Source organism: Podarcis muralis, chromosome 9 (assembly GCF_964188315.1).
Source record: "Podarcis muralis chromosome 9, rPodMur119.hap1.1, whole genome shotgun sequence".
In the NCBI taxonomy this organism is placed as follows: domain Eukaryota; kingdom Metazoa; phylum Chordata; class Lepidosauria; order Squamata; family Lacertidae; genus Podarcis; species Podarcis muralis.
The window spans coordinates 39,919,506-40,165,460 of record NC_135663.1 but is presented as its reverse complement, the minus strand read 5'-3'; the positions used below and the strand labels follow the sequence as shown (position 1 = coordinate 40,165,460).

The 245,955-nt window shown below is 43.1% G+C and overlaps 4 protein-coding genes across 10 annotated transcripts; 2 read left to right on the top strand and 2 right to left on the bottom strand.

Annotated features, from left to right (window-relative positions):
- Positions 1-73,577: 73,577 nt before the first annotated feature.
- Positions 73,578-122,461, bottom strand: FHDC1 (FH2 domain containing 1). Of its 2 annotated transcripts, none has more exons than XM_028743617.2 (12): positions 122,267-122,461; positions 109,145-109,772; positions 99,544-99,605; positions 98,871-98,973; positions 91,852-91,937; positions 91,663-91,763; positions 88,550-88,620; positions 88,317-88,424; positions 87,335-87,405; positions 85,259-85,376; positions 81,492-81,656; positions 73,578-77,905 (listed from the first exon to the last, which is right to left on the bottom strand). In XM_028743617.2, exons 2-12 carry the CDS (start codon positions 109,616-109,618, stop codon positions 75,881-75,883), a joined length of 3,384 nt encoding a protein of 1,127 aa, XP_028599450.2. In that variant the 5' UTR covers positions 109,619-109,772; positions 122,267-122,461; the 3' UTR covers positions 73,578-75,880. The 2 variants fall into 2 exon arrangements, with proteins under 2 accessions (XP_028599450.2, XP_028599451.2); XM_028743618.2 differs by lacking the exon at positions 122,267-122,461 and adding an exon at positions 121,026-121,495.
- A 12,891-nt stretch (positions 122,462-135,352) lies between these two features.
- Positions 135,353-175,246, bottom strand: ARFIP1 (ARF interacting protein 1). Of its 6 annotated transcripts, none has more exons than XM_028743243.2 (10): positions 175,153-175,240; positions 168,336-168,415; positions 162,910-163,011; positions 153,779-153,887; positions 153,277-153,372; positions 150,665-150,777; positions 146,890-147,111; positions 145,371-145,528; positions 141,656-141,830; positions 135,353-136,767 (listed from the first exon to the last, which is right to left on the bottom strand). In XM_028743243.2, the coding sequence occupies exons 2-10, from the start codon at positions 168,411-168,413 to the stop codon at positions 136,609-136,611; spliced, it is 1,212 nt and encodes a 403-aa protein (XP_028599076.1). In that variant the 5' UTR covers positions 168,414-168,415; positions 175,153-175,240; the 3' UTR covers positions 135,353-136,608. The 6 variants fall into 6 exon arrangements, with proteins under 6 accessions (XP_028599076.1, XP_028599077.1, XP_028599078.1 ...); XM_028743244.2 differs by having other exon boundaries at positions 146,956-147,111; XM_028743245.2 differs by lacking the exon at positions 168,336-168,415 and having other exon boundaries at positions 175,153-175,246.
- Positions 175,247-175,298: 52 nt separating this feature from the next.
- On the top strand, positions 175,299-181,003 carry TIGD4 (tigger transposable element derived 4). Its single transcript, XM_028745163.2, has one exon. The coding sequence runs from the start codon at positions 177,272-177,274 to the stop codon at positions 178,868-178,870; it is 1,599 nt and encodes a 532-aa protein (XP_028600996.2). The 5' UTR covers positions 175,299-177,271; the 3' UTR covers positions 178,871-181,003.
- A 14,565-nt stretch (positions 181,004-195,568) lies between these two features.
- TMEM154 (transmembrane protein 154) lies at positions 195,569-219,961 on the top strand. The gene is made up of 6 exons (XM_028745069.2): positions 195,569-195,758; positions 205,486-205,803; positions 212,683-212,710; positions 213,083-213,168; positions 216,066-216,123; positions 219,214-219,961. Exons 1-6 carry the CDS (start codon positions 195,695-195,697, stop codon positions 219,227-219,229), a joined length of 570 nt encoding a protein of 189 aa, XP_028600902.2. The 5' UTR covers positions 195,569-195,694; the 3' UTR covers positions 219,230-219,961.
- The last annotated feature ends 25,994 nt before the right edge of the window (positions 219,962-245,955 follow it).

The window sequence follows — 245,955 nt, the reverse complement described above, 5'->3', positions numbered from 1 at the left end:
TACAATTTTACATGGCTGCACACACCAAAGAGAGGACGGGGATTTCTTCACCCCATGTGTATTGCCTGATTTGTTTCTCCATGCCTGCGCCAACCTATTCAGCAAAGATTTTGTCATATTCAACAAAGCTTTTGTCTGCACACACACACCTCAGGTTAGCTACTGCTTGCGTTTTTACAAAGGATGGAAGCTAGTTTGAGGGGAAACACATCGATCCACAGTATTTCTCAAGAAACTACATGGATACATATGGATTGTGGCCTGCATCATGTTAACTCAGCTTTGAACAGCAACGGCGGGAACACACTGGAGCTGCAGTAAACAGCAGTGTGCGCACAGCCTTGGTGCTTTCATACACGGATGACTCCATCTTGGAAACATCATCGCTCCAACTCCACCAGGCCAGTGACTGCATGTATCACAAGTGTGGCCAACATAATATTTTTTTTCTCCACCAGTCAAAAGATTCAGGAAAAGGCTACAGACCTATCTGCATCAAACCATTGAATCAATCATATGCTTAGAACATAGGAAACTGTCTTGCCCATTGGGCCATTTAGCTTAGCACTGTCAACAGGCAACAGCTCTCCAGGGTTTCAGGCTGGAATTTCTGCCTGGAGACACCAAGGATTGAACCTCGGACCTTCTGCATACAAAGCATGAACTCAGCCACTAATCTATGGCCCTTTCCCTACTTAAAATACCTGTTTAGTAGTCCTAGGCTACTGCCTTCTGACTGCTGCTGAAGCCCACACAGTTCTTACAGACCATGTCCCACCCTTTGAGAATTTTTCAGACCCAGTATCCTACCTTGTTCTCATGTTCTTTGGGCTTGTGCTCTTGAGCCTATTTCTCAGCTCTGCAGCATTTCCATACCGCCAGCAGCCATGCAGCACAAACTCAAGAGATAATACATTGTGACACAGCCTCGGCTCGCCCCGTCTGCTTAGCTCTGATTTATATCTGTAGACTTTCTAGCTGTTTTCTGCGGACAGCAACAAAGAAACAAAAGCTATTGGGGAAAGCCGGGGTGCGGATGAAGGCACAGCGTGTTCCTCCAGCATGTCGGAGGTGGTTTTCTCTCCTGCTCGACTGGTTGGTAGGGCATGAAGGAGGCTGAGGCCAAGTGAGGCCAAGGGCTTGATAGGATTTAGAAGTAATCCTAGGAAGAAGTAGTGAGAGCCCATGTCACTTTTGCATGAGGGAGAGCTCATCCAAGATCAGGAAGTAGGAGTGGTCAACCTTTCCTGATCAGGATGCAGTTTCAATGCTTTGCATACTTCATGGGAGCCATTGGTCCTATTATTATTATTATTATTATTATTATTATTATTATTATTATTATTATTTACTTTTGGGTTTCTTCTGATCTCTCTCTGCTGCCACCAACTTCTCTACACTCTCCATGCCCAGTGGAAGTGAATAAGGCACTGCCCCACCAACTTCAGCCAGCCCCCCACCTGCCTACAAGGGGTCCAGGGGGTGGCATTGGTTGTCAGGTTCCATCTCCTTTAGTGTTGCCCTTGCACAACTCAGCAGGGAGGAGGATGGGGACAAAACTGTAATTTGTTGGCTCAGCCTATCATTGACTCCGGCTCTGCTAAATGTTGGTCTCCTTGCCTTCCGCCTTGCCACTCTGATTCAGCATGAGCTAGCACGGCCCGAACTAATCTTTCCTCCCTTAAAGACTATGCTGCTACTTACTATAGAGAAAGCGCACCTTTTCTGGGGTGGCGCTGAGCATTCAAAAGCCATATCTAACCAGTTTGCCAAGCGCCATCATTACTGTCCTTGAGCCACCCAGCAAAGATGGTCCTGTTTTCCTGATCTTTCCGTTAACAATCATGGTGTTTATCATAGTTTTAGGCCCCATCTACACTATGCATTGAAGGCAGTATAATACCACTTGAAACAGTAATGGACATTCCTCACCCCCCCAAAAAAGAATCCTGGGAATGGTGATTTATTAAGGGATATACTATTTGTTAGGAGACCCCTATTTCCAGAGTTTCCAGGGAAGAGGGATCAACTGTTAAACCACTCTGACAATTGTAGCTCTGTGAGGGGATTAGAGATCCCCTCTTATAACCCCCAATAAACTACAGTTCCCATGCCTACTCATGCAGTTTCTTTTGCTCAAAAAAGTTGGGAATATTTATTTTATTTACCTTCAGAGGCTGAAGGTGGCACACATGGGGATATCTCATTTCATCATCATAAAAATCCATGCAGCAAGCTAGGCGGAACAACACTGACTTGTCCAACTCTGACTTGCAATGCAATTGGGGCGGGCGGGCAGGGATCTCCTTCTCCACACATAGCTGTTTGTAGTTATAAAGAAATGGCCCTTTGGGGTGATATGGTCCTACAATAATTCATAAGCTATAAATATTGTTATAAATGACCTCCGTGGGAAATTCAGCTGCTGAAAATCAATATTACATTTCATGTGTTTTTGTCTTTATTGCATCTTGTGGATTGCATATATAGGAAAACACATAACCACAGAAAAATAATAGCAAAAAGTTAGCTTGTGGCGATGTTCCCCCATGAAAAGTGAACAGATAGACTCACGCATGGAAAAATCCATACCCACAAATGATCACTGAGTGAAGTTTTGGCTTTTTAAATGTTAAAAAATTGTTGTTGGTCTGCAATTATTATCTCATTTGAAGTGTTGCTGATCTGCAATTCAAATCTCATTTTAAAAATAAACCATCATTAATCTTGGACTCTAGGGTGTAGAGATAAAATCACCTTACGGATGTAATAGAATAAATCTTTAAGTTCTATCAGGTTGACAGGCACAAGTGGGGTCTTCTCTGTGGTGGCCCCATCCTTATGGAAGGATGTACCCTTTCCAGACTACATTTAAATTAGCCTGTTGTTTCAGTCCTGTTCTTGCTGGCTCATGGAGTAACAGAGCTATTAGGGCACAGGCAGCACAGACATCCAAGGCCAGCCCAAGGAAAAATCTCAGGTAAGCAGTAGTTCAAGCAAGGGCACGGGCACACAGAGGGACAATCTGTGGCCTAATTCCAGCCAATGAGAGGCTCCAGAATAGAGCACAGGTTTGGTAGAAAGGCATTGTCCCAACAGCTCTGCCAGCCTGGTTCTGAGGTATCTGAGTTGGAACTACTGGAACCACACCAAAGGGCCTGCTGAATTCTGTCAGTGGTTGTCAGTGATAGGTCTCCTTAAGAGGAGGGACTTGCTCACAAGGAAACTTTAACTCCTGAGGATTCTTTCCCTGAACTCTGCCGCTTTCCTTATGGGTGGGATTCAGCCTGCTGCTTAAAGTCCAATCATTCCCACAGGTTCAAGGCCCATTTAGCCTCAGCTTCTGAGAGTCCCGATTTAATAATAAGAATAATTTATTATTTATACACCGCCCATCTGACTGGCTTTTTTCCAGCCACTCTGGGTGACTCCCAACAGAATAATAATAATAATAATAATGTGATAAAACATCAAACATTAAAAACTTCCCTAAACAGGGCTGCCTTCAGATGTCTTCTAAAAGTCATATAGTTGTTTATTTCCTTGATATCTGGTGAGAGGTGTTCCACAGGACAGATGCCACTACCAAGAAGGCCCTCTGCCTGGTTCCCTGTAACTTCACTTCTCACAGTGAGGGAACCGCCAGAAGGCCCCCTGGACCTCAGTATGCAGTCCAGGCTGAACGATGGGGGTGGAGACGCTCCTTCAGGTATACTGGGCCAAGGCTGTTTAGGGCTTTGAAGGTCAGCACCAACACTTTGAATTGTGCTTGGAAACTTATTATTGTCCTTGGATCTACTGTAGTTGGGTCCTGGGGTTTGCTAAGTGCTGTGGGGTCTAGGTCACCTCTGATAAGAAATCCTCTAGTTGAGGCATAACAGAGGGGCTACATTTTATCAACTCATCGTCACTTATTTATTATTATTACATTTTTGGCCTGTATTGAAAACAGCATTTTGATGGTGTTGCTTTAATTAATTGTATGTTATATAGATTGATTATGTGTGTGAGAGAGAGAGAGTGAGAGAGTGAGAGAGACAGAGACAGAGACAGGCAGACAGACAGACAGACCTAATGATTGATTATTGTCTTCCCATTTTATTTTGTAAGCTACCTTGAGATGGCTTTCTGCTTGAAAGCAGCCCTAAAAATATTCTCAATAAAAAGGCTGATTAGTTGCCCAAGCACAGTTTCTGCAGATAACATACATTACTACCAGACTGAGAGGGTTTTTGCTTATGAATCTTTCCTGCCCTGTCAATGCAAAATCTGAGTGTTTGGATACTCTGCTGTGGCTGACATTTAGCCAACAATCTCCTATCACTGATGTCATGGATGTTCTAAATAAGGACAGAACTGTGAGCTTAATCCTAGGAAATCTCTACTGAATTACAAGCTACGTCTCTAGTTTCCAATCCAAATGCTCTAAATGAAAATGAAAGAGGATGACTTGTTTACTAAAGACACAATAGGCTCTGCTAAACCAAAGTGGGCCTTCTCCGCTGACCCGAGAGGGTTACCAACTTGCAATTTCTAGCAACCACAACCCCTTGAGCTGGGAAAATGGCTGGAATGGTGAAAGAAGAAACCCAAACTGGGGTGGGACTGATATTGGGCCCTGCATTAGGACTGCCTTGAAACTCTTCACTCCTGAAATGCTTGCTTGTTAATATGGGCAGATTTACATGTGGTGCCAAACCATGGCTTGGCATTTCATGAGTAAGCAAAAATAGTAAAGGCAGATCAAATGGCATCTCTGTAAAAAAGGAGACATCAGCTTTTATTAATATTTTGCTAACGTTGACACTCGCCATTAATAATCATAATAGCTGCCACAGCCCTGAACGGGAAAGAATGTTAAAATAAACGAATGAAAACCTGCGAATGATCATTTCCATGAGCTATCTATAGTCTGAAGTAGGAGCTGTCCTGATTTAGAAGCGTTTGATGCCACCTAGTGGGAAATAGAGGTATGTCCTGATTATTTTTTTACCAGGAACAGAATGGATTCGTATTTCCTGACTTGTGACCCTGAGCAGAAGTCCCAGATCTTTTAAGAGAGAAAACTGGTACAGGACTGTACTTCACTCTCTCTTCGGACAGCATCTACAAAGACGCCAATGCAAAAGCAGTCAAATATAGCAATATCAGTTCATGCAAGACTACACTTGCTGCTTTACAAATCAGTTCCCATTAGCCAAAAGCAGCGGAGCATGTTTTCACCATTCAGTTTCATCAACAGAAGAAGCAGCGAAACAGAAAACGAGGGCTGATTCACATTTTGCACAAGAGCGATCCCATATATGGCACTGCAAGCGCTTGGATTGAGGAGCTTTAGCCAATCCTTGAAAAGGAGACTGTATATAACCCGCACTTTCTACTAGATTAATCTGAAATTTGAAACTGTGCCCTGCCTGTCAAGAACCAGGAAGAACAAAATAAAGTAATCAGTACTCTTGGAGGGTTTTGTTGAACAAAGATTGTTTTCTGGTGAGGTTGAAATTGGCTGGAAACAAAACAGGTTACTCAGTGAGTTTGTCACAGAGTCCTATCAATTTCTCAAGCCATAATTCCATTTTATAGCATGTAATGCTCCACAGTTATAAAACTATTAAAAACCCTGTATATAACGTGGGAACAAGCCTCTTGCACAGACAGTTTTAGGCTTCTCTGTATCACCTTGTAAAATGTACCCCAATTCCTCCCATCTCTTTGCTCAACTCTCCCACAAATTACTTAAGAACAAATATCTGAGGCATGCAAACTTGGCCAGGAGAATAACTGTGTTGTTGATGTGAGTCCTTTAAAAAAAAAGTGTTTGGGGAAAGGGAAGAAGGAGATTGTCCTTTGGCATTTAAGACGGGAAAGGCGTCTTTTATTTATTCATTTCGAGATCAGGTGACAATACTGTGACTGAGTGTTTAATTTATTTACCTTCTGCTATCAAAATCAGTGAAGTGTCATTGACAAGTCTCTTTCACAGTGCAAAGTGAAAATTCCATGTGCAGAGCTAAAATGAGGCAGTTACTTTTACTAGGCCAAGATATGAAGCTAATTCTGTGAATGCAATTAAAGTGTGTATTTTTTTTTTTTTTTTTTTTAAATATTTTATTAAGGATTTTCTTGTTTTACAGAAGTGTAGTGCCTCATATATATTTTTCCCCATGTAACATTTTTACAAATCCGTTTCATTTGTTGAGGCATTAGGGGGAGAAGAAAATAAAAATAAAAATAAAAAAAGGAGAGAAAAGAGAAAGGGGGTGGAGAGAGGGAAGATGGATAAGGGTGGGATTGGGTGGCGGTGTTTCTATTATGTTTAATGTATGTAGAGTTTGGTGTCAGCGTGCTTGTGTTGTTCACTTGTGTTCCTTTGGTGGTGAGAGAGGTTGGGGTTGGCCTAGGGTGTGATTGTTTGCTTGTGATTGGCTGTGGTGATCTTTGTTTTCGTGTGTGAGTGAGGTGGGTGGGTGTTTTGGATCAGGTTAGCCATATTGATTTGTATGCTGTTGGTGGATTATTGTCATTGTCCTGTTGGGCTGTGTGTGTGATAAAGGGGAGCCATACCGGGGTGAAGGCATCTTCTTCTGTTTGTCCCCGTGTCAGTTTCAGTTTATTAGTTAATTTTTCTAGTAGGGCTGTTTCCCATACTATTTGATACCATTGGTCCATGCTTACTCCTGACAGGTCTCTCCAGTGTCTGGTTATGGTGTTTCTGGCTGCTGAGAGCAGGTGGGTTATGAGTTCTTTGTGGTGTAAATGGGCATTGTTGTCTTGGAAGATGTTTAGTAGGGCCAATTCTGGGGTGGTGTCTATTACTTGCTTAGTTATTTTACAAATTTCTTGTATGGCTGTTGTCCAGAATAGTTGGATTTTGGGACACTCCCACCACATGTGGAAGTATGTGCCTGTGGAGGTGCACCCTCTCCAGCATTTTGGTGAGGTTCCTGGGTGTATTAGCGCTAGTTTCCTTGGTGTTAGGTACCACCTGTAGGTGAGTTTCAGTGTGAGTTCTTTTCTTTTCGTTGATATGGATTTAAAGGGGGGTTTAGACCACATTCTGGTCCATTGAGTGGGGTTTATCTCATAGCCTATGTCATTCTCCCATTGATTTTTGATTGCGTCTAGGGGATTTGCAAGATTTTGGAGTAGTATTTTGTATATTGCGGATACCATCCCTTTACCGTTTCCCTTTGTTGTTAGGAGGAGGTTTTCGAAGGTTGTCAGGGGCCTAGTTGCTGCTGATTTTACTGTTGGGTTGTTTAAGAGGGCATGTAGTTGGTGTTGTGTTAACCAGGGCATTTGGGTGTCTTCTAGTTTGTCTTGTATTTCTTGTGTTGACAAGGGTTTGTTATTTTTATAAAAGTCTATTAGGCGATACAAGCCTTTGGTTCGCCAGGTTTTTATCTTGAGGTTTTGTGCTGCATGGTGGAATAATGGGTGGTATGCCAGGGGGATTAGTGGGGATGGGGTTGGGGATAGTTTGCCTATTTGTGTTTTCCATGCTTTGAGCATGGTCTGTGTGTACCTGTTAAGTGTTGTGGGAATTTTCTTTAGTTTGTTTGGGAGGAGTGGGTATGTTGTGGTGCAGGTGTTTTCAATTGTGTCCCTCTCTAGGTGTACCCATTGTTTTGTCTCATCTTCTAGTATATATGGGATTATATGGCGTATTTGGTTGGCGTTGTAATATGCTTCTATGTTGGGGATTCCCCATCCTCCTTCTGAGGTGGGGAGGTGCAGGTATTTGGGGCTTATTCTTGGTTTTTTATGTGAGAAGATGAAAGAGTGTAGTTTTCTCTGCCAACTGTGAAGTTGGGTTGAGGGGATCCAGATTGGGAGGGTTTGGAATAGGTAGGTTAGTTTTGGGAGTGTGATCATTTTGATCATGGCTATTTTGTCTGAGAGAGTGAAATTCATGTTATTCCATCTCTTTAGGTCTTTGTTAATTTGTCGCCACAGGGGCTTGTAGTTGTGGAGGTATAATTTATTGAGGTTTCTGGTTATTTGTACCCCTAGGTATCTGAACTTGGTGTGGCAAAGTTTTATTTTGGTGACCTTCGTGAGTTCTTTTTGGGTGTGAGGAGGGGTGTTGAAGCACATAGCTTCTGACTTTGTGAAATTTACCTGTAGGCCCGACACCATTGCAAATGCGTTGAGTTCTCTGATTAGGGAGGTTGCTGTGCTTATGGGGTCTGGTGTTGTGACCATTAGGTCATCTGCAAAGAGCCCTAATTTATAGGTCCTGCCTTTTATTTCCACTCCCTTGATGTCTGCGGCTGCTCGGATGCGGATTGCTAGGGGTTCCAGAGCCAGGATAAATAAGAAGGGAGACAGTGGGCATCCTTGTTTCGTGCCTCTTTGGATAGCTATAGTGTTAGAATCCATATTGTTAGTTCTGCATTTTGCTGAGGCTTGGGAGTATATTTGTTTGAGGATTTGTAGGAAGTTGGGGCCAAATTTCATGTTAGTTAGTACTGCTAATATGTATTTCCACTCCAAGCAATCAAAGGCTTTGAGTATGTCTAGGGACATAATTGTCAATGGGAGTTTGGTTGCCTTGCTGTGTTCGATCAGGTTCAGTAGTTTCCTGATGGGGTCTGTTATATTGCGGCCAGGGACAAAGCCAGTCTGGTCTGGGGCTATTAACTTGTGTAGGAAGATTTTTAGGCGGTTGGCCAAGATTGATGTGAATATCTTGTAGTCTTGGTTTATTAATGAGATTGGGCGGTATGATTCTACTTTGAGGCTGTCTTTTAGTGGTTTTGGGATGGAGACTATTTTGGAGTGGGTCCAGGTTTTGGGGATGGGGCCTCCTTTTATGATGTCGTTGAATAGGCGGGTCATGTAGGGCATCAAGGGTTCTTTGAATTTCTTATAGAATTCTGCTGTGAAGCCGTCTGGGCCTGGGGCTTTGTGTGGTTTCAAGTTTTTGAGGACCGCATCTATTTCCTCTGGGGTGATAGGGCTATCCATGAATTCCTGTTCCTCATCAGTTAGGGTAGGCATGGTCAGTCCTGCTAGAAATTTTTTGATTTCCCTCTCTGGTGGGTTATGGGAGGTGTATAGGTTGGAGTAAAATTCTGCAAATTCTGAAATTATTTCTTTGGGGGAGAATGTTATGTTGCCGTCTTTTTTGGTGATGCAGTGTATTCTTGTTTTGAGTGCTTTTTTCCTACATCTATTTGCTAGTAATCTGGAGTTTTTCCCTCCATATTCATAGAAACGTTGTTTAGAGTATAGAATGTTGATCATTGTTTTGTTGATTTCTAAGGAGTCTAGTTCTCTCCTTTTCTGTTCTATAAGTTTGAGGAGTTTTTTAGATCCTGTTTGTTTGTAGCGTGATGAGAGGGCTGTGATGTCTTGTTCTATTTTGCTAATTTTTGAGGAGGTTTGTTTTTTAAGGAATGTTTTCTCTTTTATGCAAGCTCCTCTGGTGACCGCTTTCATTGCGTCCCATAGGAGGGGGGTTGTTGTATTGTTTACATCGTTTTCTTTGAAGTAGTTTTGGAGGGTTTTTGTGAGACTCTCTCTAATTTGTTTGTTTGTAGTTAGGATGGGACTGAAGGACCAGGATGGGGTGGTTTGTGTTCCTTCTCCTATTTTAACAGTGACTTCTACTGGGGCGTGATCTGTGATTTTAATGTTACCTATGTTTGTTGATTCTACTGAGGGAATCAGACCCTGTGTGAGTAGAATGCTGTCCAGTCTGGACACTGTATCATGGCGTCCCGATTGGAATGTATGGCTGATGTCTCCCGGGTTTTGCTCACCCCAAATGTCATAGAGACCCCTGTTTTTTAGCATTTTTAGTAACTTGTAAGAGTTCCTGGTTGTTGGGGGTTTCCTTCGGAGGAAGGTTGCCCATGGGGTTGTGGGGTGGATATCTTTCAGGGATATACCTTTCATATTTAGATTGAGGTCCCCTCCTAGGATTGCTTCCCCTTCAGAGAAGGAGAGGAATTTGTTTAGTGTTTTCTGGAAGAATTCTAGTTGTTTCGTGTTTGGGGCATATATGGAGCCGATTGTCAGTTTGATTTTGCCATCTAGTGTCCCTTTAGCGAAAATGAATCTGCCTTTTTTGTCCTTGAGGACTGTTGTGGCAGTGAAGTTCAGGTCCCTACTGAGTATTATGGCTACACCACGGGCTTTCCCTGAGCCTCGTGCGACCCACTGTTGACTAAAGCGGGGGTCGCTCAGGAGTTTGCTGCCTTTGGGTGGATTGTGTATTTCTTGTAGGAAGGTGATGTGTGGTTTCATGGTGTTTATGTATGAGGTGATGCGTTTTCTTTTGATGGGGTTTCCCAGCCCCCTCACGTTTAATGTAATTGCTTTTAGGTTAGCCATTTTGTTTATCTATTATGTGGGGCGATTCCCTGCCAACCCGTTCGGGTTGTCTTGTGTCTCTCTCTTCGTGTTGTTTAAAGAACCAGTGGGGTTGCGCTGACCTAGGGTGTGGTGGGTGGGGGGCTAGTAGGATTAGAGTGAGATTTGGGTTAAAGAGTAGGGGGTAAGTTGTAGGGAGTTTCCTATATGTAGTCATATAGGTGTTTGTTTGGGGTATTTTGGGCCATCTGGCATTTAGCCAGTTGGTCCTAGGTCTCAGCTGGTGTGGAAGGCCGTGTTCAAGGACAGGCCGTCCCCCCTGTTGTCTGCGATAGGGGGTGATCAGCGAGACAGTGTGAAGTGACTTTGTAACGTCGCTGTCAGGTATAAGGTTTGTAAGCAGTGTTGCCAGTATTATGAGCAACATTGTTGGTGTGTTGGGGTGGGGATGTGGGTGCTGGTACGCTCTGGTGCCACCATAGTGCTGGTTGGGTATCAGATTTTAGCCTGATTGTGGGTTGTGTTATTAAGGTTGGAGTTGTTTTTCCTTAGTATGGAGTATGAGGATGTTGAAGGTGTGGGTGATGGGGAATGTGGTTGAGGTCGTCTGGACTGGTGTTGGGGTGGGGATTTCTGTGGGGGTGCGGGGCTGGGGGGGGTGTTGATGGTGTTAACTAAATCTATGTTTTGGGGGGGGAGGGGAAAAAAGGGGGGGGGAATCACCAGTCCTTCAGTTTGTGGTTTTTTCCTGGTTGCTTCTTTCAGCCGGGGTTGTTGTTGTTGTAGGGTTGTCCATCTGCGATGAGTTGGTTTGGTTGATCTTGGTCTGGTTTCTTGTGTCGTATGGCCGGCGGGACGGTTCTGAGCATGATGCTTGCCTGTATTGGTTTGCGTTGTTGCGCCGCTTCTGTTGTATCTTTTTCTTCTGTACCATTGTCCAGTTGTTTGCTGTTGTTTCCTCGTGGTTGGGGCTGTCGCTTGGTGGGTTTGTCGGTTTCCATTCCGGCGGGAGGTCGAGTTCAAGGTTCTTTAGTAGTTGCAGGGCCTCAGGTATGTTGGTAGCCATGTGTTGTGTTGTGTTCGTTGTTACAATGAGGCGGAAGGGGAAGCCCCATCGGTATTTGATCCCTGCTTGTTGGAGACGCTGGGTGCATGGGCGCAGGCTTTTCCTCCGGTTTAGGGTATCCTGAGATAGGTCCTGTAAGGCCAGAATGGGGGTTTCTCCATATCGAAGGTTGCTTGAGTTTCTGAGTTGGTGCCATATTTCTTCCTTCTTTCGGTAGCGTGTGAAACATACAATGATGTCTCTCGGGGGGGCGCTGGGTTTTGGCATAGGTTTTAGGGCTCTGTGAGCCCTCTCCAAGTCCTCTGCCTCAAGTTTCAGGCTTGGGATTGTGTTTTTCAGCCAGCGTATAATTAGGTCTGCTGGGCTTTTCTCCTCTGTTTTTTCAGGAAAGTTGCGGAAGCGGATGTTACAACGTCTATTGCGGTCTTCAAGGTCGGCTTGCTTAATTTTCATCTCGTTGTGTTCTGCTTCCATTTGGTTTACCAGTTCGTCCAGTTTCTTGTTCACACGTGCGTTCTCCTCCCGGTATTGTTCTATTATTCTTTCTTGCATTTGGTTCTTGTTCTCTAGAGCTTCCACTTTGGAGGTTAGATTGTTGATTAGTACCTGCATGGGAGCCATTGTGGCCTTCAGTGCTTCTTCTAATCGTGCTTCCATTTCCCTCAGATCTCGTTTCGTTATTGGGTGGTCATCATCTTGAAGGGGAGCTACCATCTTAGCATTGTTTGCCATCTCCCTGGTTGGTGTCATCTCGGTCTCCCTGATGGTTTTGGTTTGAGGTTGGCTTGGCGTCCTCTTGGGGTTGGGCGTGTGGTGGTTAGGAGTTGTGGCAGTGGTGATTCCTGGGTATTGTTGGGTTGCTGAGCTGATCAGGCTTTGTTGGCTGGTGGCTTTTACAGAGCGTTTCGATTAGGTGGTCATTTGTGTCACTTCTAGCCTGTGTTTTAAGAACTTCTCTAGGGCTTCTGTAGATGCCTCAGCGGTGCCGCCGAGGCGGGGGGGGGCAGGTAAGTAGAGATGGGTATACTAACGGACAGACAGTTCATATAAAGGGAAGGGGGTTAGCAGGTAGAGATGCAAGAGATTAGAGGGTATATGTTTAATTTTCCTCCATTTTTAATTACTTTCCCACAAGCAAAAAATAACAACAATAACCAGGGGGAAATATTATTCTTAAGAAAAACAAATCAAACAAAACCATGCAGTTATTTTTTGTTCTCCAAATGGGTATATGGAGGAAATTTTTGTTTTAAAAGAGAGTGGTGGTCGTAGCTGGGGGCGAAAGATTCCCCCCTCAGGAGCAGGCGAACAAGAGCTTTAAAAAGAGAAAGAAAAGAAGAATAATTGTATGGCTCTGCTCTGTCTTTTAAAAAATAATAATAATATGTCCCCCCAACCACCGCCACCACTCTCCGTCTGCAGAAAAGCAACCAAAAATGTACGGGTAAAAGATAAAAATGAGAATTAAAGGTAAAAAAAAAAGGGGGGGTGTCTTTAAATAAAGCTTTTTATTTTTATTTTTTTTTAAATGAGTAAAGTATAGGTAAAAGAGGGTAGGTAAAAGAGAGTGGAAAGTCTGGGGCGGAGTGGCAGTCCCAGGAAATGGCCTGTGATGGTTCAGGGCTGTTTTCTGGGTACTGCCATTTTAAATCTTAAGAGGGGGGTTTGAGGTGGAAATAAAATGAGGTTTAAATTGAGGATGTGTGTGTGGAAAAGTGTGTCTTTAAATAGTGAGTAGAAAAGATAGAAATAAAAGTAAAGATTCAAATAAAGGGTGGCTGCAGCAGCAGTGGCCCCTCTTTTAAAAAGAAAAGTGGTAAAAGTAGGTATATGGGGGGGGAGGGATAAGAAAGATGTATATATATATTTTCTTTAAAGGGAGGGAGGGAGGGGGAGGAAAGGGTTAAAAAAAGGGGGTGTTAAAAAAAAGGGGGGGGAGGTTGTTTTTTCTTTTCTGTGGTCTCCTTTGTTATGCAGCTTCTCTGTGTTCTCCTTGCCGCTGGAGCTCCCGGTAGGGCTCAGCCACGTGCGTTTTTGGTTTTTTTTTCCTTCCTCCCCGAAGCCTATTTTGCCTTCACCGTGCTCACCTACCTCTCCTCTGCTTTCCCGTCGGCAGAGATGGGGGCAGCAACGGTAAATTTGGGGCTCCTTTTTCTTTCTTTCTTCTTCTTCCTCTCTCTCCCTTTCTTTCTCCCTCTTTGCGTTAGTTCCACTGTCCTCCGGGTTTTGGAGCTCCTCTCGGCTGTTGGGGGGGGGGGGGTCGGGTGCCTTTCCGGCTCAATCAAGGTCGTGGGGGGTGTTTTGGCTCCTTTGATAGATGCCCGGGCACCCCCAATTCCTCTCCGTTGGCAGTGCTGGCAGCAGCAGTTCTGGGGGGTCCGGGAATCGGTCACCAGAGCCTTTTACTCTGGCTGGCTTCAGGAGCTCTTTTCTTCTGCTGCTGCCGCCATGCTGCCTCCATTAGTTTTATCTTAGGTAAGAGGTGAAGACGCTGAGGTTGGCGGGTACGCCGGCCAGGCCCAGGTCCGAGCAGTCCACTCTCACCAGCATCCCGTCTTCCTCGCAGTGGCAAGCGGCCGGGCAGCTCCTCGGGCGCCTTCCGAACGGGCTCCCTCCGCCGGCAAGCGCGTGTGTATTTTTATTTTAAAAAATCTGGGGTTTTGAGGGAATGGTATGAGGCCACGGGAGAAGAGGATAGTTCAACCCTTCCATCCCACTTCCACTAACCTCCCCTTTTTATTTTCATCAGGCTGAAGTCCCTGTTCGCACCAATGTGGGCTTCCCTCTGATCCAAAAGCAACTGAGGTGATTTTCATCAGAATCACAGAAGGTGGCAGGGAAGCAGAACACTTTCAGGTTAAGTACGGACCTCCGGAACGAATTAAGTACTTAACCTGAGGTACCACTGTACAACGGTACAAAAAAGAGTTAAAATGATAAAATCATAATTCAATGAAAATGCCTGCTGAAACAAAGAAGAACTGTTTAGTGGGCACCTGAAGTTCAAAAGGGAGAGGGCCTATCTAACCTCAACTGAAAGAAGGTTCCATAAAATTGGTCTACGGTACTGAATGGACAGCTCCTTGTGGATGTGAGCCACGTGTCCAAGCCATGCGGGGCCACTCACAGTGACTCCCCCAATGATCTCAGTGATTGTGAAGGGGTATACCCAACACAGGAACCTTGAACATGAGCAGCCAGTGCAAGGTTTTGAGCAGATAAGTTAGGTGCTTGTAATAGTCCGTCCCCATCAACAGTCTAGCGACAGTGTTTTGTACTAGATGGAGCCTCCAGACAAGGCTCAGTGGTAGCTCCACATGGAACGTACTGCAGTTATCAAGTCTTGAGGTTACCAGTGAATGATCACCATAACGTATGTGCCAATTAGCACATTATTCACACTGCGAGCATCATGTCTAGTTTGGCCCTTAAGTGGTGGGAAACCTCTGTGGCCCTCCAGGTGTGTGTTGTGGGACTCCAACTCCCATCCTCCTCAGTCAACAAGACCAATAGTCAAGGGGAGAAAGAGAGCCAAAGGGATGCTGGGGGATTTCAGTGGGAACAGAAACAGGAACAGAAATTGCTGGTGTTTGCTTATTCACCCCAATTCCAGAACACAATAAATCCAGCGAATATGATCGGTATTGGCTGTTGTTGTTTTTTCCATTCTGCAAACAATACATAATGAATGAGTTCTCCCTTGCTATTTGCATTGTGCTTCCTTTGCACTGAAATGAATGGTGTGGAATAATGTGATAATAATGTTATTAATTACATTATTCCATAATGTTTTTACTTTTTTACTTTGTACTTTTTATTGCATTAACAAGCAACATTTTTCACACACAAAAGTACGAGAAAATGATCCGAACGTAAATACAAATGATCAAATAATAAAAACATTCTAAAGGACCTTAAGAAATCATTTACAATAACATCCCTTATCAACAATCATATACCTATGTAATTAGTTGCATAAAATTCAGCCACAGCAGGCAGCGAGACAAATAACATAACTTTTGTCAGAAGCCGAACTGCAGCAAAATAGAAACAGTGATGCGATGAATACAAGTAGGAACAAAAACGGGTGTCTTCTTGCATCCCTGGCCACTGGTTCCTCTCCTTTGCCTTAGACGCAATTAAGCTGGGAGAAAGGAATGGGGAGAGACCATAGGGGATTCAACAATGACACTTGCTAGCTCTCTTCAGTGAAGACATCTGGAACCCTTGTCATTTGAAAAGGAATTCAAATTGTGCATTTATGGTGCGGAAACGCTTTTAGAGTAATTGTTTAAGTACCCCTGTACAACTGCAACATATTTTCCTATCCAGCCGTAAAATTCAATTACACACTATCAGGTAGATCTAAGTCCTTCCAATGGAAATATGTATATGCGCTTATACGGGACAGACAACAAGCAAATGCTTCTTTTAACCATGAAATGCAGTTGTCAGAGAAATAGTTGACATGAAAATAATTGTGAAAATTGCATGTGAAGAGTTAAAATAGGAAGCAGTTGTTTTGACTAGGCCACAGGCAGTTCCTGTCTTTTCATAAAGCCATGCAAATGATTGAGTCAAGCAGTGCTAGGTGGGGTACGAAGTGCAAGATTTGTTTGCTTTGAAAATGCCTGTTTAGTTTTCCATAATGAAGACTGATCACTTTTTCATTTTCATTTTTTTAAAAACTCTACACTCCCAGCATTTGCCGCTGGAGGCAAGACATACACTGTGTTATTCCTGCTTTATTTTTCAAGTGGAAAACAGGGTGAAAATTAATTTACTCTCTGTATTTATAGTACTAGAGCACCGCTCCTCCCTTCCCTGACAACCTCCCTCGCTCCCTAGCCTCAAGCAGCAGGGTCTAGACCTGAAACTGTGCCAGATATACATTTTGATTTTATATTTATTTTTTGAAAGAAAAAGAAACAGTTTTATTCTGAGGGTGGCTGCCAAAACTGAACTCAAGGACCACACCAGAAGTGGGTGTAACCCCAAATCCTAGGAGAGCCTCATACCTCAAGCTACATGTGTTAGATGATGACAAGAGGTTAAGCTAAGCAAGCTCTATGCATGTGAATGGGATAGTCCTTTAAGCAGGGTTTCAATGCACTGTATGACAAGCGAAAGAGAAAACAAATCCTTGCGATGAACATTGTGCTTTGTTGCATTCTCTTCCAAGGACCTGGCCCTAGGAGTGAACTCTTACCTGGCAACCTCAGCTGTTGGTTTGACACCAATATACCCCCAGCCTTGTCTCTTAGCAAGAGAAAGCAGGGTCCAAAGGGCAAAAACCTACCAGGGACCTCATCTTCATTGCCCACTACAGGAACAAAGGAGCACTGCTCTTTGTACAGCTCCTATTTATTTCAATGGGGCTTACTCAACATCCTCATGGATCGAGCCCCCCAAAATATGCCCATAAGAAAAGCAATCCAAAGGATGCTATTTTTTCGGGACCATGCTCTCTCTCATGTGTGCCCTAAAACGTGTTTTGGGGCACTGCGTGAGATAGCAGTGCCCAAAATGGCCAACGCACTCTCGTGAAAAAAACGGGACCGGGACACTTGCAGGGTATGCTATGTGCTCACCTATGTATGTGTATAGAGCATGATAAGGGGTGCTCCAAAATGTGCCCTTTGCCATGACCCAACCTTCAAATATGCTGATTTTATCAGAACACCCCAAATTTACAGAACCTACCCTGGCTTCTGAAACCAATTCGGGATACTCCGGTTTTCCCAGAGGCCACTCTAGGCCGCAGAGCATGTCTAGATGTGGCAGGGCCTAGGGTGACCTTCCCAAAGCTGCTCTGGGCCGCTGAGAAGGAGGCTGAAGGCTGCGAAGGTAGGAGAGGGGCAAGAAGGGGGTGAGTGGGCAGGCAAGGAAGGGGTCAGCAGTAGGGAGGGGACGAGATGGTTGCCCTGTTTTTTTCTTACAAAATGTTGGAGGGTATGGGATTCCTCTTGCAGGAAGTCACTGTATGCACATTTATCAGTATACACATAGTATCACTGCACACTCTCACTCCTCGTGGGACTGGAGTGTGCATTGTTATTAGTGGCATCTTTGGGGATAGAGCGCATTGGCCAACATTAACTATGTGAAGGGCTTCATCCGAACCACCCCAAAGTCTGCCTCATTCACTTTATGGGAGTACAATACCACTGAAGTGAATGAGGAAGCTTGAATTCCGTTTTCTTCTAAATAATCACCACGCAGATGCAAAACATGATGATTTCACAGGGCTCAAGCCTTATGATCAGATACTAGCAATCTGTTTCCACTCATGCACTACGCTAATAAGGGGATGTGGAATCCATTTGAATCATGCCAAACTGGATTTTTTTTTATCAGACTCATATTTGCAGAACAGTTTCATTTAAGCATGTTCACAGTCACATGCTCTGAGATTGGCTTCCTGGCACCTCCTCAGAAACTCTGCTTGTTCAAGGTCAGAGAATTGCCTTCACATTCCATGTAAATTGCTCGAGCTGAGCATTTATCATATCTGGGAATAAGCATCAACAAATTGTTGGAGCCTCACATGCATCAGAAAGGAAGTGAGAAACTGTGCCAGGGGTAGGGACAAGCACATTTTATTAGATGCCACTCAAGATCACATGGCATAAAGCTGTGCCTGTAGTTCCAGGGTGGACAAAAATAATGATGTTCAAATAATGTGGGTCAGCTGGGGGGATTTTTTTTTGGGGGGGAGATTAATCAATTTGTTGTGAAATTAGCTTTCAAAACATAATGCAAAGGCATCGAACTTTTGTAAGCATGGCAAAGATAAGAAAGATAAGAGAGATTGCTGAGTGCAAATAATGCATTGCATGGAGCCCCGTCAAAGTCACAATGTCACAAACATTTATCCCAGAGTGTTTGCCTGGAATAGCCTTTGAAAACGTTGTGGTCTAGCAATGCAGGGATCAACATTTACATGAGCCTACATAGCTCAGTTGGTTAGAGTGCAGTGCTGATAATGCCATTTGAACCTCATCTAGGATAGTTGCATATTCCTGCACTGCAGGGGGTGAGACTAGAAAGATGATTCTCCCTTCCGGGGTGCCAACTTGAATAAAATATTGGGAGGGCAGGTAAGCCCTGTCCTACATAATCGATCACATGATGTGGTGCACACACACCATTTGAATGGCAATGCACATCAACTTGGGGGACCCAGCCCCCTCAAATATTTTATTGGGGTTTCTGAAGGGACCTTGGTTCCTATGCTCACTTCCAGCACTACAATTCTATGATTCTATGGGCGACAAAGAGATGGAAGTTCTGCCTGGATTTTTTTACATGGTCACTTACAATAAGCATTTTTTCAAAATAGCTTGTTTTAAAATGAAATCTGGATTTATTACAGCCAATGGTGTTGCATACATCTCTTTAAAAAGGTTTCATTGGAAACTATGGCCACTTCCAGATGGGGTGTATGTAGAAACAAGCTTTGTATATTTTCAGCGTGGATTTGTATTGGACCATCTGCTCTTCCACTCTCTACATAAAGGTTCTTCAATACTCCCAAGTTTATTATCAACTCCACCCAAGTCTCCTTGGACTCTCCCCAGGTCATTATTCCCATCCTGCCACCCGGAGGGACTTGCGGGCTATTGGTCCATCTATCTGAGTATTGTCGTAAGCCAGGGTAGGTAAAAAAATTCACCCTGAAAGCCACATTCTTATACCAGTGGTGGGCAGGACAACAAACATGAATGCAAACACAATCAATCTGCTTGCCTTAAAGCTATAACAACACTGTGTGTGTGTGTGTGTGTGTGTGTGTGTGTGTGTTTCTATATATATATAAACATTGCTGTAATGCTGGGGCCTGGAGGCAGCGGGAAATTGCTCTGTATACTTGAGCCATTCTTCTTATAATTTATCTGATTTTTGCCACCCAGCTCATGTTCTGATGTGGTGAGGGAGTTTTTTTCCTCTCAAAAAAACACACAACATCCCAACGTTTTTCAGTCTACAGGGTCCATTGGAGGAGGGTGTTTTTTTTAGTTTCCAGTGACTGAGGTCAAGGATTTTTAGCTACAGCACAGAAGCCATGTATTTATACTTATTATTGTGTGAAATGATCAATACTGGAGGCTGGTCCATTAGGACAACTGGGGCCCTGCCCCACCATCCACAGTCTGCCCTTAGCCAGTCCCCAGCTGCCTGCCTTCTTATTTGTAACCATCCAGGGCATGGCTCTGCCTAGCACTGGTGCTTGTGCCACCTACTGTTGGCCTCCCTGCATTCTGCCCTACCAGTCACAATCAGCACCATCCACCACTGTATATGACTAATAGCATGGAATTTCTATATCACGGAGCACCATGGCTCTGCCCAGTAATTAGCAACACTTGCTTCTGAAAAGGTTTTGGCATTCCTGGCTGCAATCCAGGAAGCCCAACACTGTCCTCAGATGGAGCCCTTGTCTTCAAGGCAGGCAGGGATGACCTATAGTCCGGGATGATGGGAGTTTTTAGTGACAACAACAACATTCGGGGTGCCACAGATCCCCTCCCTGAAATAAGGGATCTTGTTCCCTTTCATGTGTTTAAAGAGAGACAAACAATTAATTTCTGCCTGGTAACTATGCAGATATAATTTTGTAGTATACAGTGGTACCTCGGGTTAAGTACTTAATTCGTTCCAGAGGTCCGTTCTTAACCTGAAACTGTTCTTAACCTGAAGCACAACTTTAGCTAATGGGGCCTCCTGCTGCCGCTGTGCCGCCAGAGCACGATTTCTGTTTTCATCCTGAAGCAAAGTTCTTAACCTGAAGCACGATTTCTGGGCTAGCAGAGTATGTAACCTGTAGCGTATGTAACCCAAGGTACCACTGTAAAAGGAAAGAGGGAAGATGTTTTGGATTATGCTTCTAGAAAATAAAAAGCACCGAAGACCAATATATGTTGTAAGTGTTTTCGCAACTAATTAGCATGTACTCTTGTTCAGGGAACATATGAATGAAAAATGGGAAATCTGATTTAAACTAGAGATTAAATTTAGTCCACCCTGTCAGTAGATGGCCATGATAAAGCCAAAGCAAGATTAAGTTGGAGTCCATCTGTCCCAAACAGAAGCTTCACATCTTTCCCCAGACCTACAAGGCTGTACTGTACTAAAAGCAATAACATTGAGAGCCTTTTCACATTGCCAGGAGAAAGAGCTGTTATCAAATGGCAAGCTTATCATGTGATAAGCTTGTCTCCACTGCACGTATTATGATAGTCATTTCATGCAAACAAGCTGCCACATGTCAGTTGCGTTGCCGTGCGAGGGGCAGGAGGAAAGGGTTATGCGAGAGCCTGAAAACAAGAATAAACTGAACTGCAGACGATTCATTCCAACGTACAACACAGCCCTATGGCTGCTCACTTAGAAGTAAATTCAGTAAAGTTCAACGAGACTTAGGACCAAACTGCACTTTAGGTTGCAGCCATTGGTGAATGGCTTGATGGCCTCTTCTCAGCTACAGAGTGTTCTCTCAGCTACTTTCATTTCTGTCAGAGCCGACATTTACTTGGCCAATGAATGTGCCAAACCCTCGTCAAGGAGGAGGAAGCAGCTGGGGAACGTTGCCATGATCGGAGGCAGTATGCTTCTGAACGCTAGTTTCTGAAGACCACAGGAGAGGAGAGCACTCTTGTAGCGTAGGTCCTGCTTCCCGGCTGCCTACAGGCATCCGGTTGGCCACTGTGAGAACACTGTGAGAACATGGGCCATTGGCCTGATCCAGCAAGCTCTTTGTATGGTCTTATGTAGTGGGAAAATTGGCCGCCAGGGAAGGGTTTGGCCAACCTTCCCTTCCCCCAGTGTTTCTTGACCACAAAGAGAGACAGTGTGGTGAGTGTCCAGGGGTTCAAATCCCCACTCAGCCAAGAAACTCATGGGGTGGCCTTGGACCAGTCACATGCAAGCATGGTAGCTCAGTTGGTTAGTGCTGAAAATCCCAAGGTTGCAAGTTCAAACCCTGTATGGGATGCCTGCATATTTCTGCATTGCAAAGGGTTGGAGCAGACCATCCTCAGTGACCCTTCCAATTCTACAATTTCATGATTCCATATCCACTCACTCTCAGCCTAACAGGGTTGACGGTGAGGATAAAATGGGGAGAGGGAGAACCACATATGATGCCATGAGCACCTTGGAGGGAAGGAAGTAGGGTATAAACACAACAAACAAATGTGGGCCAAGTCCCAAGGTGGAGAAACTGGAGCAAAACAATGATTTGGGGGGAAGGAATAAAGGCTGCATATGTACCATACATTTAAAGAACATTTCCTTCCCTCAAAAAACAATCCTGGGGACTGTAGTTTGTTAAGGGTGCTGGGAAATGTAGAACAGGGGAAACTACAGTTCCCAGGATTATTTAGTGGAGGAAGATGTGCTTTAAATGTATGATGTGCATGCAACCTCAGTACATTCTTTCCATGTCACCATGTCCTCTCCCCAAACTGCTTTGGGGTTTATCGATGGCCTGTTTCATACTCAGGTGTTTTGCCTAACTCAGCTCTTAAAGCTAGTTGACTTTGCCTACGTTGTGCCCCATCTACAAAACACCCCTCTGCGTCATGCCACAGGGCAAACATGCACCTCTTGAGGTACGCCCCTCCTGCCACTCAACAGAGTATTTAGGAGCTGGGGATACAACGCGGACACGTGGACCAGCTGTGTGAGTCGACTCCCCAGCCAAGCGCAGCACAGCTATCGTTAACCTGAAACCTTGACAGCAAGCCAAAGGGAACAGTTATATAACCAACTCAGAAAGTTAAAAATGAATGGGACAAAAACAAACAAGTAAGAGCCACTTTTGCTTGAAAGAACACTCACCCTGACTTACTACACATTTTATTATTACACCGTTGGGCAATCAGGGCCCTCACATAACTGACTTTAAGGGGGGAAAACATACGTACACACAAATGATAGAGGGGTAACACTAATTAAAAAGTACGGGCAAGATGTTGAAAGGCAATAAATTGTTTTAACAGCCACCGTAACATCAGTGCTTGCAAACATGTTGCTTATTTGCTACACCTGGGCTTTCAAAATGAGAAGATTATAATCTTGCTGCTTCTTTTTTGGCAAAACAGCACGGAGCTGTTTTTACCAGTCAGAAGTGCAACCAAGATGGCGGATCAACTGCTAAAATCCAAGTTGCTCAGTGCCAGCTGTTCCTCTTCCCGATAGTCATCTTGCATCTCTTTTAAAAGCTACTCCTCCATCTTCCATTTGCTCCATGACTTCCATTCGTTTGTTTCTCTCAGTTTCTTGTTTATTTCCTTCAGTTCCCAAATACTTTTCAGGAAGAGTGTTTTTAAGGGGTCCCTAACAAAGGTGGAGGGCATGGGTGACGCTGTGGTCTAAACCACTGACCCTCTTGGGCTTGCTGATCAGAAGGTCGGCAGTTTGAATCCCCACGACGGGGTGAGCTCCCATTGCTCGGTCCCAGCTCCTGCCAACCTAGCAGTTCAAAAGCATGTCAAAGTGCAAGTAGATAAATAGGTACCGCTCCGGCGGGAAGGTAAATGGTGTTTCCATGAGCTGCTCTGGTTTCCAGAAGTGGCTTAGTCATGCTGGCCACATGACCCGGAAAAACTGTCTGCGGACAAACGCCAGCTCCCTCAGCCTGTAAAGCGAGATGAGCGCTGCAACCCCAGAGTCATCTGCGACTGGACCTGACTGTCAGGGGTCCTTTACCTTTGACAAAGGTGGACAGCTGAGGTGTGTTCAGTTATTATTTAACAGTCAATACTATATATATATATATATATATATATATATATATATATATATATATAGGGGGGGACTGATATGTAGCTCTGAATTGGTATTTCATATCACACCTGTATCATGGCTTAGCATAAACATAAGAGATCATGCTACTCCTCAGTCATTTTGCTGAGTCGTTTTGCTGCTGTTCCTGTGTTGAACTAAGCGACAGATTGGCTTAGCATGTTATCTGAACCCAGGAGTCATGGTTTAGCTCTTCTGTACAAACCATGAGCGAAAGCCATAGGACAGACCTTGGTTACAAGCTCATGGTTAATATGAAGAGGGCAAACAGCAAACCCCGGTTTGGACAACACTCTAAGCCAAATCAGAGTCTGGTTGAGAGAGGCAATAAGCAAGACCAGAAGAGGAGCAAAGCAAAGTGGTCATTATCTTCTCTCTGGAAGCCCACACATTCACACTAAGTTTAGCATGTCATACGAGCACACCAGAGAGCACGAGATTCCTTTGCCACATATGCTTATTCTTGCCAGCATGCACAAATTAGACTGAAGTAAGTTCTGAGGGAAAAAGATTACCACTTTCCACTGGCCAATCATTAATTAATTTCTATGCCGCCCTTCTATACTGCAAACTCATAGGGTGTTTACCCCTTCTAATTAGTTGTCTCCACATGTTCAATAATCTATTTGCTTCCTGTATTCAGATTGATTGGCACCATTCCCAGTCCTCTAGCTACTCTACACTGGAAGGCAATTAACATAAAGGGTTGCACAACCCCAATAGTCTCTGGTTAAATGTAATGTCTATACAGAGCAAACATAGATGAAGGCCTAGTTCTCAAGTACAGTGGTACCTTGGTTTGCAAACAGTCTGGTTTGCATACATTTTGGATTACAAACACATCAAACCTGGAAGTGCGTGTCCCGGTTTGCAAACTTTTTTTGGATTACAACCCATTTTTTTTGGATTACGAACAAATTTTTTGGGAAGGCCCCATTGGCAAAAGCACACCTTGGGTTACAACCTGTTTTGGTTTATGAACGGAACTCCGGAACGAATTATGGTTGTAAACCAAGGTACCATTGTACTGCTGATGAATGTTCATGAGGATTTTTAAAAAAAACAAAATTGCAAATTGCTGCAGAAATGTAGAGGACTGAATTTAGGATTTGAAAAATGAGTGATCCAAAACAGCTTCCACCTCAACCCGTGACACTGTCCACGATCACTTGTCACACCTATTATCCAGAATCCAATGAACAATGCAATTGTTGCATGGACTTATGATTCTTCAACAGCAGCCACCATGTTCTGTGGCAAGCTCATTTGAAAATGGAGGGTGTTTCAAGGACAGCGTTGATACGTCATATGGAGGAGGGTCTGCTGCACAATTAAAAGGTCATAATTTCACTCAGCCTGCTAAATCTTTGGGTGTGCCTAAGGCAGTTGACTGGATCCCAGCCATCATGCTGATCCCTGTGAGTGTGAATCTGGTGACAGTCCGGACTGCTCACGTGGACTAAAAATGCACTGCATGAACTGGCTGACAGTTTCATTGGCAGCTGGACAACAGTGCTTGTGCATTTACCAGATGGTACGAACCTGTCTAGCAATTAACCATTACAGAATAATGTCATTTCTCCAGAAGTCCAGGGGGAACATCCAAACTGCTTGGATATCATACATTTTGGATAAGAACTTTTTTTGTTTGACATAAAGTTTTATTGCATGAAGCTAGACTGGACATAAACATGGGGTTTAGTAGCCCTAGAGAAGAAGAAGAAGAAGAAGAAGAAGAAGAAGAAGAAGAAGAAGAAGAAGAGGAGGAGGAGGAGGAGGAGGAGGAGGAGGAGGAGGAGGAGGAGGAGTTTGGATTTGATATCCCGCTTTATCACTACCCTAAGGAGTCTCAAAGCGGTGAACATTCTCCTTTCCCTTCCTCCCCCACAACAAACACTCTGTGAGGTGAGTGGGGCTGAGAGACTTCAGAGAAGTGTGACTAGCCCAAGGTCACCCAGCAGCTGCATGTGGAGGAGCAGGGAATCGAACCCGGTTCACCAGATTACGAGTCTACTGCTCTTAACCACTACACCACATGGGCTTTCTAGAGTAAGAGTCAGCAGGTATGATTCTATGTGTGATGGGCCTCTAAAATTCCACACTCGCTTTCTGCTTTGGGGGTGTGGTGACATTTACTCTAATGGATGAGGACCCCAATTACAGATTTCAAATGCAGTCTAGACTCAGAACTCTGCAATTCCTGTGTATTTTGGAAACACAGACAAGAAGGACAAAGGAATGAAGCCATTTTTAAATGCCAGATTAACACGGGAGATTAACCATTGTGATATAGTTGAGTAGCTGCTGGCTGGCTGTGTTTTATTCTCTCCCTGCTAACCTTGCTTCACACCATTCAAATTGCACACGGTGTACGAAGAAGTCCAGTGGCAATTGCTATGCCCATCGCCATACATCCATTCATATGCACATCTGTAGTGTGTACAGACTGTATCCTGGGCTGAATCTTGGGCTGGGTTGACATATGATATTTTAAGACAAGGTTTTAAGGACTTGCGGCCCACATCCCCGCAAAGCATTCTGAGAACCCCCTTGATCGAAGTGGCACAAAAGATTGCCAAAACATTGCTTCATCTGCAAACTCCTCTTCTCCTTTTGAGCCCTTTCAGTGCTACTGCTAAAAAGATACTTGCAAATGGAGCTCTCAACTTCATGACCTTTCCTCCTTCCAATTAAAAAACACTCACACACCTTCAGCTGCAACGGGAGCGAGCAGTACTGCTGGCTGCCAGGGGCAAGTCCTTTATGCCAAGTACAGTTAATAATATGTAACATTTGTATAGCTCTATGTATCTGCAAACATTGTATAAACATTTAACTAGTTAATCCCATTGAGCTGCCTTACCTCTGCCTTACCTGAATAGCTCTAAAAGGTAATAAATAAACACTTGAGCTCTTACTCCTGCACTGCAGGGCCTATCAGAGAAGAACAGCTGGGGAAGACTTCTCCAGATTCTACCTTGCCCATTAGTCTCTACTTTGACAGTCAACAGTTTTTGAAGGCCAGAGAGAGGCCATTAACCAGTGGAAAACCTCATGCTTAGCATACAAAAGGTCTCAGGTTCAACACCATCTCCAGCTAAGATCTCATGTAACAGGACTAAGAAGCAGCTCTCCCTGGACCTTGGAAAGCCATGACAAGCTGGAGTCCAACCCAACTTCAAACGTTAATATGAGTATTAGCAAAGTCACTTCAATAACTTCAAGAAGGAGCCCGGAAAGAAAAGTGCTGGTAACACTTGGCTGAGCAAAACTGAACAGAAACAGTGAATAATTTTAGGAGAAATAAACAGCTACATTTTGTCTCTCTCGGTCCAGGCTTTGTACATAGCAGGAAGACTTTCAACCGACTATACAGGGGAAAACACCCTCAGAACTATACAGCCAATCACAGCTACCTCCATGAAGATCATGTTGCTCTGCTAAGCAACATCTCCATCCATCCCCTCTTGGCTAGTTAACTTTAATACTAACAGAATCACCGGTAACCATTATGTCACACAGTGAATGATTTCTGCTGTTTCACTTCCAACAGTGTAGTCCTTTCAGACAAGAGATTACAGGTTAATGTTGTCAACCCATTGCCCACAAAGAAAAAACATTGCTAGCATGGTTGTGTTTATTTATTCATTCATTCATTTATTGCAAAGGTCTGATACTTCCTAGTAGGACCTTATTGGAACATATTTATGGCTTCAGTGATTTTTTTATTTAGGGGGTAATATTTAGTTTCACTGAACATAACTTCCAAGGGAACAACCATGTTCATCTGTAGCAACAAAAAAATCTGTAAGCACTTTATGTACACGTAGCATGGCATAAACATTTGGGGACTAAAGTGCACTTCATCACATGCAAGATCCATCAGACATTATGCTTCCAAAGCATGCCAAGGATGTTCCAGTCTCACATATTAGCATTTGTGAACTCCAGAGACATAAACATTTCTCCTTCACCTGCTACACCAGAAGCCTTCTAACAAAAGGGGTGAATCTGTCAAATCACACACATAAATACTGAAAGCCCTGCATCTGATACGCAACGTCTACTCTTAACTGATCCTTAAGGAGTGAAGGACACAGACTGTCTCTGGTTACACATTAGTTGGAGATGGAGCTTTTAAAGTACTTTTGTAATTGAGGTTCCAGTGTAATTATGGGGTCAGTATGAAAGTGTCCTGCTGCAACAGGAAAGCAGTTTCATCACAACTTATGTCATATTTGTCAAGCACTTTAGCAAAGAACTAGGCATTCTATGATTTGTTATTTGTTGCAAATTAAGGAGCCCTCAAAAACAAAAAGTGCTCTGTCAGAACATACTGTTCTTGAGTAAATCACAACCTGTGAAGTGCTACTCTATGAGAGTAGTATTTACACCAGAAAAAGAATAGGATTCAAAAACAATTTTTAATAAGCACACCCTGACTGACACATTACAAACCAGACTCAGACAAGGTCTCCTCCCTTGCTTGGGAAACCAGTTCACAGCTAGAGCTCTTGAAACTCTGAAGAACTTCCCATTTAGCGACTGGGGCAACCCAACAGCTGTTCCTGAAAAGAACTCAGGAAGGGGATGGTGTCAAGACACTGGGAGGGAGAAAACCCTTCATGGAACTCAATAAAATCAAGGGGGGAAACAATAGGTGGCCATCAGAGAGTCAGTTTTGAAATGACAACCCTAAAAAAGTGAGCCCCTTGCCTCTTTTATAAAAATTACTGGTGCTAAAATGCCTTTAGGCTACTCCTTTATTTTAAATAAATAGTATTGCCTTTGCTTTTGTACTTTTGAGATCACTAACAGCCCGATTCTGCAAATATTTGCAACAAGCTGTTAGCACCATTTCTGTACTGGCGAAGCTTCTTGGAATCCTGTTCCTGTTCAGCATCCTTTGTTTTTTGTTTTTTTAAAATAAAATTTTTATTAGGGTTTTTACATTACAAAATAGAAAAAGAAAAAATACAAAATACAAAATAAAAACAGTTAAAAACAATCAATCTTTTCATCACATTATTTTTCATTAACTTGTTTCCCGGACCTCCTCGTACCTCCCTTTTTTGTGTTCCAGTTCAATTTATTAACTTAGCAGTTTCTTTCCCTCTTTATTCTACCCAGATCTTTAATCTTAAATTGTTATAACATTAAATTTTTACTTATAAAAAACCATTTTTTCATATTCTTTTATACCATTAGCTAGAAACCACTTAATTTCAATCCAACATCATTCTAACATTCATTAATTTTACAGTATCTCTGTAAATAGTCTTTAAATTTCTTCCAGTCTTCTTCCACTGACTCTTCTCCCTGGTCTTGGATTCTACCAGTCATTTCCGCCAATTCCATGTAGTCCATCACCTTCATCTGCCATTCTTCCAGAGTGGGTAAATCTTGTGTCTTCCAATACTTTGCAATAAGTATTCTTGCTGCTGTTGTAGTGTACATAAAGAAAGTTCTATCCTTCTTTAACACTGATTGGTCAACTATGCCCAGGAGAAAGGCCTCTGGTTTCTTCAAGAAGGTATATTTAAATACCTTTTTCAATTCATTATATATCATCTCCCAGAAAGCCTTAATCCTTGGGCACGTCCACCAAAGGTGAAAGAATGTACCTTCAGTTTCTTTACATTTCCAACATTTATTATCGGGCAAGTGGTAGATTTTTGCTAGCTTGACTGGGGTCATGTACCACCTGTATATCATTTTCATAATATTCTCTCTTAAGGCATTACATGCCGTAAACTTCAGCATCCTTTGGACTGCCTGGTCTAGGGACCTTGAAACTTGGTGCTTTAAAACAACAACAACAACAACAACAACAACAACAACAACAACAACAACAACATGATTGACATGTTGCATTAAAGCCACTTCTTTGCTCACATCCGATCTAGCCAAGACCTTGCACAATTCACCTATACGATTTGCGGGTGCAACACTGTGAGTTTTTCTGCATAGGTGCAACACTGCCACAGGAGACACAGGCAGTTAGGCTGCAAGGCTCAGCCAAACCAAGATCTTTTTCCTTCTCTATTAAACACTACATTCCCCCCCACTAGCTGGCCGCCTGGATTTTTTCCAGAAGGGAATATAGCCCCTGAGGTGGAAAAGGTTGCCCTCTCTTGATTTAAAGGTGTAGGAATGGTCTCTGTGTTAAAAAAAAAATATGGCAATCATGCAAGCCAGCTGTGGTGCAGATTCAGGACAGAGGCCTTGTCACTTGATGTCATGTTATTGTGGCTTCTCCCCACCCCCCTCCCGTTCTTAAACTGCCCTTAACCAAATTCCATTAACAACTTGCTCTTGTCATGAGAGGACAATGCCACTTGGTGGAGCAAAGAACCACTTTTCATTAAACATGTCTGAACTTGAAACTAAATATTAAAAAATATGTTTAAACATGCAGTTAGTGTACAATGAGTTCTCCAAGAACCCTATGAAGAACTAGTAACTAACAACTAAGGCCCCAACTAGACAACGCAGTGTAATTTAATGCTTCTTTGCATTCAATGTGCGGATTTTTAAAAATGCAAATTGAATCAGAGAAGGGTTTATACTTAATGGGATCAGAGAAGGCAAGGAGGATTTTAATTTTTTTATTTTTTAAACCCTCTCCTACTTTTGAAAATCCCTCTTCTGAAGCTAATATTTGCATGGGGGGGGAGGAATCCCCCGTGGAATCAAAGGAAAAAACACATTTAACAATCTGTCTAGTTTGGACCTCCAGAGCTAGCAGAGGGTCTAAGTGAAGGACAAATCAGGGGATGCTTGGAGAGAGAGAGAGAGAGAGACAGACAGACAGACAGAGATGTGGACTCTACTGCTTTAGCATATGGTCATGTTGAGAATAATAGTATTCAATGTTTGTTAAAGTTGATATTGTTCATTGTTAGCATAAAACAACAAAAATAGCTTTTTAAATTAAAAAAAAATCCTCTTTTGGCCCTGATGTTGTTCATTTAGCATAGAGGGATTGCCATTCCATGCGGACAGCCTGTCATGCATCTGTTATAGACGCAAAACCTCTACCTGCTAAAAGGGTTCCCTGTATTCTGCCTCAATATTTACTAGGGCAGGTATCTTCAACCCTTTCAGACCCAGAACCCACTTTTAACCCAAACATGCATTTGGGGACCTATTTCTTAATCTTTTACCATACATTTTCATGGTGGTAGTGCTCTCGTTGCGACCCACCTTGGATCAAGGCACAGCCTGCACGTGGGTCCTGACCCACCAACTGAAGACCAGTGGCGTAGAGCGACTGCACCGCTTTGCATGAACTTGCTCAAAAGCTTGTAATGACATGGTGAAAATAAATACAGCTTATCTGAAACAACAACAACTTAATACGATTTAAACAATGTTTATTTAAGGAGCTGTTTACTGCATAGGTTGCACCCAGCCCTGAGTACTGACCCAAGGGTTATACCTTGGCCTCGTTTCAAAAGTGATCTGTTTGCAAGGATGATCTGTCTCTCTACAGCCCACTGAGGGGCAGGGAGTGGGGAGACGTGGGTGGAAGAAAGCTAGGGAAAACATAGCACCACCCACTTAGCCCACAGGTCAAATTGGGCCCACTGAGAGGCCATTTTACCCAAGCCATATCTGCAGAGCAACCATTGGGAGCCTTCGAGTGCCCATCTCATTGTTCCTCAGTAAGCATGCGATGCACCGGCACTTTTTAATTTGGCATCAAAAGCAAACCCCAGTGACGCTGGAGCTGATTCTCACTGAACATTGGACTTGCAAGGCTCATGTACTGCAAGAATCTTAGCAGTTGCTGTTTCATTTACAGTTCAAGGTTTAGATTAAAGGAAAGAAACAAAGGAAGAATTAGAACGGCAATAACTGTGCATTCCTAAATTGTCATTAGACGTTTAGCACCGGATGTCATACAGCGTTTAGGTGACTGACAGGTGAGTGGTCTGGTCTGGCCCGCCCATCAAAAGTGACCTGCAAAGATTATGCCAGGTCCCCACCCCTGCTCATCATTTCAACAACAACAACATTCCACATCCCTGGTTTAGATAAAAGGGCACCATAATTTGCTATTTGGAAGACTATAATCCTGGATCACTCTGAAGTCCTTATAAGAACCAGCTGGAATAGGCCAGTGGACCATCTAGTCTAGCATCCTGTTCTCCAACTGGCCAACCAAATTCCTATGGGAAGCCCACAAGCAGGCCCTGAGAACAGAAGCACTCTTCTCTCCTGCGGTTTCCAGAAACTGGCATTCAAAGCACACAGCCTCCAACAGCAGAGGAAAAACATATCTGTTGGAGTTAGTAGACACTGATAGACTTATCCTTTGTGAATTTTCTATCCAACCAAGCTATTGGCCGTTGCTGCCTTTGAGTATATGCTGTGCGAAGAAGTGCTTTTTTCTGTCTGTCCTGAATCTTCCAATATTCAGCGTCATCAGATATCCATGAGTTATGAGAGAGGGAGAAAACCATTTCTCTATGCACTTTCTTCACACCATGTATAACTGCGTACAGTTCTATCCTGGTGCCTCTCACTTGCCTTTTCTCTAAACTAAAAAAAGGCCCAAATGTTACAACCTTTTCTCACCAGAAAGGTCTTCACTGTGGCAGAGGAGTTGACCTCATAGACAGGGCTGGTTTTTACCTCATAATTAATGTTTGCCACTGGTTGAATTTACATTTGCATTCATTAACATGAATTAAGATGCATAAACAAGCAGTGGTTAACCATTCCCAATACTCAGGAAATGTAGCAGGCAAACACTTCTATCTGAGTTCTGCTGTAATAGTAACTATTCTATAATCAAATCATTCTCAAATGTTTCTGTTTATAGGTGACTGGTGCTGGTCTTACTGTATAAACAACTATTTTGTTTTTTGTACCTGCCATTTGTCCCTTACGAAATCCAAGCATTGCCTGGGCCCTGTCTTCCATACAGAATAGTATCTGGGAAAGATCCAGAAGCCACTTCTTTTGCCCCATCTGTGCTTGGTTATTATGGTTCAGTGAGTGACAGAGGAGATAAGAGGATTTCACCAGAGCTCCCTATTTCAGCGAAAAGCTAAGCTGGGTATGACAGTCAGAGGCACAGTGGTCTGCTCCAAAGCATATAAGACCACTTTATGGCATGATTTAAAAATACAGTCATACCTCGGAAGTCGAACGGAATCTGTTCTGGAAGTCCGTTCGACTTCCAAAACATTCGGAAACCAAGGCGCGGCTTCCGATTGGTTGCAGGAAGCTCCTGCAGCCAATTGGAAGCCACGGAAGCCACGACAGACGTTCAGGTTCCAAAAGAACCTTCGCAAACCAGAACAATCACTTCCGGGTTTGCAGCATTCAGGAGCCAAAACGTTCATATCGCAAGGCACTCGACTTCCAAGGTACGACTGTAATGCATCTTAAAATGGGAGAAAGTTTGCCAAACAATATTTGGAGAGCTGCAGTACATCCTTGCTGCAACAGATATGAATTTGTTTGCTACCCGCTTTAGAGAAAACTACTATAAATCAGTAGATCATTGGCAGCTTACATGAAAAGAACTTGGGCATATACATGGGGTAAACTACTGAGCTTTGTTTAAGATGTATTCAAATGGATAAAATGTATATTTGAATTTGATTGAATTAAACATTAGGAAGAACTTCCTGACAGTAAGAGCTGTTCAACAGTGGAATTTGCTGCCAAGGAGTGTGGTGGAGTCTCCTTCTTTGGAGGTCTTTAAGCAGAGGCTTGACAACCATATGTCAGGAGTGCTCTGATAGTGTTTCCTGCTTGGCAGGGGGTTGGACTCGATGGCCCTTGTGGTCTATTCCAACTCTATGATTCTATGATTCTATGATTCTATGATGCTTATGTTCAGGTATTTTGGAAAGTCATTTCCTAGACTACAATAAACTGTTGAACATTGGATCCCCTTTTCAACATTTTCTATATTCAGGCTATATATTCTACAGCAATATAGGCATCTAATTGGAGTTCTGTGGATGACAACATTAATGTTAATTACAAAATACTGGAAACAAGACCTGACCCATAAGCGTGAGAAGAGCTGCATGAGGTTTGGCATATCAGACTCTTTAATAAATTACAGTGCAACCCTATACCTGTCTGATCAGAAGTCCCGGTGGGTTCAATAGGACTTCTTTCCAAGTAAGTGGTTATAGGATTGCTGTTTCAATGGCCTATAAAAGTTTGTAAAAGGAGAATCCTGAGGCAGCTTTGGAATCAGCTCTGGAATCAAAATAAGCCAAATGAAAATGTAAGAGAAGAGTTTTGAATGTGCTCACACTCTTCCCAAACTCTTCATCTTTAAAGCTGCTTTGAGTTAATGTTTTGTAGCTGATTTTCTTTCTTTTGAAGTTTATAAATGAGTTTGGCTTTCTTAGGGGATATTTATATATATTTTTCCAATAAAGGGATTAAGAAAAATGTGTTCCTTTTCCTCTTTTCTCTCATAGATTCATTTAACCCATTTCAAATCCAACTAGCGTCTCATATCAATGTCATGCAGTTGTTAAACTTGAGCTATGAATGACGGAGTCTCCAGCTGAAATGTCACCTCAGCCACACAAATACTTCAGCCTCCTCCCTCATCTGCAGTACAGGGATAACAATACTGACCTACCCTTCCGAGTTGTCGTAAGGTCCGTGAAATAATGAATATGTGACAGGCGCTGAATATTCTACCATGATATATCAAATGCTAAGGAACCCCAGTATCCAAATAATCATAAGGTAGGAACCGCTCTACAACTCTAACCTGCATTTAGGCATGTAGCAGCAGTAATACAGGCTCTCCTCTTCCTATTCTTTTAGAAGTGGACTCCAAATCTACACCTTGTGAAGGGGCAGAGCTATAAACTCTGGAAGGAAATCATTTATGGCTGCCTGTCTCTCTGAACAGTTCTATAGGAGCTGTCAAGACACCATGCAGCAACAGATGATCTCAAGCAATGAATAGTCATATCCTCTCCCCCACCATCTCATATGCATACATATAATTAACATGGTTATCTTGAATGAAGTATATCCCTCAGGGAAAGCTGAGCACCACAGAATGAAGGTTTTGAAACTTCCTCTCCAAACACTAACAAAAAGGGATCTGTGTTAGGGGAATACGTTTGCTGCTGGTTTTAAATGTACTTTGATTTTTGCAGATGGTCTTCAGCTGCTGCTTTCCGCCGCATTTTTTAAAATGCATATTATCACTGCATTTTACAGAGAAATTATACTCAGAAGTAAGTCCCACTGAGTTCCATGGGACTTACTTCAAGATGATTGGGCAGAAAAATGCTGTCTCAGGACTGAAATTTACACATGTACCAGGGAATAAGTCCCATTGAACTTAGTGGGCTTACATCTGAGTAGACATGCCCAAGATCTTATAGTTAATCTTTTTGTAAGGATCTTGGCTGCAAGTCCTGGAAGACCTGCTCCCTGCCTTGCTGGACTTTCTCCACCTGGCCTGGGAGGATGGGGCCCTGACTGACTCCAGCTACAAAAGGGAGTTTTGTCAACAGTGGGATTGTTGCTGTTATTATTATTTTTTTGTGTATCTTTATTTTAGATCTTATTATGATTTATGTGGAAATGTTCAGTTTTGTTGTGTACTTGTTAATGTTTTATTTATTATGGCTACTTTTGTTCAGTTTGCAATTATGTACCTTCTCCATGTTGTAAGCTGCCTTGAGTGTGTCTTGAACTATGGAAAGTCGACATACCAATAGAATTATGTATGTATGTATGTATGTATGTATGTATGATGTATGTAAATATTTTAAAACCAATAAATAAAGTGACATTTTTCTCCCAACAGAGTAAATGCTTTTGCATCCTGAATTGTACATTACCTTACAGTTCATAAATATTTTTTGCTTTAAACAACACCTAAATCAAAGTTTTGCTAAGATGCAAGTTTATTTAAATGTAATTGGACAATGAATTAAAAGCCAGGTGGTTCAGTCATCTAAAACTGTTAACTGATGAACTGGTGATAAGATAGCAAAGCTTCTTCCATTGTGGGAAACAGATCAAGAGTCCTGTGACCTTTTCAGATCCCCAAAAACGAGAAGAAGGACTAGGTTTAAAATCTCTTTTTGTTTGTTCTTGGGTTTCTTTTGCCACTTTAAAGAATAGCCCAGCTCACTCACAAAGGCAGCTTTTTGCCTCTTCAGAGTCTGAAACAAATCGTCCAGGGGACCCCAAAGCAAACTATTAAGGACTTCCTTCAGAGTCTGCTGTTTATTGTTTATGTTGAATGGCTCAGCTCTGGCACAAGATCAATGCAGTTGCTTTACAGCCAAAGAAAGTTGTTAGCTATCACAAATCTTTGTCTCTTGTGTTCATATAACTTTGCTCCGAGCGTAGCTCCCAACGTCACAATCTGCTGTGAAACCTCCAGACAGATTCCAATTACAAAGGCAAAATGCACACCCGCCATTTCTGCTAGAACTAAAGCTGACTGAAGCAGTGTGAAAAGACCCTCTGGCCACTTGGAACATATATTTTTAGAGCTGTTCAATTTTTTTCAATACCAAGGACACAGACTCTATCCTTATTTTCCACGTGTTTTTTTTTAAAGAGCCTTTGGCTCTTCGAAGCTGTAACTATTTGGGGGTGAAATTCAATCACATACTGACAAATTCAGATTGTACAATTAAAGTTGCTGTGGTGCTCTTGTGCAACAAACCCGCTCCCCAGACTTTTTGCAATAAGGAAAGTCATGAGAAAATGCACTGGAAAGTGTGGGATAATGAATGCTTGATGCCACGTTGCATAACCTCCCCACAAATTGGAACAGATGCTCAATAAATAGCTGGTGTCATCTAATCACCTTGCAAATTTTTTCCAAACAATAAGGATGCATGTTCAATAATTAGGTCATCTAAACCACTGAGCCTAGGGCTTGCCGATCGGAAGGTCGGCAGTTCGAATCCCCATGATGGAGTGAGCTCCCGTTGCTCGGTCCCAGCTCCTGCCAACCCAGCAGTTCGAAAGCATGTCAAAGTGCAATTAGATAAATAGGTACCACTCCGGCGGGAAGGTAAATGGCGTTTCCGTGCACTGCTCTGGTTTCACCAGAAGCGGCTTAGTCATGCTGGTCACATGACCTGGAAAAACTGTTTGCGGACAAACGTCGGCTCTCTTGGCCAGTAAAGCAAGATGAGCGCTGCAACCCCAGAGTCGTTTGCAACTGGACTTAACTGTCAGGGGTACTTTACCTTTACCTTTAAGCGACCTCTATGGGGACAGCATGGAAGCATAGCCAGAATGCGGTTCTCTATCTAGGTGTTTGATTTATGTCTATCACTCCTCAATCATTTGCAAAAGGGGAGTAGTTGTGAGTGGTGGAGGCCAGCTCCCCTTCCCACCAGCTGAAAGTATAGCAAGCATCCCTTCCAACTCTGACAAGGCACACTTTGTGTGGGAGGCATATTGTGGAGCTTGCCATTTAAGTCAACCACTGCCAGTCACGCCTTGGCCTGCTCCAGCCCTAAACAGGTCTGGGAGGGGATGAGAGGGAAAGGGTGAGAAATTAAGGAACCACCTCTTTGGAGGTGAGTCCCCTCCCATTAGCCAGGGTGAGGCAGCTGTTCAGTTGGGTGAGCAGGTGGGAGGGGGCCAAGACTGTAGCTCTGCCTTGCATGCAGAAGGTCCAAATCTCAACCCCCCAATTGGTACAGCTGGGACAGACTCCTGCCCTACCTGCAGTCAGGGCAGACATTACTGGGTTGGATGGACTGATGGTCTGATGCAGGGAAAGGCAGCAGGGAGACGCCTCTATCTGATCCAGCTGAGAACAGCCTGCTGCCCCTTCAATACTATGGCCAGGAAAGTTGCTTTGCTGTGCTCCTCCAATGAGGGACTGTTGCCAGAGCCAACCAAAGGCTACACCAGCATTGCTCAGCTTATTCCAGCTCAAGACAATGCAAACCCCGAGCTAGACCAGCTTTGCAACTTCATATTTTACCTTCATGACATAATCTTTTGTCACCTGTTAAAGAAGAACGGGGCAGGTCACTGCCACTCCCTGGCGGAGAGACAGGGAGTCATTAAAAAGTAGCTCTTGAGCAACAGGCTCACAGATAGGCAAAGACAGCCTTCCCCAACCAGGTGCCCACCGTGTAGACACTTTGCACTACAATACCCATCAGCCTTAGCCAACACACATTGGCTGGGGCTGATGGCTGTTGTAGTCCAAAATGTCTGGCGGTCTCCAGGTCAAGGAGGGCTCAGCTGGAAGGCAGGGTATTTCAGCTGCCACTTTCTCCATCTCCTGCAGGCTGCCAGTTCTGTGATCAAGCATAGTTACAGGCGGTGTTGGGAATTTTAGGGCCTAAGGCTGCTGTATGTTAATTGGGCCAATAAAGTGGCAGCTCTCCTTAAAGCAAACAACATCATCTATGGTCTTTCTCAGCAGGCTGCTAATAAGCAGACAGAAGGAGGCAGCTTGGGGGGTAAGAAGATCGGGGTTGATCGGAAGGATAGCCCTGTGAACATTCTAGGGGTTTCAAGTGACAGCAAGATTTCCTTTACCCCACCCTAACCTCTGACCTTTTCCCTTTACAGATAAAGATCAGCTTGGTGATCAGCCCCCCAAGCCCTCTTTCCTTTTCCACTTTTAAGCAACAGCTGCTTCGGCAGAGTCTGGATAGGTGTTTGACTGAAGTTGTTACAGAGAACAGTGTAGAATCGCTCCCTAAAAGGGCCAGAAGTGATTGTGTTAGAAAGAACAGCACAGATGAACATCAACTGTACTGAACTGTTATTGGCCCAGAATCATGTTATAGTAAGATTGCTAAAGTTGTAGGTATCAGAAGCCCCTGGGTACCTTTCAGGTACTGTATGGGTGTGTGGCTGATTTGTTATGCAGCCAGACCTCCTTTTTGATACAGCTGCAGGCGTGATACATATTTTCAGGCATCCTTTTCTTCCCTGATCCTTCTCTTGGAACCACTGCCTTTAATTTTTATTATCATCATGTAAAGTTATTTTTCAGCTGCATTTCAGCCCCCCCAAAGGGCCTCCAAGGTAAAGGACCCCTGACCATTAGGTCCAGTCGTGGCCGACTCTGGGGTTGCGGCGCTCATCTCGCTCTATAGGCCGAGGAAGCCTGTGTACAGCTTCCGGGTCATGTGGCCAGCATGACTAAGCTGCTTCTGGCAAACCAGAGCAGCGCACGGAAACGCCACTTACCTTCCCGCCGGAGCGGTACCTATTTATCTACTTGCACTTTGACGTGCTTTCAAACTGCTAGGTTGGCAGGAAAGGGCCTCCAAAGTGACCTACAATTTTAAAACACGAACTTACAAAAACTTCAAAAACAGCTGGTTGTATCCAATGTAAGTCCTAAGTGAGCAGATGTATTTTCCCCTCAAAAACAGAATTTTATAGCAAAAATCTATTGCTTATTAAACAAAAAGGAAAGATATTAGCAACTATATATCTTAACGTCCTGTGCAGAGCCAGCCCAAGACATTTTGGCACCTGAGGCAAATGGCTCCTCTCTTCCCACCAGGGAAGATCTACATCAGGAACAAGGAAGGAAGACTGACATCGGGATCAGCTGCTCCTGTGGATCTGGCTGCCCAAGCCAGTTGCCTCACCTTGCCTCATGGGTGGGCTGGCCCTGGTCCTGTGGATTTTGCTGTGACCCATTTGTCCAGCACCAAGACCCTTAGTTGGAAAACTATCATGTGCTAATTCAGGGTCTGGTTACACATTTCTGTTAAATATCTGCAGTTACCATCAAAGGCCTTGGGAGTTGCTTCTACAGAAACCCAGGCAGGTGAGTCAGGCCCAAGGTTGAGTAGGAAACCAGAGAAGAAACAGGAAAGAAAAAGTGACGGATGGGTGTGGGAAGGAGGTCAGAAAGAGCAAAGACCCAAAAAAGTAAAGTGGGGGGGCCCCCACAAATAAAATTATCTGAAATAAGTTTATAGATGAGAGAAGGAGTACAGCTAAAAACAAGGGAAGATGAGGGGATAAAGCAAACTATTGTGTTGGGGGGAAATGAGAAGCATGAATTATAGTGAACAAAACATTTGTGTTTCCCACAGAAAACTTGTCAAGCAGCTTGCTGCTGTTTGTTTTCACATAAAGAGGGGATGATGGGAAGGCTCGCTCAGTCTTGTCTAAAAATCCTCCAACAGTGCTCTCATTAAGGGTGGATTCTCACAAACCTTGACAGAGCAAACTCACCTTTTTGCTCCGCTTGTATCAGGTACGCACGTCTACAGTACCTACGTTTTCTGAATGCACCGGAACACAGAAGACATATCAACACAGATCGTTGCAATATATTTTGAACCATTCACAAAACAAAATAGTGATCACCTTTGCACCCCTAGGAAATACATAACATATATGGATTCACAAATACCTTCCTTTTTTTGTAGGGCTAGAAACAATATGATTTTGATTAATGCACAGAACAGCTATGAATAATCCAGGTTCAAATGCAAATAAGGAATGCCATGCAAGATCATAAGTAAGAACATAGGAAGAGCCTGCTTGATCAAGCCAGTGGTCCAGCTACTGCAGCATCCTGGTTCTCAGATGCTGTGGGTAATTTGCAAGCAGGAACTGAGCACAAGAACAGTCTCCTTTCCTGTGGTTTCCAGCAGCTGGTGTTCAGTTCTATCCTACCTGCTTTGGTCTCATGTACATGCGCACAGCATCAAGCTCTGCTATCAGACACATGGAGGAAAGCTCCACAATCAGGTGCATGTTTGGGATGGCTGATAATTTTTATTTTTATGGGCTGATAATGTTCATCATAATAATGTTCTTCAAAAAGAGAGCATCTGCTGAGGGATGCTCCTCAGCGTGCTCGCTTGTTATTATTCTGTTTCATTCCAATAGCTAAAGAAACACACCTAAAAACTATCACAGAAATACCAAAGCACAAAATTCACAGGTAAAGGATGGGGGGGGAAGCCTGAGTTGGCACTGAAACTTGTTGGAGTTTAGCATATAGTTAACCCGAGTGCAGAAATAAATAGTCAAGTAAGCCTGGTGGTTGAAAGAAACCTAAAGTATATTACTCAGAGCAAACAAAGCCAATCTGAGTACGTACAGGTTTATATGTGATTGAGTCAGGTGGTTCAGAAGGTCCAGCACTAAGACTTCCCTCCTACAAAACAAGACTGACTGGAGAAGAAGCAGGAAGGAAGTAAAGAATGAGAACGCAATCTACATGACAAGAGGTTACTCAAGAAGGGATCAGCAAGAGAAGAATAGGTTACTGTACCTTTTTGTCCACCCACCCACTCCAATTCAGGTAACCTACTGCAAGTGTTGTTTTACTCCCAACAAAACAAATCTTGGGGCTGTAGTTGATCACAAACTAAACATGAGCTGGCAGTGCGATGCAACTTACAAAAAAGTAACATGATCTTTGACTGCATTAATAGGACTGCAGCCACAAAAAGCAATACTGCTTCTTTAATCTCCATGAGTCAGAACTCAGTTGGAGTACTGTGTCCAGCTATGGGTATGGCAATCTGGGAAGAATGTAGGACAAATGGAATGGGTTTAGAGAAGAGCAAGGGAATCACATCTTATGAGAAAAGGCTGGAGAAGCAGCATGGAAAAGAAAAGGAAGAAGAAGAAGAAGAGGAGGAGGAGGAGGAGGAGGAGGAGGAAGAAGAAAGAATTTATTCTTTATACCCCGCCCATCTAGCTGGGTCTCCCTAGCCACTCTGGGTGGCTTCCAATAAAATATTAAAAATACAATAAAATGTTAAAAATACAATAAAGGAGGGAACCTGGTGCCTTGTCACTTAGAAGAGAGCAAAGGCTTGTCCTCTCCTGCCCTGTGGGGCAGAGCTAGATTTAATAAGCTTCAGTTACAGGAAAACAGATTTCACTTTACAGTAATAGCACTTTGAAAACTGTAACCAATTCCCTTGGGGAGGGTGGACTCTCCCTCACTTGAGATCTCCAAGCAGATGCAAGACAACCTTCTGTTGGGGATCCTCTTGTCCTAGACGTCCTAGAAGGCCCTGTCCAACCCTGTGACACTACAGTTACTCTGTTTTCAATTTCTATGGCTTGTCAATTGAACACATGCAACATAGCCCAGCTTTAAAGCTAAGGCCTCACAACCATGCCATCTAGCAAATCCATCCCAAACCATTACTTAGTTTAACCGCCACCATTTTTCTGGCCTTTGGCCACACTAATTTGTCGTTCTTTGGGTGTCACTTCAGAGCCATCCATCAAATTCTGGTTGCCAGTCTAGCATTAGTCACCATCACTTGCTGAACAGTATCAGCATCTGTGCATGTCATGCTGCTAGCAGCCCACATTTGCAGATCAGGGAACGGAAAACAAATCCCATCTCCCAAGCCTTATGATGATGCTGACAGGCTAATGTCAGATAATCTCCATTTATTATAAAATGTTGAGCGCTCATAGGTATGAAGAAAGCAAACATTCCTATCTTTCTTTCAGGGTTTAAAGCTCAGGAACCAAAAAGCAAATAGAAAGCTTTGCCATATTCAACATGCCGTGTTTCTCATTCCTATCATCCCTCCAGTCATGGCTCTTGGATGCTCAGGAGTTCACTCGGAGGTGCATGCAGAGCTCACTGTTGAAATGTTGTAGTTATTCTGGTGGCTTTTGATTAGAAGCTGGGGAGTAAGGGCAGCCAGGACTGTTAATGTGCTGCACAGCTGGTTATCTGAAGCCTCCATCCACGAGACTGGCAGGTGCTTCAACATGTTCCAGTCATTTCCCAAAAATGCAAGGAAGTGGTGTGTGATAGCACATCCACAGCTCACTCCATTGCCAGAGGCCAATGACAATCAGTTCCTCGTGGGGCTGGATGTGCCATGAAGTATGTGGAAAGGAGCTGTCACATGGCCATGTGTCTCCTTTATTTTATTTACTTAAAAGCATCACTCTTATGGTTGCAAAGAGGCTTACACTTCAAGAATGGAAAGATAAAACACCTACCATCCATTACTCAATGGCCTGAAGCTCTCGCTGCTATTTCTTCATTTGAATGTATATCTTCTAAATAAAACTCGCACAAAGAGCCACAACAATACAATATGCATTTTGGGCAGTAGCATATCTTGTCGGGAAAAGCCTGTGTGAACAGATATGTTTTTAACATGCATTGAAAAATAATGTTGTCGGTGCATGTATTATATATTTTAGTGTAACAGCAACTACAATTTGGAACCCCCTGCCTACTGCTAAGACGCAGGCACCTTCAGGGTGTGGTTTTTGGTATTTGCTGAAAACGTTTTTGTTTAGACAAGTCTACCCACATGTTTAGAAAGCTGTGTGAGTTTTAATCTGTTTTTAGTCTATTGTTATTTTAACTTTTAATTATTGTTGTTGGTTTTTCTTTTATTTATTATATTTTTTTGTAAACTGCTTTGATGTTTTCTTAATCAAGTGGTTTATACGTTTTATGGAATATATAATAATCAATAAATATCCCTTTCATATATACTGCCTTTCATCAGGATATCACAAAGCGATTTGCAAAGTAAATTAAACAAAATTAAATATAGTATATAAAACAATGCAAATGAAATACTGTATCCAAAGTGTCCAAATCCATAAAACCAGATTCTGCTCAATCAATAATCCCACAAATCCCACAACTGCTAACAAACCCATGCCTCAGTAAGCCACACCTCCATGCATTCACTCACATTAAACACACACATACCTACAAACCCCATCGCTCATTATCAACAATTACCAATTCCAGCATCCCCCAGATTCCTGTAGAAAATACCGCACTACAACACTGCAGTCTGACACAATGAGCCAAAAACCAAATCTAATCTAGCACTCCGCCAGCCTCAATAGAAACTTCATGCCTTTCACCTAGTATCTCAGCTTCTATGCTCTCACCCTGGTCATAGTCATCATCATCATCAGTCACCAATTCTCAGCTCTGACCTGTGAAGTGGTCAGATGCCAATTTGCCCTCCAACTGTCCCACCCACTCTCCCCTGGGACATCCCCACACCTCCCCACACTCAGCCAAAACACATACATGAGGCAGGCATGAAACAAGAGGGAGGGAGGTGATGCTGGAAAGGGAATGAGAGATTGCAGGAGGGGTGCATGTCACCCCAAACTGGCTCCTGATTCATGAACCACCACCAGCAAGTCAGTATTGTGTCTGCACTCGACCTTGAAAAAGTTCAAAGCATTCAAAGCTAAGAATGCATGTCAAATTCTGAACAGGGCACAAGGAGAAGGCAAAGGTGAGAACTCTTGTGTGGAAATGGTACTCTATGAAGAGAAGCTCTTTCAGTGCTCCTTGAAGTTATTCAATCATACATTTGTTCATTCATTCATAAATGATTATTTACACCCCACCCTTTCAGCAAGTTTCCCAGGGTGACTAAAGTCCAGAGGACTTCAGACAAGGTGTTCTTTTACCTAAGGAATACTGCACACTATGTCTTTCATTGGCAATGTGCACATTTATGTGTGAACCCATTTTCATTGCTGACTGTTAATAAGTATTGTTAATAAGGCATTGTGAGCTTCAGAAGGCACTAGAAGGCACAGGGCATAATTCTACCACTGGTTTCATACAAATTGTAGGAATTGTGTGACTCCAGTGTGAAATTAGAATATGCAAATTGGTTACAACCTTCTGACATAAAAGCCCTGTGAATATTCCTTTTATGAAGGACCTATTTCTGATGACTACGTATCTTTGTGTAATGTTGGATTACTTTCCCCCAGGCTCCCAGCTTTGCCTCTCTTTCAAGTCCATGTAGGCAGATGAAATACAGGTGATCCTTTATAAAAGAGAAAATTTATTGCCCTTTGAACTAGTAACTCTGTCTGTATGGTTACACAACCAGCAGGAACCTTTCTAACCACACACACAACAGCTTTCCAGGCTGTGGGGTTGAAGCTGTTTGCAAAACTGTTTAATTTATTGTGTGACCCTGGCAGAACTTGCCTGTGTGGGATGGTTGTCAGACGTCTCATGGCATAGAGTGGCCAAGTGAATGCATGAATGTGCTTCTTCTGCAACACTGCATTCACTTGTAGGATCACAGAAGGGACCAGATAATCCATCTACTGTAGTCTAATCTTGGGCTATGATGCCAGGTCTATAAGCCATTCCCTAGCCTTCTATGATTTGATTTGTGCCAGGTCTAAGCCCTCACAATTGTTTTCAATGTGAGAAACTGAACCCTGGAACATTTGAAAACATTTGAATATCCAGAAAGCAGTCCTGACAAGGGTAGAATACATTTCTCCTTCCCACCGAGTAACTGCAAAGAGTTTTCCCACATTAGGGATGAGGAGTAAAAGATCAAAGTGTGGCATTTCTAGGAAAGCAGGAATCCAAAGGCATCTCTCTCTCTTTCAGAGGTAAAGCACAATGTCTCCCTTTAAAGATCAAACATGCACTTTCCAGGCTGAACACTGATATGGCTGACAGACAGCTTAGGACCCCAAAACCTGAAGAAGTGCTTTTCCCTAAACTATGCTGCCTGTGACAAGTACTCAGAGGAGGCTATTCTCTGCACACCACTATTGTGTGTGCCGGAATTGCATTAGGTAGTGCTGCAGGAAAGATCCTTCTCTGCAGGGCCATCCTGTTTGAGGAATGCCCTTCCCTTAGAAGCACACTTGGCATTGACCAGACACTTTGGCACCAAGGGAAGACATACTTGTTTGCCCAGGCATTTTCAGTGTTTCAGAGTTGTCAGTTAGTTCGGGGCAGGTAGCCTGCTTTGTGGTTTCAGCTGATGAACTCTAGAACAGTCACTTGATAAACGTGATTCACTCAGTTGTGGTTTTGCTGATCCTGTTGTTCAAAGAGGCCTTTACATATTACGGTTGTGCGTTTTGTTGTCTTTGTGTTTTTGTGTCTTGCATTCCCACCCTGGGATGCATTGACATGAAGGCTACAACAGCCTTAAAATAGCCTAAATAAATAAATACGTTACAGATTAACCTGCAGGTCACCTTTGTTTTCATGCCCTATTGAAACAGCACATATTCTTCTCCTATTTACCCCTGCCTCCACGTCACAGAAATTTACGAAGCTGCCTTATGCAGAGCCATTGGTCCACCTAGCTCAGCCTTGTTTGTCTCCACTGACTGCTAGTAGCTTTTCAGGTTTTCAGACTGGAGTCTTTTGACTGTCCTACCTGGAGATGCCAGGGAGTGAACCTGGGGACCTTCTGGATGCAAAACAGTTGCTCATCTGCTCACCTTTCCCTTTCTTTCCTCTATAGTTCTCCTGCACATAATCACAGATTATAAGTAACTTGCCTTCTGGGCACAGGCATGTATTCTCATACCCTGTCAAGCACCAATCACATTGATTATGACCTCATCATCATCATCCATGCATGCATTGCACATAAGACAGAAATGCCCAGGGTTGCCAAACAGCCTAACCGTAACATTAATGTCAGGATGCAAACTGATTTGATACTTTAAACAGTTAGCCTCCTGGGTAATTCTAGCTTGGCACTCTCAGATCTGATACTTGCCCTGTCATCACCTAAGAGACACCAATAAGCAGGATGAACTCTAAAGTCACTTGAGAAATCTGGTTCATTTAGGCATTTTAGGATACATTTATAGAGCTTAAAGGATAGATTAAACACCCGCCCCCCATACTGTGAAAGCTGAAGATCCTCAGTGAAGATCTACAACACTCAACACTGTAGTATCCACATAAAAATACAACTCCAAGCGTTCTTTAAGATAAAATAAGATAATTAAGCCTGCTGAATAGCACAATGTATTTTCCATTACAACTGAACAAAATTTTGCGTATCAGTGGGCACATATATAATAATTGTTGCCTAGATTTAACAAATATAAATAACACATATACTTCCACTGAATTTCCCCCATCACTTTCCTTCCTGTTTCCTTTGGGGGAAACAGGTTCCTTGTGCAAGAGTTCCAAATCGGCTTTAACTGCGCATCCTGAAATTGGCTGGTATGTAATTAGTTCTGTCACCTGGAACTAGTGACAGTCTGGAAACACCCATAGTGACAGGCTCAAGATAGCAAACCATCTGTTTCCCAAACTAATCTGAGCATTCCAGATAATCTCTCTCTATCATCACATGCATTGCCAACTCACTTACCTGATTTCCAGATATTAGTCTGTCATAGCAAAATCCAAAATCCCTTTATTCAGGTATAACCACCTTAAGATCAGTAGCAGTGTCCTACTAGATCAAAATGTTCTCCTACTGGTTTACGAATATTGCTGTTTCTGATGCCAGATCACATTGCATTACTTTTTTTGCATCTGGTCTGTTTTACCATTGTAGAAAAGAAGAAGGGCACTGCATACAAATGATGGCATATGATGGCAGGTGAATGAATCACTGATGTTACTCAGTCCCCAATACACACAACACTTCCACAAGCTTAGTTTGTTAAGAATGCTGGGAACTGTAGCTCCATGAGGATGAGACTACAGTGCCCAGAATTCTCTTTGGGGGAAGTCATGTGCTTTAAATGTGTGTTGAATGTGCTTTAAATGTACAGTGTGGATCTGCCCTAGGCTGACAAACAGGTGAAGTGTTAATGAAGCAATTGCATGCATAGCATTGCGATAACACTGCTGGGAAGAATATGATGTCAAGCTAGACAAACAGAAAAAGCTAGCGCTGGATGTAGACAGCTCCCTCTGTTCCAACAAGGGCAGCAGGTGTAGAAAGAGGTGTGCCAAATGGGACAGTCCTCTGACTCACGCATGGGCTATTATTCCATCAAACCATTAACAGATATGGAACCCATGGAGATTGTATAGGAGAACTCCATCTTCTCTTATGTAATTACTGAAGATAAGACATTGAATGACTTCACCATTTGTCTAGATTACTAATTAGGCACTGGACTTAAATATAGACTAGGTAGAAAAGGAATAATGACTACCTTAAATCACTTCACAACAACTACTCCCGATATAGTTGCAGTCATCTGTCAGATCCTTATCAAATACAAAAGTTTACATTCTGTTTTGGAATTAAAGGGAGGGAATTTTTAAAAGTCACATTTATAAATGTGTAGCTAAAATGGTGCCTCTCCATGCAAACTATGTACATACAGCCTTAAGAGCAACAATGAGGAAGGTAAAGCTCTGGAGCTTTGGGGGTGAGAAGCAATATGGCCATATACTTATATACTAAGCTGCATTCATTCTAATAGGAAAGGGAATGTGAATTTAGTTTAGAACAGGGATATGGGAACCTGTGGCCCATGACATGTTCTTGGACTACTACAACTCTCATCATCCCTGATAAGTGGCTATGTTGGACAAGCTAATGGGAATTGGAGTCCAACAACATCTGGAGGTCTACAGGTTCCCCATGTCCGTTTTACATAGCTAACATATGGGTAAGTTGAAACTCCAAGAGCGTGCCCAGATACTGCATCTCTCCTCCCTTCTCCCAAAAGAAGTCATAAGTGTACATCTCTTGCCTCAAAATGCATGATGCATTTTGTCAGAAATAGCTCTGAAATCCCAAAGTCAGTAAAATTGCAGAGGCAGATAAATACAGTAAAGCGGTCTTATTTTGGTAAGATAAAGAAACAGGAAGCTACCTGATACTGATTAAGACCATTGGCATTTAGCTCAGGACTGTCTCTGCTGATGGGTAGTGGGACTCCAGAGTTTCAGGCAGGGGACATTCCTGGCTCTACACTTGGATATGCTGAGGATCAGGGACCTTCTGCATACAAAGCCAATGCCCTAACACTGAGATATGGCTCTTCTCCTGCTCTGTGGCTTTGTAACACCTAAGTACCAAAAAATGTAGATTTTCTCAATCTAGAATCATTCTTGCTTATCCACAAAAATCCTGCTTTTAATCTGGATTGAGTCTAGATCCTGTCATCCACAAGGGTGGATGTGCATTTGAAAACCCTTGATTAGGCTAGCCATGTCTTTTCCTCTCTTCATATGCCCCAGTTGCATGAAGGAAGAGGCGATTGGGATCTTGGTATAGGCCTACCCACAACATCATTGAGCAGGTGTGGATCTGTAGCTTGGACTGCCTACGTCTGTTTTCAAATGGATGCACTGCAGGGTGATGCAGAATCAATCTGAAATGCACTTTTGTTTTTGCAGTGAAACCAGTTTCTCAAGAAGCTCTTTTCAGAGACAAAAAATAATAATAAATGCAATAGATCTAGAGCATGTTGACTACATGAGAGGGGGGGAGTGCTCAGGCTACACTTATTCTAAAATAAAATCTGTGCACGTAGCCTATGAAATAATTTTTTCATTACACATTAGACTAAATAAATACAGCACTTCTTACGCGGAATGCAATTTAGAATCACATTGTGTCTGAATAAGCACGAAGGAAAGAAACCATCAAAGAGAAAGGCGTAACAAAGGTTTGCTTCCAAAAGTATATAAAAGAATCCATGTTATTTTCCGGCTATCATTGTGTATTTTTTTTTAGCAGATGTCAGGTTTAGCGTTTGCCTGTTACAACGTTCTGAACTCATGACCCGTTTTGTTTTATAGCAACAATGGGAGAAAAATGAACCATTTCATTCTCGGGGATATTCTCAGAGCAACACTTAAAGCAACCTTTAAAGACACGGGCACATCATGCATATCCCGTTAATAAATCCAGAGAAAAGCCCGGAGCTGGTTGCAGATGAGCGGAAATAGCAAGGCCCCTATGCAATGGTGGGGGAGTGGGGTGAATCAATGGGAAGACACCCTCTCCCCTCCTTTGCTGGGGAGGCACCAGACACTACATGGGCTGTCTCCCCACTTGAGGACACAATGTATTCTTTCATAAGATGCAGGTGTTTGAAGCTTTGCAGAAAAGGGTCATTGTGACTCGCCAAGACGGCGGCGGCTGAAAGGTTTAAGAAGCCCTCCAGCCTTACGTAGAGTGACAAGTTGCTGAGAATATTGCCCGAATTACCACTGAAAGCTAGCTCTCTTGCTAATGAATACAGGCATTAACGGAGAGGGTGGGATACCAGCAACCACTATGCTCAACTGCAGTGTCCATACGCCATGGATTACGTAAGCAGCCAGGACGAGGTTTAGCCTTAGGAAAGGGCTCTCAAAAACTGGTCTCCGAGCAGGAAATCCAAAGGAGGGAAATGCACTTAGAATAGTAGAATTACAGAGTTGTAAGGGACTCAAGGGGTCATCTAGTCCAAGCCTGCTGAAAACTTCAGGCACTAAGGGACCAAAAAAAATATGACAGCTTAATCTAGTGATTCATCCTTGATCTAGCCAGGGGCAAGAGGATTCACAATTAAATGGCGTGTGCAGCGCTATGTGAATTCCCATCCCACAAGTAAAATAAAATAAAATGATGAAGAAGAAGAAGTAAACAAGAACCTTTTGCCAAACAGCAGCAACAAAAATGGAAGAGGATCCACCAGCCTTTGCAATTGAATCACTGCTGAGCTGCCCATCGCAGCAAACACTCCTCCTCCTCCTCCTAACCCAAATAAGATGTGCACAGGAAGGGCAGGGTGACTGCCTGGTTTTGCCACAGCCCTTTTGTGTCTAGATCTTAAACACCTCCTTCTTGCCCCCTCTAGCCCACTCTTAGTTGCTCTTCTTGTTTGACACATGCAGCCTTCCTTTTCGATCTTGTTTTACTGCTGGCTTTTAAATGCTTTGCAGTTGTCTTGGAGTCTTGGCTTACGCCAGAAAATGCTGTTTCAGGACCTCAGCAGATGGCCCTGTATTTCTGAATCCAACTGGGGACACATGGCTTGGCTGCTTAAGATTATTTCATTAGTAAGATCTATTAACCAAGTCCAACTGGGAGTCAGGCAGATTCTGTGAGTTGTACTCACAGTAGTAGAGGTCACCTTCTAATCTATAGTAAGGGGGGGGGGGAGCAGGCAAGGAAGTTAGAAAGTCAGGAAGTAAGAGAGTAGCATAGGGAGCTGCTTTTTACTGAGTCACACTGCTCCAGCTTGATTTCATCTATACTAGGCTTTCCCAAACTTGGGTCTCCAGCTGCTTTTCGACTACAATTCCCATCATGCTTGATTGCTGGACCTGCTAGCTAGGGATGATGAGAGTTGTACTCCAACAACAGCTGGAGTTTGGGAAACCCTGATCTACACCAGGATTTTGAAACTGGATTCAGCTGGTAGGCGCGAGTCTTACCTCCCCTGCACACCTGGTTTGACACCTATCAATCACCTGACATCAAGTGACCCATTTTCACCGATCTGGTTTGAAAGAAACCTATGCAGGCATGGTGCTTTACAAGCCCTGACAATCAGCAGGTTACTTTCTTCTCTTATGAGACTGATCTCCCTTCTTTCTACATCCCAGTTCTCATGAGCTGCACCTTTAGTAGTAGTCTTTTAGTGGGATTCTTGCACTCCATGTACTGTTTTAGACCTGTTTCTGCAGCAGTAAAAACTCCAGAAGGATTCAGCTGTTGGCAAAGATGCAGAAGCAAGATAGATTTTATTAAATTCCCAACATCTGTGAAGCTCTTCAACCTGAGCAAATTAGAAAGCTTATTAGATTATGTTGGCAGTGGGGCTTTTATGTTTTATTGTTGCATGTGCTCTTAAAGGCCATCTATCTCGTAGTTCATTACCAAAGGTAGCTGAGGCAGCAAAAAGAACAAATGCAAGAAAGCGGAGGCTCTGTTGTAACCTGCACTGGAGGGAACAAGTGTATGAGCGAACACCACAAAGCAATTAATGCCAATCTCTCTCTCTCTTGCTGCTTCAAACTCATCCAACTTTACTCTGAGCAGCCAATTATTCATGAAATATATGCTGTATGCAGGGCTGGAAAAATCAACCCTGTTGGCATTGAGAAAGTGATTTAAAAGTGATTAGCACAGATGTGCATCATCTGGATGGAAACCACAATCTTCAAGTCTTTTTGGCCAGGGACAGTCCAGGGAAGGGATCTCTTCTAAACATCTACTGCTACTGGCACAGGCTCAGCCAACTCCAACACAGTGGTTTACCAAACAAGCTGTAGGGCAGCAATGTCAGTTTGTAACTTTTTTTGGGGGGGGACAGGGCTCCTAGACTATTTTGTGGGCACCCGTCTGTCTTGAGAGACACTGAAGTACCGTATTTTTTGCCCTATAAGACTCACTTTTTCCCTCCTAAAGAGTAAGGGGAAATGTGTGTGCATCTTATGGAGCGAATGCAGGCTGTGCAGCTATCCCAGAAGGCAGAACAGCAAGAGGGGATTGCTGCTTTCACTGCACAACGATCCCTCTTGCTGTTCTGGCTTCTGAGATTCAGAATTTTTTTTTCTTGTTTTCCTCCTAAACTAGTTGTATCTTGTGGTCTGCTGCATCTTATAGAGCGAAAAATATGGTATACCTCCGGGGCTGAAGTCATACTGCTGCACTAGCAGCATTGAAGTGACCTGCCTGGAGCACAAGGCTGGGCAATGTATATGGAGGTCCTGGGCTGCCCAGACAACTGCCTTGTTGATGTGGTCCAAAGGAAAGCAGATACATTTAGCACCAGCTTGGCTGCAAGAGTTGCCAGAAGAAGGCCTTCAAGGCACCATCCGACTGTCTTGGGGATTTGTGTAGGGTTTACTCCTTACCCCTTTCTTCTCCTGAAGATATCCTGCAAGGCAGTGGAGGTTTAGGATCAGAGTTCTCCTTCTCCTACCTGCCTAGGTTGATGAGCCCCATCCACCCCTCATTTCCCTCTAAGCACATGCAGAAACTCAGCAGCGTAGCTAGTCGCCCAGGGGTGGGGACAGGGTGAGAAGCCCATGGGTTGGGGTGAGCCAGGGCAGAGCCTGCATGGAGGCCACACCAACCAAAAAGATGGTGTGGAGCTCGCGTCTGCCCGCCACCTCCCCCTCAGCTGGAGAGCTGCTAAGAGGAAGGTGGCAGGAGAACTCGAGCCCCCACCACCTTTTTAGGCGGCGTGGTGCCTGCAGGCACCCAAGCCACTGATTCACTCCCAGGAGAGAAGCATGGCTTGGGCGCACTGCAGGCCCCCCCCCCATGGTAAATGCTGCCCCCACAGTAAGTGGCTGCCCAGTGCACCCCGTCCCCCCCAGCTATGCTAGTGAGAAACTGCCTTCTTCACTGTTGGACGCACTATTGCTCTCATCCCCTCAACATGCTGCAGCCTGTCTTTGTAGGCAGGGAAAGTCCCTAACTCAGTGAAGGTTTGAGATCCATTGGCTACCCTCACCTGGTTTAGCCAGCCAGTCAAATCTGTTTCCTGGAATGTGGCTGCTGTCGCATGCTGACAGCTTCTAGGAACCACAGGTGAGAGCTGAGTGCAGGGTAAGGCCAAAGATGACGCTTGACATATTCCCCCAGTGGAGGTACTACCTCTTCCCTAATGCCCAATACACCCCTCCTAGACCAATAGGCTGTTTTTTCTTGTCGTGATGGAATTTGTGCTTGTCATTTTGTTCTAAATCAAGTGTGGGGAACCTTTGGCGATACGCACATTGCTGAACTACAATTTCCATCTTCTATGGACATTGGCCGTGCTTGCTGGGGCTGATGGGAGTTGTAGTTCAGCAGCATCTGGAGGACCAAAAGTTCCCCACTCCTGCTCTAAATACACAAGAGACATGTAGGAAGTGGGGAGGGGCTGCCATACTGCACAAACATCTCAGTTGCTATGCCTTTTTTAAAAAATAGCATCAGCTAATGTCAATATGAAGTTGAAGTGGCCTTGACGATCTGCGTGAAAGGAAAGATCTTCATGTATCCTTTGGTTCTTGGGTGAACCGTAGATCAGCATCACTTTGGTCTGCAGAAGTACTGTGCACACTGCCATCTCCCACCAACTGCATCCAAGGAGGAAGCAGCTCAAGGTATGAAAAGGGTGTGTTCATTGTCTCCACTGAAGAGAATAAGGATACTCGTCTAACAATGGCTGGCTATTAATTATGATAGCTGCATGGAGCCTTCATGTTTCTTTATTATCTATTTACATGGTTGCACCTCAGCCAAAAAAGCTCCCACAGCAGCTTACAGATCAATAAGAAACAGGACAGTCCCTGCCCTCAGGCTTACAATCTGAAAGAGAAGACACAAGAGGGAAAAGGGGGGAGGGGAAGCGGAAGCAGAAGAGGAAACACCAAATTTGCCTAAGTTCTTATAGTTACTGCATGCCACTGAATACAACTCACTGGGGAGCAACGGCTGGGAAGGACCATTGCCTTCAGTTCCCTGTGTGTGGGATTTTCAGAGAAAGGTCTGTTTGCTTACTCATGAAAAGTTGGATATTTGGTCCAATGGAGCAGGGCTCTTCTTATGCATGGAGAAGGGGTATGAGCAGGAGTAGCCAATGGGTTGCCCCCCAGATGTTGCCAGCCTCAGCCAGGATGACCAGTGGTCAGAGGATTATGGGAATTATAGCCCAATAATATCTGGAGCTTGTAGTCCAGCATTGTGTTGGCTACCCTGCCCTTAGGCTTAGAGAGGGGAGAACTAGGGGATTAGTCTTAGTCATGGAAGACCTTGGCTCAAGTCCCAACTCCATCAGAGGTTTGTAGTGTGGCCTTCAGCAAACCATGCTGTCACAATTCCCCACCTGTACAATAGAAGTGGCAATTATATACTTTGTAGGGTTCAACACACAGACTGTAAAAGGGCAGGAACCTGTTTTTGTTTGTGCCCACATTGCACTGCAAAGTGCCATGTACTTGGATGGCAAAAGCAGCAGTAGTAATTTTTGCAAATTAAAATGCTGTGTATGGTAGTAGTAATAGTAAGTTACTCAAATATGTTGGTCTGCAGAAGATATAATTTTGTTGAAGGTGTTCTGGGGAAGAGGAAGCTGTAAAAGACTGGGAAAGTGAAGGCACTTTATATAGTCAGGTGTCCTTACTCCTATGCTTGGGCTTGATTTCTGAAACATGAAGCAGGTACAAAGAGCTTGGAAAGGCAATTTTCTGTCCATGTCAATCAAATAACGTGGGAAAAGATTGCGGAGTGCCAGATTGCTGTGCAGAGATTTCTGTTTGCTTCAATGGAGTATTCAGTTGACAGGGACCGAAAGTCTGGGGTATTACACACAAAGCCAACATATATGCTTACTCCGCTGTAGCAATTTCCACCATGCTTTGCAGCTGCAAATACTATCTATCACTTCATGGGTGTGCATGCTACTTAGACAAATATGATAAGATCCCTGCCCTGGGGATCTTCCAGTCTAGTAGAGACATGTAGCACAAGTGTAAACATTAAACAACAAACAGGGAGTGGGGACTGGTTAGGGGAGAACATGGAGAAATTATCTTTGGCTCATCAAAGAGCTGGAAGAAATCCATCAACGGAACCTTTGAGCTATTACGCATTTTAAATAGCAAGATGAAATCATGAATAATGAGTTCCTGCGTAGACACTGCTGAAACAGGAGTAGTGGTGGTTTAAGGAGCAGCCTCCATCCTGGTGGATCTTCGAGTGCAATTCACATGCACTCTGGATTTGCACCGCACCACAATCAGGCAATTGCTTAGATGGAAAAAAAGTGCCCAGGAATCCAACCTAAGTATCACGGCTAGTACTCTCTAGCACAAATAGGATGGAGTAATACCTTTGAGTACAGCTGCCAATGACCCTGGTACTCACATTCATCTTTCTCTCTTTCTCTCTCTCTCTCTCTCTCTCTCTCTCTCTCTGTGTGTGTGTGTGTGTGTGTGTGTCTGTGTGTGTGTACATTTATCTATGTGTGTATTTGGCTCTGAAATATTACAATTAAAAGGTCTGAGGGACCCCTGCCCTCTTTTTCATCTGCCCATCCTAACACAACCACATATGGACCCATGTATGTAGCTTTTCTAAAAGGGAAAGGAGATGCAGTGTGCCTTAAGAATGAAGTTCATGAGGCTGACAGCGGCCTCCAATCTTGTCTGCACAATTTCACCACTCCAGTGAATTGTTTGGGACCTTGGGAAGAAGATGCAATTAGGAATTGTGCTTTTCTGCACATAGCAAAACACATCTCCTTCCTTCTACACAACCTTTGTACAATGGTCAAACCAGTGCATAGAATGAGCTAGTTCAGGTTAACTAAACTCACTGATTGAAAAAAAAATTAATCCTCTGCATTACACCTGAAAGTAGGTGCTATAATTTTCTGGGGAATAGTGTGTGTGTTTGTGTGTGTATACAATATATCTCCTCACACTTAACTCTGTGTTTGATTTGTGGCCATTATATTTACCATTTTACCTATCTGAAAAGCCATGCTACAGTTTCAGCTTATGATATGTTGGTATGTAAATACCTTTAAAACAAATAATAAAGTAAGCTTTCCAAGCAATGGCTCAAACTGAATCGGAGCTAAAGGCTAAATATATTCAGCAGCCTAGAAGAAAAACCCTCTCCTTCTCTCTCAAAATGCTTGTTCTCTCTTCAAACTACCATTTCTCTATTCCCCCACTTCAGTCTAAGTCACTTAAGAGTAAGTGAACAGGGTGAAGTAATATTGCGTGCAATACAAACTGAAAAGAGTACAAGCATGTCAAGAACCTACATGAAACAGGGAGATCTTGATTAAACAACCATAGGAGTTTTGTGTCATGGTCTCTTTGTCACTCACCCTCTGCAAACACCAGCTCATGGCATTTTATCTTCTTGCTTCTCAGCCGCAGGTAAGACTGAGCTCACCAAGACTCTGCAGCCTGGTGGAAAAGATCCTCATTTCAACTAAAAAAGGAAAGAAAGAATGAATAGTGATATTTACAAGACATCTTGTAACATAAGAGAGTGTTCACAGAGAGACTAGCATCTGCGCTACACAAATTAGTTAAAAATGAAAGCTGGGGTTTCAGATAAACACACAGTTTAATTGAACATTTTTCATTTATGGTATTATGTATGAGGTGATGCGTTTTCTTTTTATGGGGTTTCCCAACCCCCTCACATTTAATGTAATTACTTTTAGGTTAGCCATCTTGCTTATCTATTATGTAGGGCGATTCCCTGCCAACCTGTCTGGGTTGTAACGTTTTTCATTTAATGCAAATATAAAGCAAAGGTGGGAAACTTGTGTCCATCCATATATTCTTGGATTCCCATCAGCCCCAGCCACAATAGCCAATGGTTAGAGGCAGTGCTATTTTTCTAGATAAAGAGGTGCCGGAACTCACCACGAATGCCTCCCTTGTTCTCTTATAATGCCAATGGTGCCCACCTGAGTTCCAGCAAGTTCTGGCTGAGAAAAAGCCCTGGCTAGAGATGATGGGAGTGGATGTCAACAGGTTCTCCATTTTGGATATAAGGGATATGAGATCACAGAAGACTAGAACAACCAATAGCAACAGGTGCTTGTTTGTAGGATCTTTATCTGTAGATGATTAAAAATAATTTACAGTGTAATCCTTATTCAAAGTTAAATCCCACTGGACTCGGTGAAACTTTCTCCCAGGTAACTGTGCTTAGGCTTATAACCTTAGAGACATTGTCTTAGAAAATTTAAGTATGAGTAATTTCAAAACGGGACACGGGTGGCACTGTGGGTAAAACCTCAGCGCCTAGGACTTGCCGATCGCATGGTCGGCGGTTCTAATCCCCGCGGCGGGGTGCGCTCCCGTTGCTCGGTCCCAGCGCCTGCCAACCTAGCAGTTCGAAAGCACCCCCGGGTGCAAGTAGATAAATAGGGACCGCTTACAAGCGAGAAGGTAAATGGCGTTTCCGTGTGCGGCTCTGGCTCGCCAGAGCAGCTTCGTCACACTGGCCACGTGACCCGGAAGTGTCTGCAGACAGCGCTGGCTCCCGGCCTCTAGAGTGAGATGAGCGCACAACCCTAGAGTCTGTCAAGACTGGCCCGTACGGGCAGGGGTACCTTTACCTTTACCTTAATTTCAAAACAATTATTTAGTGAGTGAATGTTTACCACTGGATTCTTTTCCAGCTGCATCTACAGAAGCTGTTTGGATTTACTAGGAGAACAGGGTCTCCTAAAGCACAATATCACACACTGTGTTGTTCAACTGCCAGCTGAATGTACAGCAGCTCAAAGTTATTGGAGAGGCAACCTAAAAATGGGCTAATCGTCTCTTGGACTAGCCAAACTGAATTTACTTCTGGCCAATAGCCAATAATAATGTACAGAAACCACACTGATGTCAATAATTGTCAAACTAAAACGTTAACTAGCTCACTGTTGATCCAGCACAAAAGGAAGTGGATCCCTTTCAATTGAGTCCTTGTATTAGGGACAAACAAAGGGTTCTTAGTATAGCTTTGAAGAAGCCTAGTGAATGAGCCTTGATGTTTAAGATGCCCATGACTGTCAAGCATTACACTTCAGAGTTTAGCATTTGCATGAATCCTAGGAAAATACATTACACTCCTCAGTTTTGAAGCCAAATGAAATATGGCATTCATGTAATTACTAAATGAGTGGCTTTTTTGTTTTAAGAGTAAATATTAGCTCATCCATATTGGGGGCATGGCTTGAAGCTTCCTGTCCCTCTCCGCATCCCCTGGTGCTAGTCTGGATCAGCTAAAAAGTGAACAGAAAAATAACCTAAGACCAAAAATGATGCATCAATTAATCCTAATGATCCCTTTTGCCAGCGGAAGTAGTACTGTAAGATAATTGCCAGTTGATGGGTTTGTGTACAGCATGCATTTCAGGAGAGGTCAGAAACTTATGTCTGTTACATTACCTACACTGAATTCAAACCATAATTGCCTAAACCCAAATGTAGGTGGTGCCCACACCCAAATTTGCAAACCTGCCCCTAGCCTCCAGGTTTGAGCATGAATTACCTTAAATCACCCCTTTTATAATCCAAGCTAAGTGCTAATTAGAGGAGGCTTCCAACATCTTCATGCTAAAGTGTGGTACAATGAATCATGGACGTGTGGTTTAAACAAATATAGCTTGAAGAAAGGCAGGCTTCTTGTGCTAACATTTGTCAAGTCCAGGAATAAAGAAAGAATGTAGCAGAAAGGTGTCGTAATGGCTTAGGCCATGCATGCTATCCGTCAAACTTCTTGGAATAATAGGGAAGGGAGCTCTGGAGTCACCAAGAGCTCTTCCTTCTGGACAGAAGATATGGCTTATACTATAGGGAGCAAGAAATGGTGAAAACAAACGAGATCCCCAAATGGCCAAATCTTGCAACATGAAAAATGCATTATTGAAAATTGTAGTGAAATTTGCAAAGCACATAATTTTAAGTTTCATAACCAGCTTTCATGGACTTAAGCATACTTGAATTGAGTCATCGCAGGCCTGGTCTCATCCATTTTAAAACTCAAATAATCCTAGATAGTTAAGCATAAAGCGTCATTGAGATGTTGCCATAGAATTAGTTGCTGACTTTATAGGCCCTCTTTTGTTAATCTATTCTTAGGGTAATTGTTCTGTATGTTTTCCAAGTAAGGATAGGGACAGGAAAACAACTGCCCCTCTTTTGAAGAAGAGTTAGGATTCTCCTATTGCAATATGAATATTCTGACATGAACCCTCCATTTTCAGAGATACTGTAAACCTCAGAGCAGTTTAGTTGTGCTTAAATTCCATCAGTTTCAGTAAGTTAGTCATGGAAAACATTTCCCAAGGATTTCAATCAATTTGGGTCTATTCCCGGACATAAGAAGAGCCTGCCATGCCTGTGGGAAACCTGTAAGCGGGACCTGAGCACAAGAGCACTCTTCTCTCCTGCAGTTTCCAGCAAGTGGTATTCAGAGGTATTCAGTCTCTGACCATATAGGCAGAGCATAGCCATTATTGCTAGAAGCCACTGACAGCCATATCTTGCATGAGCCTGTCTAATCCTCTTTTCAACCATCCAAATTGGCGGCCATCATTGCTTCCTGTGAGAGGGAGTTCCATAGACTACGCACTATGTACCTTCTTTTATGTATCTTACATTCATCCGTTATCACCTGATTTACAATTCATTTGGCCTTTTGTTCTGAGTATATTGCTTGTATTCCCTTTAAAAATTAAGATCCACAATTAATTTCTTCAAGCAATTTTTTCATGAAATCCCAAGAAACATTGTCCAAGGCTTTTTCAGCATCTATGAACATCATTGCTGCTTTCTTTTCATTTTTTACTTCCAGGTATTCTATTACATTCAGAATATTTCTTATATTCTCTTTCATTTGTCTACCTAGAAGGAAACCTACCTGATCTTGATGTACCGTATTTTTTGTCCCATAGAACGCACCTAGTTTTTTGGGGGGGGAATAAAGGAAATTTCCCCCCTTTATTTCCCCCCCAAAAGCAGTTCAGGGAAACCGAACCAGGTTGAGGAACAGCGGGATGGTGGCGCTGCGCCTCCCTGCTGTCCCCTGAGCTTGTGGGGCTGGCCGATGTTTGCCCGGTGCGAGGGGCGCTCTGCTTCAGGGCGCCCCGCCCGCCGGGCGGCAGGCTGCTATCCGCAGCGTGGGGAGCCCTGCGGGGAACTCCTGCAGGGCTCCCCACACTGCGGATGTCTGTCCGGCGTGCGGGGCACTCTGCTTCAGGGCATTTTGCCCGCCGGGCGGCAGGCTGCTATCCGCAGCCTAGACATCCCTGCGGGACCTCCCGCAGGGCTGCCTAGGCTGCGGATGTGTTCCCGAAGCGCCGGGAGCTCTGCTTTCAGGGCGCCCGACGCTCCAGGAATCAGGCTACTATCCGCAGCCTAGACATCCCTGCGGGACCTCCCGCAGGGCTGCCTAGGCTGCGGATGTGTTCCTGAAGCCTGGAGAGCGAGAGGGGTCGGTGCGCACCGACCCCTCTCGCTCTCCAAGCTTCAGCGAAAGCCTGCATTCGCCCCATAGGACGCACCCAGATTTCCCCTTCATTTTTGGAGGGGAAAAAGTGCGTCCTATAGGGCGAAAAATACGGTGTATACTCAGTTAATATTTTTTTTCATTCTGGTGGCTAAAAAAATTGCAAATAATTTATAATCATTATTTAATAAAGAATAATGCAGCATCCGGAGGTGAACCATCTAGTCCAACCCCTTGCATTGTAGGGACCTTTCACCCAACGTAGCCAAACCATGGTGGCACCTCCGGATGCTGCACCCCCCTGCAATCCCTACACAGATCTGGCTGGCACAGGCCACAAAACCACAGCTCGCCCCTATACACGAAGCCAAGCCAGAGCACAACTAAATGTAGTACACCCATCTTCTCAGAAAAACTCTTCACAAAGTTCAAGAGGTCAAGACACAAAGGCTTTAGCAACTAATCCACACCTAATGACCCACCTAAGTGGTACTCAGGATATCACTCAAGAAATCACTCAAGATATCCCTCAAGCAATTAAGGAACAAAAGAAGAAAAGGCACACTAGCCTGGGAACTTCCTCTCTGCCCAGAACATAGGAGGCCACACCTCCTCAACAGTATTTATAGGAACTCAAACACTGAGATCCTGCTCTGTTCCAGTAACAAGAAGCCGAAAGCACCAGCCTGAAGATGACGAGTGAGACCTCGTCGAAACGTCGCCTAGACACCCCAACTTTTACACGGGAAGATACCCGAGGACACCAAAACATATATATATATATATATATATATATATATATATATATATATAACACAGACCATGGAAAAGAACAGAAGCAAATTCTTTCACCTTGTGCTATTTGTTCTTCATTTAGTGATGGAAGTGAGATTGTTCCACCTCTGCAACAATGAGACTGAACAGTCACACTTTCTGGAAGGCTTCTTCTTCCTGCTCAGCTATAAAAAGGAAGAGAAGAGTGTGAAGGCAAGACTATCAAGTTTTTCAGACAGGACAATGCTGAAACAGTGGAGCCAGGAGCCTGCAGCTGGGGCAACAGCTGCTGCCAGTCTCAGAAGCCTTAAGGGCAGCGTCTAGGGACAGGGTTTGGTGGCCCTTGGAGGAATAAACATTGCCTGCAAATCAGATGAACAAAGTAGGAAGATTTCTCTCCTAGTGGCACTGAGCTAATCCCAATTCGCAAACACAGGCGCTCCTGCCTTGCAGGTCCTCCCAGCAGGGATATCAAGTTACAAGCATGACATCACTCGCAGCTTCATTGGCTGGGTAAAGCACGGACAGATTAGGAAGTCAGTCAGTTGCATTATATAAATTAATACAGCCGTGGCTAGGAAACCACTTCTCCACAATTGCCAAATCCAAATGTTAACAAGCAAATAATCCCCTCGCCCATGTTCACATATTTAACACACACGCAAGCTCACACACATATTATGGAATTATGTGGATTTGCCTGTGTGTTTTCAAAGTCAAACCTTTTCTGCGTTTTTGCATCCAGCATTTAGCATAAAGGTGGAAACTCTATCCATTCCCCCACCCCAGATAATAATGCTGGAATTGTCAGATAAGTGAAAAGCTGCCCTTCTTGTATACATCTAAATCAGTCACTGCACATCATACAGCTATGATCACATTCAAGGCCTGCCCATTGTACTAATTCTCAAAGTCATGACCTTCCATACCAGTGTTTCCCAGACTTGGGTCTCCAGCTGTTTTTTGGACTACTACAACTCCCATCATCCCCAGCTAGCAGGACCAGTGTTCAGGGATGATGGGAACTGTTGTCCAAAAACAGCTGGAGAAACACAGTGCCATACGGTGGATCGCAAGTGCTGGACTGCCTTGACCTTCTGGCCAGGACTCTGCATTTTACAGCGGATGTGAGTGAAGTGTTTCATTCATTGACATTCCTGTCTATTGCACTCCAGCTTTCCCACTATAAAAAGCCCACTCTGGCAGGGTGGGGAACCTATGGCCCTCCAGATATTGCTGGAATACAATTCCCATCATCCCTGAACTCTGGGGCCACTGGCTGGAGCTGGAGCTGTTGCAGGTTGAAGTCCCAAGCATCTGGAGGGCTGCAGGTCCCCTGCCCCAGTGCTGGAGCCTCAGGTGTCTCTTTGATCATCTTGAGGCTTGACTGCGAGGGAAAGTGCCCCAACTTGACTTTTGTCCCTATGATTAATGCATTCCTGGTGCCTTACGTACAGCATTTCCTTTTGGAATAGCGCTTTGCCTGGCTGCTCACCCAGCTCTACATGTGATCCCGCACATGTTCCATCACCAAGTGGTAATTATTGCATCTTTCTGGTAGCCCAGGAAGCAATGCAAGTCTTCTCAAGCTGCGGTGAGTCACTCTGAATCTGCCTGGTGTGGCTCTGGCGAAGCAAACCACCCTATTACTCACCCCACTGTTGAGTAAACAAATGGATTGAAGATCAGGTTGGCAGTGAAACGGGCTGGGGCACAATGGTGTTTACCAGAGCACCCAAAACACCCACAAACAGCAATTAGCAAAGTGCCCCACTCCTGCCTCCTCACCAACCTACTCCTAACCTCCCAGCTTTGGTGAGCCCATCACTTTGGATGGAGGAAACACTGGCAAATGACCACAGTTGGAAATTGCACCATGGCACCTCGTCTAAGGCACGATTGCAGTGGAAGTCCTAATTAGTGCCACGTCAGCTGCTCCGGAGAGGTGTTGAAGATAAATTGTGAAGCTGCCTGCACCTACAAAACAAGGGCATCCTTGAAGAAGTAACAAATAGAGATTGACTTCAGGCACATTCTCCACATAGAAGCCAAGGGCATCGGAAAAGCCCCATTGGATACAGCCAAAGATTCATCTTCTAGGCTGGCACCCTGCTTCCTGCAATTTCCAACCAGGTGCGTCCAGGAAACTCACAAACAGAGCATGAAGGCAACTGGCCTCTCTCACTGTTGTGCCCCCTCAACCCAAGTAATTGACATTCAATGACATCTGAACACAGTGTGACCATCATGGCCAAGCAGCCATTGACACATTTATCCTCCATGCATTTTTTTGTCTATCCCTTTTTCAAGCTTTGTACCGCACCCTGTGGCAGTGAATTCTATCAATTGATTATGCGATAAAGATAAAAGGGACTTATCCATTACTATCACTACAAGGAACTCTCAGCCTTGCAGCAATGTGTGTGTGCTGAGGTCCTTCGATTCATTTCATTCACAAAAGGGCAAGCTCCCAAGATTCCAGGGAGCAGGACAATTAAACCACTTCATGCTTATAATATAGACATCAGAGAGCAAGATTGATTCAAAGTGGGGAGAACAGTGCTGAGAAATTACAGTTCCTAACTGATGGCCTTCCAAGTCCTTTCACTCGAGATTGATCGGGATAGCTCAAGGCTACGTGTGTTAACCACATTCTTAATGAGGGGAAGGGAAAATCAAAGCTTGCTCATTTAAAAAACAAAGCTATGCATTAATGCTTTGGTCAATACCTACTAATTATAGAACTCCCGGCTGTGACTTCTGAAGAGAGAAAAATAATTCCCCATAATGTCAAAAAGACAAAGTCAGAAGGATAGTGAGTGTGTGTACAGAGCATGTTTGCTCTCTGCAGAGAAAGGAGGGAGGAGACAAACAGGGGACTTAGCTATCTAGAATGATAAACAGCCACAGGTGAGGATTCCAATCTGACAGCTGTTAGTAAAGGTAAAGGTAAAGGTAAAGGGACCCCTGACCATTAGGTCCAGTCTTGACCGACTCTGGGGTTGCGGCGCTCATCTCGCTTTACTAGCCGAGGGAGCTGGCGTACAGCTTCCAGGTCATGTGGCCAGCATGACTAAGCCGCTTCTGGTGAACCAGAGCAGTGCACGGAAATGCCGTTTACCTTCCCACCGCAGCAGTACCTATTTATCTACTTGCACTTTTTGGTGTGCTTTCGAACTGCTAGGTTGGCAGGAGCTGGGACCGAGCAACGGGAGCTCACCCCGTTGCGGGGATTCAAACCACCGACCTTCTGATCAGCAAGTCCTAGGCTCTGGGGTTTAACTTATTCCAGATTCTTCTCTATTGGTTGGAATCACGTTTTTTTAATGGTACTGTTTGCAAAAGATTCAACACCACATACTATGGGTAGCTGCTTGCAGGGATATGTGGATTGCCTGAGAAACCCCCAGAGCAGGTGAGATGTAAGATGCATGCATTGTGCCTAAGTGGACAGATTGACACCAGCCTCATGTGCTAATTAGCCTTTGAGCACCTGAAGATGTGAGGAAATAACCTTGCTGCAGGCAATATTATGCAGGGGTAGGGAAATCCATACTTTTCCTTAAAGGTACCCCTGACAGTTAAGACCAGTCGTGAACGACTCTGGGGTTGCAGCATTCATCTCGCTTTAAAGCCGAGGGAGCCAACGTTTGTCCGCAGACAGTTGATCCGGGTCATGGGTCCAGCACAACGGAACACCGACACCAGAACCATTTACCTTCCCATCGGAGTGGTACCTATTAATCTACTTGCACTTTTTTTGGGGGGGTGCTTTCGAACTGCTGGGTTGGCAGGAGCTGGGACTGAGCAAGAAGAATTAACCCCATCACACACAGGGATTCAAACTGCCAACCAAAGGCTCAGTGGTTTAGACCACAGCGCCACCCACTTATATTTATATTACACACACACACACACACACACACACACACACACACACACACACACTTTTACCCATGGTTCTAATGCAGCAAGCCCATTAGGCCATGCAAGCAGCGAAAGTGCCCTTTAAAGTGAATCTTTGAATCTTCAAACACTGAATACATGTACTCTCACACTGTTGATGCAACATATGTCCGTCTTGGGTCACCACACCTACTCTGTAAGAGTAGAGCAAGGGAGGTGAAGGAATGTGGGAGACAATAAGCTGGCTAGTCCAGATCATCCTGCAAATTTCATGGCCAATCATATCAGGAAGCAAAAGCTACTTGCATTCAGGAACTGTTGCAAAGATCTGTTCTAGAATGGAGGAAGGTGTGATGTACGCCAACTTGAATGGCTTTAAAAGAGGATTCTACAAATTAATGGAAAATAAGGCAATCAATGCATGGCTTTGCTCTATTTCCATAGGGAGTCAGTGTGGTGTAGTGGTTAGAGCAGTCTTCCCCAAACTTGGTCTCCAGCTGTTTTTGGACTACAACTCTCACCACCCCTAGTTAGCAGGAGCAGTGGTCAGGGATGATGGGAACTGTAGTCCAAAAACAGCTGGAGACCCAAGTTTGGGAAACACTGGGTTTAGAGTGTTGGACTAGGAGCTGGGAGGTCAGGGTTCAAATCCATGAAGCTCACTGGGTGACCTTGGCTCCATCACTGTCTCACAGCCTTGTCTACTGCAGGGTTCAATGAGGGAGCAGAGAATCAGGTGCATCACCTTCAGCTCCTTAGAGAAAAAGGTGGAATACAAATGCAATCCATCGGCAGAAGCAATATGCCTCTGAATGTTGGTTGCTGGAAATCAGAAGTGGAGAGAGTGCTGTTGCATCCCAGTCCTGACGATGGGCTTCCCATAGGCATCTGGTTGGTCACTGGCGAAGAGGATGCTGGACTAGCTAAGCCTTTGGCCTGATCCTGCAGGATCTTCTCATGGACTTGTGTGTGAATAACCTTAAGGCTGGATGAGAAATCCCTGATTTGCTAAGATGTTCAGCTAAGAACAGCCAGATTACACAAGATGGGGGAGATCCATCACCAGACCTTTCTCCTTTTTTATAATTAAAAGCAACCATGAAAGGAGTGGCCGATATCCAACTGGATGGGAACTGCAGCCTGGGGGAGACCCCCCCTTCTCTTTTACCACTATAACTCCTTCCCTAATAGCAGCTGCAGAGGGTGGAAAAGACAGGCAGCCACTTTTCTCTTTATGTTATTACTTACATGGTTTTATTTAAAAGATTTTTAGCTTACAGAACCCATGATGTTGCATAATGGTCACCCCAGGCGTTCAGCGCTCTGGCACAAAAATCCCTTGTCAATTTATGTTCTCCTCTCCTGGCACATTGTATGATTATATTATCTAATAACATTTTGTAACCACTCCTCCTCATATGGTCATATGGAGGTTTCCTATTTTCTTGCTTCTTTTACTACTTTTCCCCCCCTGGCAGCCGTTAACTTGTTTCCCCAGCAGTGTCTTTTATAATACCTCCCTGCAATACATGTCAGGGATGAGGCACCTCAGGCTCAAGAGCCAATCAAATGCAGCCCTCCAGGTCTCTCCCCCTGCTTTGCACCTTCCCTCACAGTTTTTGCTAGGTTCAGAGGTGCCAACCTGAGCAGAAGATTGGAGGCAGGGCAGTTATGACATATGCATGATGTGTGTGTGATGCAGGGATGCTGGGAGGAGCCAGGGGTGGAGCCAGACAAAGTAGGATGGCTTCAGTAGCTGGTGGTTCCTCATCTCTGGTGCTCAGATGAGGAAGCTTCCTCACCACGAGGGGATTGGTGGTTGTTGTTTTTTGGTTTTTTGTTTTAAAAAAAGGAGTTGAAAAGACAAATAAAGAGGGTAAAATCTTTCCAGAATGCTTGGGAATTATTCAAAACTTCAATAATAGCAGCTCATCTAGAATTTATGCCACAAATTAGGAAAGGTACCCCCAGGGCCAAGAGGACGCCAGCAAGGTTAAGGAGCAGAGTCAAAGAAGTTATGAGGGGAAAGAAGGCTTTCTTTAGAAAATGGGAGCCTTGTCCAAATGCAGGGAACAAAGAGGGACACAAACTCAGACAAAACATATGCAACCAGATAATAAGAGATCACGCACACACACATATGCGCCCCATCACTTAAAATATTAGGTCCCACAATTACTTATATATATATAAATATATAAATAAAATATATATTATATTATTAAATAAATAATATATTGTTATATATAACAATAACAAGTAGGAAAACAGGAAGGCAATAAGATCTTTGAACAACAAAGAAGTCAAAGGTGTGCAAGTGAAGGAAAAGGAGATTGCAGAGAAGCTGAATGAAGTCTTTGTCTCTTTGTTCACAGCAGGAAATATAGGGCAGATCTTTGTGGCTGAACTAAGCTTTTCAGGAAGGCGGCCTGAAGAACTGAGGTGAAAAGTGGGGACAAAAACACTAAGTTCTAGCTCTTAATGGCAAATTTAAAAATGAGCAGTCACTGGATCTAGATGGCATTTTGAAATGTAATGTTCTGAACTCCCTCCACAGTAGATCCAAGTGTAAATACGTGTAGATCAGGCATCCCCAACCTGCGGCCCTCCAGATGTTTTGGCCTACAACTCCCATGATCCCTAGCTAACAGGACCAGTGGTCAGGGATGATGGGAATTGTAGTCCAAAACATCTGGAGGGCCGAAGGTTGGGGATGCCTGGTGTAGATAAACCATATTTCTTAAAGTCACTAGTCTCTGCTGTGCCTTGATTTCCCAACTGGGCGAGTGTCTGGAATCTTGTGTATCCGCTCAGCGGAGATTGGGGTGTTGTGTATCAATATGTTTTGTGGGATGTATTGATAGCTGATACAGTACAACTTTTTTGCATCAAAGATGCAGTGATGGGAAAAGTTGTATCAGCGGAATCTCTGGCCAGGCAGGAAATATTTTCATGCCTATAACTGCCCTTGAAATATCTTATTAGTAACCTTTATCCATTTTCTGCACAATAAGTCCAGTTTCTCTATTTGGGGTCAGTAACCGTTGTTCAGCATGATGGCAGAAAAGCAATGAAGTGGCAGCTTTAAGCTTTAGACACTGTTACATAAGGTAGTCTGGTATTTCCCCCAGCTTCTCTTCCCTCATAAGTTTAGAAGGCTAAGGTTGGTATCATATATTTGAAACTGGAGGATGGTGTGTTCCAGGTTAACAACTCAAGTGTACCAGCTTTGATACCATCAGGTGGCTTGGCTTTGGGGCAGAAAAATAAGAATGAGGATATGAAAAGGCAGCCACACTGGCACAACCACATTTTGAAATGAATGAAGTAATAAACATTACTATCTAGAGATGTGGTCTGGATGACAGTTATGTTCAGAATTTAAAATTACCGAACTGCACTATTGTGATGTTTTGTTTTTTGGTTGGGGGGAAGAAAGAAGCCATCGGAGCAAAAAACCCTTTGCAACCTGAACAAATAAAATATAAGTTACAGCAGGGCTTGTTAGAGAAGGATGGAAAAAAGAGACAATAAAGGGGATGGGAGTGGGAGGAAATTGTCCTGGACATAGTTAAAGGGAGGGTCGGAATTAGAGAAAAACCAAAATATCAGACTGGTAAGGGAAACACAAAGCACATGTGCAAATATTTTAAAAATACTGCAACTTTTAAGATTTTTATTATTATTTTTTAAAACCACAACTTTATATAGAATCATTAACAACCTCTGCATTGGGGAAATTCTGTAATCAAACACACACAAAAGAAACCTAAACCTGGACACCCAGGTTAATTCGTCTTCTCTCAGGCCTTGGTTAATTAAACAATCCATGGACTTTTAAACTGCGGATGGTCTGTTGTTTTTGTTTGTTATTATGGTATGTATTTTTATGTTTCTATACTGTAAAGGGCCCTGTGATCTTCAGATGAAGGGTGGTATAGAAAATAATAATTATAATAAACAAGCCCTGCGGTAGGTGAAGCATTTTCGCACCATTTTTTTTTTTAAGTGCAGAACCTTAAACAGGGCTGCAAAAAAGTTATTTACAAGTGCTGTACATATGAGTAAGCAAAGCTACAATGAATTTTGTTTAAAAGGCCTTGATAGTGCATGCACTGGAATGAATTTTCATCACTCATTTGTGATGTTGTTTCAGCTCCTGATAAGACATTTGAAGCACTTCTTAGAGCCTCAAGTCAGCGGCAGGAACAGAGGGAAGAGGTGAGGCCATTGTTACCTTGAAGCAGAAAACTTAAAACGTACAGCACTTCTGAAAGATGACCATCTAGACCCTTCTCAAAGGCCCGACACAGGAATAAATTCCTCAACATCCCTATGCAAATTTTCTCACTGCTCACGGGCTCTAATGCTTTAGGAAGTTGCTCCTAATATTGAACCTGAATCTGTTCTGTGACATCTTAATTCCATTTGCATACAGCCAGCTGGCTAAACAAGTTGTACCAGGTAAAGCATTAGATTTAATCTTTGTTATTCGGGGGGGGGGGGGCTTAAGGTAGATTTTGGTTCTTGGGATTCAGATGAGAGTATGCAATGAACTAAAACCATGCTGCATTAGCTATGTCATGAACCGATCACCTAGCCATGTTGGATCTCAGTGCAGTAACCTTGTAGGGAGAATAAAGTTATTACAATCTCAAATTTGTGTGTGGGAGAAATCTCTGTGACACACGTGGGGGGCATAAATAAAATAATTGGCTGGGTGCCTGGATTCAAAACACAGGGCTAAATGCACCTTTCAGCAGGAGAGAGCCCTAGTAGCAGAGTTTAAATTCACAAAGTCAAGCAGTGTGGTGAAGCATTAGGAATGTATGCTGTTAAACCTTTTGCATATCCCATTTAGTCTGCCCCTCTTGCAAAGAGCAGACCACACACTGCTACTTACAAAACATTCCAAAGGTCAGATTCATGCGTTTATACAAGCAGCAGCAAGGAGAACACAGACAGGGTAGAACATACAGAAAGATAGATTCAAACACATGCTCTTAGCTTGGAGGTTGCTTAGGCAAGTCCTCCTTGATCAGTTACTGGCACAGGGAAAAGATGAATGGAGAACAAGAAGAAAAAGCTTCACTTTCTCCCTTGTTGGAGAAAGTGGGGAGTTGAACTGAGTCTAGGAACAAAACTCTGTAATTTTAACCCCTTCATGCACTAACTAGCACTTATGCATAATTATGTCTGAATGCAATTCCTCCCCCCCCCCCAAAAAAAACAACAAAACCCAGCATAGGAGATGCATTCCCTCCCATCACAAGATGGCCTTTTTTAATTTATACTTTTTATTGAATAATATTTTATAATTTTCACTACACACAGATTAGTCTATATGTAAAATGAGTAAAATCCAGATCCTTCAGCCCAAATCAATTTTGGACAGGTTCCTTTTGGACAGAGACAATTTGGCTGCCATACTGCATGCTCTGGTAACTTCTAACCTGCAATGCACGCTACATGGGGCTGTCCTTGAAGAGAACTCAGAAGCTTCAACTGGTCCAAAATGCAGTAGCCAAATTAATGACTGGGTTTCCATTTATAACTCACATTACCCCCTTTCTAAACAGCTGCACTGGCTTCTAGGCCAAATTCAAAATGCTCACATTAGTGTTTAAAACCCTAAAGGACCCCAATATCTGATGGACTTCCTCCTTCCCCACAGAGTCTCTTAGGTCTCAAAGATTAGCAGAGGGGCCCCCTTAGTTGTTCCACTGCCCCTCAGAATTTCATGGGTGGTGGTGATCCAAGAGAGGCCCAGGAGAGGAATTTGTGGCAGAAATTCCCTCCCCACAGAGGTGTGTCTGGCACCTTTATTATGTAGTCAGTTTCCACCATATGCTGAAGACATACCTCTTTGGTCTTTGACACTAGCAATACATATTTTAGGACCCATCCTATTCTCGACTGCAATTTGTTTTAAACTTATATTAATATGGTATTTTGAATACTGTAATCCACCCTAACGCTGTGATATAAACCTTTTTGCCACCAGGAAAATATAGCTATTTGTAGCTGTCATTTATCTGCTAACGTTAGTGCTCTTTCCCACTCCTTACCCAAGCAGACACCCATATTTCCCCTGCAACATAGGAGTAGCTTCAACAGTTCTCACTATGAAGAGGAAATCCCTATGCAAATTTCCCCATTTCCTCAGCATGGAGTGAATACAAGAGCCATATTCTGCAACTGGATTTAAGAGCAAACTAATGTGCACTTGTGCTAGCAAACAGGTGCATCAACATACAGCACACATAACAATTTTATTTTATTTTAATAGAATACTACACACTCACCTTGAAAGCTTATTTCTGCTGCTTTCTGTGATAAAACTCCACAGCCATGGGGAGTAGAGAACCAAACCCATTTTGGCCAAAGTTACAGCTATTCTACCAGCAGTTTTTGTTTTGTTTTGTTTTGACATGGTCAACTCTTAGCTGCAATTACAGTAATCTGCTTCAGGTGGTCTACAGTTTTGCTTGTGTTTCCAATCTGCTGCAGCTGGACAGCAAGGTCTTTCAATTAAAAAGATCCTCTTGACTTAGCTTATGGGTCAGAGTATTTAACACATAACTTTAGGAAAGGAAGGGAAATAGGTGAAGCTTGTGAAAAAACACCGAGGTCGAATATGCAATGCTGCTCCTGCGCCTAACAAAGCAGCAACATTAAGATGGAATTTTCCCACACTCTTTACTATGGAGTCTCAGCTGACAACTTATGCAATTCCTACCCTCTTCTGAACACCCCACCCCCCTGTTCAGACTGATTCTGCATCTGCAAGAACCCTCCCAACATGAATTCACTATGCTAATAGTCATCTTTGCATTGAAATCCGCAATCCAAATCACATGGAAGGAGTAACAAAGAGAAGGAAGTGATCCTGTTGTGGGGGGAGGATTTTTGCAGCTTGCAGTTCCTTTGCTAGTTTCTCAGGGTCAATGGATGTCGTCTTTGAAATTTTCTTTGAGTCACTGTCAGCAAGTGCAACAGGGAATGGGATAGCAGTTTGATAATGAAATGCTCTGCAACTGTTTGGGGGATGTAGTTTTAAAGCATGCCTTAATTTCACAGAAGATTGGCCATGGTTAGGGAAGGGCCAATTTTTGTTTAAAACACACCCGCTCATCTATACACAACTGGCATTTCCTATTAAAACTGTGGCATGCCTTTTTCAGCAACAGCCCTGCTAGAGTCATATTCAGGCCCACAGTGTCTGAAAAAAATAGCAGTGAAATGCCCCAAGTGGGAATCGTTCTTAGGCAATTCATCCAGTTGTAGAATATAAGCCAATAGATCACACAACAGGTAGAAAAGCAGCATTTAGAATCACATAGGAATCCAAAATCCAGAATTGAATAGGTTCACATGACAGGGATGTTTGAAGATATTCAGGCCATATAGCCGCTCAAACACATATACATCTCCTGAGAAAAGGAACTGGCAATGAGTCTCCGCTTTATAGAAACCCTCAATATTGGCTAACCCCAGATATGAGAGAAAGAATACGAGACCAAATAAAAATAGCACTAGGTGTGATAGACATGGTTAATATTCTCTTGGTTGGCTGGGAAAGGTTTTAACTTTGGCTGCATGTCCAGGGTTCGTGATCTTTCATTGTTGTGCTTTCTGTATCACGGCCGGATGCGGTAGTCCCTCCACATGTAGACCTTTCACCTCAAGTCCTTTGTTACAGGTTTGTTTTCTTGCTGTTTAATATAGAATAACTTTGAGCCTCTTGGCATACAGGCACTATCAACAGGGAGGAGGCTTTCCACCTAACGTTATTTTAAATCCATCCACCCCCTTTTTAAATGACAATTGGCAGTTAACATATCACGCTTTTGCAGCAGTGTCTTTTAATCGAAATAAATAGAGCCATGCCTTTAAAGAGTTATCCACTCAGGTGTGTTCAAATTCTCCCAGCTGCTTCTAGTATCATTGCTAAGTCTCTACCTCACATGCACACCATACATTTAAAGCATATGGCTTCCCCCAAAGAATTCTGTAGAACTGCAGTTCCCAGCACCCTTAACAAACTGCAGTTCACATGATTCTTTGGAGGAAGCCATGTGCTTTATGCTGTGGAAATAAACAACCAAAGGCTACACTCTTTAAAAAGAAGAAGAGTTTTTGTGGCTCCATTGACTGTTTTGATAACCTCATTCAAACATTCTTCCCCCATTCGGGAAGGTGGAAAGAAGAGACACATTCCCTGATCCTCGGGGTCTAAGTGCTGCCCCCAACAAATGGAGGGCTTTGGGGTGTATCTGGGTGTTAGCTAGGTTGGCACCCATCAAGGGCTCAGGCCCAGGGTGTGTGTGCAAAAATCACACCTCTCCACTCTGACCTTGAATCTTACTAGGCTGCTACAACACACACAGATCCATTTTTTCTACCTTCCACTGCCAATCCTTGACAGCAAATCAAGGACACGAATTAAAGAATATATCTTATTAGAAGTGTGTGCACTGAAAGAGTCAAAGGATCTGCATTCACATTCAAAAAGGCCTCATTTGACCACAGTTGCTATCTGATCTTAGATCTTTGTATTCTAAAGCAGCATTCCCTAATCTGGTGTCCCCCCAGATTATAGACTACAACTCCCATAAGCCTTTGCCAGAACTCATGATATCTATATGCTACTTCTAGGACCAGAGGCTTCAGGACTCTGAATACCTGTTGCTGGGGAGCAACAACATGGGAGGACTAATGCCCTCATGTTGAGTTTGTGGACCTCCTATATGCAGCTGGTTGGCTGAGGCATGGACTAGGATCTAACGCAACAGGGTTCCTTCTATGTTCCTAGGATGAGGGTGATAGGCATTCAAGATCCATTTCCAGCACGCCTCATTTAGTTTCAGAAAGGCTTAACCATTGAAAAGAAACATGTTCTCAACCCATCATTTGAGACCTTATTCAAAATGGATTCATTTCCTTTCAGGGACACCAAATTAAGCATGATCTGCTCCAATGTGAGCCTCAAACATTAATCAAAATTACAATGGAATAATGGAAACATATAGCACAAACCCCCATAAATGGGAACTTTATTAAACTAGCAAGATAAACTCAGAAATGTATAAATGGTCCATTAAATACATCCAGTTCATTTTTACAGATACTTCTTATATAGAAATTTACTTACAGTTTCCGAACATGTAACATTTAAATTATTTTCTCTTTTCAAGCTTACTACCATCAAAAGGTAATTAAAAAAAATCCAACACCTGCTTTTGCAGATGAGCACACAAAAAGATACAGGTAGCGCCAAATGGACAGATTACTGCATTCAAACCATGGAGGGAGGAGTACCCAAGAAGCTTATAAAACCAACAACAAGGATTCCTTCCAAGCACCTTTACTATAAAGAGGGAGCCCAAGTCAACTATCACACTGAGATGGTGTCTTGTTTGAGAGGGCCCAATAGCACACTTGGTGACATTCTGGCATACTTTCTGAGGAGTTCCTGAAAACTATTTCTATAATGGGACAAAGAAATAAAAATGTAAGGCCATGAACTGAAATAGTAGAATTGGTTGGTTGAGTCAAGTTCAGCATGGTGCCTCTCTGCTGATGAAAGAGTCTGAGCCAATGGAGGCTCCATGAACTGAAATGGAGGGAGTTTATTTTAGCAAATCTCTCCTTTCTCCTGCAGACATCTACCACATCATTCCTGAAGTTCCCCCACTCCCTTGAGCAGATGGGAGTCGGACAGGGGGCTGCAGAAGGAAGGGAGAATTGTCTTCCTTCTGCTAGTGGAAGCATCTGCTAGATCAAAGATTTCCCCATCAATGGAGGGACTCAACTCTCAAGATTCAATTGTCACATCAGTGCAAGTGTCTTGTTGTGACTGGTTACACTTAGTATTAGGTGAAGGAAGGAAGAAAAAGTGGGAAGTGTTAATGGGGAGGGATGACCAGCTCAAAGTCATCTGTCCAACTATTTCCATTGCATGGGTATTTTTAATAAAAAGGGTTTTCATAGATGACTTGGATAGCAACTATTTAAGTACATAGGCTGAGCAGCAACAGCCAGTTTCCCCACCTACATATATGTATCTGGAAAGGGACCAAAGGGAAGGCAGAACTCGTAGTGACAAGTTTTTCCTCATTCTCTGTATCTTAGTCTGACCTGATGTCATATTTTTTTTGCAGTGAACTAGAATCTTTTTTATATATAAAAACAAAGCTTATCAAAAAGTGAAGTTTAAAAAGTAGTGTTAAAATCTGCATCAGGAGCAAAATAAGCTTAATTTACCAAAAATTGGGGGGGGGGCTGGCTTTTTGTCACGCAAAGAAGGAACTTGCATGTTTTGGGCCAGCTGGTCATTTTGATAAAAGAAAATAGGCAGCAGGGAAATCAAAGGCTCTTCCCCATAAGAGCCATAGCAGCATTTTAAAGTCACCTGACAGTAGTTAAAAACAAATGGGAATGAGAATTGGCAGGAAAAGTGCTCTGCTAGAGGTTGTAGCCCTCGTAGTATCTGTGTTGTGTAATATAAATATGGCACTTTTGTATATGCCAAAAGCTGGCAAGTTTGCATGTTAACTGACACAAGGCAAGTCACACCTGTAGCCATTTCCCCCCAGCTACTACTTGTGGTTTCTGAAAGTGACAACCTTCAGGCTAATCCTACTAATTCCAGCACCAGTCATTCCATTGGCTATTCTATTTGTACATGCAAGGCAGTTTTGTCACACTCTTGGAGAATAAACCTTCTGCCCAGCAGAGTTCCCCCTCCTTCCTACAGACACACATACAATTTAAGACATGCTGCAAATCCCTCAGATGATATTACAACCAACGCCCCTCCCCCACCGCAACACAGCAATATCCTGTTTGATCCTATTATAGGCCAGAGGTTCTTTGTGTCCAATTGCCAGCAATGGACCCAGCAACAGACACTTTTTCTTTTCTTGGACCCAATGAATTAAAGCGATCCACATCTGTTTTCCATACTTCCCCCAAAAAGAATTCAGGACGGCATTTTCAGAAAAGCAGTGTTCATACAACTGGCCATAATCCCTAGCTCTGTTTTCCTTTCCTTTTCATTAAACAGATGCATTCCTTTAGCGTGTAAAATTCATGTAGAGGTACTATCTCCCAAAAGCAAAGAAACTTTGTTACAGCAATTCCATCACAGTAATGGTCAATACATTCAGTTCAGACATACAGCAGGATCCACACAATGTACCTTTAGTTTGCATTTGGTATTATTAATACATTAACGTTTTGGGGTATTTCACACAGCAGGAAAATGCAGTGTTTAAAAGAGCTGGTTTTCACATTCTGTATTGCCAAACACTACACACACCCTTTATTTTCAAAAGTGATTCAGCAGTTTCCCTATTGTAGTCTGATTTCCATCTTTACATTTGAGGGATGTTGACTTTTCCATTATCATTTGTTCCTTTAGCACGGGCTCCGCTTTAACACTTAGAAGGTCACCATTGTCAGTGTTCCTTTTGATAAACCTAGCACTGTTGGCTCGCTTGAGCGTGCCTCCACCACTTTCCCTTGGATAAGAATCGTCAGATGCTGTTGTCATCTTCATCCTAGGAAGCCTCTGAGACAGAGACCTTGTGAGGGCCGGAGCTTTGGAAGGGACTGGCAAATCCACCTTGGCGCATTTTGAGGAAGAGGCCACTGTATTCCTTGCAAAGCTCGGAACTGGAGCTGGTGTCTTGGGGACAGGGGCCGTTGTGCTTTTGCTGGCTTCTGTAGGGGATGGGGGTTTGGTCAAAGAGCGGCACATCTTGGTTTCGTCATTCTTCGACTTGGGGACATACCTGACTGGTTTGGAGCTTGGCTTTTTGAAGGAGCCCTTGTGCTGGAGCGGCTCCCTCTCAAAATGGCCGCTACTTGAAGCTGCCGTCCCCCTCTGGAATTTCGGCTCCTCTACAGATGTGCTCTGCCTGTACTGAGGTTTTGGCGCTGCCTCTGCGGAGTTGCCCCGGATGGAGTTGCGACGCGTGAGTCGTGCTTCAGGTGCACCGGTGTCTCGGGGTGCTGGCTTAGGATCTGGCTTTTTGGTACAGCTCGGGGGTGCTGCTTTAGTTGATCTGGAAATGGGCACTACTTTTCTCATGCTCGCGTTCTCCGAAGAATTCAGCGTTCTGACTGACGGTCTGGGGGGGTTGAGTGGACCACTGCCGGGTTTTGCAGCACTTGAAGATTTATCTTTCAGAGAATTCCTCTTTGGCCCCACGGCATCTTTGCTTCTCGCAGGTTTTTCCTTTGGGAGACCTGACTTGCTGCCGGAGTCATCCTTATCAGCAGAAAGCGAGTTCAGGCCCAAAACGGCATCACCACCAGCCTGAAGATCATTCCTAAAAGGGGCAATAGCACCGTCTTTGCTGTTCACTTTGTTGTTGCCCCCGAGCCTTGGATCATTTCCTTCTGGCAGATCAAACATCAAAGAACAGTCAGAAGTCTCAGATACACAGAACATTGGTCCATGTGCCTTATTTCCTGAAACACTACCATCTGAGGATGTGGGGCTATCACTGCCTGGTTCCAGAGCTTCAGGGGCATGACCTGCTACTTTGGCTGCATGGTCAGCTTTTGATTTTCTGAAGGCTGGTACAGGAGGAGCTACTATGCCAGGAGTGTATAAGCTTGAGTCACCCAGAGTCTCCAAACCTCTCACATCAGCCTCAAAATGTACTGCAGATAGGTCCTCCACATCATCTGGTTCATGGGGGTCAAGCTTCAGCAGCCCTGGAACATGTTCATCTTCTTCAAGGGACAAGTCCCAGGGGGCTGCATCTGTGGCTTTCGTACAAGGCACATCGAATCTATACTTGTCGTTGTCAGCACTCTCTTGGTCGCTGTAGAGATTAGCATGGGCAGTGCTATCGTCCTCAAGGCTCACCATGTGATCAGAATGAGATGGGGGCAACTGGAAGTAGCTGCACTCCACGCCTTCTTCTCGTGCCTGGTGCAAGTGCAAGTTGGTTAAACCAAGATCTCCAGGCTCTCTAGATTCAGTCCAGGCCACGCTGGGTCTTGCTTGACCTGCATGCTCACGAGGAAGGCTGTTGGACTTGTTTGGATCCTCACCCTTTGAGGTCTCCAGGAAACTCAACAGCTCTCTGTCTGCAGTGACTCCCAGGGAATGCCGGGAACGCCTGGTGCTGACATTTCTGTAAGAAGGACTTTGCGGTCTCTGCTGCAAGAAGGGCAGAAATTCTTCAAGTCCTCTCTTGGTCAACATCCCAACATCATTTTCACTGCTGCTCCTGCCAAAAGCTCCAAGATCCCCGGCAACCCAGGATCGGCGTTTTAGCTCCAACTCCTTTAATCGCTGTTGCTGTTGAAGTTCTTGTGCCTCTCTTTCCTTGTTTTCCTGTTTAGAAAGAGAGGAGGAGAGGGGGAAATAAATTTCAAAATTTTTAAATTTAACATTTTTACATTTTTCATGTTCTTCCCTGTCATTTGAGTTTGGTTCTTGAGTACAAATTACTATGACAACAATTTTCTGCTTAGGTACCGGTTAAAGCAGGAAAACTCTCCCTCCCCCAAAAGCATCTATTTAGGCCTGGCTGGTGAAGATGTTATGACATACTTGCTTTTCATGCTCAGGTTCATTATCCTGCAGCTTTCTTTGCAATTCAACTTAATTTGAATATTGTTCTGAACGCTAGTTAAATGGTACTGCTTAAGGAAGCCTCCAATTAAAAAACAAAACAAGAAAACCATAATGCAGGCCAGCCAGGTAAATGTAATAAAATTCTTGGTCAGGTTAAACTTTCACAAACAGAGTATATTGAGTACAGAAGGATAAATTCTTAGATATTTATTACTTCTACGCTCAAAGTGCTCTCTCAAATAAGAAGTTGCTGTTTATTTAAAGGGCAAAGGTGCCTATGACATGATGTTTCTTGCTCTTTCTTGAACAGGAAACTCTAAACCTTTGCTCATACATGAATGTATGCAACCTAAAAGCACTAAAACAAACTAAACATTTTGTGGTTTTGGAACACTTACAAGTGGAGCATGTGAAGCTGTCTTATACCTGGTCAGACTGTGCATCTTTTTAGACAAGGGATGCAGCTCCTTTCCCAGGCACACACTTCCATGGGAGAAGGGGATGTTTAAAATCCCCCACTGTGATCTCCTCCTTCCCTCCAGGTCAACTGATTAGGAAGCTGCTGAGCAGTGGCAAATAGAGAGCTGCTCCTTTCAGAAATGCTATTTTGAGGTACCAGCTCCCAACAGAATAGCAAGGAAAGCCTTTAGGACCCTCTGCTTCCTAAAGCTATAGTAGCTGAAGAGGGAGGCATCTGGAGCAGTGCAAACATCAGAAGAGATGGGGCATGTCCAATATCCTCCAAGGCTTGCAATACTCTGCCTACTTCCCACTTCAACTACTGGTTGAAGGGGTTGTTCGTAAGAGTGGCAATTTTTCAGCACCATTTGGACAATCACTGAGAAGAGGCCGCTGGGCTGATCTAAATAGCATATGGGCAGCATTACATCCTGCCAGTTCCTCGCTTATTGTCTCATCTGAGGCTTCTTCCAGACTATTGCTATTTTAAGGTCAGGTTCAATCACACACCAGAAAATTCAGGTTGCATAATTCAGGTTGATTGGGTGCTCCTGCACAGCAATCCCACTCCCTGCCCCCTCCCTAAAATATTACTTTTTGCTATAAGGACCTTGATGGGGAAATGCAAGAAAAGTGTGGGATAATGCTTGAAGTTGACATCCTCTAACCTTCCCACAATCAAATCAGAATGAGTGCTCAATCTGTAGTCAATGCCTTCAAATCTCCCAGTTAACAAATTAGGATGAACAGTTAAGAAGCTCACTCTGGAAGTGACTTGAGTGGCAGTAGCTCTCCAGGTTTTCAGGGAGAGATCTTTCCTGTCACCATCTACCCTATTCTTTATTTTTAAACTGGAAGCACCAGTCATTGAATGCGGGACCTTCAGCAAGCAAAGCATGTATTTTACACTCCTTAACTCTCCTTTTGGAGCAACTATACTCTCTTCACCATATGAATGATACGCCCCCATCCAAGCTTCAGCAATTGATTAGTTTAGGGCTATGATTGCAAAACAATATGTCCCCCACTATGGTTAAATTCAATTTCTGAGCAAGCTCAGAATTTGGTAAGGAAAGTCAAATTCAGTGTGCAAGGTTTCTAGGCCATGTGACAATAGGTTTGAAAGCATGTGGGCATTGCATGATGAAAATTCTGAAGACACAGACTGGCTAAGCAGGAATCCAGGTCAGTTCTTCAGTACCAACTATGACAACTACTACTACTTTATTTATACCCCACCCATCTGGCTGGGTTTCCCCAGCCACTCTGGTCAGCTTACAGCCAAATATGTTTTGCTCACACAACTAGTACCATTGTGCAAATTGACCCAACTGATAAAGGATTTCCCCTGTTTTCTATGCAAATCTATAAATCAAAGAATAATGGTTAGGTTTGGGTTTAGCCTCCTGAGCATCCTTGGATCTGTTGCAATACTGTTGCATCCCGGGACTTCTGCCACAGGCAGATTTAGGGGAGTGTGAGCAGTCTGCCTGCAGTGGGTGTCAAGATGAGAGGGTGCCACAACAGCAACAACGGACAATGGAAGGCAAGAAGTGGGGGGCACCAAATTTTGGTGTCACACAGGATGCTGCTGAAATCTTAAAGCCCAAAGTCCACCACATATTCGGCTGATGGGATTTGTTAGGTGACTCCTGCCCAATGGGAGGTGTTCAATGCTAGTCCTACTCAGAGTAGACCAACTGAAGTTAATAAACCTAGAATTGTAGAATCATGATTAACCTGGCTTCATTCATTTCAATGGGTGTACTCTGCGAAAGACTAACATTCAATTCCACCCAGAGGCTTACCAAAGGCATACAAGAAGGACCATGGAGGAGTAGGAATTGCAACCCAGGTTTCCTACTGCCATATGTTCCAAACTCTAATGGATGCCCCAGAGCTGAAACATAAAATGGCACGCACCACTCTCTTCATCCAGTTAGCAGCATTTTTATTCTGAGAAGCAACACCTGCTGCATACTAAAAAACGTACACTGAGTGCACCTGCTTACACTGCTGTTCAAGGCCACAGATGCATGACCTTTTGGATCAAAAGGAGCCAAATGCTCTTCAGTATACATATATGACTCCAGGCACTTTGCCTATTGTCATTTTAAAAAAGCACCAGAAAGATAGCAGTGTTTGCATGCCTCAGGCACAGAGGCCAATCGTGTGGCCACCTGCAGTTTTATCTCTAGACAATGGCTGGTGGTGTCTTTGCTCCCACCCAAAAAAACTGGGCTACAAGACAATGGACTACACAAGACAATGGACCTGATAGTGCCCCTTTCCCCTCACCCATTAATACAAACCAAGAAAAAGCATTGTGGGGATTTGCTTGCAGAGATCTAAAGCACTATACAAATTTAATAAGTAAGTAAATTTTAAAAATCCTAAACTGTGCCCAGCAAACAATGAAATTTAAACAGCTATAGCTTAATAAAATCTTTTCTGCAACAAAATGTTGGTTTGAGGTTGGAAGAAGCCATTGTTGCAACAGGTGTCCTACAACACACACAACTTTGTTCCATTATATTAAAGTTACCAGATGTCCCCATTTCCCAGGGACAGTCCCTGGATTTACAAATCAGTCCCCATACAAAATCCACTGAAGTTGAAAAGTGTCCCTGGATTCACTGGGAAAAAAAATCTGGTAACCTTACATATCATATGAAGGATTACCACTATTAAAATCAACCAACAGTAATGCAGCTTATTTACATAAAAGTCAGTGGATATTTCAGGTAATATTCAACAAAGCTTTACTCAGAATAAATTCTTTAAAGTCAATCGGCATGATTAAGTTAGATCTGTTAATTTCAAAAAGCCAAGTACAACTTAGCTGAATACTACCCTCACAGTTTTGTAGAGACGTTCTTCTTACCTTAACGGCTTTGCTGAACCTAAGACAAAAATCCCTAAATATCTGAAAACACTCTTCCAGTTTCATGGTTTCTTTATCTTCGCATAAGAAGTCCATAAGGGCGTGTGATTCCTTCAGCAGTTCCCGTTTCCAGCGCTCCAGCTCTTTTATCTCTTTTACAGCAAACTTAAAATAAAACCGAAATAAAAATTAGATCCAAACAAAGACTGACCAGTTTTAGCATCTGTTAAAGTCTAGGATTAATGGGCCTTCTGGTGGTTCCCTCATTGTGAGAAGTGAGGTTACAGGGAACCAGACAGAGGGCCTTCTCAGTAGTGGCGCCCACCCTGTGGAACACCCTCCCTTCAGATGTGAAGGAAATAAGCAGCTATCCTATCTTTAAAAGACATCTGAAGGCAGCCCTGTTCAGGGAAGTTTTTAATATTTAACGCTGTCCTGTTTTTAACACTTGATTGGGAGCTGCCCAGAGTGGCTGGGGAAACTAAGCCAGATGGGAGGGGTATAAATAATAAGTTGTTGTTGTTGTTGTTGGGTATAAATAATAAGTTGTTGTTGTTGCTTGTTTGTTTGTTGTTAACTGGCTCGAGACTACAGGACTATAGTGTTTGGAGCTGTTTGGCTGAAGCTTTGCTGCCCTAGATGAACATATATACCTTTTCTTTCACTGGCCGAACAGGTTTTTTGAAACCTTCAAGACCAGTTTATTAGAAGCAATAGTGAATAAACAAATAATAAATGAAAGGTAGAAAAGATTGGAAGAAAAAGAATTCACTGAGCATACTCAGCACAGCGTCTGGAGTCTAGCGGAGCACATAAAACGCTGGAACCATTGCCTTCCTTGCAATGGTGGTGGTGAGTCAGCTCAAACTCTTGCTCTCCGGTTGTATTTATGATATCCATTTAGGAAAATGATATTTATGTGCCGTATTTTGCCCAACCAAAGGTGGCAACCCTACTTCCCACTACTTCCCACAAGCATTTGGTTGGTCAGTGTGAGAACAGGATGCCAGACTGATCCAGCAAGCTTATATTATGTTTTTATATGGACACTAAAATTCCAGCACAACACATTTTTAGACAGCTTGCAAGAACTCAGCCTTATACCTGCCTTTTAAACATCGTGAGAATTTGCCTATAGGAACACTTAGCTTGAAACTCAAATCCAGTTTGAGATTTGACAAACACTGTTCAAGCAACATTTGTTTCATCAAGATAAGATGTTGCAGCCATGGATTTTAAGAAGATTAACTTGTTGTTTTCCTATCCCCCTTTGTTCATAACAAGCATGCACACAGGTACTTGCAGAAACCTTTACTCATCTAATAAAAGAGCATTATTTAACAATGAAGCCAGTGCCAGAAATGTATTAATCTTTGTTTTCTCGGTGGTTTCCCTTACAAAGCAAGAAATCAAATGGGGAGCCCAAGGGATTGCAAATGGGGAGCATGTAAATGTTGCCTTCAGAAGGGTAGATAATCTTCGCTTTGTCAGCCATCCAAAAAGGGGGGAAAAAAGAGTGTCACTCAACAAGGTATTTATTGAGATAAGCTAAAGGAGCGACATGGAAAATTGGCTCCACCTTTCATATTAGTAGCTTATTCACAAGGATGGGAGAAGCCAAATTTTAAATCAGGTTACTCACCCACCATTTTTAGGAAGTGTTATATAAGATGAACCTTGTAAAATGAAGAGCGATTCATTTGGAATTACTCCTGATGTTTAAAACAAAAAACATGGATGCTAAAGAGATTCCAAACCAAATTTAGTAGCGATGGGGCAGAATACAATTGTTCAGACATGGTAACAAATATGCTGAGCAGCGCATGGTATAGGTATATAGGTATATAGTGGCAGCTATAGGAAATGTGCAGCACAGAATCTAAAGTTCTCCGGAGCAATAAATAAATTGCACCTGAATATCTAAAGTGTGAACACAAAAACAGGTTATGAAATTACTCTTTGAACTGGGTTTGTAGACTCTGGTTTGTGCTAACCATGCTTATACATCTGCTCCCAGCAAACCAGGGCTAAAGCAGCATTCCAGATTCTCCCGTCTGCCTGCCTGCCAGCAAGCAACGTGACAAGCAGGTCTTGCTATTATCTCTCCAAGCATACCCACCAGGGAATGAGCTTTGCTAAGCAAGCTGAGCCATGATTTCACTGCATACTCAGAATCTTAAATCAGGGGTAAGGCAAGAAAGCAGAATTAAGCTCTATCTCTTGCACCCAGCCATTGAGAGCAAGATTTACAGGTCCCCACCCTCAGCTACAGTTGAAGGATTTGGGGGGGAAACGTGGTTGCTTCTGTTTAGTGCAAAGCCAACCCTTTCTACAGTTTTAGCAGCTATTGCTAGAAAACAGTACGAGCAAATGCTGTTTCCTATAGATGTTTTCAGACACTCATAAAATAACCTCATTGATTTAAAAACAAAAACAAAACAAAACAAAACAAAAGCATGGTACTTTGCTTTCCTGAAATTCAGAAATCAAAGTTCCATAGAAAGAGAAAGATGCAAATTATTTAAAAATTTGGGAGCTATAAACCAATCAAATCTGATGTGCTAGGCACATATTCTCTGAGACATTGCCACTGGTGAAGTGTTTCTCCAGTTACTATTGTACTCATGTACAGAGACAAATGAGACTGTTTCTCATCTCCTCTAATGTCTCCATCAAGCATTTCACAAGAAGCAAACAGGTCTATGGGAAGGGGTCAGAAAGGGGTCAGAAAGCAGCCAGAATCTTTAAGTTTCCCTACATAACTGGGAGAGCTACAAACTTGTTCCTCTTTACAAAAAGCTGGGGTTCTCAGGATGCATACCCAGGAAAGCCAAGAAGGAAAGCCAAGTTGTGCAATTCACTGGATGACATCAGCATCTTGCCTGCAGACTACCAGTATTTAAACTGAAGCTTTTGTGGAATTGTTTGCAATGGATATCCAAACCCGTCAAATTAAAATAAAGCTACCCCCTCCAAAAAACAACAAACCCAGGGATAAAGGCAGCACATAGGAGGGGTGTCTGCTAGAGGGGAAAATGATTTTAAAATCTTTACTTCTTCACAAGCAAAATATAAAATCAATAATTTAGTTCAGAAGCATCACTGAAATACAGTTTAAAGGTAAAGGGATCCCTAACCATTAGGTCCAGTCGTGACCGAATCTGGGGTTACGGCGCTCATCTCGCTTTATTGGCTGAGGGAGCCGGCATACAGCTTCCGGGTCATGTGGCCAGCATGACTAAGCCGCTTCTGGCGAACCAGAGCAGCGCACGGAAACGCCGTTTACCTTCCCGCCGGAGCGGTACCTATTTATCTACTTGCACTTTGACGTGCTTTCGAACTGCTAAGTTGGCAGGAGCTGGGACCGAGCAATGGGAGCTCACCCCGTTGCAGAGATTCGAACCACCGACCTTCTGATCCGCAAGTCCTAGGCTCTGTGGTTTAACCCACAGTGCCACCCGCGTCCCTTGAAATACCGTTTAGGACCACCTAATTTAAGATGAAATGTATCCTTGCTCTTCAAAGTAGCAGATAAAATTGCAGATCTCTACCTATTGATGGCAGCTGCCTAAGCCTGATTGCCCCCCCACTCAGCATTCTTCTCTGGTAAAAGGCTCCCTTGAAATGCTTACCAGTAGTATGAAGCACTGTGGCAGGGCACTCCTAGACTAAATATTACAGCCTGTTAAGAACATCAGTGAAATTCACCAAGGGTGCAGGATATGGACATAAGAAGGAACTGAAGTGGCAGAAATCTCCCAACAAACCTGGAGGAAGCCTTCCATCTGGTGAAACAGTTCAGAGTCCCGCCGAATATTATCCTTAAGAGACTTTGTTTTGACTGAGAGTGAATGGAGCTCTGCTTCTATATTTTCAAGAGATATTCTGCAAGGAAAGAGTTGTAATTGAAAGCAATTTTAGAGAGAAGAGCTACCCACCAATAAGTGCTGACTACCTAACTAATTAAAAACACACACATGACAGCAAGTGTTATAACACAACGAGGTGAACAAACTGGACCTGCCAGTTTAGCAAATCTTCCCACAGTAGAAGATATGACCTAATAATTTCTCCTCCCATTATTTTCAGTGATCAAGGTTTTATGCCAAAGCAATTTCATCAAGAAGTTTCAGTAATGGACTCTGACCAAAGGGCAAAATATTTCCCCAGACTACCTGTCACTACAGTGGTACCTCGCAAGACAAATGCCTCGCAAGACAAAAAACTCGCTAGACGAAGGGTTTTTTGTTTTTTGAGCTGCTTCGCAAGACGATTTTCCCTATGGGCTTGCTTCGCAAGACGGAAACGTCTTGCAAGTTTGTTTCCTTTTTCTTAACACCGTTAATACAGTTGCGACTTGACTTCAAGGAGCAACTCGTGGTAGCCTTTTTTGAGGTTTTTAAAGACTTCGGTGATTTGTGAAGCTTTTCCAAAACTTTCCCGACACCGTGCGTCGCAAGACGAAAAAAATCGCGAGACGGCAAAACTCGCGGAACGAATTAATTTCGTCTTGCAAGGCACCACTGTAAATTAAAAGAGCCTAGGATTCCCGAGTCACAGATCTTGGGCACCCAAGGAGTCGTAACAGCGGTGGAACATCTGCAATGTTACAACTCCTGTTCTGTGCAGCCCTGTCCATTCTTGGTACATCATCACAGAAACTTAACTAAGTTTTAAGGCAGGGGCTGAGTGCACAATGTTTTTTTTCTTAATCCAGAATTTGCTTCCATTTTCACCTTAGATTAGAATCCCAACCCTATTTAGCAGCAAGCTTCTTGTTTTGATGGGTAATTTTGGATATACAGAGTGGTTTTTTAGTACTGTGTAACAGACCAATACAGCTACTGTTCTGATAGGCAAGTGGAAGTTAATTCTTTTCTAACATTAGCGTTTTTTGCACACACATGGCAGAAGCATACCAATATGCTCTCAAACAGCTTGACTGGTGGGGTAGGGTAGGAGTGTTTTCCCCCCCAACCGGAGAAAAATTAAAAGACGGGAACAAAACGTTAATCAAATAGAGTATTGCTCCTTGTTGTAAACCTACACAGAAAATGAGAAAACACTTTAAGAAGCCAGGAAAAATAAGGAAGGAATTCTAATGGGATGGAAGAATGTGACAGCTTAGTAGGCATGGTTGCATGTGGCCTCTGGGGTCACAGGTTGCCTATCAGGTGCTTTAAGAAGCTCTAGTCACTTGTCTCATCACCCCCGTAACAGAGTTCCCCATCTGGTGATGAGAGAAGAAAAGGAACGGAAAACATGTATGTTTTCTTAACCACATTATAACTCACTATCAATTAAAAAGAGAACCAATTGTTGTTCTCAGTTCATTAGTTCCCTGCAAATTGATATCAGCTCTCAGTTTTAAAAAAATAAACCACTGCACTATTTCTGCTCAACCTTACATAACTTGATTCTGAAGTTTGGTTTTCTGCTTGCAGGATTTTTAAAGGATTTGTCACCAAACCACAGGGATAATTCTTCCCCAAGAGAGTTACCCTACCTAGGTCAGTTGAGGAAAGTTGTTAAATCACCAAATAATCCCCTGTAATACCAATACTTAACTCTAATCAGTTGTTCTATCAACAAAATTATGTGGAGACCAATAACCTTGAACGAGTTAGCAGTCCTTCTGAAAAGCCCTTAAAGATAAACTCAGAAAACCTCTAAACATGAAGGCATGCTTCAGGCATCGTTCTATCCACAGTGAAAATGAAACCACAGAGCCTATAGTAAACACTTGTTAAGATCTCAGTTTTCAAGCCAAAACTTTGTGCATGTATTGAAGTGCTTCACAAAGAGAAAAGTTCCCAGTCAACGTTCTCAGCTTTCTTGCTTACCTGGCTGCCTCTTGAACGTGCTGTAGTTTGTCTGAAAAGGCTAGAAGACCTCTATCCTTCTTTTGGGCTTCCTAAAACAAACAAGATGACCCCATAAAATTCCACTCCCATGCTGAAACAGTACATAAACTTAGAGGTCTTTTTGGAAGTGCAGCTGAAGAGGTTTCTGTTTTAAACCTGCTGTGTTTGTTTTAGAAGACTCTCTTTTAGAAGGCTAGGAAGGATCTAATTAAACAAGGTAAAAAAGACATTTTCTATTTTAGAGAGCCTGAGAATTAGTAATCCTTCAGTGAATTCAACCCAGGTGCACTAAGGAGAGCTATTAGGCAAAAGCAGTGTACTAATGCCATGTATGCAATCTAATACAATATTTCCTGCTTAATCTCCACCTAATATCCCCTCTTTTCTCTGCCCCCCTCCCCTGGCGCCTTCAGATTAGCTGTTAAACCTATTTGCACAGGGATATTCACAAAGTCACAGAAACTAATGCTAAGACTTAGAACAAACTAGGCAAAGATTAACTATAATCACCATCAAGGTTAAACTAATTGCAAATTGACAATTATATACATGTAAGGAAAAGAAATAAGAGGGCATTGCCCTCCTCTTAAATCTTATGAGAATCGCACACACCCTGAAGTATTATCAGCATGTAATCCATCAGATCTGGTAGCTTCTTCACAAACAACAGTTTAAGATTGGCATAGCTAGGTAGACAGGACAATCTAGAATTGGGAATTTTAAATACAATACCCAGAAAGTGCTTGTTCCAAGACTTTTAACTGCATGCTTACTCTGCACATTTTAGGATCGCAATAATAAATTAATGAAACCCGCGAAGAGCTTAACAATAACAATTAAAATTAAATGTTGCTCTTAAATTATGTGGCATGCATCCCCCCCCCCCCGCCTATCAATCACCTCCCCCTGCTGCTTAGATTTCTGCAGCCTGCTATCTTGGAAATGATTGTTATTTACATACCAAAGCAACAAAATGAAGCAGATTCATCCCAGGCTTGTTTGCTTTTGTATCTGCCAACTTGAGTAATGAGGATAGCTTAAAGCCAACTGCATTGCCAGCATATCCTCCCTAAGGAGTGGAGAGGGGAGGGGGTGATGGAAAAGACAGACAGAAGAGGTACAAGATGTCAATCTGCAATACTGTAAATGCTGACACTCTCCCCCAATCCCCCGAATTGAAGCTTGTCCACTTACTGCATTCATAATATTCCCAGCCTGAAGGACCAAGTGCAATATGGAATGTAACTCTTCACAGCACATTAGCTCTGCAAAAACAACAACAACATAAGGTTCTGAATCCATGGGCTGTTTTCAAATGGCATCCAAGAAAGATTTTGTTGCTCCAGAAAAATTGCAGTCAAACCAGGCATTATTAATTTTTTTGGAGGGCGATTAAAGGAAAGTTCCCAAGCAAGGCAAGGGAAAAGCCAAAGCCCTACTGCCAAGCCTCAAGCTGACTGGCACACTGAGTATTTTGGAACCAACTCTGCAAAGAGTCTGACCAGATTGCCTGTTCACTTAACAGTGATGTACAAACCAGCACTACAGCCTGATAAGGTGCTTGACATTATTTATGGAATAGTTAAGTCAGCAGAGCATGAGACTCTTAATCTCAAGGTCGTGGGTTCGAGACCCATGTTGGGTGGGCAAAAGATTACAGCATTGCAGGGGTTTGGGCTAGATGGCTCACATGGTCTCTTCCAGCTCTACAGTTCTATGATTCTATTCCTAACTGTTAAATGTTTTCAGTCACTCGCTTACCAATAAAAGAAGGGCAAGTAATCTGAGAAATCTGAAGAGGCAAAATATACAAGCAGTTTTGTCTATTGAGTATCACCAAGGCTGTCAGGCAAGGGCCAACTAACCTGTAACCCTCCAAATGTTGCTGGACTACAACTCCCATCAGCCCCAACTAGCATGGTCAACAGTCAGGGAGCATGAGAGATGTAGTCCAACATCATCTTGGGGAGTCACATTTCTTTCAATATACTGATTAACCTAGTGTGCTGCATTGGAAGCCAACAAATCATTGTCAGCCTACAAGCACTTTTTATTCCTCAACTTATTAATTTGCACATTTCTGAAAGAGGCCACTGTTATTCTTGTTCAATAGATGTGACCTAAAGGCCAAAGGTTTTCCTGTAACCAATGCTTATGTACCCAGGCCACAATTAAATTCATACATTATAAGGAGTATGTGGGAGGAAGCAAGAAAATGAAACAGGAACTTAGAATGGTCTGTTTGAGTAAACGCTGCAGTTTCTGGGTCAGTTCATGAACTGCAAAATGCTAATTTGGATGTATGAAGTGTTTAAACAAAGCTACAAATATAGTATGATTTATTTTTCTTAGATCCCACCCTTCCTCTTGGGAGAGCCTAGGAAAGTTAACCATCATAATAAACACTACAAAATAGTTTTTTAAAAAACCACAATTAAACCACTGACCAGCAAGAAATAAAATGTATCAGAAATAGTACTGGATGAATCCCAAGCCGGAATTAAGATTGCCGGAAGAAATATCAACAACCTCAGATATGCAGATGACACAACCTTGATGGCAGAAAGTGAGGAGGAATTAAAGAACCTTTTAATGAGGGTGAAAGAGGAGAGCGCAAAATATGGTCTGAAGCTCAACATCGAAAAAACTAAGATCATGGCCACTGGTCCCATCACCTCCTGGCAAATAGAAGGGGAAGAAATGGAGGCAGTGAGAGTTTTTACTTTCTTGGGCTCCATGATCACTGCAGATGGTGACAGCAGTCATGAAATTAAAAGACACCTTCTTCTTGGAAGAAAAGCAATGACGAACCTAGACAACATCTTAAAAAGCAGAGACATCACCTTGCTGACAAAGGTCTGCATAGCTAAAGCTATGGTTTTCCCAGTAGTGATGTATGGAAGTTAGAGTTGGACCATAAAGAAGGCTGATTGCCAAAGAACTGGTGCTTTTGAATTATGGTGCTGGAGGAGACTCTTGAGAGTCCCATGGACTACAAGAAGATCAAACCTATCCATTCTGATGGAAATCAGCCCTGAGTGCTCACTGGAAGGACAGATCCTGAATCTGAGGCTCCAATACTTTGGTCACATCATGAGAAGAGAAGTCTTCCTGGAAAAGACCCTGGTGCTGGGAAAGACTGAGGGCACAAGGAGAAGGGGACGACAGAGGACGAGATGGTTGGACAGTGTTCTCGAAGCTACCAGCATGAGTTTGACCAAACTGCGGGAGGCAGTGGAAGACAGGGGTGCCTGGCATGCTCTGTTCCATGGGGTCACGAAGAGTTGGACACGACTAAATGACTAAACAACAACAACAAACACCAGAATAATTAACCTATATGCAATTCTTAACGTATTGAAATAGTGTACATTTTCTATGTACAATCAAGTCCTTGCTGATGCTTCCCTCCTCATTTTCAAGCGCTTACCATAAAGCCATTACCCCTTAATGCCAGAACACTTCTCTGTGCACTTGGCAAGTGGGTAGCGATCCATGACCTTATAGCTCTTAAAAGCAGATTCAAGCCTGAGTGCGCACACCTGCCAACCTGAAATGGTGATGAGAAATGCAGTGTAGGGACTGGAGTAATGGTAAGGAGAACTTCTCAAGGCTTTATTGGCTTCAGTCATATAGGATACTAACCTATGGTTTATTTTAACTGTGGTTTGCAGTACAAACCAGGATCAGTCTTGTAGATGAGACGTAACCGTGGCTTGTTTTGCCTAATTGTAACTGATCTGTAGCCAGGTGGGCATCTAGGGCAGGGCATGAAAATGAACCAGGGTTATGCCAGGAATGCAAGATCAGGTGTGATGAGAAACCATGGTTAAATACAAGCTGAAATTTGTAAACCAACATCAAACCATGGTCTTTGATTTGATCACAACCTGATTCAAGGTGGATCACAATGACAGCATTACAACCATAGAAATATAAAGTGGAAAAAAATGGACATGTGTTTTGGCTGTATGAGGGGTCCCAGCTGAAAATTACCAGAATGGATGCCACTACTCCACAAATGAGAAAATACTGCAAGATATTTCATATACAGGAAAGGAGTATCATCAGTACAAACAAGTGGGAAAATGACTTCAATAATGTGGCCTTGTGATCAAAGTTAAGAATTTTGAGACACATATCAGACTGATAACACACACGCACCTTTGTGGAATGTGTCAGAGCTGGCTAGCTTCCTTTAAATAGCTAATAGGTACCTGAAATTCCAGATCTCATCTCTCTAGTTAAGTTGATTAACCTGCTAAGAAAAACAAGTGCCTAATGCATGCTGCAGCATGTTTAATTACCCTTTGTAGCCATTCTTATAATTGTCATGTCTTTCTGAAGAGAAGTACAAGATGGGGAGAATTCTTTTTTTAACACCATGGCTTCGAGTCGCAGTGAATAGCTGAAAAACAAACAAATTAAGATTTAGAACTGGTATACAAGTGAGAGAGAATTTATAGTGAATAGAAAAGGGCTTAGCGTTTCCTTACTTTGGCACCTGGATTAGTAGGTACATAAAAGAATCTGCTTGACACAGTTTTGATAGGTCTCCACTGAAATCCTTTAATTTCTTTACCTAGGAATGGGGGAGAGAGAGAGAGACAAGAGGTTGATAAGAATCAAACTGGTCACTGCTCAAACCAATGTTAAAGAATGAACTGAGATTTAAGAGCTCACCATGATTTTAAAAATTGCTTTTGGTGCTAGGACTAGATCTTATGGCAGATAGCTACAACAAAATGCAATGCCCATGCATATATTACCAAGTAACATCGGGTTTGCCATTGTCCTTTAAGTTTCTCTTCCCCAGATTCACCTGTCTGTTATTGCAGGATCAGGATATCTTAGCACAACATTCATTTTCTGCCACTAACATTCATTGGGGAGAGAGATAGGACACTGGGCTGCTGTTTCCAGCAAGGATCTTTTGTCTGCTGTAAAATCTAGTTCAAGCCCAAGACACTTTGTTTAATACAAACATTTAGAGGTGGGGCTGGGTTTTTAGTTACTGTTTCTTGCTTTCTTTTTGGCAAAGCTTGATAGCATACATCTAGGAAGTATGCCACCATGCCTGAAATGTATTTACTAAAACAAGCTTACACTTTCTTTTGCCCCCACATTTATTTATTGAAATGTTTTTATACTAGCTTTCATAGCAAGGCACTTCACCAGGCATAGGCAAACTTGGCCCTCCAGATGTTTTGGGACTACAACTCCCATCATCCCTAGCTAACGGGACCAGTGGTCAGGGATGATGGGAGTTGTAGTCCCAAAACATCTGGAGGGCCGAGTTTGCCTAGGCCTGCACTTCATAAAGGAAAGGCAGGACAAAGGCTTCCCAGGACCCACACTGTTGCCAACTGATGACAGGAACTTTGCAGAGTCCCTCTCCCCACAGGCCAACTGCTGAGCTGTGGTGCAGCATTTGCTCCTTAAAAAATGGAAAAATGGAATTGTGAGTTATGAGCCCCTGAGCTGCTGTGTGCTCAGGCAGGGTGTATGTGTAGCAAGTAGTCCTTGTCTGGAAACTGTATCACAGCAAACCTTCCCAGCTGCTCCTACATAGCTCCTGGTATGTCTGCAGGACTGAACTGTGTCCGATAAACCTGCTCTTCTTTCAACCGTACTTTTTTGAAAATGTAATTGTCAAACAAGCCAGACTCTAGAAAAATGACCTAGTTCTCTCTGTGGTTAGAACTAACAAGGGGGCAAAGAGTTGTTCAACTGTTTATTTGTTTGTAAGAGTATTTTTAAGCCATCAGCTCAAAACAAATCTCATGGCAATGTACAATAAAAAAAATTAAAACAATAATAAAATAATAAAATACAGAACAAACGAACAACACTGAATCCAGTTAATTATCTAGAAAACCTGGGCAAAACCAACGTTTTCAGCAGGTAATGAAATATAAAAATGATAGGAGCCTGGTACATCCCCCCCCCCCCATTTAACTGTCACTCACACACGCCTCTGTTTCAAACATGGGCTCGATTCAGACTTTGCCTGAATGCAAAATATTGCTTTGGGGCAGCAGAAAGCATCAATGAATAAGTGCATTGCTAGGAAAAGCAGAGATTTCCACAAGCATTAAATGTGTTCATTTGACTGCTTATCATTGAATTGTTTTGTCTGACAGGTATCAGGCATGCAGAGGACCACGAGATCAATCTCCATGTTGTCACAAAACTGGCATAAGGCAAACACACCTGGCAGTTAATAGTACTGAGCGCTACAAGACAGCACGAGACAGCCTGCCAACACATTACCGTGGAAATTATCAAAAACAAGTTGTGTCTCATTTCTCCCTCCCTCCCTCCCTCCCTTTCTCCTTTAGGGGGACAATTTCACACATTCTTGGCCTTTACTCAGACAAGGATATGGTATCTACATTACTTTTGGAAAACGTGAGCCTACATACTTTACAATTTGTGGGTAGATTAATAGAACATGAAGAGGAAAATAGTTTACTTAAAAAAATTAAAATCAAACTTTTACATACTTCTAAACTTGCAACACCTAAAGCAAACCTGTAAGAATTTTAAAAACCTCTTAAAAACGTTAATAATTGCTTTGCTGCAAAGATAATTGAAGCACTCCTACTTAGTATGCAAATTAATGATCGTAATATCTGTTATGTATTTGTTTAGTGCTCCTTGAATCCTTCATAGACACTGGTTGTGGAAGCTGTGGGTGTACAAATGGCTTCAGTACTCATAAGGTACTTTAAAAAAAGGCACCCACGCTGAAGAGAAGGGTAGGCAAAATGCAAATGCAACGTTAACTGGCTATGCTTTATCAGGGCAGGCATATTTCATAAGGCGTGAAGTTAATAGGCTTGTTTAGGCAGAAATGGAGGTGGACAGCTTCTATCATCCCATCGTACCCTCACCCTTTTGCACACCTGGTTCTGATTTCTAAAACTAGAAGTGAGAAACATGGCAAGAAGCTGCACCCCTTACTGTATGGATCCATAAACTAAATCCCAGATTTGTAAGGGGACAAGGGGGCGGGGTGGAGATACATTGGTGTGATTAGGTATTGCGAAGGCAAAAGCATTCTGCACATGTTCAAAGACCCTCTGTATTGTACACATTCAAAAACTGAGCCCCAATGTTTGTTTTTAGATCTGGGATGTGCCCATGAGCTACTTAAACAAACCCTACCTATATCCAAATGTTTTAAAACAGGCATGGCCAAACTTGGCCCTCCAGATGTTTTGGGACTACAATTCCCAACATCCCCTGACCACTGGTCCTGTTAGCTAGGGATGGTGGGAGTTGTATTCCCAAAACAGCTGGAGGGCGGAGTTTGACCAAGCCTGTTTTAAAACTTGGAGAACATTGGAGCAAAGTTTCCCTTTGTTCAATTAGCATTATTTTTTGTAGACTCAAATGTCTGGCTCCCTCACAAAGTCAGTAACACAGTGATGTCGCTCACATGGGTTGTGTGGATTCCTGCCATTTCCCCCTCCACTGAGACTATGAACATTGGTATGGAAACAGATTATGCAAATACAGTGGTACCTCGGGTTAAGTACTTAATTCGTTCCAGAGGTCCCTACTGAAACTGTTCTTAACCTGAAGCACCACTTTAGCTAATGGGGCCTCCTGCTGCCGCCGCACCACCAGAGCATGATTTCTGTTCTCATCCTGAAGCAAAGTTCTTAACCTGAAGCACTATTTCTGGGTTAGCGGAGTCTGTAACCTGAAGCGTATGTAACCCAAGGTACCACTGTATCCAAATGCAGAGCAGAATCTATCTGGTGGCAATCTATAAAACAAGGGTGGTTTATGAACGGGGTTTTTGAAAATATGCAATGTCCACCACCCATTTAAGAGACTGGAACTCTTCCAAAGAGATGAATGGAACCCATTACCTTCGTATAAGAATTATGAGTTGGACATCACATATATTATCAGTTGTCAGCCTGGGAGGTGGGCAGCAACTGAATGAAAAAGAATGAAGCAAGTCCTACCTATATAATTTCTGCATACAGTAAGATCTTGTTACAGGGAAGGTATTTCTATGCTATTAAGTACAGATTTGGCCCAAAAACAGTTTTGCACATTCAGGATTTGGTGTTATTTTGAGTATACAACAATGCAACTTGTGTGAATATTTCATAACCCCCCCCCCCCCGAAAAAATGTTACAAAGTAAATGATGTATTATTTAACACAACACAAGCCACTTGCCACTTCTCTATCTTCATGCTTGATTTCTATTTTTCTTTTCCCCAACCTATTTGCATTTCAGTTTTTGTACATCTTTTTAAAAGACAACCCAACGATTGGAACATTGCTTAAGCACTTTGCTCCAAATGTCACAAGCCTCTGACAAATAAGAAATATGAACTTTCTAGCTGAGCAGGTACAATAAGGAATAACTGCTCGAGAGAAAAACTTCAGTAGCCTATTGCTTCCTAATGAGCCATTTGCTACTGATGGATAGATAGATACTTTGGCAGGGAATACTATGCAAAGGAAATATTTCAAGGGCTGGGACCTGTAAACAGGGTGTTACATTGTTCAACTCTGAATCAATGAAAGTTGAATTCTTTAACAATGTAAACTAAGCGAAACGGTGTAAACAAGAGTCCATAAATTTAGTCACCATGGAAACTGTCCGTCCTTCCTCTGGCAATCATCCCTGCCCTCATCTTCAACTTCCTGAGCTTCAAAAGGCCCTGCCTCTTTCCTGAACCTAAGCTTGTAGGGGGAAGTTTCCCAGTCTCCATGCTGCATTTTATAGAAACATTCTGAGCAGCTCCAAAGCACAGCGTGAAGTCAGAGATGAGACTCTACTCCTATCCTGAGCCCTTCTGTCTTCTGAGAACTTAGGAAAGGGGCACAACATTTGTGGACTTCTGTATGTGTTCAGGGAGCTATGCAAGAAGATCCTGTAGCATGACTGCTGCTGCCTTCTGAACTCTGTTTACTTTCTGAACTCGTAATAAAAGCCAGAATGTTTTTTTATTATACACCCAGTAGCAAATACAATGGCTAAAGAATTGTAGCACACAACTGATACTGATTTTTCTTTATTAGTAACTTTGTAGTAATGTAACATTTTTATATGTAACTGTGTATTTCTGTAATATTTTGTTTTAGTTATCTGTTGTTGTTTCTATTTTCTGCACACCGCTTAAGATATATATTTAAAATATATTAAGCTGTACAGAGATTAAATAATCAACAACAACAACAAATTTCCACTCTTCCTTCCCTAAAAAAGAAGAAGGAAAAGAATTGTAGCACACAGTGCACTGGGTATATGGGTAGTTAAAATGCTGCGTTAAGTGCAACAGTTACAGGTAGGTAGTCATGCTGGTCTGCCGTAGTCGAAACAAAACAAAACAATAAAAAAATTCCTTCCAGTAGCACCTTGGAGACCAACTTAGTTAGTTATTGGTATGAGCTTTCGTGTGAAGAAGTGTGCATGCACATGAAAGCTCATACCAATAACTAGGTTGGTCTCTAAGGTGCTATTGGAAGGAATTTTTTTATTGTTTTGTTTTATTTTATTTATTTCGTTTTGTTTTAAAGTGCAACAATAGTTGGGGATTAACATGCTAGCTTCTTAGCTTGCTCAGATCTTCAAGCTAACACTTCAATAAAGAGCTAGCTTGCAACCCAGCAAAATGTTGCAAAGTGTGACTATTTTAATTACTTCTGCACCGTAGCAGTAAAACTGTGCAAGTTGAAGCATGTTGATGTTGAGTTCTACCAAAAGCATCCATGATATGGCATACACTTGAACACAACCCTAATTGCAATACTACTATTCCCTCACTTCCTTTGGCTTTGCACACCACCCTCTCTTCTTTCCCGGGCCATCTGTGTAAAGTCATCTAATCCGGCAGCTCTTCGTCTTTAACAATGCTTACTGTCACTTTTCTCATTCCTTGGAACTCACGTGCTCATGGAATCAGCTATACTTGCCTTAGAAGACTCCCAAGGCTACCCTTGACATTCCACACTTTTCAGACCCAGAACTTTGTGTGTGTTTGCTCACACATGTGCACATACATGTTTCTCCCTTCTCTTGCATCTGAGACTGAATGCAGAAGGCATTGCCCACCTTCCCTCCCCCCCCCAAAAAAAAACCCCAAACACATACACACATCCTATTCCTTTGGAACCACCATTAGAGAAACCTATATTTCCCTTTGTTCCTAAATATGCAACTTTTGCTATGTCTTCATTTTTGTTCCTTCCTTCTCTTCTTATACACAAGCTGGAGGAGGAGACGTCTTACAACTTATGGTTCCTCCCCCCCCCCCAATATATCTAAAAGAAGTCATTTCCCCCTGTTTGTATTTACTGTTGGGACACTCCTTCATGACTGGGTCATTCTGGGCCTCAACACTGGTCTCTGCTAAAGCCACCTTTCCCTTTAGTGATAACACCTGCAAGCCAGTTTATATATTCAGGGAAGTATATGACATAATCCTTCATATGAAAAGAGATTCTGTATGAAGGTTACAAGGAGCAATTCCACATGAACATTCTGTGGTAGTCCTGGATGTCAGAGTTGGTTTTCCATGAAATACTCAATATCTACAAACTTCTGTTCTTATAGTTACATGGACTTTTTTACTCTCCAGTCCCCAACAATCTATTTATTTTCTCTCTCTTTTTGTTAGCACATAGAACACCTTCTCTCAACCATACTGCTCTTATGCCTGGAACAACTTCTCTATTACTGCGCTTCAAATTTCCATTCTTCCTTTTAGTTCCTCCACACAATCCAGTTTCCCCCCAGAAAGATTTTCCTGGCCTATTCTGTTACTGGCTATTGCCTTCCTACTCCTTAGTGTTGTCTTTTCTTGTCCATCAGCACTGTTTCATCACTTATACAATCCTTCCACTAAGCACGACTGAATACGTAACAAAAAATGTTTTCAAAAAAATGCTCAAGAGCACAACAGGAAAGGAGTAATTAAGATCCCTAATGTATACTGATGGTTCCATAACACCACCTTTACAAGATATAGCTTTAGCATCCTCCTAAACAACATTTGCTCAAATTTAACATTGCTTTAAGGCTGCTGTAATGTCAGGTTTTGTGACATTAGTCAGCAAGTCACAGGATAAGCATTATATTTTTGGTTTAATCCTGACCTGAGTTCAGCAGAGTTCCACCACTGCTGAAGAAAGGGGGCAGGGTGAAATATTTATTTATTTATTTATTTAGCGCCCCTCCTATTCTCCACAGCCACCAGTGCTCCCTGAAAAACTGCCCCTGGGAATTTTGGGGACCCCCTAGAACATTGTTTGAGGTGGTACTTGGGCTGCAGATGGAATAAGAAACTTTTGCGGGATCTTAGTTCCCAGAACCAATGGAAGAAACCCTTCCATCCATACAGGATCAAGTCTGGATCTGACACACTATCTTGGCCAGTTAGAATACCCCCCCCCAAAAGACATATCTTTCTCATCTTCAAGAACATGTAGCTAATAGTCCCTGTTCAATTTACATAAGTTTTTCAACACAATCCTCCTCTTACCTCTTCTGTTTCTGGCAATAACTTGATGAGTTCACGTAGTATCTCAGAACCATAGAGATCACTTCTTCCTGAGTGGAGATCTTCAATTATGGATTCAACTGATCTTGGTGGGGAAATATAAGAAAGACATACAGTTTGATCTAGGAAGTTTGCATTTCCATAAGATAGTACATTAGATTCCTTGCATGTTCAAGAACACAACCAAGCTGTTTTTGCTTCATATGCTATGACAGCTTCATTGCTATACAACTTTCAGTGGCCATGCATGGTATTCATATGTGTCCTCATTGCAGGTTCCACTGAAATGAATAGAACTGTCTAGAACAATAATGCATTAATGCCAATGCAACCCACAATTCTTACTCTTTGCCTTTTTCACACATAAAATAAATGACTTTAGAAAAATAAAACATTAATCTTCAAACTATAATGGGTTTGAATCCTTGAAGAGAAACACTGAGCTCAACTGAAAATGAAGTATCTAACTATGGACTGCTCAACTTTACAGTACATGTATAAGGAAAATACAGTACAAGTAAAGTTTAATCATCTGTACCCCGTTTTTTAGTTAGATTGGGCTTGTAGCTATATTACTTATGGGGAGGTGTTTCTCATTTTCTACCATATTTTTATCACCATGTCTGACAGTTGCAATAGTCATGTAACATCTTACTTTTTAAACTGCTTAAGAAAGATCCCAATATTCATACTTCTTTTGGCATCCAAAATATTAATCTGAAAAAAAGAGAGTGATGCATTAAAAGGCTTGTTCAAACAGAATGTTTTAATAATGCTGGATTACGTTGCTTACATTTCCTGGCATGGAAAAGCAGAAGAAAGTTCTATCCTATAGCAAATGCAAGGATAATTCTTCTGTGATATGCAGATAATCCCAAATACTGTGTAAACATTCATACACCATGAAAGAAGTTGCCATTAGAGCCGACTATCTGTAAACCAGAAATTACTTCTCTTTTTTTCCTATACAAACTTTACAATGCATGTATCCAGCACAATACTGTTAACAGTTCATACTGTTACACATCAAACATCATCACCTCTACAAAATGAAGCTGACTTTAAGTACTGCTGCCTTAGAACATAAATAATACACTTTAAGCTTTTTTAAAATAGCATTGCATCTTTATGGTGCTATTTGTTTAATATCCATCTGACAAAAAACAAATATAGATTGGATCCACGGTTTTCACATTCATGCTAACTAAAATTCATTTTACCTTAGCACTAATACTATAATACTATAATTACTATATCAGCTCCTGCAAACGACCCTGAGTTGTAGCCCAGTCAGGGGCTAGCCAACATTGCTGTGCATAGTTGCACATGCACAAATGAATAATAAGAAACAAAGGTGAAAATGTTGCCCAGAGCCTGTCCTACACTCGAGTAGGACCCTGGGGGGGGGGAGATATACAATACAAATGAAACCTGAAGACTATCCTAACCCTCTAAAGTTTTCTTGACTCCTTTTGATATACCTGCCTACCCATTTGAATCTGTGGCTAGTCTTGAAATGCTAAAAGCCCAAATAAGTATGTGGCTTCCATTTTGCACACTCCAGACACAGTACTTCACCACATTCCACACTGGAATCTAAAAAAGCCAGAAACAATTACCTGGAATGATGCCACCTTATGTTATTAGGTAAAAATGTTACATTGGTAACTAGGCTTTCATTGCTGCTATTAACCCCCATGCAGTTCATTAGCAGCAGAAAACTGTTTTATGACAACTATCACCTCTAGGCCAGCAAAGGCAGATACGCAAAAGCATAATGTCTTTGTACAAGAATAGCTCCATCATACACAGTGACTAGTCTAGCAGCCCTCAGTTAAATTCCTGTTAGGATAGCATAGCATACCACACTTGCTAATATAAAACTAAAAATATACCGTATTGTTCAATTCCCTGAAGCAGGGGTGAAAATGTGAATTGTGGTTTTTGTGCGGTAGTACTCAAATCCCCGCGATGGGGTGAGCTCCCATTGCTTGGTCCCTGGTCCTGCCAACCTAGCAGTTCAAAAGCACGAAGTGCAAGTAGATAAATAGGTACCGCTCCGGCGGGAAGGTAAACAGCATTTCCATGCGCTGCTCTGGTTCGCCACAAGCGGCTTGGTCATGCTGGCCACATGACACGGAAGCTGTACACCGGCTCCCTCAGCCAATAAAGCAAGATGAGCACCGCAACCCCAGAGTCATCCGCGACTAGACCTAATGGTCAGGGGTCACTTTACCTTTACTCACAAATACAGTTGTTTGACTCATGCAAAGTCAGAGTTATCAGTTAGTCATTCCAATGCTATAATGTTGACTGATAACAGAAGTGACATCAGAATTCTCCTCCAAACGACTCTATGGTCTGAAAAGTAGTTACAAGGCTAAGTTGCATTGTTTCTGACTCTTAGTAAGCAGTGACAATAGCCAAGATCCATTGATCCCTGGGCATGTACCTCCAGATGGTGGAGATGTCAGGCACTATCCTGGCACCCAGGCATCTTCACTTAGTTGCAAGTGGGCAACAGTCGGGTACAAAATGCACCCGGCACCTTGCTAATTTTGAACACCATAACTATTGATAACAAGACCCTAAGTTTCCTGATAAATTACTGTTGGTGTTTATCTGAGAATGTACAAACATTACAAAAGTCCCACTTGTTACAATATGCTGTTTATAACTAAAACATGAATACTAAGTTTTATTTTATTTTAATTAGATGTTTCTAGTGCAAGTCCAGTCTTATATAAAGAACAACCCCTTCTGAATATTTGCCAAAGCAAGGAGTACATGATTAAGTGAAAACGTATGCATATAGTACGGCCTGAACTGTCATTACAGGAGCTGTATCTGCTATCTAATCTGTTCTCAAATGTTTTCCTGAATGTACTTTCATTGACCCCTAGAACAGCAATTTCATTGGCTAACTGGTAAACCCATATTTAGATGCAAGGGAATCCTTTATAATTTTTATAAGATGTGTTAAAAGATACCAGATCACTATGTTAAAGGGAGGGGCAAACATAAGCCCCCAGGGGGGTCATATCATACTATCAATTTTGAAGTTACCACATGAAATAGATAAAAGTACACCATCTCCTTGGGTGGGTACTAACTTGAGGCATATTCTCTCTTTTGCAAGCATCTACCTATCAGACCCTCTTAGTGAGCTGTGCATTCAGATATTGAAGAGGATGCAACAGGCAAGGTGAAAAGAGCTCTCTGTTCAGCAAGCATTACTTTTTCCACACTCTACCAACAAATTTCTCCCTTTTGCTTACTGATTCATGCAACATGCTTTCTTGAACACTTGCCCTCAGATGTTTCAAGCAAGTACTGTATTTAGCAGGAAGCCTCAGGAACTAATAAGCACCCACCCTTTGGAAGTGCTCAAAAATCCAGGAAGACAAGCAAGGACAAAAGTTAAAACCTGTTAAAGTGTTGCTCAGCACATGGCAATTATCATCTGTGCTTTTACATGTAAATGCCACATTTTTATCACTCCTAAATCCTGTTTGGCATTCCTGACAACCATCACCTCATTCTGGGGCTTGGCTCTGCTCTTACTTAAAAGGCATGCCAGCATATTTCCACATTTTCATTACTCTACAGTCCTGAGACTTGAGCATCTTTGCAACCTCATGCCTCCTGACCTGAAGTCATATATAAAGTTTAGTTATACAGATGACCAAGATTAAGCACTTGATATAAACTAAAATTACACTCAGTGCAATGTTGATAGCTCATTTCTATTAAAGATGTTAAACAGATTGTAACTTGATTCAACCTGAAAGTGAATACACTAGTTCTTTCCCTTCCTTTGAAGCCAAACTTGCAAGACACGTGCATTGGACTGAAAGCTCAAGCTACAATTTTCATCATGTTTCTCAGTCTTGAAACAGAGCTCAAAGGCTCTTTCTTCATCATCATCTTTTATCTGAGGTGTTCGATTTCCATTCTTTTTGGATAACCAGCTGCTCATAGATTTATTAAGCGTCATATCTCCTGATATTCTTCAAGAGTCATTAAGTGAATCCCACTTTTATCCCATATTTTATGAATGTACGAGAGACAGGGCAGTCTAATAACTGAGTTATTTGAATGTAGAAAAAAGTGACTTTTGAAGGAAGGATCTATAGACAGAAAACCAGATTCTGCTATTTTAAGCTCAAACATCTCTAGTCTACATAGATTTTTCAATTCAGCATAAAAGTTATGTATTCTTCTAGATAGGAAAAATCTGGAATTATAATTTACCCCAACACACATTAATCTTTTAAAGTCTCTTAAGTTTGTCATCTGCACAAGAGAAACACAGTGGTACCTCTAGTTACAAACTTAATTCGTTCTGGAGGTCCGTTCTTAACCTGAAACTGTTCTTAAGTAGAGGCGAGCTTTCGCTAATGGGGCCTCTTGCTGCCGCTGTGCCGCCAGCACATGATTTCCGTTCTCATCCTGGGGCAAAGTTCTCAGCTCGAGGTAACTCTTCGAGGTTAGTGGAGTTTGTAACCTGAAGCATTTGTAACCTGAGGTGTTTGTAACTCAAGGTACCACTGCATTTTGAAATGAAATTCCAAGATGTCTTCTCTTCCAATCATCTCCCCTTCCCCAACCCTTTTGACCAATATCCTTCTTCCTCACTAGCAATGTAAAGTAATATCCACATTCAGCACTACACTACACTCCATTCATTAGGACAGTGTGTGTGTATATGTACATATACACATACACAGGGTGTATATGTATGTATACACCTATATTCTACTTATATTTGAAGAGCACTCAGTTTTCCTCATCTGCATGGGAATAATTTACTATTATACTCTTGTTGAGTAAAAACTTCCCATTTCTTTCACCTGGCACAAGATGATAGTCCAATAATTGTCATTTGGCAATTCACTTTTAAACTGCTTTTTCCACAATTTGAAAAAGTAGATTTCACAGCACTTCGACCCTTGCATGCCTGTTTTGGATTCATCTTTATGAACAAGTCTGAAATCAAACAAAAACCCTCTAGAGCAGGGGTAGTCAACCTTTTTATACCTACCGCCCACTAATGCATCTTTCTTGATGGTAAAATTCCCTTACCACCCACCAGAGCTCAATGAAAGAAGGATTCGGCTTGTGCCGTAGAACCCCCTACCGCCCACCTAGAATCCTGAAATGCCCACTAGTGGGTGGTAGGGACCAGGTTGATAACCCCAGCTCTAGAGCCATAGATAAAAATCACAACACAGATAAAGAAATAATATTGGGGCATCAACAAAGACTTGTATAATCCTTTCTCAATGGGGTCACTATTCTTTTGGGCCCCATGATCACATCTGGAATTTTGAAAAGGTGTCATAGCACCTCAGTCCCTCTGGTTCATTCTTCCCCCTCTCCCTCCCTTGTCACTTGTCCAAAACAGAAATACACAATATGTGGTTGTGTGTGCACACATTCTTCAATTTCCACGAGATATGGATAAAAATCAGATGCAGCGGAATTAAATTGGATTGTCTTGAATTTGTGTGATTTCTCCAAAACACCAGCAAAATAAAGTTTATGCTGGTAGGCTGCAGAGTAAAAAATAATAATCAGATCCAGTGCTTGCCACAAAGACATCAATCCAAGGCACAGATCCACATGGATCTTCATGATTTTCACATAGGCTGACAAGAAAACCCATCACCAAATCACAGAACTCATATACTGGGTGGCCTACTGTTTAATAGGTGGAATCACTTGTAAAAATTATGAGGGATTATGTCGAGATATGCCTCAGATCCATGTTTTTTCATCACGGCAACACTGGAAAGCAGGCATAGTTTGCCTATGCCTGCTGTAAAGCATTCAGTCATTTGTGGTTCAGCTGTTCAACTGCTCTCTAGGGGCCTGTTCTCAGGATCGTAATAGTGGGAATCAAAAGCTTCCGATCAATTTCTGCTGCTTTCCAGTCACACTGAACCAGGCATACACATGCCTGCGCCACATGCTGAAGACAGCATGGAATGACGTTTAGTTTACCATCATAATTGTATACCAGTGTCTGGAAGTTGGTATGCCTACGATGCATCCTAATTAAATATGTGATCCCCCTCCAAACCACATGTTTAATCAGGGTTTCAAACTTTATTTGAACATGTAGTTGGGGAGGGGGGTAGAAGCATGCCCAATTGCCCAACTGCCCCTCCTGCTATGACAGCCCCAGATCACTCCAGGTGGCCTCAACCCAGGGCATTCAAGAGACTGCCTCAGCCTGCTCCATGGCAAATCCTGGATCAATCCAGTTTGGCCCGATTCGGGATTAGTCCGGAGCCCTAGTATTAATGGTACACCTGTCTTTACCCCAGCCTCTGTCTGCACTCATACAAATCCATAGTTTGGTTAAATATTACAGATACACAGTGATGGGCAAGCTAAACTGTGCCATGGGTCAACTTTGCATCCTTTGCCATAGAACAACCTGGTCTTCACTGCAGATTTTTACTTGGCAGGGGTTTAATCTAACCCAACAGTTTCACGCAAAATATTTAAATTCCTTCAGATCATCACATTTTGCTTACGTGCAGTATGTTTTCTGGTCTAAACCACTGAGCCTCTTGGGCTTGCCAACTGGAAGGTCGGCAGTTCACATCTGCACAACTAGATGAGCTCCTGTTGCTCTGTCCCAGCTTCTGTCAAGCTAGCAGTTCAAAAGCACACTATTGCAAGCATATAAATAGGTACTGCTGTGGCGGGAAGGTAAAATGGCATTTCTGTGCACTCCGGCTTCCGTCATGGTGTTCCGTTGCACCAGAAGTGGTTTAGTCATGCTGGCCACATGACCCAGAAAGCTGTCTGTGGACAAACGCTGGCTCCCTTGGCCTGAAAGTGAGATGAGCTCCACACCCCATAGTCGCCTTTGACTGGATGTAACCATCCAGGGGTCATTTACGTTTACCTTTTATGTATATATTGCTTTTCCATGGCAATGAAATAACTTGTTTTGAGACCTCAAACTATTTTCTGTGTGACAACACCATTAAACATTTATAGAACCACTGTGGAATAAAGTGGTTTGAGGTCAGCTATTAAAATCAACAAAAAAACTACAGGTAGCAACCTCTCTGCAGGAGGTGGACAAGAACTTGAAGTAACTTTTCAAATGTACACACAGCTATGATTAACACACTTAAGTATATACACCCACTTTGCTACCCTCCCTTTCAGTCTTACCAAATATGTGTATGTGTTTAGTCATAGTATACAAACTCCTTTACCAACTTGTAACAATCTGTAGTCAGACAGAAAGATGCTTCCAAGCAGATTTTTCTAAATGTGCTCCTAGAATTATCAGGTGGTTCTTGTTTAGTTCTATATGCATGAACTTGTCTTTTCTGCGAATTTCTACCAGAGACTGCATCATTATTTTCTTCTAATTGTGCTTGCACACTATCTTAGACATTTTTCCCAAACCACATGATGACGTCCCCACACAGACACGCAACCTAGCAAAACCTAACATTAGCAGTTTTCCAAAAGTCTGTCTAGATTGCATTTTCAACACAAAAGTAATGCTAAGAGGCAAAAGCTTCAAAAGGCACAGCCCAAACATATTAGCATATTATAAAAAGAGAACGATCAGTTTATAGAACATACACTCATGAATGATAAATAAGCAGCGGAACTGCTTATGATATACACAAGGTATCAAATTATTTTTTTCGAGAACACATAATTTGATAAAATATTTACACAAGGATATTTCCACAAAAATGCAGTGTTGTTTTATGGATTTAGTCTTCCTTATACATTTGTAATAATCTCCCATAAGTTATTTTAGAGGCATTTGCCACGAGATAAAAGTTAAATCGGTTTTAGTTTTTCAAGAAGAGCTAACATGTTCCTATCATGTGATGCTTTTCAGTAAACATGCTTAGGATTGCAAGTCCACGGAGCTCAAAGGAGCTGACTCACTAATGTGTGTGCTTAGGATTGCAACCCTAACGCCCGAACACAGTTTAGGATGCATGGCAGCAAATGTGCTGCCTACCAACTCTTCTGGCTACAATCCAAACAACTAACTTTATGAGGGTAATGGCACCATGCACCATTTTTATACAGCATTTCCTGAAAAGAAAGCCACTTCTGACACAAATATTTCTTTGCTGATGGAAGCCCTCCATGCATGCAGTGCCCAACCTCCAGGTTTTAGACTGCTTTTACTTCTTTCCACTGTACATAGCTAGTGGCCCAACCTCCTTATCCCTTTAATATTCACCAGCTCATTAGTACAGATCAAATAATAATAATAATAATAATAATAATAATAATAATAATAATAATAATAATAATTTTTTATTTATAGCCCGCCCTTCCCAGTTCAGAAAACTGGGCTCAAATTCAAATTCAAAACACTTAATTGATGCAACAATAAACAGCATAAAATGCAATATAAAATGTGAATAACTATAAATTCAGAATTCAAAAATCAATTTAGGGGGGAAAACCATCCAATAAACATTAGATGATCACCAGGGCTAGCTGGCTAAATTAGTCCTATTTGGGCCAGCGAGGAGACCAGGGGAGAATTAGCTGTGAGATCCCAGAGCAGGTAATCTTCATAAAAAGGGGAGGGGGAGGGAAGGAAGGGGAATGAAAGATCAGGCTAAGTTCAAATTGAAAGCCAGGTGGAATAGCTTTGTTTTACAGGCCCTGCAGAAGGAAGTTAAATCCTGCAGGGCCCTTGTTTCATGGGGCAGAGCATTCCACCAGGTCGGAGCCATCACTGAGAAGGCCCTGGCCCTGGTGGAGGATAATCTGACTTCCTTAGTGTGCATTCACTAAGCAACCTCAATTTTCCTGAATGAAGAAATGAATTATGTGCAAACAGATCTAACAAGTAGCCAAGACAAAGACCTTAAGCACACCAGAAACATGTGTGCCCATACTGACTCAGGAAGGTTCGTTGCTCCAGGTACTAGGGTCACCTCCACTGCCTCAAAGTCAGAAGAAAAGAAGTGAGCTGCAGACTACAGAGTCATGCATTAAGAAAAATACCACCACTCTCACATATTCTGTGTCAAACAATGCAAATGCCACGCGCAAAATAATGCAATAAAACAAACCTGCTTTAGTTTATCTGTTTTACACTGCCTCAAATTAAAAAAATTAAATGAATCAAGATGGGTAAAGCACCCCTTCCCAGCAGAGAAACTAACTATAGACTGGTGCTGGAATCTTACTTCATCACTAGTGACAAGATTATATCCTCCACTGCACCTGAGACAGCAGGATAGTGTGGGGGTTTTTTGGTAGGAGGGGCGGGCAGGACAGACCAAGTTGCAAAAAAAGAGTCTCCACCCACCAACAGACAGGAATAGCTAGGGGGGAGACTTTGGAGAAACAGCCAGGGGAGCTTCCTGCAATACCACCATTCCAACATGTGCCGCCTGAGGTGTCACTTCACTATGCCCAATGGTAGGGCCACTCTTGATTTACTGGGTGCTATCATAGATCCATTACAAGCCTCTACCTCCCACCTTCAGCTCTGGCAGCTGGGATGAAGAGGTGGAGGCATGAGGGCTCCTAAACACGAGTCAGGCATAGAGGCAGAACCAGCTTCTGCCTCTCCCTTCCAGCTCTGAGCACCTGTTTGCACAGAGGCACAGCAAAACAGTTCACCTCTCCCTTCCGATGCTGGAAGCTTGGAGCTCGAATGGTGGAGGCACCAAGGAACAAAGAACCTCAGTGCACTCCAGCTCTGAACTTTTGGGACTTTGAGGAGCAGGAGCTGCATTTCAGGCAAGCCTCTACCCGGTAAAGAGAGTGTGTTCTGGTAACAAAGCATAGAGTCCACTCAAGCTCTAACAAATAAAAAACTAGTGGGAATTCTGGACAGCACAAGTTCTGAGACACTGTCCAAGTTTTTCATGAGAGATAGGGGCTTGCCCTTTTCATGAGAGCAGATGTATCTGAACCACACACTAATATACAAAGTCCCAACGATCCTTAAATACTTCAGGCAATGTCAAATTACAAATACATTAACCCCATCTCATTGCATCTTGATCTACAGACACCTTCAACCATCAATTTTGAGCGACACACAAATTTAGGCTCTAGCTACAGGTAAAGAGTAGTGTGCAGATTTAATAAACAAACATTTTTCCCGATAGGAATAAGGCTACAGCACAAGAACAGTCGGCAAGGGAAACGAAGGCAAGAAGTTCCATAGCAACTTCTTCCAACACATAAGGTTTTCTTTAGCGAAGAGGAAGTACGCTCACACTTACCTCTTGTTTAGTATCTTTAAAGGACCTCCTTAAAGTTTTGGTTTTGGAACCTCGGGGTGGCGTCTCTTCTTGCTGGCCAAAGAACTCCTCCATTGTCTTTGTGTCAATCTGATAATTCTGTTTAGCACCAATAGTCCAGATATTGTTTTTGCCACGGACTTGTTCTTCAGGTATAGTTTTCCAGAAGAAGCTTCGTAGTCTCTTTTTCTTGCTCTGGTGGCCATGCCCATTTACCAGCTGTGGCAGTGGAGGTCTGCTCAGTGCTAGAGGTGGAGGGGGTGGAGGAGGTGGCACCACTTCTAGTGAAGAAAATCCAGCTTCTGCGGGGGGACATGGTAGAGGTGGTGGCGGTGGTGGTGCTGGAGGCAGTTGTTCTTCTGGTTCTGTCGTATCTCCAATCATTAATCCAGCTTCAACTGAAATAGCTCCATTTTCTTTGTCATTGACCAAAGAGACACAATTCATAACGTGCATTTTACAGCCTCTCTCTCTATGAGAGAGAGAGACTTACTTCCTCAGATGTGCATGGAGCAGCAAACACACAGCGGCAACTTATTATCTGCACACCAGAACTGTTAATTTACCATCAGCGATGGGGAATGCAGGAAATCAGTCATTTCTCAGAAACCTGCAACAAAATAATAGCAGAGAGAAACAAAATTAGACTGGATATGCTGAGTAGCATGGTTGAAGCATCAATTTGTAGGCTGTGTGCAAATAGGATGACCAATCCAGACACACCAATTAGTAGCCCCACCCTATGGCTCTTGGGCTCTAGGAGACACCTCAGTGCCATGTTTGTAAACAACAGAGGCAAGGACCATTGCTTTAAACCTTCATGCCCAAGGCTTGTTAGCCTAGTCTTTGAGTGTACATACTATGATCCAAAGGAGGAGGTCATGCACATGAGAGATGTCCATGATTTTACTGAAGTAGTTCCATTCCTAATGGGTCAATGTGCTGTTGAAACACCAAAGGACCTTGCCTCTTTGGCAGTAAAATTGAGCAATGAAATCAAGACCCTACAAATGAAGGCGGCACCTTAATGAAGGAGACAGCCATGACAATCCACAGGGATACTCAAAGAGGTTTATTATGCAACCAGTGTTAGGACATTGTTACTTATTTTTCAGAAACATAGGGAACTACCTTACACTGAATCAGACCATTGGTCCATCTAGTTCAGTACTGTCTACAGCAGGCACCCCCAAACTTGGCCCTCCAGATGTTTTGGGACTACAACTCCCACCATCCCTAGCTAACAGGACCAGTGGTCAGGGATGATGGGAATTGTAGTCCCAAAACATCTGGAGGGCTGAGTGTGGGGGTGCCTGGTCTACACTGACTGGCAACTGCTCTCCAGAGTTTCCGGCAGGGATGCTCTTCCAGCCCTACCTGGAGATGTCAGAGATTGCACCAGGGACCTCTTGCATTCAAGGCAGATGCTCTACCACTGAGCTAACATGGGATGTTAATTACATATAGAGCTTCGCAAAAGGACAAGTATTATTCATTCCATTAACTGAGTAAATATAAAATTTATTTTAGCCTAGGCCTCGGCCCAGTATACCTGAAGGAGTGTCTCCACCCCCATCGCTCAGCCCAGACACTGAGGTCCAGCTTCGAGGGCTTTCTGGCGGTTCCCTCACTGCAAGAAGCAAAGTTGCAGGGAACCAGGCAGAGGGCCTTCTCGGTAGTGGCGCTTGCCCTGTGGAATGCCCTCCCATCAGATGTCAAGGGAATAAACAACTATCCGACTTTTAGAAGACATCCAAGGCAATCCTGTTTAGGGAAGTTTTTAATGTTTTAAGTTTTATTCTGTTTTTAATGTTCTGTTGAAAGCCACCCAGAGTGGCTGGGGAAACCCAGCCATATGGGCGGGGTAGAAATAATTTATTATTCTTCCTCCTCTTCTTCTTCTTACTGTATTGCTATAGCCTGTACTTCAAAAATTAAGACAGATCTCCATTTACCTAATGAGTGAAAATTTGATACTGTCTAACACTTTTATTTCGTATTTCCACTTGAAATGCAGCTTCCTTGTTTTAAATGCAACACAAAGGTAATCCGAACGCTTAACAGCAACTTTTATGATAACTAGATCTGCACTAGCTTAATGAAAAAAATATTGAGGTAGTCTTCTCAAACTCATCATACCAACACTTAAAACCTTGTTATAACTGCATTAAAAACAAAAAGTTAATTGTAGACCTTGGACTCATCACTTCATCATCACTGCTTATCATTTACATTTCTTTCATATCATTAATATCACGAGTATGGATGCCAAGCTACAGTAGGAAGGCATGCTTTACATATTGCATAGTACTATCTAACATTGTTATCCTTAAGCATGCAAGACTCTCCACAAAAGCTTGCCATGGGAACTTGATGACTAATAATAATAGAACAATGCGCCAAACATTTATTTAATTGCATTGGAATTGTTTACCAATTTAGTCATTTCACCTTGCTCAGAGTAACATTTCTATGGAACAGCAAGTTTAGAATTATCCTGAACTGAGTGTAGAAGTCAAGGCTTCCTATGAAAGATATGTACCTATAAGAAGCCTCAGTTTTCAAACTCTGAGAAATTAATATGAAATCTTGTGAACTGCCAACTTTCTGGAGTCACGTGTTTACCAACTGTAATCCTCATTTTTAAAATTCAGATTTTAAAGGAGAAGTCTGTACACAGCCATAGTCACACTGACTTTCCGAACCACTGCCCGTAGCAGGACCTGAAACATATATTTAACCAAATGCCATTTTTCCTGCCTTAGAAAATGGTTCTCTATTACAAAACAGATTAAAAAACACCTAATTGTGTAGTGTTTTCATTATAAAGATTAAAACTAGCTATTTAATTAAAATGTAACAAAGTATACAAAGAAAATTATCACACCCCTCTATCACCATGGCAATAAAAGGAAATGCTAATAAACTGTCCAAATGTAACATAGAGATTCTGTACAATGGACTAATTTTTAATTCATTCAAAGTATTTGTATGGCACTTTTCAGAGCCATGCTCTCACAACACAATGTACACAAGATGTACTGTTTAAGACACATCAGAATGGTACACATTGCTATCTATGTGAAAGCTTCCCTGAATCACATAAACCATGTACACTAAGGTGGTTAATTTGTGGTGCTACAGATGTTGCTGGACTACAACTCCCATCATTCCCTACCACTGGGCATGCTAGCTGAGTGCTGGTGGAAGTTGGAGTATCACAATGTCTGGAGGGCCACAGGTTAGCCACCCAATTTGTACCCTTGGGGAAGGGGAGCATTGAAAAGAGAGCCTGCACTATAGTGGGGTCCAGTATACTTCAATTATTCAGAAGAGAGGTCTGTAACTGTGGTGCCTCCACTGAGAAGGCCGCTTCTGTCATGCTAGACAACCTAACCCTTTACTGGTGGGCACAAGAGCATTTAAAATAATAAACTAGTTAGAAATGCCTAGTATATTTTTCATTCTAAATGTAATAGGCAGTTTATTGCAGAAGCCATGGTCTTAATCTTAAAACCCACAAACTAAGAGTATTAACCATTTTGTAAAATTACGTAATATAATTGTTGAAGACCAAATTCTGGATATTGGATGAACCAAGGATCCACAAGAGAGCAGCCCAACAGTCCAACCACCTGTTGGCAAAACTACGTAATGAAATTCAGCAGCACTGGGTTTAAAAAATAATAATTCCATGGACACACTTCAATGCTTAGACTGCTACTGCAAAGTCAGTAAAATAAATGATCCAATGTGGAGAGGAAGATGTGTACCTTAAACTCAACATATGTGCAAAGCTAAGAATTTACATAGGCAAACCTGTATGTCCAGATTGCCTCATACGACTTTAATGGGAACTTTAAAAGCTGGGACAACAACCATATAATTGTACTGCCGTCATCCAGCAAGTAAAGACGGCATTGGAAGCAAATACGTATTTTTAAATTTAGTCTTTTATGGTTTTGAAATCTGAATCATCCTAAAGTGTAAATTCATTCTCTTTTTTAAAAAACAACAACTACTTTATTCTCAGTCTTTACCAATGCTTTGGTGAAACCGTATCTAATTCAAATGATGAAGCAAAAGAATCAGATAAGGAAGAGGGCTTAACCAGGGATGTGGTAAACAGCACAACTGCATTACAGGAACACTACAACATTTGAAAACAGTGAACAGAAAAAGGTGAATGGAAAACCTACAAGAAAACAAATGTAGCAGAATTGGTAGAAAGGAAGCAAAACCAGGCAGTTGCTAAGAACAGAAATTTTAGCAACCAATTACCCTACTTGCATTCCCTAAACGTGTGTAGAGAAACATACAAAAGTTGCTAAATATTTTCATTTTCGTAACATGCAGATGGGATATCAGACACAGTTATGGCAGAAAAAGGACACATATTCTTAATTTCTAAACTGCCTTTCCTCCCATGGGATCCCAGGGTGATTTATAGACAAAACACACATAAAACAACCAGTTCTAAAAACAAGAGTATTAAACTATATCCATCAGCCAAAACAATTTCCATAACACAGCAATAAAAAAAAGACTAACTTTGAGGCTCAATATCGCTATCATTACCCGCAAACCCAAGTGACCAGTTGTGTCTTCAGTGGATACTGGGATGATACTGGGAAGTTGTCACTGAGAAGGACAAACTAGGTTCCACAGAGAAGGAATTCCACTGCTACAGAGAATGCCCTTTCTTGTGTCACCATATAATGGCCAGATAGGTTTCAGATACATCCAATGAACCACGTTTTAAAGATGCGTGAAAGGTACAACTTAAACAAAAAAACCAGGCAAGGAAAACTAACACTGTGGTCAATAGTACTGGACTTGGAACTACACAGAACAGGTTTAAACCTTAGATGAGCATGAGACTTGTTGAATAACCTTAGGACAAGTCACCTAAGAACCTCACTCCTAGCCTCAGTTTTTGAGTTTCATAAAATGGGAGTAGTAATTATCTATATGGCTGTTGTGAGACTAAGTGAACTGAATAAGGGCCCATTCATGCTTGATGCAGCAGGTTTTTGGTGCCATAGTAAGTATTATGGTGTGACACATAACTATGCAGTTGTGGCCATCAGGACATCCAGGTGCATGTCTACTAGATGTTTAGGAACATGCAAGCCATACTTTAGATCATTTCCCCCTGCATATAGCATATAGCAAATGTTTGCTATGACTGTCTCTAAGTGATTGACAATACCACTACAGAGTTTTTCTTGTATGCTTGCTCCTTTCCTTTGAAGAAAGCTATTGGAATAGCTCAGTCAGTAGAGCATCAGACACTTAATCTGAGAGTTGTGGATTCAAGCCCCATGTTGGGCAAAAAATATTTCTGCACTGCAAGGAGTTGGACTAGATGACCCTCGTGGTCCATTCCAACTCTACATTTCTATGATTCTATTGAATGGTGACACTTCTCTCTATTAGTGTCCAATTTTATCATTTAATTTTATCATTAAAGCAAGGGCAAAGCAATTTACGTTAATTTAAAGATGAAAACACAATCTGTAAATCAAGTCTGCTATATGCTAGGTTGCATCTCAGTGGCAGAGTTTACTACACTACACTACACTACACTACACTACACTACACTACACTACACTACACTACACACTACACACATACAATATTTTATTAGAGGGGAAAATGTAAGTTTATCAAAGCAGTTTCTTCCCCTTGATAGTTTGGGGGAAAACATTTTACTATACTGGCACATGGCGCTTCCTTCCACAAGTATGAGCTACTAGGATAAAATACTGAAAACTTAATATATCTTTCCACAGTAGTTAGCAGATTCCTGATTTTAGCTTTTTAAATATGGTTTTTATTGTATAGGTTTTTTGCACTATTGTTCTAACCTAGTCTGATGTTTATGAATAGAGGTATATAAATATTTTTATAATTTTTTTTACAAAACAACAACAACACCACACAACACAACAGTGTTGTTGTGCAAAGATGCACAACAGTTGGCTTTTTTCAGTGTCTAAAGGTACACAGAGCCAAGTTACTAAACTGATGGTAACCAGGAACCAGTTAACAGACCTGAAGTAGGATCCTTATCCTGTAACTTGTTAGATCTAAAAAATCAGCTTCAATACATGATGAAATATGGATTACAAGGTCCAAGAAATGGTTTTGAGGCATACGGTGAAATTAAAACCATGCTGGGCAAAAAAAAGGCATATTAGCAGGGGTTTTACTCAACTGTGCATAACAGACATAGGATAATAAGATCACAAGCAAGTCTTGGAAAAGAAAAAGCTTACAGCAGAAAGAGCACAATTACTATTCTGCATTAGCACAACAATGTAGTTCTTTGTTACAGGAATATTGAAAGATTACTAAAACTTCCTGGGAGTGGGGGAGACAGAATGAAGATGTTGGATTAAAGGTAAATACATCCTGGACAAAGATCATCTATAAGAACAGAGGTTTATTTTGGATTGCTGGGATATTTAAAAAATGAGTTTGATTCTTTAGATTATGCAATAATTATAATGAAATATATCAAGGATTTGCCGGCATGGCAAGTGGCTTCAGAAGCTATTCAAGACACCCACAGAAATGGATATTTTCCCTTATTCTGGCTATTCTCCATGGCTGCAACTCATTTTTTCTTTGCAAGTCACACAGTGTTGGTTTTTTTAATGCAATTCCCAGTCACTGCAAATTTGCATGGGTTTGTGCCCAATTGCTGAAGGGTGCTGGTACTTAACCATCAGCTCTAAAATATGTTTTGAAGAATCACGTTGCTTTTTAAATGAGATTACTGTCATTGTTCCAAGACTGGCTTCTTTGATCTACAACTGATGCATTCAAAAACAGAGCAGGGGTGCTTGACAACACGCTACTTAATTGAGAAAATCCGTAGAGTGGTTAAGAGAAAGACATCTAACTTAGGACATTTTGTTGCAACAGGGAGGACTGAATTGAAGTTACCTTCCACACTAGACCGTCTAGCTTTCAACATGTGCATTAATAAGTAACCACTCTAAATGTATCACACACATACATAACATTCACAGAAGCCCAGTAATCCCAAATTACATCTCATGTGCAAGATAAGAATGAATGCTACAAATTATTCTCTGCTCTGTCCATCAGTAAAGGAAGCAGGTGATGGATGATCTAAAAGGAAGTGATTAATACATTCCTAATACTGCACTGATGTGCAGAATGAATAGATGCAAGAGGTTGAGGAAGGAGATTCCTTTATAGTCAAGAGGAGAAGACACAAAACACGCCTCCTGAGCAGCATCATAGAGTGGCAAAGACGTTGGGAAGTGGCAAGAGAAGCCACTGCTTTGTTTAATAATTCTATTCTACACATCACTTTGATGCAAGTTTTACAAACTGAATTGAAAACTGCCTTCTATGTACATAATTTTATGATAGAATTGTGAAAGAATTCTCTCTGAAGCTCCTCTGCCCCCACAAGAGCTGAGAAACAGCAAGGTGCGAAAGAAGATATCTACATACCATGAGCTTTCAGTGGTTATTTGGGCACCATGCACAATTTGCAGTAAGTTCTTTCTGCAGTATTGCAGCCTTTTTTCTTGGCAAAACTAGAGAATTGCCAGGTTTTTCGAAATGTTAAGTTAAGGTAGTAGTGAAATCACACATGCAAGATATCCACAGATAGGCTTCACCATCTCCCTCACCAAAGACACACCATTCGGACAAGCAGCACGGCAAATGGTAGTGGCTCCCATACATATGGATTTGCTATGATCACACGCCTAACACTATTTCACATGTTACTTTCTTTTTCCTCAGGTATTGTGTGACCACCCTCAGAGGAGAAGACTAGAAGACATAACCTATTCTATTTTAAGATAGACACCAATATAGGTTTTATATAGCTTCTTTGACACATTTACATCTCTGACCCACTCCAGCTTTTTTTGGAATAGGACAGGAATAATAGGATTGTAGAATTGGAAGGGACCTTGAGGATCATCTAGTCCAACCCTCTGCAATGCAGGAATATGCAGTTGCCCCATATGGGGATCGAACCTGCGACCTTGGTGTCATCAGCACCATGCTCTAACCAACTGAGCTGTCCAGTTGTCAAATCCACCTAATGCCAGAATTTTCAAGGAAACCTAGAGTTTATAATAAAAATGAATTTAAGCAGACACAGATGAAAATCTGACTTTGGTATTTCAATTCCAGATTCTGTAGCCAATTTTAGATTTGAGTAGGCTTCTCCTGGTAAAATGTTTCAGAGAACAAAATTTAATATTAAAACAGTACAACCCAATAATTTTGCTTCCAGAACTATATTTGAAGTATCATATTTCAGTTCAATTCAGGTTTGTTACAGGCACGTTTCTTAGTCTTGCTGAAGGTTCGCTTTAGATAAAACACCCAATTTTTGTTTATTGCAGGGTGTGTGTGTGTGTGTGTATACACACACACACACACACACACACACACACAAACATGCACGCACACTGTTGTGTCAGTTGTATCTGCTTTAGGCAAGGGTGTACTTCATTGTGGCACAGCACGGAAACCCAACAATTGGAGAAGGAATTATATGGTTTTATTTTGATGCTCTTGTTTTACCCAAGGTCTACCTTAAGGCAAATTCACCATACAGTCCCCAGCGATTCAGGAAAACGAGACTTATCAAACTACACAGCAGCCTGGAAAACTATTGCTCAATTTGCTTCAGCAGGTGTCTCCTACCCTGTAAGCAAGTACGAGAGTAAAACTGGAGGCTATTGCCACACACTTTGCTGCATGTGGGATAACAGCCTGAACAACCAGTCTGAAAGGAACTGGCGTTTCAATTCCAAGAGGTCTTAGGGTTGGTTCCCATACAACCCAGGTGTTCAGGTTACACAGGTGGGGTGCGGTAGTGAGCCTCACATAGGGCCCTGCTTTACATTAAAGGGTGTGAGTGAGTGCTGGGCAGCCAGGAAGGGGATGTGCATACCCAAGGCTCGCTCTCACAGCGCCATCATACATAGCATATACACACCTGTGTTCTGCACAAAAAAAGATACTCAGAGCTGCTTTGCAATGTAAAAGCTGATGCACAATGGCACAGTTAGGTAATTCTAAACTCTGGAGAGGAAGGGGGCACCTTTCAGTTGGTAACGTGTATCACTTCACACGCTTCAAAACCGTGGTGTGCTAGCTCGTGTGCTAGCTCTGCTATGTTTGGAGAGCCTCTAGGCTCCTCCTCCTCCTCCTTAGTGGGACCAAGGACCTCTGTACTGATGGAACCACACCAGGGGAACTTGAACACCTTGCTGCAAAAGTGACACGCAAGGCTGAGTGGAATCACAGAGTCATAGAATTGTAGAGTTGGAAGGGAACCTGAGGATCATCTAATCCAACCCCCTGAAATGCAGGAATATGCAGCTGGGGATAGAACCTGCAACCTTGGCATTATCAGCACCATACTCTAACCAACTGAGCTATCCATACATTTAAAGCACATGACTTTCCCCAGAGGAACCTGGAAACTGTGGCTTTGGGACACACACGACGGTTTCCTGCATTCTTTGAAGGAAAATATTTGCTTTAAATGTATGTTGTGTGCACAGCAAAGATCCCTTTGAGTACATTATACCAAAAGTGCTAAAGGAAGAAGACAACTGTGCAATGGAATGGTGCTGCTTATAATATGTAAGACCAATTTATACTTTATTATTTCATAGAGACAAGACTAATGGGAGAGAACAGCATTCCAGTCTACATCTAAAGCAAGTAGACCATCACCAGGTCTAGGCAACGAATTACAAATAGTTCATTCGTCTGGATCTGTCTGATAGTAATTAGCACCAGGGATCCATAGACAAATTGGGATTGCTCCAGAAATAAGCTACATTTGCCTTTTCACTATTTGTTTCTATTCTTCCAAACAAATGGGCTACCATTAAAATATCTGTAAAATAAAATAAAAGGTCTACAGCAATATTCAGCTGTATTCAATATAAAGTGAGCATAGGAGGCAGAGATCCTGCTATAAGCAATGAGTGCAGAATAGACTTCAAAATACCTGCTTACATATCAGAACTGTGATGCCTAAAGTTCCACATGTAGAACAGCCTTTCAATCGACTCAGTTCTCCAATGTAACATATCATCATTCATACAAAATTGGTAAAGAGAGCAACTAACCACAGATACTGCAGCAACTACTGTTATGCATTAGCAGGAGCTCACTGAATGGCACTTGAAATCCTACTCATTCCCAAAAAGAAACAAACACAAGCCTGTTTTGCTTAGCATAATAAAAGATATAGCCCAATCCTATACATTTAAACTGGGAACAAAGTCCATGTTATTTCCATGGAAAGGAATCTTTCCATGCAGTGCTAATGCTAATTGTTCCTTGCCAGCAATTCACATAATACCCCATTGCTCAGAAGCAAATCCATTGCTGGCAGTTTTCAGTTTGTCATTACCGAAAACCACAATATTGCACTAACCAGGTGAACATTACTTCTGGTAGCACAACTACTGAAAGCAAAGTGATGTGTGAATGTTATTGGCGATTTTGTTGCTGGCATCTACTGGCAGGCACCTGTAACCTCAGAGCACCCTCTTCTCAAATGTTGCTTTGCAAAATTGAATTTGCAAAGTTGGAGAGAATATCCTCCCCAGAAGCCTATGTACAATTCTCTTTAAAGAGGATACTGAGATATAATGACACACTGGTGTTCAACCTTAAGATACCTTCTGGAATAAAAGAGAGTTCTCTTAAAAGCAACACACTTTGTATAAATCAGACCAAAAGAAATGTTATAGTCCCAGCTCAAGCAATTAACCCAAATGTCCCTCTGGCTAGCAGCACAACATGCAATTTAAGGCTACTGGAGGTTGTAAAAAAGCATGTTTTTGCAACAGAAAAAAAATACACCCCACCCTTAAATATCTGAAAAACAATTTTAATTTCTCTTTTGCCTACTTGCAACCTGCACTTCACAAGCTAAAAGGCACCTCCTCCGTGCTAATAAAAGCAAAAGTGGAGGGGGCATGAACTGGGAAGAATAGAATTGTCTTGTCCACCCAAGACCACCCAAGAGGGGCTGGGCATGAAAATGCGACTACTAGTTGATCATTAAGAAAAAGGTTCACCTACGTTTGCCCCGGTCCTGGTTTGGTTAACAATCGTTGCCTGGATGCAACACTTGAAATTGGAAACTCCATTGTTAGCCAGTGTTTTATAGGGAGTGTGGTGTGATTTAAACAACAAAAAACCGAGACAGACTCTTCTCTCTGCTCCCCCCCCCTTTCAGATGAACGGCAACAAAAGTGTAAAACGCCCCTTCCCTCATCATCACCCTCCCCAACATTATTATTATTATTATTATTATTATTATTATTATTATTATTATTATTAAATTGCTTGTTTTCTTTCAGGGCGGATCCTGGAAGGGGGGGGGGGTTAGAAAGAAAGACAGAACAGGCCAATTAAAAATAACAAGCCCAGCGCCACGAGAGACCAAGTTGGCGGAGGGAGCTCCTCTTCTCTTCAGACGGGGCGAGGCGGCAGCACAGACCAGATTGCCGCCCCCTCGGGAGCCGCGGCGGCGAAGAGACCTCGGCCGCCGCCAGAGCAGCCCAGGCGGCGGACGCCCCGAATCCCCCCGCTGCCCCGTCCCAAGACCTCTGCCTCACGCCGGCTCAGGAGTTCCCACACTAGCTCCTTTCCCCGCGGGCGGCGGCGGCTTCCTCCTCTCCTCATACCCCTTCCTCGACGGGGTGTGAAAGAAAGCTCGCCTCCCCTCGTCCGCCCTCTCCGCAGCCCTATTGTTTTCTCGGCGCGCTCCCGGGGGGGGGGCTGTCCTTTTCGTCGCCCCCCCTCCCCACACGAGCTCCTCAGGCACCTTGCGGCAGCAGCGCCTGGCGGGAGGCGGCGGCTGCTGCTCCTCCAAGGTGGCCTCGGCGCTTTGTAATCAGATCTCGGCCGTTTTCCTCCCCTCACAGCCCGAGGGAAGCGCGCGAGGCTGGCCGGGCGGGGGGAGACAGAGCGGAGGGCGACTCCCCGGGAAAGGACACCCAGCGGCGGCTTCCCACCCTCAACTCTCGCCGCCAGCCGGCCAAGTCCTCTCACGTGCGCCGTCTCGCTCGCTCGCTCGCTCTGCCGGCCTCACCCCGCGCCCAACTTTATGGTTCCCAGGAAAAGAGCAATAAGAGCATCGCGTTTGGCAGCCTTAGGTCAGCCCTGAGGAGATAAGAGGCGGCCGGAATCAAAGGGTCACCAATACGCGGCGCATTTTAAAAGTGTGGAGGGCGGCGGGGGAGAGAGAGAGGTTTCTTCCTTCCCTCTCTATTTCGCTTCCACCTCACACTAATTGGAGCGGGGGAGAAGCAGCTACAGACTTCCAACTTCAGCAGAAAGAAAATGATCTTGCAGCGCCCGGAGAGCCGATGCTGCTGCTGCTGCTGCTGCGCTCCCTCTGCCCTTGCGAGGGCTGCTCAGCCTCCCCTCCCCTTTCACGCTCGCCAGCCCAGTCGCGCAACCCGGCGGGAGGAAAGCCGCACATCGCCTCCCCGGAACGCCAGCAAACATTGCTGCTGCCCTCGAGAAGGACCCAGCAGACCCCGAGCGAGCGAGGAGAAGTCTGGGAAGGAGATTCACCCGGGGGGCGCCGAGGATCCCCGGAGAGCCCGCCTGCCGCCGTCGAATCATAATTACAGGAGCCTCTGCCGGGGCTCAGCGATGAATCGGTCTTAAATGGGCCGTGGGGAGGGGAGGTTTCACGGCTTCTGTTATTCTAGAGGACCACAATAAAAAGCCGGGTCGTCCCTCGTCCAAGGCCCCGTGCCCGGATTTTAATTTCCCCCCGGACACCTACAGATCGGATTACTAGATTGCAGCGCCCAGGATGTCGCGCGGGGCGGGAGAGCTACCAGATCGCAATTTCGAGGAAAGCAGTGGTCCCACGGAAGATGCGCACCGAGGCACCCCTATGAAGCGGAGGGGTGGGCGGCGGGCGTGGGAAGCCCCCGCTTAGCAGCAAGGGGCTCGAGAACCTGTCCCTGGAAAGAGACACTGCCCCCCCCGACCCGTCTACGCGTCGCCTTCCCAGACGGAGCGGCTGCTGCTGCTGCTGCCTCGACTTACCCGGAGCCCCCAGCTGTGCGCGCGCTGCCCTCGGCCACCCGGGGCTCCTTCGCGGACGCCGGACTCGCTCTCGCTGCCTGTCCAACTCTTGCGAAGAGAGAGCTGCTGCGCCGCCGCCGCCTCGCCTGCTCTGCCTCCTCCCTTCGCTCTCACTGCGGCCCGCACCCGGGCGGAGGAGAGAGGCAGCACCGCGCAGGCGCGGCGTTAGGCGGGGCTGTTTCAGGTAACGCCACCAGCCTGTTCTCCGAGTCCGAAAGGCGCAGTCGCTGCTCCTGCTGGTGCTGGGGACACTCAGTCTATATAGGTTCTCTGATTCCTCCTCCCAGCCTCTCGGTTCGACCAGGCTCTCGTGGGAATGAATGGCCAAAGTTGAGAGGGAAGCCGGTGGTGCCCCGGATGCGAGCTGGGCGTTTTATACGGAGAGGACCTCCCATTGAACTCAATGGGGCTCACAGATCCTACACTGGGGAGGAATAGGTCCCCACTCAATGGACCCTTACAGATCCTGATTTGGGAGTGGGGGTCCCATTGAGCTCCATGGGGCTTGCTTCTGAGTAGACCAGACCACGTGTACAAGGGCCACTGAGGCGGGAAAGTACAGGGGGGGAGTTCTGGAGCAAAGCTGGGGTCACAACAGTCTCTATAGGGCAGTGATTGGTAAAGAGAACAGAACAAAAGAAGCAAGGCCCATTGTCTGCACACAAGCAAGCCTTTTTGCTGCTGCATGGCAGAAAAAGGTAAAAGGACCCCTGGACAGCAGCTAGGGCTGTTAGACAGAGTGAAGCAACCACCAATGGTGCCCTGTGCAATGCTACAATTCAGAGCCCCCTGCCTCTTGCACTCCATTCTACAGTATTGTTGTGGCGCACTCTGCAGAGCGGCACCCTGTGCAGCTGAACCAATTGCACTACCCTATAGCCGCCATTTGCGAACACCTTAGATGGCTGCTGGTTGTTGTTGTTTAGTCGTTTAGTCATGTCCGACTCTTCATGATCCCATGGACCAGAGCACGCCAGGCACTCCTGTCTTCCACTGCCTCCCGCAGTTTGGTCAGACTCATGTTTGTAGCTTCGAGAACACTGTCCAACTATCTCGTCCTCTGTTGTCCCCTTCTCCTTGTGCCCTCCATCTTTCCCAACATCAGGGTCTTTTCCAGGGAGTCTTCTCTTCTCCTGAGGTGGCCAAAGTACTGGAGCCTCAGCTTCACGACCTGTCTTTCCAGTGAGCACTCAGGGCTGATTTCCTTCAGAATGGATAGGTTTGATCTTCTTGCAGTCCGTGGGACTCTCAAGAGTCTCCTCCAGCACCATAATTCAAAAGCATCAATTCTTCGGCAATCAGCCTTCTGCTGCTGGTAGGCAGTTACTTTAGTGTTGCACAGGATGTTATTGAAATTTTTGGCCCCAAGGTCTGCCACTGCTGTGTCCCCCCCCCCCCCGCGCCATTAGTCTGTTGCATCAGGTGTGATATGGTAGAGAATGCTATCCCATTGCTAATGTTGAAGTAGGATTCAACTTTCAGACTAATTGGCTTCCGTAGCTAAGAATGTACTCTACATTGGAGAGTAAAATGTCTTGAGCTACACTTCTGAGAGTTTCTGTAAAGTTTTGAAGAGCAATTAGAATGTGACCGACAAAGGATAAGGTGAAGCTACGGTATACCCTGTTCTGCATTTATTCCCTTCACTGCAGTCCTTTTAATGCTGGATTTCACTAATGCAAACCGAAAATGGGATTCAGCACAGATTTACTGGAGAGGAGTCCACTTACATGCTAAAAGTCACTGAGATCCATGTGGGAATCTTTTTTCAGCTGGGTGCTTCATTCCATCTTCTGCAACGTTTCATGGACTGCATCCTAGTGGAGGGCGAGGCCAGAGGGAACAGTGTGTGGAGCAAAGGATTGGATTCTTGGCTTTGTACAGAAAGCCTGCCATCCTAATCCCCCTTATGTAGGAGATAGTCCCACTGAATTCACTCTACGTTCTGTGTAGACAGAGCTAGGGTTTCACTGTGTAAGCTGCAAGCTACAACCGGTCCTAAACCAATGGATTCACATTACAAGAAAAAAGTTTCTGACTAAACATCAGGAAGGACTTTCTGACAGAGCAGTTCAACAGTAGAATGGTCCTCCTTAGAAGGGAATGGACCCTCCTTCCTTACAGGTTTCTACACAGAGTTTGGATGGCCATCTGTCATGGATGCTTTAGCTGAGATTCCTGCATTGCAGGGGGTTGGACAAGATGATCCTCAGAAGTTATGCCCAAAACAGGTACAAGGGGGGGGGCGGTATTTGAAAGGGGATATGAGTGAATCACCTTGTATATAGCTCCACAGGAAAAGAAGCAGAAGGCTAAAATAGGAGGAATTTGAATCTAAAGGAGATGGGTGATGGATGACAAATAAGAAACTTATACCAGGTCTGTGACTGTGGAATATTTTTGTTGTATAATATGAAGCAAACGCAGAGGGATAAAAATGTATTACACAATGTAAAGGAAATTAATTATGTCTGTGGATACCTGGTTGCTTGGTAGTTGAATAACAATTTAAATTGCAATTAGCATGCATTCCTGACATTCCACACTTTGTGCTCAACCAGCCTGACAATTATATGAAAGCAATCCCTTTGAAATCTATAGGCTACTCACATATGAATATGAATATATGTATTATATTGGACCTTGATAGTCAGTGTCAAACTCTCTCCAGGGATTTCCCACTACAGTCATTCCCCGAAGATGCTTATTATCCCATCTCCTGAAGAAACTCTAGGATAGATAATTTCCACAACTTCTGTTCCAGGCTCTAATGCTGCATTTCATTATTATTCCTGATCATTTGATAGTCATACTCAGAGTAAATCCACAGAAAAAATTGACTTTAAGTCTCTTGATTTCAGTATGTCTGATCTGAATCAGATTATATATTTGTATGTATATATATTTATACACACACACACACACACACACACACACATATATATATATATATACAGAGAGAGAGAGCGCGCGCTACTACAACAACCTGAATCCATTCGTATTTCATTATGTGTACCCACCCACTGTCATGAGGTGCCAAGAATGCTTACCCTTCCCTTCCCCCTTGAAAAGTGCTGAAGGAGGAAGTTCAAAGAGCTCACTCTCTTCCACTTCTTCCTTTACCTTCCTTTGCTTCTCAATATGTTCAGGTATGCTCCTGAACATAAAGAAGAGTGACCAAGGGCCTAAGAGAGGAAAACAGAGTGATCTAAGAGGTTGGGTGGTCATACTACTACTACTAATTTATTTTTTGTACCTTGCCCAGCTGACTGGGTTGCTGCAGCCACTCTGGGCGGCTTCCAACAAATATAAAAACATAATAAAATGATCAAACATTAAAACGTCCCTATACAATAGTATGGAGTGAATGAATGAAATGCCACAGGGACACCCACACACCACATTGGATCCAGTTAAACAGAGCCCCTTGAGATGCCGTCATGTTTTCACATTGACTCTTTCCACTATCAAACTGCAATTTAAACACTATGCCATGTGCCACTTCTCACTAATTCTTTTTGACACGGGTGGCGCTGTGGGTTAAACCACAGAGCCTAGGACTTGCTGATCAGAAGGTTGGTGGTTTGAATCCCCATGACGGGGTGAGCTCCCATTGCTCAGTTCCAGCTCCTGCCAACCTAGCAGTTCGAAAGCACGTCAAAGTGCAAGTAGATAAATAGGTACCGCTCTGGCGGGAAGGTAAACGGCGTTTCTGTGCGCTGCTCTGGTTCGCCAGAAGCGTTTTATTTTTATTTTTATTTTGGGCCAGAAGCGTTTTAGTCATGCTGGCCACATGACCTGGAAGCTGTCTGCCGGCTCCCTTGGCCAATAAAGCAAGATAAGTGCCACAACCCCAGAGTCGGTCACGACTGGACCTAATGGTCAGGGGTCCCTTTACCTTTACCTTTTTAACCCTTGCTGAAATCCCCTGCATTTGCTAGAAGAAGAAGAAGAATTTGGATTTGATGTCCCATTTTATCACTACCCAAAGGAGTCTCAAAGTGGCTAACAATCTCCTTTCCCTTCCTCCCCCACAACAAACACTCTGTGAGGTGAGTGGGGCTGAGAGACTTCAAAGAAGTGTGACTGGCCCAAGGTCACCCAGCAGCTGCATGTGGAGGAGCGGAGACACGAACCCGGTTCACCAGATTATGAGTCCACTGCTCTTAACCACTCCACCACACTCCACTCCAAAAGCCTCTGGTTTTAGTACTTTGAATATGTAAAAGATCTTGCACGGTAGCTCACATACACAAGAGAGAGAAAAAGAACTGCGTTTCTCAAGCTGAAGCCACTGCAGCTTCCATTCTTGCTTTCAGTTAAATATTGTTTCCCATTTCATTTTCAAATCCATATCCCTGCAGTGTCAGTAGTGAGGATTCCTAGGTTCAGCAGACCCAGCCTATTTGTGTGGATAGGCAAGGCTGGGACACAAATTAATGCTGGAGGTAGTACCAAAACATGTTACACCGGATTCACAATGGGAGGGGAGCACCTGCTGCCAGGTCCACCTTTATAAACAAAGCACGAATCACGTTTATAAGCAGTCACCCTGATCACAGAATTGTGACTTTGAGAGCCTGCAGTGTGCACTTCCTACACACCTGCCCACAAATAGATGCCTTCCCCCTTTTTAGCTATTTAGGTGGAATTGCCCCTTGGTGCAACGTGAAGGTTGCAGCTCTTATGCATGCAGAAACCCTGCAGTTGCAGCACGCATGCAGAAACCCTGCATGCACATCAAGAGATGTGAACTGGTTTGGGGGCAAGTATTTCACAAAACATTACATTTATGCTGGAAGTATATAGAAAAAATAACACAGGAGAAAATTGGGACAGGCTTAAATAAGGAAAAAATAACTTGGTTTTACAGTGGCATCTCAGTTTGCAAACTTAATCCATTCTGGAAGTCTGTTCTTAAACCGAAAATGTTCTTAAACTGAGGCACGCTTTCCCTAATGATGCCTCCTGCCGCTGGTGCCCTTCCACCGTTCAGATTCCGTTCTTAGACTGAGGTAAAGTTCGCAAACCGGGACACTACTTCCGGTTTTGCGGAGTTCGTAAATGGAATAGTTCGTAAACAGGGCTGTTCTTAAACTGACGTACCACTGTATTGCTTTTATTACCAAACACGAATACAAAAAAATCAGAAAATGAGCGGGACCTGCAACAAAACGTTGCAGAGTGGAGAATTCCTGTACAGGATTCTACCCATGCCTTCTTCACAGATACAGTGGTACCTCAGGTTACATACGCTTCAGTTTACAGACTCCACTAACCCAGAAATAATACCTCGGGTTAAGAACTTTGCTTCAGGATGAGAACAGAAATTGTGCGGCGGTGGCGCAGCGGCAGCGGGAGGCCCCATTAGCTAAAGTGCTGCTTCAGGTTAAGAACAGTTTCAGGTTAAGAATGGACCTCCAGAACGAATTAAGAACTTAACCAGAGGTATCACTGTACTGTATTGCACAGTCTATCTCCCTCAGTTTTTCAGTTCCCCCATTCCCATACAGAGACAGCGTTCCATGGCCACCAAACATCAGGTTGCTCCATGTTTAAGGTTTTCCACTCCTATGCTTTTGTTGCTGTTGTTCTTGTACTTCTAAAATCTTGGGATTCCCCCGAGCCTGCTGACAGTGCCATTTTGCCTGCAGTCAGATATATATGTTTTTCCCCTCTAAGAAAAGATTCTTATCTCTGGGGAGAAAGCACATCTATGACTCTGGAGCATTTAAGATTAAAACTCAAATGTTTTACAGTATTTTAAGAAGCTGATATAAATATAGCTGCCATGGGCAGGGCACATTCGGATCCAACACACCTGGGTAATGTAAAACCACAGCTCTGTCCTCCAGCCTCACCAGGTCACCTTATGCAAATCAGTCGCTCCATCTCAGTTTCACATTTGCAAAACAAGCTGTCAAATTGTTGAGACCATTAATAAGGCAGTTTGCAGATTGAGAAGTATTTAAGAACTGATAATATGCAAAAATTCCTTCCAGTAGCACCTTAGAGAGCAACTAAGTTTGTTATTGGTATGAGCTTTCATGTGCATGCACACTTCTTCAGATGTGAAGATCTATATGCAAATACCTTAATACACATTGGGCCCCAGTACAGAGATGCTCTTCTCTCTTCCCCCCTAAATAAACACACTCAGTGTTGTGCATAGGGAACAGCAGGAGAGGTATAAGCCTTTCTGTAGATGCAGACTTTATTGCCAGTTCAAGTGCAGATAGCCTTCTTTGGCTAAGGCCAGATCCTGGAAGCCAGTCTTGGAAGACAAGCTAGCATTTATAAACCACTTTATATATTTAAAATCTCTAAGCGGTGTGCAATATCAGAACAATATCATTAAAATGTAACAAAATACAACCAAAAGCCAATAGGACAGCAGCATAACAGCAAATAAAACAGGAATTCACTGGGATTCTGATACATAAATCAGGGGTAGAGAAAGCCTGGACCAAGTCTTTACAAGGTACCTGAAACTACCTCACATGGCAGAAGATGTGGAAATTCCATAACACAGGGGCAATAGCAGAAAATGCCCATTTTGGGTCACTACCCTTTAAATATCCTGTAAGGTGAGGTGTCACAAGTAGCGATCATACAGGTTTTCTACAGGAGTGGGCAATCTTTCAGGCAACCTGATCTTGAGTTGTTCAGGACTTAGAACAAGACCTTCCATGTGGCCTGGTAACTATATCACATGACCACTGGATCTGCGGGCACATGCAGCAGAACTGTAGATCCTGTGTACATCTTATCATGAATACTCCTTCCTGAGTTCTCCCAGCCCTAACCCCTAGTATGCAGCAGGACCCTAGACAACAGCCCTCACTAACCTTATTGTCAATTTATCATCATCTTTGGCAAAGGCTGCTATATAGGTTCTTGCATGTGGAATAGACAACATTTATACGCACATCAGAATTAAGAACAGAAGAGCTCTGTTGGATCAGCCAATGGCAATCTAGTCCAGCAGCCTGTTCTCACAGTGGTCAACCAGATGCCCCCTATGGAAAACCCACAAACAGGGCCAGAGCACAGGAGCACGCGTCCCTTCTGTAGTTCCCAGCAACCGGTGCTAACAAAATATGTACTCCCCATGGCTTCAGCAAGACAAGCTTTTTGCCTTCACCCTCCCTGGAACTGGGAGGTATCCCAGACCACAGAAACACATATCTTCAGAAAAGATGAATGAGCCATAATAGCACAGAAGTTTTAGACTGCAAGCTTGAGGACAGGCTCTGTCCTAGGAATGATTTTTGCAAGCCATTTGGGGAGCCTGTTTCGGTTGCCTAGGAGCAAACCCCTTCAAACTCAGTGAAGAAGAGGAGTTTGGATTTGATATCCCGCTTTATCACTACCCTAAGGAGTCTCAAAGCGGCTAACATTCTCCGTTCCCTTCCTCCCCCACAACAAATACTCTGTGAGGTGAGTGGGGTTGAGAGACTTCAGAGAAGTGTGACTAGCCCAAAGTCACCCAGCAGCTGCATGTGGAGGAGCGGAGACGCGAACCCGGTTCACCAGATTACGAGTCCACTGCTCTTAACCACTACAACACACTGGAAGTGAGACTTACTTCCAAGTAGGCATGTATAGGATTGTAGTGTATCACCAACTGCTGTCTTGTGAAGAATCTTGGGCATTAGGAGGTGATACAAGTAGGTTGTTAATGGGAGTATTCATACCTAATGCACGTTTACATCTGCCCTCTTCGCGACTTTTTGTGTGTGTGACTGTATTTGCTTTCTTGAAGACTGCCTTCTCCAGTGTCACACCCTCCTCATGGGACTGCCTGCTTGTAGAGTCGCATTAGGCGTCTTCTCTGTTTCAGCTCTGGATATTGCTTATGAAGCACCTTTTTATTGGTGTCTGCAGGTGCTTGTGAGCTTGTGAATAATCTGACTGTGAGCACTCTGAGAAGTGTTTTCCCCCTGGTTTTAGCTTAATGTATTTTTATTATTTTTACATATTTTCTAAGTGTCTGGGTACTGTTGTTATTATTTATTATTAGTTATATTCCATCTTTAATGAGGCTTATTGTGTGTCGGTAGAAAACTGGGCTACAAGGAAACTGATGTATAGAAAAAGTTGATATGCATGCATTTTTTACCTGTACATCAAAGTAATAAATATTCATTATTTTTTATTATTACATTTACAGTCTGCCTTTCCTCCAAGGAGGTGTAAAATGGTGCACAGGATTTCCATCTCCCCATTTTATCCTTGCCTCATCACAACCTTGTGGGATAGGTTGGGCTAAGAGACAATGATTGACCCAGTGAGTCAATCCTGGCTGAGTGGGCATTTGAACCCATGTCTCCAAGCTCCCCAACGTCTATACCACGCTTGTGTCCTGAACATTACATGGTTCTGTAAATGCTTCTTTCCTTTCTGCAGTGCTCTCTCTTTTTAGAATGAACCATGTAGTTAAACCATCTAACTAGAAGTGTAAACACAGTTCCGAGAACTAGAAGTTTTGTTGGTTTGAGTGTGCATGGATGTCTGCTTACACTAAGTAGAGAGGGTTATTAATGTTGAAGGAGAATGAAGGGAACAACTCAATTTTTGCAAGTATTTTGGTTTCTTCCAGTCACCATCTCTTAGAAAATGAGCCTGTTACTGAATGCCCTTCCCCCAAGTCACTAAATCCTAATAATTTCTGACAAATTCCCAGAGTATCTGGGAGGCCAGGGTATGCTACGGGAGAAGCTTAGACAGTTCACACAGGAGCAGCACATAGTGAGTAGAAGAGAGAAGTCAGCGTTTTGAAACCCAGAAAGAAAAACACAAGCAGTGATGGCAGAGGCTGCTCAAGGTGAAGGCTTGCCATCAGGCTTATGCAAAAACCCTTTAAAAGGAGTTCAGATTCTCACACAAGCATCACCACCTATATATATAAGTAACTCTTAATTATTTTAAACCAGAATGTGCTTCTGTAGGGTTCACACAGCCCTGCTCTGTACTGGCTGGGTTTTTTTGTTTTTTAATGTTACTATCGTTATAGTAAGTCTCCTTAATAATTAACAACTACAGCTAAGGGGGCATCACCTTTGTTGATTTTTACTAGACTCATGTCAATGCTTTGCAATCACTCCCAAGTCAAAGCACAAATCGACCCTGCTGTTAATTGCATGAACTTGTGCTATCTGCGTGATTCCAGGCCAGCATTCCCAATCCAGTGTTTAGTGTCTAGGTTTGCTGGATTTTGTGCATTTACAGAGACACACCATAGAAGCTGAAATCAATGCACCGTAAGCAGAAATGATATTACAACAGCAAAGCATTCTTACTGTCCCGCCAAAAGCAGGGAGAGGGGCCATCCTTATTTACTCTGTCATGCTTTCTGCAAAAAAGGGGGTTCCCTTTATGAGAGGAAATTGTTTCTGACATATTGAGAAAACAACCTAAGGAAAACAATCTAACCAAAGCTAAACACTTACGTCTTACTGCATTAAAATCAATTACCGTAAGTGCTTTAATCGCTCCCATTGTGATCAAATGAAATCTTAAAGCACTTAACAATGGTAGATAATGTATATTTCACAATTAAATCCCACAACTGATATCATTAATTATCCAGACCAAGGACTACCTCCAGATACCTTTCAGGAGTTTGCACAGTAATATAGCACTCAAGAGACCACACTCAAAAATGTAATACACGTTCTAAGAAAATACAAGCTTACGGTTGAGATTAGAGAAAGTAGACCTATTTGTTCACATACTGGAATTGCGTCAGGGATGGTAATTCTAATAATGATTATGTAATTTCTACTAGTCGTCATTATGAATATTCACAGCCCAGAGGAAAATTTCCACTTGGGTTTGTGAGTTTGTGTTATGGGCAGTGGCCAGCTGCCCACACAGTGCACACTTCTTCGTAGGAAACGTTCTGTCCTTCTGCACACTTACGACATTGTCTTTAGAGGGCCAAGCTCTGAGGATGACATATACGCGAAGGCCTCCCTTTATCATTTATGCAGACGGCAAACTCCCACCAACATCAGTAGCTGCAACAAAAATGGTAACTGTATGCCACTCTACCAAGGACAGTTTATTGTTCACAGGTTTAACTGTAATACCAATCCAGCTCAGTCATGAATTACTTAGTAGTTTTGGATAATATGTGCCGTCTGAACCTCAAAATGTGCCTATCTATGCAACAACAGAGAGCATGTCAGTAACCTATTTCAAGAATCATGTGAGGAATTTTGTATTTAACTCCTGCATCTTATTTGGTACATGGGACACTCCTAGTGTATAATGAGTGGTTGTGAAATCCTTCACTCTCTCCTCTTAATTTCCTTAACAATGAGATAAAGAGCACAATCTGAACTCCTGGAGGGAAGTAGTGAGTGATGGGAGTCACTGCGGCATCTGGTGTTCCACCATTTGTGGCAGCCAGAGTAGAAGGTGGGGCGCGAAAAGAATACATTTGCTGCGCCACCTCCAGGCTGGCGCAGCAAACAGGCGTGGCTCAGACGCCTCACAAGATTTGTCAATAGATACGAGCACCTTAGGGTCCAGTGGCTCCTTGGCTAGATCCAAGATCTTGGCTAGATCCTTGGCCATATTCCTTCATTCCAGGGTTATCATACTTCACCCCATAAGTCACATTTTTAATGCCGATTTTTATTTTCAAAAAAGAGGGGTGCAGCTTATGCGGTGGAAACCATTATGTGGTGAAATACAGTAAATGCATAGCTTAGCCTGGTCTCTTAACCCTGCCCTGCAAGCCCCCTACGGAGAAGTAGGCCCATTGCAAGGGGCCTTAGGCGCACACCCCTCTAGAGCAGGCAGTTTACAACTGCTGGGCATATCCACGGGCCGAATCCGCAGGCCACTGGCCAGGACCTTGCCACCACATTTCTCCTCCATCTCCATACTCCTCTCGGGTGAGGCCTCCTCAGCTGCTGCTTTCGCTCCTTGCACGAGGCTGCCTCATCCTCCGTGGGTTGAGGGCCGGCTCAGCCAACAGGCAAGTTCCACAGGTAGGAACAGGAAGAGGCTGGGAAACAGCTGTGCTAAGAGCAATTTCAATTACAAAAGCGGGCAAATGCTGTTAGGCAAAACTAATGTCCCACCGACAAGGCATTTTCACCGCTGCGACTATTACGTGGGGAATGCTCTGGGGACAGCTTTTAGGGGTGGTGGTGCAACTATTATGCAGTGAAATATGGTACATTGTCTACCACTGGTAGTAGCTTCTCCCGTTCATGCATTCAGTGGGTAGAGCAGGGACCTCCACAGTAGGCCACTGCCACTCCAGGTTTGGATTCATTTATCTGTGTTTATTTCCTTTCAGTGGAGAGAAGCCAATGCTCCTAACAAAGTTCAAAAAATTCCTCCACTCCAAAAACACCCACTTCCCTGATCCCATCTTTCTAAGATATCCAAGTCCCTATAGTATCTTACAAACCTTGATTATTATTATTTTTTAAAATCAAAGCACTAAGCATCCTTTGGAACGTTCCATTTTATTGTGTCCACATCAAGTTGGATGTGATCTAGTCCGTGTCTTTGATCTAGTCATAAAGAACTATCCTTACAACTAAGAGCTTAGACACTGCCATGTTTACTAGTGCACCCTTCATAGAAGCACTTAAGCTTGCACTAGAAAAGTGGTGGAATCTAGTGCATTTATAGTGGGATTGCATTGTGCCTTACTGTTCATAGTCATAGAACTAAAAAGTAAGAAGGAACTCCAAGGGTCATCTAGTCCAACTCCCTGAGACAAAAGTGATCCTGATTTCTATTTCAGTTACTACTGATCTATGCTTCTGACACCAGTATGGCAGTATGACAACCTGCAGCACCGGAAAAAAAATGTAGATTGCATAATACAAAGTACCCCATTCAATTTACACCTATTTGTGTATGTAGATTATTTTGCAAAAGATTTTATGATTTTCCTTGTGTGATGATTTCAAATTCTTCAGTGCAGAATTTGAAATTCTTTGATAAATATTTCATGACCTGTACCTCCAGACAATTTCTCAAACTGATATACAGAAATTCACCATGTCACACAGCGCCATAAGAAGTGAGAAATGCAAATAGAGAAGGAAAACGACAGTGACAAGTAAAAACAGAACTCTAGGAACAAACTCAGGGTTTCTGTGAAGTCAGTTATTATCAAACTGAGCACAAAAGATGTAAACTTGGCCAATAGTTGCTTTGTGAAAATGCCAGATAAATTTTAAAGGAGGAAGTTTGAAAGCTCAAGGCAGCACCCAGCCTCCGTTTAGCTGTTTTACTGCATGGAGATGTCACACGCGAAGTTGAAACTTATGAAGGATTCCAACAGCACAGCCTAGGGCTGGAGGAAAGTATAAAATGATAAATGGGGCTAGGTACTGAAAAAAGAAAGAACTGTCATAGGAAAGACTGAAGAATTAGGGGGAGACAACTAAATCTACCCAGCTGACACACAAGTTTTGCTATGCTTGCTATATTGTCATCTTGAGAGTTACCCATTTCACATTACCAGAGCTGTGGCCATGAGGATGTAAGCAGGGAAGAGACAGTTTAGAAAGTTTTTGTTTATATGTCAAGCAAATTTCTAGCCAACTAGTACAAAAGCCAGGATGATTGTTAACTTAGCTGTCAAAATTTAAAAACATTATAATACATGAAAACACATGAATACCACTTCTATTCAGAGGATTTGTGGTTTTTGGGTACCACAGACTCACCTTGTCTACCCTGATAGGTTTTTGTCGCATCTCCAACGTTCCAGCTGTAAGTCCAAACAAGACAAAGCAACAGAACATGCTGTTTGAAGGAATGTGAACAAAGGGGGTGAAGAAGAGTACATTTCTGCTATAGCCCTGCTTCCTCAAGAACATTTGCTTCCCTTCCTAGCAATGGAGGAAAAAAGCCATTGGAGGGGGAAAGTTCCAGTCGGAAAGGCAGCTAATCATATCTTGTTTGCAGGGCTATGGCTAATAAAAGTATCCCCAAGGCTTAGCTGGAAGAAAAAGAAAGTTTGTGCAAATGTTAATCCACAAATCCCATGAAATAAAGGAAACAGACTGCAGCAAACACCTTTAGTATGAAAACAAAGTTAACAATGGAGGCACATTCTGAGGAATGGTAACTTGGTAAAGTTATTGCAAGAGAAAAAAATCCAATTGCAAAAAGTCATTGAACAGACAAGAATGTAATAAGGAATGATTTAAAATGTACTTGATACACACATTACATTAAGACTTAAACTAAACCATTTAAAGAAGCAACTGAATCATTTCAACATATAATACATAATTGTACAATCCATATAAACTGTGTTAAGTTATTTTTACTTCATTTATATAAACACAAAAAGCAGTGGATAATGTGCAATTGAGGATGCTCCATAACAGTGAATTTTAAAAGGCTATAAGAGAACAGAAATGTATGTTTAATAAAGGTTACACTATTGATTGAGAAAAGAAACAATCAGTCATATTAGTCATGTGACATGGTCTGCCGTTCAACAGAAGCACACACAACCCAGACTGGCCTCAGACTGTCTCTTTAAAAAGTCATCAATCCAAAGAGGGTTTCTTACAGATTATGTACACTGGGTACAAAGTGTGTTGCAAAAGGCACTTCTGAATTTAAGGCAAGTAAAGGTATTTTTTTTAATAGACATTTAAATATTAAAGAAGTAGGGCTATGGTCTGCTTCTCCAACAGTTCATCTTTACAATGCTAAAATGTGTTTTCAAAGCTTCAGACCAAGAGGGCAATTCTATATTTAGTGTTTCTGAACCACAAAATTGAATGATCCAACATTTTTTTAAAAAAGCTATTTGCTGCAATTCCACGTATCAGCCAGCCACTGATATTTTGTGGATGTTGCTTGAAGGCCTTCCTTATATTATTACTCTGTAAAACATTTATTCTTTTAACACATTTACATGAAAAAAGAATCTTTAGAGAAGCTTAATACATTTATATAAAATATCTGATGTTGATACAAACCATGAGCATCTCCCTCTGAAAAAATTCCCATCTAGCCACCACAATTACCGGAGATCACGAACATCTTTGTCAGTGCAAATCTCTATTTCCCTACTACAGAAAACCATCCACCCTCAAATACAAAAAAGATCTGTTTCTGAAATGGCAAGTTACATTTGGTTACATCCATCCACCCTCCCAAACTATTATAGTAATTATTATCAAGGGGGAAATTAAAGCTGCTTGTGCAAGTATCATTACAAACAGTCCTCCTTATACAAATTCATTGATTCTCATTAGGTGTACAATATTCTTGGTTGATCAAGGGATCTTCATGCTGTGGTCCTATTGCTGATCTTCAAGCCAGGATGGAGCATCTACTCCAGGCGTTTTCAATTTGATATGGAATAGTTTAAGAGTCTGTTCAAGCTGTTTTTGATTCCCCGCAAAGTATGCTGCAATGGCATTGTGGAACAGAACAAGCTGATTGTGCAATACTTTCACCTGTGGACAAGGATAAAGTTAAAGATGAAAAGGCATGTAATTGAATATTGAAGATGATCAGAGGTTAACCCCAAGGTGTTCCAGTTTTAAGAACAAACAGTTTCCCAACATTCTTCACAGTTAAAAAGCTGTGCAGATGTGGAATCAGTAGCTGTTGATATGAGAGGAAAACAAGAGTGCAGTGTATGGAGGCAAAGAGAGTACCCAAAAATTTTGGAGCTTCAGAGTTTAAAAAATCCTAAATTCTTAAGCCACAGCACACCCTGGATTATGTCAAGTATATTCCAACAAGCTACCATCATCAGGAGGTAGGCCAAACATTCTACACCTGCAGACATTCTTCAAAATGACAACAGCACAAAGCACATAATTCAAATGATGCTACACATAGATGAGTGGTTTTTAATTATAAATAACAAAAAAGGGGAACGGACTGCCACTTTCTTCACAGGACATTGCTGAAAAACACTTCAGCCAATATTCCAATCTAAGTGTCCAGGAGGGACAATGGTCACCATTCAGGTGAAAACAGTAAGAATGAATTTCTATCAGATATGTCCAGAAGAGCAGAACAAATGCTGCAGATGACTGAATGGATGGAAACCCCTGAAGGAGACTAGTAAAATAAAAGTTGTGGACTCCTATAAGAGAGGCGTCTGCTTCATCTTTTCACATACATACTCAATTTTGATCCGTGGATATTCTTAAAATTTAGCAGTACTATCATCCTTTTCTGTTATTATTTCACCTCTGCAAAATTGACTTTTGTTTCCTCCAGAACTACCTCCCTCCCTCTCTCTCTCTCTCTCTCTCTCTCCCCCCCACACACACATCTTCTAGCTTAGGACAAAAACTTCCATGAATCTGATCCACAACTTATGCCATAATAAATTTGTTAGTTTTTGAAGTGTTACAAGTCTTTTTTTAGTTTTGCTACAACAGATAAACATGACTATCCCTCCAGAACAGGCATAGGCAAACTTGTCCCTCCAGATGTTTTGGGACTACAACTCCCATCATCCCTAGCTAACATCAGGGATGATGGGAGTTGTAGTCCCAAACATCTGGAGGGACAAGTTTGCCTATGCCTGCTCCAGAACGTCTGGAAATATGCTACATCAGTTAACTGTAGCAGTTACCATTTGGGCTCCCTGCAGCAACTTTTGCTACAAGGCAAACAAATACGATCTCAATTTATATTCCTTCCCTTTAATAAGCAAAAATATAGAGTGGCAATCTTGCAACACATCAAAATAAAAGCTAATGTGAAAAAAGGCATCAGTGCTGTATGGCAACTATTTGTTCATTGTTCACTTCTTCTACTATTCAGTCTTTTGGGTGTTTACAACTAAAGGCTGGGAAACCAGACTTCGTGGGTGAACTATGTGGGATGGACACACTTAAAATAATATGAACATCTGATTACAATACTCAGACAGCACACCTAGACATTGCTGTATTTTACTGACTAAACAGAATTTTAAAATCAAGTGTTTTGAGTTAGATTTATGTATTCGCTTATAATTCACAATACTTTTAATGGCAGCCCATAATAGTCAGCAATACTCATACATGCCAATAGAGCAACACTGACCAAAAGAAAGCATAAAGCCCCCAAAATCGTATTCCAAATGTTGGAGGTCCCCCAGAACTGTTTTTTTTTTTTTTTGGGTGCAGGGAAGGAGCAAAACTGAAAGTTCTGTAGTGCAAGCATAGGATACAACCCATCATATCTGAATACTTTCTATAAAAAGGGAAGTGGCAACAAGGAACAATGTATGCTTTTTTCATTTACTATTTGAACGCTAAATGCACATCTATAAAACTAGCTTGTGTTCAAAATGTTCAGAACTGTTGAGAATGTATGGGACAGAGCACATTTTTATGAATGTTGCTATAACTGTAGCTTTATCTTTTACTAATGCCATCATTAGAAGACAGCAAAGGCTTTTAAATGCATTTTTGAATTATTGAAGTAACCTCAAACTAAAAGATCTGTGTGCTATGCCACATATAGTTATTTAAGATGACAGATCTTCTGGAAGTTCCATTGTCCTGAAGTTTTAACACTTTACATTTATTTCTTGGAGACGCAGGTGCTTTAAAGGAGTGTATGGTATAGAACTCAGCAACTTAAGGGAGAAAATTATAGGCCCCATGGCTCCCACACACCCTTCTAACATCAACGCAGTGCAAAAACAGGATATTGCAAAACAATTATGTTCCCTCAAATCTTCCCATGAAGAAGTGGATTTCACTACAATCCAGAGGCCTGCAAAATTATTTTCAGGCAATTATTTATATTCCTATATTTCTCTATCTTTCAGTATCAAATATTTAAAGGCTTCTTCTTAGCCACAACTTTGAATCATTAGCTTTGAATCTCAAATAGCAGGTATGTCCCTGAGGAGAGCTGGGAGAAGGCTAAAATCCTGTCCCCTGAAATCTAGCTTTCTGTATGCTGTTACTGCTGATCAAATGATTGGCACCAACAGTGAGCATTCCTTGCCAAGGAACGACCGGAAGGACTTTAAGGCTCCCAATTGTTCCTTGGCTGCTACATTTCTACCAACCCCACATGATGTCAGGTGTGGTGCAGGAGGGCATAGCTTGGGGAAAACAGCCATACTGGGATCCATGCCAGGTCAAACTATGCCCACAGGCTGGAGATTCTCCATGCATGCTCTAAAGCAGAAGAAATTTTAGATCTTTTTCTTGTGTGTATGGAAGAGAAGGAAGAGGGGACTGCTATGTCCAAAACTAATCCACAGACATAAGTAGTGCTTCATGGTTACAAATAGACAAAATCAAGAAGAGTGATTTCCAAGAGAAAATGACACACCCCCCCTAATTTGGGTGCCATAAATTCCTCTGACTTTTGCTTGCATGTGGCTCAAAATCAAGGGGAACTTACCAGAATTTGCTGTTCCCCACAGTGAATAAATACTATATGAGGCACTTATGGAAGCACTAGTGTGCAAACAGAAGCATGCTGATCCTAGCAGGACCTTCCATCACTGCCACAGACTGCGTCATTGCAAAACTATTTACACCAGATGTGGATGACATTTCAGAATATTCTGCTACTCAAAATGTGCAGAGATCTATACAAGAGTGGATATTGTTGGTTACATTTAATAAGGTGCAATCTGTGCAAACATAGACTAGGCTAGAATAACAGGTAGTGCTACTAACTGTCAAAAGAGTTTTTGACATCTTACAGACACTTATCACTGCACATTGTCAGTACAGCTTTTTATTTTTTGTGAAGAGAGCAAAGATATCAATTTATCTTAACATTTGAATGGCTGCCAAACCTCCTTCCCCTTAGGGTGTCTATAGCTAATGAAGTCATTGTGACAGAATTCAAAGACAATCAACATAAGAATTATTGACCTTCAAATTACTATCCTTAGCAAATTTCTGAAAATGATGCAAAGGGGAAACCTGCAGCATTTCAAGTAAACTGACTATCTGACAAATATTACAGAACCGCATTCAGTCCATAGGATGAAGTCTCCACCTTCCCCTCCTTTCAACCCACGCACAACAGTGACAGCTTGCACACAGCTTTTGCCACTCATTTTCCTGTAAGGAGCCAACACAACAGGTATAAATATGGAACTGTCTTAGAAGTACATATATGTACCTTCAATGTGGTAGGTACCAAATTGCTGCTTAACATGGTGCAAATAGAACTATTAACCAGTCAGATAGTGGCTCATTATAGAGTTGTCCTACTGCTTCAAACTAGCACTTTTAATCAGTGGGCTATTACACATGAAACAAATCTTTTGGGAGGTTTGCCTTTGCCCAACACAGCTACTTGTCATATAGAGAATAAAAAAAAGTTTTGGCCCCTTTTTGTATAGAAGTTCATTGTACTCCAATTCTGACAGCAATCAACACTACTTATATGTTAACAAGAATAGCTATAGCTGTTACATTCGACATATTTAGCCAAAATGACATATTTGGTCAGGAAACAGAGGTCTACTAATGGTAGTACTGCAACTGGAACTCAATGATATTGGCCAGCAAACACGGACCAACCACCCAAAATTACAGAGTTTGGTTTCCAAGTATACCCTAATGTCAGAAAGAGAAACAGTCAGTTCATGTTCTGAGCTTTTCTCCAAAAACTGAAGCAAGTAAGCATACAGAGTTAGATGGCATCTCAAGCTTCAGATAAAAAATGAATTTGCAATCTAATTTGGAACTCAAAACAAAAGGAGTTCTAGGAAGGGAAGAGTGCTGGCAAAACTTCTGCTTGCCAGACAATAAAGCATTTTAATTTCACCAAATATGACAACTATTTCAGAACTGAGGGGGCTAATATCACCTCTAGAAGGCATGTATGTGTCACACTTTCCCTTGAAGTAAAGCAGGACTGTTAATTGTTGTGGCTGCTCATTACATACTTCTGCTAGACTATCAATCAGTGGCAGGGGTTGAAACTTGTGTCCATGTCACTGTAGCTCAGCAGCCAAAATTACCATCAGGGTTAGTGTTCCACTCCTCCCTTTACAGTGGTGAACTTTTATAATCAGTTGATCCCTGATTTTATCTGTCTACAAGGGCTCCAAGGGTCCTCATGAATAGTCAGGTACATTATCAACCCCTTGTTGTCAATATGACACTGAAATAATTTTAAGGTGTCCTGCTACGCACAAACAAGAAAAACAAAAAGGAGTTAAGAATAGAAAAAGAATCTGATTTAATGCTCTTACTCAAATCTATTCTAGGACTTATCTGCCAGAAGTTTACATAGTTTAGAAAAGAGACAGAAATAATCAAATTCAATAGACTGTGTGATCTAGTATATAGCTGATAAGGCAAAGTTGAATTTCAAGTATATAGCAAATTAGGAAGTAATGCAGTTCCTTACCTTGTTTTCCTCCAAAAACTTCAATTTAACTGATACATCATTGCGCATTTTGTCATATTTCTCCTTATGTATTTGGAATAGTTGTTGCGACTGCTCAATTTTTGGCAATGTGTTTGCATCTCGTGGGCCAAGATTCAGCTCCTCTAGATCTGTGCGATAAGCATCATATTCAACCCTGAGAAGAAGAAAGAATTAAAATGACCTGTGCATATTTGGGAATATGATATGGACCGAAGTAATCACAGAGTGATAACCAGTAAGTCTGTCTGCTTACTCGACAGTAATCTATTGCTCTTCTCACACTACCCTGGGTCTCACCGATACATTTAACAGATGTTTTCAAAAGATTACAAATGTATGGGGGAAGCTAAAATCTTTTATTTTGTCATCTGGAGCCTCTTACAAATAGTTCCACTTTCTGTGCCTGGTAGGAATTGGTTATAAATGAGCAGGGGAGATCAGATAGCATTCATATTGCAGGTTTCAACAATAATGCTCATGGGAGCATGCAGGGTATTTTGCAATACTGTAAGATACAGAACACGGGTGGCAAACTTTTTTTGGCTTGATGAACCAGATCTTTATCTGACCAAACCACATGGGCCAGCTTTGATAGTACAACCCATCTGACAATCACCTGACTTCATTATGATTGCAGATGACTGGCAGGTGGGCTGTCCCACCCATGAAAGTCCATTGCACAGCACTTCCTAAGCACTCTACAGCCAGTTGGTTGTTGGGCACTTGGGAACCACAGTATGTGGGGCTTTGCTGCTCCTATAGCACCAAGCAGTCTGCCTTGAAGCTGTTGCTAAAATGCAAAGAACAAGCTTCATTTTAACAGCGTTTCAACGGAAACCTTTGGTGCTGTATGAGCAAGTGGCGGGAGCGCACCTTTCTCCAGCAGAGGAAAAATTGATAGCACACTTTGAGCTCCCAATTATTACTTTGTAGGCATGTTGATATCTGCTCCAATGGCGGGTGTGGTTTAGGGAAAATGGCTCAGCAGGCCAAATAGAGAGGTCTAGGAGGCCAACTTTGGTCTGTGGGCTACAGGTTTCCCACCCTTGCTTTAGAATATTTTTTAGCAATAATAGATGGCATTTCCACCCTTGACTGATCTCCACCCTTCCCCTCATCAATGAGACTGTAGCACTCTATGAGGGAGATACTGACTTTTTAAAGACTTTGCGACTGGGTGCCCCAGGAGTCATCTTGTTGGAACAGAACTGCAGAGGAAGTGTGGAACCAGCTGTTGCTAATGAATGCCATTCACCCAGAGAGCTACAGAACCAGCAAGGCTGAGCCCCTCCTTCAAGTTTTGCCTTTTGGAGTGCCTCTTGCATGGGTTTAATTGTCTGAGGGCCCTCTTGGTGACAGAAAGGAGTACCAGGGAGGGGTGTGTGCAGTTCATTGCATCTTTGGGTGAGACAGAGCAATCCGGGTGAGAGCCAGATTGCTATCAGGAACAGCGCATCTGAGAGACAGATGGGTGGCAATGTGTAGTGTCATTTATGTGGTTCTGTCAGTGAATGGTTTCATTGTCTCCTGGTGCTTTTGCAGTACATTTTTGTTGAATGGAAGGAGTGGCAGGTGATAGCGGTTGTGATTGAGTGGGAGAGTGATTGTGTGTACTGGTGGATGTGTGTGTGCAGTACTGAATGAGTAGTAGGTGATGTATGATTTGTATAAATGCAGGCAGAATGTGTGTGTGATGTGTATGTGTTAATGGGGTAAGTGTTTCATTTTGTGAATCAGAATGTGCCTTGGCAAGAGGGAGGCTGAACAGGTTGAACTCTATAAAAATGTCTCAAAATCTGTAGCTTTGCTGCTTTTATTTTTTTTAAAAAAAAGTTTTATGGCAGTGAATTATATGGTAATTTCTCAGTATCTATTGTATTGTATTGTATTGTATTGTATTGTATTGTATTGTATTGTATTGTATTGTATTGTATTGTATTGTATTGTATTTGTTATTTTGTAAACTGTACAGAGACTGTCTTCAGTACTGAGTAGTATATATTAAATGAGTAAGATAAAAATAAAGTCATTTACAAGCAAGTACTGGAAACTATGGCATAGACAGATCTTTCTCTGAAATGTTCCCCACATCAACTCACACCCTCAAATAGATTACCGTATTTTTCGCTCGATAACACGCACCTGACCATAACACGCACGTAGTTTTTAGAGGAGGAAAACAAGAAAAAAAATATTCTAAACGAAACAGTAGATGTATGATTTTTGTGGTTCATGCTGTGGCCACAGACATGTGATCTGATGGTGAGTTTGGGGTGACCCAGTGCAAAAATCCTGAGGATCCATGTGGATCCGTGCTTTGTAACCACGTTTTAAGTGGGGAGGGAAGGAAAAGCACTCAATGGACAAGGAGCACGCGTGGGGTGTGTGGAGAAGGAGCTTTTCTGTGAGCTGAGCGGGGAGGGAAAGAACACTGTTGCTTTAAAGGTATACTTAAGGTATTTGCCCTGTGGCTGGGGTTTTTTCCATTTAACAGTTTGCAGCCTTTTAATTCTGCTCCTTGTTTTGAGGCAGAATAGATTTGAGCAAGTGAAGAGGACTTGGATTGCAGGGGATTCGCCATTAGCTGTGTAAAAGCGCTCCTCCTTGCAGCCTGAGTGATAAGCAGCCACCAGCAGCAATAGAATGGAGCACAAAAAAGCGGTAGGGGCACTAGGACCCAGACAATGCTCAAATCTATCCTGCCTGAAAACAGCTGAGAAACGGGGGATAGCCTTTTTTTTTACTTCCTGGTTTTCACTGCGCTCGTGGCTCAGAGCTCCAGGTTGGTTTTTTTGTTGTTGTTTTTTGCTGCTGGTTGCTTAAATTTTATCCTTCCTGATCCAAGCCCTCCTGTCCCTCTGCAGCCTCATTGCTCCATTTAGAGAGCGCGCGGACCTTTGCTAGCTGAGGCTGCAGCAGCTGTTGCTGGCTACTTTAAAAGCGCTTGCTGGCTTTGAACCGCCTGCCTTCTCCCGGCTCGCTATGGCTCCCGTCTGTCCCTCCTCCCCTGTAAGCGGCTGCTGCCCGCTTTGCTGCCATGCCTCTCCTTCCCTCCCTCCTCCTCGGCTCCTCCCCCTCCTCCTGGCTGCAAAGCAAGCAAAGCTAGAGCCGTGCAAAGCCCTGCAAGTGGCTCCCGCTTTGCTTGGCTGACGGCAGCCACGGCTCCAATCCAGTGCATTCGCTCCTTAACACGCACAGGCATTTTCCCTTACTTTCTAGGAGCAAAAAAGTGCGTGTTATGGAGCGAAAATTACGGTAATTTCGAAGATGAACAGCAGCTTGCTTCTTCAGCAGTGGAAAATGACCAGTAAGAAAAGCTATGAAAAAAGCTGTAGCTACATATTATGCTTTCCTGACATGCTTATAAATTTGTTGTTGGGATGCAGACCAAGAACTGGTGCATCAATTGGGTAGTTTTTACCTGCACTCTACATCCCTGTTTCCTTTTATGTCATGTCTTTTAAACTGTAAGCCCGAGGGCAGGGACTGCTTTGTTTGCTATTGATCTCATGTAAGCTGGTCAGGGAGGGCTTTCGGGCAAAACAGGGGGGTGCCTCAGACAGTATATTTGAATTTGTTTCTGTGGACAGCATGTCTTAATGAGATCTAAACTCAAGATTCAATGAACAACTAGCCTATCTGTTAAAACTACATACTTCAGGAAGACATCAGATAATATTGTATAATCCATTACCTGGCACTTTCATATTGCTTCACGGTTATTAATGTGTCCTCAATAGTTTTGTTCACCAAAGTGTTCACACTAGCAATAAAAAAGTTAATTGCCCCAAGTAGAGTTTCACCGTTTTTAGCAAGAAGTTTTTGAGTATCTGCATTGTATCCAAATTCCTCCTGTTAAGAGATTGGAAATATAACAGTGTTTTTGAATGCTTAACTTTCCGTTATTTATTAAATGCCAAATTATTGACACTATTCATAGCAATCAAGAGACTTCAAAGCCTTAAAATAGCCTGTGTTAGCTTACTGATTAGCTTCTCTCACCAAATTGAATTCTCCATTTGTAAGAACTTTATTCTATATGCTACAAGTCTATAATTATTTTAAAAGTGGAATGAATTGCTTTTCTATGGGTAAAAAATGTGGTGTCCTGTTTGTACTTAACACTATGATAATTTTATTAATCCATGGCTTAGCTAATACGTGCAAACCATACCCAGTGGTTTAATTATGGTTCATTTACTTCCAGCAAATCATCATCTGAAGCCATGGTTTATTTTTAGCTTATGAACTTGATTTGTTTTAACTATGGCTTATGCACAAACACTGAAGCATTCTTGGCTAGTTGGGCTACTGCATCCCAAATGCTCACCAAACTACAAAGGCACAAGGCAAAACTAGCTGGAAAACAAAGCAAGTTTTGGAGAAACCGTTGTTTGATCATCTGTAGAATAACTCACAGTTTGTATAAGAAACCATGGCTTAACATTACGCACAAATAGGTACAGGTTCTGCCCTAAATTAGCTTATTGCAAATATTGAAACGAATGTGCAGAGATTAGCTAGAGTAGGCATGGGGAACCTCCAGCCTACCTGCCAGATTTGGTCTGCCAAGCCTCTCCACTTGGCTTGTGAAGCCATTTCCCAAAACCATTCCCACATGCCTCACACCTGATGTCATGTGATGTTAGGTGTGGAGCAGGTGGAGACATGGTTGGATCAGCTGCTTACACAGCCAACCCCTGGGGAATGCAGGACCAAAATATTTGCACATCGGCTCTTGTCTGTAAAGTTCAATCCTGTGGGGCTCAAGTGCATGAGCTAGATTCCCCCACCTACCCCCACCCCAGGAACTAGCTTGCATATTTGAACCCTGCAGAAATCAGGATGCATGAGGAGTTGAACCCTGCTGGGGATTTCAATGCAAACTCCCTTCCTGGTCAGGGATACTTTTGCTCCATTTTAGCTGCAATTTCAGTTGTCCGTCCCCTTTCTTTTCTCTAGGCAGGGAGATGGTGTCCACTGAAATAGTTGTAACACCAGGTGATCTGACCTGATAAGTCCAAAAGGCTCCCCCACCCCACTGAGCTAGAAAGCTAGTGATTAACATGCAAGGCAACAATTCATGCTGTTCTCTTTTTAAAAATTATGCTATCTGTTATCAGGCAATTGTACTAAAAATTAGATTAAACAAATGGAGGCATTTCCAACTTTCTTGTAACTTTCCTATTTTTCTATTGCAATTAAATGCTTACATGGAGTTCTAATGATTTCAAACTCAAGTCTGCAAATGTATCTCCCAGCTGTCTTTGGGTATTCACCATCTGGAAAAGCTGTGTGGACAATGTTTGTGCCAATTTCAGGACATTCTCGTACTTCTTTTTGTTATCCCTCAGTATTTCTATTTGAGCTTCCAATTCCAGATCTACTGTTCGTGAGCCTCGACCCAACTTCTCAGAGATAATCTGGCGAGTACACTGCAAAGTTTACAAAACAAAGTATAAAATTACAATTTTCTTACAATCAGGCAGTATAAATATTTTGCTAAATAAATACATAAAATACACCTAAGAAGCTTTCTTCACAATTCGTAGCCTGTTTAGGACTCCAAAAATTATATTAAAATACTGAGTGCACCACACTAGTGATTCAAATGTTGATCTAGAACTCTAAAAAGTAGATCTGTGATCCCTGTAGTATGTATTCCACTCACTTAACTCTGTGAAAAGCCAATTAGAGCAAGCTAGTACAATTCATACTGGTTCTGTAGGTGAAAAAAGAACAAGTGTATTTTTCAGATTAAAGGGTAAAAGTGTCATTTTGGGTTACTGCTGCTATGTAGCCATTCGAGACTGAAAAAGCTCATTAAAAAGATTTCAATTCATCCTGAAAAATAGAGAGCAGATTTTAGTATTAGTCAATCTTCTGTGTGGGCTTAAGTAAATATGCTGTAACACACAAAGAAACTCACCAATATTCTGAATAGTAAACCAAGCACAGGGCCACAATGAAATGTGAAGAAAGAAACCACTGCATTTTTTTAAAAAGTTGCAGGAACTTTAATGAGGAATACTGTCCTCAGCAACTGATGAGGCAGCCAAACGGTGAGCAGATAAACAGAAAGCATGATCAAGAGCAAATACAGCAGCAAGTTTTGAAACAATCATAATTCTTAAAATTTTCCATCAACAAAACAATCAAACATGAAAGCACAGAATGATTTGGGATGCACATAATAGACTCTGGGAGCAGGGAGCCAATTCACTACCCTGCTTAAAATTACCAAGTTCCATATGGTCCACTTCACACACAATACAACTTCCTGATTCCACATTGAAAGAAATTCTAACTTTCAATAGGTATACATGTAAATGGAAAAAAACAATGTGGAAGTCATGGATCACGGATATAGCCAGTTAGCCACTCCCATGTTGAAAGTGGCATTTATATACTGTAATTGCTGTGAATCAGAAAATGAGGGAGGGAATCTAAGCATGTGAGCCTGAACTTTGTTGAAATAATGCATGCAGATCAGCCTTAACATGCTATGTCAACATGCAGAAGTGAGGTGCACAAAGCTGAGGGCAAGGTAACAGTCAGCCCATGGACATATTTTGTCACTCATTTATAAATGAGCTCATCTATGAATAGGTATAAACAGGCACATTAAGTTTCCCCATGTGAGGTGCACATACATATGGGAAAGATGTAATGTGTCTTTGAACTAGCTATATGAGGAAGAAATCCATTAATGGTTACTTATACTACATTTTCCTAAGCTGAAAAAGTTTGGCATCCTAGTGTTTCCTTGGTGCCTAAAGTTGGAAACTACGGTGATGTCACCAGTTTCTACGGACCTTCTTTGATGTGATATTTCTGGAGTAATCAGTGAGTTAGTTTGGGCCATGGGTGAGAGCCAGGCGACTGAGAGGTGCTCAGGGAAGAAATGTGTCAGAAGAAGGAATTTATAGCAGTCTTTATTTATTAGTAAGCTATATGAATGGTTTCCCTGGTATTTTTGTAACGTTTGTTGCTGCTGTTTTAGTTTACTGTACACCGCTAAGATACATTTTTGTATATTAAGTGGTATACAAATGGTGTAAATAAATAAAATATCCTTCCCAGGTTTGGAAGAATACTTCCCGCTGCCTTTAGTATAATTATGCTAGTAAGAAAAAACATAACTCAGAAGCAAAAATAGTTTGTTCTCTATTTTAAGTACCGTATTTTTTGCTCTATAACACGCACCTGACCATAACACGCACATCGTTTTTAGAGGAGGAAAACAAGGGAAAAAACATTCTGAATGAAACAGTGGATGTATCATTTTTGTGCTTCATGCTGTGGCCACAGACATGTGATCTGATGGTGAATTTGGGGTGACCCAATGCAAAAATCCTGATAATTCCTGTGGATCCATGCTTTGTAACCACGGTTTTGCACCATTGCACCCCCAGGCAACAGTGGGTGCGTGATTTTTTGGGTGCAGGCTGTAGCCATGGACATGCTATGTGATCTGATGGTGAATTTGGGGTGACCCAATGCAAAGATCCTGAGAATCCCTGTGGATCCATGCTTTGTAACCACATTTTTGCACCATTGCAGCCCCAGGCAACAGTGGGTGCGTGCTTTTTTTGGTGCAGGCTGTAGCCATGGACATGCTATGTGATCTGATGGTGAATTTGGGGTGACCCAATGCAAAGATCCTGAGGATCCATGTGGATCCATGCTTTTTAACCACATTTTTGCACCATTGCAGCCCCAGGCAACAGTGGGATCTATGCTTTGTAACCACATTTTAAGTGGGGAGTGAAGGAAAAACAAAGAAGGGACATGAGAGGGCAGAGAAGCAGCTGGCTAAGAATGCTGGAGAGGGATTTAACCGGTGGGAGAAAAAGAAAGGCAAAAGTTCCCCCCCAAGCCAGCCATCTCTCTCTCTCTCTCTGTCTCTCTCTCTCTGTCTCTCCCTCCCTCCCTCCCTCCCCCTCTCTCTCCCTCCCCCCCTCTCTCCCTCCCCCCCTCTCCCTCCCCCACTCTCTCTCCCTCTCCCCCAGCAGCACCGGAGCACAGAGAGGAATTAGAAAGAACGACACTGCTTGCCTGGAGGGGAGGGGCTTTCCCTGCTCTTTGTTCCGTTTCAGCAATCACAGCAACGAAACAGAGGAGGGAGGGCAGTAAGACCCTGAGGCAGAATGCAGGAAAGCTGCCACTTCCTCTTTTCAGGTTTCCCTTCTCCGTGACTCGCGATTTGACTTTTGCTTGATTTTTTGGCTCCAGGGACCACACATTCGCTCTATAACACGCACAGACATTTCCCCTTCCTTTTTAGGAGAAAAAATCTGCGTGTTATAGAGGGAAAAATACGGTACATATATAGTTGTAGCAGTATAAGCAGTCTTCATAGGTAGGGCAGAGTCTTGTCCTAGTAAACAACAGTATATTCCAGATTAAAGGTGTGAATATTAATTTCACTGGGAATATGCTGCAAAATGACGTAATAAATTATACACCCTAAGCACAATACAGCACCATTAAAACACACACTGCCCCTTCCTTTCCAATCTAAAATCTACCGACTACATAATGAGCAGCACACATAACAATGAAATTAGAGATCTTATCGTGTGTAAATCTTACACACGTGTTGCATTTCTTGCCAATTTCAGCAGTTCTATTAGGAGATGACCAATTCAAATAACTTCAAAGCAATTACTTAATAGCCCACTTTATTAAGAAGTTCACACAGTACTCAAAATAATCTTGAAGAAGTAAATTTTAGAAAAACAAATTAGGTTCCTTATTACATGTCACTATTCCAAAAGCCTCTCTTCATCCCAAGGGGTCACTGTAGCAGAAGGAGATTAAATTTTCAAAATGCACGTCAGTCTCTTAAGACTTCTAATTCTGGTAAAACGCCAAATCCTTTTACATGTGAAGTATTGGAAACAGTGCTTCCTCTTAGCCAACAGGCCAAGAGAGAATGCTTAGCTTGCATCTGTGGGATCTAAACTGCAACTATGAAATACAAACCTTGTAAGTATTTAGGCTCCATCTTCTTACAAGCTCCAGCTTTTCCATGGCTGGGTTCTTCGCTTCATCTGCTAGCACAACTGGTCCACTTTTCTGCTGCATTCTTAGATTGCCTGTTTAGAAACCAGATGTAAATAGGCATGCTGAAGTGTGCCACTTAAACAGAAGGCTACAAAGTAAAGCATTTCCCGCTTCATTCTGAAGTGAATAGCACACTAATCTCTGTGTTAATATTATGGTGAACCTTAAAGAACAAGATTGCTTGGGTATTTGGATTTAAGTTACAATAGTCAGTAATTTGGAGATCTTAATTAAGAAGCTTTAAAATACTTTGACAAATTATCCAATACGGACAGGATATTAGAAAATGCTACAAAGCAGACTCAATTAATTACTGCATTTGCCAGCTGTTGCATTGTTCACAATATGAACTGATGTCCAAGCACACTGATGAATTAACAATTCTCTCAGCATGTGGAAAATATGCAGTATCTTGTATTTTCACTAAAGGCATGTGTTGCAGTAAAGCTTATGAAGACTTGTTCTTTTAAATATCTGCATAGCAGTTATGGTTACAAGCCTACACACATTTAACTGGAAGTCTGCTGAACTCTATGAGACTTGTTTCAGAGTTGAGAGGAACAAGATCAAGTCACAAGAGGACATCTACATGACATAGTAACTATGTCATCTCACTTTTAAAAATATATGCAGACAGAATTAACTTCCCTATAACTAATATACAAACAAACAAACAAGCAAGCAAACAAACAAACAAACAAACAAACAAACAAATAAATAGCTCTGACAGTTAAATACCTGTACAGCATGCTTGAGTGCTGCTCACTGTTGTCAAAAGGAAGAGGCACTCTTCCTTCCAACCCCATCTTACTTCTATAGCACCCCATTACTCAAGAAGGCTTCAAATTTTTTAAAGCAGATGTCTTTCCAGTATGTCCACCATGTGAGCTGTGGTGAACCTAGGATGTGCCTACCATGTGTTTGCACGTGATGAATCACCCCTTTCAGATGTTTTGATGCTCAGAAGACATGTGTGAAGAATCACACAGTGCTTCTAAAGTGACTCTAGTGATGACTACAAATCCACTGCAAGGTAGAGGAGAGAAAGCAGCCACATTGCAGTCTCATCAACCAGAAGGCTTTTTCAGTGCACCATATTCCAATCAGAATTATTATCCCAAATTCATGCAATGATTCAGTTAGGCATCTCAATAATTTTGAAATGATTTTTTACCATGACCTTCAAAATCAAGAGAGCAGTGGAACCCAGCCATAAGTAGAAGTTAGTAAAAGAATTGCAAGCAAGGCTGTGAATTTTAAAATGTTACCATCAGCACTCTACATTTAGTGGTATTGAACTGCAGTTAGGGAGTGCATAAAGTCTGCTCTTTTTACAAACACCCACCAGAAACAAGCACAGAATTGTTGGAAAACATTCCAAATTGCAACATATGCCTCACCTATACCAGTTTTATGATATGTTCCTTCACAGAAATACTCATAGCTAACTAAAAAAAAAATGTGTGGCATTGCAGCTTGCTAGTACAAAGATGAACTGTCAGGATGGTGTTGACTCCCACAGATGATGTTATTTTAGTATACAGGATAGAGCATGTTGAGAAGAAGCACACCAGCTCCTGCAATTCTAAAAGCTGCAACCTGAGATGTTTGCTATGTGAAAGCTAACAATCCAGTAGGAACATGTTTGGGCTATGACCTAAACATTAACAACCAATAGCAACTTTAGGAAGGTATCAATTCATTTGATTTCTACAGATGATCCAGCAGAGCCACAAGCAAGCAGATTTTAAATTGCTGTAAACCAAAGTATTATCAATTCATTCTAAGTGGCTCATACAATTACTGGATAGCAAGTGCTTTCTATAACCTTTAAAATATGTTCACAATTCCAACCATGCATGAATCTAATTTTTAAAAGGCTAAAACATGAAGGTCTCAGGTACATTTAGAGATTTCAGTGCTGATCACTGACACATACTCTCAACTTCATCATACCTCAAATAATGTCTGCAGAATACCCTACACACAAAAGCCTTCCCCAAACTGATGTCCTAAATGGGTTTTGGGCTAAACTGCCATCAGCCCCAGCTAGCATGGCCAATGTCCAAGAATGATGGGAGGTGTCCAAAACATCTGGATGGCACCTGGATGGGGGAGGCTGCCTTATACAATAGACCTGGGAAATACTCTACCCTTTCAGAACGAAGTACCAACACTAGACTAACTTGATCAAAGCCAAGCAGTCCATGGTATAGCCTTGGAAATTATATATTCCTGTTATAATGGAGAACTAATAGAACACTACTACCACTACAAGAGAAAACTGCAGTAGCAAGGTCATTCCTCAAATCATTCTCCTGATGATAATATTTGTTTGATCATGTTTAATAGTAAAGAAAGATAGTATACAGAAAGAAAAATGCACTGGTTACTTTGCCAAGTGGCAGAACCATGAAAAAGCAGCTGTTATGCTTAGCAATAGCAAGTAAAGGAATCATAACGAATTATCTGCTAACTTGGGAGTTAGTATTGTATAAGCAAGAGTGTTATCTGCTTAAACCTCTGAATACCTTTCGGCATAATTAAATCACTCCCTTGTTCAGCCAGTCTGCTAGCAGCTGCGCTGCTAGGAGATACAACAGGTGACATGGGTAATGACGAGGGACCTGAAAACGGGACATACACCATGAAAATCCATCCTTATTCGATCAACACATTACATGTACAGAAAATACTGGAGAAACTAGACTGAAACTTGTACATCAACATTTCAGGTTAGGGCTGCTTTGAAACAGAGGCAGCTCTGTTATGGGGGGTGCTCCACAGGGCAAGCCCTCTTGTGTATACTGACCATTTATTTATCTCACCACCACCACCACCATGAACTAGCCTTTAGAACTCAGCAGAGTTTTTTCATGTACAAATTCACTGAATGAATTGCGAAAAGACATTCTCCGGCTGAAGTGCTTTTTTTAAAACATACAAATAAGTAACAATGAATATTACATAGAATCCCTTTTCTGTCATTAATATATTTGTAGTAAATATTCTTAGTTCATCAGTAATACTTACCTTGAAATGGTCCAGCTTCAATGATTCCCTCTTTGGTACTGTCGAAGCCATGCGATGTAATTTGGGTTTCAGACAGACCAAGTCCAGCTGATATTGAGTGCTTCAAGTCCTTGGAAATGTTTGAATAAAAAGGGAAATCCATGTAAAGATCCCAGATAAAGGAACTTGTAGGCATTATAACAACCCATCAAGCTCCTCTATAACAAGGCATTTGACAGCCTAGAATCTAGTTTATGGTGTCATGAGATTCTATTGTGATGACTTAACACAGTACAGCTTTGCAGTCTGCATCATACATTTCACTTACATTTCTGAACCAGGCGCTATATGCCAGGGATGTCCAACCAATAGATTGATCCCTGGATGATTGTGGTAGATCGCGGTGGACAGTGGGATCCCTATAGATTGGTGGCAGTGATAAGCAATGGAGTGAAAGTTCCTGCCCCCCACTGCTCTTTTCCTTTGTTGTGCCAAATGGGTAATTTGCCAATGAGTTAGAAAATGACCCGTTGTTATAGGTGAGCGGTGCCCCCCCCCCCAATAAAGCTAACATGCTTTGCTATTCCTCCCTAAAATAAGCTCAACAACTTTGGCTTCGCCCCCCCCCCCCAAGAGGTCAACAATTTTGGCTCTACTGGGAGTAGTTCGCAGTCTCTTGGGAATTGGATGTGCTTGCTATATACCAATGGTTTACAAGGACAAAGTGGTTTCTACTAGGTACGTTATATCCAATTTCTTTCCTAAAGGATTTTGCTTTGACTTCAAGTATCCCTCTGCCATTTGGAAGGCTTAAGAATGAGACAAGTTCCATCAAGTTCAATGCAACTGCATTCTAAATAAATGTGCTTAGGACATTTAGGACAGAGTTTTATAATTTCTGCCTTAGAGACGATCTCTTAAATTTGGGATAGCTTACATATAGAAGCCACTTCTTGCAACAGTTTACTCAACAAGCCAACTTTGGTGAATATAGTTATGAGATTATAATAAAACATAACAGCTTCTAGCAAAAAGCTTTCTATTATTGTCCTCATCAATAAACTGAGCAAGCCCTAACAGCATGTTAGGAAAATGTGTGGTGTCAAGCACAACTAGTGCCACACAAGTCCCCAGGGCTCCATTCAGAACCTACCGGGATCTGATACAGCATGAATTAAGGCTTAGGCAAGAATTTGGATCCCACTGCTCCTGGTTAAGGAGGGGACAGCAGATGCCCCAGATTTTGAGTTTTCACACAGCAAGCTACATTTCCTATGCAGCTCAGTGACAACAAAGGGAACTGCTGGTATGTCCAGGTCCTAAGCCTAAGGTATCTACTGTTGTCAGTCCTCCAGGCAACTGATCCACAGTTATGGGAAGGTTTGAGAAAGAGGACCTGGGAGCAAGGGCTGATTGAGCAATTCCAAAATGAACACAAACGTTAGAGATTTGCATCAAATTCAGAAGGTATTTGAAATGGTTAAAAAAACCCCAACTCCCTCCATTCCCCAAATTTGGAACTATTTTACCTGAAAAAAAACTAAGAAGTTTTTTAGAAGTTTACATTTAGACATTATGGCAAGCTATAGTTAGATGTTGCCAGAACAAACCCTTAGAAACTTCAGACTCACATGCTTCTGCTTTCTTCTTCAATGCTTATTTGCAGCAAACTATAGCTTGCAATTTTATATATACAAGTAAACTGTAATTTGCACTTGCCTGTAGACTAGGATGAAGCTTGGTTTGTAAGCTAGGACAAACCCCAAGACAAACATGTATCAGAGGTAGGGACTTGCCATGTGTCAGGGGAAGGAGGGAGTGCAGAGTACTAGGTTCATGCACATAATGTCAAACAATGGGCAGCATTACATTTGACTAAGACGTAAGGCTCAATTTAGACAAGCTATTAACTAAATTTAACTTTGGATTTGTGAAATATCTGAACTGATAAACTATGGTTCATGACTTGTTGGTTAATCAAAATAGGAAATGGTTTCAATTGGATTTACAAACCTCAATATAAATAATTATGGAACCCAATCTAGTTGTGATTGCAATTTGTTTCAAACTGTTTTCAATGTTGTATTTTACACTGTGCTGACCAATCCTGGGACCTCATGGTGAAAAGATAATAATAATAATAATAATAATAATAATAATAATAATAATAATAATAATAATTAAAGGAGACAAGCATCTCTAGCCCAGGGTTTGCCATTACCTCTGGTAGCAATAGCATTGGCATGTCTGTGGTATATTAGTGTAGCTAAGATTTTCTCAACATAATGACTAATAATGGCTGAGTAGTTCAAGAAATACTACACCACAGTAAAATGATATAGTCAAACCTCAGTTGTTGAACATAATCCGTTCTGGGAGACCATTCAACTTCCGAAACGTTTGACAACTGAGGAGTAGCTTCCAATTGGTTGCAAGATCTTCTTGCACTCAAGCGGAAGCCACGTCAGACGTTCAGGTTCCAAAAAATGTTCGAAAACCGGAGCATTTACTTGTGGGTTTTTGGCATTCAGGAGCTGAAACGTTTGAAAACAGAGCCGTTCGAGAACCGAGATTTGATTGTATAAATGAATCCTACAGCTGCATCCTAATTTGTCCACACCAGGGCTGAAATCATAGAAGTCTGTGAGTCCAGGCTTCTCACTGCATGTATTCTGCTTTCATATTAAAAGTCAGAAACTTACATGCTAACTTACAGAAATAAGGAAAGTTGCAAAGGTAGCATTCTGCCACCCAGCAGTATGGCAGAGTTAAGAAACACAGTTAACACCCTGCTACATTTCCCATCATTGCATAGGCTGATCAACTAAGTAGGATTTTTTTATTTCCCCTTTTTTGCCAGAAATACAACTTACATTTCAGTTGACTAGCAATCACTGCCCTGACTGGCGGAATAGGCACTGATTTCCTTTGGTATGGATGCTTATTTCTACAAGAAAACTATGTGTGGTTTGGGGTTTGTTAGTTTTTTTTTAAGGGAGAGAGAGAGAGAGAGAGAGAGAGAGAGAGAGGGAGAGAGGGAGAGGGAGAGAGCTGACTTATGGTGTTCCCCTCAGCCCTGATAAATCCCCTTAAATATCCTCAAAAAGATTTGACAAAGATATGAACCAGATTTGCTTTTCAGTGGCTTTCTCAACTTTATTCCCAGGTACAAATCTCGGTTTTCTGAATCATTCTCTTACTTGCCCATTCTGCTAATGCTCTATAGAAGTATGCTGCTCTGTGGGACCTCTGTACAATATTCCTCCCTAGAGTCACTCTCATCCCCTTACCACACCCAACTTCTGGCACATCTGAAACATTTTCTTGTTTTCAACTAAGTGCCAAAGTCTTATAGCAATGAACAAACACCAGGGATTAAGGCTTTAATCTCTAATCAAGAGATCCAGCCTCTATTGAGAAAGGTTGTCAGCATTAGTTTCAAAACCACAATGTTAATGACCATAATAGGCACAAAAAACCATGCCAAAAGCCTACCCATATCTCAATTTTTAGCTCGATGCTTTAAAAGGTTTTAAAAAACATGTATAGTTTCTGTAACTTTTTCAAGGCCTGGTTGGAATAGGGCACCTGCTTTATAGACAACTCCCTCACCAACCTTTTGCCACTTTAATGTAATTCACTGGCAACTCTTTGAAATGCAGAGTTGACAATGACCAAAATCCACAAAGAAACATAAAACTGAATGATGCCTATTCTCAGCTGCCTGTAGCTTTAACTGTTATTAATATGGGTGGCTGGACCAACAGGCTGGAATCCAAATGGTCCAAGCTACCCCAAACAAACACCTATATAACTACATACAGGCTACCCTCTATAACATATCCCCCCACTATTCAGCCCATCTCTAACTCTAACTCCCCTTCTCCCACACTGTATGTCGGCACAACACTCTAGGTTTGACAGACAATGTAAGGGGAGGTACACACAGGACAACCCAGACGGGTTGGCAGGAAAACATCACATATAACAGACATACAAAATGGCTAGCTTAAAAGCAATTGTACTAAACTTGAGGGAACTGGGAAACCCTATCAAAAGAAAACACATCACCTCGTATGTAAGCACAATGAAATCACACATTGCCTTTCTACAGGAAATACAAATACAGGAAGCAAACTCCTGAGTGAACCCTGCTTCAGTCAACAATGGGTGGCCCCTGGCTCAGGTAAGGTCCGCGGGGTAGTCGTAGTACTCAGTAGAGACCTAAATTTTAAAGCCACAACAGTGCTAAAAGGCAGATTCATTTTTGCTAAAGGGGTACTAGATGGGAAACTAAACTGACAAATGGATCCATAAATGCCCCAAACACAAAACAACTAGAGTTCATCCAAAAGACACTAAGCAAATTCCTCTCCTCCTCCAAAGGGGAAGCAATCCTAGGAGATGACCTCAACCTAAATATGAGAGGCACCTCCCTAAAAGACATCCATCCTACAACCCCATGGGCAACCTTCCTCAGTGGGAAACCCCAAACAATTAAGAGACTCTTACAAACTACTGAAAATTCAAAGAAACAGAGGCCTTTATGACATCCAGGGAGAAAAGAACCTAGGAGACACCAGCCACACATTCCAGTTTGAATGCCATGGCACAATGTCCAGACTGGACAGAATTCAGCTCACACGAGGCCTGTTCCCCGTGGTAGAAACAACAAACATTGGTAACATTAAAATCATAGACGACACCCCAGTAGAAGTTACTCTCAAAATAGGAAACACAAACAACCCCATCACGGTCCTTCAGCCCCGTCCTAATCACAAACCAACTGGCTAGAGAAAGTCTCTTGAAAACTCTCCAAAGCTACTTTAAGGACAATTATGTGGGCAACATAATAACCCCCTCCTCTGGGACACAATGAAAGTGGTCACCAGAGGAGCCTGGATAAAGGAGAGAGCATCCCTTAAAAAACAAACCTCCTAAATTGGTAAATTAGAACAATAAATTACGACCCTCTCATCACACTACAAATAGGAGCAAAAAGCCTCCTTAAACTCATAGAACAAAAAAGGGAAATTGACTCTCTAGAAATCAATAAAACAATGATTAACATCCTATACTCTAAATGACGCTTTTGCAAATATGGAGGGAAGAACTGGGGCTGGGGCTGATGAAGGGGAAGCAAGATTCATGTAGCTGCTCCATGGGGGCTGATGGATCCAAGTCGACTTCTGAGGAGGTAAGGAGTCGCCCAGGGGCCCCTTGGACCCCATGCCAATGTCAGATGTTGGAGTGTGCTGCCCTACAGCTCTGACAACTTTAGAAAATGAGTTTAGGAGCTAAAGTCCCATGTCAGAAAATCTGCAGAAACTTGCATTTTTGGCAGCTTTGAAGGCTTGAATGACTAAACGAGTAACCTAGACCAAAACCAATTCTGAAAAGGGGGCAAAACCCAATATATAGGTCACAGTGCATAATTAGTTATTGGAAAGTCTGCCCTACACACCAGGCATATGAAACCCCCTTCCAACTTCCCCCCTGCAATATTTCTCCTCCTCTGTGGGGCACACCTAGAAGTGCTAATATGTCACGTGCTCCCAAATGAGCAAAGATGAGTGATGAAAGTATTCAAATGACAAAGATAATTTCCTGACATTATTTATACAGCACAAGGCAGTAACTTTACTTGCGTGTCCTGCAGATTAATTTAGTCTACTGGGTTTCCTGTCCTAAAGAGTAGTTAAGAGGGACCTGCCAGCCAGCCACTCCATTGAATGGGCTACCAGTAATGAACTCAAGGGTGCATATACTTTCTTCCATTTGAACTCCAGCAATTAATGTGATAACGTTGTCTATTCAGCATTACTCAAGAACAGATTTTGAAAGCCTTTTGTAGCTTCTAGTGTAACAAAGTGATAAGAAGATTCCGACTAAAACATCAGGAAAAACTTTCTGATGGTAAGAGCTATTGTTTTCCAATGCACTGTCTAAATAATTAAATACCTTAATCTCATCAGCTCTGATCTTTTAATACGAGTTTGCAGCAATTAATTTCTACTACTTTCGCTATGCAAGGGACTTGGGAGCAACATGGAGTTGTGTTTAGGAAATCCTTCTGACAGACAGTCAATAATGATTTCCTTCAATCAAAAGCCTTGGTGCCTTTTTAAGTAACAGCAGCAGCAGCAGCAGCAGCAGCAGCATTGTAACATCCCACACCATGGGTAGGCAAACTAAGGCCCGGGGGCCGGATATGGCCCAATCGTCTTCGGATGGTCCGGGAATCAGCGTGTTTTTACATGAGTAGAATGTGTCCTTTTATTTAAAATGCATCTCTGGGTTATTTTGGGGGCCTGCCTGGTGTTTTTACATGAGTAGAATGTGTGCTTTTATTTAAAACACATCTCTGGGTTATTTGTGGGGCATAGGAATTCGTTCTACCCCCCAAAAAAATATAGTCTGGCCCTCCACAAGGTCTGAGGGACAGTGGACCGGCCCCCTGCTGAAAAAGTCTGTTGACCCCTGTCCTACAAAGAATGACACAATGGGAAGGGCTCCCCCCATTATTTCCATAGATCCATTCTGTAGCACGGGGGTCTGCAACCTTTAAGACAAAAAGAGCCACTTGGAAAAAAAAACTGGGAGCCACAAAACTCGTCATTATAAAAATAACTTTTTTGTCACTTTTTTATTATTTCTTTGTTTGACCCCTCAGAATTACTCCTCCTCATAGAAATAAACGTTAAATTAACAAGTTACCTTTTTTGTGTGTGTGTGTTCTTCACTCCCCTTCAAAACAGTGACCAGCGTACATGCCCCCTTTCAATGCAGTGACCAGCATACATGCCCCTTACAATGTAGCGGGCGGGCGGGCGGGAAGGTGACGTCGGGACGGTGCGTGACTAACGCACGCACCGCCCCCATGCGACGTCACAGCCAGTACAGCGCCTGCCATAGTGGGGAGTATCGGGGCGCACAATGCGCCTCCTCCCCTCGTTAGTATCCGCCCCGGAGCCGCGGCAAAGGTGTAAAAGAGCCACATGCGGCTCCGGAGCCGCGGGTTGCAGACCCCTGCTGTAGCAGCATATTGCAACACTGCTAGGCTGCAAATTGCAGCTCCGCTGACATGAAGTGGCAGCAAGGCTTTTAAAAATCTTTAAATAAACTAGAAAACACCCTGCCACATCCTCTCATATTGGTACGTTCCTTCCCCTCTGAAAATTAATAGATCTGATCTCCCTCAATAGTTGTTGAAAATGCTCTCCTACTTTTACAGAGGCAGCAGATGATTCTACAAACATTTTATGGGCACAGCCAACCAGCCAGGTATAAAACATAAGATTTTTTTCCAGTCTGAAAGAGGTTATCCCTCAAACCACACAGCCTATACCAGAGCAGCCCCTAGTGGACACAAAAGTATGTTACAATTTCATTTTATTCATGCAGTGTTTATTTTACAATAGCAATCCCTATTTCACTTAACAATGTCAGCAACAAAAGTTGCTAGACTGCTTATGGATAATTTTAATGGGAGCATGATACTTTTACATATCCAGAAGATAAGCCCTAATAACACACACCATATTTGTAGGTCTCCTGCAGCCAGAAAAAGGTGCTCTTTGCAAAAAGGAGTAACACAGAAAACATTCTAAGAAAGTTAAAAATAATTAACTTCAAAGAAAGCATGCAAAACAAGGACACATATGCAAAAGATTTCTACACGCTCAGCGCTGATTTCCATCACTTATTTCTTTGACCAGCCTCTCCATAGCCACCTAGACAAACCTTTTTTCATCCTTCCCATCAATAACAAACCTTCAGAATTCAGGCTGCAACTCCATACTCACTTACATGGGAGTCCCACTGAAGTCAATGGGGGCTTACTTCTGAGCAGACATCTAGGACTGCTGCAACACTCTGCTATCCTGTCATTTACAGTCACCCCACCACCACTTGCTCCCACACCTCCCCTATCACTCTCAGCAAAGAAAGCAATACTTTGATATTCTTTTCCTCCTGTTCTCTCAAATCACTGCAGCTACATTAATTGTCTGATTCACAAAGCAGTTAAGACAGAATCCTCAAGCTCAAACTGACACAGCATCATGATCCCATCAGTTAGTATCAATGGAATGCTATTTCAAATAGCAATCATAATCAACGGTTGCTGGAGGGAGGTGGCAGCACATTCCTACTTTGCTTGCAAAACATGCTGGTCCGTGAGTCTGGTGCTGGAAGGGAGGTGTTTGTGGGTGGGTGGTGGCTGAAGCATGTAGCTCTTGCTCTCCTCCCCATCCCTTTGTGGCTTGAGGTTGGGAAGCCTTGTGCCTCATGTACTTGCAGGCACATATTCTCATCCTGCCTGTATTAACAAGCCCTACCTACCCAAGCAAAATTCCTGGTCACCACAACTTGATAGAAATGAAGTATATTTCAAGTCCCAGAAAGCTAATGTTTCAAAATACAACTAAAGTTGGAGTCAACAAGGAGGGAATAACCTGAATAGTCTAATACGTTCTCAGATTCTCTGATTTATTCACCTGGATATTGGACTTTCCTTATTCCCAACAATCAGAACAAATTATACTCCAGAAAATATTAAATGAAATCTACAAATAACTTTAACTGCAAGAAATTAAAGCATTACAGCATCTTACTCTTCTATGTTTTATTACTTTTATGGAGTTATTTGCAACATATCTTGTGATTTGAAAGGATAAAACCTATATTCATCTCTAGATAAAAGGCTGGCAAGCCTTCTCCAAGCAGGAGAACATTAGATTAATCTAGGCAATACTTTCACCCTACAATTTGCTTGCTCCAGGCATTAATCTAATTTGATTATTAGTAAAATTCTCAGGGATTTAATTTACACTATACTTTTATCACCATCGCTATTTATTAATATTAATATTATGTGTTGCCCAATGCAAAATGCCACTATGCAAATTACAGTACCACAAATTCTGTTTTTAAAGCAAAAATAATTTTTAAAGCAAAAAGATTTTTTTAAAAAAACTAACAATAGAAAACCCCCATTTTGAGCTGATCTAAATATGTGCAAATTCATCATTCAAAGAGTAACACTCCCCATGAAAAATATTAAGCCACTAGCTGAGAAAATATATTAAACTCAAACACCAAAAACCACTGCTATTATACATATTGTTAAACTGCTTAGTTATGCCTCATACCCTGTTATAGTTGTGCTCATGTGTATCTTCAAGTTCTCCATTACTTGTCACAGAAATCTCTGCTGCTGAATTTTTTGGAGATTCTTCAGCCATTGAACACTCCTATAGTTTGAAGAGAAATATGTTGAGTGTTATAAAATGATATTAATATTAAATGTTTAGCTATTTCGCTAAACTACCACATTTCACTGAATCACAAAGAGGATATTTGCAGATCCCAACACAATGATCCTATGAAACATAGCTTGTTAAATTATTCAGTCTCCTAAACAAAAAGGAAGTAGTAGATCAAGTACCCTTTGTTCAGGTCAGTCTGCTCCCACCCCAGTGCTAGACACACATAAAAACAATTGATGGCCCACATAGTAACTTCTGCCTCCTAGTCACAGTACATTAGATATTCCTGTCACTTAACATTACCAAACAGCATAATATTTATATTTACTTTGGTACATGGCAACCCTTTTCAGTTATCAAAAGATGCTCACAGAAGTACTTAAGAAAACTGCACCGCATGTGAGTCATCTGCCTCTTGTTGTGCAGCCTCAAATATTAATGCCCGTAAGGCTGATGAGTGCATCTGATCAAGCACCTGATTGTCACAGTGCCAGGTAAAACTCTAGTTTCCCAGTTTCTCTATAGAAGTGTACATAAGACTAAGGCCAACCAACGGCTGTTCACTTACCTCCCATGGTGTTCCCACATTAACACTGGAGTATTATAATAGGTTATATATTTAATCTCAGCAGATGTACAATTTTGATACTGTAAACAGCTGAATAAGTAGTTTACGGGCAAACTGTTTCCTCTTTCACACAACACCTGCAATTTTATTAGTCAAAACTCATGTAACTATGGCATCTGTTTTTATAAGGTACTGAAAGCAAATCAAAAGACTAATGCACACATGTAAGCTACCATATTTTTCGCTCTATAAGACACACCTGACCATAAGTTTTTAGAGGAGGAAAACAAGAAAAAAATATTCTGAATCAAATGTTGTACTAAACTATTTACGATAATAAACAACCCTCTCCCTCGCTACACAGCACCTCTCCTGCGAAGTGGAAGGAGGAACGGAGCCCCTTCTGTTCCTCCTCCCGCTTCGCTGAAGGGGCGCTGCACAGCTCTCCCTCTCTGCGCAGCGCCATTTGCTCCATAAGACGCACACACATTTCCCCTTACGTTTTAGGAGGAAAAAAGTGCGTCTTATTGAGTGAAAAATACGGTAATATGAAAACACTACATAGCTATTATCCGTAACTTTAGCTCATCTTTGCAAAACGGCATATGCCCCATGGGCTAGAGTATCTCTCTGCATCTTCTGGGTTTTGTTAGATTGTGGAAGGACCTAACGAAGAGTCCACATGACTATGTGGCAAAAGCCTGAACCAATCAAGTCACCACAGAGTACATCATGCAGAGTGACCAGTGCTGAAAGTGCTAAGACACTAGCTGTATTAATTAAGCCTGGTAAGAGTAAACTGTACATTACAATTTATGACATATTGTAATATTCAAGCAGACCTGCCTTGCCACAGATCAGGTCACATCAATCAAATGTAGCATTCAGTTCTTAAAGCAATGGCATGGTTTGCACATCACATTAAACCATAGTTTTAAACAAACTATGGTTTGATGTATGCTGCTTAATAGTTCCCAAGGCACTCCTAGTCTGTTCACTTGATGCTGAACCATAATTTCATAATACAGTGGTGCCCCACAAGACGAATGCCTCGCAAGACGAAAAACCCGCTAGATGAAAGGGTTTTCCGTTTTTGAGATGCTTCGCAAGATGATTTTCCCTATGGGCTTGCTTCGCAAGACGGAAACGTCTTGCTAGTCTTGCGATTTTTTTTTGCTCCCCCCCCCCCTTTTCTAAGCCGCTAATAGCCTTTTAGCCGCTAAGCCTTTAATAGCCGCTAAGCCGCTAAACCGCTAATAGCGCTAATCCGCAAAGCCGCTAATAGGGTTGCTTCGCAAGACGAAAAAACCGCTAGACGAAGAGAATCGCAGAACGGATTCTTTTCGTCTTGCGAGGCACCACTGTACATGCTAACAAAATCCTTACCTACTGTGGTCGGTTTCATATCCCCAGTTAGCTATGAAGCTCTCTGCGTGACCTTGGGTCAGTAATAGTCTCTCAGCCTAATCTAATTCACAGGATTGTTGTAAGGATAAAACAGACAGAAGGGAGAACCATGTACGCCACCTTGAGCTCCTTAGAGAATCACAGAATTGTAGAGTTGGAAGGGATCCCAAGGACCATCCAGTCCAACCCCCTGCAATGCAGGATTCCTGCCCACAGAAAAGTTGGGATATAAATGCAATAAATAAACAAATCTTTTCTGTTTTCTGCCAGTAGACAGATTGTAGAAAGAAGGCTATCAGTTATGCACTTCTCTCTTTGATCATGTATGTCTCCTGAATAAAATCCACCTGCCAGCAACATGCAATCCTATGTTCATGCTAGGAAATAAGGTATTATTGCATCACTTTCCGTAGGTGTAATACTTTTTCTATGATGTAATCAAAAGCATTGCTCTATGCAAAAACAAAAAAACCAATAAAAAGTTTCTCAATACAAATTAAAAGAGACTTCATAAAACTTTAGTACACACTATAAAATCTACAATGCATTATACGACTCTGGAGTTACGAGTAGCCTTTGAGCCTACAGCTATACAATTCAGCACAATAGCACCATGTTCTAAAATTTAAGAAACCTAAACACAAAATGCCCAAAATCACGTAAGTCAGGTCAAAATTTAACCAGCTATGATTATTTTAAATACCTTTATATCACAAGTCTTGCTTATTTAGGGTTGTGTTCCCTGCTTTCTCAAAGCCAAAGGGAGACACCACCAAACTGTACTGAAGTCTGACTCAATATAAAAACTAACCCACGGCACATTCCTATGTAGCCTGCAGTCTCCTCATCCCCCTCCACATACTTTTAATCTGGTCTGCAACATATGTGCTGTCTGTGAGGGATGCCAGGTGAGTTTAAGGAAGACAGATTGCTCTGCCCCTGCTTTGGTAGTTGTGACGTTAACATATATGAGAGAGTGCTGGAGGGGAAATAGTTAAATAGGATGCTCAGACAGGACCGAGGGGGGTGGAGTCAGCGGGTCTATAAAACTAGTTCTGAGAGGAGTTTGTGGGGAGTTGTTGGTGGGCAGTTGGTTGGGTTTCATGAGTTGGCTGGTTGGGAAAGGCAGTTGGTAATAGAGAGACAGTTAGGGCAGTTGGCCCTTGAGTGTGGGGAGGTAGCAGAGATAGAGAGAGGAACATAAGACTAAGAAAGTAAAGAGGAACACCGTTTGGTATGCTGTAAAAGTTTTATGTCTGAAATAAAATACACTCTTCTTTATTAATTGAAAAGCTGACTGAGACTGAAGTGATTTTACTAGGGAGGACCTGGTTGGTGGCAGCGGATTAGTGGTGTACGGTCAATAGTCAGTGAGACGACCAGGGGCTCCATACGAAAGTCACAGTAGTTTCTGAGGTGGCTGCAGAGGAGGCTGCAGAGTTTATCTTCCTCAGCAGTGAGCACGGAAGCTGAGTGAACTTCTGGAAGAAGGAATCAGTGTCCTACCCTTCCTATCACATCTCACTTTACTGGGTGGAAAGGGGGCTTTCTTGTGTTTTGATATTGTGATTTTATCCTGTGAACTGCCCTGAGACATGCAGGTATGGGGCAGTATACAAATTTATCATCATCATCATCCTTCATTTACAGCCAGTACATGTCTATTCAGAAGTAAGCCCCACTGAGTCCAATGGAACTGGTTTCAATCCCAAACACACTTATGTAGTGTAGTGGTTAGCAAGTCGCTTTAGGACCAAGGAAACCAGAATTTGAATCCCCACTCAGTCATGAAGCTCACTGGCTGACCATGCATAATGTTGTGCTTTGATGGACCCGACCCCTGCTTGACTGAAAGCAGCATGGAAGATTTTTGTGCTCCACATTCAGCCAGGCAGACTTCTTTCCCTTCTTACCTTGGGCACTCACTAGAGACATGCTTTGCCACTGCCCTGGTGATGTCCATTTCCCCACCTAAATGAATGACACTTCCTTCCTATGGGGACAAGCTGCATTTCGGGATAAAACAAAGCCAAGCCTGTACTCCCAACACTGAGTAGCTACTACTCACAGGGTTCTTTACAATGTACAGACTCTTCCTCCAACATTCGCAGTCAACCATCATGTGAAGCAGTTTACAAGTTAAAAAGCAATTCATTAGAGACTCTGTTGGGCGCAGCCACCTTCGCCTGATGTTTGTGTTTCTCTTGATCGAGTCATTCCAGAAAGAGAATGTCCCTGCCCACTACTGACATGCAGCTGCCAAGAGATCAGTACCAACTGGGAGTATTGCCCCTTATAGAAAAACAGAACTTCCCACAACTGTTCTAAAAGTTGCAGGTGTAAGCTCTGGTGGACTGCACTATGCAGAGCTTGCCATAGTACCAGGGACACAACCAACAAGGCTCTGCCCTTATCCTAAGATACAACTAGCACAACTGACGCAGCAACAATGGGATATAATCACCTGAAAGTGGCCTGGAGCATTTTGCACCAGTTGTAGCTGTTCAAGGACAGACTTAAGAGCAGGATTCAGTCATTTTCTTGTGTTCCACATCTTAATAGGACACTTTGCAAGAAGTTACTCAAGCACCAAATAAGCTCCTTACCCGAAAAGGGGAAGCTGTGCCCTTACAACAAAAGCTGAAACTGTAATAGTCTCTCAAATTCAGGATGAGACTAGGCAACATTTTCAATCTCAAAATAAGTGGTAGCCAAAGATCCATATTATGAGGGTGCAAACATCTGAGATGGGTATGTTATCTCTCCTGTCTTCTACCTGGCTGACTGAAAGCTTTTCACCTAGATCTTGCCAAAGAACAGCAGTGGGCATAAGTGAGAGGTGCGGTGAGGGGTTATTATGAGATTTTATGTACCAGGGCATAGTGATGAAAGACTTATCAAACCATCTAGCATCTGTGATTCTATCTTATTATTAATTATTTTTCTATAAACACACAAGAATCTGGATCAATAAGTTCACAGAGGTCTCTCATGTGTACCTTTCCTGAAAAAGCACCAGGTGGCCCCAGCCACCAAAAAACCTGTGGGGACAAAAATGAGGCTCAGGGACAAAAAGAACACTTGCAAGGTTATCTATAAAATCCTTATTGTTCCTATGATCTGACAGAATACTTTGCTGTTTAATGGGGCAATACAAAATCAAATGTAAAAATTAATTTGTTTTCAGTTAATCATGTTTTGAATTTGACAAACAATATTCTGTTATAATCAAGAACAATTAAAACAGAGATTGGTTCAATTTTCTCCCCAGTCTGAGCCTGTTACTGGATTGGTTGATTTTAAATAGCTACAACCACTTGTATCACCCAATCACCTCAGAGTCAGACTGGAGTTCTTCTGGAGCCTGGTGAAGTTCATCAACAGTTTCTGGATTCTTGCTGTTTTCTGACATACCTGAAAGTGAAATAAGTTGAGCATGCATTGAGTTCTTCCAAGTAACTAAATTACGTGCTTTAAGGAAGTTCCTTCAAAATATTTACAAACCTTTCCAACTATATGTATCCAAATTAGTACACTTTTCATTCACTAGCAAATGTTATCATGAAATGTGAATTACTTTTACTCTCTTTCATAACACAAGGGACAGAACAACAAGAGAATAGTTAAGGGCTCCCTCAGCTAAACTAGAACTACTAATTAAAAAATACAAATGTTCCCAAGCAATCTAAAAACAAATTACTATTAGTTCTACCTATAGATCAAAATGCTGAGACTAACACAATAAACTCAAGGTCACAATGCTGTATACCAGCACCTGAGAACCTTTTTCAGTATTAGATATCCACAACAATATTTTAGATACAGGTAATTTACAGCTTATGCACATTTAACCCTAACCCTGCCCCTGCTCTCTTTCCAGGGCCAAAATCTACATACACGTCAGCGGTCACACGCCAATCAAACCTACATAGCCTCATGACTATCAGTTTTGAACTGAAACAGGGAAATCCAAAAAGTGGACAGTACTTTCTTCATAACAAGGGACTTTTTTAGGTTTGCAGAAATGTTTTTAGTTGTAAGGGGGGAAGCCCCCGGAAGAACCTAATCCTTAATTTCCAGGACCTACAGAATACTGAAGGCAGCTGAGATACAGAATGTTGAGTGTTATTAGATAAAAAGGGAAAATGTTCTGGGTGAGCTTGTAACAGCTCTCAACGTTCTATAATTGGGATTAATTAGGGGGATTAAGGTCAAAGAGAAGATTGTCATGAGGTTAAAATAAAGCTCTTCTCCAAACTAAACAGGGAGGTTTCAGGTGAAGGAGGAGCAGAACTAGTACTATTTTTCTTTCCCTCTCCAGAAACTTCCCCCCGCCCCCGCTCTTTAGCGATGGATAGATCAGTCCACTTGTGACCTGGGTCAATTTTACATGCATTTACTCTTAAGTATGGTCAGTCATATCTCAACATTAATCTGATTTTAAAAAGAAGTCCATACAAATATTCATATTTAAGTATGAATTTTATCTCAATGTACATATTCCTAAACTTTCTATTCTAAAACACATTTTTAAATACATGCTAGAACATTTTGCACCAGGAACTGTACTGCAAAATTATGTTCCAATTCATGTTTAAGTCTGCAAGATATGGATTCGGTCATCTCCTTTAAAAATACATAGTCTTCATCTCTACCACTCTGATACACAGCAAATTGATCAGGTTTGTTGATGATAGTCCACCCAAATCTTTTAGCATTATATAGCACAAGAGGAAAATGTTACAGGAAGGTGGAAAAGAAAGAAGTTTTCCTTTATGCTGCAATTTACAATCCTCCTCACACAAGCCCTGACTAGTGCTATAAAGCTCCTGTTCCAGAACGATTAGATCCATAAACAAGAATAATCTTTTGAGAGTTGCAGAAGACTATGCTGCATACTATTCTTTCTTATTTAATATATGTATTAATATAATATATCCTGATTAAAAACCCTCCCCTAAATCTAAGTTTTCCTATTTCCCTGCCAAAACTGAATGCTGAGCAAACACTCTGTAGGAAGATTATAGAGGGGAACAGGAAGACTGACTGCTGATGCCTTCGGTGCCTATTTACAACTAAACTCAAGAGACCTAGAGCATCTAAAGGCACTATCCAACTAAGGCTACAATCCTAGCCATGTCTTTTTTGAAGTAAGTTCACTGAATTCAATGGGGCTTACATTCAGGCATGTGAGGTTAGGATTCCAACCTTAGCTATACTCAAGAGTAGACCTACTAAAAGCAATGGACCTGTCCACTGCAGGAACCATCATTTCAACACTATAACCAATTTAGAATGTTTTATTTATACTGTATCTAATTAAAAGTATTTCCATCACATGGCTACATTACCTAGCATACAAGAACACGCTGAACGTAAGATAGTGAAACTGAATCACATGGATTACATTACACTGATGTACATCTTGCTACATTATCATAGCCAAAAGGCAGCACTTAAAACTTTTCAAACCTTTAACAACTTTTAAATGCCATTTTAAGTATATAAACTCACCTGCTAAAAAACAAGTTAATATTGGCACAATAGAATTAGCAGATATTGCACTATGCACTTGAAGCACTTCAGAAACTTGAAAAAAACATAAAACTGTTAAATATTTGAGTCTCAAGGAACAACACTAGTCCCCTTTCTTTTCAGATATGCAAGCTGCCGGAAAGCCCACACTGTTTCACCCCATATTCAGCTCTTACTCTTTGCTGCTGCTGTTGAAGACTCTGACCATATGGTCTTACCATTCTAGACCTCTTTAAACCCACTGCCCCTTTCTCTCTCTTCTTCCATCAATTCAGAAAATATACACTGAACTTTTTAAAAAAACGTAATACAATAAAAATCAGGTCCTGTCGAAGACCTTTACTTTATGTTTAAAGGGGACATTATCAACTTGAATATTAATCTAATATTAAACAAACTCTTTCACTTCATAATGAATGACTTTGTCTCAATCACAGTAGAGAAAATGGAGAGAATTTTCAACAAGCGGAAGTAGTTACCATTAATCGCTGTGCTTCCTAGGACTGAGGAAGTTAAGCAAAGTTCACTGCAAATTAGTATGTTTAACAGTGTGGTTTTACATGATGCATTTCTAACCTGCCAAGAACCCACAAATACACTAGTGGTAAACAGAAAATAAAACCTGCAGGGAAGGCTTCCAGTAAGTTCAACTATGCAAGTACTTTTTTTTGGAAGCATTTATTTCACAGTTAGCACCAGCCTGCATCTAACTGGTGTGGTCAGAGGCGGATTTAAGGGAGTGTGATTGGTTCACCTGCGCTGGGTGCCAAGCCGAGAAGGTGCCACAGGGGAAACCACAAGAATGACTTAGAATGGAAGGCAAGAGGCAAGGGGGTGCTGAATTTTGGCGTTGCACACGGCACCTCTGAAATTTGAAAACCCAAAGTCTGCCACTTGTGGGATGTAATATGAGTAGGTAGACAGAAACAGGATTTTGCGGGTGACCATACATGAAGCAGTGACTTGGCCATGTTATACCACCCATCAAACAGTTCATGTAGCCTGCCACATCCAAGTTTTCATTTAGGTTATGCTGAAACTCAATGTAGCAGTCAAGTCTCATCTGTTCATTGCCTTAAAGAAGCACCTGAGTATCTTATCTTAGGTTGGATTCGGATTTGGTATACAGTGGTACCTCGGGTTAAGTACTTAATTCGTGCCAGAGATCCGTTCTTAACCTGAAACTGTTCTTAACCTGAAGCACCACTTTAGCTAATGGGGCCTCCTGCCACCGTGCCGCCAGAGCATGATTTCTGTTCTTATCCTGAAGCAAAGTTCTAACCTCTGAAGCACTATTTCTGGGTTAGTGGAGTCTGTAACCTGAAGCGTATGTAACCCGAGGTACCACTGTATACCTCTTCACATCACTTCCCTGTAAAACTCCCCTTCCTTGTCAGTGGGTGTAAAAGAAGAACACCTAACCCATGGATAGGCAAAGTAAAGCCCGGGGGCCGAATCAGGCCCAATCGCCTTCTAAATCCGGCCAGTGGACGGTCCGGGAATCAGCGTGCTTTTACATGAGTAGAATGTGTCATTTTATTTAAAATGCATCTCTGGGTTATTTGTGGGGCCTGCTTGGTGTTTTTACATGAGTAGAATGTGTGCTTTTATTTAAAATGCATCTCTGGGTTATTTGTGGGGCACAGGAATTCATTCATATATTTTTTTTCAAAATATAGCCTGGCCCTCCACAAGGTCTGAAGGACAGTGTACCGCCCCACTGCTGAAAAAGTTTGCTGACCCCTGATCTTGGCACAGGAACAAATAAAGTCTCACTACCTACCAAGCCAAATCACAATTTGTGGAACTGGAATCACAATTGAGCAATCTAAAAATATTCCAGTTCTTTTACCAGAAATCTCATAACGATGTCATATTATGAATCATTATGATCCCATAATATGTGCATGCTATAAAACCCCCAACAATTTCCTTCAATAAAACAATATTGTAATGGCAGAAGGTAGACTATATATATATATATATATATATATATATATATATATATATATATATATATATATTTATTGTCAGGGGCTCAGGGGCAGAGCCACGGGGGAAAGAGGCGTTGGAGAGCGAAGGGGAGGAATCTGAGGGGAGCTTAGGAGGATATGACAGTGACTCGAGAGATTCCATGAGTCTCTCCAGCGAATCAGAAGATTCTCAGAAAGAGGCGCCCAGGGTCAGGGCAAGGGGGGCCAGCGGTGAGTCCCCAAGCGGCAGCTGCAGATCAGGGCCAGCTTCCCTGCCAGAGCGTAGCGGGGGGGGGGGGGGGGGAAGAAGCCCACAGATCAGAACCGGCGTCCACTCCAGCAGGGAGAGAGAGAGAGTCAGAACTGACCACGCCTCCGTCGGAGAGTGGAGGGGCGGAGCAGAGGTCAGTTCCAGCCAGCCCCTCCGAAGGAGGAAGCAGTGACAGGAGCAGTGTAGCCGTTAGGAGGAAAGTGGCCGGCTGGGCGCGCGCGCCAAGTTCAAATGTGCAGGCGCACGGGTCAGCAGAAAATCCGGATTGGGAGCCAGGTCCCAAAGCCCGCCGGAGAAAGGGGGAGGAGTCAGAGGAATCCGCCTCCGAAGAGTCCAGGAGGGGTGGAACCCCAGGGGGCAGGAGGACCCAGAGGAGAAAAGAGCAGAGGAAGAGGTGGAGCAAAGCTCGGGTGTTAAACTGGTGTAGGGGAGGGGAAGAATCAGACGGAGCTTCAACGGTCTAAGGTTACAGACGTAGGGATGCGCGCCACGGATGTAAAACCAACAATGAACTTTAATAAAGACTTTTGTATATAAAGAGACACTGGCGTTGGTCCTTTGTGAGCTGGGACCTGAGGCACCCCTGACATATATATATATGAATGACATTACTTCCTTTTTACACTAGCTGCCTAGTTTTTATTTATTTTTAAAAGTTACACCTGGGTCTCAAATATAGGCTTTATTTGGTTCTGTTGTTTCTGCCTTTTCTTTTTCTTTTTATAAGCATATTTTAATATTGTGTGTTGCTTTGGGGGCTTTCCAAAAAGTTACCTAAGATTTTAAAGAAAAACACTGGTGGCAACTGCTGCTCCTTGTAGCATGTTATTAAGCATAAAACTGTAAGAACTTACAAATATATATATACTGTACAGCAAAACATCATGGAGTTAAAGCAGAAATATAACACAGAATTAGGTGCATGCTTTTGTGATTAGCCTTGTGTTTAAAATGTTTGCCTCTAAAGACACAGGAAAACATATCCTACTGTACAATAAAGCTGTCTTAAGGAACAATAAGCTATGACCTCCACATAAAACTGAAAGGAGAAGCATGCATGGGGCAGGTGAGGGAGGACATTCTTGGGCAAATCCTCCAAGTTCTAGTCATCTATAAAACTAGAAAAGCCACAATTCCAGAAAGTGTTGGTACAATACACACAGAGTAGTGTACTCTGCAAGATGAATACTGCAGTATAAGAAGCGCAAGAGGAGACCCGAGTACATTATTCAACTAAGCAGCAGCCACATTTGTGCATCTTACTGTATTCTGAATGTACCTGCAAAAACCATTCCATGTCTGTTTCCTATGGATGACTATTTCCTAGCTTGACCATCAGCTTCACCTACTGACTTTAGAGAAGTCACTTCCACCCTAACAATCTTTAAGAACTGATCCAATATTAAATTGCTTCATAAGAAGATATAACTATTCAAGTTTTAAATCCCAGACAGTACTGAACTACAAGTTCCATTTCACAACGAAGAAAACTACCTTTGTGTGAACATAGCCCCAAACCTTTCATCTATAACTCATCCAAATGGCCGGGAGTCATGGATTCTGGGGAAGCAAGGCAGAAAGAAGAGTGCATGGCCAGAATACAACCCCTGAGCAAAAAGCAGCAGCAACTTCACTTTTGGAAGTCAAGGGTGCGAGCACCAAGGAACCTAAAGATTTTGTGTGTTTTTAAAAGGCTAAATAAAGTGGGAAAGAGAAGAAAACTAAAAAGGGCGTTTTTCCATGAGCAGCTTTGTACTTCTCCGCTGAGCACAAGTACTTCCTCCTGGGCACAAACACATCAGCTTTACACCTGCCCTTTGCCCCACCCTCCAGGAGATAAAGACCAGGAACCCTGAGTGCGCACCAGGATCCCCTTCCCGACAGGCCTCCCAAGCGGATTTGTTACCTAACAGGCGAAGGACTAATCTTCCCGCATCGTCCTATACCTCCGTGCCGTGACATTTAAAAAAATAAATAAAAATAAAGCAACACCTGTTGAGCCACTGCCTGCCAGGCAGGCTGCAGCGGATAGGAAACGGTCTCTTCCAGGAAAGAGCGAAATGTGGGGGGACGCGCCCTTCCCTCATACGTGGCCTAGGCCCCGGCTGAAGCTCCGGGGCCGCAGCAGGAGGAGGCCAAGAACACCGGCCTGGCGCCGCGGGCGAGGAGGAAGGAGCGGAGTAACGGGAGAGGCGGCGGCGGCGGAACGAGAAGGGCTTCGGCGAGGGAGGCGCTGAGGGCTCCGCGTCGGTCCTGTCTGAGGGGAGGTTTTTTTTTTTTTGGGGGGGGGGAAACGGCGCTCATCTCTTCGCCACCCCCCCCCCCGCCCACAGCAGCCACCCACCACACCCTTCTCCTCCTCCCTCACTTGCCTTCAAGCTCGGCTGCTTCCAGCTGCTCCCCCCGCAAAAGCCACGGAAACACGGCCGAGCAGCTTAAACGGAAAGGGCTCGCGAGGAAACGAGCCTCTCTCTCTCTCTCTCTCTCTCTCCCTACCCCCCCTCCCCGCCCTGAACGGCTGCACCAACCGGAACTGCCTGGCCGGAAGCAGAGCGTCCTCTTGCTGCTCTGTAACCTTCCGAAGGGGCCGCTCTAGGCGCCGGCAGCCGCGAGGGGCCGCTTCCACGTTGCTGTCACCATGGCAACAGCATCCGGGCATGTCGTTTTGCGGCCGGTCTCCCCCCACTTCTGGCTTCTCGCCTGCGACAAGCGGGCCGCGGCTGCAGACCTAGTGGAAAAAAGGAGGAGCTCCTCCGGTTGTGGAGGGCAACCAATGCGCAGAAGTAGAATAGGGTGCCGTGCCCTTTAAGGCTCCTCCGCTTCGAATTGCGGCTCGCCAGTGGGAACGGGAAGCGAAGGGTGTGCTGTGTGTGGTTTTTCCTTTCCCGCCCTCCCAGAGGTGCATTCAATTGCCCGATGCAAAAACAAGGAAGAGCCTTGTTTCACCCGGGAACTTCCCTAAGCAGGGTTGCCTTCAGGTGTTGAGATTCCAACTAAACATCAGGAAGACCTTTCTGATGACAAGAGCTGTTTGACAATGGAAAAGGCTCCTTTGGAAGGTGGTGGGCCTCCCTTGGAGATGGGGATGGGGGTTATCAGTGAGGACAGTGAGTGGTGGCATAGCTGAGTTGAGCTGCAGTGAGGTCCTCAGCTAGTGTGCCAGGGCTGCATGTAGAGAAAAAGTAAGGCTGCATACACTAGTTCTATTCAGTGGTCTCTGCTTAGGAGATATGCACCTAATTTGTAGACAGTGTGGGGGCAAGCCTGGCACACATACTGCAGTGACAGGGCTAGCACACATGGCTCTGCTCTTTCTTCATGTGCTGTTGATTGCATGGAAAATATCATAACTAAATAGAGTTCAGTGAAGAATGTGAGTTGGAATCAAAGTCTATATTGTGGCTGGAATAGGTTGGGAGGGGCAGTCACCTGGGCTCTCTGTTGATGTGAGAGGAAGTGGGATAATGTGCTGTACTCCTTTTTTCGGGAGTAAAGTTACATTGATGGCAATGGTGGATACAATGGCTGAGTGAGTGTAGGATTTGGACTAAGCCACCTGCCAAGCCTCCGCATTTCACCCATTACAGGCTCTTTCCCTGTGATCACTCCTGACTTTTCTGCATTCAGCGTAAAGGCCTTAATAAAATTTCAAAGCATGTTCAGCTGAGTGCATTCTCCCATCAGATCTTCACGTGGAATGCTTGATAGGACATGATTCTACTTTTAGAGCACAAGTGGTGAATCTCGTGCCAAATTTGGCCCTACAGGGTTCTCTGTTTGGCCCCCAGGACTCTCCACAGGCCACACCCCTCACCAGGCCTACTCAACACCCTCCTTGAGTGTTTTGCCCTGCTAGAATGTGCCCTTGAACTCTGACATTGCAGGATAGAGAGGAAAGCATGAGTATATGGAGAAACTAGCCTTCTAGTTAGTTGCTCTGCTCACTTTTGCCTCAGACTTCACCCCCCACTGGCCTGTGGCCCCAGAAGACTGCTCAGAATAGACAGCAGCCCTTGAGCAGAAATAAGGTTCCCTAACCCTGTGCCAGGCATAGAGTGGGGCACCAAAGATCCATGTTAAAATAGCTACTGCAACAAATAGACACATCTGTCAGCAGATCTCTCAAATTAAAGCAGCAGTACTGACAAGTTTTACATATAATACAGCTGAAGTTATGTTTCATACTTTATTTTGATGTGAGATAAGAAGATTCCTAGTTGCAAAGTACTCAACTCATTAGTCCACATGTTTGAAACTCAGTCTAGAGAAGTTATGGAAAATATTCTTATTGGGCAAAGATACCAGAAAGGCTTGTTTGTGCTCATTCCTTAGCTGTGTGCTTGTGATATACCAGAATATACCCATGGCATTGATACTCTAACTCTGTGACGTTTATTTATTAACACAGTGACGTTTATACCATGAGATCAGGGTACTCATTTGAAAGCCAATCTAATTAAAGCACTTGAGGATAGCGAGGTGACAGAACGAATGTCTCTAGATGCATTTGAGCCTCTGAGGGAGTTTGGGGGTTGTACCATGGCGGAGTCTTCAGATGCTCCCTCACTTCTGCCTGCAGTAAGGAAGAAGAAAAGCTTATCAATCAAGGACAAAATTAGTATAATAGCTGCAATAGAAAGTGGCAAGAAGAAGGCAGACATTGCGGAAAGATACGGTATAAAGAAAAACTCCTTGTCCTCCATCATGAAGAACAAAGAGAAAGTTTTAGAAGCCTTTGAATCGTGGCAATTTGACCCTAAAAGAAAAAGGTTAAGGACTGCATTTCATACAGATCTGGAAGAGGCACTGGTGAAGTGGTACAGAATGGCTCAGTGTTCAAATATACCAGTGAATGGGCCGATGCTACGCTTCCAAGCTAATGATTTTGCACAGAAACTTGGACATAACGATTTTAAATGTAGCAATGGCTGGCTAGATCGTTTTAAAGCAAGGTATGGACTGGCATTCAGATCTCAGCCTGTTGTAGCTACTGCTCGTACTACTCGTACCACTGCTGCTACCACTACAGAGGATACAGCAACTGCTTGGCATCAAAATATTCTGTCTTACTATTTAAAGGTTTATCAGCCAAATGATATATTTAACATGAAGGAGACAGGATTGTTTTATCAGATGTTACCTAGTCCTACTTTTACATTTAAAGGAGAAACATGCTCCCTGGGAAAATTAGGCAAAGAAAAAATAACTGTAGTGGTTGGCGTAAATATGGATGCTTCCGAAAAACTTCCGTTGCTTGTTATAGGAAAGAACAAAACTCCCTGCTGCTTTCAGGGTGTCACATCACTGCCTGTGGAATATCAGTCAACTACTATGGCACAGATGACTTCAGAGCTGTTTGATCAGTGGGTGAGCAAACTTGACAAGAGATTTCAAATGCAGAAGCGTCACATCATTATTTTTGTGGACTCTTTCCCTTTTCACCCAGAGGTAAGGAATTTGAAGTCTATCAGACTTGTATCCTTCCCTTCTTGCTCACCCTCCAGATTTACAGCTGTGAAACAAAATATCACCGAGAGTCTGAAAGTAAAATACCGGTGCCTTCTTCTCAAGAGATTTGTAGACTGTGTTGAAAGTGGTAAGGAATTCATGCTGACTTTGCTTGATGCAGTTGACATGTTATACCTATGTTGGAGGGCTGTATCTCCAGGGACAGTTGTTAAAAGTCATAGCAAAGAAGGGTTTAGATCACAAACTGGGGAAAACATTGATGAGGACACAAAAACGGAAATTAATTTTGATTTGGCTGCATATGCATCGGCAGCAGGAGTTGAGTTTCCAAAAGGCTTGTCTTTGGAGGAATATGTAGCTTTCAATGATGACTTGATAAATTGTGAAATGCCTCCTAACACTGAAATATCACAGGCTAAAAAATGTACTTCAAATGGAACTTATGAGAAAGATGATGGTGATGACTTTCCAGGATGTAAACACCCTTCGCCATCAAAGGAGGAGGCCCTTACTGCTTTAGATACTCTTCGAAGATTTCTTAGACACCAAGATTTGAAGGAATCTCTTCATACTTCCTTCACGGTTCTGGAGGACTTTATTCATCTTGCAGCATCTAAATAAGTACTTTAATGGAAACTACTAATTGCTTAGTTCGTTTTGAAAACAACTCTATCATATAGTACAGGCCTATAAAATTTGAGGCCTATTATGCTAAACCCGGCCTATGAGCCATGTATGGTGGATTTTGCTGCCTCCATGGGACTGCAAAAACCCGGAGAGCTGTCAAATGCCCACCACATGGTTGGTGGATTGTGTCTGCCTTGGCAGGTCACAAACTGGACAGGCCCAATCAACAATGCAAGATTTTGTGAATTGTGTTGCAATGGTGCTACCCTGATCCATAATTCTGTCTACGCTCTCAGGTTACAATTGTATTCTTCTCACCCCAGAAGAATTCAGAGTAGCATTTGAGGCTCACAACAACCCTGTAAAGTAGATTATGGCAAGAGATTGAGATGTATCTTTGTAAGCACTGCTGTATAACAACTAGTTTATGTTAATGCAAGTTATCCTAAAATAGTAGTTTTTCTTTCTGCATTTATTATTATGGTTGGATATTTATTTATACCCCATCTTTCCCCTTGATGGGACTCAAAGCAACTTACAGATGCAGTGGTACCTCGGTTTACGAACAGCCCTGTTTATGAACTATTCGGTTTACAAACTCCGCAAAACCAGAAGTAGTGCCCCAGTTTGCGAACTTTACCTCAGTCTAAGAACGGAATCCGAACGGTGGAAGGGCACCAGCGGCAGGAGGCCTCATTAGGGAAAGCGTGCCTTGGTTTAAGAACGGTTTCAGTTTAAGAATGGACTTCCGGAACGGATTAAGTTCATAAACCAAGGTACCAGTGTATAATGTTTTGTTGCTGCTTGCTGTTTCTTTAGTTGAAAATGCTTCCCCACCTCTTCCAGTCAGCAGCCCTTGAGTGGAATCTTGGCATATTGCTTTGACAAGCGACTCCCCACCATCTAACACATCTAATATTATACCCCTAAAGAGATCACATTGCAAAACTAACTGTGAGATGCATAGCAGCAAAGTGGGTCAGGTTTGACATGGATGTAAAATGTGACTTGAGCTGCCAGCATGAAGTACTTTACGCAAAGTGTGTGAAGAAAACACTAAAATAAATGAAATATTTAAGACTAGAATGTACTTACAACATTTCACTGGCTCTGTTTCACATGATGCAGACTAAATAAGTTATTTTGTTATGAATTAAATCAAGTAATATTAACAGATAACAATATATACCCACATGCTCAAGCCTTTATAGCAGCTCAATATATTAGGAAGATGTTAAGACCCAGAGGATTCAGACTGGGACCAAAAGGACAGCCTTGACACACCTGAATAACCTGTTTAGCGGTCCAACTCACCTTGTCATTCAGACACCTCACTCGGGGCAGGGGGGCTTTGATCAGTTTCTGCACCCCTTTGCAGATCCAGGTTTCCACCACTTCCTCTCCTAACCTCCTATCTCCCTAAAGCTAAGGAAGAAACAGAACTGGTGAAGAACCAGAGGTCTGCTTAGAAAATGTATACTTAGGTGGGCAACTGGTGCATCTTGGCACCCAGTTGGTGATCTGAAAGAGAATGGCCTGGCTTTCCTAGCATAAAACAGCTCAGTGTGTGCCTGATCTTTGCCCTGCTTTTTTATTCATTCTTGCCTTGGCTCCTGACTGGATCTCCCTTTGCTTTGTGCCAGAATTCTGCCTGCACTTTGGTCTCTGTGCCTGGTTGGACTCCAGTAAGATGAGCTGATCTTGGACAGAAGCAAAAAAACGATCCAAATAACTGGTGGTATTCAACTAAGTTTTATTAAAAGCAGACCCACTGAAATTAATGAACGCAACCAAGTTAGATTTGTGAATTTTAGTACGTCTACTCCAAGGAGCATACCACCCAAAATATCAGCTAAATATTTTCTGAGGTGTTCTGGATACATAGAAAAAACAAAAAACCCTTCCAACAAAGCCTGAAATTTCCAGATGCTTCAGACTATAACTCCCATGACCCCCAGCCATCCTGGGTAACAGATGGGAATAAAGGGAGTTGCAATCTGACTGCCTTAAGGAAACCCATTTGGCTCACTCTGACTTTAAAACTCTACTACTTTGCTCCTGCTGGCAAATTACAGTGCCTACATAAAAGTGTGTGTGTGTGTGTGTGTGTGTGTGCGCGCGCACACACACACACACACACACACACACACACAAGATTCTGACTACTATTCTTACCACTACAGCACATGATGGTGATCTCATGATATAATTTCAGCAGTACTATTTATGGCAGTATTCTAAAACGTGTATCCCAGTACTACAGAACGTACTAAATATATATATTTCAATAAATAAATAAAGATGTTACTCTGCCCATCTGGTTGATGGTTTTCTTTTCTTTACGTTGCTTAATTCATCTTTAAAGGGGGCTGGATCAAAAGCACTTTGCAAAAAATACACAAATTATGTAATCTCTGGAAAGTGATCCTGAGTATGTACTTTGGCTTAAGGATGTAAGAGTGCCAGAGAGCAACTTAGAGGTTTACTGGCAGGGCAACAACGAAGGCTATGCACACATTGCATTTATTCTGGCTCCAGAGTGCTCCCACTGCTGGTTTTCGAAACCGTGTACACGTGACATTAGTCGCAATCCACGTCTATGATGTAGTTTCTCAAATAACAGAGGACAAGTCTGCTCTATCTTCTCCATGTCAGCCACCCAGATATTTGAAGACTGGTATTATACCTACCCACTGCCTTAATCTGTACAAGGTAAATTTATGGTGGTATGGTTTAACATAGATTTCACTTATGAAAGAGAGCATTGCTGTTCCCTCATCCCTGCCTTTCTATGTCTTGGGATATGGTAATGTTGTTTCCTGAGTAAAGAGTCATTGAATGACACTCTTTCACACCTGGAAGAAGAAGAAAAGAGAATTACGTTATTACTATTTGAGTTAGGGATAAGGTAAATACATTACCATAACACTGCTCATGAAATGCATCACACAAAGTTTCCGTTGTATTACTTCGTCTGTAATTTTATTTTATTTTTGGGTTGTGTTGGTTCTTCCCTAGCACTCTCCCTGCTGTTCCCCTCTGTTATAAAGCTGTTGCTTCCTGTAGTTTTGAGGGTGGGCCATTCAGATTTGGTTGTGGTCCAACAACCTTTGGCCATGCTGGCAGGGGCTGATGGGAATTGGAGTCCGACCACTTTTGGAGGGCCACAGGTTACCCACAGGTTGCCCCTAGGCCTTGTTGATCCAGTGTGACAGCACTTTCCTCTCCCTGCAAAATGTAGTTATGCTCATAAATCCTACCTGGGTGACTTTAAAAGGTGAACTTAGTGGACCATGAAGCCCCTTAAGAAAAATAAACCTATATTTGGCAAGTTCAGATACGCAAACAGTGGAAGCAGAAGTAAAAGAATTTAGAGAAACTGTTGGGCATCGACATTACAAAAGAAAAGTCATTTAAAGATTTATTGCTTCTTAATGAAATTTGGTGCTCTTTGGAGATGCATATTCTGGGATTCATGACGCCTAGAAGCTAAATATAGTTACTCTTTTGAAAACTCTACTTTCAAAACTCTACAGCCTGGCTTTGGTCAGTAGAGTGCACACACAGTTATAGCCAAAAGCAGGGGAGGCTTGGGGGATTCATGTTGTTTTTATACAGTACTAGAACCCCCAGGATCCTCCAACTGGAGCTAACTGCAAAAGAGATACATCTAAAATTAAAGAATTCTGAGCCCAAGAATTTGTCTGAGTGCTAGAACTAAATGGAATTCACAGTCCTTCCATACCTTTTCCCCATGGTGTCTTTATTGCAGCAATATATTCTTATGAATTTAATCCTAGCAAGCTATTTAAGCCAGGCTAGCTTCCTGATGTTACTGCCTGCGTGATGGGTCATTAAGAGAACAAAAGGAAGGGGGCTCTGTGTCAGATACCAAAGGAGTGGTGCCCCTCCTCCAGATCTTAAATAGCTAGAAGGACAAAGCCTGAGTTGGAGAGCAGAGTTTGCTGTGAAGTGACCTAGAGGAAAAAGCTGAAGGCTGTAAAGGCAAGGAGAGAGTCAGAACTGATTTCTGCTTGAATCCAAGGCTCTGGCTATGGGAAAAACAAGACCCCCTTGGGGTGTTAATGCTGTGAGCTCCTTCATCTCAGGCTTAGGTTGTATATATGTGTAAATAAACCATATATCATAAAGACACCACAGTCTCTGCTGTGCCTCATTTCCAAAAGGAAACATAAATCCTGGGAAGGAATCTCTAACTGCTCAGAGAATGGGCTGGTGTGCAACACTATTTTATTTGGGCAGGGTGTATGGAATTGTATTTGTTGCCATTGTTAAGTGGTATGCACACTGACTGGAAATAATCTCCATTCAACATAAAGGACATTGCTTCCAAGTAAACCTGCCAAGCACTGAGCTGGGAAGTCTGATCTAAATTACAGCAATGTTGTTCCTGTGCATTTACAAAGGAGTTAGGCAGAATATGATAGCAATCTTTAGAATTAAGAAACAAACAAACAAAACTGGTTAGTTTTATTTAAAATAATTAAAAGTTTTAACATTAAAATTTAAAAAGAACCCGCCTCAGCATTGTTCTAGCAATTGCAAAGATTGAGTCTACATATTCCTCACCCCCCCCCCCAGGCATTTACCTTCACCAATTTAGGTTCAGCTTTCAAAACCACCTTAATAATGAAAAACTCCAAGCCCTTAAGGTGCACATCTGCTGCTGTTAACATTAAAACCTTTCTGTAAACTATAGCAGGTCATAGCAGGGCACTAGAGGGCGCTGCTAAAGCAGTAATGAGAGTATATGTGTGGTTTGGTGTGGGGTGGGAACTAAACCACAAACATATCCAGCCAAAGGTTTAAAATGATATTGGTGGTTTCGTATTCTGCATATTGTAACTTGTTCAATTTTAAATGGACCTAGACATATTTGGTCTCTCTACCTTGTGTACTTATTAAATATTATGGTTGCAGGATCTTCAGTGAAGTTCTATTTTTAAGTTTTCATTTATATCAGTTCTAAGGCAATGCGGTACCTCATATATGAGGAAAAACCCAGCCTTTGGACACATAACCAGGGCAGGGAGCAAACCTGAACAAGCAAATATATATATATAAAGCACACACACACACACACCTGAGATATTGGGTGATATTTAAGGGTCACTACTATCTTTCAGCCTACTGTACCTCACAGGATAAAGGGGAAAGCTATTTATGCCACAGGAAGCACCTTACAGGAAGCGTGGTGTTTAGAGAGATGAATAAATAAAGCAAGATGATTGCTTTAAAAAATTGAAAGTTGAACTCCGTGCCTCAATACCACGTCTGGCAGAAAGACCTGGTGTAGTCAAGAGATGAGGAAGGTAATGCATTTCTGGTCAGGGCTGACGTGACCGTTGGGCAGAGGGAGGCAGCTGCCTCAGGCTTCATTTGCTGAGGGGTGGCAGCAGCAGCAGCAACACCTTGACTGTTCCTCTCTGCTGGAGGGCAGAATTGGGTGTGCCAGGTAGATTGCCCTGCACCCCCTAAACTACCCAGTATCCCTCAGGTGTGCTGGTGAATGCTGCTATCCTGTTGCCAGCCTTGAAGCTTGAGTCAGCTCTCGGTCCCTTCGCCTTCTGAACATGAAGGCTGGCACCATCTTGCCCTTTGCCTCAGGCAGCAAAATGTCTTGGGCCGGCTCCTTCTGTGCTCAAGGAGCATGCTGAGGAGTAATGCTTTTTTCTAAAGCAGAAGCACATCAAGCCTCCGTTTCATACCAAACACGTCAGGCTTGCCTTCCCTTAATCAAGTGGAAAGCAATGAACAAAGTGAGGCTTTATGGTTGGAGGCCATGGGTCTGCGTACCCTGTGCTTTCATGGAGCCAAAAAACACCTTTATTGTCTTAATCCCCCCGTCCATGTTTTGCTGTTGTCTGGTAGTCCTAGCAATTAGTTGAAAACCAAATGAACTGAAACTCTACCAGCTATTAAGGTAGAATGAAGGGCTTTAAAAACAGCACGATCTTGTCCCCAGCAGTTGATGGCCTGCAACGGAACAGAACACAAGGCTTTGCTTCAACCCAAACCATATGCTTTGACTCTGTGCCAGGCTGGTAGCTGCTGCCACAAAAGCACCAGGCAATATGTTTTATAGGCATATTGTTGCTGGGTGTCGACATCTACATGCCAATGCTCTGTGTGCTTTCCCAGCTTGCTTTCTGTTTTGTGTACTTAGCGAGGTGTCCAGGATAACAAGCCAAAAGATGGAGGGAGATACCTTCTTGCTTGGCACCGAGCCTTTTAAGATCAGGTGAGAGTTATGTATATGAGTATGGTGGAAGTCTGCAAAGGAGGAGTAACTGCGGGTGCATTTGCACATTCATTTTATGAACCAAAGTCTGTAGGGTGTTTTGGGTGTGTCTGGAGCTGTGCACCATATCTTTAAGAGCACGTGCAAAGGGATCAAATGTAGCTATTTTGGTAGCACACTCTGAATGCCAGACCCAATCTCCATTCCTGTATCTGTCACATTTATTTCCAACCCATTCTCTAAGGAGTTCAGAGTGGGGGAATTGGGACTATCCCATTTTATGGCGTTGGCAAATGCTGCAAGGTCGCTTTAGGTCACTTCCAGAGACAACCTGCTCAATGAGCATTCATCCTGCTTTGTTTGAGAGGAGGCCAAGTGACATTGCATCAAAGCAAGTGTTGTTTTCACACTTCTGGTGCATATCTCCATCACTTTCCTTATGAGATATTCGGGGGAAGCGGGGTTTGTTATGCAAGACCTCCTAAGCCATTATCATCATGACACCCAAATCTGCCCATACGTGACTGAATCCCACCGGAAAATAGTGGCAGTCTGGAAACACCCTAAGCAAAGAGATTAAGGCTTGCCCAAGTCCACCCAGTGAACCTTATGGTTGAATGGAGATGAAGACTGGAAGTCAGATATCCCTGATCAGCTTTACCTGCCCAATTGTTTCTGACTGTTTCAAACTGGGCATGGTTCCTTTGGGTTTCTGCTCTGCAGGTAGGGGAAAGATACCTTTCGCAATTGGCTTTGACTTACACAGGAACATAGAAAATGGCCTTCTACAAAGTTAGATCACTGATCCATCTAACTTCTTGACACTGATCAGCCATGGATCTGCAGTGTGACAGGTTTGTGTATATGTGTATTCTAAACAGTTGCGAAGAAACTGAGATTTTTGGGAATTCAGAGAATTACGTTTCAAAAATATCAGTGAATGGTTTGGTATCTTCTTTAGTCTCATTCTCTGTGTTGCTCGCCTGTTTTGGTGTGTGTCCCTTTCCCCACTAGGTTTCAGTCTCCAACAAAATAGAATATAGAGGGTAGGGCGGTTGCAAAGGCAACTGGCTTCTCTTTTGAAGTCGTGCTGTGAATCATGCTGTTTGGTTATGCGAAGAGGCTCTCTCCCTAGGCGTGGTACAGCCTGGGGGACAACGATTACGCTAATATGCAGTTGCTTACCTTTTCCAGCACTTGGGCATGTGGGTTACATTTATCTGCCAGGGTGGAGCCTCAAACCAGATTTGCCTGGCAGAGTGTCTGTGTCAGGATCACCAGCAGTTAGTCTGGAATCGAAGTCTGCAATCCTTGCAGTGAGCTACTTGGAGGCTGCAGAGTGGAAGAAGAAAGGGGAACTGTTGTGCTGCTGGGTCCCAGTTCCTCAACCCCCCCCCCCCCCCCGACACTTCACAGATGAAGAGAGAGAAAGATCATACTCCTGTGCATGAGTGGGTGGTGCTAAGGTCAGAGTCAGGAAACCTAGCAGCAAGTAGAAAGCAGGAACTAAAATATATCTGCAAACAGATGGCTTCAGATGGCAAAAGCAGTGAAGCAAGCGACACACTGAACGGCAAGTCAACTTCGTATAATGTACACATCTATGAACACTGATGCCATTTAGACTATTTTGCAGCAAGGCACCACAATATTAACTGGCCCAGTGAGTCCATAGTAGCAGGAAAAAATATTATTACAGAGTATTTGGGGGCATGTGAAGACTGCTTTGCCTATCAAATGGAGGAACTGCAGTCTCCCCTCGTGACAAAATCAGCAGTCACCTTTAAAGGAATACATTTTATGCCAGATTCTTTGCTTGCCTCAGTGAGATCTGTGAGCTTGAGAATTATAGCTAACCGTAATGTAAAGGCGATAGGAGGGGACTTACCAACCACTTTGGTAGGCAGTTTCTTTGGGACATTTCCTCTGTGTTTCAGTTTTAGGTGTCACAGGCATGTATATTTGTGCATCAGTTTGCAAATTTATCTTTAAAAGGGACTGCAGAAAAATTCATATGCGTTTGTGCATTGTTTTCAGTAATATATGCTTTTTTGTGTGCCCACAAATTCCCTTAATATACCGTAAGCATTTTTGCAAGCCATTTCCACTATTATAGTTTTATACATGGTGTTCACTAAAGCAGGCATTTGTTGTGCAGGCTTTGGGGTTGGAGAACTGCGTTACAAAAGTTGGAATGGTGCAAAATTCAAAGGGTAGCTGTGTTTTGGTTTGCTTATTGGTTTGGAAGTTGGGTATTTGGTAACGTGAACCTTGTGAATTTATCTACCATTGCTATCGGAAATTGGGCTTTTGCTCAGTAAGGACTATGTAAAGCAAAGTTTTCCAAACTGATTCTAGACAACTGAATGGTATTGCATTTCCATGGCATTTAACTTGTCTATCCTGAGCTGGTCTCATTATACAGGCTTTTGGCTTCCAGTCTACCAGTTTTTCCTATCTGTAGGAACATATTGTTATGGGTTTTGGGGGGGTGTCAGTTTGGAGGATACCTATGGGTTCCTTCCAAACCTGTGATCCTATGTATGTAAGGTTAGAATTTATGAGAGGAAACCAACCAAGCCAGTTCTGTTGTTAAGGGAATGGCCAATAAAGTTCTGGCATTTACTGTACATGCCATAAGAGGTTGACATAGAAACAAATGGGCAAACCTTTTCCCACCTCACCTGCTGGATGCCACATCATCATCCTAGGATGGGGAACAAAAAAAGGCCAGAGGAGGTTCTGTGTGTGTGAATCTGGCAGATGCTGGAAGCTGGAGACACAGAGACAGGTGGACGGAAGAGCTGTGACTTGGGGCTTCACCTGAAGCCAAATCGGGAAGCAAGATCTGCTGGAGCGTTAGTGCTGTGAGCCCCTCAACCCTATGCTCAGGCTGTAAAGGTAAAGGTAAAGGGACCCCTGACCATTAGGTCCAGTTGTGACCGACTCTGGGGTTGCAGCGCTCATCTCACTTTATTGGCCGAGGGAGCCGGCGTACAGCTTCCAGGTCATGTGGCCAGCATGACTAAGCTGCTTCTGGCGAACCAGAGCAGCGCACGGAAACGCCGTTTACCTTCCCGCCGGAGCGGTACCTATTTATCTACTTGCACTTTGACGTGCTTTCGAACTGCTAGGTTGGCAGGAGCTGGGACCGAGCAACGGGAGCTCACCCTGTCGCAGGGATTTGAACCGCGACCTTCTGATTTGCAAGCCCTAGGCTCTGTGGTTTAACCCACAGTGCCACCCGCGTCCCTTATGCTCAGGCTGTATATTTGTGTAAATAAAAGCATATATCCGAAAGACGCCACAGTTTTCATTGACCTTCATTTCCAAGGAAACCAAACCCTTGGTCAGCTCTGGAATCACTGGAGTCTCTTATTGCTCAAAGATCGGGGTGCATGCAACAATATGATGCTGCCTTCTACAGAGTCAGAGCATTGGTCCATCTATTGCATAATGTATTATCTACTACACTGACAGACAGTGACCCAGCTCTATCTAGAGATGCCAGAGACTGAACCTGGACTGAGCTCTAGCTCTTCCTCATCTTTGTGACTGCCTGCCTGCCTGCCTTTGCTTTTGCTGGCCGACCTTCCTATGAATCCTCATTCCAGACCCTTTCAGCTCAGCCTCTCCTAGTCAGCAAATGACTCTGGAGTGAACCTCCAATTAATCTGCTTCAGTGCTCCACCCTGACTCTGGTCCCAGTCTTGCTAGAACTTGTACCTTCAGCTGTCTGCGTGCTCAGTAGCATATGTCATAGGCTGAAAGATTGTGATTAGGTCTCCCCAGACTGCATCTAGCCACAAAACCACACTGGCTCTCTTCTATGATCATGATTTCTACCACATTCTTCTACTGATTGCATTCTGAGCAGTTCTCAGCACAGATTAAGAACAGTACAGTGGTACCTCGGGTTACAGACGCTTCAGGTTACAGACTCTGCTAACCCAGAAATACTACCTTGGGTTAAGAACTTTGCTTCAGGATGAGAACAGAAATCACGCGGCGTTGGCACGGCGGCAGCGGGAGGCCCCATTAGCTAAAGTGGTGTCTCAGGTTAAGAACAGTTTCAGGTTAAGAACGGACCTCTGGAACAAATTAAGTTCTTAACCCGAGGTACCACTGTAATAATAAAACATTAGGTTTAATTTCCCCAGGATTCTAAGACAGCTCCAGCCTCAAAAACCCAGAAACCTAGCTCCATTACCATATAAGAAAAATGGAAGAATGGCATCATACTGTATTTCACTGGGCCACAGACAGGTGGCACTGTAAACTGCAGGAAGATGAGAGGTGGTAGATGAGCAGCCTAGGCAAGTCATAGGAAGGCAGACAGAACAGTCTGCAGCAGCAGCCTTGCTATGAAAGCTCCTTCACCTGCCAACCCTGGGGCCTCTGTTCCTGGGATATAGAACCCCAGGCTGCTGCCAGCCATGCTACTGGACACCTCCTCCCCAGCGAGCTTGGGGAGCTGCTGTTTCTGCCCCCGCTGCCAATTAGAAGTGTGGAAATGTGGCCAAAAGCAGTGGGCACCCAGCCTCATAATCCATTGCTGCCATCACTGAATCAAGAGTTAGATGAAATGCCTGCGGCAGAGGAAGATGCTGGCTGGCTGCTGCCTCTGGCCTCCTAACTGACGACTGAGGTGGAAAGTCCTTTGTGAGCTTCCCCCACTTCTCCACCTCCAACATCAGAGGTGCAAAGGAGAAGCGCTTTGGGGGATTGCAAAGCCTTTCTTGCATCCCCCCCCCCCTTTAACCTCTGATGTTGCAGGTTGAAAGTAGGAGTGTGGGGAATGAAGGCTATTGCTGCTGCCACCGCTGGCACTGCAGGAAGTGAGAAATGCAGAAGGAAAAATGCCGGTTTCTCTCGAGCTTCTCATGGTGGGTGCCAGGGAATCCCGCAATGGATTTTGACAGGTGGGTGGGACAACCCACCTGCCAACCATGCGGTGGGATAACAATGTCATGTGAGTGGCAGGCGCGTTGCCCCGCCCACCTGGCAAAGCTGGCTCATGCGGTGAGAACTAAAGTTCCCCCGCTAAGGGGTTGGTGGGGCAGAAGGGGGAGTTGGTGAGCAATGTAACCATGGAAAAACCCCTAGTAACTGGTATGTGGGTGTCGCTTTTATAAAGTTTTTGTGATCTGCCCTGGGATCTATACTGGATGGAGGGCAGTTTAGAAACCAGAGAAATAAAAAATCAAACAAATAAATATTATCAATATAGTATTTATTTACATTCATTATAAATACTATGTAGTTTTTGTCCTTTATTGAAGGCTCTTTATCCTGAACCTTGATACCTGTCAATACATATACAGATATATATTTAGATCCCACCCTATTCCTTTGACTGTACTTTGCTTCAACTGATTTTATATCATATTTTTAAATGGTTGTGGCCCACCCTAGGACCTCATGGTGAAGGGTAGGTAAGAAATCTAATCATAATCATACTATATTCCAGAGTATATTCCATACTATATTCCAGAGTATATTCCATACTATATTCCCCATAACAAGTGCTGGAAAGCAGATCTGGTGAAGCCAGGCTGAGATTAACCTCCGGCCAAATTCCTACTTTCTTCGTTATTCGTATCCTGGAGAAAGTGTGAGGTTATCCGCTTAAACTGGCTACCGTCTGGGAAGATTGGTTTGTTAGATGTGACTTTGGCAGCAAACCTTGATCCCTTCTTTAGTACTTTCAGTTCCGCCTCCTACATTTCCATCCAGCTAGGCTCCTTGTTTTTGTGTTTTGATAACTGTTAAGTAGAGCACTCCAAAACACACAGCCACTAATAAACAAACCAACAACTGGCTCCATCGCTAGCCAGCAGATTAATACTAGCATTGTAAACCCATTAACAAGCTGGCCAGTAAATGAATCATTGACCTATTTCTCAGAGATAATAGCTGAGAAACTGTAACTGATGACCTATAAAAGCAGCCATGTTTTTAAGAAAGATTAATTGCTGCAGCAGACTGAGCCAAGACATATTAGCCACCTCCTGGGCTCCTACCAATCACAGAACAAGGCTCCCCAGAATGCACGTACTTGCTCTCCCTTTGTCAGCCAGCAAATTCTGATTCAGACCGAGGGTGTGTCTGATGTGTACACTGTGCATTTGTGCTTCATGCTCTGATAACCGAGGATCTGTCTGGCACTGTTGGAGGGCAAAACGACATAAACAGCTCTTGAGCTTAGTTTTCATGTGTGACTGTGAGTCTAAATGTATTGTATGAATGGCTCCTAACATTACTTGCTTCCTTGTAACTGTGAACTGGATAAATAAATTCTACATAGCAGCTGTGATTTCACAGTGAGAAGTTAGGGTGTATTTTCTTTTTCAATAATAATAATAATACTGCAGCACCACAAACTCACACAATGCAACATTGTAGTAGGACTAAGGAGGCCTGGGTTCAAATCTCCATTCGGCCATGAAGCTCAGCATTGGCTCTGTATCAGCCATTCAGTCTTATCTATTTTACCGAGCTGCTGTGAGAATAACAGGGTAGAAGGGAGAGAACCATGCAGGCTGCTTTGAGTCATTGGAGGAAAGATGGATTGTAAGTGAATGAAAGAATGAAGACTATAGCCAGTGTGGTGTAGTGGTTAAGAGCGGTAGACTCGTAATCTGGTGAACCGGGTTCGCCTCTCCGCTCCTCCACACGCAGCTGCTGGGTGACCTTGGGCTAGTCAGACTTCTCTGAAGTCTCTCAGCTTCACTCACCTCACAGAGTGTTTGCTGTGGGGGAGGAAGGGAAAGGAGATTGTTAGCCACTTTGAGACTCCTTAGGGTAGTGATAAAGCGGAATATCAAATCCAAACTCTTCTATAATCTGTAATCTCAGTTTTGAATGTGTCTGTGCACTTGTGTGTGTGTGCACCAGTGTGTGTGTGTGTGAATCCAAATCTCTCGACTCCATTCTCCCCCACTATGCACAAGGAAAACATCCAGGATGGAAAAACTGCCAATTATTTACACCCTGAAAATTTCTTTTAAATTTTTTTTTAAAAAGTGTTAATTGGTTTGGGGCTGGTAGGGGAGGGAACTAGCGTCCAGTAGCGTGGGTTACCATCTAAAATACTCCGAACACTGATAATAGGATGAGCATTTTTAAAAATTTCATCCTGCCCTTTTCAGTGGATATGAACTGTATTCTGAATTGTATGTCAATGCAATAAAAAGGAAGTTATAGAGATAATCCTTTATCCACCGTAACATTTTCAACGACTGGTAATTTTCCATTGTAAAAACCAGCATCTTCATTGTTTGCATTCTCTTTCTGAAGAAGCAACTTGATGTGCCAGGAGGTGCCTAGTGGTCGTAGCAGTTTCCCCCTCTGCGTTTCCTAACTAATAGGGCAGGCCTTACATAAAGGGAGCTGCAGCAATCTTGGTGCACAGCCGCTTTCTAGGCAGCACAATTTCCCGCCCTCTTTTTCTTTCTCCCTCCCTGTGTCATTAAAAAAAATAAAAGAGCAGGGTGTGAAAATGTCTAAGGCGGCACAGCTTGTTAAATCGATATGGATCATCACGCAATTGCCCACAAGTACTCCCCTGGAGACGATACTGCCACAAAGAATAGTTTCTCATCACCTATTTTTGCTGAATGAGGATGAGTCTGACAAGCACATGGGATATGTTAAAAACGGCTCTGCCTTTTGACATTGTACAAAATGTTCAAAACACTATGCACTTTTGTGTTGGAACACTCCTCAGGATTATGCACAAACAGTACTATCTATTTGTATGCAAGGATGTGGGTCTGTTTTTTTTTCTATTTCTGATGTGAAAGGGGAGATGATCGTAGGAAGATGCCTCATATCGAGACAGAACTTGTAGAATCATAGAATCATAGCTAGGGGTGTGATACGTCTGGAATTTCCTGGACATAACCGGAATATTGCAGTCTGAAGCAGTGTCCAAAATTTTTGAAATATGGCAACCCTATCATAGAGGTATTGCTCAGCCTGACAGAGGTTTTTCAAGGTTTCAGACATGAGTCTTTCTCAATGCTTTCTGGAGATATGTGGGCTTGAACCTGGGAATTTTAGAAAGTGGAGCTTGTGATCTCTGCCACTGAGCTTATGAAACATAACTCACATGCGTCACAGGTTTTCTGTGCTGCTTTGGGACAAAACAGTGTACGAGCTTTCAACCTTCCCAGAACTTTTTATATGTCTACAAAAATAGTGTTATGAGTTTGTGGGGTGTCAGACATTCTAAGTTTCTGGGTCCAATAATAGTGAGAACTAATCAAGGTTTGGGGGAATTAAACTGTGCCCAACAGCTTATGTTAGAGATACAGTGGTACCTTGGGTTAAGTACTTAATTCGTTCCGGAGGTCCGTACTTAACCTGAAACTGTTCTTAACCTGAAGCACCACTTTAGCTAATGGGGCCTCCTGCTGCTGCTGCACTGCTGGAGCACGATTTCTGTTCTCATCCTGAAGCAAAGTTCTTAACCCGAGGTACTATTTCTGGGTTAGCGGTAACCTGAAGCGTATGTAACCCGAAGCACCACTGTACTAACCAGGCCATCCTGATGATGGCTTGCTGAGTGAGAGTTGTTAGGGCAGAGGTCGGCAAGGCTTACCTCATCTGGGCTGGTTCACTCCAGTAGAGATCCCTCTGTGGGCTGGATTGCGCGAGCACGTGAGCGCGTGCACCCATGATTTCTGGTGTCTGCGTCTGCAGTTTCCGATGCCGCGGAACCAAGCCCCCGCACCGGTTTAGCACAGAATGTGAGGACTCGCCAAGCAGGCAGCTCGGTTCAGGGCCGGCTCATGGGCCAGTTAAACGACACCCATGGGCTGCTTGTGGCCCATGGGCCTTAGGTTGCCTACCCCTGTGTTAGGGGAACAAAGCCTGATGGCGGCCAAATCGTTAACCAAACAGGGGCAGGGAGATGGGCAACTAATAGCATAGGGGTGTGAGCCCCTCCTTCCTGTAGAGAGGTAGTTAGGTAAAGGGACCCCTGACCATTAGGTTCAGTTGTGGCCGACTCTGGGGTTGCGACGCTCATCTCGCTTTATTTGCTGAGGGAGCCGGCGTACAGCTTCCGGGTCATGTGGCCAGCATGACTAAGCCTCTTCTGGCAAACCAGAGCAGTGTACGGAAACGCCGTTTACCTTCCCACCAGAGCGGTACCTACCGGTATTTATCTACTTGCACTTTGACGTGCTTTTGAACTGCTAGGTGGGCAGGAGCAGGGACCGAGCAACGGGAGCTCACCCTGTCACGGGGATTCGAACCACCGACCTTCTGATCGGGAAGTCCTAGGCTCTGTGGTTTAGCCCACAGCGCCACCCGCGTCCCAGAGAGTTAGTTAGCAGGAGACAAAAGGCTAGTTTTTAGAATGGTAGTTGGCAGTGATGTGCTAGAAAAAACTATGATAGGCTGTAAAAAGGAGACAGAGGGCATGGCTGATTTCTCTGCTGGATCCAAGTTCAGTTTGTCTATGGGAGAAGCAAGAGACCCTCTTGGAGTGTAATACTGGGAACCCCTCCACAGTAGGCTCAGGTGGTATTGATGTGTAAGTAAGCCATATATCATAAAGACATAAAGCTGTGCCTCTTTCCAAAGGAAACACAAATCCTGGGTAAGAGCCTGGAACCTCTGGAATCTTGCCCTGCTCAGAGATTGGGGTAGCATGTAAAGCTTTTTGCAATTTTTTTAAAAGTCCCATTTGGTAGAGGGACCAAATATAGTCCTGTCAGGAGCAGCCTGTCCCATTTCACTGCTTGAAGCAAAATGGGAAGGCGCAGCTCCACTGCCAAAGCTTCCCTTATCTGGGTGTGGTGGCAGCGCCCGTGAAGCAGCAACAATGGTGAGTTCTGGTAAGATATCGTGAGATTCCAGTGTGATCCTGCTGGTGAAGAAGTGGTGGTATAGACAGGGTGCCTGCAGTGGCACCAACTTGGGGGGGGGGGGTCCTGACGCCCAAGGCAGGTGCTTCACCCCCCCCATGGGTGGGCTGGGCCTGGGTACCAGTCCCTGGCACACTGTGTGTGTGAAGAATTGCTGGTCCACCACATCAGATAGTTTGAGAAGCACCGTGCCTTTCATTTTTAAAAGCAATATAAGAAGCCGCCTTAAAGCAAGTCAGACTGTTGCTCTATCAAACTTACAGTGACTAGCAGTGGCAACTGAGGATTTCAGACAGGAGTATTTCCCAGCCCTACCTAGAGATGATAAGGATCCAACCTTTTTTGCATGCCAGGCATGTACTTCATCACTGAACTAGATATATTTGAGGCATTCTTGTCTGGGTGGGAAAGAGACTGTCAGATCTTGAAAACAAGAGAGGATTGCGAGATTCTCACACGTGGATTTTCCTGGTGGTTTCTTTAGCTGAATCAGCAATCGTTGCTCATTTGACAGGCCCAAACTAAATTGCATCACTTCCTACAAGCAATCAGACATAGTGCATCTCCTTAAGGCATCTTACACATCCAACCACAGAGGCAGGAAACAGGAAATGTACATGTTCTGTACAGCTAAGGGAGAATGAAACAAACTTCATACCTGATCACAGGGACGTCAACATGCAGAAACACAACTTTATGTTGCCTTTATTTCTGTTGCTCAGCGAAAGACCTGCTTGCTGTGGTAAGTGGCAGTAACATGCTCTCTGCATTGTTAAGGAGAACTAACGATAGAGGCACGTTTTATGCTTGAGGCTATGGAACTGTTTTGAAGTGTCACACCCAGAATATCTGGTCCCTGCAAAGGCTGTCTGTACAAACTTGCACTCTGTCTTGTAACTCTTCTTCCCAACAGTTTGCTGTCTTTTCTTTCCATGGATCCGGCTTGAGCTACAGATCTGAGGTGTGTTGAGATGTACGTGAAGCCTTTGTTTCTGAGTCATTGCTGGTTCTGCCGTATGAGTTTTTATGTATATATATTTTTTAAAATCCTGTGCTTCTACGACTGCAGTCCTGTGCACACTTGGCATGAGCACAACTAGACTCAGTGGGTCTTTTCTCTAAGTAGACAGGCACAAGGCAGCCTTGTAATATCGGTATTTTATGGGCAAATAAATCCACACTCTCATTGTTATCGCGATAGCTGAATGTATCAAATTACTGGGTAGTAAGCTCCTAGAAATATTGAGCATGTGCTGCTGTTTAAGATAGTGTCAGCCCCAGACAATTTGTTTTTGTAGGGCAGCACAGCAAAAAAAAATGTGTTTTGGGGTGTTCTTTTTCCCATGTAAAAATAATTGGGGGTGGAATCATTGTCCTAGTTTTATCTTCATATATTTGAGACCATTGGTGATTAAGTTTCAGTCAGAGCTGACACTCAAATTAATGGACCTAACTTGGTCATCTTCATTCATTTCAATGGATATACTCTAATAAATGGTTGACTGCTATTTAAAGTGTCTAAACATGCACATTTTGTACAAGAGAGACAGAGAGGGTAGAAGTTCTTTGTTTTTTCTTTTAATTGTAAAAGGGTTGTCTAAGCATGCTGCACCTAAATCCAGCAAATTTACCTCAAAAGCAGAAGTCCCATTTGCTGATATTCATAACTGGTTTTGAAGAAAGTGAAAAAGTTTTTCCACAAAGGTTTGGGTTACCACAAGCCTGAGAGTTCCTGTATTTGCTTTGTTTTTCTTTCATTGCTTTAAATTACCCAGTGAGTTGGTTCCTGCTTGTACTTTATAATAATATGAAAAGTGTTCATTCCACCTTCTGTGGGCATCCTCCCTAGTGTCTGAACTGCAACTGTACCTGACCTGAAGATGGTGGGATAAAATATGAAGAGTGACTTAGCGAGTTATTGAGGGATTCTATTATTCATATAATCTAAATCTTGGTAAAACCCTAGACTGGTAAAGCTAGGTTTCAGACAGGAAGAATTTAGTCACAGGCAAATTTTTAATAAAAGCTGAGGTTGGTAGAGAAGAAAAAAGTCTGCAAGCTCCACAGAGATTGAAGAAAATTGTTGCCACAGGAGAATGGCAGTTCGACTGCCCACCAGCTATGGTAAGCTATAAACGATGACTTATTCTGCACAAGGAAATTGTGCCTGCATTGGTCCTCATTGCTGCTCCCTGCTTAAACAGGGGGAAGAGGAGAAGAGGGTGAAGAAAGAGCTGTGAGTGGAGAGGGGCCTTTTCTCCATCCTTTGCCCCCCCCCTTGGAAATTCAACAATCCTGCTGCACCTGGAACTGGGTGCAGAGAGTGCAGCTGAAAGGGAAACAGCTGTGGGCAGCCTGAGGAAGTGCCATGCACCTTGAGCCTAAAAAAGCAAGGCTAGAGTGAGATGCTAGGGCAGGGGTCAGCAAACATTTTCAGCAGGGGGCCGGTCCACTGTCCCTCAGACCTTGTGGGGGGCTGGACTATATTTTGGGGGGAAAATATGAACGAATTTCTATGCCCCACAAATAACTCAGAGATGCATTTTAAATAAAAGGGAACATTCTACTCAAAAACACGCTGATTCCCAGACCGTCTGCAGGCCGGATTTAGAAGGCGATTGGGCTGGATCCGGTCCCTGGGCCTTAGTTTGCTTACCCATGGGCTAGGGGGATGTTCACTGTTTCTAGGAACTCTTTTCACTGTGAGACTTCTGTGGGTCAACTGAGTTTGTTTGGAGGCTGGAACAGAACCCAGACCCAGAGGCTGAGAAAGAGGGTGTGTCAGAAGGCAAAGGAATTGATATTGATTTCCATATATTAGTAAGTTTGAATTAATATAATTTTTATCTGTAACTGTGTAATTTGTAATACTTTAAGTTGTCTGTTGTTTCCTGTACACCACTTCAATATATATTTAATATTTTAAGCAGTACTGTATAGAAATTAAATAATCAACCAATAATCAAGGAGCGTCTCCACCGCCATTGTTCAGCCTGAGGTCCAGCTCTGAGGGCCTTCTGGCAGTTCCCTCACTGCGAGAAGTGAGGTTACAGGGAACCAGCCAGAGGGCCTTCTCGGTGGTGGCGCCTGCCCTGTGGACCCCCCCCCCAACAGATGTCAAGGAAATAAACAACTACTTGACTTTTAGAAGACATCTGAAGGCAACCCTGTTTAGGGAAGTTTTTAATGTTTGATGTTTTATCGTGTTTTTAATATTCTATTGGGAGGCACCCAGAGCGGCTGGGGAAACCCAGCCAGATGGGCAGGGTATGTATGTATGTATGTATGTACGTACGTACGTACGTACGTATGTATGTATGTATGTATGTAAAGGTAAAGGTACCCCTGACCATCAGGTCCAGTCACAGACGACTCTGGGGTTGTGGTGCTCATCTCGCTTTACTGGCCGAGGGAGCCGGCGTTCAGCTTCCGGGTCATGTGGCCAGCATGACTAAGCTGCTTCTGGTGAACCAGAGCAGCGCATGGAAACACAGTTTACCTTCCTGCCAGAGTGGTACCTATTTATCTACTTGCACTTTGATGTGCTTTTGAACTGCTAGGTTGGCAGGAGCAGGGACCGAACAACGGAAGCTCACCCTTTTGCGGGGATTCGAACTGCTGACCTTCTGATCGGCAAGCCCTAGGCTCTGTGGTTTAACCCACAGCGCCACCCACGTCCCTTACATATGTATGTATGCATGCATGAATGAATGAATGAATACTGGTAATCACTGGGAGGAAACAAATCACAATCCCTGATTTTGTGTTATGTCTGAACGAGGGATCATGGTTTGTTTCGCTCCCAACATACCACAACCTCAGGCAAGGTTTGTTCGTGGCTTAACCAACTGTGGTTATTGGAGCAAAACAAGCCACAATCCTTAGTTAGAATGTAATGCTAGGCCAGGGGTCGTGCTTTGTCTGCTCCCAGTAAAAATGGGAAAGATCAAGGAGGAGCAAAGTAGGGGCAGCTTGCTTATGTGTTGTAAGCCATGGTTTATGACATGGGTGGAGTACCCTTTTGGCCTGGGTGAGACCACCATTTGTCTCCCCTTACCCTAGAGATGTGCGGGTCACCTGTCTGTAAACCATCAAATGACTCATAGGTGGACACATCTACCTGTCATAGAAGACCCACAGGGTGGGGGGTTTCCTTTGCCATAGGAAACTCTCTGGATTTTACCTCCCACGCTAATCATGTAGCATTTGCAAAGCAGTCCACAAGAGAGACGTCGTCTGTTAAGTACTTTGGGTGCATTAATGTTTTGACTACCGCCATTTCTTGCAACAGCTTGAGACGCTAAGCTTCTGAACTTTTAAAAAATCTCTAAGGAAGTTCTTGCGAAAGGCAACTTCCGAAGAAGAATGAAAGTCTGAAGCGGCTTCTTGTTCAGACAAGTTTCAAGGAAGAGAAACCCAAATATTTTAAAGCATATTAACTTGAAGTATAAATCAAATGCTAGCTTAGGCCTCTGGACAAAATATATGAGCATTTTAGATAGAAATGGCTTTCGAGAAATGAAAGCAGATTTCTCATTGTGAAATAGCCAAATGCTGGATAAAACTCACCCACAAGCTGGCTTGTTGACGACAGGCTCGGAAAACGTTCCTGGTTTTGGCAGCATTGCTTGCCTGTCTCCGTATCAAATTTCCAACGATTATTAAAATAATACCATTGTTTGGATCCTCTCCAAATACCTGATCATGATTAAAGACTGAATTGAAAACACAAGACTCCTCAGGTGTTTGAACCCTTTGACACTCATAAGAATGTCAGAAGAACCCTCCTCGCTGGATCAGACCACAGTCCTGTTATTTACACTAATGTGTGCATTTATATGCACACTTTACCCTGATACATGCATTTATGTACATGTTGTTTGGCTGGAGAACCGCATTGCAATGTTCAAAGAAAGTGTGAATGTTAAAGGATGGCTGTGTTTCTGTTCACATCTTGTTTCAGACAGTGAGAATTTTGTAAGGTGAACCTTAAAATCCAAACTGAATCAAATTTCTCCCCATCCTCATTCACTTCAAGCTGAGTTAGAATATCCTTAATGAGGCTTAGGAGCCTGCAGAAAATAGTAATAACTTTTCCAGACAGGCCACACCTTTGAGTCAACTCTCTAGGAACTGACTCCTGAGTCCTAGTTGTTTCTCTTCAAGGGCCTACATGCCAGATAGTTGGTTGATAATGCATATATCACACATTCTGTCTCTGATCCTCTTAACTGAGCCCAAATTGTAGCCTAGTCTCACAAATGCTTACTTGTATGAAAGTTTCATTAACTTAAATTGTCCTTAATTCCGGGCATATATGCTTAGCATAACCTCTAATTTGGGAACTGTTTCATAAGAATGGTTGCAGTACTCTATCAAGAGGTGTGTTTTTTTTATTGTTCAGTCCCGTCCCCCGTCCCCCCATTTTAATGTTTATATCAAACGTGCAACTGACCTACTTTTCCTTCTGTGAATGGAACTGAATCCTGGATATGGTGTGGGTGGGATGGGGTGGGAAAATGGAAATCACATTTCCTTCCTTAGGTATTTCTTGGGGGGCAACCAGTTTGAAAACTTTAGACACGAGGGATGGATGTACCCCGGGGTGAGGGTGGGGGAAGCCTGCCAAAGTTCAGACAAATAGTTCCATGGACTTTTGTTCTGGAAATTTTACCTTAGTTAATAAAACACCAACAAGTGGAAAACTCACAGTTTTTCCTTCCGCTTACCTGCTCTCCCTACATGAAAGTGTCCTTTGTGAAGAAAAAAAGAGAGAGTGTTATTATTTTAATTGTGTAGGGGTTTTTTTAAGGAAAAATAATGATTGGGAATGAAGCATGCCACCTCAGTAGTCAAACTCCACTGCTTACACCCTGCTCTCACATCCAAAACTCAGAGGAGAATGATGACCCACATGTTGACTTAAACATCACTCCCCCAAATTCCTGAAGCTAAACCCATCCATCAAACTAAATACCCACCCCAGCCCTCTCCCCCTTCTCCTTTACAGCTCCTCCTATCTCGAGCTCACGTTTTCAGTTCCCTGTGTTACTTTAGAAAAGGGGGGACGCTCCCCTGAGGACACATTCCGCCATGTCTCTTAAGACACATGCCAATAAAAAGGAGGATTAGGAGAGGCAACGAATTCTCTTTTAGTTGGGAACACTCTTAATGGGAGGAAATGGAAGAACAGCTTTTCTCTTCTTAAATAAGTTGTTTCTGGCATGGATACAACGAAATACTTTTGAAGTTACTTTCATACATACATAATATTGCAGGGCATCTCACAGCAATTGTAGTGATTGCCTTTCCTCTTAAGAACAAAAACGCTGATTGAATCGATGCAGTTTTACAAGTAATTTAAAAAGAGAGAAAATGGCATTTGCTTACCTACCTGCTCATGTGATTCAGCCCTTCATAGATTTTAGAGAGGTGGCTTCTTCAGGTAGCAGATTTTTGGGTATGGGGGTCTTGAAAGGGCAGCAAATTGCCCTTTGCCCCAAAATTAACCTTTTTAGTTAATTATTCCTGTATTTGTACTGTCAGGGAGAGGCCTCTGTAGGATTTTTTTGTGTGGGGGATACCATTTTCTATTCAATCCTAGGCAGCAAAATGTATTGGCCTTCTCGGGGAAATCTGTCATCTCAAGAGTATTTTATTACCAGTCAATCAATGTGATTTTCATTTCACCTGACTGCCATAACTTTAAAGCACACACCCTTCCACCAACATGCTAGCTTGTCCTCTTCTTCCCTGGAAGTACTTGGCGTAACCTTTTATAGCTATTCTGTAAGACATTAACCAGTTGATTACATTTCTATTGCAGCTTTCCACAAGGGCAAGAGTAGTCAACATGAAGTCCTCCAGATGCTGTGGACTACCTGCAACTCACAGCATGCCTACCACTGGCCTTGCTAGCTGAGGCTGATAGGTGCAGGACCAGCCCAAGACATTTTGCCACCTGAAGTGAAATAAACAATGGCACCCCTCCCATTCCATGTTCAAATGCTGACCAGGTTAGCATCTGACTTTCACTTCAACACTGGTGATGAGGCAGAGTCCTCCACATACTTGAGGGCAGTGGCCTAGCTTAGGGTGCACAGAGCAGGCCCCAGGGTTTACAGAGCTCTGTGTAAGGTAAAGGTAAAGGTACCCCTGCCCGTACGGGCCAGTCTTGACAGACTCTAGGGTTGTGCGCCCATCTCACTTAAGAGGCCGGGGGTCAGCGCTGTCCAGAGACACTTCCGGGTCACGTGGCCAGCGTGACAAAGCTGCACCTGGCGAGCCAGCGCAGCACACGGAAACGCCGTTTACCTTCCCGCCAGTAAGTGGTCCCTATTTATCTACTTGCACCCGGGGGTGCTTTCGAACTGCTAGGTTGGCAGGCGCTGGGACTGAGCAACGGGAGCGTACCCCGCTGCGGGGATTCGAACTGCCGACCTTTCGATCGGCAAGCCCTAGGCGCTGAGGCTTTTACCCACAGCGCCACCCGCGTCCCACAGAGCTCTGTGTACTTTCTGCCTATCAGACCTGCTGTCTGAGGTCAGTGTCTCAATCTGTCTAGTGGCAGGATTGGCCTTGGGTGCAAGTTGTAATCCACCACACCACTGGCTACCTCTGCTGCAGAGAGTTCATGCTGGCATCTGTATAAGCAGATTTGCTGAATGCCACTACGATGAATCCTCCAGCTAAAACTCTGTAGTGCACTTTCAGTGAAATTTCCCTTTCACACTTTTTGGTGACCCCATTTGACACAATGACATCTCTGTCCAATAAAGATGGGGAAAGGTACTAGCATAGGCATGTGGATTGCAGACTTCTGAGATATTTGACTGCAATATTGGTATGTTACATAGCCAACTGTTGCTTATTTTTATCTCTCGTCCCCATCCCTCCCTAGGAGTCTGGCAGCACAACTGGGAGAGTGAAATGGCTTAGACTGAAGTTATTTTGGGAGCAATTAATTTATAAAGCGTCTGAAGTATGTGCTGCTCTCAAAGGCAGGAACAAATATTTACATCTCACCAACCATAACATCAAGCTTTCGGAATGCCTTCTGAATTTGATACCGGGGGGAGAATGATCTATTATCACCGCCTTTTTATTGGTCAATGCATGTGTGCATATAAAAAAGATTTGCCCTTCCATTCAGTAAGAGAACTCGCTTTCTCAAGGGCGCCAGGTCTCAAATTTGGATCACTTCACTGTGCTATTTGCCATGACTCCAAGATCACTTTCTGGAGTAGCCACAGCTAATTCAGAAGCCACCTGTTTGTAGTCGGGATGTTCATTCCTCAATAGAGATGTTAATTCCTTTTAATAATGAATGGGTAATGAATGAATCGCTGGGGACGCGGGTGGCACTGTGGGTAAAAGCCTCAGCGCCTAGGGCTTGCCGATCGAAAGGTCGGCGGTTCGAATCCCCGCTGTGGGGTGCGCTCCCGCTGCTCGGTCCCAGTGCCTGCCAACCTAGCAGTTCGAAAGCACCCCCAGGTGCAAGTAGATAAATAGGGACCGCTTACTAGCGGGAAGGTAAATGGCGTTTCTGTGTGCGGCTCTGGCTCGCCAGAGCAGCGATGTCATGCTGGCCACGTGACCCGGAAGTGTCTCCGGACAGCGCTGGCCCCGGCCTCTTGAGTGAGATGGGCGCACAACCCTAGAGTCTGTCAAGACTGGCCCGTACGGGCAGGGGTACCTTTACCTTTTTAATGAATGAATCAACATAACTGATTTCTTCATTGTCATGCGAATAAATGAATGGGAAATAGTAATCCATCATATCTGAATGAAAAACAAAATTAAGGGAAATTTGTTCCATTAGTTTGCACATATTTACTTTCCTTTAAAGTGTGGTCCCTTTGTCCAATCTGTCTGAAATTTGGCTAGTCTGGTGCCTAAGGATGGAGAAGGGCTGTTGTTGTTTGTGATGGTAATAAAATCAGGGATCCACAAATGTTGGCTAGGCTCCCTTGCCAGCCATTATTTGTGGTAACTACCAGCCCTCTCCCATGCATCCTCTGGCATTCACAGAGAACTTGGGAGAGAAACAGTCTGTTCTTATTTGTGTGGGTTATGGAGAGGATAAGGAAGAATGGAAGTCTTTCCTGCTGTTTGGAAAGGAATCCTGCTATTTCTTACCTGATTGGGGGAAATGCAATGGAAATGAGATCTGCAGGGCAGGGGTTTGTGTGGTGCTGGATGTTTGGATCACCAGAGGGCAGTTGCCCGTGGTGAGTTGACAAGCGGATTTGTTGATTCCTAAGTAGAATGCAAGCAAATGTCTTATCCCTTAGATAGAAAATACAGAAGTTGCAAGCAGCAGAAAACACGTGGGGTTTTCATTACAATCACTGAAAACAACAACTGAACAGATGCAATTCTGACAAATGGAAACTTAAATGAGACTTTAAAATGAAAAACAGACAGTGATTTGTCTCACACACCTCTCATTTTTAATGTGTGTTTCATTGTACTTATTTGCCAGCATTCCAGATACAGCTGTATGTCTAAAGCTCAGCACAGCAGCTCTCAACTTTATTCTGCTTTTGAGATTTAGGATTTTTTTTTTTAAAAAAATCTTTTGTTCCCTTTTGTTCCAAACAGCTGTATACGTTTGGAGCTGTTCTGTGCTGCATCTTCAGTATACCTTGTTTCAAAGAACGTGTTTTTCGTTGTGAGCGTGTCATGCTGTAAATATCTGTTCATAATTTTTGTGTGAATTGAATACTATGTACCATTGTATAATAGTAGCTTTCATAAAGCAAACCATAAATATACTGACTTTTCTTACCAAAAAACCCAACAAACCAACTTTATTTTCCTAAATGCTTTGTAGTGATTTACAAACTCAGTGCTCCACTACAATGCCCTGATTCTAGATTTACAACACACTGGGTTTAACAAATCTCTGTGGAAACCATTATAGATCCAAAGGACACAGTCATGAGTTGTTATGTAATCAGAAGATGTGGGTCACAAGAGAAATGCCAAGTCTAAGATCCCATTGCCAATAACAGTTTTTGAGCAGCCATGCGGTCAAGGATGCTTCTTGAGTACGCATCAGAAAATGAATGGATTTTTTTAAAGAAGCTCATTTGCTAAAATTTATTTTTAGTTCCAGTTATCCAAATAAAAGTGATATATACTTGTCTCCCCCCCCCCAGTCCAGATTAAGACCTTTAGAAACCCTAAGCACTTAAAAGATTTTGGGGCCCCCATAGATATATTCAAAATATAAACAATAATAAACCGTAAAATAAAATGTTATGTTTTTGATATTAAACAAAACCTACAGTAAGATAGAAAATACTGTTTATTTTTTATACTTTCACTTTATTTATATTTGAGGGGGAAAGTTCTCCTACTTTTTCTGATGGAAAAATTATGTGGTGACCCCTTCCCTTGATACCCTAAGCATGTGCTTATTTTGCTTAATGGTTAATCCAGCCCTGTTTCCCCCCATTTGGCAGGCTCTACAACAGCACCAGCAGATGAAGAATTTTCAGGGCATGGCTTGACATCACCTGTTACCACAGAAGTACCTGTACTGAATACACTGGGATCACCTACATCTGTTATGATTTTGACAACTAGTGACCAGGGTGTGCAAACTGCCTCTACATCTACAGAAGCAGAGAATTCGGAAATGGAAACCACGGCCTCTGCAGAAATGGAAGACCTACATCCTGCTTTGATATACGGAGTCCCGGCTGCTCTGCTTCTAGTCCTGATTGTTTTGCTGGTTGTTTTCATTGTCAGACGTTGGAAACAGAAACCACCCAAGCAAGGTAGATATTAAAGTTTCTTGGGTGATGTGTGAAGGACCATATTAGATTATATATATATGGAGGAGCAGGATTGCCAGCTTGGCCCCGTGACCGTGGGTGCCCAGTGTCGTGGGTTCTATGCAGTGTGCATGGCCTGGACACTGAAATTTGTGGGTGCCCGGCCCCTTCATGGGGAATTTTGTGGGTGTTTGGGCACTCAGGGCCCCAGGGAGCTGGCACCTATGCAGAGGAGACAACTGGCTATCACATGGTAAATGTCTGAATTGGATTTAACTCTTGAATTAGGTCTAACTTTAGTTTAGGAGGTGGCGCTGTGGGTTAAACCACAGAGCCTAGGACTTGCCGATCAGAAGGTCGGCGGTTCGAATCCCCGTGACGGGGTGAGCTCCTGTTGCCTAGTCCCTGCTCCTGCCAACCTAGCAGTTCGAAAGCACATCAAAGTGCAAATAGATAAATAGGTACCACTCCGGCGGGAAGGTAAACGGTGTTTCTGTGCGCTGCTCTGGTTCGCCAGAAGCAGCTTGGTCATGCTGGCCACATGACCTGGAAGCTGTCTGCGGACAAACGGCGGCTCCCTCGGCCAATAAAGCGAGATGAGCGCTGCAACCCCAGAGTCGGTCACGACTGGACCTAATGGTCAGGGGTCCCTTTACCTTTTTACTGTGTATGAGCCGAAATATGTGCTACATCGCTAAGTTTATTTCTAACTACTCAGGACAGAAAAAATATGCATCTGCACTCTGTGAGAGTCAGTGAACAACCGAAACAAAGGAACAGGAAACCAGTAACATCAACATCCATCGCCTGTCTCCCATGAGACTTCCAACAGTCTGGAATGTAGACAGAGTCTTGTGACTCCAAAAACTACACAGTGGCATAAACAGAAATCCAACATATGGGGATTTCAGCAGCTGGCTTGCCTCTAACTTCTGGTCATTGGGTTGAAGGTTAAGATTGGATCCTATGCTCATACAATTGCATGTGTGTATAATGCAGGATAACAATATTCTCTCAGGTTACCTGTGGGGTGACATATATTTTGTCGCAAATCAGTCCAGGGTGGCATTCTGTGTGATTCCTGGCAGCCCCCAAAACAAAAGAGAATACATTTTCTATTCACTGTGATAGGGAATAGACCCAGGAGGCAAAGCTCATGGTCTGGAAGGAAGGGAAGATGATTTCTGCAGCCTATGCTTGAGCACTGGGATTTTGAGCCCTCAGTGCCTCGTATATTCCATGCTGCTGAACAGTGTTGTTGAAAACCAGGCACATTTCTGAATTCCTCAGGAGACTATTATTTGGCTAAACACAATTCCAGTGCAAACAAGAAATCCCACTTAACCTGGTCTGACTGTGCTTCTTAGTCCCCACTGCTTATCTCTCTTGTCCAGGACAGTTATAATGGGATTTTCTTGGCTTTTCGGCTCTTTCTCAAGGGTGTTTGGCCATAGATAATTCCCCTTGCCATTTTTCTTATACTTGCCCTTATACTTACTACAGTATTGGATTTATGCCTCTCCAATAAAGAAAGAGGAGAAAATAAGGCTGCCTCAAAAATTAATTTTATTCTTCACATTTCCCCTCACAAAGGTCTTCCAGGATAAACGTGGCAATTGCACCTACCGCTTGCTAAGATCCAAACATGCTGCAGGAGAATCATGGGATTGTGATGTCTTTAATCCGCCAGCTAGAAGGATAATGCAATCCAGGAAACGACATGTTTCCCTTGACAATGATTCTGCTTATGATGCAATGGAAAGGGGAAACGGGCAGAGCCTTTAGAAAATATACAGTGAAATATAAAGGGCTGGTAACAGTGGGAGAAGCTTTAAGATGGTGATTGGACATGCACAGATTCAAATATTTAAAATATACAAGCAGTGGTTTAATAGTCTCATGGCTAATGATGCTTATGAATATTGGTATATAAACATACAGGGCAACTGTCTACAGGCATATTTTCAGTTGCAACGCCATGAATTCTTGGCATTGGTTTTTGGTTGTGTGTTTTTCTCCTGCTTGTGATACTTTGGCTGAGTGTGCACCATATCCTTAAAGCACAGTCTAGGCACCCCCACCCCAAAGAATCATGGGAACTGTGGTTTGTTAAGGCTGCTGGGAGCTCCATGAGGGTTAAACATCAGTTCCTAGGATGGGGGGCAGCGGGATGCAGTGGCATAGCATGGGGGGCCCACCCGGGCACAAAAAATGTTAGGGGTGCAAAATTTCAACACCTGGTGCTGTCTCAATACAGCTACATGCTTCCGTTGCTGAGCTCCGTTGAAAACAGCTTCTCCATGAGAACCAGGAAGTGACCTCTCCAGATAACAGAGCAGCTCTTCTTTTTTATCTCTGTGGCTGCAATCTCCTGGGTGACGCAGACAGTTTAGGGTGACTCAAACCCTGCAATACACACCTAGATTAAGGAACAGGGTAATTGAGTACATTCTCAACCCAGAAATTTGTTCTCAGTACCAAAACTAAACTCGCAATCCCCATGCACAAAAACGCATTTCTAGTTCCTCTGCCCCCACCCCAGCTTTCTTCATTCAGCGGGGGGGGGGGGGAGATATTTCCTTGTTTTTCAAATTATTTTTGCTTTTTTTCTTTAAAAAATGTTTAGGGGTACTCTCATTTTGACTCAATAAAATCACTGGAAAAAGAAATGAAGCCGCCATCGGAGGTGGTAACAACGAAATTGCTAGATTCCAACTCCTACTTCACACATTAAACGCTCTCTACCATCTGAGACTCAGGAAACACCGTGACAGGAAATTAGGCTGCCATTGGGGGTAGCAACAGAACTGATGATTCAGTGTGCTAGAGAAGAAACTACAGTGGTGCCTCGCAAGACGAAATTAATTCGTTCCGCAAGTTTTTTCTTCTTGCGAGTTTTTCGTCTTGCGATGCACGGTTTCCCATAGGAATGCATTGAAAATCAATTAATGCGTTCCTAGGGAAACCACCTTCAGACCAGGTCCGGGGACAGTCTGTTCCCCGACCTCTTCTGAAGGCTGGGGGGGGGGGGAACAAGGGCTTTTTTCCCACTGCCAGCCTTCAGAAGGCTGTTCTGAAGGCTGGCGGTGGGAAAAAAAGCCCTTCTTCCCACCTCCCGCCCCGCAAGCTCCGGGGACAGGAGGGCTTTGCTGCCGACCGCCAGCATTTTAAAAGCCCCTGCTGTCCCGGGGCGATTTTAAAATGCTGGCGGGCGGGAGCGAAGTCTCTGCTGTCCCGGGGAGATTTTAAAATGCTGGGGGGCGGGAGCGAACGCTTCGCTCCCGCCCGCCAACATTTTAAGATCGCCCGGGGCAGCAGAGACTTCTCGCCCAAAGCAAGGGGAGCTCTCCGAAGGGCTCCCCGTGCTTCGGGCGACAGGCTGCCGCCCCAAGCCTCGCGCACCCGGTGGGACCTCCTGCCGGGTGCGCGAGGCTTGCAGACACTCGCCCGAAGCAGGGGAAGCCCTCCGGAGGGCTCCCCGTGCTTCGGGTGACAGGCTGCCGCCCCAAGCCTCGCGCACCCGGTGGGACCTCCTGCCGGGTGCGCGAGGCTTGCAGACACTCGCCCGAAGCAGGGGAAGCCCTCCGGAGGGCTCCCCGTGCTTCGGGTGACAGGCTGCCGCCCCAAGCCTCGCGCACCCGGCGGGACCTCCTGCCGGGCGCGCGAGGCTTGCAGACACTCGCCCGAAGCAGGGGGAGCTCTCCGAAGGGCTCCCCGTGCTTCGGGCGACAGGCTGCCGCCCCAAGCCTCGCGCACCCGGCGGGACCTCCTGCCGGGCGCGCGAGGCTTGCAGGCACTCGCCCAAAGCAAGGGGAAGCCCTCCGGAGGGCTCCCCGTGCTTCGGGTGACAGGCTGCCGCCCCAAGCCTCGCGCACCCGGCGGGACCTCCTGCCGGGCGCGCGAGGCTTGCAGGCACTCGCCCAAAGCAAGGGGAGCTCTCCGAAGGGCTCCCCGTGCTTCGGGTGACAGGCTGCCGCCCCAAGCCTCGCGCACCCGGCGGGACCTCCTGCCGGGCGCGCGAGGCTTGCAGGCACTCGCCCAAAGCAAGGGGAGCTCTCCGAAGGGCTCCCCATGCTTCGGGTGACAGGCTGCCGCCCCAAGCCTCGCGCACCCGGCTGGACCTCCTGCCGGGCGCGCGAGGCTTGCAGACACTCGCCCAAAGATTTTAAAATGCTGGGGGTCGGGAGCGAAGCGTTCGCTCCCGCCCGCCAGCATTTTAAGATCGCCCGGGGCAGCGGAGAAGTCTCCGCTGTCCCTGGAAGGCAGGCGGGGGGGAGCAAAGACTTTTGCCCCCCGCCAGCCTTCAGAAGAGGTCCAGGACCTCTTCTGAAGGCCGGCTGTGGGCGAAAGTCTTTGCTCCCGACCGCCAGCAATTTAAAACAGGTCCCCGGAGATTTCCCTATGGGCTTTCGTCTTGCGAAGCAAGCCCATAGGGAAATTCGTCTTGCGAAGCGCCTCCAAAACAGAAAACCCTTTCGTCTTGCGGGTTTTCCGTCTTGCGAGGCATTCGTCTTGCGGGGTACCACTGTAATTTTATTTTGGTAGTTTCTTCTCCCGTTAGATTCACAAAATATTTAGGGGTATGCACACCCCTGCATACCCCCAGAAAAAGCACTGTGTATTACTCAGAAATCTCCTGCAGTATTAGAACCCGATCTACTTTCCCCACCAATGACTGAGGCTGCAATCCTATACAGTCGTACCTTGGTTCTCGAACGGAATCCGTTCCGGAAGTCCGTTCAACTTCCAAAAACATTCGAAAACCAAGGCGGAGCTTCCAATTGGCTGCAGTAGTTTCCTGCACTCAATCAGAAGCCACGGAAGCCACATTGGACGTTCAGCTTCCAAAAAAGTTTGCAAACCGGAACACTCACTTCTGGGTTTGCGGTGTTTGGGAGCCAAAACATTTGAGTCAGAAGGCGTTTGAGAACCAAGGTACGACTGTACATGCTTTTATGGGACTGGATCCCATAGAACACAGCTGTTATGGTCTGAGCCTCAAGCAATAGCCAGAATTCTCAGATGGAGGAGAACTGAAGTGGTCAAGTCCATGACTACCATACCACTGGCTGAAGAACACAGTTGGGTTCCTCATCCTGAACCTGAGTCTGGCAGACAGGAACTTGCTGCACCAGGACTGCTAGAACACTCACCCCTCCCTGAACCCAATTCACCCAAGATGCCAACCTCTTCTTGCTCCACAACACCTGTTCAACAGTACGGGGGGCAACCCCAGAGGAGAATGCACTCATTTGTACACCAGGGAATTTTGTCAGACTGAGGGCTGCTTTCCTTTGTAGGCAACTTCCTGGGGGCAATGTATCAGTGGTGGGCAGGGCCTGAAGCAATAGTGGGCAGAGCGATTCTACACACACGCCCCATCAGTACCCTCCATCCAGGAAAGCAAGAGGCATTATTGGAGTTTAAGGACACATTCTAACCAGATAAGAACACCCAAGGAGGATAGTAGGCAGGGTTCGAGATGAGTGCGGCCTGGGAAGAAATTGGGGCCTGTGGAGCCAGATTGTGGCCCTCCAGGCATTTCATCAGCCTCTGGGCCTGAGGTTTCCTGTTCCTGTTTTAAGTAGCCACACTCCTCAGGTAGCAGGCAGTGGAGTCTAGGAAGAGTAATCTGGACAGAGTGGTCCATTCACCTTCTCCTTCCATTGGAACAAGTGGCTCACTGAGAGCTCTCCGAGGTCCTGCTGCTCCAGGCTGCCTTGTGGAGTACCCCTGGCACACCCCATGAGCTTTTGCTTGAGGTCAGGTCAGGACAACTATGCTGTGAATTTGTCATGCCAACTGTGAATCATTTGTACTGACAAAAGGTGCAGCCTATATAGCATATTTTTGGGGTGGAACTTTCAACAGAACTCGAGGCATTGTGGAGACGGCATGGTTAAATCTGTGGTCCAAACCATCAATGTTTCTGCTGGGAAAAGTGAAGCAGTGCCTACATCCTTCCCCCTGTCCTTTCCTCCCTCCTATACCTTGCTAGGTATAAAAAGACACATTTCCTTTCAGTTGTTCAGAAGACAGTTTCCTCCTTTAAAAATACCACATCCTAACCTCCAATGGATGTGGTTTCCCCTCTTATTCCATCTGGTGTTTCATCCACCTGCATCTCTCCTGGCAATTGGTACTCTTTCCTTGGTTTATTTTCCTTCATTGCTCCGTGCTCTCAAATGCCTTTCTCTCCAGGTTTTAGGTGTTTGTGTGTGTTTGCGTTTTCATCTTGCCCCTTATCTGTAATCTGCTACAGTCTCTGTTCGTAAACAGGTGCACTGCACATGTACAGCATTAGGCTGTGTGGAAGTAAACATTTTTTATCACAGTTGTTGACTTCTCATTATGTTGCTTTCACTGTTGGAACCTGTTAGCCTCAAGAAATTCATTGCTTCCAGTCTCCTGTTCACCGCTAGACTCTGATTTGAATATTAATGCAGCTTGGCTGTAGTCAACATCTTAAATTTACCTCAGCTACTAATTTCAACTTGGGCTTAATATCCATTTTACTGCATTTTACTTTCTTGCTGCCTCCAAGTTCATATGTTTTTCTTTTTTCTTCTTCTTTTTGGCTTTGTGCATAATAATTATTCAGGAAGGTAAAGGATGTAATCCTGGCCCAATTTGCCTCATACTATTTCTCAACCTTGTGCCCTCCGGGTATTTTGGATTGAAAAGCATCTGACTTCACAAATCAACAAAGCAAGAATGGATAACCAAGGGAAAGGGGGAAGGGAATGGAGTATAGCTGGGTTGAATCTTGAGCAGGAGCATTCTACTCTGCAATATTTAATTGCCAGCCCACCGCACATCTCTCTATCTCTTTTTTAAATGAATCATTTACTTCTTTCTGAAATGCATTTCATTTTATTTCAGAGGAACTACCAAGTGAAAGCTGTAAAAGGTAAGACTGCTTCCTGTTCATATCAACAGTTGTGGAACTGTTCTCATGGCCTAGGGCCACATAGACTCTTCAGTATGACAGAACCATATCTAATTTTTTTAAAATGGCTGTCGTCTTTAGGCGATGTCCCCCATATTGCAACAATGGGATCTACTGGACTACTAGTTTATTGCATTAGCTTTATTCCAGATTTAGTAACATTTATTGATTCAACAGCTCACACAATGATGCTCTTTTCTAAATTAAGCACACCGACAGCTAAATACTTAAATACAGCCTAACACGTGGATTGATTTTAAAATGGTATTTAAAATATCTGTCTAACAATTCTAAACTGTGTGGTCCAAAATATGTTTTTGTTTTCTTACTCAGTCCTATTTTTGAAGAAGACACACCCTCTGTAATGGAAATAGAGATGGAAGAGCTTGATAAATGGATGAGCAGCTTAAAACGAAATAGTATGTATTGATCTCATTCTACTCTTGGACCTTTTTCTTTTCTAACAAGCCCATCTCTTCCCACTGTCTTTGCCTAAGTTCTCTAAAATGCATTTAAGTCTATAATCTGAAATACTAAAATAGTAGCAGAAGATATCTGCTCTTTAAATATTGAGGGGATTGAAAAAAAGATGTGTGTCCCTTTAAGGTGATGTAGTTTTTATTTCAAAGCCTAAATATTTGTAGCCATTTCAATATAGCAAGTGGCTTCTCTGAGAGTGGTGTGTGTTTTAGTATTAAGGAGTGTTTTTTGGCATTAATTTGCGATATGCTTCACCACTATTGACTCATGGCTCCTAGCACTTTTTATTCACTGCCATCTCCAGGATCATCTTACAGGCGTGTTGCTATGACCACATCGTTTCCTCCTTGCAGTCTTTTTAGGTTTGCTATCTACTCCTCCATTACCTGGAATGAAATCATTGTTTTCTCCACAAGCAGATGGCTAGTTGTGATTATTGTCCAATCTGGAAGAGAGCTGGGCATATCCAATTATTCTTAAACCTATGTCTCCTGGCTTCTTATTCCAATCTGCATGCTTGTTTGCCTCAAACACTGTATATTAAATCAAGCTTCTTGGCACAGGGAATGTGGTATCAATATCTTATTCCAAGAGGTTCGCAAAACATAGCTGCTGGGGGGGGGGGAGAGACATAAAAACCAGAGAAAGGGCTAAAATACATGTAGGCACCAAGATACCCAGACCACAGATAGTGCCATAAAGTCACTGCGGTCTAGTGGATAGAATAGTACAAGTAAAAACTTGGGCCCAAGGTTGCTTCCAGATGACCTGTTTATTCAGCATTCGTCCTGATTGGTTTCCACAATGTTTGCGGGAAGGTTATACAATGTCAACTGCTTATTGAACATTCATCCTGAGTTGCTTGCAGGGAGATTATATGACATCTCATCAAGCAGTTGCTATCCCACAGTTTCCACTGCATTTCCCTCTTACTTTCCAATGATAAAAGTCTGTTTTTTCCTGGGGTGGGGGAGTGGGTTTGTTCTGCAAGAGCTCCACTTTAATTGTACAGCCTGAATTTGCTGACATGCCACTGTATTCCACCTGGAAAGAGTGACAGTATGGAAGCACCCTAAGTTCCTGCTCAGAAAGGACTCATTAGGTGATCACGGTCAAGTTGCTCCCTTAGAGCCTCAATACCCTGATAACAGAGGATCGTCTCACCAAGCTGCTGAAAAGACCTTGCATACCTAGAGCCTGGTTCAAAGACTATGCAAAAGGGGAAAACTGTGCACAATGACACAAATATTGAGTATGGCAAGTCACCTACATCCACATCAGAACCTCCTCCCCTTTCACTCTATGCCTGTTACTTGACATTACAGGGACCTCTTCTACACTCATATGGCTTTGGTAATCTACATAGGATAGTAGCTATTTTCTTGAGAACTGATCTCCGTAGATTATTAGAGGTGCTCTATGTGCAACAAGATCCAATATGTACCTTTGCAAGGTAAAGGAGTGGATTGGAATAACCTCAAGGCTATTATGGTTGCTATTGTTGTTAACGTAAAGTGAGTAATTTGCTCACTGTTCGGACTGGTGAAACCCTATGTCCTACAGACATGTTTGGGGGGTCACAGCTTGATTTGATTTTTGAATCGCTAATAATTTCTGTAAACATGTATATCACTTTTGTGCGTAGCTATTAACTTTTGTGCGTAGCTATTAACAACAAGTAGTGATATGAATCCTCCCTGCCCACCAAAAAAACCTGTTCTGTTTCCCCCAAATTCTTTTGGAGATAATGGGGGAGGGGATTTCTTAACCCCCTCAAAAAATCCTTCACATAGCTTAAGACTACTATTTTTTCCAAGTCATGCTTCTTGAAGAAGGGACTGTAGAGTAAAGTCCCATACAACTAAACACAGTTGCCTTATGTCCAGCTTGTAAGGCCTCCAGGTAAGCAAATTGCTAGGCATACCTTGCCTGCTGATCAAATGACTTTGGGAAAGCATTACATATCCATAATATGTAGATGAGGGGCCTACCCAGTGGGCCTTCGGATGTTGCTGGACTTCAGCTCCCACCATCACTCACTGTTGGCCATGCTGGCTGGGGCTGATGGGAGCTGTAGTCCAACATCTGGAGGACCACAGGTTAGCAACCCCTGCTCTGGTCTATACCTTTACAGATTTGTGCAATACTATGGAAATACTATCAACTAACGGCAACATTGGAGTGAAGAGCCCTGGTGCTTAAATCTCTAGCACCAGATAGGAGAAGTTTATTGGTGTGAACATGGCCATCCTCCTTAGACTAGGCACCTATGCTTAGTTCACATTTAATTTGGCATCAGTGGGTTTGGTGCTCTGTCCTTTGCTTGACGCAGTAAGCTGCGGTGAGCCTGACATTACAGTACCTGGCAGAAGACACAGAGCCTGCCTTTAAAAGTGAAGCCCCTGACCTTGCTAGGGGTCTTCAAAGTTTGCCACTACTCGATGGGTGCTACCCAGCAACAGCATGAAAAGGACAACAGCACACAAACTCACCAGCTGGAGTAATCCAGCAGAATAACAGACATGACATAAACAATTGTATGATGGGCAATTTATTATTATCTCTCTTATTTTTAGCTTGTGACAAAGGCAAGGTGCTGGGAAATGGGTGCTCTGCGCATATATATATATAATATAAATAAAACAAAGGTTACTATGGCTTCTGACTTATCCACAAGGGTTTTAAATGGGCTAATGGTTGCAGACATAATAATAAAAATAAAAAATGATGTCCAGGTCCTGGAGGAGTCTACAGTGCAGTCATTGCTATTCAAATTGAACAGACGTTCACAAAATTCCCCAGGCTAATAGTTTCACTGTCTCCAATCTTTTCTTAGCTGAATGTGAATATTTGCCTGCCGTGAAAGAAGAAAAAGACTGCAATGCCAGCCCAAGGTACTTGCGATTCTCCAATTACACTTCTGAAAGGGACACTGTCAGCTTCAATAGATCCAAAATTGAACAATGGTCTCTTCTTCTTTGCAGATGACCCTGAAATCTATTTTGCTTATCAACATTACTCTGTTGTTTGAGGCACACGATAGATTTGCGAGCCCACTTCTGCCCCACCACTGAGAGATGGGGTTTTATTAGTCTTGTTGGTGAGATGGATGCGGAACTTCATTTTGTGAACTGTCCGCTGCTAATTCAATATATCTTTTTGGAAGGGATTATTCTTTAGATGGAGTTGTGTTTCTGTCCAGCTCACTGGTTCTATACCTGCTGAGTGGCTGGTATAATAAGAAAATTCAATGGACTTATGTAGCTGATATATGTGTTGAAGGTACGAAGACATTTTGTGGTTGCATTTTAAACAGACGATTAGCCACTGTTCTAGTAATTGTGAACTATAAAAAAAAGAAAAAGAAAATTAACACAATGAATGCACTTTCCAAAGCACTTTTTTCCAGTTTCTTCTTGAATATATCCTAGAATTTGCCTTTTGGTTGCCCCTTTACCTCTCACAAGCCACAAACATTAAGGGGAAGGGCTATAGTTCAGTGGGATAACATCTGTTTCCTATGCAGAAGTCCCTGGTTCATTCCCCAGCATTTTCAGGCTGGGAGCATATTCAGTCTGAAACCCCAGAAAGCCGCTTCTACTCAATGTAAAACAATACTGAGCTAGAGAGACTAGTGTTCTGACTTAGGTTCCTATGCTTTCAATGTTTGTTCTTAGAGTGGCTGAAAATATCCATGTTTGGGGGGTGGCAGGTGGGGAGAAGGGCAATATTTGAAATCGCCCACCTTTGCTGCATTTCCAAGATGCTGGAATAAAATGTTGAATGGTCGCTCTTGAAAACCGGCTGTGTAAATCAGTAGTGAGCACGCTTCAGGCTTGAGGGATCTCCTTTATTTTGACAGGAGCCACTGAGGTCCACCAACCAGAGCCAGTGCAAAATAGCAGCAGGGGGCAGAGCCTGATTCAAATAGAGTTTTGTGAGAGGAGGGACAGCAATTGCCTACCGCACCTCATGAACATCTTGAGTTGCTACAGATTAGGGATTCTAAACAGAAACCTCTAAAGCTAGTCTGTGGGGCTGCACTAAGCCATGGTCAAAGGAAACCAAGAAATGCTAATATTTTACAGGTGAGGAACATAGAAAGGGGGTTACTTGAAGACTTTACTTGCTATTGTTAAACCACTGGAAGTCAGAAAGCTTTTTACTGTGACTCACACAGTAAAATGGGCAGATCACACAGAGATCTGCCAGAAGATCCTAATCTACTCTTCGCCCATCCCTTCTGTAAATAAAAGAGCAGCATGGATTTCTGGGAGGGAGGGGAGGAGAAAGAATCACTGGGACCACTAGTTACAGATGGGTAGCCGTGTTGGTCTGCCATAGTCAAAACAAAAAAAATTCCTTCCAGTAGCACCTTAAAGACCAACTAAGTTAGTTCTTGGTATGAGCTTTCGTGTGCATGCACACTTCTTCAGATACCTGAAGAAGTGTGCATGCACACGAAAGCTCATACCAAGAACTAACTTAGTTGGTCTTTAAGGTGCTACTGGAAGGAATTTTTTTTGTTGGGACCACTAGGTGGCTCTGCTTTATTATGAATCATGGCAATAGTGTAGGCTTGTGTCCTTTATGATATGCTACTTGAAATTAGATATGTTTTGCTAAGGGAAAGGGCATAGAGAGCTTCAGGTGACAACAAACGCCCCTGAGAGAATTAAAGCGTGAGATGCGAGAACAAAGGTGTCTAATCAAGTGCCCTGAGGACACTTCTGTGGACATTTCCTCCAGGGTAATTTGCTGCAGTTCAGTGTAAGCAGTCAGCAGATTTTCTTCACTCAGATAGGCTGGATTGTAGCAACCAATCAGTAAGATTGGGGAAGTGGGGATCTGCCAGCAAAGATTCTCAAACCATTACAGATTCTCAAACCAATTGATTCTGTGGCGGGAATGAATATTTGGATTGTTCTGGTTTGTGGGACCTACTTTTGCATTTTACAAGAACACCCCCCCCCCCAAGGTTATCCAGATGCAGAATAATGACTCAGGGAAGCAAAGTCAGGTGCAACATGGTGGTTCATAAGTGTGACTTGTGATGGAAATTGTTTGACCCCCCCATCTTGCTGTGTACACCAGGCTGGAATCCCCCTCCTTATCTTCTTGTTATCACCACTCACCCCAACGGGTGAGTGAGGCATCCCAGGCCTGCAGGCCAATTGCCTGGGAGCGGTGGCACCAAAGAAGCTGTTACAGACAGTGAAAACATGAGGACCAAGAAGGCAGAAAGGGACCCATGGTATAAAGAAAGCAAGGAACGGTAGATAAAGTGCAGTAAAGGATGCTGGCAGGAAAAGATCATCAGTCACTCAGCACATGAAATCAAAGACTTTGCAGGCAATAGATTCTTGAAGGAAATCCCATGCTAATTGCATTGCACCACAGATCCACAGAGATTGTGAGTTTTGAGCTGGCCTATAATCAATCTTGGTTTCTTCTGGTTATCGGCAAGGGAACAGATCAGAGATTGGCAGCAACAACAACAACAACCTCACAACAGAATAGGGTTATGGGGGCTTTCTTTCATTGTACTAACGTGTGTTGCATTGAGAGTGTGTAAACATATGAATTTCAGTTCAGTCTTAACCTAATCATAACACTTTTGCAGAAAATTAACAGCCTTTTAATTCTGTACAATACTAGGTTCTGTGTAACTCAGACATTTGAATGCTTGATGCTAGTCCAATAGTAAGACGTGCTCTTTCTCATTCTATACACACTGTGTGGCAATGGAACAATCTAGGTCAGGGGTTTAATAGTTTTAAAATAAAAATGTGAAGGGCAGGGGGCCTAGGGGGGCCAAGAGGGTATATGAAGGCACCCTTGGGTGTCACACTGGGGACCCCAGGTCTAAGGAAGAACTGATCACAATTTTTTTAAAAAAACCACCTAATTGTGTGTGTTAGGAAAGTACAATGTTCAAATGTGGAAACACCTGCTAATTATTTTATTAAACAATGTTTACACAGTGACTGCGAATCTTGAAATCAAGAAGGCATTGTATGAATTGAAGGAAGAAACAGCAAACCTTATAATTCCTGAGATCTGGGGTGATCTGGATTTGAGTTTCCTTCACCTGAAACAGTCAAGGATGCTAATGCATTTGTCCTTCCCTGCTGCTTCTGTTCCTCATCATGATGACATCAGTTCTGCAAAGCAAAGGTCCTGGGAAAAAAATTCTGCTGTGAAATTCAGAAGGAATAGGAAGAGTGCAATCCTCTTTCAGACATTTCCCGGAGCAATTCATTCCCGCCCCCCTTGATCAATCACGTTATGGTATTATTTTGTAAGGTTGCCCATTACACTAATGTTTTTTTATGTACAAAGGACACTGTGTCCTTGGTTCTGAATTTCTTTGCTCCTGTGTGTTTAAATCACAGTTCTGAAATACAATCCGAGGAACTGGCATTTAATTTTCTTTCTGGTAATGATGGTGATACCTCACACAGATTTGAACAGATGAGGGCAACAGAAACGGGCAATCATTCTATAAATGAATGTAGCATGGACATCATTTCAAACAACCAGGAGCTGTCGGAGGATTTGGGACAAGGAAATACTGCAAGATTTGAAAAGCTTGTATTGTGTCGATATGGATGATGTCATTATATAGTTGAGTCACTAGATGGTGCTGAACTGGTATCTGAAGCGAGCCAGGAATTTCCTGTTACTGTTCTTTTTAAAGAGACATAATAAAGTTCTTTTCTAGCTTCCTAGTATGCCCTCTAAGTCTTCCATGACAGTGTTCTACTTTTGGTTTCATGGAGTCCAAACTTCTCTTGTAAATCTTAGGAGCAGGTTTATCCACCTCGTAATTACCTCCAATGGTGCTTGCCAGTCCTTCGGAGAAAGATAGTCTCTTGTCTTTACTTTCTTGAAAGCTGTTTTAAATTGTTTTTATTATTGTTTTTAAGGCTGTAACCTAGCCTGGGACCTTAAATAAATAATGCTTCAATGGTGGGATATTTCCTCCGAATGCTACTTGCTTAGAAGAAATGTAGAGGATTGAACATAACTTTGGACATGCCAGAGCACAGGGGGGGGGGGGGAGGTGGTGTCAAGATAAAAAGGTAAAGGTAAAGGTACCCCTGCCCGTACGGGCCAGTCTTGACAGACTCTAGGGTTGTGCGCCCATCTCACTCAAGAGGCCGGGGGCCAGCGCTGTCCGGAGACACTTCCGGGTCACGTGGCCAGCGTGACAAAGCTGCATCTAGCGAGCCAGAGCCGCACACGGAAACGCCGTTTACCTTCCCGCTAGTAAGCGGTCCCTATTTATCTACTTGCACCCGGGGGTGCTTTCGAACTGCTAGGTTGGCAGGCGCTGGGACCGAGCAGCGGGAGCGCACCCTGCCGCGGGGATTTGAACCGCCAACCTTTCGATCGGCAAGCCCTAGGCGCTGAGGCTTTTACCCACAGCGCCACCCGCGTCCCTTGGTGCCAAGATACCTGGGGTGAATCATTTTTACCTTTCCAAATGCCTTCTGCTCCTCCCTAGCTGACAGGAGTGCTAACTTGGCCCCACGACTGTGGGTGCCATGCAGCGTGCGTGGCCCTGGCACTGAAATGTGTGGGCGCCCGGCCCCTTCATGGGGAGTTGGCACCTATACTAGCTGACATAGCATTCCTTTACCTTGAGTTTGGAAAAAGGACCCCTTGCCTTCCTCATACTGGGTCCTCATTGCGATTCTGTAGTAGCTGAGGAAGGTTCCTTTTACAACAGAGAACATCAGGTGACTACCTGCGCATCTCTGTCTGGGTGGCAAGAAAAGAGAAGGACCTGATTTTGAAAAGCTTCCTTAGCTTGGAATCTATTGCCAGGTGACAACACACTAAGAGTTCCTTGATTATTTGTTGTTGTTGTTGTTGTTGTTGTGATATCTTGCCTTTGGTCATTCTTGATCCCAAGGTGGGTTGCAAAAGTATTGAAAACAACACATATCATTCGTAATCATACACAAGAGGAACGGATAAAACCAATGGTCAATGGAATTCCATAAAGCCGACAAATTCCTTGCGTTGTTCCATAAAAACTCCACCCTGAAAAGCTTAGGAAGTTAAATAAGTTTTGAACAAATACCGAAAGGATAACACTGAACTTCTGGAGTGAGGGCATTTCATGTTAAGTGCCCTGTTACTGAGAAAGACTCTTTTTTAAAAAAAAGATTGGCCACCTGGCATGTTTTAAAACTTCTTTGCTTTTGTTTGCTAATTTGCCCCATGTTTTTAAAGTTCAGCATCTATTTATATTCTTTCCATTCATGTGCAAATAAGTGTAGACATTTTTTGTTAACTAGGCAGTCCTACACAGAGATGTGATATGCCAGCATTAGCACTGAAAGGATACCTTTTCAGGCTCTAAATAAGTCACTACTGATGTGGGCAAAGGTTGCTCCATTTTTTTCCATATCACATAGAATCATAGAGTGGAAGGGACTCTCAAGGGTCATCTAGTCCAAACCCACGCAATGCAAATATATGCAGCTGCCCCATACAGGGATTGAACTTGCAGCCTTGGCGTTGTCAGCACCTTGCTCTAACCAGCTGCACTATCTAGCTATCCATTCAACAAGCTATACTTCCTGCCACTTGCCGCTGATATTCATGCAGATCATGTATCTTGAGAATGTGTGTCTTGAGTATCCCATCATTATGGTTACTGCTTAATTTTTATATGATCAAGTGCTGGTTGGAATTAGGAAGGTATTTGCTCACAGAATGAGCCAGCAAAAATATCTCTGCTATTATGCCCTATGCAAGTATTTTCCTACTAGTACAGCACATTTGAGGATGAAGGCACAGAGAACATTAAATGATTAGTGATGCAGATTCCAAAAACCTTACAAGCATGAAGCATCAGAATATCATTTCTGTATCTGTAATAATTAGTGAGAAGGCTTGCCAGTTTAGCATAATGTGACAGTGACTGGGTTTTTTTGTAACATTAATTCTGATTATTTGAATTTCTGTTAGTGTCAGGGAATTCATGGACTTATTAAAAGTTTTGGAGTTTCCAGCAAATATTTATGGCTTTGGGGGATGATCAGGATTATAATTTCTAAAAGCAATTATTGGCATAAAACATTATGTTAGAACTGTAGACTCCATGTTCTGTTTACAAGAAATACCACTTCTTCTTCTTTTTTCTTTTTTCAAAAAATAATTATGGATATCAGATTGGATCAATGTGCATTTTGATATGAGCAATTTACCTGTCCCATAAAATTAAGGAAACATATTATTCACACAAAAACCAACCCCATGTAATAATAGCGAACTGAGTATATGAATAAAAAAAAATTCATCTCTCCAAAATGTGTAGCTATAGAGGTTTAACTCAAGGTGTACATTATTAAATGAAAAATGCAAAAAAAAAACACCCCGAAAAGCATGTTGTTGAAATATAGGGATACTAGCTCAGCATATTTGCTCTGTAAATAATGGCTTTATTTAAGTGAATAATCTCTCTAATTTCTCTTACAGTGCATCTGTAGAGAGGATGAATTTGTTTTTCAGTGTTAGAAGATTCACAATCCAGAATACCTGCCTACAGATTTGAGGGCAATGCCAAAAAAATAGAAGCTAGCAAAAAATGTTATATGGTGTTGAAAATATTAATAATCCATGGAAAATATATTATTTACTTTTCTCCCTTTTTTTACACAGCATAAAACGTTCTGCGTAGGTCATGAAATTTGTTGCAAAGGAATATTTCAGAAGATTATTTCTAAGTTTGTATAATAATAATATATCCTCCTTCTTCTTTGGCGATCACTTGCAGCCGAGTAAGGTTGTCTTCCATAAACACAGTTTTAACAATGAGTCCGTAAGTGACTGCGGAGGCCAATTCTGGACCCACATGTCCTTTCACAGTGGGGACATTGGTGGGAGTTGATCACGGTGTGGATTTGCCATGCGTACCTTCCTCTTAGCACATGTTTCCCTTGCGTCCTGAGTTTGAGTGTCTTCAAAGCCCATGACACCTTTGGTAAAGGCTGTTCTACAATTGGAGCGCTTGCAGGCACGTGTTTCCCAATTATTGGTGTTTGTACTACATTTTTAAAAAATTGCCTTGAGATAGTCTTTAAACCTCTTTTGTTGACCACCAGCATTACGCTTTCCATTTTATATCCTATGCATTTTGGAATAAAGTGTTAAAATCTTGTAATATTGTCTTTACTTTTGGAAAGGCTTTTTACCTTTCTACTGTTGCTTGTGTGTGCAACTTATGTTGGCATAGAGAAACTGCAGCCTGTGGATCAAATATGGCCCTGCCGGGGCCGTATTCTCCCCAAACCACCCCACCCCACCCCACAACTGACATCGTATGTGACACAGCTGTAACAGGAGGAAGCGTTCAAGTTTGCTGCAATGGTTCCTTGGCAAGTAAGGTTTGCAGCCAGCACCAATCAGCAAACCCCACAATTATTGATTGAAAGCAACCAATCCCTGTCCAAAGTGCGGCTTGCTATCATGGGTCCCCTTTGAGCAGGGATTGGTTACAGTCAATCAATCCCTACAGGTCTTGCTGTCAGCACCAATCAGCTGAATGGAGTTTATTGCAAACCTTGAAGGAAAATGCTTTCTTTGCCTTTGCAGTATACTATGGAATCAAATTGTACAGGGGAAAGGAAGACAGGTTTGCAGCTGCTGCTACTCAGCAGGAAATGCTTCCTTTGCCCATGTGGTCTGAAATCAAACTGTGTAGGCATAGGAAGTGGGGCTTTCCACCTCTGCTGATCAGCAGCAGCAGCTGCAAGCTCTCTTCCCTTGCCTTTATGTCGTATGACACACAGGCAGGGAGCCCCACACTTCCGTCAAAGCAGTGGGAGTTGAAGGACCTCAGGAGTCAGGTGGGCAGATTCAATTCCTCTCCCCAGCACTTTCAGGTTCACATCTTGTTGCTCTCTTGGTCTATGGGAATTAAGGAACTGTAGCTAAGGCCTTTCTTCTTTGTGTGCCTCCTTCGCATGAGCTCTGGAGGGTGGCAACATGAGAACGGGCCTTTTCTGCTGTGACTCTCCCCAGGAAGGTTTGCCTGGTGCCTTTATTATACAGTCATACCTCATGTTACATCTGCTTCATGTTACGTTCTTTCAGAATATGTCCTATGGCGACCCGGAAGTACCAGAAAGGATTACTTCCGGGTTTCGCCGCTCGCACAGACATGCAAAATGACATCACGTGCATGCGCAGAAGTGGCAAATCGCAACCCGCACGTGCACAGACACGCCGCTGCGGGTTGCGTTCTTTTCATGTTGTGAACGGGCCTCCGGAACAGATTCTGTTCGCAACCAGAGGTACCACTATACAGTCAAACCTTGGTTTCCGCACATTTGGCTGCTGAACGTTTCAGAAGCCAAACGCCAAAACCCGGAAGTGAATGCTTCCATTTTCTAACGTGCCTTGGAAGTTGAACAGCTTATGAGGCGAGTTTTTCACACACACCCTTGAACTTGCTGACAGCCCTTGGTTTTCAAACATTTTGGAAGTCAAACGGACTTCCGGAAGAGATTACGTTCGACAGCAGAGGTTCCACTGTATACTTTCAGATGCCAGGTGAAAACATTCCTCTTCAGCCAGGCCTCTGACTGATTACGTAATATTCTATGGCCTTTTAAATGTGTTTATGGGAGGGGGAGTTGTTGTTTTGTTGTTTTTGTTTCAACTATTTATTTGTGCTTTACCTTGCATTTTTACCTTGTGAACTGCCCTGAGATCTTGTGATGAAGGGTGGTATAGAAATCTAATAAATAAATACAGTGGTACCTCAGGTTACAGATGCTTCAGGTTACAGACGCTTCAGGTTACAGAGTCCGCTAACCCAGAAATAGTACCTTGGGTTAAGAACTTTGCTTCAGGATGAGAACAGAAATCGTGCTCCGGCGGTGCGGCGGCAGTGGGAGGCCCCATTAGCTAAAGTGGTACCTCAGGTTAAGAACAGTTTCAAGTTAAGAACGAACCTCCGGAATGAATTAAGTTCTTAATTGGAGGTACCACTGTAGCTCACAAAACTTGTCTGTGTGAGCTGTGGAGTGATGGTCATGGAAAACTCCTGCCAGCCAGAAGAGACAACACTAGACTAGGTGGAACTGCCATAAGGCAGTCTGAAGTGCTCCTTCTACTCTGGCCCCATCAGAGCTGGCCCTTCCCTCAGACAGAGTAAAGCAGCTAATGTTGGGTGCCATGAAAGTGCAGCAAACAACTAGTTATTTAATTTCATTGCATGTTTCCTAACCTCCCGGGCAGTAAAGCTTGTGGGATTTTCTGTATCAGGCGCCAAAACAACTTGGCCCAAAGTGGGTATTATGCAACGTGACTGGGAGTGCTGTTTGGCCCACCTTGGGTCCCATAGTAGGGAGCCTCGACTAAGCTACACACAGCAGGTTTGATTGTTTTGTTTTGTTGCTTAAATGCAGTTGTAGGAGGAGCAAACTGTGAATTTTACTCCCACAATATTTCCACTATGCCTTTAAAGCATATTCAATGCACTTTTCATCCCCCCCCCCCAAACGAATTCGGGGCACTGTAGTTTGTTAAGGCTGTTGGGATATGCTTTAAATGTGCTTTCAGTTTCTAGTATTCATGCAGCTGTAGTCAGCCTGGTGCAGTGAGGAGAATAGAGACATGGATGGTGCTGTGGTCTAAACCACTAAGCCTCTTGGGCTTGCTGATCGGAAGGTTGGCAGTTCGAATCCCCGTGACAAAGTGAGCTTCCATTGCACTGTCCCAGTTCCTGCCAACCTAGCAGTTTGAAAGCACACCAGTGCAAGTAGATAAATAGGTACTGCTGTGGCAAGAAGGTAAACGGCGTTTCCGTGCGCTCTGGTTTCTGTCATGGTGTTCTGTTGCACCAGAAGCGGTTCAGTCATGCTGGCCACATGACACGGAAAGCTGTCTGTGGACTAACGCCAGCTCCTTTGGCCTGAAAGCGAGATGAGCGTCACAACCCCATAAGTCGCCTTTGACTGGACTTAACCGTCCAGGGGCCCTTTACCTTTTTTTTCCTTTAGTGGGAAGAATGCAAGACCTGGATCACAGAGATTTAGCTTAAAAACTGCAGCCAGGAAGCTCCCTTGGTAACCCTTCAGCAAGTGTTATCTTTCAATTAAAACTCATTGTTTGGTTGTATGGCACAATCCCATTTAGGATGCTTCGAGCTCTTTGGAGGAAGGGAACATACAAATGTGGCAAATAAATATTAAGAGGACAGGGGAAATCAGGTGTATCTTTCACTGAAATGTTGAGGAGAGGAGAAATGCCTGAATTGTCTGTGACATCCACTGATCTGCTGCATTTTATTTAAGGGATGATAGTTCAACCGCACCTTTAATTATTTTACTCCAAAAAGAATAAAAATTGTGTGCAACATCTGCTGCAGCATAAAGGCAGCCTGCTTGACTGCCATCTGGAAGTGTTTGTAGCAACCATATTAACTGTAGCATATGTGATTTATTTATTTTTTTCTATTTACATCTCACTTCTGAAAGAAACGGATTTATTTAAATTAAGTTATTTTTTAGTACAGTGGTACCTCGGGTTAAGTACTTCATTCATTCCGGAGGTCCATTCTTAACCTGAAACTGTTCTTAACCTGAAGCACCACTTTAGCTAATGGGGCCTCCTGCTGCCGCTGCGCCGCCGGAGAACGATTTCTGTTCTCATCCTGAAGCAAAGTTCTTAACCTGAAGCACTATTTCTGGGTTAGCAGAGTCTGTAACCTGAAGCCTATGTAACCTGAAGCATATGTAACCTGAGGTACCACTGTACTCTAATCATATAAAAAGGCAATATAGACACATCTCTGTCTCAATAGAAAATGCACTATGCAATACCATAGGAGAAACTATGGAAGTCAAAGTTAAAAATATTTACAAATATATTTGTTTTGGGTGCTGGGAGACGCTCTTTTGTTAGGTCTGATTGATGACTGCTAGGGATAATGCCTGAATAAACAAACAATATAGTGGAATGGCAATTCCACTTTCCAGCCTTTGGAAAGTGACAGCCTTCTAAACTAAAGGCAGGGGCTGGCTGAGAAATAGAAGGCAGTTTTGCACTTTAAATTTGACAAGAAAGAGACAGGAAGAGGAAGCCAGCACTTGATGAAAGGTCAACCTTATAGTTCATGTTCTCCCTCTCAAAATCTGAGGCAAGTTAGCAGAAGTGCTGTGTACTAGAGGAGTACCTGTTTGCTTCCGACATGTGTTGATTATATATTTGCATATAAAAAAGAATCCTGTTCATGCATTACTCATATTGGAGGCATAAGTATGTAGCATGATGAGCACTCTCAATATTGCATCCTTTTGTTATGGTCACTGCATTTATGCTGTGTACACAAGTTTTGAATGAACAGGACATTCAAAGAAAACTAAATTTAGCAGCACTACCACTGCACTACTATTAGTGCTAAGGGCTTTCGGATAAAAAAAGAGATGACTTTCAGACTAGCATGAACTTCCCTACCTTTCATTCAGAAATTAAGGGCAGCTTTCTTTAGCAAACATCACTTTCCTCAGTGGCTATGTCTGGGGTTTTGTTCCTTTAGAGTCTTAAAAGTAGAGGCCAACTGAAAAGGGCCTCTGAAAGGCATCTAAATGAGCTTTTTGTTTCAGTGTGATGAAATGTAAAATGTTAGCTAATGTGCCATATTGCTAAAAAGCCTGACATTAAGCACTGCACATCTAAACAGAAAGACTTCTGTAGATACATTGCAGGCATAAGAGGCAGAAAAGTCTGCATTAAATCTTAGAAGAAACAAAACAGAGTGATGTGTTTTGCGAAACATTTAAATTCAGTCTAAAACATAACATATCAAAAGGTCACTTACTGTAAGCGGAAGATGGTGCAATCAATAGCTGATTAATTTTCTCGGAAACCTAAAAAACTGTGTGGTGATGGGGGAAGAAAAATCTTGCTAAAGTCAAATGTAAATGAGAGGCTTATGCTTGCAAAGGGAAAGAGAAAAAAAATTTAACTGCATCTTTCATTAGATGGGGCTCACCCAGGACCTGAAACTGACTAGCCGCAAGGCAATTTGGGCAGATAGATGATGCTTTTGAAGAGGCAAGTTTGCAGATTCAGCCTGAGTGGCTGCCAAGTGAAACTGACAAGAGGCTTCTCCAGATGTTACTTTGAGGCTAGTCACTTCCAGCTCTTCTTCCTTTCGCCCTCTCTTTGCAAAATGAGCTCTAGCGCATATCTCATTCAAAAAACAGAAAAAAACACAGAACGGGCAGGGAGACAGCAGCCTGGTGATCTTACCCTCTCTCCTCGCAGCAAGGCGATCCTTGTTACAGCAAGATTGCTTATTGCCATCCTGGCTGCAAGCCTTGAATGAACCCTGCAATATCTAAGCCGTGGCAGGAGAATGTGTTGAACAGGACTCTTGTTTCAGAGATCAGTAAGGGCACTCACTTCACTGCAAGGTTCAAAAAGCAAAGGCAGCCCTGCTAGTCCATAAGAAATAACTTCAGAATAAGCCGTTGCATACCTTCAAAGTGTCCCAGTTTACCAGGGACAGTCCCGGAATTACAAAAGGCACTGGTGGAGGAAGAGGGATGCGGTGGGTGCGGTCTGCCCCGGGTGTCATCCCTGAGGGGTGTGACATTGCTGTGGGCTAGCCCTGCTCCCGGGTGCACAGTATGTGCGCCGCTCTGGGTGCCGGAGCAGCTAGCTCCTTCTCTGCTACTGTGATGTCCCTATTTTGTCTGCCAGTGCTGCTGCTGCTGAGCTAAGGGAGGAAGATGACCCGGGATTTGCCCTGAGTGACAGCAGCTGTGAGGGAGCATCCCATGATTAGGACCAACCAAAATGGGGTGTGCTTTTGAGCTCTCCGGAATTCTTCATCAAGCTAGGTATTGGGGCAGGGAGAGAAGACAAGGGGGAGGGAGTACAAAATATTAGACTGGATGTCAAAATCATGAGGTCAGCTTGTAGACCCAGTTTCAAGATGGAGATTGCAGGTTGAATAAGTCTCTCTGAGGTGCTACAGTGTGTGTGTGTGTGTGTGTGTGTGTGTGTGTGTGTGTGTGTACTGTATATGCTTATATATTCAGCTGGAAATTGCAGAAGAGAAGCAGTGAGTTTTAAGAGCATTTGTTGTGGTTACTTTTTATGCCTCATAATAATCAGAGATATAGGTGCTCTTGAGGAATAATCACATGGAGACACGCTAATTGGTGCTTGAGTTTTGCTGTTGCTAAGGAACCTGTGCAGTTGCTAGAGATGTATAGATGGCAAGCAGCTCTGTTCTGGAGTGTCACATTTTCTTATCTTCAGGTTGGGCACCCTTGTCTAACGCAGAATCATAGAATTAAAGAATTGTAGAGCTGGAAGGAACCACAAGGTTCATCTAGTCCAACCCCCTGCAATGCAGGAATCTTTTTACCCAATGTGGGGTTTGAACCCACAATCCTGAGATTAAGAATCTCATGCTGTAACAACTGAGCTATCTAAGCAGTTTGCACAGCCAGAAACAGAGGGTCCCAGGGCAGATTCTGGGACTGGGGTGTTTTGTTGTGCAACAAACAAATGATTCAGCTGTTTGCTAAACTGATGTATAATTATCTAAAGCAGCTACTATGTCAAAGAGGTAAACTCTTTAAAATTCGTTAGACGTTTTTAGCAACTCTAGATTAACTCACTATAAACTTTTCTCTCCTGAGCAGGACTCTTTAGGGAAATAACTCTGAAATTTTCACATGAGAACCCCAAATCCATGTAGATTTTACATCAGGTTACAATGTTCCTTATATTAATTATTTCACTGATACTCCTCCACAGAGAAATGCAATGTTAGATCATACCAACTTTTCCTCAGGAGCTTAAAGAAATAAGAGGAAGCGTCTGGATTTAAAATTCATGGGGGATTGCCAGGTACTGTAAAGGGCTTGGGGCAAAGGCCAATGGCACAAATTTGCATAGAATTTGCATATGCTAAGCTGTATATATAGGCCCTCAGGGCAAATTAAGATGGTGGGTGACCAGCACTGCACTTTAAAAAGGTGCTTGTGTGTTGTTATTTTTTTTTTAAAAAATGAAGTTAAAGGAGATGGAAAGGCAAAGGACATCCAGGGTCACGTGCAAAAAATGTGGCCCTCAACCGGCCCTTAATAGTGCCCATATTTGAAAATAGACTCATTACTTCTTTACATACTTGCTCCATATGAATACAATAAAGCATTCCAGCAATCATTTTGTCACTTCACAGCTGTTAAAAGTTACCTCCAGTGCTTCCCCCCCCTAAAAAAATGTTTAGGGGTACTTTCATTTTGACTCAAGAAAATCACCATTTAATAGTTCAAATCGGGGAAAATAAATACAGTAAATGGACAAAAGTACAAAGATTCACAAAATGTTTAGGGGTATGCGTACCCCTGCGTTCCTCCAGGAAAGAAGCACTATGTCCAAGCACAATGTTTTTGTAAGACAAGCTGATATTTAGGACGCCGGGCCGTGAAGTGGCGTCCTTTGGGTCTCCACTTGCTTGCCTTGTCGCCTTCTGACCCACCTGGTCTGGCTCCTGTGGGGTATTCTGCCTCCCCACTCCTCCCTGCCTCCGTCTGAGGATGGGACATGGGAGTCTTTCCTCAGAACCAGACATCCTGTGTTAGGTGGCCTGGACAGCTCCTGTGCTGTAGGTATTTTGATGTGGCAGCTAGAAATTCTGTTTAAAATTAAGCTTAGAGGAGAGGAAGGGGGAGAGCACAAAGCAGAGGTAACAGGGGATAGAAAGAGGTGTTAGGTAGTGCAATCTATTGCACTGGGTTGACAGACAATATATATGATATTTTGGAATTTTATTTCTTGCGGTTGGTTTGGAGGGTTCAAACATCCCATCCCACTCCATTATATTTTACATTACCCAGATAAAATCTTCAAAATAAAGCTGTATAAAAATAGATTTGAACTGCACTTGAAAGCTGTTTGCAGGTTGGGTCCTTCCTAAAGCCCAGAGTGGCAGATTTTAATGCCTGAATCACTGCACAGGCTCAGCAATTCATTGTAGCCAGATGCTGTTATATCCTCTTTTTGTATCCTTTCTTATCTGGCAGGAAGCGCCTTTTCCTTATAGGCAGGAAGTGCCTTTTCTTTGCTATTTACTACTTATCCATATAGCAATAAGTAGCAAACGGCAATTATTGTGACTTGATAAGGTTTAAAGAGTGAAGCCTCTGCCACAGGCAAGCGGAACTGAATTTCAGAGAAAAACCTGCAGGGCAAAACTATGGCAGCTTAGAACGTTAGCCTTGAAAGCACATGTTGTCTTGGTCTCTGGCTCTGGTATATGCAGTAATGCAAGAATATGCCCCTGTCCCATACCTGGGACTTTGGTATCAGCACCATGCTGTAACCAACCAAGCTATCCAGGCTACCTGAACAAGTCCAAGCCCAGTGGCCGAGCATCTGCTTTGCATGCAGAAGATTCCAGGTTCAATCTTTGGCATCTTCAGGTGGGGCTGGGAATGCCTTCTTTCAGAAACCTTGCAGAGCTGCTGCCAGTCAGTGTAGGACAATACTGAGCTAGATAGACCAGTGCCCTGACAGGAAAGTGCCTCACGCTGGGTTCCTGTTCTTTATTTTTATGATTAGCTATGTAGCTGCTTTAACACCCCAAACAGATTACAGTGGTACCTCGGGTTAAGAACTTAATTCATTCCGGAGGTTCGTTCATAACCTGAAACTGTTCTTAACCTGAAGCACCACTTTAGCTAATGGGGCCTCCTGCTGCTGCCGGAGCACAATTTCTGTTCTCATCCTGAAGCAAAGTTCTTAACCTGAAGCACTATTTCTGGGTTAGCGGAGTCTGTAACCTGAAGCGTATGTAACCTGAAGCGTATGTAACCCGAGGTACCACTGTACGTAGGAGAGCTGAGGAAGGTACAGAATGGAATGGGTCACACACATAGGTGCAGTGCTTTTTTTCTGGGGGTCGCAGGGGTGTGCTTACCCCTAAACATTTTGTGAATCTAAGTTTGGCCTCATTGAGGGGCAGTATTTCAATACGAATAGGAAAATGAGAGTACCCCTAAACATATTTTTTTTAAGAAAAGAAGCACAGGATGGGTGCATTGTAAGCCTTTAGTTGTTGTCTCAGGGGACTGGAGCAGTGTAAATAGTCGGTGACTCCTCACAGAACACCTCGCGGAATCATAACTCGCAACTACGCGGCAGAAGAAATTGACTCCCGGTGCCTTTCTTTTTTGTTGTTGTCACTGTTAAATTTTTAACAAGCCAGAACAATGCAAGGCCAACATCTGAAGTAACCGCAGCCACGGAATAATTATGAAAGCCATAAATAATTCATCATTTCTTAGGAAACATCCAGCGACCCTTTGGGAGAGGAAAACAACGCGGCATCTGAAAAACCCACGGCTAACGGGGCGGCTGGGGAAACGGGTCCCAAACTCAACTCCCTTGGCCAGTTCTCTTAAAACGCAGGCGAGATCATTTCTGACTGAGAATTAACCAACGTGAATGCCGCCTCTCTGAAAGGAGCACCTCCTCTCCCCTCTTGTCAGGGAATTGTAGGATCGTTGATTTTATTGACTCAGCTGTCCTAAGTGACCTGCAAGGGCAAATATATTCCTCCATGCTCTCTTGGCTGCTTTATAATTTATGAAGGATACACAACCACACTGGCTTTCGAAGCCTTCTTTCGGCTTATTTCTCCCTCCTGGTTTTCTTCATGCAGAAATCCAGATCTTGTCCCCCGTGCAAAACCCATTGAGAAGGCAGGAGGCAGTTGTAACATTCCAAGCATAAGCATCACTGAATAATTTTTTTTTATTTGTTATAGGGATTTTTACCCCATCCTTCCGGGTCTAATAGAAATGAATGAAATAAAATTATATTAAATTCCCACCCTTCCTACAAGGCGCTCAGGGAGCATACAGTGGTACCTCGGGTTACATACGCTTCAGGTTACAGTCTCCGCTAACCCAGAAATAGTGCTTCAGGTTAAGAACTTTGCTTCAGGATGAGAACAGAAATCGTGCGGCAGTGGGAGGCCCCATTAGCTAAAGTGGTGCTTCAGGTTAACAGTTTCAGGTTAAGTACGGACCTCCAGAACGAATTAAGTACTTAACCCGAGGTACCACTGTATATGACCCTCATACCATTCTATTCTCACAACAGTCCTGTGGGGTAGTGATGTGCCTAAGGGCACCCAGTGAGCTCCATAACAGCAAGGGGACTTGAACCCAGGTCTCTCAAGTTTTGGTCCATCACTAAAGCATAGAATTGTAGAATTGGAAGGGACCACAAGAGTCATCAATGCCCTGCAATTCAGGAGTCTTTTGCCCAATGTGGGGCTTGAACCCATGACTCTTAGGTTAAGAGTCTCATGCTCTACCAACCGAGCTAAGAAATAAATCATCAAAGTTGTCCCAACATATAGAGCTGGAACCTGAGACAGGCATCTTCCTGACCATACTTGCCTATCCCTATGAAATTCAAGGCCCTCCCCTGTACCGTTCATCCTCTCCTGAATTAGCACACAGTGGTGTAATAACAAACACACTGTAAGGTCATACCTTGGTTTTCAAACAGCTTAGTTCTCGAACGTTTTGGCTCCTGAATGCCACAAACTGGTTTGTGAACTATTTTAGGAAGCTTAAGTCCAGTGCGGCTTCCGCAGCTTCCGATTGGCTGCAGGAGCTTACTGCAGCAAATCAGAGGCCACGCTTTGGTTTCTGAATGTTTTGGAAGTCAAGTGAACTTCTGGAATGGATTCCGTTCAACTTCCAAGATACAGCTGTATTTAATTGCACCATATGCAATTGCAAGCATATCAATACTGTATTGTAGGAAACTGAATTTAAGTGAAGGAAAATCGGAACTCCTTTCACCACCATAAGGGCAAAACATTCTGATGCAGGACACACTGCCTTTCTGGAACATAGTTTATTATTACTATTATTATTTTTAAACAGCGTGGCTTTCTTCTTTTAATGATTGTTTCTTCTTTTTATATGAAAAAAACAGACTTTGAAAGGCAGAAGAGTAGGGGGCATAGCTGCTCAACCCCCTTTTAATTTTTATTTTTTTGCATCCCCAAGTTCCCTTTCTCCCTGGAGGGAAAAATATATGGAGACCCCATTTCTTTCTCTAACAGGTGGGCAAGCAACTGGTAGGAACGAGCCAACCTGTCAATTTTAGTTTCTTTTGGATCCTAATTTTTGAAATCTTGAATTTATTTTCCACATTTCAACATCAGTTTGCATTTCTCCCCTCATGAAATTCCACTATCATTTTAGTTCAAATTTATTCTAATAGACACCTTTTTGCATGCAATTTCCCCTAATTTAAAGTATTTTTGTATGGTATTTTGTATGGAATATTGGTGGTTTTGTGCACACATTACTTGGTTAGAGAACTGCACTGCAAAATCTGGAGCAGTGTGAATGTCAAACACTAGCTCTGCTCTGGTTCTGAAGGTGCAAATTAGGCAGGTTCACTTTTAAATCCCTAGCAACTGGTGAGTGTGTGATTTTGAGTCAGCAAATGGAAGGGAAGAATGGGTTAAGCAGCTCCTTCCTTTTCCTTAAACTTGCAGCTGCCCAAGGCTGTTTTTCATTAAGTCAAACAAACAGTCAGGGAAAAGAGACTGCCTATCACACCTAGCTTGCCCCTCAGCTGTTCAGTGCCCTTATCCTTAATACCTTTTTTTACAGGATATAACTCTGTTACTAAGCACATGTTGACTAGATATCAGAGGTGAAGGGAGCCTACTGTCAAAACAACCAGACAAGCTGGCTGGTGCATAGCAGATAAACTTAGTCCACTTACTTGCATGAAGAAACCATACCTGCAGGGGAAACACCTTGACCTGAATATTGGCTGAAGGTCAATGTTTGGATTAAAGCTGGCACTTCAAAAGTGCCCGAGGTGATGTACACAACAGGTGATTTCATGGACATCATATAGCAGTGTGAGGGGTTTTAGGCCCTGGTGTGAGAAAGTAGGAATATTTACAGCTCCAGCATCTATTCATTACTTAGGACAACTAGGTATTGCATATTTCTTTTGGAACACCAATGCAGCGTGACAGGAATGCTTGCAGGGAGAATGGTGGCTGAGTGGTGGTGATTAATATTTCCTGCTCCCAACAAATCTCGCCTAGAAGTGCGTCCTTGACAGTTTTAAATCATTACTTTCCAGAAATGCTCCTGGCTGGAAGAAACATGGTCTTAGTACTGGGAGAACATTTGCAGGAGACAATATATGATCACCTGCTACCTCTGTCTTTCTGTTGTCTTTACGAAGGAGATGGAATCCTATGTTTGCCAGTGTAAGATCTGGTTCCAACCTCAGTTTTCCCAGAATCTTGATCAGTGTCACAGCCACGAGCCACACCCTAGTTTTGCCAATGCTTAAGGTCTCTATGATCTTAATGTAGATGTATATAAATTACTTATATGCACAGCTTAGGTCTTCATAGAATCTCTGAAGCAATTATGGTGTGATGAGTTAGAACATTGGGCCTCAAGGAGTCAACAGAAGGAGGCCTTCAGACTTTTCACTTTGTCATCGCTGGACAAAATTATGTGTCATTCACCAGAAATCTTTCTGTGGGTTGGATGTGGGAAAAGACTGAGCACATTAGCACACTTGCAATGTTGAAGATATATTATTCTTGGTGCATCGCCTGAAATGGAGCTGCTCAGTGATGTCCTAATTTTGATATGAGATTGACTCCATTGTCAGTTATGCTACCAAAACTCCTTGTGAAGGACCTGGCAGAATAGCTGTATTGAACTATATCTCTATGGTTTTTTGGTGGGAAGAGAGGTCAGTGGTGGCTGCAAAGGAATCTTCTAGCAGCCAAGGGACTGATTCTTATAGGATGGGAATCTAGCACACATGCATACCAGTATTTGATGAAAAACACAGCACTAAGTTGGAGCTGGTGATGCAATGCCTGTTTTGTCTTGCAGAAGAGGGACTGGTGCTGTCAGGGCAGGACTTGTCCAGGGCCTGCTGCATTCTGCAGAATGAGCAGGAGGATGCCCAAAAGCCACAGGACTGACTTATCACATTTTGAAATGGGCGACATAATACACAGGAATAACAAAAGAACCCTCTCCCTGGGCACCCCTCTCAGTAAGGTCATTAAGATTCTAAAATTACCTTACCATACCACTGGAGGGACACTTTACAAATACAAACACATCTGGCCTACAAACCTAGAAGCCTTTAATGAGATATATTGGGGGGAACATAGTGCAATTCTGAATTACAGCAAAAATCACCAGCATCAACCTCCTCCCTTTCTATTTCTCATCATTTCTCTCTAGTTTCTTCCTGACTCTTTATTACTCATAAAAATTGTGGTTACAGTGGTACCCCGCAAGACGAATGCCTCGCAAGACGGAAAACCCGCAAGACGAAAGGGTTTTCTGTTTCGGAGGCGCTTCGCAAGACGAATTTCCCTATGGGCTTGCTTCGCAAGACGAAAGCCCATAGGGAAATCTCCGGGGACCTGTTTTAAATTGCTGGCGGTCGGGAGCAAAGACTTTCGCCCACAGCCGGCCTTCAGAAGAGGTCCTGGACCTCTTCTGAAGGCCGGCGGGGGGCAAAAGTCTTTGCTCCCCCCCGCCTGCCTTCCCGGGACAGCGGAGACTTCTCCGCTGCCCCGGGCGATCTTAAAATGCTGGCGGGCGGGAGTGAAGCGTTCGCTGCCGACCCCCAGCATTTTAAAATCTCCCCGGGACAGCAGAGAAGTCCCGCCCCGCTCGGGATGGCGGTGCAGATCTGCCTGCCGTCCCGGGATCAGCGAAGCGTTCGCTGCTGACCCCCAGCATTTTAAAATCTCCCCGTGTCCCGGTGAGATTTTAAAATGCTGGGGGTCGGCAGCGAAGCCCTTGTTCCCCCCCAGCCCCCCCAGCCTTCAGAAGCCCTTGTTCCCCCCCCCCCAGCCTTCAGAAGAGGTCGGGGGACAGACTGTCCCCGGACCTGGTCTGAAGGCGGTTTCCCTAGGAACGCATTAATTGATTTTCAATGCATTCCTATGGGAAACCGTGCTTCGCAAGACGAAAAACTCGCAAGAAGAAAAAACTTGCGGAACGAATTAATTTCGTCTTGCGAGGCACCACTGTATTTGACCCATGAATTTACCACAGGGGGAAAGAAAAGGCTGTGTGTTTGTTTGTGTGTGTGTGTGTTGAGAGCATGAACAAACTATTAATTAAAAGATGCACAGACAGGGAAAGTGTCCCTTTTTATGCAACTCTTCCCTTTATTGAATGATGATCTTACAGTGGTACCTTGGGTTACATAAGCTTCAGGTTACAGACTCCGCTAATCTAGAAATAGTACCTTGGATTAAGAACTTTGCTTCAAGATGACAACAGAAATCGCATGGCAGCGGGAGGCCCCATTAGCTAAAGTGGTACCTCAGGTTAAGAACAGTTTCAGGTTAAGAACGGACCTCCAGAACAAATTAAGTTCTTAAGCTGAGGTACCACTGTATTTGTATCCCACCCTATTTCTGAATAGCTCAGGATGCCGCATATCTATCTATCTATCTATCTATCTATCTATCTATGAATGATATTATCCCATTAGAAAACAAGAGCTCTTCTTTTGCCAGCATCTAATTGGGTTAAATTTGGCATAAAAATGTGGTGGGGGAAATAATGTATTAACTTAGACATTCCTTTCAAGATGCCTTGAATGAAAGACATTCAAATGGAGAATAAATGCAGTAGTAAATAGCAAAACACAGGCAGGAAGAAAAGCTAGGTGTCAGCTCTTAATGCTTCTTTAATCTTTGAAAAATTTCTACCAACTCTTCTGATAGTCTGTGCTAATCTGTTGAACTGGTGTGTGTGGTAAATAGTGTCCTCCCTAAAAGAGGGCACGTGTTGCGGTGAGACCTGGAGACCAACTACCTGTGTTGTGGGTGGGTAAGATTGGTCAGCCACAACACGCAACTGGTAGGTCCCTCATTGTTGGGTTCAATCTGGCCAATGGGGCACAGTCTAAATGGATCAAGGGACCTATATATACCTAGGCACGTGACCCAGAGCTTCATCTTTCGGCTCGTGCATTTGGAACAAGCTAACAGTGTGTCCTCTGTGCAGCTGAGAGACGTACCTTTGACAGATTGTCTTGGTGATTTCTTTCCGTTATTCTTCCTTTTTTCATTAATTCTTTCTTTATTGTTCCCCTTTTTAAGTTGTTCTCTTCCCCCTTCCTTCTCCTTCCCTTCTTTAACAGTTATATGTGGTATATGGGTCGTGCTGTAAAGTCCATCAGAATTCAGTCATCTGCCATTTCATTTTTCTGTAAATCCCTTTATTCTAAAGACCCTTGTGCAAAGTTTGTAGTGCGCAAGGCTCTTGAGGGTTGGGCCAGGTTGCAGCCACCAAAGTCGCCAGGTAGGAGGCCAGTCACATTTGACATTTTATTCTTGGTGCACAGTAAGTTAAGACTTGTCTGCTGGTCGACTTGTGACTGCTGGTCGACTGCTCTTTGCGGCAGCTTTTTCGATAGCCTTTTTTGGTGCACTGCGTGTGGGCGAAGTGGTTCTGGAGTCAGCACAGGGAAGGGCTCCCAGGGGCTTGCTTTTGTAGGATGTTCAGCTTTCTGATGCTGAGCTGGTGCTCACAATTCAAAATTCTAAAATGTACCAGTTGGGCAGAGACACCTTGATGAGGCTGCCTGCCACTGGTAAGCCCGGCCCTTGTCCAGTGAAAGATGCCAAGAGATATTTGTCACTTCGCCCGCCTGGGGATGGTCCCTTCCTGGTAAACAAGGATGGGTCCCTGTTAAGGAGGCATCAGTTGTAGTAATGCGTAAGGCGCTTGCAGCGTGTGGTCTGCTGGCCAGTGATTTTGCACCTCATTCTTTCTGTATTGGGGCAGCTACTACTGCTGTGCACTGGGACCTGTCCATCAACAGGATTAAGGATCTGGTCTGCTGGAAATCTGATACATACAGGGGTTATGTTCAGATATGGCACTGAGGTGCAGTTGTTAATGTTGTTTTGTTCATTCCTAGGTCCGCCTACCCTGCACATTTGGATAGTTGGGCACAGCATTGTCCACTGGGCTGGCAGGAGAGCGGCAAAGTTTGGATTCGAAGCAGGCTCAGACTCCCTGACCACGTGTGCGTCTTCTGGGTATCCAGATGAGGAATGCATTGGGAGGAGCTTCTCCCGACAGTGCAGGCAAAGGTGTCTGTGGAAGGCACGCCTGCGGCGATGGTGGTGCAGCTGGGAGAGAACGATTTGCCGGAAGCTCCCGGCCTGAGCCTGCAGACCCACACATAGGAGGACTTGGAAGAGTTGAAGGCAGCTCTTCCTGGACTCAAAATATTTTGGTCACAGCTGTTGCAGTGATGTGTGTGGTGAGGTAGCTGATGCCCAACTGCCACTGAGAGGGCCAGGAGACGCGTGCAGAGCGCAGTGGCTAACAAAGTTCTGGCCTTGGGTGATCCGTCACCTGGGCATTACCTTCCATGAGGTGTCCCTTTACAGGCTTGATGGGGTTCATCAGTCTGTAATTGGGAATGATTTGTGGCTGGCCTCCATGTCAGCCGGGTTAAGGGATTGGTTACAGGTGTGAGTGGTTGGTGGTGAGCGTGGTGCTCATGTGGCAGATAGACACTGGTTCAGGTGATAGGGATGGGAGAATGGTCTCACCATCCCTATATGAGGGGTATTCCGTTAAAGGAATCCAGGGACTCAACTGGTTTGGTCATCCCCTGAGAGTCCAGGGGGGCTTCTGGGTGGTGAACAGAGTCTGTTCCCATCTTTTCGCCTACCCAGGTGTTCACCCTTGGCTGACCTATGCTGATGCCCTGGATCAGCGCTGCCTGCAAGGGTGCAGGGAGCTAGTCGAACCAGAGCCTATGCAACCACTCACCTTCTGTAATCAATAACCTTGTGGCCTAAATTCTGCCAAAAACCAAAACTAAAATTTGAGTCAAGTGTGACTTTATTTAGTGGGGAGGTCTCTGAATCTGAACACGCAAATTGGGGGGGGGGGGCAGAGACTCTGGCATTGAGAAGAAAATTCTTATTGTTTTAGATTTGATTACTCTAGGCATGTGAAAAAGAATATAGCACACTATCTCACTGCTTTGATGTGAAGGTGTTATCAGTTACACAAGGGATGTTTATTTCTCTTTCACAAGGAATGCTGTGAATACCAGAACTTCAATTTCCTTCCTTTCCTTACATTGTCCCCCTTTCACCCCTGCAAGCAAAATGGTCATAAATGTTTCTCCACTAGTTAGCCTCAGAAAGAAACTTCCGGTACACAGCTATTTCCCCTGTTGAATTGTTAATAGACCACGTAACACCTTTGAGCAAACCTTTTTAGTATGTTAATTGAACAGTAACAGGTTCAGACATTGCCAAGCAGTCTGCAAAATGAAGATAAAGTTCATGCGTTGGAGCTTATTAGACAATACCAATATTATACAGCCATCGGCATAAATACATCTGGCAAAATTAGCATTGGACTGGGTGCTGTTTAGTGGCAAGATGTTTCCAAGTCAACATATTTTCATTTTGAGGATATGAAATATTAAGTCTTGTCTGGTATGAAGTCAAGCAATTCATTAAAAAGACATTTCAGAAAAGGACCCTTCTGTGATTTTGTTGCAAACTGCTTCAACAGTAAAACGATCCCCATAGATTGATCTGCATTTCTTCTGCTAAATGGCAGTGACCACAATCTTAAATTCACTTACCAGAAAGCTAGCCCTGTTGAACTCAGGATTTGCTTCTGCATGAACATATTTTATTTATTTGGTTTTAAAACTCATAGCCCACCCTTCATCCAAAGACCCCAGGGCAGATCACAAGAAAAAGATATAATAGGTAATCAAATATCAAAATCAATGCAATAAAAATAATCTATTTAGAGAAAAATATGTCTTCTGGGTATGTTTTTCCAAATACCTGATACAAAAAAGCAGCATTTCAAGTTTTCACCTGCCATCTAAAACTAAAAAGACTTTGTATCTATAATTAATTCTGGCCATACTTACTCAGAAGCAAGTCCAGCTGAACTCAGCAGGACTTTTGAGTCAATCTTCAGAGGATGGAGCTATGTACTAATTATTGGTTTATAGACAGATTTATAGACACAGGTGGCGCTGTGGGTTAAACCACAGAGCCTAGGACTTGCCGATCAGAAGGTCGGCGGTTCGAATCCCCGCGACGGGGTAAGCTCCCGTTGTTCGGTCCCAGCTCCTGCCAACCTAGCAGTTCGAAAGCAGAAAATGCAAGTAGATAAATAGGTACCACTCCAGTGGGAAGGTAAATGGCATTTCCGTGTGCTGCTCTGGTTTGCTAGAAGTGGCTTAGTCATGCTGGCCACATGACCCGGAAGCTGTCTGCGGACAAACGCCGGCTCCCTTGGCCAAAAAAGCGAGATGAGCGGCGCAACCCCAGAGTCGGTCATGACTGGACCTAATGGTCAGGGGTCCCTTTACCTTTACCTTTTAGACAGATTTATTAAGAATCATAAACTGTTCACCTTAAAATATGGTTAATAGCTAGTACGTTGTGAGTGTTGAAAAATAATTTAGGCACTTACGACGTACTTGTGATTTATAGCTTAATTTCTCAGGAGTGCAATCAATGTTTAAAGCCGTATCACAGTTCTTACATTTATATATATATATATGGGACGCGGGTGGCGCTGTGGTTAAAAGCCTCAGCCTCTAGGGCTTGCCGATCGAAAGGTCGGCGGTTCGAATTCCCGCGGCGGGGTGCGCTCCCGTCGTTCGGTCCCAGCGCCTGCCAACCTAGCAGTTCGAAAGCACTCCTGGGTGCAAGTAGATAAATAGGGACCGCTTACTAGCGGGAAGGTAAAGGGCGTTTCCGTGTGCGGCTCTGGCTCGCCAGAGCAGCGATGTCACGCTGGCCACGTGACCCGGAAGTGTCTCCAGACAGCGCTGGCCCCCGGCCTCTAGAGTGAGATGGGCGCACAACCCTAGAGTCTGTCAAGACTGGCCTGTACGGGCAGGGGTACCTTTATATATATATATATATATGGGTCACGAAGAGTCGGACATGACTAAACAACTAAACAAAACTATATATATATATATATATATATATATATATATATATATATATAATCAAACCCTGGACTGTAGTACAAAAATCCATACACTTCAGCAAAGTACACATACTGAATATTGTAACAAGAGGTAGATTAAATATGTTTCTGAATCTAAATATTATAGAGTTTGAAATGTTGATCTGTGTGAAAGGAGGTTTTGCGACCTCTTCACACCCCTTATGAAGAACTTATATCACAATCTTATATGCCTGGACTAGATGCCACTATTCTGGTGGAACAGCCACTGTATCCAATATACACTCAGCCTGGGAGGGGAAAACCATTAAATGCAAAACCATTTTTTAAAAAGGCATGAAAACCACACTTGCTCTATTACTCATACTCACCAGAGCTATTGGAAACCCTTTCCACAGACTGTGAGAGAGGATGCCTGGCACACAGAGGGTGTCAGTGAACTCACCCTGATGAGACACATTTCCAGCACACAACCTGCATTAAACCCACACAACATGCAAGGCAGCACCATAGAGTCCTCACTCCATCTGCCCCAGTGTTACAGCCAGCAGTGACCCCTCTACTACCAGTCGCTAGGCATCCCACTTTACTCATCACAACCACTCTTTTATGAGCAGAACTCGCACACAATGAAGAATATACTCAATGCCCACACATGTCCCTCGCAGAATACCCCACACCGATGCTTGAGAATCGTCCCTTTCTGCAGTCCCAGGTAGGCAGCAAAAACAGCAAGTTTGCTGAGACCCCAGTGACTGGTTGGCTGTATTCAGCTTGGAAGTTCTCAGGTATTTGAGGTAGACACATCTAACTGTAAGGTCTGTAAAGGGTTGAGTAAGTGTCCAATGGCTATCCTGAGCAAGTGGTATCCATAGAGGGGAACGACTGCAATATTATCCCACATTATGACCTCTTAATGGGAAAGAAACGAGTACGCTATCACATAACTTCGCCACAAATAGATTGGCAATGAAGGCGTATGGCCAATACACTCGGAAGACCAATCAACAAGCAGCAAACAATTTTGCCTATTTGCAAGTGGGGACTGTTCTGCGCTAAATTGAAGCTGAGGCAATATAGAACAGAGAACTGGACCTTCTAATGGCAGCTTCTGGAATGTAATGGTCAAACGAATGAACTAGAAAGTTGTTGGCTCATAATCTTTACATCCCAGCTACAGACTTCCCAATAGCCTTGTGTAAATTACTATTTTCTCAGCTTTATCCCTTTTACCAGCCCCTCCCCACAACTGAAATATAGATATAGCATTACTGGCCTACCTTAAAGTGTTGTTGTAATAATCACAGAAATAGTGTATGTGAAGCACTTTGAACACTTGAAATGAATTATATAAATCGTAAGTAGCCTCTCATATTCCTGTTTCCTGAGGATAGAGATTTTTCAGTTTTCTTCCTGCTTTTATATGCTTAGTTTCAGGAATGGAAGCATGATGGTGTTTTTGTAATACGTACCTATTTCATCACAAATATACAAGTTGAGCAGGATAGCCAAGAGAGTCTAACTACATTACAATGAAGTAATGTAACTAAGGTGGGGAAACAGTCGCCTAGGGTCACCTCCAGAAGGACAAATTTGGGTGAGTGAAGGCGTGGCCAGGACCATCATTAGGGGAGCAAGGATTTAATTTGTGCTGTGTATAAATATATTGTTACTGGGGGAGTGACTTGGGCAGCAGGAAATATTTGGGGGACATGACCGGCAACTGTTTCTGCCCCTGGTAAACTTGAACAGGGATGCAAAATGTGCCTGGAAGTCATATAATATACAAATGCTATTGAAGGACTGTTAAAATATTACATCATTTCAGTGTAGACCAATGAGACAGTTCCAAGATGTAGATTTGTAGATGAAAAGCTGAATATCAATTTACTTAATGAGAGCTGTGGGCAGGCAATTGCTGTTGCTTGATGCTTCTGTGCCTGCAGCCTAATGTCACAAAGCATTTTCAGCCACTGAATGCTGCTGATAGGGTAAGAGAAAGTTGTAGGCATGTGACTTTGGCCAGTTGCTGATGATTTAACAGAAGCAGCTGGTAGATTTTTTGTGGAATACCCTAATTGGTGGTAGAGCAACAGGAACAGTCTACCTGTGGAGCTGCTATCTGAATTGTCAGAAACACTATCCTTAAAGGACCACAGCTACTCCTTCTGCCCTGAGTTTTAAAAAACTATTTATGTGCTTCCTCAGGCCATATTTAGAATTGGGAGACATAGTAGTGTTGGGGCGAGGCACAAAGGCGATTGCCCCATGTGCAAAATTTTAGGAGTGCAAAATTTCAACACCCAGTGCTGCCTCAATACAGCTGCACGCTTCCTTTGCTGTGATGAAAACGGCTTCTTCATGCAACCCTAGAAATGACCACTCCAGGCAACGGAATAACTCTTCCTTTCCTATCTCTGCAGCTGCGATCTCTTGGGTGATGTGGATGCCATTAGGTAGTTGAATGAGCATGCATGCCCATCCATTTCCCTCCTTCCCACCCACCTTCTGCATGGTTCTGGGCACTGGCAACCCATGCTATTCCACTGGGAAGACAGGCCTGGAATGGGATGGGATGTGAGCATAGTATTAGGAACCAGCCCCAGACATAGAAATGTTATTTGGGCACAGCTATATGTCAACACTCAGCTTTGCATGGTCAACAGTATGTTTTTGGGGTTTTTTTTGCTTAAATACAGTTGTGGGAGTAACAGACTCTGAATTTTACTCCCCCAATATTTGTCCTATGCCTTTAAAACACATTCAAAGCACATTTCCTCCCCCCCCCCCAAAATTTGGGGCACTGTAGTATGTTAAATCTGTTGGGAATTGTAGCTCTGTGATGAGCAAACTACAGTTCCCAGGATTTTTTGTGCAGGAATATGCTTTAAATTTATAGTATTCAGGCAGCTGTAGTCAGCCTGGTGCAGTGAGAAGTTTAATTGAGCATCTGTGGCTCATTCGGCTCTCACCACTAAGCACATATCATGTTGAAATGTGGCATCAAATGAGCAAGGAGAATTTACTGTGTGGTGTGGTGGTGTGCATGCCATTGCTAAACCCAGTTGCTTCACCTGCAACTATGTTGTTACCATGACAGGGGTCCATAGCTCAGGTTGCTAACACTGCATGTAGAGTAGCTGAGAGCCTAGTTGAAATAAGATACCAGGTGTGCACAGCACTGAGTAGGTAGGATCTACTTGCCAGTGGACAACCATGGTTAAATTGGGCCATACAGTATTTGCAACTGGAAGATAGACTTCCTAGATAAGGGACAGCTTCCGAAAGACCACAGAGAACCATTTCCTGGTTGCTGTAACCTGCCTTATCTCTGACAGTGCACTGAACAAGGGCTTCCGAGAATGATTGTCTCAATAGAAATGCAGTTCCATGCCTTGCAGCAAATGCAACACATCAAACCATCTTGAAATGTACTGTAACTCCTTATGAAATCTTCATGCTACCTATTTCCTTCCTCATCTATCTATTTCTATGGTGCTGTCATATAGATGTATATAAAGAGGCCACATTTTCATCTCATAGAGGCAAACAAACTGTTGAATATAATGCAATGCAGCCTGCTAATTAAATATTTAGTTTGCATAATGTTTGTATCCCTGATATGTTCTGGGTTGGCATTATTTTCTA

Coding starts and splice junctions, on each gene's coding strand:
- FHDC1 (XM_028743617.2), bottom strand. CDS start 109,618: ATGCACGTTATGAATTGTGTCTCTTTGGTCAATGACAAAGAAAATGGA. Junction 98,974..99,543: donor TTTCTTAAGCAGTTTAAAAA/GTAAGATGTTAC, acceptor TTCCCCACCAAG/ATCAGTTGAATCCATAATTG. Junction 88,621..91,662: donor TATAAGAATGGCTACAAAGG/GTAATTAAACAT, acceptor TTGTTTTTGCAG/AGCTAATGTGCTGTGAAGAG.
- ARFIP1 (XM_028743243.2), bottom strand. CDS start 168,413: ATGTCAGAAAACAGCAAGAATCCAGAAACTGTTGATGAACTTCACCAG. Junction 153,373..153,778: donor TGAAGCTGGACCATTTCAAG/GTAAGTATTACT, acceptor TCCCGTTTTCAG/GTCCCTCGTCATTACCCATG. Junction 145,529..146,889: donor TGAAATCATTAGAACTCCAT/GTAAGCATTTAA, acceptor ATCTCTTAACAG/GAGGAATTTGGATACAATGC.
- TIGD4 (XM_028745163.2), top strand. CDS start 177,272: ATGTCTCTAGATGCATTTGAGCCTCTGAGGGAGTTTGGGGGTTGTACC.
- TMEM154 (XM_028745069.2), top strand. CDS start 195,695: ATGCAGAAACACAACTTTATGTTGCCTTTATTTCTGTTGCTCAGCGAA. Junction 195,759..205,485: donor CGAAAGACCTGCTTGCTGTG/GTAAGTGGCAGT, acceptor CCCATTTGGCAG/GCTCTACAACAGCACCAGCA. Junction 212,711..213,082: donor CCAAGTGAAAGCTGTAAAAG/GTAAGACTGCTT, acceptor TTTCTTACTCAG/TCCTATTTTTGAAGAAGACA.